General features: G+C 41.3%; 4 protein-coding genes across 8 annotated transcripts in view; 2 read left to right on the forward strand and 2 right to left on the reverse strand.

Moving 5' to 3' along the window:
- The window catches only part of LOC117531697 (transmembrane 6 superfamily member 1-like), a 32,492-nt gene extending 28,575 nt beyond the window's left edge, over positions 1–3,917 (reverse strand). The window contains exons 1-2 of one of the 2 annotated variants that reach the window (XM_034194809.1): positions 3,678–3,917; positions 3,404–3,507 (exon numbers count right to left, since the gene is read on the reverse strand). In XM_034194809.1, the coding sequence (XP_034050700.1) occupies positions 3,404–3,507; positions 3,678–3,769 (196 nt within the window). In that variant the 5' untranslated portion in view covers positions 3,770–3,917. The remainder of the gene's footprint in view (positions 1–3,403; positions 3,508–3,677) is intronic. The other variant, XM_034194816.1, reaches the window with a different exon arrangement.
- A 16,128-nt stretch (positions 3,918–20,045) lies between these two features.
- LOC117531710 (BTB/POZ domain-containing protein 1-like) lies at positions 20,046–47,519 on the forward strand. Of its 2 annotated transcripts, none has more exons than XM_034194828.1 (8): positions 20,046–20,616; positions 30,618–30,774; positions 37,710–37,815; positions 37,900–38,097; positions 38,275–38,467; positions 38,570–38,657; positions 40,889–41,035; positions 46,930–47,519. In XM_034194828.1, the coding sequence occupies exons 1-8, from the start codon at positions 20,216–20,218 to the stop codon at positions 47,086–47,088; spliced, it is 1,449 nt and encodes a 482-aa protein (XP_034050719.1). In that variant the 5' UTR covers positions 20,046–20,215; the 3' UTR covers positions 47,089–47,519. The 2 variants fall into 2 exon arrangements, with proteins under 2 accessions (XP_034050719.1, XP_034050726.1); XM_034194835.1 differs by having other exon boundaries at positions 20,047–20,616; positions 38,338–38,467.
- A 26,120-nt stretch (positions 47,520–73,639) lies between these two features.
- homer2 (homer scaffold protein 2) lies at positions 73,640–227,518 on the forward strand. Of its 3 annotated transcripts, XM_034194845.1 has the most exons (11): positions 123,452–123,458; positions 125,269–125,271; positions 131,645–131,654; positions 137,721–137,877; positions 179,843–179,974; positions 180,356–180,448; positions 185,329–185,469; positions 191,929–192,132; positions 199,238–199,348; positions 222,073–222,153; positions 226,000–227,518. In XM_034194845.1, exons 3-11 carry the CDS (start codon positions 131,650–131,652, stop codon positions 226,186–226,188), a joined length of 1,113 nt encoding a protein of 370 aa, XP_034050736.1. In that variant the 5' UTR covers positions 123,452–123,458; positions 125,269–125,271; positions 131,645–131,649; the 3' UTR covers positions 226,189–227,518. The 3 variants fall into 3 exon arrangements, with proteins under 3 accessions (XP_034050741.1, XP_034050750.1, XP_034050736.1); XM_034194850.1 differs by lacking the exons at positions 123,452–123,458; positions 125,269–125,271; positions 131,645–131,654 and adding an exon at positions 73,640–73,775; XM_034194859.1 differs by lacking the exons at positions 123,452–123,458; positions 125,269–125,271; positions 131,645–131,654 and adding an exon at positions 73,915–74,325 and having other exon boundaries at positions 185,329–185,468; positions 191,976–192,132.
- Positions 227,519–243,897: 16,379 nt separating this feature from the next.
- Positions 243,898–288,358, reverse strand: part of LOC117531747 (WASP homolog-associated protein with actin, membranes and microtubules) — a 56,005-nt gene continuing 11,544 nt past the window's right edge. The window contains exons 2-11 of the mRNA XM_034194870.1: positions 287,448–287,621; positions 284,336–284,486; positions 283,366–283,535; positions 278,253–278,454; positions 273,217–273,401; positions 270,145–270,231; positions 269,971–270,066; positions 248,402–248,771; positions 246,482–246,624; positions 243,898–244,255 (exon numbers count right to left, since the gene is read on the reverse strand). Coding sequence (XP_034050761.1) covers positions 244,100–244,255; positions 246,482–246,624; positions 248,402–248,771; positions 269,971–270,066; positions 270,145–270,231; positions 273,217–273,401; positions 278,253–278,454; positions 283,366–283,535; positions 284,336–284,486; positions 287,448–287,621 — 1,734 coding nt within the window. The 3' untranslated portion in view covers positions 243,898–244,099. The remainder of the gene's footprint in view (positions 244,256–246,481; positions 246,625–248,401; positions 248,772–269,970; positions 270,067–270,144; positions 270,232–273,216; positions 273,402–278,252; positions 278,455–283,365; positions 283,536–284,335; positions 284,487–287,447; positions 287,622–288,358) is intronic.

Raw genomic sequence — 288,358 nt, forward strand, 5'->3', positions numbered from 1 at the left:
CTGTCTGGATTTATTTGGTTATTCTAATTTTTGTGTTTTTGTTTTTTGTGCCATCCGCAGGCACCACCAGCTCCACTGGCCCACCTGGCTTTTTACACCTGCAACACATCCTCCAGTACCTTCACTTCCTGGGGCCTCATGTACAAAGGTTGCGTACACTCAAAAAAAAACGTGGCGTAAGTCCTTCTCCACGCTAACATTCTGATGTATCAAAAGTGAAATGATCATGGAAATGTACAGTGTGCCACGCCAAGTTCATGGTTGGCGTCCGCATGTTTGTACAACTATTGTTCCACTGGCGATATTTAGAGGTGATCCTGGGAAACTGTTAATAGTGTGAAAACAAGAAGTCATCAGAGTGATGTCCACACCAGAGACATGCATCTGAACAATTAACACCCACGTGTTTGCAATTATACTGGTGGATATAAAAGCATATGCAAAGTGATGCATAAAATGGCACTAACAGTGGCTTTGTTAACGTTGTTAGAGGACCTTGCAAATGGTGCAATCCAATGTGAGCGTGCATTCAAGGATTCAAAGATTTACTTGCAAATGATGATAACTGGCTCATACGCCAATTTCGTTTACCAAGGCCACTGTTGCTGGAGTTGTGCACAGAACTGCGGCCGGTCCAGATCGCAATACGGTGAAGAGTCAGGGGTTGTCTGTGCCCACACAGGTGTGCATTCAAATATGTTTTTTGTTATTATTGTTATTTTGTTTTGGTTTCTTGATGGTGAAACTAGAGCTGCAGAGATTCTTAACAAGCCCCCGATTGTCTCCCTATGTTCAGTATTTGTCAATAAATGCATGCTAAAGTTATGATGTCACACACTATCAGCTGTGGTGCACCTCATTTTATTTTAACCTCAGTGTGTGCTCTGCTTCCGTTTCATGTTTATTCCAGTTGACAGGGTACCAAATAAAATATCCCTGCATATCTCCACTTCATTTACTTCATTTACTCCACTTCATCTGTAGCTCACACTCAGTAATATGCCTTTTCTTACCTCTGTTCATGTGGAATGATCAGACAGAGAGAGGACTCCCCAGATCCCAGGGCCTACTTAAATACATTTGCATATTTAAATGAGGGAGTGGACAGGGTGGAGTTTGGTACTTATGCCTGTGCGCACAATTCCATGTTGGTTGGGATGTACAAAGGGAATGTGCTTGGATCCATGCATACGCACACTTTGATACATCTGAATTTTTTTGTGCTTATGCCAGTTTTTGGGTTTTCACGTACACCATGTTTCAGTAGGAAATCCACACAAGTCTTAGTACATGACGTCCCTGGTCTCCACCACATCATATCATCAGCTCCATTACAATAAACTTTTCTTTATCATTTCCTACCTCCACTGCATTTGAGTCCGTTTCAGTTCCCAGTCCTCTCACAACAACTTCCATGTAGAGCACACTGCTGCTGATGACACTTTGATATGAACAGCTGCACACTGCTGCTGATGATACTTTGATATGAACCTTGGTTTCAAAAAAAGTCTGTGCTGTTAAATTGTTGTCCCCCTCAGAACAGACTTCCCTAAAATCTCAGGTTGACTTTGGTGGCGCATTGCATCTGAGGTGTCAGCTGCAGGAACCCATTTTTTTATATTTTACAATGACTTATTTACATGTCTTGTGAGTGTGCTGACGTCTTCCCACCTTCACAGACTGCCTAGTTTTCTCCAGATAAAAAAAGAAACATGGCAGAACCTAATTTGCATAATTGTTTTACAGCATGAAAGAAAACAAAGAAAAATAGCAGATTCTGTTATATTGGAGCATATCTGCCCCAGATACTAATTCATGTGTGTTTTTACAGTCACCCTGCACAAGAAATTTCTGTCAGTTTATCAACTTCAAAGCAAGATATCTTAATAACCATAATAGCTGTAGCCTTTTTATTGATATCTAAGTTTCCATGATATTTGTGTGTTCAATTCATTTTTCAACTCATTTAAGACATTTTGGTGTTTTTGGCCCCTTGGGTCTTGGAAGGCAATCAATCCATCCTCACATCTCTAAACCAACCATCGATTTGCTGCAGTCAGGTAAAGTGTGGGCGTGTCCTTGGCCTTCTCCAGTTACTGGGGTCCTCAGTACTCGATACCTGTGTGCTGGATCCTGCACGGAAAAATGCGTCACATGGCCAAAATGTTGAAGCTGATGCTCCCTCACAGTGCAAGTGATACTCCTCATCCCAGTCTCCCAAAGTAATCACTTGTTTCACACAAAGTCATTCAAGCAGTACCCAAGGACCCATCTAGTCATCTAGATGCTTGATGCAGGCATCACCTTGGGTCACTGGTTAATGTCCAAGTCTCACAACTGTACAGTAAGACAGGAAGCACCAGGACCGTACAGACTTGGACCTTTGTTCTTCTGCAAGTATGTCAGCATTGCCACACACCTCTGTCCAGTGACCTCATGACTCCACAAGCTCTTCCCCAGGCGTCTCTCGAGTTCAAAGGCTGAGGACTCAAAGACATGACTGCCACTGCCGAAATAAACAAATGTCTCTACAAATTCAACACTTTCACCATGTACGAATACACTTCTGATGGCTGAGTAAAGGAAATCATTCAAAGCCTGGATCTTAGTCTTGATCCAGAACAAGTGCACACCCAGACACTCTGATTCCGTACTCAGCTTCTCAAGTGCTGCAATCAGGGTATCCATTGATTACACAAAGATCACAGCATCATCCAAGAAGTCAAGGCCAGTAAGTCTGTTCTTGGCAACAAAAGCACCTATGTTGCAGGTTTCCACAACACTACCCAACACCCAGTGCCAATATCTCTGGGTTCAAACTATGTTTATTAATAAATGCCTTCCTGTGGCAATTTTAAAGCAAGCCCAAACAGGTCTGGTGGTGAGCGATAAGTCAAGAACATTCAACACAGAGGATCCCAACCACAGATCTTGAACTCCCTTGCAGAAACTATGGTTTTGCAGACTGCTTTTCCTGTGTGTTTTGATCTTCACTTGCCCAACATAGCCAAATAAAAATTTGGGCATTTTACCACTCTGTGTTGTTCTCTGCATTGGGGTCTCCAGTCATGCTAAAATCATTACAGGATCTCCCTTCAGAAGGGACAGTTCATGTTCATGGGCCACAGACTGTGTGGGCATGTCACAGGGAGCACACACCACAGCACAGTATGGACAGAAGTCAAAAACAACTTGTCAGGCTTAAATTACATTTCCAGCAGCAAGAATTATGCTTGCATGGACTCACAATTTTGATCCACATTAAGCCACAAAGGTGTAAATAACTGCTTTAAATTAAAACTACCTGATGACAAATAATAACTTCTGAACATGACAAATAAGTAGATAATTTTTCCTGTGAAATTAATTATATAACCTGTGACAAGAACACAGAGTTTCCTACCATAGAAAAGAGGATCTCCTGGAGCTATATTCTTGATCATTAAACGGCCTGAAACAGCCAGGATGAGAACTGTTGCACATCCAGCAAAGATGAGGCCATGAGAACTAAAAGCATGAGATTCAGAAACACACATCATTTTCAGCAGGTATCTATAAGTAGTAAATGATCTTATGTGTGTGTGTGTGTGTGTGTGTGTGTGTGTGTGCGTGCGTGCGTGCGTGCGTGCGTGCGTGCGTGTGTGTGTGTGTGTGTGTGTGTGTGTGTTGTTGCTCACCTGCTGCTGTGAAATAATGTGTTGGACACGTAGGAGATGGGGATGGACATCAAGGAGAGGACAAACACCACCGTGCCTGCAGACACACTCATGGTGGATCCAAAAACAGTCTGAAGAGGATCTAAAGCTCCTGTTCCGTCTGTTTTACAAAGAAGAAAACTTTGTGTTTCTTATCAGCTGCAAACACGACAGATGTCAGACGTACAATGTGCATGTGCTGTCTTGCTCTTGTCTTTCTTGTTTTCAGTGTCTCATTCCCTCTCTCTCTCTCTCTCTCTAGTCACACACACACGCACAGACAGCTACGGTCACGTTCATGCACATGCACGTATCCGTACTTATTTAAAATGCGGATTTAATCCATATTATCACAAGCAAAAAGTCTTTTGGATCACATATTTTCACTTGCATGAATATTAAAATTTGTTGTACTTTTTAAGCTTTTCTCAAACGCGACATCTAGCGGATGACTCGAGAACTACAAGCGGTGAGACTTGGTGATTGATGATTGGTGGTGGCGGATTTTGCAAAAAAAAGGATGGAAATTGCTGTGGAAGAAGCAGGAAAAGTTTTTATCAGCAGTCATGTAGCTCTTTTATCCTATTTTATTGTTGTATTTACATTTATTTATTATTTTGCTATTTCTTCTTTGTATTGTCAATCACTTTTGTTGTTATTTTATTATTTAGGTATTATTATTGTTAACTAGTATCATTTATTTTATCATTATTTCTAGTATTATTGTTATTTTATGTTTTTTTTACATTACTCTATGTTTTTATTAAATTGTCACAATTATTAATTTAGTATTACCTTTGTTACACAGTAAAATCGCAGTGCTAAATTAACACTGACAGTGAACATATGGTCCCACTCTGACCAGAGTAGGACCATATGTACACTGGCAGTGTTAATTTAACACTGTCAGTGTTAGTTTTGCAGTGGTGATTTTACTGTCGACGTTGTCCTATTGTGTTATTTGACTTTTACAGGACCGCAATGGAAACAATTGTTTTTCTTTTTTTTGTGCTATCCGTGTATTTTAATGTGCAATTACATATGTACTTTGTACATTATTTTATTCAATAAACTCAATCAAAACTAGTGGAGAGTCCAAGGATTCTTTAACCCTCAAGCAACCGAGTGGGGTCATTTATGACGGCAGGCATATATTTTTGTGTAGCATTTCTCTAGTTGTAAAAATGTTTCCTACCATGAATGTGTCAATCTATTTGTCCTGCATTTGTCCATAGAATTTTGCAATTTCAGACGATCCATGTGGCAAGTATCATCCAATCTTGTGCTGGGTCACTTATGAAGATCTATGAGGTTTTCAACATTATAGCTTCAGATGGTATTGTAATTTACAAACTCTAATCATTATATTTTACTGTTTTGCAGGGAAGCATGGCCAACATACCTAGAATAGGAAGATTTACAGCTGCACAAGCAACGAGACTGATTCTTGATGCCCAAAGTGAGGATGAAAAATGTAACGTAGGGCCCCACTAGGTGTCACCCTCCCCGAGTATTTTCCTATCAATCAATCAATTTCAATCAATTTTATTTATATAGCGCCAAATCACAACAAACAGTTGCCCCAAGGCGCTTTATATTGTAAGGCAAAGCTATACAATAATTACGGAAAAACCCCAACGGTCAAAACGACCCCCTGTGAGCAAGCACTTGGCGACAGTGGGAAGGAAAAACTCCCTTTTAACAGGAAGAAACCTCCAGCAGAACCAGGCTCAGGGAGGGGCAGTCTTCTGCTGGGACTGGTTGGGGCTGAGGGAGAGAACCAGGAAAAAGACATGCTGTGGAGGGGAGCAGAGATCAATCACTAATGATTAAATGCAGAGTGGTGCATACAGAGCAAAAAGAGAAAGAAACACTCAGTGCATCATGGGAACCCCCCAGCAGTCTAAGTCTATAGCAGCATAACTAAGGGATGGTTCAGGGTCACCTGATCCAGCCCTAACTATAAGCTTTAGCAAAAAGGAAAGTTTTAAGCCTAATCTTAAAAGTAGAGAGGGTGTCTGTCTCCCTGATCTGAATTGGGAGCTGGTTCCAGAGGAGAGGAGCGTGAAAGCTGAAGGCTCTGCCTCCCATTCTACTCTTACAAACCCTAAGAACTACAAGTAAGCCCGCAGTCTGAGAGCGAAGCGCTCTATTGGGGTGATATGGTACTATGAGGTCCCTAAGATAAGATGGGACCTGATTATTCAAAACCTTATAAGTGAGAAGAAGAATTTTAAATTCTATTCTAGAATTAACAGGAAGCCAATGAAGAGAGGCCAATATGGGTGAGATATGCTCTCTCCTTCTAGTCCTTCTAGTATAAAAATGGAAGTAGTAGATTTGCCACGGAGATGTTGGGAAAGTGTAGGAACACGGACCCACAACAGGGGGCGCAAATGAACGGACAATGGAGAAAGTCAAATCACAAAGTTTTACTGTTGTGAACTCACACAACAAACACAACAGATTACAAATACAGCAGTAACCGAATTCCAAAGGCGTCGTGTGGGCAGGCTCGACGATAGGAGACGTCTGTCCGAGTCGAACCGGAACCACCCGATTTCCTCTGCCACCGAACCCCGGGGATACTGGAGCCGCCAAGTCCCGAACCCCAGGTGGCCACTGCCTCCGCTCGTCGGATCCGGTACTGCTGGCAAGGAACAGAAACAGTCAGGTGTGGGTGCGGCTGCACCCAGCAACACACAGGGTGGAAACACCACCTCCACCTCTTCTCAAAAACAACACTGAAGGATTGGAAGGTGAGTACTTATCTAGTCACGTCCAACACTGTCTTCAGCTGACCTTAAGCACAAGCAAAAAGTATTAACTCTTAGAATAGAGTAACTGGCTGAGTTCGGACAATTTGGGTCTTTTACTGTTGAGGAAGACTGGAGGGACTGTGTGTATGCGTGACTGAGTGTGGAAGAACAACTCAGTTCCGCTGCCTGCTGTCTTTTTGTGTTTTTAAGTTTGGTGTTTTGGTTCGAGTTAGTCCGTTCAGAGTAGGACATCTGTTTCACCGTGACATAGTGTTTGTATGAACGGACTAACTCAGTTTCTTAATTTTATTTTATTTTTCTTGGTTGTATTTGTTTTGTCACTTCCCCATTTGTTTGCTACACTATTCAGGTTCTGACCATTTGCGACCTCATTTGCCTGCATTGTTTTTGGGTTAAAGTGAATCTTAATGCATGTTACTGCGGGTTTACCTACGTTTGTAGTGTTTTGCTGTGAATCCACGTTTTCAATGCATGGTTTTGGATTGGTCAGATCAAGATGAAGTGTAGCTTACCATGGGCTTCCTTGTTTATGTAAAGAATAAATATTGTTAAACTTTATTCTTTTTCCGGTCCATTCTATGTACTACCTGTGCTAACAAAAGGATGATGGACGACAAATAGAGAGTGAAATAAATATGATGAACCCTAAAACAATCATTTATATAGATGTATTCCGATATAAAGTCAATGGAGTCATAAGTAACCGCTTGAGGGTTAATGTCATTCCAGCTATGTAAAACACAAAAGAACAAAATTACTACTTAATGGTCATTAATAACAAATAGAATAAATACCTATACATAGAACGCAAACATAAAGTAAACAATGTTGCAGATATTGATGATAACCAGTGTTGAAGATAATGGTGTATGTATTCTGTTTGTTAAAAAGTATAGAACTTGCTTGTACAGAGATGGAGTTATTCTGAGTACTGCCAATTTATTCACCAATGTTTGTGGGATGATTGTATTAAAGGATAAAAGTGGTCCACACAAGTGGATTCCACTACATCCTATGCAGGAGATGCAACCTGAAAGAAACTGGAGAAGGAGGTGGCATGGGAGAAGGTAACTGCACAGCATCAGATGGTGGTTTGTAGGATGACTTTGGAATTGAAGAGGTAACAGTCTCCAGAAAGGTTAGGTGAACTGGTGACTCTGAATTGACAATAGGTGTGTGAATGTGTGAATGGATTTGTCTGTTTATATGTGTGAGCCCTACGATAGACTGGCAGCCTGTCCAGAGGTGTACCCAGCCTCCACCCCTTAACTGGATTAAGTGAGTTTAGCAAATGGGTGGAAGATTTACTAACACCAATATATAATACAACATTGCAATAAGCAGTATAGCAGGGTGAAGGGCATCATCTCTAAGGGCCCGTGTCCGTGTTCATATAGCTTTTTTTTATTTTCTGGCAGAAAAGCAGAGTACCCCGAAACCACTTCAACCCCGCAGTTTCTGCTTTTTTGTGGGGCTGCAGGGTTGATGCTCCTCCTGGAATTTGTTTGCAAGACAACAGTAAACAGCTGAGGAAGCTTATTATGCAGTAACAAAAAGGACTCACCCTCAGCCAGAAAGAAGCATCTGTCCAATCTGCTATCACAGATGACTTTGACAGATTTTGATTGACGAATTGACCTCTCCTCTGAAAAGGTGTGCAGTGATGTCACAGCATCTTTCTGAAAAGTTCAGGGACTTTCAACACAAAAACACAGCTGGCACAGAAAGAAAAATGCAGTCCGTGCTGAAAAGGAGATGCTGGTGCCCAGGACAAATAAAAAAAACAGAAAAAAAATTTTTTTACACAGGGCCTAATTTACTTGAAATGCAGTTAAAGCTATTTCAGAGGGCAGCATGGTGGCTAAGTGGTTTGAGCATGCACTTGCTTTCCAAACAGAAGGTTCCTGGTTCAACACCACTTGTGCCCATTCTCCATGTAATGCGAAGTTGTTTCAGGAAGGGCATGCGGTGTAAAACCTCTGCCAAATCAACATGCAGGTCCATTGAAGCTTACTATGTAGGGGAATAAAAAGGATTCATCCTCAGCCAGAAACAAGCGTCTGTCCAACCTGCTATCACAGATGAATTTGATAGATTTTAAGTGACAAATCGACCTCTCCTCTGAAAAGGCGTGCAGTGATGTCACTGTGCTGGCGCCCAGGACAAATAAAAAAAGAGAAAAAAATTCTACACAGGGTCTAATTTACTTGAAATGCAGTTAAAGCTATTTCAGAGGGCAGCATGGCGGCTAAGTGGTTTGAACACTTGCTTTCCAAACAAAAGGTTCCTGGTTCAACACCACTTATGCCCATTCTCCATGTAATGTCAAGTTGTGTCAGGAAGGGGATGCGGTGTAAAACCTCTGCCAAATCAACAAGCAGGTCCATTGTAAAACACCCGGAACAAAAAGCAAGAAGCGGAACGCTTCAGCCAGTGGGGGGACTGACGAGGCAGGCTCAGTGTTTGGCCTGGACGCTTCTTGGGACTTGTTTGTGTTCGTTTTCACGGAGGTTTTTCACGCGGAAAAAGTGCTCCTGGAAGGAGCACACAAACAATTGTAACTTGTTCCGGCGGTGGCTGAGGAGGAAATCCAAGAGGGTTTACTTAATATTGTTCGTTGTGTTTCAGGTTATGGACAGACTGATTTCTGGCTTGGATTACGAGTAATTGACTTGGTTGCTGGTAGGTATAGAGTGGGAAGGTGTTGGAGTATTGGCCGACAGCCTGTATAGGCCCGGTAGCAGTATTCTGTTCTATTCTTCTCTGTTGGTTGTGTGTTGTGCAATATCTGTTTCAATTGTAGTCAATTGTAGTTGATTGTTTGTGTGAGTTGTTTGTATGGCTTCTTCCTCGGGAGGTAGAGGGAGGGAGAGTCAAGTGTTTGAGAGGGAGAAGTCAATTAAACTAGCTGGAAAGCGTGATAGGGCTGATGTATCGCTTGACAAAGAAGGTGCTAGGTCTACTAAGATGGCAAAGCCCAGTGAGGAATATAAAGTGATTTATAAGCTTAGAGATCAAACCAGCGGTGGGTTTAGAGCTGTTAACCCACTAAAGGTGGTGGAGTCGCTTAGGAGTGTCGGTGAGGGCGTTGATGCCCGTGTTTTACCGAGCGGAGTGCTTTTAGTGTTCTGTAAAAACAGGGACCAAGTGAATAGAGTGAAGAAAGTCGTGAAAATTGCGGGTAAGAAAGTAGAAGCTTTAGCTGTAGAAAATACCGAACTTGTAAGAGGTGTTATTTATGACGTGTGTGCTTAAATGTCTGAGAGTGAAATCAAAGAAACCATTAAGGGAGGTATTGTGCGGGACATAAAGCGGTTTAAAGCCCGTGAAGGTGGAAACCCCAATGCCCCAGTTTTGATTACATTTGTTGGGAAAAATTTGCCAGAAAGAATGTTTGTGGGCTGTTTGTCTTTCCAAGTGAAGAGTTACCAAAGACCCCCTTTGCAATGCTTTAAACGTCAGCGTCATGGCCATATGGCTGGCTCCTGTAATGGGGGCAGGCGATGTGCAAAATGTGGAGGTGACCACGACATTGTTTCCTGTTCAGTGTCGGCTCCTAGGTGTTGCAATTGTGGAGGCAGTCATGTGGCATCTTCAAGGGAGTGTACTCAGTTTGTAAAAGCCAAACAAGTGCAAGAAATAAAGCAACAGCAACAAATATCTTACGCTGAGGCCTTTAAAAAAGTGGAAAAAGATTCTCCTGTCCCAAGCAATATGAAACATTCCCTGAAGGTGCCGATAGAGGGCAGTAGTTCACCATCTAACAGTCCTAGTCAAGAGATGATTGTTGTTAACACAGAGGCTTTTGTCCCTTTTATTGTTGATGTTCTTTATGGTACCCGTGGCAAGCAATCAAGGTCTGACATAAAGTTTGTATCGGAAGGTGCAGCAAAATTCTTGGGGATTAAGGATTATGCTCCCCAGGATCTACATGCCTTTATGAGGATAAGACAGGAGCCTTTGAGTCAACCACTCTTAGGGGAGGAGGATGAGGAGGACGAGAAAGAAGGGTTTGACATAGGGGAATGTGATTTTGAAGGCAATATAGATGATGTTTAGTTTTATTTTTATGGTCTGTATCCTGCAGTGGAATGCTAGAAGTCTGACTGCAAATGGTCAAGAGTTTAAAAAGTTCATTAAAGATCTTAGTGCTAAACCAGACCTCTTGTGTGTGCAGGAAACATGGCTGAAACCGTGTCTTGACTTCTCTATTCCGGGATATGAGTGCTACATTTATTAAAACGGGGTTACAATACAAATGGTGTGAATATGAAGTGTCGCTTGAATGTGTGATTGTTGAGGTGTGGACTATTGAGGGTAAAATTTATGTAGTTAATTGTTATAACCCATGTAAACCCCTTGTACTCGCCGAGCTTGAGGAGGTGTTAAGTAAAATGGGTGCTCCTGCCCTTTGGGTTGGTGATTTCAATGCTCGTGACCCTCTGTGGGGAAGTCAGGACAGGGATTTTAACAGTACAGTAATAGAGGAATTTTTAGATCATGGAAACCTGGTAGTGTTGAATGACAACAGCCCTACACGTATTGATATAAATACAGGTAAGACTTCTTGCTTAGATTTAACCTTTGCTACTCCAGCTTTAGCTAGGATAGCAGAGTGGAAGGTGTTAGAAGAAGATACAGTTGGTAGTGATCACTTTCCGGTTTTAAGTACATTTGATAAGTCTTTAGTAGTGAACCCGTTTGATAGCGTGGCTCGGTTTGATTTTTCTCGAGCTGACTGGGGAAAGTTTAGAGAAGATACAGTTAAAGGGTTGGATTTTGTTAATAGTAACGGGTCAATAGAGGAAATGTGCGAGTCTTTAACAACAATGATTGTGAGGGTTGCATCTGAGGCTATTCCTTGTAGGAGAAGTCCTCGTAATCGAGTTATTGTGCCTTGGTGGAACAAAGCTTGTGACGAGGTGGTTAGAAATAGGAAGCAGGCATTTAAGAATTTAAGGAAGAATCCTACTCTGGAAAATGTTGTTGAGTTTAAGAGGTGTAGGGCTCTGGCTCGGAAGACAATAAAAGTTGAAAAAAAGAAATGCTGGAGGGCATTTTGTAATACAATAAACTCTAAAACCCCAGTGAAGCAGGTTTGGGCTAGAATCCATAAGATGTCAGGTAAGGTAAACAATTCTTCAATTCCAGTTTTAAAAGATGGATGTAGAGAAGCTATTTGTAGTAAGGATAAGGCTGGAATGTGTGTTAAAGCATTCCAAGATGTTCATAATTCAGAATTATTAAGTGAAGAAAGCTTGAGATTGAGAGAAGAGTTTTTGTGTGTAGAAGGTTGGAAATTGAAAGGTAGTGTAGATACAAATGACTATGCTTTTAATTTGTATTTTTCCCTTGAAGAACTAAAAGAGGCAGTACAAGCTGGTGCAGACACGTCACCAGGACAAGATAGGATTAGTTACAAACTGTTGCAACACCTTGACGATGAAGTCTTAATGGAGATTCTAGCCCTCTTTAATTATATCTGGGATGCTGGAACTTTGCCAAAAGCTTGGAAACAAGCTATTGTGCTCCCAATTTTAAAGCCAGGAAAGGACCCTTCCTCTCCATTGTCATACAGACCCATAGCACTTACTGCGGTGTTGTGTAAGGTGATGGAGAGAATGGTCACAAACAGACTTGTTTATTATTTAGAAGTTGGTGGTTTCTTTGTTGATTATTGTTGTGAAAGTGTCGTGACACGGACCCACAACGGATAATGGATAAGCCAAAAAGTAACAATTTAATGTTGTGAATCGCACAACGAAGTACAGACAATAACAATATGGTGGAATGTCAATTATACACAAGGTGACGTGTGGGCAGGCTCGACGATAGAAGACGTCTGGCGAGAGAAGAGCCGGATCCCACACAGCTTCCACCACCAACGGATCTGAAGAACACCGGAGCCGCCAAGCCCTGCTACCCAGGTGGCCACTGTCTTCAGCAGTCAGACCCGGTACTGCTGGCAGAGAACAGAGACAGTACTGATGAGTGTGAGTTCGCACACTCAGTAATCCCACAGTCTGTATACAGTTAGGAGGGAGAACCTCCACCTCCGAATCACACACTCGTGCAGCTCCCGAGATAACCACTTATCTAGGTGGGGTGGGAGGCGAAGCCGTCGCAGTCCACACCAAACGCCAACTCAGCAGACAGGGTATCCGTCCCAGGAAAACGGCTGCAAAAGAGATCAGACTAATGCTCGAATTAATGTTCAGCAGAGAATTACCTGTATGGTAGAAGATTTCTCTGCGAGGAGGTGGAGTTGCAGTCCGGCCTTTGTAGTGGTGGTGATGGGTGACAGCTGGTGGTGATAGGTGACAGCTGTCACTTCCAGCGGCTCCGATGCCCTCTCGTGCTTGGAGCCCGCACTCCAAGCAGGGCGCCATCTGGTGGTGGTGGGCCAGCAGTACCTCCTCTTCAGCGGCCCACACAACAGGACCCCCCCCTCAACGGGCGCCTCCTGGCGCCCGACCAGGTTTGTCCGGGTGCCGGGCGTAGAAGTTGCCAGGAGGGCCGGGTCTAGGATGAAGCTCCTCTTCACCCAGGAGCGTTCCTCGGGGCCATACCCCTCCCAGTCCACCAGATACTGGAAGCCCCGACCCTTGCGACGGACGTCCAGAAGCCGACGCACGGTCCATGCCGGCTCCCCGTCGATGATCCGGGCAGGAGGCGGTGCAGGTCCAGGAGTGCAGAGCGGTGAGGTGTGGTAAGTCTTGATCAGTGACACGTGAAAAACAGGATGGATCCGCAGTGAAGCTGGCAGCCGTAGCTTCACTGCGGCCGGGCTGAAGACCTTGGCGATGGGAAATAGTCCGATATACCTGTCTTTCAGTTTTTGGGAGTCCACTTGGAGCGGAATGTCCTTCGTTGACAACCACACCTCCTGCCCGGGCTGGTATGCAGGGGCCGGGGAACGCCGGCGGTCTGCATGGGCCTTGGCCCTCGTCCGGGCCTTCAACAGGGCAGAACGGGCGGTCCGCCACACCCGGCGGCACCTCCTGAGGTGGGCCTGGACCGAGGGCACACCGACCTCTCCCTCCACAAGCGGGAACAATGGGGGCTGGTACCCCAAACACACCTCAAACGGGGAGAGGCCGGTGGCAGACGACACTTGGCTGTTATGGGTGTACTCGATCCAGGCCAGATGGGTGCTCCAGGCCGTCGGGTGCGCGGAGGTAACGCAACGGAGGGCCTGCTCCAGCATCTGGTTGGCCCGCTCTGCCTGTCCGTTCGTCTGAGGGTGATACCCGAACGAGAGACTCACGGTGGCCCCCAGTTCCCTGCAGAAACTCCTCCAGACCTGAGAGGAGAACTGAGGGCCACGGTCTGAGACGATGTCCGCTGGTATCCCATGCAGACGCACCACGTGGTGGACCAGGGGGTCTGCTGTCTCCTGGGCTGTAGGGAGCTTCGGGAGGGCCACGAAGTGGGCCGCCTTGGAGAAACGGTACACTATCGTTAAGATGGTGGTGTTGCCCTGGGATGGCGGGAGGCCCGTGACAAAGTCCAGGCCGATGTGGGACCAGGGGCGATGAGGCACCGGTAGGGGCTGGAGGAGTCCTGAGGTTTTCTTGTGGTCCGCCTTGCCCCTGGCACAGGTGGTGCAGGCCTGGACGTAGTCCCGGACGTCGGCCTCCATAAACGCCCACCAGAAGCGCTGCTGGACCACTGCCATGGTCCTGTGCACCCCGGGATGACAGGAGAGCTTAGAACCATGACAGAAATCCAAAACCGCAGCTCTGGCCTCTGGTGGGACGTACATTTTGTTCTTCGGTCCAGTTCCTGGGTCCGGGTTCCATGTCAGGGCCTCCCGGATGGTCTTCTCCATGTCCCAGGTGAGAGTGGCCACGACAGTGGACTCAGGGAGGATGGTCTCTGGGGGGTCTGACAACTCGGCCATGGCTTCCTCTTCATGCACCCGGGACAGTGCATCCGACCGTTGGTTCTTGGTCCCGGGGCGGTATGTGATCTGGAAGTCAAAGCGCCTGAAGAACAGTGACCAGCGGGCTTGCCTGGGGTTCAACCGCTTGGTGGTCCGGATGTACTCCAGGTTCCGATGGTCCGTGAAAACCGTGAAGAGCACCGTCGCTCCCTCCAACAGGTGTCTCCACTCCTCAAGAGCCTCCTTCACCGCCAAGAGTTCCCGATTGCCGACGTCATAATTCCTCTCAGCCGGGGTCAACCTGCGGGAAAAATAGGCACAAGGGTGGAGGGCCTTATCGGGCTCCCCACTCTGGGACAGCACGGCTCCTATCCCTGAGTCAGAGGCATCCACTTCCACTGTGAACTGGCGAGTAGGATCGGGCTGCACCAGAACTGGTGCAGTCGAGAACCAGCGTTTCAACTCCCTAAACGCGGCTTCGCACCGATCCGACCAGGTGAAAGGGACTTTTGTGGAGGTCAGGGCTGTCAGGGGGCTAACTACCTGACTGTAGCCCTTGATGAACCTCCGGTAGAAATTTGCAAAACCGAGGAACTGCTGTAGTTTCCTACGGTTTGTTGGTTGGGGCCAATCTCTCACCGCCACAACATTGGCCGGATCAGGGGCGACGGAGTTGGTGGAGATTATGAACCCCAGGAAGGACAAAGAAGTGCAGTGGAACTCGCACTTCTCGCCCTTCACAAACAGCCGGTTCTCCAACAACCGCTGTAGGACCTGACGTACATGCTTGACATGGGTCTCAGGATCCGGAGAAAAGATGAGTATATCGTCTAGATATACGAAGACAAACCGATGCAGGAAGTCCCGCAAGACGTCATTAACCAATGCTTGGAACGTCGCGGGCGCACTGGTGAGGCCGAACGGCATGACCAGGTACTCAAAGTGACCTAACTGGGTGTTAAATGCCGTCTTCCACTCGTCTCCCTCCCGGATCTGAACCAGGTGATAAGCATTCCTAAGATCCAATTTCGTGAAAATTTGGGCTCCATGCAGGGGCGTGAACACTGAATCCAACAGGGGTAACGGGTATCAGTTGCGAACCGTGATCTCATTCAGCCCTCTGTAATCAATGCATGGACGGAGTCCGCCGTCCTTCTTGCCCACAAAAAAGAAACCAGCACCCATCGGGGAGGTGGAGTTCCGGATCAACCCGGCAGCTAACGAGTCCCGGATGTAGGTCTCCATTGATTCGAGTTCCGGACGTGAGAGGTTGTACAGCCTGCTGGACGGCTACTCAGCGCCCGGTATCAAATCAATGGCACAATTGTACGGACGGTGTGGGGGCAGCGTGAGTGCCAGATCCTTGCTGAAGACGTCAGCAAGGTCATGGTACTCGGCTGGCACCGCCGCCAGATTGGGGGGGACTAAAACCTCCTCCTTAGCTGTCACACCGGGTGGAACCGAGGATCCTTAACACTCCTGGTGGCAGGTTTCGCTCCACTGAACCACAACCCCAGACGGCCAATCAATCGGGGGATTGTGTTTTAATACCCATGGAAAACCCAGAATCACACGGGAGGTAGAAGGTGTTACATAAAACACAATCTCCTCCCTGTGATTCCCAGACACCACCAATGTCACTGGCTGTGTCTGGTGTGTGATTAGTGGAAGAAGGGTGCCATCTAGTGCCCGCACTGACAATGGTGACGGTAAGGCCACTAGAGGGAGCCCAACCTCCTTTGCCCATCTGCTATCCAGCAGATTCCCCTCTGACCCCGTGTCCACCAGTGCTGGGGCGTGAAGGGTTAGATCCCCACTCAGGATCGTGACTGGGATACGTGCAGATTGTCGGGGTCTCCCTGCGTGGGTGTTGTGACCCACCCTTAGCCCAGTCTCTAAGGACGAGTGCTGCTGTTTTGACCGTTTGGGGCATTCTCTCTGTGTGTGCTCGGTTGAGCTGCAGAGAAAACACTCTCCACGGATCAGCCTCCTTTGTCTCTGATCTGATCGCTCTTTGGCCCTGCTCGTTTCCATAGCAACGTCAGCAGGGGGAGCTGTCGTCACGTGGAGAGCCCTGGCTGTGGAGCGTGGGGAAGAAGGCTCCCTTTCGGACCCGGGAGGAAGAGGGACGGCTTGTGCCTGACCACGCCCTTCGTCTCGCTCCCGTCGGTGTTCTGTTAATCGGTTGTCTAACCGTATAACCAGGTCCATAAGCCCATCTAAATCCCGCGGCTCGTCCTTCGTCACCAGGTGCTCCTTAAGGACCAGAGACAGTCCATTTACAAAGGCGGCGCGGAGCGCAACAGCATTCCAGCCGGCTCGCGCTGCCGCGATGCGGAAGTCGACTGCATACTTCGCTGCGCTCCGACACCCCTGTCGTATCGACAGCAGCACGCTTGAAGCGGTCTCGCCTCTATGAGGGTGGTCGAATACCTGTCGGAACTCCCTCACAAACTCAAGTGTAAATTGTTAGGAGCCGTGAATTCTGCTCCCAGAGCGCCATAGCCCAGACGCGTGCCTCTCCTCGAAGCAACTTTATAACGTAAGCCACCCGGCTAGCGTCTGACGCGTACATGACGGGACGCTGTGAAAAGACAAGCGAGCACTGCATCAAGAAGTCCGCGCACGTCTCCACACAGCCTCCGTACGGCTCCGGAGGGCTTATGTATGCTTCAGGGGAAGGTGGGGGGGTTCGTTGAACGACCAGTGGAATGTCTGTCTCTGGCATTCGGTCAGCAGGAGGAGGTGCTGCAGCAGCGCCCTGAGCATGCGCTTCCACCTGGGCGGTGAGAGCCTCCATCCTACGATTGAGAATAATGCTCTGCTCGGTAACTAAGTCCAACCGAGCAGTAAAAGCAGTTACGATGTGCTGCAGCTCACCTAACACGCCTCCTGCTGGCGCCTGTGCACCTCGCTCTTCCATTGGCTGTTCATGCGATGGTTGACGCCCCTCGGGATCCATGACGCTGGCCGAGAAATCCTGTTGTGAAAGTGTCGTGACACAGACCCACAACAGGGGGCGTTAATGAACGGACAATGGATAAGCCAAAAAGTAACAATTTAATGTTGTGAATCGCACAACAAAGTACAGACAATAACAATATGGTGGAATGTCAATTATACACAAGGTGACATGTGGGCAGGCTCGACGATAGAAGACGTCTGGCGAGAGAAGAGCCGGATCCCACACAGCTTCCACCACCAATGGATCTGAAGAACACCGGAGCCGCCAAGCCCTGCGCCCCAGGTGGCCACTGTCTTCAGCAGTCAGACCCGGTACTGCTGGCAGAGAACAGAGACAGTACTGATGAGTGTGAGTTCGCACACTCAGTAATCCCACAGTCTGTATACAGTTAGGAGGAAGAACCTCCACCTCCGAATCACACACTCGTGCAGCTCCCGAGATAACCACTTATCTGGGTGGGGTGGGAGGCGAAGCCGTCGCAGTCCACACCAAACGCCAACTCAGCAGACAGGGTATCCGTCCCAGGAAAATGGCTGCAAAAGAGATCAGACTAATGCTCGAATTAATGTTCAGCAGAGAATTACCTGTATGGTAGAAGATTTCTCGGCGAGGAGGTGGAGTTGCAGTCCGGCCTTTGTAGTGGTGGTGATGGGTGACAGCTGGTGGTGATAGGTGACAGCTGTCACTTCCAGCGGCTCCGATGCCCTCTCGTGCTTGGAGCCCACACTCCAAGCAGGGCACCATCTGGTGGTGGTGGGCCAGCAGTACCTCCTCTTCAGCGGCCCACACAACAATTATGATAGTATGTGGAGAGAGGGATTGTTGATTAAATTACATAATGCAGGCATTTGTGGTAGGATGTTTATATGGATCAAAGATTTCTTAAGTGACAGAACTATACAAGTAAGAGTTGAAGGGGAATTTTCTGAAATAGTATTTTTAATGGTACTCCGCAAGGATCAGTTATTAGTCCTTTAGGCTGTCCTTTAGAGAGGGTGAAAGTTTTTACATTTTTAGGTATGTGGATGGATGAAAAACTAACGTGGTGTACACATATAGAAAAAATTGTTGTGAAATGTGAAAAGATTAATAATGTACTTTGTAGTCTGTCTGGTAGTGATTGGGGGGCAGAAACGTCAACGTTGCACATGATTTATAGAGCAATGATAAGGTCATCACTAGATTATGGTTGTTTTGTTTTTGGTGCTGTGGTTAAATCCAGACTTCTCAAGCTTGATAGGATCCAAGCAAAAGCCCTAAGAATCTGTAGCGGTGCCTTTAGAACTACTCCTATCGCAGCACTGTTAATCGAAATGGGAGAGACCCCTTTGAGTATTAGGAGAGAGAAGTTGGGTCTTCAGTACTGGGCCAGGCTGTCAGGACTTGCGCATAACTCATCTGCGAAGTGTTTATTGGAAGAGAGTTATGAATTTACTAAAAAGAAGGATAAATCTAATTTCCTTTTTGATGTCCGGCAGGTCGCTAAAAGGGCTGTCAAGGGAAATAAGGTGATAGGGCCAGTGTGGTCTCCTATTCCTTTTTGGGTTTTGCCTGTACCTGATGTTGAGTTAGACCTTCTGGGGCTGAATAAGACTGTAGCCAGCAATCTAACAAATTGGTTTATATCTCAGAATACAGTTAGTATGTGTCACATTTTTACAGATGGGTCTAGGGATCCAAGCTCTGGTAGAGCAGGCTTTGGGGTTTATGTTATGAATAATCAGATAAGGCAGAGTACCCGTGTTACTAATTGCTCTTCTGTATGTTCGACGGAACTGTCAGCCATATGGTGGGCGTTAGAGTGGGTACAAAGTAACAGACCTTCTGAGTGTCGTATTTATTCTGATTCTGCAGCTGCATTGTAAGCTTTGATGGGCGGAGCCTCAGGAGGAGCTCGTCCTGACCTCGTGCTAGAGATTCTGTCTTGCCTCCATTGCGTTGAGTCAGCTGGCTGTTGTGTAACCTTCACTTGGATTCCTGGGCACTCTGGCATTATAGGTAATGAGATTGCAGATTCATTGGCCAAAGAGTCCCTTCTGAAGAATAAAGTTGATGTTAATATCCCTTTGGGAAAGGTTGATTGTTTTAGTATTTTTAAAGAGTTGAGTGGTCAGAAGTGGCAAAAGCAGTGGGAGAGTGAGTCGGTAGGGAGGCACTATTTTATGTGTCAGCCTTCGATTAAAAATAAGAGACTCCTCTCCTCATCCTGTCCTAAGGATCAAGTCAAATTGATTAGATTGAGACTGGGGCATTGTGGGTTGACAGCATATTAAAAAGTGATTGGAAAACATCCAGACGGGTTGTGTCAGTGTGGTCAGTTGGAAAGTGTTCATCATGTTTTAATGTGCTGTCCTATGTATTCTAGTGATAGGCGGAAATTGTTCAAAGATTTGTCAGACTGTGGATTGACGGTGTTTTCTTTTAGGTCAATTTTTTCTGAGAGCAGTTACTCGCATTTAGTGGACAAAGCTGTGATTAAGTTCCTCCATTCCACCAACCTCTATTTGAGAGTCTAACATAAGATAAAGTATTTAACTATTACCTGTGGGGGGCAGCATTATGCTACGCCAGCGTACAGCCTGCCGGAATCTATTAGCAGCAGCAGCAGCAGCAGCAGCAACAGCAGAAGAAGAAAAAGAAGAAGAAGAAGAAGAAGACAGTGTGGTTCGGCCTCCTCACCAGGTGGCGGCGGTAATGCACTACTTCACATGTGTGTAATCCATCAATAATATTCAACGAAGAAGAGCGGCTGCGGAAGCGTGTGTTGCGTCATTTCTGCGGATCATAAAGAGCGATGGCGTCCTCGTTGGATACCATCTAAAGACGCCTGAATGACGGCATGTCTGTGTGCTAACATCGATTCTTATGTAGAGGCGGTGTAACCACCGTTATGGCGACCGGCAGCAGCAGCAGCAGCGGAGCTTTGCCGTCGAACGTTGAGGCGCAGGCGGCGGCAGCAGCTTGTAACTCGGCGCAGTGCGGAGCAACGGCAGCGCTTTGTACCGGGTCTGCTCCAGCTGTGGGCCTTCACCGGGAGCCCGTCTACAACTGGCAGGCGACGAAGAGTTCCCTGAAGGAGCGCTTCGCCTTCCTCTTCAACAACGAGCTGCTGAGCGACGTGAAGTTCGTGGTGGGGAAGGCCAGGCAGGCTCAGAGGATACCTGCTCATAAATTCGTCCTGGCCGCTGGCAGTGCTGTGTTCGATGCTATGTTCAACGGAGGGATGGCAACAGCGTCGGCAGAAATAGAGCTGCCTGATGTGGAGCCCGCAGCCTTTCTCGCACTGCTCAGGTAGGACCATTGCGTCAGGTAGGTCTACTTAAAGGGTTTGTATTATCCGGGCAGGGGCAGTCCGTACCTAGCCGTAAAATTCTATTGGCGTCTCTCATTGGTCCATATAGGTCACGAGGCTACGTACTTGTACATGTATTTGTGATTGATGCGTAGCTGCTACGTTAACCACTAACCCTAACCGTAATCTCTAGTCATAACTAGGGATGGGTATTGATAAGATTTTATTGATACCATTATTCAGATTATCAGTCCAGTTCCTGATCGATTCCCTTATCGGCACCTCTTGTGAATTTTCTGTGAACTGAAAGTAGGCTTTGCAGGTTTTCTATGTCAACAACATTTTATTGAGTCTTAAATACATGTGAAATTGGTCACTGGATTCTTAAATTCTGGACATAATAAACACTACATGGTGGATCCTTGATCTCTGGACATAAGTAGAAATAAACAAAATCTGTAGTTTTTGTCAAAAGCATTTCCTTTCAGACATTATTGGCATGAATGTCTTTCCATACCTCTGAGCTGAGCTCTTGCAGCTGGCTGTGCTGCACGTCAGGATGTAATTCATAAAGAATGCAGGACGTCTCATTTCAGGAGGAAAAAATGCTTTATTTGGTTGTAGTTTGTCTGTATTACAACGTTTGGAAAGAGGTGTCATTTTATTTAAAGCAGGGAGTCGCTTCGAAGTTATTAATTCCGACCAGACTCTGTCTCGACAGAGAGCGGCATAGCATTTGGAGCTGTGCCAACGGAACGGAGGACGATTCTTGTTTCTTGACTGCAACAGGACAAGTGTCCCAGTTAGACTTTAATCCACACAAAAGTGACTCATGATTGACATATTTTAATGGCTTTGAGAGGGGTTAAGAAGCAGACTTGCCACTTCTGAAGAGCAGCGAATCAACGAAACAGCGGATTGAAGCACTGCTTCATTGGTTCAAGCTTCAAAGTGGAGAAGCTGCAGAAGCGGTTGATTACAGACCCGCTGCAGGGGTCTGCAATCAACTTAGAGAAATGATTATTTTCTCGACAAACAACGGCCACTCTGAAGGACCGATAAGGGAATCGTTAAGCAAAAAGACTATTGATGTCGGTAGATCGACTAATTTCTTAATGATACCCGAGAAGAACTGGTTCTCGATACCCATCCCTAGTCATAACCCCTTACCCTAACCATATCAAGAATGTGCTACATGCGAATAGAATTTGGAATTATTGATACACCTACGTACAAATAGCCACTTCCTATTATCCAGCCGTTAACCAAACCCATGTGGGACACCAGGTGTTTGTAGGTACGTGCGTATGACCCCAATATGGCGTCCGCTGCTGTGGAGGTATCAGCTGTACATGCCTTGAGAGACTTTCTAGGCAGTAGTACTGAGTTTGCATGTCATGGAATGTGTTTATTTTTTGACAACCGGGAATCACCCTATTTGATGACGTAGTTGAAATCTCCCCTGCAACCTCATTTTCGAACGGCATTCCTGTGATGAGTAGAAGTTAGGAAATTCCTTCATTGAAGAATTGCATGGAAAAAGTTGAAGAAATTCACCTTGAAGGGGAGTAAGATCGGTTTTCAAATCGTATAGAACATTTAATTTGTGTAATTACATACCTTTCTGCGAAGTTTGGTGGTGATGGAAGCCTTTGCATGCATATTTTTAGGATCTGCAAAAACAATGTCGAGTCGGCAAGATGGCAGACACGGCAAAATTGACATTTGTTTACCTTGGAAACTACTCTCAACAAATAGTGTTTATATGGTTGTCAGAGTTGTTCAGAGTTGGACCTGAAAAGAACAACTCAGTTAACACACAGAAAATAATCACGCAGAAGACACTGAATTTCTTTTCCTGATCAGGAGAGAGCAAACAAGCTTAACCCTCATCACCAACCGTCCCATCAGCTCTGAAGGGCCCTGCCCATTTGCTCCTCTTATTTATTGAAATAAAGTTACATACAAGCATGTAGGAGCGACAATATCACAAACAAGAAAAGACACAGAGTCTGGTCTCACATTGATATGAAAACTGTTATGGCTTTAAGCCTTCAGTCTCCTGCGCTTCCCATAAGAATGTCCAGCCCTGAACCAGTGTGCCGGTCACACCGCTCTTCCCTCAAGGCTGAACTGTTAATTAAAGACGCGCATCTCTGCTCAGCACAAACATAGCTTTAGCTAAACAGTCTGCACATTCACTAAGCCAAAGATCATCTGCTCACCCTCTCGTGTGAGCAGTTTTAATGATTACTTGAACAGTTCAGTGTATATGGTTGCTTTGACAGTGAGTGATTAATTAAACGAATAATAGTACATGAACTCTCACACATGCATATATGTATATATGAAAATAGAGAACAGAATCAAAGACAAGATCAAAGACAGTATGTAACCCAGTGTTAAAAATTAGATTAAAAACTATATTCATAAACATCCATCCATCCACTTTCTTCCGCTTTATCCGGAGTCGGGTCGCGGGGGCAGCAGCTCAAGCAAAGCTGCCCAGACCTCCCGATCCACACACACCTCCCCCAGCTCCTCTGGGGGAACCCCAAGGCGTTCCCAAGCCAGCCGAGAGATGTAGTCCCTCCAGCGTGTCCTGGGTCTTCCCCGGGGCCTCCTCCCAATGGGACGTGCCCAGAAGCTCATAAATATGTTGATATAAATATGCTAAAAGAGTTAAAAAGTTGTAAAATTAAGTTAAAATGTTGTTTTGATTGACACACTGAGCAACCAATAGCAGTTAAGTCTGGTGTGATATTAGCCAATAAGGTCAAAGGTTGAGCTACGGGGCATTGCGCAACGCTGCGCCTTGCTCAGTCTCTCATCAGACGCTGATCAGAGAACTCCCTGCTCGTGTGTTGTGGAAGCTAACGTGTGGAAATCGGTTTTCTTCCATTGATACAATTGGTGCTTGGTAAGCACAAACCAATGCTATAACTGCCTGAATTATCATACGTTTCATATTTGTGACAAAACCTTTGTTAAATCTTAAGATACTGAAGTACCGAGTGCCCACGGAAGCCTCTGGAAACCCCGTAGCCTTGTTAGCACATTGTGCCCTGTATCGGTGAGTCCCATACACAATGAATTGTGCTAACATAGCATGCTAATCTCCGCTAGCTTTTTCACTGTAAAAATGCCATTTCATTAGGCCAAAATGATTAGCTGTGGGTTGGTTAATTAAATCAGCAATGTAACTAAAAGGTGCAATGTAAAGTTTTATGTTTTTGTTGTAAAAGGTTGTATATTTCTGCTCGTTTTTGAAGCAACAGTCTATCAGTTAAGCTAAGCTGTTAGCATAGTTCTTAAGCACTGGGAACAATAGCTGGAAAACTACAAGTGCAATTCATTGCCACTTTCCTAATCTTTTGGTAAATATAATTAGACCGAGAAGCCAATAAGTATTCCAAATGCACTTTAAAGGTGTGTTATGTTATTTTTGATGTGTACTGTATATGCACTCTAAACAATGGAACTAGTGTGATTACTTTATTACCACATTCCAACTATTTTATTTGATATATTGATATGGTAAGGATGTAATTGTAAATCTTAGAAATTCAAAATGTTGTACAACATGTTTTATTTTTGAAAAATGAATGTACACAGTAGTTTATGGTTATTGTAGTTCTATAGTACATATTTTAAGCTACTTTATTCTGACCTTATCCATAGGTCAGGTTTTATGGTTTGGATCAAAGTTCAAATTGCAGACGTGTAAGGGAAGAACGGATCAACATTTCCAGTACTGGATGGTGAGCCCCAGCCCAAAGAGTCAAACAAACTGGTAGCTTGTAGCCCGACTGGTTACAAACACATTGAACACTGAACGAACCTCTAAAAAACACTTATCAGACTACAACAGACATTGGAAAAAGACTAAAGGACTATACCCGGGTATATGTTGTTTTATTTTGGGTATATCTTATTTTATTTTGGGTATATTTTATTTTAGGTAAAGAGCGCTCTCGTTTATTTTTGATATTGTTATTACACGTGAGTTCATTGACAATCATTTTCTATATAAATAGTTCTTCACTTTAAATCAAAGTGTTGTTTTTCTTATGTTGATACACCCCTAGGCTCTTACGAATCTATAATCTGTCTGATCAGACCCATTTCTCCCTTTCCTGCTGGTACATACGGTAGAGGTAAATATATTGCCACTTCCAAATATTACAAAAAGGGACAAGAAAGCACCTTAAGTGTTACAAGTACATCAAAGTAAAGGCATTAACAATCAAAGAAAAGACATTAATATTTGATAATCATATTACTAATATATAGAAAATCCTGTCAATGGTGGATCGTTGCAAATCACACATTTAAATGAGATAATAATTAGGTTTGACAGAATATCATCATTTTGAAATGTAAACAGTGAGACACCGGTCATGGCTTTCTGGTGTTTGTCCCTTAAAATACACAGATGTAAATTACCAAGATCTTCCCACCTTCAAATGCTCATAACTTTCCTCATTATCAAATATTTAAACACCATTTTGAAGGTCTCTATAAGCTCTTTTGCAACCACCACTTCTGTTACAATTCCTTTAACTTTATTTATTGTTGTCACGTACCTAGTGTTTGAAAATGGATAACATTGTTTATAACCTAAATATCCTCAAATCAGTAGGTATCTTTAGGTCATCATGCCCAACACAAGCAGATGGGCAGCATCGTCTCATTTGAACCTCTGCGTGATATCGCAGCATTTGACCACATCCAGGGACAGCCTGCAGAGACATGGGAGAGACTAATCCCCGGGCGGAGTGTGGGAGATTCAGTACAAACTATTTGCCCGGCTTTGTACACTTAAACGCATACTCGCCGCCACCTAGCAGATGTACCGGTTTAAGATGTGCCAGTTTAAAATGGTTTCTGTTGAGACCCCCCCCCTTGGAGTGGTTTGTGTTGACACTCCCACACTCTTCCCAGGGATTAGTCTCTCCCCCCACACAGCATCACTTCTAACAAAAAAATGGAGTACTGTCTTGTTTTCGGCTGCAATCACCAAAGCCATCGCGAAAAGTGCAGTTTTTTTTTTTTGTTGTTGTTGTTTTTAGTTCCCAGTGAAGAAGGGAAGACGAGGCAAATGGGAGAGGTCATGTCGGTAAGGGTTAGGCTACACACATCGCCTGCACAACCGCCTCCACATGTTTGAGCGCCAGGTCATAAATAAACCGCAACACATGTCCACTTTTCACAGCATCTGCAATTTTCTTTGCATTTTCACTTTGTTTGTCATGTAATTTGCTCAAAACTCAGAAAAAGTGCCATGTTTCTGCTGGGGACAGAGGAGGGCTGTCCCTTGGTGTCGAAAAATTCATATTTTAACCCTTTAGCGCCCACTCTCAAACAAGACTGCGGTGCCCTATTAGGAAAGAAAGAAGCTGCTTGTGCTCACAAGATTTTTTTTTTTTGCAAAGTATGCTCCAATAACTTGACCTTTTGACCCTAAAACCAATAGGTTGCTTGGGATCACTATGTGTAACACATATGCAAAGTTTGGTGACAGCAGAGCAGGTATAACTGATGTAATATTGCTCACAATAGAGTGTTGCATAACTGACTTCTCCACACATAGTGACATCCAGCCATAGAGTCCTATGGCTGGATCAATGCCCCTGATGTCCCTCCAAGCAGATCAGAGTGCTCTTAACACACCACACACAGCAGGAATATCTGATAAGATTATCTTGAAGCCTAGTCTACACTAGCAAACCTTTGTTTGCAAACACCACCAAACTTCATGTTTGGTGGTGTTTGCCATGAAAAGTTTGCCCGAGTTTGGTAGTGTGGATGTATTGCCAAACACCACCAAACTAGCAAAAGTTTGGACATGTTCATTCTTGAAAACATGTTTGATGAAGTTTGCCAACAAACAGCCAATCAGAGAAGAGCTGGTGATCATGTGAATTACTAGTTGGACAAAATGGCAGCCTCCAAGAAGGAAAGAGTGTGGGGATTTGAAGAGATACAAAATTTAATTGAGGAATATGAGAAACATCCATGCCTATACAACACCATAATCAAGTGTGTGTCTTGCTTTTGTATCAGTGGCTCCACCTTCTGAAGGAGTTCCTCAGAAAGTTCTTATAACTTGGTTTGTCTGAGGACTGTATTTCTTTAAGAAGGCAATTGTAGGCCCCATACTTGTCTTTTCTTAATCCAGGATCTGCACCACAAGCAAGGCTTGTGGTGTTTTTGGCGACGGCGGCGACGTTCCACAGCAATTACACATATTACTGCTGCAGATGCCCTGATGACTTCTCTGCCATTGTTTCTGATAATTTTTAGAGGGAAAGTACAAAACATTTAAAGTACAAAAGTACAAAAAAATTGGAAAATGTTTGGTACTGTTTCATAGTATGGACGCCCCAGCCAAACATAAGCAAACGCGGTGTTTGGTAATGTTTCCAAACAAAAGTTTTGTCAAGTTTGCCAGTGTAGACTAGGCATTAGCATCGTCACGATTGTCAGTGCGTCCTTAAGATTGTCAGAAGGGGAAGCTCAGGTCCGATATTGGCCTAATTATCTTGCCTTGTGAACCAGGCTTTACTGTGCTGAAGTATGGGGCAATAATTATAAACAAGAGAGGAAGCTAGGTTTGAATTAGCGGAAGTTAGCATGCATGCTAACGTTCGCTAGATGCCTTGTAAATCACTCCACAGGGTTACAAAAATGGCATTTCTAGTTTTACAAGTGTTTATTTCTCTCTAGCTTTTACATAATATATGATAAAGGTGTTATATTTAGCCATAAACAAAGTGAAGTTAGCAGCTAGCGACACCAGGAAGTGACGTCACCATGCTTATGTCCGTGTCCAAGGTCTGTGTCTCAAGAATGTTCCCTGTGAATTTGAAGACTCTAGCAGTAATAGGACTGGACTTACGCTGAGCATGGACGGGTGGGCGCAAAGTCTTCACAATACCTGATGGCCATATTTGATGGCCACTGGTAACAAGACACATTAAGTAGTAGAACTAAACTGAGGGGGATCCGGTTGAGAAAATTGTCATAAAACCCTCCAAAATGCACCCCTGGACATCAAGCACCAGAAATGTTTTGAAGTGGACCCCAGACTCCCTGCTGACAAAAGTTCACTGTCACAAAAAAAATAACCCCCCCTCCCCCTTTACAGATCCTGCTTACAGGCCTGAGATTTTAATTTGTACTGAATTAAATAAAAGCTGTCCCCCTTAAAATGTGTTTATCCTGAAGTATTTAAATAATGTGTAGGTTAAAGTCTTTATATAATATAATGCTGCATTAGAAAAGAGCAGCAGTAGTTAGTGAGTGAACTGCTTTCTAGTCAAATGGTAACAAACAGGAACGCAAAACTGCAATGACATAAATGCCAATAAACACAAAAGACAACACATTTTTTAACAAAGTGGAGACAACAAAATTTACAATAAAATAATTCAAGGTTCTTACTGAAGCTGTGGCTATTTCTACACTATTTCCAGTCGTGTGGACATTTGAAAATTCAGCTTGGAATGCTTTCATTACAAAACGACTGGAACACTTCACCCTATGGTCACATTAGCTACAAGCGACAGATGCAAAGCAACGACCCGCTATTCATTTTCAATCAGAGTGGGCGATTTTCAGTGACGAGAGTGGTCACTATGCCGCCACCTAGGTGGAGCCAAAATAGGCAAATAGGCTTGCTTTTGTTTGTTTGTTTTATTTGTTTGTTTTTATATACCCAATAACAAGGCCTTCGATGTGCAACCTAGACATTTGAGGCTAAATTAGCCACATCGTGGTGAATGTGAGGCATTATTGCAAAGCACTTTGAGCGTCTGATGTAGATGGGAAAAGTGCTATATAAATGCAGTCCATTTACCGTTTTAAATGGCTAGATTATGGTATTTGCGCAACATGTAGTCTTTCTTAAAGCACATCTCCTGTAAGTAAATAAATGAATAAAAAAGCAATGCCAGCAAACAATATTCCTGTTCATTAAAAACACTATAATTGTTTTCAAAGATATTGTGGCTAATAGATGGTCAGATGGCTTAAACAGCTTTGATTTCACATAGCTCTATCTTGTTTTTGTTGACTGGTCTGTGAAGAAATCTGGTTTATGTGCCTATGTTCTCATTAGATTTCATATAACTTCTGTACAAACCCAGCAGATTTAGAATGTGGTTCTTTCAGCAAGAATACAACCCCGGGCAATAATTATGGAATCACCAGCCTCGGAGGATGTTCATTCAGTTGTTTAATTTTGTAGAAAAAAAGCAGATCAGACATGACACAAAACTAAAGTCATTTCAAATGGCAACTTTCTGGCTTTAAGAAACACTATAAGAAATCAAGAAAAAAAAATTGTGGCAGTCAGTAACGGTTACTTTTTAGACCAAGCAGAGGGAAAAAAAAATATGGACTCACTCAATTCTGAGGAATAAATTATGGAATCACCCTGTAAATTTTCATCCCCAAAACTAACACCTGCATCAAATCAGATCTGCTCATTAGTCTGCATCTAAAAAGGAGTGATCGCACCTTGGAGAGCTGTTGCACCAAGTGGACTGACATGAATCATGGCTCCAACACGAGAGATGTCAATTGAAACAAAGGAGAGGATTATCAAACTCTTAAAAGAGGGTAAATCATCACGCAGTGTTGAAAAAGATGTTTGTTGTTCACAGTCAGCTGTGTCTAAACTCTGGACCAAATACAAACAACATGGGAAGGCTGTTAAAGGTAAACATACTGGTAGACCAAGGAAGACATCAAAGCGTCAAGACAGAAAACTTAAAGCAATATGTCTCAAAAATCGAAAATGCACAACAAAACAAATGAGGAACGAATGGGAGGAAACTGGAGTCAACGTCTGTGACCGAACTGTAAGAAACCGCCTAAAGGAAATGGGATTTACATACAGAAAAGCTAAACGAAAGCCATCATTAACACCTAAACAGAAAAAAACAAGGTTACAATGGGCTAAGGAAAAGCAATCGTGTACTGTGGATGACTGGATGAAAGTCATATTCAGTGATGAATCTCGAATCTGCATTGGGCAAGGTGATGATGCTGGAACTTTTGTTTGGTGCCGTTCCAATGAGATTTATAAAGATGACTGCCTGAAGAGAACATGTAAATTTCCACAGTCATTGATGATATGGGGCTGCATGTCAGGTAAAGGCACTGGGGAGATGGCTGTCATTACATCAATAAATGCACAAGTTTACGTTGATATTTTGGACACTTTTCTTATCCTATCAATTGAAAGGATGTTTGGGGATGATGAAATCATTTTTCAAGATGATAATGCATCTTGCCATAGAGCAAAAACTGTGAAAACATTCCTTGCAAAAAGACACATAGGGTCAATGTCATGGCCTGCAAATAGTCCGGATCTTAATCCAATTGAAAATCTTTGGTGGAAGTTGAAGAAAATGGTCCATGACAAGGCTCCATCCTGCAAAGCTGATCTGCCAACAGCAGTCAGAGAAAGTTGGAGCCAGATTGATGAAGAGTACTGTTTGTCACTCATTAAGTCCATGCCTCAGAGACTGCAAGCTGTTATAAAAGCCAGAGGTGATGCAACAAAATACTAGTGATGTGTTGGAGCATTCTTTTGTTTTTCATGATTCCATAATTTTTTTTCTCAGAATTGAGTGAGTCCATATTTTTTTCCCTCTGCTTGGTCTAAAAAAGTAACTGTTACTGACTGCCACAATTTTTTTTCTTGATTTCTTATAGTGTTTCTTAAAGCCAGAAAGTTGCCATTTGAAATGACTTTAGTTTTGTGTCATGTCTGTGATCTGCTTTTTTTCTACAAAATTAAACAACTGAATGAACATCCTCCGAGGCCGGTGATTCCATAATTTTTGCCAGGGGTTGTAGATGAAGAAAAAATAATTTTCTCCCACAGGTAGCTTCAGAATCCTTCAGTGCCACCTCAGATTTCAAATGTCTGACCTGCTGTAACTGCAGAGACCGTTCTGTTTGGGTCACGCCTTTTCCTTCTTCACAGGTTCTTATATTCTGACGAGGTCCACATTGGCCCAGAGACTGTGATGACAACTTTGTACACGGCCAAGAAGTATGCTGTCCCTGCCCTGGAAGGTCATTGTGTGGAGTTTCTCACCAAACATCTCAGAGCCGACAATGCATTTATGCTTCTCACTCAGGTTATTTTGCTTCACACATACAGTACCTACAATGGCGTGCAGAGTTTAGGAAGCATTGGGCCTATATACATTTAAAATGTTAAAATAGACTTCAGACTTCTCGTGTTTTTTAAAAATGTATAAAATTATGCTCTTTAAATGCGGGTTAGCGGTGTATGTGGATATTCATCTTTTTCATAGTTTTTTAGATTAAGCTAAGCAGCCAAGTTGTAGCTGTTGTATCAGCAGGCACCAAGTCACTAAATGTGATTTTTTTTTTTTTTTTTTTTTTTTTTGAGCAATTTTGTGTTAATAAGCAGTTTGATTCTAAAAGTAATCATGTACATAAAATGTAAAAAAAAAAAAGTTAAATACTACATGTAAAATTTTGAGGACAACACAAAAGGTCAGGCATATTTCCATTTTGGTCTCTAAAAATAAATAAATAAAAATAAAGCAACACAGAAAATAGTCTTGTAAAAGAATCTTTATACTGAAGTAGCATTGTTGTAACGCTGCACCAGTCTGTTTAGATGGGGGGGACGTTACCAGTTCACACATTTATAAAAAAAAAAAGATGGTTCTTTTCGGAAGATGGATGGATGGATAGCTTTTATCATTGTCATTACAACAACGAGATTTCTGCACTCACATTCCACAGACAAACAGCAATTAATACACAATTATTACTTGTTTACCGTAATAATGGCACACATCAGAATTAGGACAACACATATACATTTGACATTGTTTATGTGCACTAAACTTGAAACAGTCCGTTTTCCAAATTGAGGCGATGTGAGTGTGTGGTAGCCGCTGCAACAGGAGTCACGCCGCCTGCCAGCTTGGAAAGAACGGGGGCCTGCCGGGGGGGGGGAGGTAAAAGGAGAAGCAGGAGCATGCTTCAGTCCATGTGTAAGTCAGTTATTGTCTTTGTGGGTTGAGATAAGAATGGAGCCGAATAATCTCACCAAGGCCTGAATAAATTCCTCTGGAGGTAAACAGTGGGCAATTTGTCCTTGAGGCTAGATAGCCTGGAATGTTGTAGCTGAGCAGTGAAAAACACTTTTAACAGTTCCACTTGAACAACCAAATCCCAATTATGAATTAAGAATATTCCCAATTATGGTTTAAGAATATTAACCGGCCTCCGAAACCTTCAGCTTCAACTGCAAGGCACGCATCAGCTCCAAGGTGTCATCCAGTTTGCGTCTGAGTTCAAGAGTCAAGGCAGTCTGAGAATGTGCTGCCTTGCCAACCTCGTTAATCATGACGGACAAGCGAGGGCCCGTGGTTCTTGATGCCGCAGTCTTGCCAATTTTCCGGTATATCAGGGCAGCACATAAGCCAAAAAGTACCAGCCCTGCTGCCATGAGACCAAAAATGAATAAATCCTCGACATCCTCAACGGAGAAAGGCGCCAAGCATGCCACACGTCAGGAACTCCAGGAGTCGAGGACATAGCCCACAGGATACATTCCATCTGGGCGGGTAGGATCCCCCGGTCCTGACCTTGTAGAAAAAAATGGTGTCAATAGCGTTCAGAGACCAGCTGATCAATTCCATGGTTAATCCAATAGTAGCCCAATAGATCCAGAATCCAATATAGTTTTGAGGAATTCAGTCTGGTGAAGTCGGGACTTGAAGGTTAAAGGCAGAGAGATAAGGGAGAGTGGAGGAGATGCAACTGCCCTCATCTGAGTCCCAAGCCGTAAAGATGTCCTTTATGGCGTCCTGATGCTTCCTCAGTGACTCTTTCTCAGCCTTCCATAAGACCTGACTTCTTTCTGCCAGGTTGTTTCTTGGTGGTTGCTCACGTTCTTTTTGCTTTGATAAACTATCTTTTTGTGGGGGTACGAGTAAGATGTCTTTTTTTTTTTTTTTTTTTTTACAGCGGCCCATTTCTGCTTCCATTTCCTTTTTAAAGGAATCCGTTAGACCAGAGATATCCTTCTAGAGCTGAACTCGAGTAGTTACCACCTCCTTCTTGAAGTCATGACAGCCGGATCCTTGTTCACCAGCTCACTCTCACTGTCCAGCTCCTGCTTCACACTTTCTCCGACGGCAGCTCTTTATCTAGCAGATTTTTTTTTTTTTTTAAATCAGACCACTCCATTTTAAAGAAGTCGTAGTATTTCTCCATGTTGATTGGATTCACTGGTTGTAAAAACAAATATCAATGTAAATATGCATTATAAAGTGTTCATTTTCTGCTCCTACATATGTATAGCGGGCTGGTCTGTGTGGATTTTGACAGAATACGAGGTCTGTGAGAAAAGTAGTAGTAGTAGCCTTTATTGTCTTTGTAATTTACAAGGTCTATTAGAAAAGTATCCGACCTTATTATTTTTTTCAAAAACCATATGGATTTGAATCGTGTGATTGCGTCAGACAAGCTTGAACCCTCGTGCACATGCGTGAGTTTTTCCACGCCTGTCGGTTGCGTCATTCGCCTGCAGTTTCTCTGGTTATCACAAGAGCTGGACATCAGCCATTTTCCGGCAGATTTCACTTTTACCAAGAGATTTTGTCATGGAAAGCCGCGCGGAGGCTTCGTGCGTCACGACCGATTCGCTGATGAAGCGAGACAAAGGAACACCTCTGTTTCGGAGTGGAATCTGCCGGAAAATGGCTGATGTCCAGCTCTTGTGATAACCAGAGAAACTGCACACGACAGTCCCGGCTCCACACAGCGATCCGTTTAGAAATGATGTGGTGGTTTCTGCCTCTTGATGGCGGCTCAGAGCGCGGCGAGCCATGCGCCATTGTGGGCCGTCCTTAAAGCTGTAGTAACACTCCTTATTCTCTGTGAAGCCCGTAAAATTTTCACCGAAAGCCAGATAAATTTTTTGAATGGTTTCCAGCTGCCTGTCTAACAGTTTCTGAAAAAATTCTGATGGGGGAAAAAAGCCCAAATCATTCTGCCATTTCCTTGCAATGAAACAGCGACGAGAAGGGTGGACCAGTGCTCACTCAAAGCCTGCCCACAGGCGAATGACGCAACCGACAGGCGTGTAAAAACTCACGCATGCGCACGAAGGTTGAAGCTTGGCTGACGTAAAAGGTCGGATACTTTTCTCACAGACCTCGTATATAGTAGAAAACAGTTCCTGCACATCACAGCAGGAATAGATCCTGACATCAAATGCACACTGGCTGCTGGATCTTTGACAAACAGTGAAACCATTTCGGTCTTATTGCCAGAAAAGGGGTAGGGTGTCATCTCACCAAATCCTGTCTAGATCAGCATCAGAATGGGATTCAGTGCTCAAATTATACCAAAAATGAAAGAAATCAAAGTGATGGCTGAGATGTAGCTCTGAACATATGGATGGACTCTCAACCGTTTCTGATATTTGTGATATGCATATCAAATGCATATAATAAAACAAACTGGTTTATTTGTGAGAGAAATTACAGATGTCACATTTATCATGAATGAATGAATGAATGAGTGAGTGAGTTTATTCGGCACACAATTCAACAACAAAAACAAAAAAACTCATAAAGCAACTTTACAAAAGTGCTTTATGAGTGCCAGATGTTAACACCTTTGACAGATACACAATGACTTTTTGCAGTAGTTCAGATCCTTGATTTTTCAAACAATAAAATTCCTCTCAAATTAGAACTGGAGCCCCTCAGTTTAAACAGATCCTGGACATGTTGTGGCAGCAGTTTACTTTTAACTTTATACATAATTTGTATTGTAAAGTAATCAACCAAGTCCCAGAATTTTAGAATATGCAAACAGGCAAACAATGGATTTGTTGGCTCACAATGTGATTTGTTACAAATAATTCTTACAGCTTTCTTTTGTAACATAAATATTGGATTAGTATTAGTTTTACTAATTACTAAGTTTAGTTTGAATTACTAAGTACTAGTTTTACTAATGCTAATCTATCATCTACCATCTTCCAACTAAAGTCCAATGATCTCTCCATTAAAGACATTGCACCAGAATTATTTTCCTTCTTGCACGTCTTCATATGGTGTCCAACTATTGTGTGAAATCCACCACACGGTTCAGAATGAACTGCTCTTACAAGACTCACGAAAGGATGTATTTTGTTTCTTCAAATAAAGGATTCAGTTTTTTTTTTATATTGTCAGTATGATTTGAACTCACTTTTTCTGGAAAAAAAAAAATCAAATCTTGAACCACAATGAGTAAAATTCCATTTCCCAGCATGCTGTGAGAGTGTCCAAGGGGGCTGTTGTCTCTTTCACACAGAATGCTCAGTGTGGTTCCTGCCGCAGACGAAGCTCAACAGCTTTAAGAACAGAATCTTCAGTAATTTAAAGACAACATTCTACACATACAGATATAAAGGCATCATTGAATCAGTGCTGTTACCCTGAAGCCAACAAAATTCTTACCAAAGTGACATTTTATATTGCTGTCAAACAACTCAGAATCCTACTAATTTTGATCAGTCAAGATGAGTCACTGAGGAACAGTTAACCAAATAAGCAGAGTGGGACGGGGCAATGTCCAAACACTTACGGACCAGTTGTTGCAGAGCAAACATATGCAAAGCAATAAAAAGAAAATTCTCCATGGCAACAGGAGGATATTAAATTACAATGAATTAAGTTAAATTATGGACCTGTCATCTTCACATTTAGACTGTCGCAGGCAATGGAATCAAAAATATCCACAAAATCTCACACCTGGAGGATGAGGCAATATCCATGTAAAAACAGGCTGCACACTGTTGATTTCAAATTAAGTTTTTAAAAGCTTTTTTTTTTGTTATGCGACTTGCTAAATAAAATGAGAAATTGCTTATTCATATTATTATTATTATTATCATAGTTTCAGTAAGTGTCAGAGGGGTGAATAATTTGCCTTTCAACTGGATCTACTCATCACATTTCTTGTTGTACTCAAGCCGTATTACTTACGGAGCTAGCTAAAAGTTAAAAATGAGTTGGTCAACCACAGACAGTTTATTGTCTAATGAAGGAACATCAGCCGAGAAGATTTTAGAGATTGTGAAAGTGCTGACAACAACGTCTGCTCCGCCACTGGTTTCTGCTGCTCTGAAGAAAGCGATTGTCAACGCAAGGCGTTATGTGTTCAACACAGAGAGCCACATGTTAGCATGCAGCTAACTGAGAGAAGACAATGATAACAAAATGTGTGTTAACAGTATATGTGGGTGATTAGCTTTTTCTTTGTTTTTTTAGATTAAGTTAAACAGTCAAGTCTTAGCTGTTGTATCAGCAGGCACCAAATCACTATTTTTTTGAGCAATCTTGTGTTAATAAGCAGTTTATACAGCTGAACTGAACACACAGTTGTCTCCATAAGAAACTGGACAGCAACAGAGTTTGGCTTTGCATCGCCAAAATGGATTGCACATTAATCAATCAAGGTGTGGTGATTTGACCATTGTTGTGATCTGCAGTGTGTGAATTGGGACAAACAGAATTTTCTGCACTCACAGCTGTACAGTCAGTTCTGGAAGGGTACTGCATGCTTCCGGTGTTGGATGGAAGGTGTGATCATGATGCCTCAGCTGCCTAGCAACCTTACAAATTACTATATCTTAAATTTATTAAGATTAGGATGTTTTTGGTTTACTTTTTCTGAAATGTATGAGAACTTTGGATGTTATAGCAATGTTTCCACTTCCAGACTATGGCTTGCACACTACCAGTAGTGGAATTCAAGTGTGGTCCAGGTCAAGTTTCACAATATTTCTCATTCGTATTATGCATGAAATACGTACCTTCAAACTGAGCAAAAGGTGTTGGTTTTCTCACAATCTTGGACCTTAAGCAGTTTTTTGCAATCTGTTTATCACCCATGCTCATATTGCAGTGACAATGAAAATGCGAATAATTGTGCTGATTAATTAAAAGTGGTAATTAATTCAATGCACACGTGCAGTAGGGCAGTATAGCACGTGTCGACAACCCTGTTCCCAGAGGGCATAGACCCTGCATGTTTTCTAACTCCCTGTTCTACTCCCAGAATTCTATCAAGTGTGCTCAGCCAATCAAGAGCTGGAAAACACCAATTTTTGAAACTCAGGTGTGTCCTCCTGAGCAGGTAGATGTGGAAAACGTGCAGGGCAGGTGCTCTCCAGGAACAGGCTTGGAGACCCTTGCTATATAGGACTAAAAATAAGAGAAAATTAGTTCACAAGTTAATTTATTGATGAGAGGAAATGGAAACAATGAAATGACCCGTTAACTTCACCTTAATGCATTTGAAAAGTAACCCAAAGGGTTTTAATATCTGTGATTTAACAATGGCTATGGCAAATTTGCTGTTCTAATAATTTATTTTAAAAAATGGGTCGGCAGGGGATTTTGGAAACACAAGCTTATATGATGACAGTTATTGCATGCACTATTATTTTGGCTCGATATGTAATACTTGTTGGGTTTTCGTTTGTCTGTAATTGCCATCTTTCATCAAACGTGAAGACTACTTTGTTGACTTGCTTTTGAAATCACCTGAATACTGTTGCAGTAAAATGCAGTTCTTTTCAGCGATTTTCATCTAAAAGATAATTAAAACATACTGAATGTGTAATATTTAAATATGCAATATGTTCATTAGTTCACATTTAAAAATACGTTTTTGACGATAAAACCACAGAATGCATAAGAGTTTAGTTTTCATAGTTTCTTTTAATTAAGAGAATCATGTTTTTACGATTAATTTGAGTGATCATTAGTGTGTTATGTGGTACATCTGTGTGCTGTCACTTCAGACAGTGTTGACAGTGTTTTCAGATTTTACTCATAGTAGTACTGTATGTAGACACTACCTACAAGCGCTCATTAATATATTTTGTGCCCCTCATTTTCTTTTTGAAGTAATCAGATATTATATTTGGGAGTTGGATGATGGTAAATATAGGTTGGAAATCCTTTCATGCACAGGAAAATGTCAGTTAAATGTATGTGCTGGTTCTGTTGTGCTTTATTTACAGGCAAGGTTATTTGATGAGCCTCAGCTGGCAAGTCTTTGCTTAGACACCATAGACAAAAGCACAGCGGATGCTATAAATGCAGAGGGCTTCACAGATATTGATCTTGGTACGTGTGTCGTCTTAACCTGAATTTTGCAGTCTTGTGAATTTATTTGGATGCGAGTGCTCTTATATGTTTGTGTGCAAATAGACACTTTGTGTGCTGTGCTGGAAAGAGACACACTCAGCATCAGGGAGAACCGTCTGTTTGGAGCAGTGATACGCTGGGCGGAGGCCGAGTGCTACCGACAACATCTTCCCCTGACCTCGGAGAACAAGCAGAAGGTTTTGGGAAAGGCCCTCCCGCTCATCCGCTTCCCACTCATGACTGTTGAGGAATTTGCTGCAGGTAAGCACGTCTCACCATATACAGTTTTTCATGTCCATGCTGTTTTTATTTTTGTTTTCCTCCCGGTTGTAAAACAATGCTAATTATCAGTCCAGCTGTTCATTAACCTCTTCATCGTGTGCCTGTTGTACAACTTCAACCACAGAAACCAGTTTGGTATTTTTTCTTGTGCAACAGGGCCTGCCCAGTCTGGAATATTGTTCGATCGGGAGGTGGTAAATCTGTTTTTACACTTTACAGTAAATCCCAAACCCCGGGTCGACTACATCGACAGGCCACGCTGCTGCCTCAGGGGGAAAGAATGCAGCATTAATAGATTCCAGCAGGTGGAGAGTCGATGGGGGTATAGCGGTACCAGCGACAGAATCAGGTGAGAAGGCCAACACTGCTGAGTTCATTACAGAACAGACACACTAGATATTACTCTTTTTAGTTTGTTCCTCACTTTCAATCTTGCTGTCTTCCTCTATAGATTCACTGTTAATAGAAGAATATCCATAGTGGGTTTCGGCTTATACGGGTCAATACATGGACCCACTGACTATCAGGTCAACATCCAGGTAACTATTGGCATTAAGCCATATTGATGAGCAGCGGAAATATTTTGGTGTTGGCTGTCTGAGCAGAGTTTGTGGGGGATAATTTTTTTCATGTTTGTCTTTGTGTGAACCTATTCTTGTGCAGCAACTTTATAGCAATACATGGTAGGAATATCATGAGAACATGAGTTTCTTAAAGTTTTACACTGCATGTGTACTGCACGTTGGCCACACAGGTGTGATGACATGCATGAATATACTACTTGGAATCTGTGAAGTGGTGGTGGGACATGAGGCAGTTCAAATGCCTTTTGTTTTCATGTGAAGTGTTATATGTTGGGATACAATTAGAGTTGTGGTCAGACGTTTACATACATTTGTCATAGACATGGATTTTATGACAATATTGGCCATTCAGTGATTTCGTTTAAGTGGTCTTTTGGGTGGGGGGGCGGGGGGGGGGGGGGTAGTTAAAATAACTTTACAACATACATCTTGAATGGAATAGGTGCCGTGTCGCCAACCGAACGATCCCCCCTAAAAATCGGCCTGCTTTTTGTGCATGCATCATTAGCTGCGGTTCACGGATTAAAACCTTGTTTCTGCTTCAAACTGCACTACTGTCATCTATCTCAGCAACAGATATCTGAAGCTTTTGTACGCCAATCATTTCCGCATAAATTCAACATTATTTCATCATAAAAGGCAGCGGAAGCAATCAGACAGAATGCCACGGCTAAACAAGATGCTAGCTGATGCGGTCACTGCGTGTCGGCCATTTCAAAATTCACACAATTTTGCAGTGTGTCTGCTTAAAACTGACTTTAGACTGATTTAAGAGGTTTTACCTTGTCATCTGATGGTTAATAATCCTATTAATCCATTTGATCGCTTTGGATGAAGAGACTCTGTCTTAGACCAGCGGCAGAGCTCTGAAATGACGCATGCACAGATGCAAAAGGCGGGTTTAGGGGCGGACCGTTCGGTCTGCGACACCGGGTAGGGTTGTGAATACAAGCGGCTTTGGTGGCTTTGTTAATGAGAGATGGTTTACTTACCTTAACTTCGCTGTTGATGCTGTGATCTTTGTGGAATCAATTTATGCCCTGGATTCAGCACTTCAGAAGCTAAGTGAGGACTCTGGGTGTCTGGGTTTGGGATTGGCCTGGGTCAAGAGTTAGATCCAGGCTATCTGTGACTTCCTAAACTCAGGGTATCTGTATATGGTGAAAATGTCTAACTTACATCTATCAAAGTGTCTCTATCCTCTTGTTGAACTGCCGTTTGGCACAGAGAAAATTGCAGCTAATATTTGAGGAGCATTAGCTTGTGCACCTGCCTGATAATTTCTCAAACAATGATAATGGCTGGCAAAGTAAAACAAGTTGACATAACTGGACTATTGTTGAAACAAGAAGAACAAAGATTAAGTGTGTGAATATGCTGCAAGTACACAAAAGCACTTTGTACTTATTTGAGAACACTTTTGTCTAAACCCGACTGTGATGATGATGCAGTAGGAATGCATATTACGCAAGGATCATAGAGAAATGCACAACACAGCAACGTACATGCACACGCAATAGATACACGTACTGTACTCGCACTTGGCGATACAGACATAATAACATGCTCACCCTTATACCAGTGTTAAAGGTCCGCTGGACGTACATAATAAATATGTGACAAGTAGAGATGTTCTGCTGTTGAAACCTGCAACAAGAGCAGTGCAAAGAAAGAAAAGTAAAAGAAAAATTGCACATTAAACGGAGTGGTATCACATACATCCTCAGCCAGTCAACACTGTATCCCTGACATACACACCAGGACCCATTTTGATGACTGAATCAATTAAGGTAGTGTAAACATTCTGGAGGTTCTTAAATTTGTAGGTGAATTTCAGAGAGTTTTAAAGTTCATAGCAACAATAAATTTGCTGTGTTAAACTGTCATTTTCAAGCTGCTTTTCTTTTTTTTTTTTGGTCAGTCTTGGAAGAACAAAAGAACGACACATCCAGGAAAAAAAACAGCCATTTATCCTGTGATTCTCAAACAAATTCTTAGTAGTTAAAAATCTAATTCTTTTTAGCTTAATATGTTGAAATATACAACTTTCATTCATATTAACTCAAACAAAGGTGCGGTGTGTGTTGAAAGTAGTGGTTTCAGCAGTTCAGAATTGTTACACTGTGAATCTTTTCATGGAACAGGTTTGCAGTTTTACTCTGTTGGTCCACCACTGTGTTTTGTAGATCATTGACAGTGACAAACGCCACACACTTGGGCAGAACGACACAGGCTTCAGTTGTGATGGCACAGCGAACACGTTCAGAGTGATGTTTAAGGAGCCTGTGGAGATCCTCCCCAATGTCAGCTACACTGCCTGTGCCACTTTGAAGGTGCGTCTTGGTACACTGACTAAAATGCATTTAAAATAATTACAGAAGTATTTGAACATTGACACAGTTTTCTTTTGTTAATTTTACCTTTGTACACCACCACAGTGAATTCAAAATGAAAAAAATTCAAGATGTGCTTGAAGTGTAGACTTGCTGTTTTAATATAAGGAAGTCCTTTGTAGACCCGGAGACACTTTGGCAGTGGTGAATATCCACAGATATGCTTTAATCTAAAGACTGACAAAAATGTTACATTACCCCTTGAGGAAATATAGCCATTATTTTACATCATCTGGCCGAAAGGGCAAGATGATCTAATGCGATCATTAGGCATCCATCGTCTGTCTGTCATCCATGTTTTACAAAAAAAACTGCTCCTTCTCACTCTATTCTTGTTGAGTGTTTGTTTTGTTTTATAGAACAAAGAATGGTGTGTAGAATGTCATTACTAATGAAGATAGATGGTCTAATAGACCGTTGTTACATTGTTTGACGCATAAGCACTGAGTACTCTAGCAGTCACTCATGTAGGACGCTATTTACAACCCCTGGCAAAAATTAGGGAATCACCAGTCTCGGAGGATGTTCATTCAGTTGTTTAATTTTGTAGAAAAAAAAGCAGATCACAGACATGACACAATACTAAAGTCATTTCAAATGACAACTTTCTGGCTTTAAGAAACACTATAAGAAATCAGGAAAAAAAAATTGTGGCAGTCAGTAAGGGTTACTTTTTTAGACCAAGCAGAGGGGAAAAAAATATAGACTCACTCAATTCTGAGGAATAAATTATGGAATCACCCTGTAAATTTTCATCCCCAAAACTAACACCTGCATCAAATCAGATCTGCTCATTAGTCTGCATCTAAAAAGGAGTGATCACACCTTGGAGAGCTGCTGCACCAAGTGGACTGACATGAATCATGGCTCCAACACGAGAGATGTCAATTGAAACAAAGGAGAGGATTATCAAACTCTTAAAAGAGGGTAAATCATCAGGCAATGTTGCAAAAGATGTTGGTTGTTCACAGTCAGCTGTGTCTAAACTCTGGACCAAATACAAACAACATGGGAAGGTTGTTAAAGGCAAACATACTGGTAGACCAAGGAAGACATCAAAGCATCAAGACAGATGATAATGCATCTTGCCATAGAGCAAAAACTGTGAAAACATTCCTTGCAAAAAGACACACAGGGTCAATGTCATGGCCTGCAAATAGTCCGGATCTTAATCCAATTGAAAATCTTTGGTGGAAGTTGAAGAAAATGGTCCATGACAAGGCTCCAACCTGCAAAGCTGATCTGGCAACAGCAATCAGAGAAAGTTGGAGCCAGATTGATGAAGAGTACTGTTTGTCACTCATTAAGTCCATGCCTCAGAGACTGCAAGCTGTTATAAAAGCCAGAGGTGGTGCAACAAAATACTAGTGATGTGTTGGAGCGTTCTTTTGTTTTTCATGATTCCATAATTTTTTCCTCAGAATTGAGTGATTCCATATTTTTTCCCTCTGCTTGGTCTAAAAAAGTAACAGTTACTGACTGCCACAATTTTTTTCCTGATTTCTTATAGTGTTTCTTAAAGCCAGAAAGTTGCCATTTGAAATGACTTTAGTTTTGTGTCATGTCTGTGATCTGCTTTTTTTCTACTAAATTAAACAACTGAATGAACATCCTCCAAGGCCGGTGATTCCATAATTTTTGCCAGGGGTTGTATAAAACACAACGTTCATTGTATACTGCTCCAGTCATGAAAAGAAAACACCAATATTTTCCTAGTGTTGAACTTCTGGCTGAGGACAGTTTACTTTCGTTTTGAGGCGGGTTGCCAAGTCTGCATTTTATAAACCAGCCTGTTATGAGGCATGCTGGATTAAGCAGTTTCATCCTGTTTTAGCACTTTTTTGGATTGTGGGCGATCATAGTACAACAGTGCTCTATGGAATAAGTTGCGAGAGCTGCTACTCATAGGTGATTTGGGCTAATATTCACACCCCCGTGCCGACAGCGGAGGTGGGAGCTCACGCTTGGTCACATGAGATTTACATACTATTGAGCATGTGCATTGGGAATGTAACAACAGTCTGTTGGGGACTTGATCATTCAAAATGTTTCTCTTTCTCTCGATGGATTTCACATGTGATGGTTGTTTGACAGCTCGAAGGATGGTACATAGACTTTCTTCTAATGGATCTGTTTGATAATTCTAAGGATTTTCATCAATAATCAGATAATGAAAGACTAATAAAGAACTTGGCCATTCAACATTTTTCATCTCTCTCAGTTCTTCATGGATTTCACATCTAATGGTTCTGTAGGTGTATAACAAGGATGCCGTACAGAAGTTATAAATGGCTTTACAAAATTTCGACTTGAAATGAGGGAACCCAATAACTTTATAGTAAGATCTCTACTATCTCATTGCCAAGAAATCGTCTGAAATAAATACAAACTCCCTCATAATCCAACTGCAATAAATGGTAGATGGACCACAAGAGAAAATGCTTTATGGGCATAAATGAACAAGTGAGTGCTTTTATACCCGTACAGCACATTGTCTTGTCTGCTCTAACAAGCTTTTCGCTAAGGATGATGCATAAAATTTCTTTACAGATTTGTGCAGTTTTAATCACTAATGAACATATGACCTAAGAGTAAATGCAGATTTAAACATTCGTCATGTGTCTCCGATCTCTGTTCTTCATGAATATGCAGATATATCCTTGAATGTGACTTTTCAGATAGACCACCAGTCAATTGCAGGTTATTTACACAGCCAAGGGCGATACACATTTATGACTGGGTGGACTGGGACAATGCAGATGAAGTGTCTTGTCCATGAACACAGGTAGCTTGACCGGGAGTCGCCCCTCCATACTCCATATTGGTAGACCAACTCCTATCTCACTGAGGTACTTGCTGTGCATAAATATAGCATATTTTCAAGACTATATGTCACACTGGAGTATTGTTGGATCTTTCCAAAAATGTGTCATGCAAAAGAAAAAAACAAATGCATAATTTTGAAATGTGGTGCGACTGCTTCAAGCAACAAGAAGTAAAATGAACTTAATCTGCACATTCTTTTTTTATAATACAAACACTGCATTAGTGTGCATATGTAATGAGCTAATTAATGTTATTGTATGAAACCCAGGAACTCCTGAGTACTGTAAACTGTTTCTTTTCACCACTGAACAGAAGGAACAGAATGTTTGCTTGTTTATCTCACTAAATGTAAATTCACTTTTAATTGATTATACACTTTAAACTTTATAGTTAGCCTTACCTTAACCTAGCTGTCCTCCTTGTTGTCCTCCAGCTGTCTTGCAAAGGGTGGATAAGTCAGGTGTTGAGTAGTATGGTTTGTCCACTGTTTTTATTCAAGTGCATATGAAGGTTATTGCCTCACTTTATTCAAGGAGATATTTCATTTTGAGAGCAGGATTTATTAATTTCACTAGTTCTCTAAGACCCAGCACTCCTCCTCATAAATACCTTTTTCTTCTTGATTTACAGCAGATAGCATCCAGCTTTTAAAGGTGCATTGGTGCCACCTTAGCTCTGGAGTGTGGATCAGGCTACATCATTCAAATCAAATGCAGGAACAGCTCCTCACATGTAGATGGTGCCATCTTGTGGCTGTAGACAGTATTTTTCCATATAAAGGTTATTTCAAAATATAAGCCACAGATCCAGACAAACAAACAAACAAACAAAAAAGAGTGGTTTATAGTCCAGAAAATACAGTAAGGATTATTGTTAATACTTGGATGAAAATCCTTTACAGTCAGTGATTACCTGAAGTCTGAAACCTGTGGACATCACCTAATGCTGAGTTTACTTTCCTTAAGTTGCTTTGTCAGGCCTTTACTCCAGCCTCCTTCAATTCTGCTCATTTGTAGTAGGTCTGTCAGAATCTATGTATTCACTCAGACATTTCCTGATTGAATATGTGGCCCAGTATCTTTGTTTATATACAGTACTTTCTTGACATATGGTGCAGCAAGCCTCATCGTACACCCTGACAAAGATGTCCAGCACTGAGTGCTGCTTCAGGCGATCTTCTCCCTGCAGGACAAGCCGTGCTGCTTGGGGGGGTGCGGCGTACTAATGACGGGGGTTGGGGCGTTCACGGAGTTCTCCTCTCTGCATTAAACACACTGGCAGCTTGATGTCGTCTGGTGGGTGCCTGCTTATATAGTAAATCATGCATCTGGTGGCTCAGTTTAGTGTTTTTTTTTTCATGCAGTGGATTCTTGTTCAAAGCAGCCCCACACAGAAATCAAAACACAGCTGCTGACTTTCTGTAATTTAAAACAACAAAAAAATTGTCCATTCTCTTGAATGGCTTACTGTAATGTCCATAAAGGTTCCCAACTGCCATCTGTGAAACTAATTGCAAGTGTTTTTTTTTTTTTTTTTTTTTCTTATACCTACACAGCAGCAAAACTAATAATATTTACATATTGTATAACGGCTGAGTGGATCCTTCGATTGGTGGCTTGTATGTCACGTGACTTGGATTATTCATACCATTTGCTGTTGTGTTTCAATGACCGTGCAGTAGTTCTTTCTCAGCATGCTATTTTGGTGCTATATGAAATGTGCTGTTCCACCATGCATGCTCACACTACTGGGGCGGCGTTTGTTTTGCTGACGGATGACAATTTGAAGGAGCTAATTGCCTGGGCTAATTCTTGTAACAAACAAAAACAAATCCACTACACTGTAAGCTGTCTGGAGGCATGAAGAGGATGAAGTTGGGATGAAAAGCTGGACAAATTTCTGACGTGACTGATTTTTCAGTGGACCAAGAAAGTACTTCTTTTTTTTTTCTTTTTTTTTGAAGTACACAGTCAGTGCACAGCATCACGGACTACATCATCAGAATTATTTTTGAATCAAGTGTTTTTCCAAGTTGACTGAACAATTTTGGACTCCTATTTAAAGTTCGTGTTGGACTGTTGACATCAGAGGGTGGGTTTTTCAGCCTTCAGTATTGTCTTCAGTAAGTGAAAGTCATGCTTTACTGCGTTTACTCCCTTGCATCAACACCCCTGGACCTTATATTAACAGTTCCAGTGAACAGCTACAAAAAAAAAAGAAGAAAAAGTCAAGACTTGAAATCAAGTCCAGACTTTTTATCTGCTTCTGGACTATACATCACTGTTCTTTTTTTCCCCCCCCATTTTGTTTTGTTTGGGTGGTCCTGAAACTTTATATTTTGAAGCTATTCAAAAGGATGTATAAGGATAGAGAATAGCTTTGCACTCTTCTTCAATATTTATTTCATTCATTTAAAAGAAAACAGAAAAGCAGAAATGAATACAATATGAATATCGTCTACGCTCATTACAGTGTAGACAATACGCTGTAATGAGCAGCTCTACGAGTACGCCACTGTGACAGGGGCTTAAGGCTACCTATGTTTTAAAAATGTGTAGGGGTTTTAAAACATCTCACTGCATTTAGTCACCAAGAAGCCATGCAGATGGTGTTTTCATTATAAATAATGTGCAAATTAAATTCATTTTGCTTATTGCACAAAGCACTAGCACCACATTCCACAAATAAACAACTTTTTCTTGTCACAACGCATTTGTGGACAGATGTGACGTATCCAGATGCAACGTATAGTCCCAGAAATACAGTAATTAGTCACAGAATGACAAAGGAACAGGCCTCAACTGGTCATAAAACTGCTTAACAATGAATCATCCAATTATTGTACTTATGGCCTCTGAAAATGGAAAGACTTGTGTACAGAAAAATTTACTGTGAATCCTAAATGGTTAATGTGATACCCAACTACAGTGTGAATGAAGATTCTATTTTTTATGGCTTTTACTTTTTGTTAGTATCAAAGTGCCTGAATGTTAATTTTTATAATTTAGGGTCCAGACTCCCATTACGGAACAAAAGGGTTGAAGAAAGTGACTCGGGAATCAGCGACGGGGACCAAGACAACATTTTTGTTCTTAAGTACACCTGGAAATAACAACGGTACATCAGTGGAAGACGGGCAGATTCCAGAGATCATCTACTACAGCTAGACGTGAAATGGTGTATTTAGCATGACACTGAACCTCAGACTGCTGGGAAGACTGGACTGCTGAAGACACAGTGCCTCACGATCCTTGGAATATAGTGTGTGTGTGTGTGTCACATGATGTAAATCAGAATGTGAGAACACTCAGAAAACATTCTGATCTGGAAAAAGCATTTCAGTGGATCCATTTTATCGCTTGTAAATTTGATAAATACTGGTGTTATATGTGCTACTTCCTGTAGATGGTCAGTGCAGAAGTTACTTTAAGTATATTTTGGCATATTTTATTCTGTAAATTATCATTTATTTAGCAGATGTCTATGTTTTGTTTTTTTTTGCGTTATGAGGATTGCTGTGTAATGTACACTTGGCAGTGATAAATGTTGTAATTTATGACTTCACGTTAGCACACAAATAAAGGAATGTTCGAGGTCTTTCTTAAAATAAAATTCTATAAAATATGGTAAGAAATGCTAAATTTGATCTGGCAAATAAGAGTTATAACTACTGGGATCAGCTCCTGCCTCCACGTGACCTTTGGAATAAGTGAGTGTAGAGATACTGTATTTGGTCACTTACTCACTCGGTGATGCTGATTGCAGTCAGCTATGGAATGATTGAGTTGCTTGAAACGCGTTTGGGCTGAATATTCATTAATCCTAATAAACTTTTGTTGAAGTCGCTAATGACAATGCTAGAAATAAATAATGTCAGATTGTATTTTTGTATGCAGATCCATATCTGATCTGCTGTGGCTACCCAGAGTGGAAAAAGGCAGACGCCAAAATAACTTCTACATTAACTGATGCATGTTGCAAGTGTCCAATATCTAAAACACAATTTGTAGGAGATTCTTTCGGTCCTGGGACACTGTCACAGGGGGAAGAAAAAAAAAAAAGCTTTGAAAGTGGTTTTGTGTCACCTAAGAGATACTAAAATTTAGTTGGTGAAATCTTCCAGCTGTTCGGCAACATTTAGTAGGTGTCAAAATTGAGTCAACTGGAATCAAAACTCAAAAATGCCTCAATCTTCTTGAGAGGTATACCACAACATACAGAATCCAAACATTTATAGCTTGCCCCATCTCAAACCTTCGATAAATCACTCATGAAAAACGTAAAGATCAGGTCACTTTTTGTCAAGGGTCAAATAGATTATCCAATTTTAACAGTTGTGTTCAGTCACATTTTTCCTGACATAACAAATTCAGCTAGGCCACTTCTACCAATGCCAGCCAAAATAGTGACTTGTCATTTTGGTTGGTGTGCATGTCCCTAAACTTCATATTAAACAGCCATCACTGGTGGATCTGTGACTTGTGAAGCTAACAAAAATTACAACACATTTTTTAGTGCAAGGGTCAAAGTTCTGACTGCATGACTGTTACCAAGTTGTTAGAAATCTTACTGTTGCCCCCACCCCACCCCCCAAAAAAGCCCTAAATACAACGGAAAATCCAGTTGGGGACAGATCACGTTCTACAGAGTAACTTCATGTCTGACTTTATATACCAGTTTCAGCTAAAGAGGAACTCAAGATTTGACAAAGGGCAGCTTTTTACTTGGGACACAAAATATTTTAGCTGGTCAAGTATCGAGTTAGAATGCTAAGACAGTCATGGACTAAACAGTTACACAATGTAGTAGAATGCGGCAAAGTAAACTTTCAAAGTGGATTTCAAAGTTTTCCACTTGTCATCACCGAATCGGTGAAATGTCAGAAATGTCATAGAATGGAGAGTATCTCTATCGACGTACACGTGTGTATGTTCACCTCAGCAAAGTTTTTTTTTTTTTTGGCCACTCGGTCATTTCTAGTAATCTGTTGAGCCCGTCGTCGACAATTTAGTGATGCATAGCGGCAGTACTAAAACTAAAGGCAGGTTCTAACTTAATACTGTACCAACTAAAGTCATTTTTGTTTGAGTGAAGAAGTTGAACTCAAAAATGTTCAAAGAAAAAAAATAAGGACCAGGTTCAAAAATCCTGGGTTTACCCTTTAAAGAAAACATGCTAGCAGGCACGTCAACTTCTTTTAGAAACTGAAAATCCAGTTTCTTTAAACTCTAACTTGAGTTTTCACGGAACCCACTTTCAGAAACAGAGCTAAGCTATGACACTTAAAACCAAGCTCTTCTTAATAATGGAGTGTTCATCGTCTGCTGCTAGCATACACTGCTGCTGGGTGAGAGCTTTGTGTGTTGACTGTCCACTTAAGGCCAAACCTCTACTGCCAACGCTAGCATTCCTACAGAGGTTTTAACACATACAAAATGTTGCAATCCACAGATTAATACCATTAAGGAGCAAGCCTTTAGTCCTCATTTGTTTTTTGTGATGTATTTGTTTTACAAGGTAGGTACATGCCATGCCACAGAAGTCACGTCATGTCTGATGACTGTTTGTGGAAGCGTAGGTGGTGTGCGCAGGTACGAGCAACAAGGCCAGCAGCAGAGGCACATGGCCTGAACACGCCTGGCATCTGGCCTGGGTGATCTTGTATTGCCTATTTCACTCACAATTTGAGATGCCATTCTGAACAGTAGTTCTCCAAGTTTTGTGATCAGTAGCAAGCTCTCCAAGGTTGCCAGGTGCTATCCCACCGCTCTTAAGCGAGTCTTTGACACTATCTTTAAATTACTTCTGGGTCTTAGTCCTTTTTCCTTTAACCAGCTCACCATAGTAAAGTTGCTTAGGCATTCTGCGATTGTCCATATGGGCAAGATGTCCATTCCAATGTAGTTAATGTTTAATGATGATAGTTTCAACAGAACCGCAGTTTGTCTTCTTTAGCACTTCTATATTTCATACTCTATCCTCCCAGCTTAGCTTCAGGATCTTTCTTAAGGTGGTGTAGTTGTTGCACAGCAACTAGCACACCATTTCTTCATCTTCGCCTAAGCACAGTGGGAGGCATTGCAAAACAACTGGAGGCAAGTCGGACACAGCCAAAGCTTCGTTAGTTCACTCTGCCTGCCACAAGGCCAGGCTATCCAGAGTGCACCTGTCAGCACTGCTGATGGAGGTGGAGTTGGTTTATTAATCTCAGTTGGATTTATGTAATGTCAAGCCTGGCGAGATAATATCCACAAGTTGCTAATCAACAATCCCGCTTGTACCCCAAACTACAACGTACAATACCATTATTAAAAAAGAAGGGTCTATTAAACAGGCACATATAGAGAATAAATCAGTTTGTGAGTGGGTTTCCCATGGCTATGAGATCATAAAACCATGAAAGTGATTTCTATTTCAGTTACTGATGTGTGTGTGTGTGTGTGGGGGGGGGGGGGGGATTAGAAGCTTTCTGAGTCACTGACTTCAACACTTTCAGGAGGAGAGAGGATCCATCCCTCTGATATTTAAAAAAAAAAACCTCTGAAGTATACAGCTTGAATGAAGACTTGTTGAATACTGAAATAAATTACAGTCCTAGACATTTCGTTAAATTAATGAATGAATGAATTTATTCAGGACACACAGTCCAAAACAACAAAAACTTAGAACGAAGAAAGAAAATGGATTAACAGTGCATCTGTGTGCCTGAAAGGGTATAGGCAGAAGCAAAGCTTAACGCCTACCCCTTGAACCAAAAATAAAATCTAGTCCAAAAGGAGTGGGGGGGAAGTAAAAAACCCAAAGTTGGGTGATTCTTTAACTGCGGGCACTATTGGCCTTGTAAATGTAATTTGTCATCATAGACTACTAGAACAAATTTCTTAACACACTTTTATTGTAAAGATAACTATAAAAGTGTGAAATTTCCCCTTTTTTCTGTTTTTCATACAATATGATCAAAGGACATAAGTGCCTGTAGTCTAAGAATCACCCAACTATTCCCACTCCCATTTTCAACCACTTCAAACTCTTCATCTTAAAAGGATACAATCCGAATGATACCAAACAAATTTACATTTACAAGGTTACATTTATAAATTTACAACTGGCACCACACAAAACTCATCCTTCTTCAGGAGATACATATCTTGAAAACATCATCTCTTTATATTGCTTTATAAACTGATTGATATTTGAACATTGTTTAAGTTCATCCGTCAGGTTATTCCATAGTCTAGGGCCACACATGGAGGCACACAAACCTTTCCTGGTCGGCCGAGCGCCATCAATTTTAAAATGATACAACCCCGTAAATTATATTTTCCCTCTCTCTCAGTAAAAAAAAAATCTTGAATTCTAAAGGGCGCTTGTTTATTTTTCACTTTGTACATTAATTGAACAGTCTTGAACAAAATCATATCGTGTAGTTTTAATATTTGAGATTTAATGAACAATGGGTTGGTGTGGTCACGGTAACCTGCATTATGAATTGTTCTTAATGCTCTTTTCTGAAGAATGAATAATGGTTGCACTGTAGTTTTATAAGTGTTGCCCCAAACTTCAGCACAGTAAGTCAGGTAGGGTGCAACCAATGAACAATACAAAGTATGAAGTGTACAACTTTTATCTTTAAGTCTCAGTAGTTATTTGGGTCATTTGCTCACATGGATACTGTGACAGTTACAATGTATCCATGAAATCATCACTTCTTACACATCCATTCTAGTTTAGTTGCAGTCAGATTAATTAATTTTATTCATTTTTACTACAGACCCCCAATGTCCTGAGGTGTTTGTAATTTTGTTGACTTTCACATATAAATTGCAGGCAGCGATCTAAACTAAATGATCTGTTTACAGAAGTGCTGTGTAAATATTACAGTATCACCAGACTACTTATTGATTATTTTTCCTGTCAGTGGTTTAATGAATTGACAAAATTGTGTTGGCAGCATCATCCACTCTGAGGCAGTACTCTTGGCTTTTGTAGAAATGCAACAATTTATTTGGAATTGGTAGAAATGGTACTGTGAATACCAATATTACAATGTATCATTAAGTGGAGTATTTACCTGTACAGTATGTGTAAGGCAGGCAGTGTCGCCCCCTTCTCATCTTTAGCACCAACAAAACACCAAATGGTCATAATTTTATCAAACCTCAACAATAAATCGCTTTAGACAATATGCTGCTGCTTTTGTGTCTTTTTTTTTCTCATTTTCTCAAGTGTATTTACACATGGGGAGTCTATCAGAATGCTCTTATTTCTTCAACATAATTTATTCCTATTGAATCACTGAGTACTCTCAACTCAAAGCGTGCTCCTGCTGAGCTCAGCCTCCAGTTTATTTTATGAGGCTTTCATGTTTACTGTGTCAAATCAATTTACATGAGTGTGTGTGTTTATTTTATTTGTAACTGCAGTCTGCAATGAGATACAGTATATTGAGTACTGAGTGACCATTTTCCTCATTAAATATATTTCTTAAGGTGCCAGAAACCAAACAAATAAGTGCAAAATTTAAGTCCAATCAGACTTGTACCCCTGTCACACATAGCCGGAATCATGCAGTCAGAATTATGAATCTATGCACATCCGAAAAGTGTTGGATTTCAGTTCCAAAACGTTCTGACAGCCATCTGTGGAAGTTGACACCGTCTCTAAGCTGTACAACATAGCTGGTCTGAATACTGTCTTGTAAAATTTTTCCCTTCACTCTTGCATATATTCTTTGGTCACAAATCACTTTCTCTACCCACTCCACCCTGCCTGCACTCTCTTCTTCACCTCTCAACCACACTCTCCATTATTTTGGACAGTTGACCCCAAGTATTTAAACTCATCTACCTTCACCACTTCGACTCGTTGTAACAGCACTATTCCACTGGGCTCCTGTATCATCTCCTGACTTGTGTGAAGAAAACTGGCAATAAAAGTGATTATTTACAGGTATTATACCTTCCTTTCTGGAATCCGTCCATCTGCGAAAGACAATGGTGTAGGATCCAGTTTGTTTGTTTGTTTTTTAAAGTTCTCCTTAAGGGGAAAATATCAAAAGAACAGATGGCCTTGAACTACTACTTATGGTTGTGACCCATACAATCCTTGACAGTGACCTCATAAATCACGTGGGGGCTTCCCCCGACTTGGACAAGGGATGCTGGGAAGCAACTGTGACAGCCAATCAGAGTAGAAAGTCACAGTAACGTTTACTGGCTGGTCTCTCTCTGGCTGTTAATTCAACATAAATGCTCCAGAACTAATTTGTTTCTGTGGAAATCTAACATCTATATATTAATAGCCAAGTAGCCTCTGTGCATGTATGTGTGCATACGTGTGTATAACTTCGATCACGAACAAACGGGGGAGAGTTGACATTTGCCGTTTGGTATGCTTATATATTTTAGGTCAAGGATGAATGCTGTCAAAATGGAATGTTGATAAGACTAATATTTTTGGAGAAACTATGGATATTGGCTAACAACAGTGAACAATGTACGTTGATAATTACATTCTGGACTCACACGCCATTCCAGCAGGGAGTGGTAAATCATCTATATTAAAAGCAAAGTGGCATCTGTGCACAGTATATGTGTGTGGGATTTTATTTTGTAAGTACAATGTAAGTACATAATATAATTGTAAATACGTTACAAATACATGGATGACACAGGAAAGTGAAAACACTTATTTCCATTGTGGTCCATTTAAAAATCAAATGACAAAATAAAATTAATAATAAAATAATAATAGCATTAATAATAATGATGATAATAATAATAATAGTGTGCTTATTGTTTATTTATTAGGATCCCCATTACTCTTCCTGGGGTCCACACAAAACAACAACCACAATATACAATAATCAAAAATGCATTAAAAAAAATATATAAAAAAATAATAAAGGAAAAAAATAAAACAAAACCAATCAACTTCCAATCTGGTCAATCTATATACACACAAAACTTGTCTGTAAATGATCAAAAAAATAAAAAATTTAAACCCAGATTGCTAGCCATGTCAATAAACACTGCTTTAAAGTTCCTTAAAAGAACATTCATTTGAAATAAGTTTAATGCATTCTGGTAATGAATTCCATTCCTTCATACCCCTAAATATGACAATGTTTTTATGGCATTAGTCCTGGCCACAGGTAATGTAAAATTTCCCACCACAGCATGTCTGGTTATATATCCATGATTTTTTTGAACTGAAGGAGAAATTCCTGAACAAAAAAAGGAGGTGACTAACCTCGTGTGTATAACCTAAACAATTTCTAAATACATTCAGACAGTAAATTAACATTTAAAATTTACATAATTAAGAGGAAATAAAAGGGATGAGTTCTTTCTCAAAAAACTGTTGAGGTCTAAGGTTCTAAAAACATTGTGGACTCACACGGCATTCCAACTCATTATAGAAACTTTGCATCATTTATTACCACCCTTCAGCTAGCTATTATATAAACTATCAAATCTAGAACCCGTTGATCCCCCATGGGTAACACACTTGTGTTTGTCATATATTATGTAAGAATTAGTGAGTAATATCAATAAATCAATCAATTTTTTTATATAGCGCCAAATCACAACAAACAGTTGCCCCAAGGCGCTTTATATTGTAAGGCAAGGCCATACAATAATTATGTAAAACCCCAACGGTCAAAACGACCCCCTGTGAGCAAGCACTTGGCTACAGTGGGAAGGAAAAACTCCCTTTTAACAGGAAGAAACCTCCAGCAGAACCAGGCTCAGGGAGGGGCAGTCTTCTGCTGGGACTGGTTGGGGCTGAGGGAGAGAACCAGGAAAAAGACATGCTGTGGAGGGGAGCAGAGATCGATCACTAATGATTAAATGCAGAGTGGTGCATACAGAGCAAAAAGAGAAAGAAACAGTGCATCATGGGAACCCCCCAGCAGTCTATGTCTATAGCAGCATAACTAAGGGATGGTTCAGGGTCACCTGATCCAGCCCTAACTATAAGCTTTAGCAAAAAGGAAAGTTTTAAGCCTAATCTTAAAAGTAGAGAGGGTGTCTGTCTCCCTGATCTGAATTGGGAGCTGGTTCCACAGGAGAGGAGCCTGAAAGCTGAAGGCTCTGCCTCCCATTCTACTCTTACAAACCCTAGGAACTACAAGTGAGCCTGCAGTCTGAGAGCGAAGCGCTCTATTGGGGTGATATGGTACTACGAGGTCCCTAAGATAAGATGGGACCTGATTATTCAAAACCTTATAAGTAAGAAGAAGAATTTTAAATTCTATTCTAGAATTAACAGGAAGCCAATGAAGAGAGGCCAATATGGGTGAGATATGCTCTCTCCTTCTAGTCCCCGTCAGTACTCTAGCTGCAGCATTTTGAATTAACTGAAGGCTTTTTAGGGAACTTTTAGGACAACCTGATAATAATGAATTACAATAGTCCAGCCTAGAGGAAATAAATGCATGAATTAGTTTTTCAGCATCACTCTGAGACAAGACCTTTCTGATTTTAGAGATATTGCGTAAATGCAAAAAAGCAGTCCTACATATTTGTTTAATATGCGCTTTGAATGACATATCCCGATCAAAAATGACTCCAAGATTTCTCACAGTATTACTAGAGGTCAGGGTAATGCCATCCAGAGTAAGGATCTGGTTAGACACCATGTTTCTAAGATTGTGGGGCCAAGTACAATAACTTCAGTTTTATCTGAGTTTAAAAGCAGGAAATTAGAGGTCATCCATGTCTTTATGTCTGTAAGACAATCCTGCAGTTTAGCTAATTGGTGTGTGTCCTCTGGCTTCATGGATAGATAAAGCTGGGTATCATCTGCGTAACAATGAAAATTTAAGCAATACCGTCTAATAATACTGCCTAAGGGAAGCATGTATAAAGTGAATAAAATTGGTCCTAGCACAGAACCTTGTGGAACTCCATAATTAACTTTAGTCTGTGTCTTTACAAGACATTTCACGTCATCAGCATGCACGCTACGCGCGCGTGCATCACCCGAGGTCAAAGGTAACTTTTGGTCTTTTCAAAAGCTCATGCATGTGCACATGCACTAACTCCTGCAGATGGTCTTAAAAGGAAAATATGAAAGTTTTCAAAAATAAACTGATAATATAAGGCTTGTATTTCAGTATAAACTAATTTTGGTCAGTTCATTGAAATATGAAAGGCCATATAGCTTTAAACTATTTTGTCTAGCTATCATCCCTCAGTCCCGCCTTCTCCCTCCCCCCAGCCCCAACTGATAACTTACAAACTCAAGTACAGTCAACAAATACAAGTATAAAATAGCCAACCTAATGAGTTGCTTTAACATTCTAAATCATATGCAATTGAGTTGAAAATCCCACACTTGCCAGAGCTCTTTGAGTCAAAGAGAATAAATACGTAACTGGACATAAATAAACTGGGCTATGATGTTTTTAGTGTATGTGTGAACAAAATAAACTGAAAAATTATGATCAAATTTGGATCGAACACGGTGGAATCATTTAGGGTTAGCTTTGGACAAGTGATCAAGAAAGATGAGTTATTAGTGAAGCATACACCAGTCACTGCTATTAAATACTAATATGAAGTCATAGGTTACTTTTCTATTGGTCACATGACCTTTAACATTGAAACATCCTAAAGGCCCAAACTCAAAATCAGGGTGGAGGGGTTGTGTGTTAGTTGTGGATAATACGGTTACATTTTGGACACAATTGATCAAATGTCAAGGCCAAACAGAACTATACTGTATATTATAGTATCACCGAATCCCAAAGAATTAATTTGCTTGAATTGGTGTCAAACATACAGATGCGGATGATGCACTCACTCAGTACCCATTCTTGTTTTTAGGGGGTTTTGTTTTTAATGGTACATAAAGTATTATATTATCTACAGTTTTTTTTATGATTGTTTACTTGAAGTAATGTCTCCACAGGAGTCATAGATTATGTGAACTTGTTACCTCTGGAAATCAGCCACATTATAATAAATGAAAGGCTGTTTCTCATCTTCCTGTGTGTTGCAGTAATCACACATACTGCCTCTGCGGCGAGGTCAGCAAATATAATCAGACTAATCAGATGAAGATGTGCGCTGTCTCTGCACTGGATGATGATGACTGCGATTATTTTGTAGAATCTGCACTCCACTAAAGGGGCCAATGTGTTGTCAAACCTGATCTGCAGCTGCAGTTATATGTCTATTTCTAAATGCTTCCTTGCATTAACTACCTGGATTTCCACATATGACATTCTGACACTGTGGACAGATTTCAGTGTTTCTTATAAAACTGACGGCATTTATTGCTGCAGACAGAGTGCAGTAGGACTACTGTCCCACTGACAACGTGGGTGCTGCTGCACGGTCTGCTGGGGGCTAACTGGTCTGGTCCAAACCCGGCTGCTGCACTCTTCAACACCAGATGTAGGTCACCGAGCGCTGCAGGGGCTGGGGGTGTGACGTGTTGGCCAAGGAGCTGTTTGTTTTTTTATGTAGTCATACGTATGTGTGCATGCACTTAGACAGGGAGGAGAAAGGAATGATGATTGTAGTGGCTGAGTTCAGCATCAAGGGTATGGCCTTGAGCACACGGTCTCCATCGCTGTCACAACGCATCGTCACAAACAAGCTCCATGAAGCCTGACAGTATTGCAGACCAGACTAAAGGGACTCACTGCCGTCGTCTCTGTTCTTTCACTTCTCTTATGCTCTGGTTGATGTAATTTTATGGTTTGTGAACTCCCCATGTGACTGATTCATGTCCTTGTCTCCAGCAAGCAAATGAAAGACTGAATGATAATGCAGGGGGGAAAATACTGTAAAAACAGCCTCTGTTAATGAGCAGATATTTAGCACTATGGGGCACACAAAAAATGAGATTAACATGCTGGATTAACCCTGCTGGCTGTGTGAACATGTGTATAAAGGCTCATATTCCTCTCGATTTCTGTATGACACTGCTGATTTTCACTGTTCTGCAACCTTAATACAGTTTCTAGAGTATGTCAACACAACTATGTCCATTTATATTTAGTAATTTGTACTGTCAGAAACCTTGCATCTGCCGGTTTGATGGCCTTTGACTGGTAAACACAACTATTTCATAAAGATATATGTGTGTGTGTGTGTATATATATATATATATATATATATATATATATATATATATATACATACACACACACACCCTTGGTAATCCATTGGTAATATATATAATATATGCCATTGTTTTGGGCATTTATTAATGTGTTTGCCAAAATACTGTTAGCACTTTTGTTGTTTTCAGATTTGTTAACATATTTACCTAAATGTTGCCCCCTTTAGTGGTGTTTTGCAATTCGGAGTCACTCCAATGAGCCTTAATTCCATGCATAGTTTAAAATTTAAATTTAAAGACTCCAATTTCTTCTCTATCTTACAATATGTAAATTTTTATTGTTTCTCAACTCCTTTTACTGTCTTAAATCAATGCAGCATATTTCTGCTCTGTGATAGTTCTGCAGTCTCAGGTGACATGTCACTAATCTTAACTGATTGCAGTGGTTATACAGTAGTGTTCATAATAATAGTAGTTCTATGTGACTAAAAAGATTAATCCAGGTTTTGAGTATATTTCTTATTGTTACATGGGAACCAAGGTACCAGTAGATTCAGTAGATTCTCACAAATCCAACTAGACCAAGCATTCATGATATGCACACTCTTAAGGCTATGAAATTGGGCTATTAGTAAAAAAAAAAGTAGAAAAGGGGGTCTTTACAATAATAGTAGCATCTGCTGTTGATGCTACAAACTCAAAACTATTATGTTCAAACTGCTTTTTTAGCAATCCTATGAATCACTAAACTAGTATTTAGTTGTATAACCACAGTTTTTCATGATTTCTTCATATCTGCGAGGCATTAATTTTGTTGGTTTGGAACCAAGATTTTGCTGGTTTACTAGTGTGCTTGGGGTCATTGTCTTGTTGAAACACCCATTCAAGGGCATGTCCTCTTCAGCATAAGGCAACATGACCTCTTCAAGTATTTTGACATATCCAAACTGATCCATGATACCTGGTATGCGATATATAGGCCCAACACCATAGTAGGAGAAACATGCCCATATCATGATGCTTGCACCACCATGCATCACTGTCTTCACTGTGAACTGTGGCTTGAATTCAGAGTTTGGGGGTCGTCTCACAAACTGTCTGCGGCCCTTGGACCCAAAAAGAACAATTTTACTCTCATCAATCCACAAAATATTCCTCCATTTCTCTTTAGGCCAGCTGATGTGTTCTTTGGCGAATTGTAACCTCTTCTGCATGTCTTTTATTTAACAGAGGGACTTTGCAGGGGATTCTTGCAAATAAATTAGCTTCACACAGGCGTGTTCTGTCACATCACTTACAGGTAACTCCAGACTGTCTTTGATCATGGAGCTGATCAATGGGTGAGCCTTTGCCATTCTGGTTATTATTGCAGATGAACAGCCTATACTTTTTTGCACCTGCGTATAAGTTTTCCCCTCTCCAATCAACTTTTTAATCAAACGACGCTGTTCTTCTGAACAATGTCTTGAATGTCCCATTTTCCTCAGGCTTTCAAAGAGAAAAGCATGTTCAACAGGTGCTGGCTTCATCCTTAAATAGGGGACACCTGATTCACACCTGTTTGTTCCACAAATTGACAAACTCACTGACTGAATGCCACACTACTATTATTGTGAACACCCCCTTTTCTACTTTTTTTTTACTAATAGCCCAATTTCATAGCCTTAAGAGTGTGCATATCATGAATGCTTGGTCTTGTTGGATTTGTGAGAATCTGCTGAATCTACTGGTACCTTGTTTCCCATGTAACAATAAGAAATATACTCAAAACCTGGATTAATCTTTTTAGTCCATAGCACTACTATTATTCTGAACACTAAATCAAATCAAATCAATTTTATTTATATAGCGCCAAATCGCAACAAACAGTTGCCCCGAGGCGCTTTATATTGTAAGGCAAAGCCATACAACAATTACGGAAAAACCCCAACGGTCAAAACGACCCCCTGTGAGCAAGCACTTGGCGACAGTGGGAAGGAAAAACTCCCTTTTAACAGGAAGAAACCTCCAGCAGAACCAGGCTCAGGGAGGGGCAGTCTTCTGCTGGGACTGGTTGGGGCTGAGGGAGAGAACCAGGAAAAAAGACATGCTGTGGAGGGGAGCAGAGATCAGTCACTAATGATTAAATGCAGAGTGGTGCATACAGAGCAAAAAGAGAAAGAAACACTCAGTGCACCATGGGAACCCCCCAGCAGTCTAAGTCTATAGCAGCATAACTAAGGGATGGTTCAGGGTCACCTGATCCAGCCCTAACTATAAGCTTTAGCAAAAAGGAAAGTTTTAAGCCTAATCTTAAAAGTAGAGAAGGTGTCTGTCTCCCTGATCCGAATTGGGAGCTGGTTCCAGAGGAAAGGAGCCTGAAAGCTGAAGGCTCTGCCTCCCATTCTACTCTTAAAAACCCTAGGAACTACAAGTAAGCCTGCAGTCTGAGAGCGAAGCGCTCTATTGGGGTGATATGGTACTATGAGGTCCCTAAGATAAGGTGGGACCTGATTATTCAAAACCTTATAAGTAAGAAGAAGAATTTAAAATTCTATTCTAGAATTAACAGGAAGCCAATGAAGAGAGACCAATATGGGTGAGATATGCTCTCTCCTTCTAGTCCCCGTCAGTACTCTAGCTGCAGCATTTTGAATTAACTGAAGGCTTTTCAGAGAACTTTAAGGACAAGCCAATAATAATGAATTACAGTAGTCCAGCCTAGAGGAAATAAATGCATGAATTAGTTTTTCAGCATCACTCTGAGACAAGACCTTTCTAATTTTAGAGATATTGCGCAAATGCAAAAAAGCAGTCCTACATATTTGTTTAATATGCACATTGAATGACATATCCTGATCAAAAATGACTCCAAGATTTCTCACAGTATTACTGGAGGTCAGGGTAATGCCATCCAGAGTAAGAATCTGGTTAGACACCATGTTTCTAAGATTTGTGGTGCCAAGTACAATAACTTCAGTTTTATCTGAGTTTAAAAGTAGGAAATTAGAGGTCATCCATGTCTTTATGTCTGTAAGACAATCCTGCAGTTTAGTTAATTGGTGTATGTCCTCTGGCTTCATGGATAGATAAAGCTGGGTATCATCTGCGTAACAATGAAAATTTAAGCAATGCTGTCTAATAATACTGCCTAAGGGAAGCATGTATAAAGTGAATAAAATTGGTCCTAGCACAGAACCTTGTGGAACTCCATAATTAACCTTAGTCTGTGAAGAAGATTCCCCATTTACATGAACAAATTGTAATCTATTAGATAAATATGATTCAAACCACCGCAGCACAGTGCCGTTAATACCTATGGCATGCTTTAATCTCTGTAATAAAATTTTATGGTCAACAGTATCAAAAGCAGCACTGAGGTCTAACAGAACAAGCACAGAGATGAGTCCACTGTCTGAGGCCATAAGAAGATCATTTGTAACCTTCACTAATGCTGTTTCTGTACTATGATGAATTCTAAACCCTGACTGAAACTCTTCAAATAGACCATTCCTCTGCAGATGATCAGTTAGCTGTTTTACAACTACCCTTTCAAGAATTTTTGAGAGAAAAGGAAGGTTGGAGATTGGCCTATAATTGGCTAAGATAGCTGGGTCAAGTGATGGCTTTTTAAGTAATGGTTTAATTACTGCCACCTTAAAAGCCTGTGGTACATAGCCAACTAATAAAGATAGATTGATCATATTTAAGATCGAAGCATTAATTAATCAATCAATCAATCAATTTTTTTTTTATATAGCGCCAAATCACAACAAACAGTTGCCCCAAGGCGCTTTATATTGTAAGGCAAGGCCATACAATAATGATGTAAAACCCCAACGGTCAAAACGACCCCCTGTGAGCAAGCACTTGGCTACAGTGGGAAGGAAAAAACTCCCTTTTAACAGGAAGAAACCTCCAGCAGAACAGGCTCAGGGAGGGGCAGTCTTCTGCTGGGACTGGTTGGGGCTGAGGGAGAGAACCAGGAAAAAGACATGCTGTGGAGGGGAGCAGAGATCGATCACTAATGATTAAATGCAGAGTGGTGCATACAGAGCAAAAAGAGAAAGAAACAGTGCATCATGGGAACCCCCCAGCAGTCTACGTCTATAGCAGCATAACTAAGGGATGGTTCAGGGTCACCTGATCCAGCCCTAACTATAAGCTTTAGCAAAAAGGAAAGTTTAAGCCTAATCTTAAAAGTAGAGAGGGTGTCTGTCTCCCTGATCTGAATTGGGAGCTGGTTCCACAGGAGAGGAGCCTGAAAGCTGAAGGCTCTGCCTCCCATTCTACTCTTACAAACCCTAGGAACTACAAGTAAGCCTGCAGTCTGAGAGCGAAGCGCTCTATTGGGGTGATATGGTACTACGAGGTCCCTAAGATAAGATGGGACCTGATTATTCAAAACCTTATAAGTAAGAAGAAGAATTTAAATTCTATTCTAGAATTAACAGGAAGCCAATGAAGAGAGGCCAATATGGGTGAGATATGCTCTCTCCTTCTAGTCCCCGTCAGCACTCTAGCTGCAGCATTTTGAATTAACTGAAGGCTTTTTAGGGAACTTTTAGGACAACCTGATAATAATGAATTACAATAGTCCAGCCTAGAGGAAATAAATGCATGAATTAGTTTTTCAGCATCACTCTGAGACAAGACCTTTCTGATTTTAGAGATATTGCGTAAATGCAAAAAAGCAGTCCTACATATTTGTTTAATATGCGCTTTGAATGACATATCCTGATCAAAATGACTCCAAGATTTCTCACAGTATTACTAGAGGTCAGGGTATGCCATCCAGAGTAAGGATCTGGTTAGACACCATGTTTCTAAGATTTGTGGGGCCAAGAACAATAACTTCAGTTTTATCTGAGTTTAAAAAGCAGGAAATTAGAGGTCATCCATGTCTTTATGTCTGTAAGACAATCCTGCAGTTTAGCTAATTGGTGTGTGTCCTCTGGCTTCATGGATAGATAAAGCTGGGTATCATCTGCGTAACAATGAAAATTTAAGCAATACCGTCTAATAATACTGCCTAAGGGAAGCATATATAAAGTGAATAAAATTGGTCCTAGCACAGAACCTTGTGGAACTCCATAATTAACTTTAGTCTGTGAAGAAGATTCCCCATTTACATGAACAAATTGTAATCTATTAGACAAATATGATTCAAACCACCGCAGCGCAGTGCCTTTAATACCTATGGCATGCTCTAATCTCTGTAATAAAATTTTATGGTCAACAGTATCAAAAGCAGCACTGAGGTCTAACAGAACAAGCACAGAGATGAGTCCACTGTCCGAGGCCATAAGAAGATCATTTGTAACCTTCACTAATGCTGTTTCTGTACTATGATGAATTCTAAAACCTGACTGAAACTCTTCAAATAGACCATTCCTCTGCAGATGATCAGTTAGCTGTTTTACAACTACCCTTTCAAGAATTTTTGAGAGAAAAGGAAGGTTGGAGATTGGCCTATAATTAGCTAAGATAGCTGGGTCAAGTGATGGCTTTTTAAGTAATGGTTTAATTACTACCACCTTAAAAGCCTGTGGTACATAGCCAACTAACAAAGATAGATTGATCATATTTAAGATCGAAGCATTAAATAATGGTAGGGCTTCCTTGAGCAGCCTGGTAGGAATGGGGTCTAATAAACATGTTGATGGTTTGGATGAAGTAACTAATGAAAATAACTCAGACAGAACAATCGGAGAGAAAGAGTCTAACCAAATACCGGCATCACTGAAAGCAGCCAAAGATAACGATACGTTTTTGGGATGGTTATGAGTAATTTTTTCTCTAATAGTTAAAATTTTGTTAGCAAAGAAAGTCATGAACTCATTACTAGTTAAAGATAATGGAATACTCAGCTCAATAGAGCTCTGACTCTTTGTCAGCCTGGCTACAGTGCTGAAAAGAAACCTGGGGTTGTTCTTATTTTCTTCAATTAGTGATGAGTAGAAAGATGTCCTAGCTTTACGGAGGGCTTTTTTATAGAGCAACAGACTTTTTCCAGGCTAAGTGAAGATCTTCTAAATTAGTGAGACGCCATTTCCTCTCCAACTTACGGGTTATCTGCTTTAAGCTACGAGTTTGAGAGTTATACCATGGAGTCAGACACTTCTGATTTAAAGCTCTCTTTTTCAGAGGAGCTACAGCATCCAAAGTTGTCTTCAATGAGGATGTAAAACTATTGACGAGATACTCTATCTCCCTTACAGAGTTTAGGTAGCTACTCTGCACTGTGTTGTTATATGGCATTAGAGAACATAAAGAAGGAATCATATCCTTAAACCTAGTTACAGCGCTTTCTGAAAGACTTCTAGTGTAATGAAACTTATTCCCTACTGCTGGGTAGTCCATCAGAGTAAATGTAAATGTTATTAAAAAATGATCAGACAGAAGGGAGTTTTCAGGGAATACTGTTAAGTCTTCTATTTCCATACCATAAGTCAGAACAAGATCTAAGATATGATTAAAGTGGTTGGGTGGACTCATTTACTTTTTGAGCAAAGCCAATAGAGTCTAATAATAGATTAAATGCAGTGTTGAGGCTGTCATTCTCAGCATCTGTGTGGATGTTAAAATCGCCCACTATAATTATCTTATCTGAGCTAAGCACTAAGTCAGACAAAAGGTCTGAAAATTCACAGAGAAACTCACAGTAACGACCAGGTGGACGATAGATAATAACAAATAAAACTGGTTTTTGGGACTTCCAATTTGGATGGACAAGACTAAGAGACAAGCTTTCAAATGAATTAAAGCTCTGTCTGGGTTTTTGATTAATTAATAAGCTGGGATGGAAGATTGCTGCTAATCCACCGCCCCGGCCCGTGCTACGAGCATTCTGACAGTTAGTGTGACTCGGGGGTGTTGACTCATTTAAACTAACATATTCATCCTGCTGTAACCAGGTTTCTGTTAGGCAGAATAAATCAATATGTTGATCAATTATTATATCATTTACCAACAGGGACTTAGAAGAGAGAGACCTAATGTTTAATAGACCACATTTAACTGTTTTAGTCTGTGGTGCAGTAGAAGGTGCTATATTATTTTTTCTTTTTGAATTTTTATGCTTAAATAGATTTTTGCTGGTTATTGGTAGTCTGGGAGCAGGCACCGTCTCTACGGGGATGGGGTAATGAGGGGATGGCAGGGGGAGAGAAGCTGCAGAGAGGTGTGTAAGACTACAACTCTGCTTCCTGATCCCAACCCTGGATAGTCACGGTTTGGAGGATTTAAGAAAATTAGCCAGATTTCTAGAAATGAGAGCTGCTCCATCCAAAGTGGGATGGATGCCGTCTCTCCTAACAAGACCAGGTTTTCCCCAGAAGCTTTGCCAATTATCTATGAAGCCCACCTCATTGCATCATTGGACATACTACTGTATGTCTTCTTTCCCTGCTATGCACCATTTTCAGCAACAGCACCCTCCACACACACACACATTCTTACAAACCCTTTCTCTCCCTCCCATATCACAGCTAATTGCACTGCTGAAATCCAAATTAAGTGTTAACCCCACCTGTACCAAAGCCATAAAAAGAAACTACAGAACAGCATTCACACAATGATGAAACAACACGTGTGCTGGATCACTGGAGTCAGACCTATCAACATTTTTAAATTAAGATCTGGTGTGAATTGCTGAGACACACAAGGACATCTTTTAAACCCCCGTTACCCGAAGACGGAGTCCGTTCCTTGTCCCTTGTGCGAGCAGGAAATCACGGAGAACTCCACAGAACACTGTAGCACTGCACACCATGGTCATCGTGAAGTATGGCGCTGCACCTGACAAAAGTAGAATAGTCTCCGAGGCTGGAAGACGCACTGACCATTCCATGACCGCCGAATGAATGGGTCTGTGTACCATGATTTTTATTAATAAAGTTCATTTTATAAAGCGCTGTTATAAAGTGCAAAATGAGCTCATTAGCTGATGTCCACATAGTTCATCAGAAAGTTTTGTGCATGTTCAAAACTTTTGAGTGGAGATCAGGTGGAGAGCTTTGTCTTATAGTTTTCAGACACGCAGCTCAGCTGTAACCGAAAGCATGCACGAGACTCGATGGACTTGTAGCTACTGAAGTAATGCGCCCCAATTACTGTTATCATGTAGCATTACCTAACTAAAAACCTGTCACCATGGAAGACAAAACTAGCTAAATATTAAATAAATCCTGTTCTACATTTCTGTATTGTTTTTTTTTCTTTTATATCTATGAGCCAGTCATCAATTTTGACCTAATCCTTTTTAGAACCATATTAACCCAAACAATAATTTTCATTATTTTTTAACTGAAATTGGAGCTACTTTTTTTTTTACCCCTGTACAAACTGAAACTGACCTTTTTCACCATTTGTGTTGTTTTTACCCCATAACTCCAAAACATTCAGTCATAGATAGTCCAGACTATGCCTTTATGGAATCATTATGAACAGACAGTAGTGTTTTAATATATAAATACTGTGGGTACATTAAGTTTATGTGGACTCACCATCAGCTTTGACTAATCATGTTAAAAACTATACTACATTATTTGTCTGTTCATAATGTTTCCAAAAAGGTATAGTTTTAACTATCTATGAATGAATTGCAAAGACTTTGTATCTGTGCTCAGCATAAGTCCAGTCCTATTACTGCCAGGGTCTTCAAATTCACAGGGAGCATTCTTGGGACACAGACCTTGGACAAGTTCAAAGATGGCTAACCTTGACCTATTCTAAGGGGTCAAAAGGTCACCTCTCTACACACTTTCATTGATTACATGTGCATATAGCCAATTTTCACTTTTTTTTTTTTTACCGATAAAAGCTCATGTTATAATGTGAACGCTTTCACATTATAACAAGATAAGTTGCTATACAAAGTAAACGTTATTTTGTGGCATTAGAGATTACAGAAACAAAACTGTTAACTGGATCTTGGTCAAAAATTACAAATATTGGTTGTTAAATCTAACATGTATTTTGTCTGCCTCCTGAACATGCTGTGTTCAGCTGTGTTCATGTGGTGCTGAGCACAACAAGCTAGCAACTGAAAGGAGGGGGAAAAAAGCAAGAAACTGTGGGTGGGCTTAAGCTGGACTCTCTGGTGACAGTGGCAGAGAACACTGGACAAACTGCTGGACATCATGGACAATGCTAGTCACCTTCTGCACACTGTCATCAAAAACCAGAGGAGCCTCTTCAGCCACAGACTGCTCCTTCCCAAGTACAGGACCAACAGACTGAAAAACTCCTTTGTCCCTCAGACCATCAGACTGTACAACTCCTCACTCAGGGGGAGGAGGATTAACAGGAAGACAGGAAGGAGAGGAACAGCAGTAGCCAGTAAACCAGTATGTCTGGTATTTATATTTGCTAACTTTTTTAAACTTTCACTTTTGATACTCTATGTGCTTCTTACCCTGTGTGCTGCTATACAATGCTGCTGGAACTTTAATTTCCCTCAGGGAGTATTCCCAAGGGATCAATAAAGTTCTATCTAATCTCATTAAAGGAGATTCCATTGAGAAGAAATCACAATAAAAGCTGAAGACATTTCCACATGAAGGATCTGCTGGACAGGTAAGACACCACTCACACAGATCTGTTGTCAGTTTCTAATAGTGTTAGTTACACTGTTTATACTTGGATTGCCAAAACAACTAAATGTGGAGACCAAGATTTTGCCAAAGCTTTATTGGATTCCACGTATTTTCCTTAACTGAAGTTAGAAATTCCAACTTCCCAGTATCCACCAAATACAAATGTGCATAATACAAGTCATCTGCAAGATCTCACTGTATTTGCGCAAAAAAAAACAAAAAAAAAACCCTTTACCAACAACCAAATAACTGCAAAAATAACTGCCATTTTGTGATACAACACAGAAAACAAAAAAAACTTTGTAATAGAGTTCAACAAAAAGTATATTTTGCCACTTTGATGCAAATTTGAAGGGCCTACACCTTCTAAATCTCAGAAAATTTGGTTGAGCTGAACCCAGTCTAAACCTCATCTAAGTGTCAGGGAAATACCCCCACTATGTTTTAGAAGCCAACTTGGCCTCTAAAGTACATTCACATTCTAAAAAAAACAGGGCACATTGCAGCTCACCAAGAGTTCACTGACACACAATGAACCAAATAACCTTATAAAACAAACCTAGGGACAAAATAACGACTCTGGTACAGTTCATAAGTATCATAATACATGGATATTCCCCCCCCCCCAAAAAAAAAAAAAAAAAAAAAAACAGTATGGCAAATACACACCTGAAAATAAAGACTCTTACAATACTGTACAGGAGAAGTGTGAAAACAGTGGATAAACTCTCAAAACATGACAATCACTGTGTGAACAGGTTTTCCAACAGCAGTTTACTTTGGTGTGTATGTGTGTTTGTTTTTTTTTTTGTTTTTTTTTTTTTTTATACGTATGAGAACAAATAAGGTATAGGAAATGACCCGTTGGGTAATGTTGCATAATGCTGATGACCAGGTTCAGTACAATGACATCCAGTAGTCAAACAAAAATTTATATTGAAATACTTTAAAAACATGCTTGCTCAAAAACTAATATTATAAGCAAACAACAAAATTTATCCCCCCCCCCCCGCGGTGAGACACCAAATATTTAAAATGATAGTGACACTAACTGTACACCATCTACATACTGCCTTCATTTGAGACAATGCCCAAAAGTGTCTCACACAAAGATATACATGAATATTTCAAGCAACATGTTGCAATACAAGTTGTCAGCCTGAATATTGAAAGTCCTGAACAAACTGGAGTGATTTCAACAGAAATTAAGAGCGATCATACTGTGATCTCTGATTATAAAAGCCGGATCCCTGATTGGAACGTGGTGGTCCAGATTGATACCCACTTCCATGCCCAGACAGTCTGTCTCTGTCTTGCCATGGTTGGTGTCCTTGATGCTCCCTTCTCCAACCCCTTTCTCCTCCCCAGCTTCGGCCTCCTCCCCACCCACGACCTCCATGTCCACGGCGGTCCTGGAACCTACTGAGAGGAGGACGTGCATCAGCAAATGACTGTCAAAAGGAAAACGGTGAATATTGCCACATAATAATGGATGATTTACATACAAATGTGTTTTCTGCTGGATGTTCTAAGTAAATTTTGAGAGAAAATAAACATCCTTCTGGGGAAAAAGGAAAATACTTAATGGTTTTGCCCTGCAGCTTACTCAACTCAACTTTATTTATAAAGCACTTTAAAATCAGCTGCAGCTGAAACAAAGTGCTGTACACGAAGAGACATATAAAAGGTAACAAACCACAAAGAACAAATAAAAACAGTTAAAACAGCCAAAACAGATCAAGAATCTCATTCTGGGTTAAAAGCCAGTACATGAAAGTGGGTTTTAAGATTGGTTTTAAAAACAGAAAGTGAAGAGGCCTGCCTGATGTGGAGCGGTAACTCGTTCCACATCTTTGGAGCCACAACAGAAAAAGCTCGGTCCCCTCTGAGCATACGCTTGCACCTCGGCACCTCCAGGAGGAGCTGATCAGCTGACCGAACGTGGCGAGCAGGGGCGTAACAATGAAGCAGCTCAGAGAGGTAGGGCGGAGCAAGGCCATTTAAAGATTTAAAAACAAATAAAATAATCTTAAAATGAATTCTAAAATGCACAGGCAGCCAGTGGAGGGAGGCCAGGACAGGTGTAATGTGCTCCCTCTTACGTGCACCAGTTAGCAGACGGGCAGCAGCATTCTGAACTGTCTGGAGACGTGCAAGGGAGGACTGGTTAATTCCATAATAAAGTGCATTACAGTAATCCAGCCGGGAGGTAATAAAAGCATGGATTGTTGTTTCAAAGTGCTGCTGTGCAAGAAAAGGCTTAACCTTAGCAGGCTACCTTAAGTGAAAGAAACTCGATCTGACTACTGCACTGATTTGGTGGTCCAGTTTAAAATCGTTGTCCATCTTAAAACCCAAGTTTGTGACAGTAGATTTCAAAAAGGCTGACAAAGGCCCCAGATCAACAAGTGAGGAAGAACAGGAGCTGCTAGGGCCAAAAACAATCACCTCCATTTTCTATTCATTAAAATTAAGAAAATTCAATGCCATCCAGGCTTTAACATCCTCAAGGCAGGACAAAAGGGGCTGAAGAGAAGAGGCATCATTTTTCTTTAGGGGGACATATAGCTGGCTATCATCAGCATAGCAGTGAAAGCTGATGCCATGCTTTCTGAGAATGGACCCATTATTTTAATGCATGTCTTTTCTATACACAACAAAAATATAAGTGCATCACTTCTTTCATTCCCATTTTTCACGAGCTGAAGTACAAGATATTCTTTCTATGCACACAAAGAGAGCTTATAATCGCTTAAATTTTGCTCACAAATTTGTTAAAACCCGTTTCTGGTCACTTCACCCATGCCAAGATAATCTATCCACATTGCAGATGCAGCATTTAAAGATGCTGATTAAATAGCATGATTATGGCACAGATGTGCCTTGGACTGGTTACAATAAAAGAACACTAGTTTTAAAAAAGAGCCTACAACTGGCATGCTGACTACAGCAGTGTCCGGCTTAACAGTTTACCATTATTGTACACAATGTGTGAACAGAAAGACAAGAAATGTAACCTCTGTGACACTAGCTGCTTTGTTTTACATGAAATTACATCTTGCCTTATTTTTCTATTCCTCTTCATTAAATCCAAAGAGGGGTGTGGTGGCTCATTCAAGTAAAAATAATTGCAAGGTTGCTAAGATGCCAGGTTTAGAGCCTGGTTCTGACACCAGAAGCACACAGTGCCCTTCCAGAAATGGTAGGGAATTTCAGGACTGCGCAAAAATCCTAGTTTGCCCAGTTCATATGCTGAACTTAACACTTGAATGGGCTGGATGTTTGGTAGCATTGTTGAATCCTACAGCTTGATTCCTTTGTCAGTGAGGAAAGGCTTACTGACCTTGACTTTAAAGGCAATGCTGTGATCTTTGAGGGATCAATGGATGCCCTGATTGCAGCACTTCAGAAGCTGAGTCAGGAATCAGAATGTCTGTGTTTGTCCTGGGTCAAGACCAAGTTCAATTACTTCCTGTACTCGGTTATCAGAAGTTTATCAGTACAAGGTGAAAAGTGTCAAACCTCTAGAGACACTTATAGTCCATGGGCCAAGCAGGCTTTCGTAATAGTCAGGTAGGGGTCAATGAAGGATTACACAGGGCTCAAAATTTGAAAATGCCCCAATCATGTTGAAAAGTATACCACATTATTTGTCTAATCACAAAGATTCCAAAAAGGTATAGTTTCAGCCATCTATAACTGACCATTGGATGGAGTAATGGCACAAAACAGCAAAAATGTGACAAAGGTCAATTTTCAATTTGTACAGGAGTCCAACATTAAAGTATCTCCAATTTTTGTAAAACGTTATGCAAAACATTGGTTGAGTTATCAGGGTTTAAAAAAAAAAAGAATATTTCTGCACAATCTGTCATGCCTAGTTATCATATTATGGGCTAACATGTCATATGTCAAAGAATTCAAAGGGCATCAACCTTGTTTGACCTTTACTTTGAAAACCAGCCTTCAGCACATTCAAAATTATCCCATACTCCTTTTACTGCTGGGTGGGCAAGAGGAGGCATCAGGTGCCGATCCTGGTATCATCTACCAACTTGAAGCACTTTTCAAATTGGCAAGCGGACTCAGTGTGATACAGCTGTTAGGTTGTATTTGTTTGATGCTGTTTTGTGTTGGTAATTTATTTTAAAGTCAGTTAGGGTAATAACAGGCTAATGCTTATTTAGTGTGGCATTATCCCGCGTTTTGGTTACGCTTGCTGACTGAGTAAGAAGCAGTAAATCGCAAACGCTTTTTCAACACAGCATGATGCATTCCACAACTGCGCAAACAAGGACAAGTTTATTAACTTTTATTTATATTTACCAGAGCTGCCAGCTAACTTAGCACTGCATGCAATGAATTTGTGTGCTATGAGTTGGTAGGTGATACAAGTTGGCTATAAACCCCGGTCCTAGTCAGGTCTCAAACCAACGACATTCTGTACAGAATGCCAATGCGCTAACCACTAAATGTTTACACCACAACTCAGTGCAGAATGCTGATATAGTCCAAGTCCAATGTAGTTATATTTCCAAATCACAAACTTTGTGAAACACAAGCACTAAACAGAACAGGCGCATGAACACATACACAATGAAAGCCAAAATGCACTGGGAAGAAGCCAGAGATTCTGCCCCTGCTCCATTCAGCACCTGTGTATATGCCCATTATGATGTCCACTAACTTAAACTTTCAGGATATCCCAGACAGCAGGCCTGTAAGAGACTTAAAAATATAACGAATCTTTGGGTTATTCTTATGGCAGCCACCATAATTGATATTCTGTGACTCAGTGTGTGTGTGTTGCTAACTCCTTGTTAGTATAGTGGTAACTATCCCCACCAGTCATGCGGGACACAGAGGTTTTGATTCTCCGACAGAAGACTGTTTTTAACTCCCTTCATGTCAACCATCATTTCTTGTTTCAGTTATTCTTTGAGTTCATGTATCTCCATAAGATTTGGTTATTGGGTTATTAAGGTTAAGATGTAACCAACGCATAATTCCGGTTACTGTAATGATCCCCACAGCTTAAAAAACAAAACAAAACAAAACAAAAAAAACAGGAAATACGTGCTTTCATTCAATGAGTGCAACTAAAGCTAGGATGCTGATGATGTAATGAAACTACCTTCATGATCCTGGAACTTTGGCTAACCACTACCCCAATGCCTCTAAAGTCCATCAGAAGTGGAGGTGTCAGTCCCACATTACCTGTTGTCCCTGCCTCGTGAGTTTCTCCCTCCCCGACCCCTCCAGTCCTCCACGATGGGCGGGGGGTCAGTAGGCCGATTCAAATAGTCCTGGTATTCACGGTCTTCAGAGGTGAATCTGTGTGCAAACATCTCCTCGTAGTTCACGGAGTGCTCAGACTCCGAGGTCTCAGTCATTCTGTAGTGACTGACTGGCTGGCTGGCTGACTGACACACACACACACACACACACACACACACACACACACACACACACACACACACACACACACACACACACACACACACACACACACACACACACACACACACACAAAGTAGTGAGTGTGAGCAGCGGGGTGCCTGTTCGGGTGAGACTAAACCCCGGGTAGAGTATGGGAGCTCCAGGAGAAACCATTCGCATTATGGGGGTTTAGCAGTCACGAAAAATCGAGTTACGTATCCCTAACCTTAACCCCTAATTCTCCTGAAACCCCCATACTCCGAATAGTTTCGTCTGGAGATCCCATATTCCGCCCGGGAATTATACTGTTCCAGCCTTACTAACACTACTAGGAAGAGTTAGCCAAAGATAACAAAAACAGTAACAAATCCAAATAAATGTAAGATTTAGAACACAAAACATAAGATAAACCCACCTTTGGACTGCGTACACTGCTCGTTCAAACTAACATTAAGTTTCCCTCACGTACAGAACAAAACCAAACGTCACTCCCTCACGGTAATCCCGTATAGCAGCGCATCGATTAAATGTTCCCCCCTGGAACGGGTAGTTATCTTCGCATGGTTCCGGGCGCGCGCACCTGGCGTAAGCGCAGTGATTGAAAAGCGTCTCTCCAAAAGTCGGGCTTCCCCAAAAAACGCCGAGAAGAATACTTCAGTTTAAATTTGTTAAAGCTTAAAGCTACGTTCAACAGATGTATTTTTGAGAAAGATACAAGTTATGCGTATTGTGTAACCGCTGGACCCACTGGAATACATGTAAGTGCGCGTCTGGTTTTTAACACGCTAATAGACGCTGTCGGAGGAGGACATGCTCTTATATTTAGACTTTTAGTTATTTGCACCCAGGCTGAACTTTAAAATTTTAAAGGTGTTTGTGGCGAAGCAGGTGCGAGCCGCTCCGTGTCGCTGCTGCTGCTCGTCACACGGAGGAGGAGGAGGAGAAACTCCGCGAAGCCAGCAGGAGAAACGATAAAAAAAAAAAAAAAATCCTACCTATCTACCGTGTAGTTTATACCGTAGCGTTTACAGAGAGGTTTAAAAAAAAAAAAACTTCCTGTCGGTGCGGTGTGAGAGCCGTCCATCTGAACAACCCGGCGAATCGAGTTTACGAAAGAAGCGCGCTCATATTTCCACTTGTCCCTCAGGAGGAGGACTTGTTCGGAGCTACTAATCGACAAATCAACTCTTTGGACCGTTGATCGTCACTGGACTCGAGACTTTAACATCCATTTTTTTTTTAACCTCAACTGTTTTATCTTGCATATATTTTAAAAAGGGAATTTTTCCTCAAGTCGGCGGCAATGGGGTGAGTACAGTAGAAAAGCCTTGAGAGCGCTTCTTCTGACACCTGGAACAGCCCGCTTTGTGCGGGGAAAATAAGACCACGTCTCCACTACTGTTCAGCTTCGCAATCCAAGTGTCTGTTGTTGCCAGTTAAGACACAAGCCAAATTACTCGGTCCTTCTGCGAAATGTGGAATGTGGTGGTTTGAAGAAGCGTCTCCAGCTGACGTCGTGGCATTTAAATATTTGTATCTACAGTAATATTTATGACACCATGTTGATGCACCAGTATTCATCAGAACACTATGGAACATCTTTTTCTGCAAACTAATATAGTTTAGATTGTGTCTTAAGCATGTTAAAATTCATATCTGAAATACAGTGGGGAAAAGAAAAGCTGTAGTTGAATTAAACATGCTGCAGAACTTCAGTGGGTCCTAACTGGTATCCACATAGGCAGATCACTGGTCCATTCCAACCTCCGGAAAGTAGCTATTTATCTGCTGCAACCAAGTGTTAACAAGGGTGTAGCACTGACACACCTGCATTCTGGATCATGCTCAGGAAAATGTGCCACTAGGACAGACTGCCATAGCCAGCGTTCCCTCATAATAAGTAAGCAAGCTCATAATAACTAGTAAGCCTCATCTGAGTTTCTTTCAGTAATTGCTCAATTGACACACACATTCCACTGATACTTTGGGATTATCCAGGGAGGTCTAGTACAAAAGATAACCAGTTTTCTTCGGCCACTGGCTAGAGTTTTAAGTCTCGCAGCCATACTGTACACAGTAAATTTTGCTGAGTAAAATTTAATCTGCTGGGATAACATTTGATCCCAGTCTAAATAGAGTAAAAAACACTCTATTGTAGAGTGAAATCAATTCTACCGGCGTCGCCAACCCCCCCCCCCCCCCCCCTTACCCTGCCTCCACTGCGCCTGCGTCATTTTGGCGCTCAAACCCACTGCAGATGGACTGTCTTCACCCAAAGCGATCAAATGGATTAGTAAGTAAGTAAACTTTATTTATATAGCACTTTTCTCAGACCAAGGTCACAAAGTGCTTCACATGATATAAATAGACAATAAAAAAACCAACACATACAAATATAAGTCAAGTAATTGAAACTAAAACGCCAGTTTGAAAAAATGTGTCTTTAATTGCTGTCTAAAAGCATCCACAGAATCCAGAGATCGAAGGGAACAGGGAAGCTCATAGTAGGATTATTAACCATCAGATGACAAGGTAAAACCTCTTAAATCATTCTAAAGGCAGTTTTAAGCAGAAACGAGGCAGTTTTAAGCAGGAACAAGGCATTAATCTGTGACGCTTTGAAATGACGGACAGTCAGTGAACGCACAGCAAGTCTGTGTAGCTGTGGCGCTCTGATTGCTTCCCCCACTTTTTCTAATAAAATAATGCTGAATTTATGTGGAAATGATTGTTTTATAAAAGCTTCAGATATCTGTCGCTGAGATAGATGATGACTGGAGTGCAGTTTTAAACAGAAACAATGTGATAATTCGTGGACCGCGACTGATGACGCATGCGCAGTGAAGACAGAGCTGACCGAGTTTTAGGGGGGATCGTTCGGTCTGTGACACCGTCTAGTCATTGCAAGTGGTTTTACTCCAATAAGAGTTGATTTTACACTATGTTGAGTTGATTTAGCCCTGTGGTAGAGCATATGTTACTCTATTTAGACTGGGACCAAATGTTATCCTAGCAGAGTAAATTTTACTCAGCAAAATTTCCTGTGAAAGAGCACAAACACCAAGATGCTGAAGTCTTGTTCATTGGTTCTGCTGGAAAGATATTTGCATCGTCAAACACCTCTGTTCAGCAACTTAATGGCCCTGTAGGGTCTTCCTAGGCTTCTCTTGACATCATAGGTCACTGTTTAGATAAGTGGAAAAAGTGTGACACTTTTAGCCACATACAGATACACTTTTGATGGCTGATTCTAGAAAGTCTGTTGAAATCCTGGATAAAGTCTTAGACCTAAGTTCTTGCAATGACTTGTTATGATTTGGCACTATGTAAACAAATTTGAATGAATTTTCTCAATCTTGCATCTTGATCCAGGGCAAGTTCCCAAATTGCATGTAGTTACCTACAAACCACTATTATTATTGTCTTATTTTGCTGAGCTTTGCAGTCAGCCATGCTTCCTTCCAGCTGTCTTGTAACCCGCCCAGTGTTCAGAAGGCAAGTGTTAAAAATACACTGAATAAGCAGGGGTCGAAATAGTACGTGCATGTGCTAGTTTGTGCACATATTACTCGAGCGGTGCATGTAATTTTATACTGCACTAGCACTGGTGCAAGTAATTTTATCCAAGTTTTAGCAACTGTAAGCACCAGTAGAATGAACCAATAAAGGAATAAATAAGGGAAAAAAACTATTTCCAGTGTGTTGTCTTCGTCTTCCCTGCGTTTTATGACTCTCACACATGGCGCGAGTTGCTGTGCTGTGTTTGTTGTGTTCGCGCGCACATGTAAACAAAAAGAAAAAAAAAAAAAAAACGGCTGCCGCTGTGGTTCCTGTCTCTCTCTGCCCTCAAACTCTGTCATTGTGTTATAAACCGGTCACCATTTGTTTTGTTGTTTATTTCGCGTGCGCATGTGCAAAACAAACAACAACAAAAAAAACTGGCTCATCTTCCTTTAATTGAGCCCACAAATGAATAAAACGTGCTCTCAAATTAATAAAACGTGCGCACATTTTCCTGGCCGTGATAATTCATGCGCACAGTTTCCTTTAATTGAGCCCTCGAATTAATAAAACATGCCACATTTTCCTTTTGTTCAAAATGAACTCCATAATATGACCTAAATTGTCATCCTCACAACGGGGAGACGCTTCGCCCTCAGCATCCTTTTTAATGTGCTTAAACTCCAGATGATGCCATGCTGGGTAGCTGGAGTTCTCTATATGTACTTGTGCACCCAAACCATGATATACCCTGACCAGATCCATTTCTGATGGGGAAATGTATTACACTGTCTCTTGGTTTGTTGGCTAATAGCCAACATTTATGTGTCAAGACAATATTGAGTGCACGTTTTACAAATTGTGGCCACGTTTAAGTAGATCGTGCCCTTTTACTCAAACAATGCTTAAAACCTGCGCACAATATCATAAAACATGCGCACAGTATAATAAAACGTGCACACAATATCATAAAATGAGCGCACAATATAATAAAACGTGCGCACATTCTCTCCACATGCAAAACATTTTGTGATGACACTTCCAGGGCTTCGTAGTTCCTCGCTCTCTCTCCCCTCAAACTCTGTCATAATTGTGTTATAAACCAGTCACCATTTGTTTTATTATACATATGTATAGTTATAGCGTGAGCATGTGGAAAAAAAACTGTCTACCACCGCTGCTGTTGCTCTCCCCAGAGAGGAAGAGTCTGACACATCAGAGGAGGAGTTTTAAGGTTGATATGACTGACTTTTGGTTGTGCAAGTAACCACACAGTAGCCACGTACCATACTGTGCAGCTCTCCAATTCATCTTTGCAGCCTTTGTATTCACAAAGTGTCCAAAATCAGATAAAGTTGTGTGGCTTTCTCATACACACATATAGAAATAGAAGATAGTTGCCACGTGTTACAGAGCAGAAACATTCACTGCATAAAAGCAACTGCACATTCTGCTGACTGTTTAAAGACAAAACAAAAACTGGATGTTGCATTCTGTGTTGTTTGATGCAATTATGGATAAGGTCAATTGCAAACCCAGACACTGGGGCCTCACTCCACTTCTAAAGTGCTACAGTCATGGCATTCTTTTATTCCACAAAGATCACAGCAGTGTCCATCCACACTTCTATGGTTGGTGAACCTTGCCTCACCCAAGTCACTGGACATTGCAATCTTCCCAAACTCCCAGTCCATGTAATTATTGTAGAGTAAGACCATACATACAAGTAAAATGTTTGTATTGAAAATGTCAATTATGTGCAAAAGTACTAGCATCAAAATATACTTTGTGTACCAAAAGTAGTAAGTATTGATGATGCCAAAGGACCCAATTCAGAATAATTAATACATTATATAATGTTGTTTGGTCTTCACACGTAAAGAGGACCATCTTGAACATCCAACTGTCAGCTAGTGTTTCCTAATGTGGTTGTCCGTCCGATCCTAGCCCTCAAGCATCGGGTGCAGTGCAGGCAGGCAGTGATAGGGAGTGTTGATTGGGATTTCTTAGTTTTTCAGCGTAAGCGTTAGGGATGGGTATTGATAAGGTTTTATCGATATTGATGCCATTATCGATTCTGCTTATTGATCCGATTCCTTATCGATTCCCTTATCGATACCTCGTGAATTTTGTACTAAAAGTAGGCTATACAGGTTTTCTATGTATTTCCTTGAGTCTTAAAGTAATTAAATATGAAATTAGTCACTGTATCCTTGATCCCTGGACATAAATAAAAATAAACAAAACTGTGTTTCGCTTTGAAGTTATTAATTCAGACTGAATTCTATCGTTCTATCTTGACTTGTCAGAGAGCCGCGCAACGTTTGGAGCTGTGTGAACAGAACGGAGGATGATTCTCGTTTCTTTCTCGCAACAAGACAGGAGTCCCAGTTAGTAACTTTAATCCGCACAAAAGTGAATCACAACTCATATTCAGGGATGAAAGTGGTGAAAAACAAAAAAGCTGAAACCCAAAATTACCCCCCAACACCACCTGCACGAAAATTTTTGAATTCTAGAAGCTCTGAAATGCAATCTGGGACTATTCCAGACAATAAACTGGAGTGAGTGCTTAATCCATTTAGGTGAGAAAAAAAAATACAACTTTCCTTATTCAGACTCATTCCAGTAGTATTCTGCTCTTATTAGGATGCAGCAGTTTTCTAGTTTGGCAGATAGTTCTGGAGGAAATCACTAAAGAAATTAACAAACTGAAAATATGGTTTGACCGAAACAAACTGTTATTAAACTTAAATAAGACAGGGATGAAATGGAGGTGTAAGAGTCACTAGGTGTTCACAGGAAACATTTATTTCTGTATGTATTTATTTATGTATGTTCATTGTTAGTTAGTTTTATATTTTCTGTTGTGTTTTTATTCAGGTTCTTTTTGTCTCTTTCTCTAAAATTGTACATAATAATCATTAGATTATTAATATATAAGCAAAAATAAATTTAAGGAATATTACAATTTCGGGGAGGTGATGGTCTAGTGGCTAAGGTGTTGGGCTTGAGTCCAGAAGATCATGGGTTGAAATCCCCACCTGACTGGAAAATCACTAAGGGCCCTTGGGCAAGGCCTTTAATCCCCTATTGCTCCCGGTGTGTAGTGAGCGCCTTGTATGGCAGCACCCTGACATCGGGGTGAATGTGAGGCATAATTGTAAAGCGCTTTGAGTGTCTGATTCAGATGGAAAAGCGCTATATAAATGCAGTCCATTTACAATTTGAAAACAAATGCACCCGAACGTGATGACGGCTGCAATTGCTAAATGCTAACTTTTAACATTGAAAATGCCATAGACATGCTAACGCGTTAGCATCGCTCCCGTTTTAAAGTTATAAAATACATCTATCAACTGTTTCAGAAGACCTTAACAGGTCGGTTTAACATAGAAAAGGTAAATAATACTCACAGACGTATGCTCTTTAGGGTTTTAGCGGGGGAAAATTAAGCGAAAGAAAGAAATAAACGAAGCAATCGACCGAAGCATTGCTTCAATCTGCGAACCACACTTCGATTGGTTCAAGGTTCAAAGCAAAGCCGCGCTGCAGAAAAGTTAAGGACCCGCTGCAGGGTCTATAATCAATGTAGAGAAATGACCATTTTCCTGACAAACACCCGCCAAAACAACAGCCACTCTGAAGGACCGATAACAATCGTTAAGCACAAAGCTTATTGATGTCGGTGGATCGAATCATTTCTTAACGATACCAGAAAGGATCCGGTTCTCGATACCCATCCCTACTGTTGACCCAGGACGTCGTGAGAGAACAGAGAAGTTTCAGAAGAGGTCGGGATCAGCAGTTTATCCGGACATTCCACTGTTAAAGGAGATTTTGTAATGAAAGACGTACGGACAGATTCGCGCGTCGCCACCCAGCCGCTCATCGCCACAGCAAAACACCTCCGTTGGAAGCATTACAGGACAAGTTTGAACATGCCCAGCTGTTAAACAATTTCTCGGAAACTCATTCGACTGAAAGCCATCAAAACCGCCTGAATCTTACGAATGGTTATCAACACGGAGGTGTTTTGCTGTGGCGCCACGCCATGAGTGGCTGGGTGCCGTGAGGGTCCCGTGAGGCTTCATCACGGCGTTGCTTTGCGCCATGCGGCACCGCCGCGAAGCGCGAAGCCTCCGCTCCTCTTTCCATGACAAAAACTCCTGTAACAGTGGAATGTGCCGTTCATTTCCAAACTGGAAGCTGTGTTTTATCCGGGACGTCGTCTGACTAGCACAGGAATTGTGAAAAGAAGTGGACATCAGCACTTTTTCTGCACATTGAGACAGATGTGCAGGGAATTCCGCGCGTCGCGGTGGTGCCGCATGGCGCAACGCAACGCTGTGATGAAGCCTCACGGGACATGTTCTGGCATGTCCAGGCACATCCACAATTTCTCAGATAATCACTTGATGGAAAAACCACCGACAGCTGTCTGAACGCCATCTCAAAGCCGTCCTGTGAGACCAAAACGGAGGTGGTTTTGTCTCGCTCCAGTAGCGAATCCATCGTGATGCGCGAAGCCTCCGCTCAGCTTTCCATGACAAAATCTCTTGTTAAAAGTGAAATCTGCCGGAAAATGGTTGATGTCCAGCTCTTGTGATAACCAGAGAAATGGCACACGATGGTCACGGATCCAGACAGCCATCCGTTTAGAAATGAAATGGTCGTTCAGCCTGTCGATGGCGGCTTCGGAGTGCGGCACAGCCGCTGGGGGTCGTCCTTAAAGCAACAGTAACAGTCCTTATTCTCTGCCAAGCCCGTAACATTTTCACCAAAAGCCAGATAAATTTTTCTAATGGTTTCCAGCTGCCAGTCTCTAACAGTTTCTGAAAAAATACTGATGGAAAAAAAGCCCAAATCATTTCGCCATTTCCTGGCAATGAAAATCCGACGAGGGGGACCACTCCTCACTGAAAGCCTGCTCACAGGTGAATGACGCAACCGACAAGCGTGGAAAAACTCATGCATGCGCACGAGGGTTCAAGCTTGACTGACGCAATCACACGTGATTCAAATCCATATGGTTTTTGAAAAAAATAAGGTCGGATACTTTTCTAATAGACCTCGTGTGTGTGTGTGTGTGTGTGTGTGTGTGTGTGTAACATTGATAAACTTTGCACATTTATCCTTGATATGGACAGATTCAAAATAAACATGAGTATAATGTCTACAGTTTTTAGCTTGCACATCAGTGTGGGTGATTATGCATGTGTTATTTTCTGTCCTTGTTTGCATATTTGATCTGTGTTATTGTTAGAATGGTCTAAGCAGTTGGTCACTCCCTGACTCTGGTCTGCTTGAGGATTCTTCCTTAAAACTCACCAGAGGGAGTTTTTCTGTACAACTGTTGTCCATGTGGGGTGGTTGTCAAGGTTATACCTTACCCTTGCGAAGCGCGGTGGGGTGATTGTTGTGATTTGGTGCTACTGTGTTGCAGGAGCCCTGTTTTTTTTTTTTTTTTTTTTTTTTTTGTGTGTGTGTGTGTATGTGTGTGTGTGGTGACCTTTGATGCCCAACTTCTGTCGACGGAGGAGTTTTAGCTTGCTGACCCAATATCACACAAACACGTTAGCCACTTGCAGGACTGTTGGTGAATGCTGTATAAATTATCGAAAGTTATGAACAGCTGTTGCTCAAGTCACGTAGGTTGTCTGCCTCTTGAATACGAAACATGTTGCATGTTTGTTGTTGCAGTCTGGCCAGTAACTAATGGCTGACTGGATCTCTGTCATTTGATTGGTGCTTTGTATGTCATGTGACATGGATTATTCATCCCATTTGTGTTGCGTTGCATGTAGCGTGCAAATTTGGTTCAATTTACCGTGCAGATTTGGTTCCATACGTTTTGTGCCATTACACGCTGCGAACCCCGCCAAGGCACGGCGTTTGGGGCGGTGTTTAGCTATACATGGCAGAGTTTATTTTGCTGATGGACGACAATGTGAATGCGCTAATTGTTCAAACACACACACACACAAACAAATCCATCCATCCATCCATTTTCTTCCGCTTTATCCGGAGTCGGGTCGCGGGGGCAGCAGCTCAAGCAAAGCCGCCCAGACCTCCCGATCCACACACACACACCTCCCCCAGCTCCTCCGGGGGAACCCCAAGGCGTTCCCAAGCCAGCCGAGAGATGTAATCCTTCCAGCATGTCCTGGGTCTTCCCTGGGGCCTCCTCCCAATGGGACGTGCCCGGAACACCTCTCCAGCGAAGCGTTCAGGGGGCATCCGGAAAAGATGCCCGAGCCACCTCAACTGACTCCTTTCAATGTGGAGGAGCAGCGTCTCGACTCTGAGCTCCTCCCGAGTGACCGAGCTCCTCACCCTATCTCTAAGAGAGCGCCCAGCCACCCTGCGGAGGAAACTCATCTCGGCTGCTTGTACCCGCGATCTCGTTCTTTCGGTTATGAGCCAAATCTCATGACCATAGGTGAGGATCGGAACGTAGATCGATCGGTAAATTGAGAGCTTTGCCCCCCTACTCAGCTCTCTCTTCACCACGACGGTCCGATACAGCAACCGCATCACTGCAGACGCTGCACCGATCCGTCTGTCGATCGCACGCTCCATCTGTCCCTCACTCGTGAACAAGACCCAGAGATACTTAAACTCCTCCACTTGAGGCAAGACACTCCACCAACCTGAAGAGGGCAAAGCACCTTTTTCCGGTCGAGAACCATGGCCTCGGATTTGGAGGTGCTGATTTTCATCCCGGACGCCTCACACTCGGCTGCAAACCGCCCCAGTGCACGCTGAAGGTCCTGATTTGACGAAGCCAACAGAACCACATCGTCCGCAAACAGCAGAGATGAGATTCTGTGGTTCCCAAACCAGACCCCCTCTACACCCTGGCTGCGCCTAGAAATTCTGTCCATAAAAATAATGAACAGAACTGGTGACAAAGGGCAGCCATGGCGGAGGCCAACGTGCACTGGAAACAGGTTTGACTTGCTACCGCCAATGCGAACCAAGCTCCTGCTGCAGTCGTACAGGGACCGGATAGCCCTTAGCAAAGGACCCCGGACCCCATACTCCCGGAGCACTCCCCACAGGGTGCCCCGAGGGACACGGTCGAACACCTTCTCCAGATCCACAAAACACATGTGGACTGGTTGGGTGAACTCCCATGAACCCTCGAGCACCCGATGGAGCGTGTAGAGCTGGTCCAGTGTGCTGCGACCAAGACGAAAACCACACTGCTCCTCCTGAATCCGAGGTTCGACCATCGGTCGAATTCTCCGCTCCAGTACTCTGGAATAGACCTTACCGGGGAGGCTGAGGAGTGTGATCCCCCTATAGTTGGAACACACCCTCCGGTCCCCCTTCTTAAACAGAGGGACCACCACCCCGGTCTGCCAGTCCAGAGGCACTGTCCCCGATCGGCATGCGATGTTGCAGAGGCGTGTCAGCCAAGACAGTCCCACAACATCCAGAGACTTAAGGTACTCAGGACGGACTTCATCCACCCCAGGAGCCTTGCCACCGAGGAGCTTTCCAACCACCTCGGTGACTTCTGCCTGGGTAATGGATGAGTCCGCCTCTGAGTCCCCAGTCTCTGCTTCCTCTTCGGAAGACGTGACGATGGGATTGAGGAGATCCTCGAAGTACTCCTTCCACCGCCCATCAACACCCCCAGTCAGGGTCAACAGCTCCCCACCCGCACCGTAAACAGTGCCGGTGGAGAGCTGCTTCCACCTCCTGAGGCGTCGGACGGTTTGCCAGAATCTCTTCGAGGCTGACCGATAGTCCTCCTCCATAGCCTCCCCGAACTCCTCCCAGACCCGAGTTTTTGCCTCTGCGACCGCACGGGCTGCGGCACGCTTGGCCTGCCTGTACCTGTCAGCTACCTCTGGGGTCCCACCTACCAACAAAGATAAGTAGGACTCCTTCTTCAGCTTGACGGCATCCCTTACTTCCGGTGTCCACCACCGGGTTCGGGGATTGCCACCGCGACAGGCACCAGAGACCTTGCAACCACAGGTACGAGCGGCCGCATCAACAATGGAGGTGGAGAACACGGTCCACTCGGACTCCATGTCTCCAACCTCCCCCGGGATCTGGGAGAAGCTCTCCCCGAGGTGGGAGTTGAAGACCTCCCTGACAGAGGGTTCCGCCAGTCGTTCCCAGCAGACCCTCACGATACGTTTGGGCCTGCCAGGTCTGACCGGCTTCCTCCCCTCCCAGCGGATCCAACTCACCACCAGGTAGTGATCGACAGCTCTGCCCCTCTCTTTACCCGAGTGTCCGAGACACATGGCCGAAGGTCAGATGATACTACTACAAAGTCGATCATCGACCTCCGGCTCAGGGTGTCCTGGTGGCACGTGCACTTATGGACACCCTTGTGCTTGAACATGGTGTTCGTGATGGACAAACTGTGACTAGCACAGAAGTCCAACAACTGAACACCACTCGGGTTCAGATCGGGGAGGCCGTGCTTCCCAATCACCCCCCTCCAGGTCTCACTGTGGCCGCCCACGTGGGCATTGAAATCCCCCAGGAGAACAATGGAGTCCCCAGTCGGAGCGCTATCTAGTACCCCTCCCAGGGACTCCAGGAAGGTTGGGTACTCTGCACTGCCGCTCGGCCTGTAGGCCGAGACAACGGTGAGAGACCTGTCCCCGACCCTAAGGCGTAGGGACGCGACCCTCTCGTTCACCGGAGTGAACTCCAACACATGATGACTGAGCTGGTGAGCAATAAGCAATGCAACCCCAGCTATCCGCCTCTCCCCGTGGGCAACGCCAGAAAAATGAAGTGTCCAGCCCCTCTCCAGGAGTTGGGTACCAGAGCCCATGCTGTTCGTGGAGGTGAGCCCGACTATCTCTAGTCGGTATCTCTCAACCTCCTGCACAAGCTCAGGCTCCTTGCCCCCCAGCGAGGTGACATTCCACGTCCCAACAGCCAGGGGCTGTGAGCATGGACCGGGTCGCCGGGCCACCCGCCCTCGACCGCCACCCAATCCTCTCTACACCCGACCCCCATGGCCCCCTCTGCAGGTGGTGAGCCCACAGGAGGGCGGGCCCACGTTGCTCCTTCGGGCTGAGCCTAAGGCCCAACCAGCAGGCGCTCGCGCGCGAGCCCGAACCCCAGGCCTGGCTCCAGGGTGGGACCCCGGCTCCGCCATACCAGGCGATGTCTCGGTCCTTGATCTTTCACTGGTCATGGAGGTTCTGAGCTGCCCTTAGTCTGACCCGTCACCTAGGACCTGTTTGCCTTGGGAGACCCTACAGGGAGCACAAAGCCCCCGACATCATAGCTCCTAGGATCATCCGGGTACGCAAACTCCCCTACCATGATAAGGTGGCAGCTAGAGGGGAGCAAACAAACAAATCCATGATGCCATAAGTCATCTGGAAGCATGAAGAGCTGTTAGGATAAGATGGACAAATTTCTGATGTGGTGATTTTTTTTTTTTTTTTTTTTGCTGGAATGAGGAAGTACAGTGTTTTTTTTTTTTTTTGGAAGTACATTGGACTACATTTGGAGTACATTGTCAGAATTGAACTCATGAACATTCATTATTTGTATTGATTGATTTTAGAAATTCCATATAAAACAAACAACAAAACATGTGTCAAAACATATGCCTAATACTTTTTTCATGGAATTTCAAGGATAACAAAAGTCAAAAGACTTATTTCCATTGTGGTCCTTAAAAGTATACCATCCTGTGTCACTCACACAGGGCAGATCAGCCTATATCCTGTATGTGTCACTCCCCCTTCCCATTTCCCTTGGGAGACTTACCCATGAAGTGAGTTTTGCTACTGTTGCATTTCCCCATTGTGGGACTAATGAAGGAGTATCTTAAATTAATTAATGATGTTGGGCTGTGTCAATGAATTGAGGATATATTTCAGTTTAAACGGTGGTGTTTAACACGTCAGCATCAAATTAATTGTGTAATTCACGTGAGATTTCCAGACTACAACTGCTTCAAAGTATTGAAATGTGTAATAAATTTGTTAAAACATAAGTTTGGATGACAACAGACTAACTGCACTCCTACTACAAGTCCCGACCACTTTTAAATTTTATTCATAACTATGGAAAAAACCTCAAAATAAAAGAAAATTGACAAATGTGAGGAGTTTTCTTAAATCACTTGTACATGAAAATTCAGTAAGGTATATCTTCTATTATGCAGGTATATCTAAAAAAGAAGAGAAGAATAGAGTCACTTATGTGCCTGGTCTTGAGAACCAGGGATGGTTCTGTTTAACATTATCGTTTAAATTGAAATATATATACTCAACATGCCATTTATGAAAGAATCTGTTTATAAGTGGTTCTTGCACGAGGCACATTGTTCCCGAGTTTGTATTTTTATTTTTTTTTTAAAAAGACATCGTGAGTGATACAAAATGGGGGCTCAGTACACCAGCTGTTCAAAACAAGCATTTCCAAACCTTCTGATGGATTTGACCCCTCTGATGTTTAAACATATGTAAAGTGAATCACCTACAACCCCTGGCAAAAATTATGGAATCAGCAGCCTCGGAGGATGTTCATTCAGTTGTTTAATTTTGTAGAAAAAAAGCAGATCACAGACATGACACAAAACTAAAGTCATTTCAAATGGCAACTTTCTGGCTTTAAGAAACACTATAAGAAATCAAGAAAAAAAATTGTGGCAGTCAGTAACGGTTACTTTTTTAGACCAAGCAGAGGGAAAAAAATATGGAATCACTCAATTCTGAGGAAAAAATTATGGAATCACCCTGTAAATTTTCATCCCCAAAACCAACACCTGCATCATATCAGATCTGCTCATTAGTCTGCATCTAAAAAGGAGTGATCACACCTTGGAGAGCTGTTGCACCAAGTGGACTGACATGAATCATGGCTGCAACACGAGAGATGTCAATTGAAACAAAGGAGAGGATTATCAAACTCTTAAAAGAGGGTAAATCATCACGCAATGTTGCAAAAGATGTTGGTTGTTCACAGTCAGCTGTGTCTAAACTCTGGACCAAATACAAACAACATGGGAACGTTGTTAAAGGCAAACATACCGGTAGACCAAGGAAGACATCAAAGCGTCAAGACAGAAAACTTAAAGCAATATGTCTCAAAAATCGAAAATGCACAACAAAACAAATGAGGAATGAATGGGAGGAAACTGGAGTCAACGTCTGTGACCGAACTGTAAGAAACCGCCTAAAGGAAATGGGATTTACATACAGAAAAGCTAAACGAAAGCCATCATTAACACCTAAACAGAAAAAAACAAGGTTACAGTGGGCTAAGGAAAAGCAATCATGGACTGTGGATGACTGGATGAAAGTCATATTCAGTGATGAATCTCGAATCTGCATTGGGCAAGGTGATGATGCTGGAACTTTTGTTTGGTGCCGTTCCAATGAGATTTATAAAGATGACTGCCTGAAGAGAACATGTAAATTTCCACAGTCATTGATGATATGGGGCTGCATGTCAGGTAAAGGCACTGGGGAGATGGCTGTCATTACATCATCAATAAATGCACAAGTTTACGTTGATATTTTGGACACTTTTCTTATCAATTGAAAGGATGTTTGGGGATGATGAAATCATTTTTCAAGATGATAATGCATCTTGCCATAGAGCAAAAACTGTGAAAACGTTCCTTGCAAAAAAGACACATAGGGTCAATGTCATGGCCTGCAAATAGTCCCGATCTTAATCCAATTGAAAATCTTTGGTGGAAGTTGAAGAAAATGGTCCATGACAAGGCTCCAACCTGCAAAGCTGATCTGGCAGCAGCAATCAGAGAAAGTTGGAGCCAGATTGATGAAGAGTACTGTTTGTCACTCATTAAGTCCATGCCTCAGAGACTGCAAGCTGTTATAAAAGCCAGAGGTGGTGCAACAAAATACTAGTGATGTGTTGGAGCGTTCTTTTGTTTTTCATGATTCCATAATTTTTTCCTCAGAATTGAGTGATTCCATATTTTTTTCCCTCTGCTTGATCTAAAAAAGTAACCGTTACTGACTGCCACAATTTTTTTTTCCTGATTTCTTACAGTGTTTCTTAAAGCCAGAAAGTTGCCATTTGAAATGACTTTAGTTTTGTGTCATGTCTGTGATCTGCTTTTTTTTCTACAAAATTAAGCAACTGAATGAACATCCTCTGAGGCCGGTGATTCCATAATTTTTGCCAGGGGTTGTAGAATTGCACTATTTTTGAATATTATATTTAAAGGCTACAGTCAGTGCACAGTCTGTACATGCACTGTTGTGTGCATTGAAGAAAAATAGGATGTTATTTAATGTGGGCAGCCGAAGAAAGTACTAAACTTATTTCCAAAAGGGCAAATAGCACGCGTCTCCCCAGCACCCCTGATTGAATTACCAGTGGGGAGCTTAGCTGCGAATGGGAAGCAAACCTGGATCATTGGTGTCACAGTCATACCATTACGCCACCGTGTCCCTATTGTGTGTTTGATAATGCAACCCTGAGTCCAAATGATTTTGGAGGACAAAACCACAGTGACACCTTGCCTTCTTACATATTTAAAGTAAATTAAAGGCAGGACAAGTTATAAACCAAGAGCAATGAGGCTGCGAACATGCATTATCCTTCAGTCAAACAAGGTAAGTGCCAGCTCGTGACATGTTCTGTTTCCACAAAGCCACTGTTGCTTAAAGAACCAGTTCAGCTGTTCTGGCTCCTCCTCAAGACTGTGTTGTACTCGCCGAGCAGGTTTGAGATGGAAGTAAATCAGTGTTGTCATGAAACTGGTCCTTTTAGATGAGGAAAAGGAGCCAAGTACACAACAGGAGGACACACCTAGAGATATCAACAGACAGCAACACATTTCCCTTTCAGGATGCTGGTTTCAGGCAGTTACAATAGCTAGTATCACTTGATAGTTCAGTGCTCTTTGGAAGATAGTGGCAAAAATCCAAGACAGCAAATAGCTTCGAATGAATTCCTTCTGCAGTCAGGTCTGTAAGTATGCGGACAGTAAAGTTGTCAGAATTTTGCCTCTGTACACTGCCATAATGGAGTTGAAGTCAAACAATCAAGATGTGCTTGTAATACAGACTCACAGCATTAATTAAAAGGGTTTAACGAAAAAATAAATAAATGCATTAACCATTAAGTAACTGCAGCTGTTATACACTTCATTTCCATTTTGGTTTGGTTTGTTTGTTTATTCCAAGTCAACATAATATATAAACAATATAAACAAATAGTACAGTTTTATGTACACACTTGACACTGTTCATAAGATGGTGAAAAGAAAAAAGAAAATAAAGACAAAAAAGGCATAAATGAATTAACATACAAACAGAATCAACTTGGAAAGGAGTAGGATGAAGACAAGCTTATTGACTCCCACCCCCAATTCCATCCTCAATTAAATTAAATTACACGGTTGCCGTCATTTTCAGAGCTCATAAGTAATTGAACAAAGTAATTCTAATCACTTTTAAGCTTTATTATATTTAATTAAACCAGGTTAGTCCCATTGACATCGAGAACTCTTTTGCAAGGGAGACCTGGACAATTATAAACTTGTACAGTCTGCTTTCCTTAGACAAGTCAGGAGAAGGATATATGAACATTTAAGATATATGTACATTTTCAAGTCAGAATATGGCTTCAACTTAATTTACAGAAGTACAAGCAGTATTGTCACTGTACGGTTAATCTGTTTGGATTAGGTAGTTCTCAGAAACAGAGTGACTGCAAGAACGACAACAGTGAGGGAAGCCACAAGACACCCAGGGCAAATAACTCTGAGTTGTCAGTTTGTGTGGTGGTGATTCGGAGAACATGTAAATGGTGCAACTTTGGCTGAAGATGAGAAGAACAGAGGAGGACTTTCTTAAAATGTGAAATTTTAGCTACAGTTAAAGGCCCAGTCACATGCCACTTAAGGAAGGGCAATGAAGCCCTAACAAAACAAGAAATATGGAGTTTTGCTGCCATCATTTAACCTTCGCTCAGCTTTGTTCCTGCAGCGGTTGCTAAGTCGGGATTTTTAAACTGTCAGAAAATGTGAACGAAGGGCAATGAAAACCTCAGTTTGTCTGTATTTCGTTTTGCTGTTCTTGATGGTTTCTTATTATTTGCTTAGTTTTTGTAACATTAGCTTATTGTTTGCTTCATTTTTCTAACGTTAGCCTTTCGTTTGACTTCGTTCAACCAGCTGAATGTTTTCACACAGTACAAAAGCTGGTTTTTGAGTGCTTTTGTGGAGGACATGCAGCTCCTCCGCAGCAGTGTGTGTGTGTGGTGTGGGGCTTCTCCCGCTGCGTGTGATGTGGCGAGAGCTGCCGGTCATGCTGTGGTGCTGGCCCGCCAGGAAGAATTTTTCGGCCTCTCTGCCAGCCGTGATCATATTGTTGGCCAGTACTGCGCACATGAGGAGAGAGTTACTCCACAAAAGGTCCGGCCGAAGCTGCAGCATTCTGTCCATGAGCTCTGAAGGGCTTGCTGTCCTCCAGCATCTGCAGAGAGAAGAGCCTCCTGGCCCTTTCAGCGTCTGACAGTTCAAAAGTTTTGAGGAAGTGATCCTTGATTGCTGCATATTCCACGACTTTGATGCACGTCATCATGATGATCCCACCCACTGTGTTCCCAGCTGGACGCCGTGCTTTGTTCCACCTTCAGCCACGCACTCTGTGCTGGACGTTGCATATAGAAATAATTATTTTGTGGCAGATTAATCATTTTCTCTGCAAATTTTCTGCTGAAAACTGCTCTAATCTTCCTGAATCACAGGGGAGCGCACCAGCTGGAGCCATTCGCTCATTGCTCCTGCAGCTGGAGGCAGATGAAACAATCGTGTCATTTGATGTGACTTCGTTGTTCACCTGCATCCCCACTGCTGAGGCCGTCTCAGCTGTGAGGCAGAGACTGCTGGAGGATGTGTCTCTACTTGAAAGGACCAAACTCACACCAGACCACATCTGCCTACTCTTGGAGATCTGTCTTAACACCACGATTTCCTGTTCAGGGGGAATTTCTACAGGCAGATTTGTGGTTGTACGATGGGGTCTCCGGTATCCCCCATTGTGGCCAATCTGTACATGGAGCGAGTGGAGAAGACAGCCTTGACGTCTTTCACGGGCATCTCTCCCAGTCACTGGTTCAGATATGTTGATGACACATGGGTTAAAATCAAGCAACAGGAAGTTCAGGACTTTACAGAACACATCAACTCGGTGGACGCCAATATCAAGTTCACACGTGAGGATGCCAGAAACAACCATTTAGCCTTCTTGGACTGTGATGTTATGATTGGAGAGAACAGGCAGCTCCAGACAGGGGTTTACAGAAAACCAACTCACACTGACCAATATCTGCTCTTTGGCTCAAACCACCCCCTTGAACACAAGCTCAGGGTGATCAGGACTCTTCAACACAGAGCCCTACAGGTGCCCACAACTGCAGAGGGAAGGGCTAAAGAACAACAACTTGTCCGGAAAGCCCTCACAGTATGTGGGTACCCACGATGGTCCCTGGACAAAGTGCAGAAGTCCCAGAGAACAAAGAGACCAGATGGACAGGAGACAGAGACAAGAAGAGTGTCTCTCCCTTATTTAGCAGGAGTAGGGGGAAAAACTACAGAGGATCTTCAGACAGCACAAAATCCCAGTTTACTTTAAACCGGTTAACACCTTGAGACAGAAATTAGTTCACCCTAAGGACAGGATCCCTAGTTACAAACAGAGCAATGTAGTGTATTCTATCAGATGTCAGGAAAACTATAACAAACACTACATAGGTGAGACTAAGCAACCTTTACACAAAAGGCTATACCAGCACCGCAGAGAGGGTGCCAGTGGACCTCAGTCTGCAGTTCATCTCCACCTTAAAGACACTAACCACACGTTTGAGGACAAGGAAGTTAAAATATTAGCCAGAGAGAAGAAATGGTTTGAGAGAGGGGTCAAGGAGGCTTTCATTGTGAAACATTTGAAACCCAGCCTTAACCGGGGAGGGGGTCTGAGACACGCTTTATCCCCTGTTTACAATGGGGTACTCAGATCAAAGCAGTTTCAGTCTTTTGTTCATGGTAATGAGTCATTCACATCATCAGCAGAGTCGTCAAGGGAGCCATCAGGGGAGGGACAGCTGCCCTGTCATTAGGAGGGTGCTAAGTAGAGCACAATTGGTGCTAATTAGAGCTTTTGTTTAGTCACTAGCCTATAGCAGTCGGCCTCTCTGTAGGAGGGGTCTGGTTAGGTTTAAAACTCCAGCTTTTGTGACTTCTTGATTATTCTTCTCTACAAGAGTCGACAGAAGTCAGACCACCAGAGCAAGAATTTTAGCTGAGGAAGCTTCTGCGATTTGAAGTGAAACGTCCTCGCGTCAAGCAACCCAGTCCAGTCGAAGATTCAAGCTTCTCTACTATAAAAATGATGCATCTTATGAATGTTGAACAAGCACTTCAGTTTTTTTTTTTTTTTTTTTTTTTTTTTTAATTGGAGCAAGACGGAGCACACAGTGTATCGTCAGTCTCAACCAGGCAGTGAGGATTCTGGTGATGGAGATAATCCCTCTTTTGTTCTGGATGAGGAACCAGAGCAGGCAGTGGATCTCCACAGTGGGTTGGATTATGTGCTTCTGTTTGCAGGTGAGCTTGGTCCAGCGCCGAGTCCTGGAACACAGAGATGCAGACACACACTGCTCCAGCAGTGGCTCCAGGCACGTTTAGTTGAAAGTATTGAGATCAACGTTAGCTTCAGTTTCGTTTCATTCCTCTTTCATCCCTTTTGCGCTCTTGATTTGCGGGCCATGCGGTGATAAAGCTTGTTCGTCCACCTGTTCTCAACAAATTGTGATTTTCTTTTTTTTTTTCTTTTTTTTTCTTTTTTTTTTACTTTTTCCCTTCGTTCAGGAATCGTTGTACGCCATGTGATTGGGCCATTATCAGTAGGCACATGGAAGACCCAAGCATAGATTAAATGTGTTTTCTTGTGTGAAAATCCTTATCTGTTCCACTCGACTGGGTGACTGACAAACAGATAAGCACGTGTGTAAGATAACTGCAGATTGTTTATATTGTAACTTTTTGTGTCTGAAGCTCACAGTCTCAAACAAAACGGTAGTTTCACAACCTACAGTAAGTACTCTGTCACATTCACTGTTCATGCGTCTCTTCCCTGAAAGTTTTAAAAATGTACCTTCGGTGCGCTACGATTTTTCTAAATCACATATTTTCTATAAAGTACAAAATTAATAGATCAGTCCAGATAACAGCTTTGCAATTAGTGCTGCAACTGATGATTTTCTTTCTTGAATAATCTGTTGATTATTTAGTACGGTAATTGAGGTATCATTCATGTAACATTCTCAGCTTTGTCTGTCTTGTGGGGAATTGTTCTGTAGCGCAGTGTGCCAGAAAGCCCCCGCTACTGAAGAGGTCTTTGACAGTAATCTGAATATTGCTATTTAAAGTAAGCTGTGGTGGGAGCATTCACAAACACAGGGATAGATGATAATCTCCTGGCTGGTCAGCTAAAGACTTAACATTCATTGATTAGGCTGTGACGTGGCTGCAGCTCACTTGAGCGCCCACGCAGTTAGGAGGGAGGAGAGTGGATTGCAAAACTAGTGTGTGTCCAGTGTTTGTGGCTGGAGACTGGGAGACAGGTGCTGTCAAAGAGAGGTTTTACTCTTTAAAAGAAAAATGGCTAAATGAAAGGGGACAGATTGTGTGGATTGTACGTATAACCAGATGGTTAAGGCCTCGGAGGCCATCTGTTGCCGCGCTGTGCTTCTGTAGAGATTTCCTCACTTCAGAGAATAAATGGGCTTCTGAATTTTATGGCCTCAGTGTAGTGAAAGAAGACGTACTGTGGTCGCCGGTTTGACACTGGCCTTGTGCCATAATGGATAGCTGTCTTTCTCTGTCATTGTGCTGAAGTAATGTGCAAACAGTACAGTAATTATTGTCAAAATGTTATTGGTAGCCAATAAGGTATTTAAACAACTAAATAAATAAATACGGAGGATGTCGGCACGATTCAATCAAAAATAAATTTTTCAGTTCATAACTATTTTTGACTCTAAAACAATTCAGTACGTGGAGCTGCTAATTTCAGGATCTACTAAAGTGTGCTAACAGAGGCAGTGTGACAAATTATGCAATGAAAGCAAAGTGTATCATAGATAATGGAGTTTTATATTTGAACAAGAGAATGTAACCAAAAGCAAATCTATGATGAATAAAGGTATTCATTTTCTCGAACGCTGTTAGGGTACAGGTCTTTAGAAATGAAACAAGCGATGGATTTACAGTGGATCTGGAAAGTATTGATGGCAATTCACTTTTTCCACATTTTGTTATGTTACAACCTTATTTCAAAATAGATAAAATAAATTTTCCCCCCTCAAAATTATACACACTGTACCCCATAATTACAATGTGAAAATGTTTTGAGTTTTTTTGTTGTTGTTGTTGAGATTTTTGCAAATGTATTAAAAATAAATGAATAATAATAACTTATGAAATCACATGTACATAACTATTCACAGCCTTTGCCATGAAGCTCAGAATTGAGCTCAGGTGCCTCCTGTTTCCACTGATCATTCTTGAGATGTTTCTGCTATTATGGTTAGAGGTCCGGATGGGATGGGACCGGTACCTGGTGATGATTTACAGGTTGGGAGCAAGGAACAGAACAGGTTGTGAACAAAAAGATATTTATTTATACAATAAACAAAAGAACTACACTGTGCTGGAGGCGGCCTGGTGAGCCAAGACAAGGCCCACTTGTAGTGGAGGAAAATTGCTGCAGGTTTCAGACTTGGTCTTGAAAGGGGACTGAAATCTTGGTGTGTGAAGTTCTGGAGCTGGGACCAGGTGGGAGGCACAGAGCCAAGAACAGGAACTAGGAGAATGAAGGAGAGAGAGATGGTGAGTGATTGCACTCATAACACTGGAAGCCTTTAACAATTCACAGTTCACTGAAGGCTTAAAACATAAATGCTCACAGTTCTGGAAATAATGTTCTCCAATTAGGAAATAAGGTTTGCTGTTCAGGAATCGTTCACAGTTCACGAATTATCTTCAGAGGTCAGAAGTCTAGTGCTTCACGTTTGTAACACAGTTCCAGTTCAAATCAAATCAATTTTATTTATATAGCGCCAAATCACAAACAGTTGCCCCAAGGCGCCTTATATTGTAAGGCAAGGCCATACAATAATTACAGAAAAACCCCAACGGTCAAAACGACCCCCTGTGAGCAAGCACTTGGCAACAGTGGGAAGGAAAAACTCCCTTTTAACAGGAAGAAACCTCTAGCAGAACCAGGCTCAGGGAGGGGCAGTCTTCTGCTGGGACTGGTTGGGGCTGAGGGAGAGAACCAGGAAAAAGACATGCTGTGGAGGGGAGCAGAGATCAATCACTAATGATTAAATGCAGAGTGGTGCATACAGAGCAAAAAGAGAAAGAAACACTCAGTGCATCATGGGAACCCCCCAGCACTCTAAGTCTATAGCAGCATAACTAAGGGATGGTTCAGGGTCACCTGATCCAGCCCTAACTATAAGCTTGCATTAAGTCCTGCAGTTCAGCAGGACTTAATGATAGAAACGACTTGAAAGGTTCCTAGTAGTTCAATATCAGAGTTCATACAGTTTCTTGGAACACAGTTCTTGGAAATAGTTCTTGGTACTAGCTCTTGGAAGCACTTCTAGGAGACAGTTCTTAGTTATGCACAGTCACTGGCAGGAATGTGTAAGAATGGAATCCCACAGAAACATGAAGGAACTTAACTGGACTGGGGCAGAGCCGTGCCCTCTGAGCTGAGAGCCGGAGAGTTCCAAAGTGACGTGGTGCAGATAGCTGTGGAGCAAGGAGTCGGTGCAGTGTGGAAGCTGCGCACGATAGCATCTGGAAACACCAGGAAAGACAACATGGTCTAATATGGGAATTGGAGTTGGCCAAGTTACCTTGAAAACGGCTGCGGAAAGCATGGAAGTGGCAGGAAAGGCAAGGTCAAGGTCATGGGATCTCATTGAAGTCTCCTAGATCATGGATCATCAATGATCATGGAAAAGAATTTGGCTTCATGCCAAGGGCATGAAAAACAAGAATCCGGCAGTGAATGAGCTGTAAGCCTGGGATTAAGTAGTCTGCTGATGACGAACCATATGCACGTCAGGTGTGTGGCGGTGATGAGGAGCAGGTGTTCCTCAGCTCTGCAGTGCGCCATCTGGGGGAAAGACTAACAAACTGCACAAGATTAAAAAAGGAAAGGAGAAAGGCAGACCATGACATCTACAGCTTAATTGGAATCCACCTGGGGTAAATTCAGTTGATTGGACATGATTTAGAAAGGCACACATCTGTCTACATATAAGGTCCACAGTTGACAGTGCACGTCAGAGCACAAACCAAGCACAAAGTCAAAGGAATTGTCTGTAGACTATGGATTAAAGTTCTCTGTCACCACGACGGATTTCCTTCATTTGGAAAATTTAACCCCACATATGCACGCACACGTCGTGTCATGCGTGTTTTGGGGCCGAAATATGATGGTCTCATTGTCAAAGCAGCAGCAATGTCGGTGTGGACTGCGGAGGAAGGGAGCATGTGAATTTTCACTCCGCTCTGTTTACTGCTTGCCATGAGCCATGGTCCTTCTCCTCCCTGTCCAGCGGTGGGGGGGGGGGGGGGGATTTTTATCAGCCGGACCTGCAGCCCGGAGGACCGACGCCCAGCTGCTAACAGATGGTGGCAGCAGCAGAGAACGAGTCACTTGGAAGAAAAGCGGTTAATCAGTGAAGTTCCACAAAAACCACATATGAAGGATATATTTTTTCTTTCCTTTTTTACACGAGGGGCCGTAACTTCTGCTTGTCAGTGAGCCCACATTACACCGGTAACACCGCGCGCATTTGAAGGAAGGAGTCACATTTCACATAAGGGAGGACATTATCTTTAACTTCAGTTGATGAAGTGGTGAAGTGGCAGATATTAATGATCCAGTCCGGGTCTGAGGGTTGGCTGCCCCTCCGAAAAGCCACGTTAAAACGAATAAAAACTCCGGTGGGACACAGCAGACGAGCCTCGTTTATTGATTTCACCAAAGTCCTGGTAAGTGACTTTAATCAACAAAAAAGGTTAGTCACGATTGATATCTTGGATATAATTATATACAATTATATCTTTGATATAATTTGTGGTACGCTACATTTGTTTTACGAGTGAGAGCATTTTACAGTTTAAATGTGAATAAGCCAGTTTCAAGTTTCTCAGTGCGCATGCAAAATTTGACTTGCTCTTTTAAAGAGCACCCCAGACCCCCCATAATAAATATTGTGTTTTTACTTGAAAGTTTGAAGTTACTTTTACAGTAGTGTTCAGAATAATAGTAGTGCTATGTGACTAAAAAGATTAATCCAGGTTTTGAGTATATTTCTTATTGTTACATGGGAAACAAGGTACCAGTAGATTCTCACAAATCCAACAAGACCAAGCATTCATGCTATGCACACTCTTAAGGCTATGAAATTGGGCTGTTAGTAAAAAAAAAAAATAGTAACAATAATAGTAGCATCTGCTGTTGACGCTACAAACTCAAAACTGTTATGTTCAAACTGCTTTTTTAGCAATCCTGTGAATCACTAAACTAGTATTTAGTTGTATAACCACAGTTTTTCATGATTTCTTCACATCTGCGAGGCATTAATTTTGTTGGTTTTGAACCAAGATTTTGCTCATTTAGTAGTGTGCTTGGGGTCATTGTCTTGTTGAAGCACCCATTTCAAGGGCATGTCCTCTTCAGCATAAGGCAACATGACCTCTTCAAGTATTTTGACATATCCAAACTGATCCATGATACCTGGTATGTGATATATAGGCCCAACACCATAGTAGGAGAAACATGCCCATATCATGATGCTTGCACCACCATGCTTCACTCTCTTCACTGTGAACTGTGGATTGAATTCAGAGTTTGGGTGTCGTCTCGCAAACTGTCTGCGGCCCTTGGACCCAAAAAGAACAATTTTACTCTCATCAGTCCACAAAATATTCCTCCATTTCTCTTTAGGCCAGTTGATGTGTTCTTTGGCAAATTGTAACCTCTTCTGCACATGTCTTTTATTTAACAGAGGGACTTTGCGGGGGATTCTTGCAAATAAATTAGCTTCACACAGGCGTCTTCTAACTGTCACAGCATTTACAGGTAACTCCAGACTGTCTTTGATCATCCTGGAGCTGATCAATCGGTGAGCCTTTGCCATTCTGGTTATTCTTCTATCCATTTTGATGGTTGTTTTCTGTTTTCTTCCATGCGTCTGTTTTTTTCTTTTTTTTTTTTTGTCCATTTTAAAGCATTGGAGATCATTGTAGATGAATGTTTCTGTGTAGGCTCTCAGTTGTCCAGGTGGTTTCATAGTAGAGAAGCTTGAATCTTCGACTGGACTGGGTTGCTTGACGCAAGGACGTTTCGCTTCAAATCGCAGAAGCTTCCTCAACTAAAATTCTTGCTCTGGTAGTCTGACTTCTGTCTTGACTCTTGTAGAGAAGAATAAAACAGAAGCCACAAAAGCTGGAGTTTTAAACCTAACCAGTCCCCTCCTACCGAGAGGCCGACTGCTATAGTGGTGACTAAACAATAGCTCCAATTAGCACCTATTGTGCTCTAGTAAGCACCCTCCTAATGACAGGGCAGCTGTCCCTCCTAATGATGGGACGGAAGCCTCTCCTGATGGCTCCCTTGATGACTCATTACCATGAACAAAAGACTGAAACTGCTTTGACCTGAGTACCCCATTGTAAACATGGGACAAAGCGTGTCTCAGACCCCCTCCCCGGTTAAGGCTGGGTTTCAACCGTTTCACATAGAATGCCTGTTTGACCCCTCTCTCAAACCATTTCTTCTCTCTGGCTAAGATTTTAACTTCCTTGTCCTCAAACATGTGGTTAGTGTCTTTAAGGTGGAGATGAACTGCAGACTGAGGTCCATTTGCACCCTCTCTGCGGTGCTGGTATAGCTTTTTGTGTAAAGGTTGCTTAGTCTCACCTATGTAGTGTTCATTACAGTTTTCCTGACATCTGATAGAATACACTACATTGCTGTGTTTGTAACTAGGGATCCTGTCCTTAGGGTGAACTAATTTCTGTCTCAAGGTGTTATCCGGTTTAAAGTAAACTGGGATTTTGTGCTGTCTGAAGATCCTCTGTAGTTTTTCCCCCACTCCTGCTAAATAAGAGAGAGACACTCCTCTTCTTCTTGTCTCTGTCTCCTGTCTATCTGGTCTGTTTGTTTTCTGGGACTTCTGCACTTTGTTCAGGGACCATCGTGGGTACCCACATACTGTGAGGGCTTTCCGTACAAGTTGTTGTTCTTTAGCCCTTCCCTCTGCAGTTGTGGGCACCTGTAGGGCTCTGTGTTGAAGAGTCCTGATCACTCCGAGCTTGTGTTCAAGGGGTGGGTTGAGCCAAAGATCAGATATTGGTCAGTGTGAGTGGGTTTTCCGTAAACCCCTGTCTGGAGCTGCCTGTTCTCTCCAATCGTAACATCACAGTCCAAGAAGGCTAAATGGTTGTTTCTGGCATCCTCACGTGTGAACTTGATATTGGAATCCACCGAGTTGATGTGTTCTGTAAAGTCCTCAAACTCCTGTTGCTTGATTTTAACCCATGTGTCATCAACATATCTGAACCAGTGACTGGGAGAGATGCCCGTGAAAGACGTCAAGGCTGTCTTCTCCACTCGCTCCATGTACATATTGGCCACAATGGGGGGTACCACAGACCCCATCGCACAACCATGGATCTGCCTGTAGTAATTCTCCCTAAACAGGAAAACCATGGTGTTAAGACAGATCTCCAAGAGTTGGCAGATGTGGTCTGGTGTGAGTTTGGTCCTTTCAAGTAGAGACACATCCTCCAGCAGTCTCTGCCTCACAGCTGAGATGGCCTCAGCGGTGGGGATGCAGGTGAACAACGATGTCACATCAAATGACACCATAGTTTCATCTGCCTCCAGCTGCAGGTCCTTGATCTTGTTCACAAAATCTTGTGTGTTCTCCACATGGTGGTCTGAGTTACCCACTAGAGGAGCCAAAATCCACTTGAGGTGCTTGGCCAAATTGTATGTGATGGAATCTGTGCTACATATAATAGGCCTGAGTGGCATGTCCTGTTTGTGGATTTTGGGCAGTCCATAGATGCATGGAGTGGCGTCCCCAGGGTACAGTCTGTAGTATGTCTGTCTGTCGATGAGTCCCTCTTTCTCCAGGTTTTGGAGGTAGCTAATGATTTTCTTCTTATAGCCGTTCGTGGGGTCTCTCTTCAGACGTTAGTATGTACTGGAGTCACTGAGCAAGTTGTTGATCTTGGCGTCATAGTCCGATGGGTTCCGGACCACCGTGATATACCACCATACACCACCATACCACCATGATATATACCACCATACACGGTAGATGAATAGCCTATAATTTTTTGCACCTGCATATAAGTTTTCCCCTCTCCAATCAACTTTTTAATCAAACTACGCTGTTCTTCTGAACAATGTCATGAACGTCCCATTTTCCTCAGGCTTTCAAAGAGAAAAGCATGTTCAACAGGTGCTGGCTTCATCCTTAAATAGGGGACACCTGATTCACACCTGTTTGTTCCACAAAATTGACGAACTCACTGACCGAATGCCACACTGCTATTATTGTGAACACCCCCTTTTCTCCTTTTTTTTTTTTTTTTTACTAATAGCACAATTTCATAGCCTTAAGAGTGTGCATATTATGAATGCTTGGTCTTGTTGGATTTGTGAGAATCTACTGGTACCTTGTTTCCCATGTAACAATAAGAAATATACTCAAAACCTGGATTAATCTTTTTAGTCACATAGCACTACTATTATTCTGAACTATTATTCTGCTGGAGGTTTCTTCCTGTTAAAAGGGAGTTTTTCCTTCCCACTGTAGCCAAGTGCTTGCTCACAGGGGGTCGTTTTGACCGTTGGGGTTTTACATAATTATTGTATGGCCTTGCCTTACAATATAAAGCGCCTTGGGGCAACTGTTTGTTGTGATTTGGCGCTATATAAAAAAAATTGATTGATTGATTGATTGAACACTACTGTATGTTTCAGATGGTTTCATACCCATTAAAATTCACCAGAATACACAAAATTTGACTTACTCTCTTAAAAAATTTCTGGGGGGGATCCCCCCCCCCCTTCAGAATCAATACTGTTTTTATTTCACAGTTTGAAGTGACTTTTGTTTCAGAGGGCTTCATACCCATTCAAATTCACCAGAATACACAAAATTTTACTTGCTCTTTAAAAACTGTTCTGGGTGGAAGCACCCCCAGACCCCCCAGAATCAAATCTACACCATGGCAAGGTTAGACCTTACCTGTGTGAAGTGCCTTGAGGCAACTTTGTTGTGATTTGGTGCTATATAAATGAAAATACTTTAATTAAATTAAAGTAAGATATCAAAGGAGTGGCTTCAGGACAACTCTGTGAATGTCCTTGAGTGGCTCAGCCAGAGCCCAGACCTGAATCTGAATGAACATCTCAGCACAGATCTGAAAATGGCTGTGTACTGACACTCTCCATCCAACCCAATGGAGCAAAGAGGAATGTAAAAAACTGCCCAAAGATAGGTGCACCAAATGTATCATATTCAACAAGACTTGAGGCTGCAATTGCTGCCAAATGCATCAACAAAGTATTGAACAAAGGCTGTGAACACTGATGTATATGTGATTTCATAGTTTTTTTATTTTTAATAAATTTGCAAAAAATTTCTCAACTCTCTTCATGTTGTCATTATGGGGTGTTGTGAATAGATTTTTTTTTTTTTTTTTTAAGCAACAAAAAAAAGACTCCATTTTGGAATAAGGCTGTCACATAACAAAATGTGGAAAAGTGAAGTGCTGTGAATACTTTCCAGATCCACTGTAGTTATTCTTTTTGTATGCACAGAATTGGTTGGAAGTGGTACAGTGCACACTCGTCGGCTCCTGGTGTTGCTGCTGAGGCTGTTTGAATTCTTTCAACTCAGGGTGATGATGCAGTGAATGCGCTTGAGCATTTGCTGTGTTTCTGAAATGCTTGACCTTCACATTGCACAACTTGCATAGTAAATTGATCAGATGAAGCTCCTTACTCAGGATATTATGAAATCCAGCAAGTGCCCAAACACATGCTTTTAAGGTCGGTGGAGCAGTAAGCCTGTTAGAATAAATTTTGCTGGATGATATATTGCCTCAGAAAATGGCACAAAAATGCAACTGCATCCTTGCAAAGAGCAATGAACTTAATTTTGAAGAATATTAAACACTGAAATGTGTTTTTTTTTGTTTTGTTTTGTTTTGTTTTTTTTTAAATCCTAATCTGGGATTGATATTCCAAAAGGGGTGTGTGGGCTAATGGGCCATTTTCTTCATATGATGTGCCCTTCTCAGACATCAGTGGGCGTGTACAAAGTAGAATAAAATGAAATAAATAATTCAAGATTTGCTATGGGGTTTTTTTGTTTGTTTGTTTTATCTGCTATAAGAGCCGCAACTTGAGCCAATATAAGCTATAGTAAACTGATATGAATTTCGTTATTTTGTTATTTCATGTCATTGATGTCATAAATAATGTTTAAAATGTTAACACATTAATATTTAATGGCTATAATATTTCCTGGATTTAATGGCTATAATATTTCCTTGGCTGTTCAAAAACATACATACAGTAGCTTCAATCTGTGAGCAGCAGACACTTTAGTGCCATGAGAGAGAGTAAATATAAACTTTATTTTTCATTAAATGCTTATGAATTGGATTACGGTATTTTTTATTTTTTTTTGGCTAGTTGCACAATGTGTTGCACCAGACCTCCTTCAACATGTAGTCCATTTTAAGTTTTTGATTTCTGCGCTAAAGACAGAATCTCATAAAATCTCACCTTGTACAAAATAAAAATTGTAGGCAGCTTCACTAGTTGGCGAACATCCCATCTGTGAAATTTTACACCAATTCATATAAAACATCGTTTGTAATAAATTTGTGCTATTGCCTGTGTAAACTTGCATGCATTGTATAGTGGAGCACAAAAAACTATATAATCTTATGTGGAATCAGCGGGTTAAGAATGGATGGATAAATTCAAATTAATATCATTCATTTTAGAATAATTCATTTTCTATACCCGCTTATTGTGATTAAGGGTCACGGTGGGGGAGTGGGAGCCTATCCCAGCAGTCATTGAGGCAGGGTACACCTTAGACGGACCTTCTGTCCATTGCAGGCCTTTAGAATAATTATCCAGGTCATTTGATATTGAAAAGGGTGTTTATATCCAGTTTTCTTGTAGCCACATGCATATGAGGTGACTTTACAGAGTTGTGATTAGGGCTGAAACGATTACGCGAGTAACTCGAACAGTTTGACTCCAAAAAGGTAAGCAAAGAATTCGAGGCTTTGTTTAATTCCTGGCACCAAAGTGTTCCATAAACACAGCACTGAAAATGCTGTAGTATATATGACAGGCTTGTATGTGGTGCTGTCATGCTCCCACAAATAACAGAGAAGTCATATGGAGCATGCACATAACTGGTGTAAGAAGCTAATTAATGTAGCAATAACTGGTGTAAGAAGCTAAGTAATGTAGCAGCAGAAGCTACAACTTTCTAAAGCGGCACACTGAGTAAAATAAAGCCTTTTAAGAGAAAAAGGGTCAACACTGACCACCTTAAATAGACTTACTGTGTATTTAAAGTGGCTCTGTGGCTACTTGCAGAAGAAGCGAAAGGATGTGCTCACTTTATGTGAATCAAGCTTAACTATTCAGTAAATGCCTTCATTCAGATTCCATCAATGCAGCTTTTGCAGAAAAGCTGCACTCCAGAGCCTAGATTTTCACAGGCTGCGTTCACTTCCACGTGCAGCCCCCTCACTGACTGAGAATTCTGCAGATCACCGGCACTTACCGTCCAGTAAAGCTCCAAAACCCATAATGACATGAAAAATTAATTACCCTGGATAACAGAGAGGGAACAACCTAAATATGAAAAGTCTCATGGGTGGCAGTGAAAGTTGAGGGCCTCAGCAGACCAGACCCAGGTGGCATTGGCTACCTTTGGGGGTGTGGAATGTCACCTTGCTTTGAGGGAAGTTGCCAGAGCTTGTGTGGGAGGTGGAACAATACCAGTTAGATCTGGTGGGCCTTTGCCTCCACGCACAGCCTCGGCTCCAGAACCACTCTCCTTGATAAGGGTTGGATCTTATTCTTCTCTGGAGTTGCCCAGGGGGTGAGGTGCTGGGCGTGTGTGGGGATACTCAAGTCCCCGGCTGAGCGCCGCTACATTGGGGTTTCCCCCGGTAGATGAGAGGGTCGCCTCCCTGCGCCTTCGGGTGGCGGGGGGAGGGGAGACTCTGACTGTTGTTTGCGTGTATGCACCAAACAGCAGTTTGGAGTATTTCGCCTTCTTGGAGTCACTGAAAGGAGTCCTGTATGGGGCTCCAGTAGGGGACTCCATTGTTCTGCCGGGGGACTTCAACGTACCTGTGGGCAATGATGGCGACACCTGGAGAGGCATGATTGGGAGGAACAGCCTCTTTAATCTCAACCTGAATAGTCGTTTGTTATTGGACTTCTGTGCTAGTCACGGACTGTCCATAATGAACACCAAGTTCGAACATAAGGATGCTCATTAGTGTACATGGTACCCTAGGCCGAAGATCGATGATCGATTTTGTGATCGTGTCATCTGATCTGAGGCCACATGTTCTGGACACTCGGGTGAAGAGATGGGCAGAGCTGTCAACTGATCACCATCTGGTGGTGAGTTGGATCAGAGGATCTTTGGACAGACCTGGTAAGCCCAAACGGGTCGTACGGGTGAACTGGAAACGTCTGGAGGAGCCCACTGTCTGACAGATCTTCAACTCACACCTCCGACAGAGCTTTTCTAGCATCCCTGTGGAGGTTGAAGGCATTGAACCAGAATGGGCAGTGTTCAAAGCTTCCATTGCTGAAGCTGCAGCGGGGAGCTGGGCCTGAAAGTCTTAGGTGCCTCAAGGGGTGGCAACCCTTGAACACCATGGTGGACACCAGTGGTAAGGGAAGCCATCCAACTGAAGGAGTCCTTCTGGGATATGTTATCTTGGAGGACTCCGGAGGCAGTTGCAAGGTACCGACAGGTCCAAAGGGCAGCAGCCTCTGTTGTGGGGGAGGCAAAGCAGTGGGTGTGGGAGGAGTTCGGAGCAACCATGGAGAAGGACTTTCGGTTGACATCAAGGTGCTTCTGGCGGACCATGATGCACCTCAGGAGGGGAAACAGGGAACCATCCAAGCTGTCTACAGTAAGGATGGGACTCTGTTGACCTCAACTGAGGATGTAATCCTCAGTTGTGGCAAACTGGGGTGGTGGTCCCCATATTTAAAAAGAGGGACCAGAGAGTGTGTTCCAACTACAGGGATGTCACACTACTCAGCCTCCCTGGTAAAGGCTACTCCAGGGTGCTGGAAAGGAGGGTTCATCTGATAGTCGAACCTCTGATTGAAGAGGAACAATGTGGGTTCTGTCCTGGTCGTGGAACAGCCGAAAAGCTCTTCACTCTCACAAGGATCCTGGAGGGTGCCTGGGAGTATGCCCATCCAGTCTACATGTGTTTTGTGGACTTGGAGAAGCAGGGCACTACGGGCCAGTACAATTTATCAAATGATGGCCCACTCGGGCCACTACAAAAATATGCAAAATTCTATTTCTTTTACCATATTTTGCAGTGGCAAAGTCAAATTTCTTCATGTCTCCGTGTCATCAAACTTCACAGAGTCCGCCATGTTTGTTTTGGTCTTCTTCTTTGTTTGTTTTGGTCTTGCACCACGGACCACATCTCGCATCTCGGGTTGGGTATCGTTAAGAAATGATTAGATCCACCGATATCAAGTCTTTTTGCTTAACGATTCCCTTATTGGTCCTTCAGAGCGACCGTTGTTTTTGAGGGTCTTTGTCAGGAAAATGATCATTTCTCTATGTTGATTGCAGACCCTGCAGCGGGTCTGTAATCAGCCGCTTCTACAGAGCAAGTGCACTTTAAAGCTTGAACCAGTGAAGCAATGTTTCGATCTGCTGGGTCGTTGGACTTTATCTTAATTTTCCCTTCGCTAAAACCCTAAAGAGCATATGCCTGTGAGTAATATATACCCTTTTATGTTAAACCGACCTGTTATGGTTTTCTGAAACAGTTGATAGATGTATTTTATATCTTAAAAACGGGACCAATGTTAAAGTTAGCATTAGCTGTTGGAATGTCAGCACGTTTGTGTGCATTTGTTTTCTGTATAATAATTAATGGCTCAGGGCTAGTTGTTGTAAAAGAGTCAAATGTATTAAAAATTGTAATTTTTAAATTTGTATATTAATAATAATAATAATAATAATAGCAGCAACAGCAATAATAGTAATAACTCTTCAGAAGCGGCAAGTCTGCTTCTTAATTCCTATCAAAGTCATTAAAATATGTCAATTGTGACTGTGAGTCACTTTTGTGCAGATTATGTCAATTGTGACTGTGAGTCACTTTTGTGCAGATTAAAGTTGCTAAGTGGGATCTTGTCTTGTTGCAGTCAAGAAACAAGAATCGTCCTCCGGATTGAAATATGTTTAAACTACATCCTCCCAAACCCGGACAACAACCAGGAAAGTTTTGCTAAAGGAATTGGCCAGAAGAGGAAACTTAGTGATGATGAGTTAAGGGAGAGAGACAGGCTATATGAAAGAAACAAGAGGAAGAGAGGTTTTGTCCCGACCTGGCCACAAAAATGGCCGTGGGTTGGTCATGACCAAGAGAAGAATGAGGTTTTCTGCCAAATCTGCATGGCCTATCCGTCGTATGCTGACAAGTAAGTAAAGTATATGCTTGGTCCTGGTAGACCCTGGTTGTTTTGAAGCTAGTTTAAAAGTCTAACCAGCTTGCCTTTGTGGAAACCCCATGGTGACAACATTAGCAAAGGAGCCAAGAATTTTTTTTTTCAATTTTTAGATCTATAACTCCAGTCCAGACAAGGCATACTTTTTAGTTTTGATATGGACCTACATCTGTATTTTACATTTCTGACTGTGAGTTAGCCAACTCTGAGGGTTGCTTAAAAAATGCCCTCTAAATTTTATGGGAGTCACTTTATTTTTTTACACTTGAGAATGCCCTCTGCTAAATTCTATTTTTTTTTTTTTTTTTTTTAACTTCATGGTCCACAGACTATTTTATGTTTTTTTTCTCTAACCGTTTTTCCCCACTCGACGACACACCCGCCGAGGATCAAACTCTGGTTATTGGCGACTCTGTTTTGAGAAATGTGAAGTTAGCGACACCAGCAACCATAGTCAATTGTCTTCCGGGGGCCAGAGCAGGCGACATTGAAGGAAATTTGAAACTGCTGGCTAAGGCTAAGCGTAAATTTGGTAAGATTGTAATTCACGTCGGCAGTAATGACACCCGGTTACGCCAATCGGAGGTCACTAAAATTAACATTAAATCGGTGTGTAACTTTGCAAAAACAATGTCGGACTCTGTAGTTTTCTCTGGGCCCCTCCCCAATCGGACCGGGAGTGACATGTTTAGCCGCATGTTCTCCTTGAATTGCTGGCTGTCTGAGTGGTGTCCAAAAAATGAGGTGGGCTTCATAGATAATTGGCAAAGCTTCTGGGGAAAACCTGGTCTTGTTAGGAGAGACGGCATCCATCCCACTTTGGATGGAGCAGCTCTCATTTCTAGAAATCTGGCCAATTTTCTTAAATCCTCCAAACAGTGACTATCCAGGGTTGGGACCAGGAAGCAGAGTTGTAGTCTTACACACCTCTCTGCAGCTTCTCTCCCCCTGCCATCCCCTCATTACCCCATCCCCGTAGAGACGGTGCCTGCTCCCAGACCACCAATAACCAGCAAAAATCTATTTAAGCATAAAAATTCAAAAAGAAAAAATAATATAGCACCTTCAACTGCACCACAGACTAAAACAGTTAAATGTGGTCTATTAAACATTAGGTCTCTCTCTTCTAAGTCCCTGTTGGTAAATGATATAATAATTGATCAACATATTGATTTATTCTGCCTAACAGAAACCTGGTTACAGCAGGATGAATATGTTAGTTTAAATGAGTCAACACCCCCGAGTCACACTAACTGTCAGAATGCTCGTAGCACGGGCCGGGGCGGAGGATTAGCAGCAATCTTCCATTCCAGCTTATTAATTAATCAAAAACCCAGACAGAACTTTAATTCATTTGAAAGCTTGTCTCTTAGTCTTGTCCATCCAAATTGGAAGTCCCAAAAACCAGTTTTATTTGTTATTATCTATCGTCCACCTGGTCGTTACTGTGAGTTTCTCTGTGAATTTTCAGACCTTTTGTCTGACTTAGTGCTTAGCTCAGATAAGATAATTATAGTGGGCGATTTTAACATCCACACAGATGCTGAGAATGACAGCTTCAACACTGCATTTAATCTATTATTAGACTCTATTGGCTTTGCTCAAAAAGTAAATGAGTCCACCCACCACTTTAATCATATCTTAGATCTTGTTCTGACTTATGGTATGGAAATGGAAGACTTAACAGTATTCCCTGAAAACTCCCTTCTGTCTGATCATTTCTTAATAACATTTACATTTACTCTGATGGACTACCCAGCAGTGGGGAATAAGTTTCATTACACTAGAAGTCTTTCAGAAAGCGCTGTAACTAGGTTTAAGGATATGATTCCTTCTTTATGTTCTCTAATGCCATATACCAACACAGTGCAGAGTAGCTACCTAAACTCTGTAAGTGAGATAGAGTATCTCGTCAATAGTTTTACATCCTCATTGAAGACAACTTTGGATGCTGTAGCTCCTCTGAAAAAGAGAGCTTTAAATCAGAAGTGTCTGACTCCGTGGTATAACTCACAAACTCGTAGCTTAAAGCAGATAACCCGTAAGTTGGAGAGGAAATGGCGTCTCACTAATTTAGAAGATCTTCACTTAGCCTGGAAAAAGAGTCTGTTGCTCTATAAAAAAGCCCTCCGTAAAGCTAGGACATCTTTCTACTCATCACTAATTGAAGAAAATAAGAACAACCCCAGGTTTCTTTTCAGCACTGTAGCCAGGCTGACAGAGTCAGAGCTCTATTGAGCTGAGTATTCCATTAACTTTAACTAGTAATGACTTCATGACTTTCTTTGCTAACAAAATTTTAACTATTAGAGAGACCCCATTCCTACCAGGCTGCTCAAGGAAGCCCTACCATTATTTAATGCTTCGATCTTAAATATGATCAATCTATCTTTGTTAGTTGGCTATGTACCACAGGCTTTTAAGGTGGCAGTAATTAAACCATTACTTAAAAAGCCATCACTTGACCCAGCTATCTTAGCTAATTATAGGCCAATCTCCAACCTTCCTTTTCTCTCAAAAATTCTTGAAAGGGTAGTTGTAAAACAGCTAACTGATCATCTGCAGAGGAATGGTCTATTTGAAGAGTTTCAGTCAGGTTTTAGAATTCATCATAGTACAGAAACAGCATTAGTGAAGGTTACAAATGATCTTCTTATGGCCTCGGACAGTGGACTCATCTCTGTGCTTGTTCTGTTAGACCTCAGTGCTGCTTCTGATACTGTTGACCATAAAATTTTATTACAGAGATTAGAGCATGCCATAGGTATTAAAGGCACTGCGCTGCGGTGGTTTGAATCATATTTGTCTAATAGATTACAATTTGTTCATGTAAATGGGGAATCTTCTTCACAGACTAAAGTTAATTATGGAGTTCCACAAGGTTCTGTGCTAGGACCAATTTTATTCACTTTATACATGCTTCCCTTAGGCAGTATTATTAGACGGTATTGCTTAAATTTTCATTGTTACGCAGATGATACCCAGCTTTATCTATCCATGAAGCCAGAGGACACACACCAGTTAGCTAAACTGCAGGATTGTCTTACAGACATAAAGACATGGATGACCTCTAATTTCCTGCTTTTAAAACTGAAGTTATTGTACTTGGCCCCACAAATCTTAGAAACATGGTGTCTAATCAGATCCTTACTCTGGATGGCATTACCCTGACCTCTAGTAATACTGTGAGAAATCTTGGAGTCATTTTTGATCAGGATATGTCATTCAAAGCGCATATTAAACAAATATGTAGGACTGCTTTTTTGCATTTACGCAATATCTCTAAAATCAGAAAGGTCTTGTCTCAGAGTGATGCTGAAAAACTAATTCATGCATTTATTTCCTCTAGGCTGGACTATTGTAATTCATTATTATCAGGTTGTCCTAAAAGTTCCCTAAAAAGCCTTCAGTTAATTCAAAATGCTGCAGCTAGAGTACTGACGGGGACTAGAAGGAGAGAGCATATCTCACCCATATTGGCCTCTCTTCATTGGCTTCCTGTTAATTCTAGAATAGAATTTAAAATTCTTCTTCTTACTTATAAGGTTTTGAATAATCAGGTCCCATCTTATCTTAGGGACCTCGTAGTACCATATCACCCCAATAGAGCGCTTCGCTCTCAGACTGCAGGCTTACTTGTAGTTCCTAGGGTTTGTAAGAGTAGAATGGGAGGCAGAGCCTTCAGCTTTCAGGCTCCTCTCCTGTGGAACCAGCTCCCAATTCAGATCAGGGAGACAGACACCCTCTCTACTTTTAAGATTAGGCTTAAAACTTTCCTTTTTGCTAAAGCTTATAGTTAGGGCTGGATCAGGTGACCCTGAACCATCCCTTAGTTATGCTGCTATAGACGTAGACTGCTGGGGGGTTCCCATGATGCACTGTTTCTTTCTCTTTTTGCTCTGTATGCACCACTCTGCATTTAATCATTAGTGATCGATCTCTGCTCCCCTCCACAGCATGTCTTTTTCCTGGTTCTCTCCCTCAGCCCCAACCAGTCCCAGCAGAAGACTGCCCCTCCCTGAGCCTGGTTCTGCTGGAGGTTTCTTCCTGTTAAAAGGGAGTTTTTCCTTCCCACTGTAGCCAAGTGCTTGCTCACAGGGGGTCGTTTTGACCGTTGGGGTTTTACATAATTATTGTATGGCCTTGCCTTACAATATAAAGCGCCTTGGGGTAACTGTTTGTTGTGATTTGGCGCTATATAAAAAAAATTGATTGATTGATTTCTGGATTGGTTTATATTATATAGACAGTTTTATTTGCAGGATTTCAAGATGGAATATCATGAACTCTTGCACGCAAAACCATGGGCCAGTGCTCCTACACTGTGGGCCACTAACTTCTAAATTCTACTGGCCCTGTGGGCCAGTGGGGCAAATTGGTTTATGTCAAGTTCTGGAGAAGGCGTATGATCGGGTACTCCGGGAGATACTGTGGGAGGTGCTGTGGGAGTATGGAGTGAGGGGGTCCCTTCTCAGGGCCATCCAATCTCTGTACTCACAAAGTAATATCTGTGTTCGGGTGCTCGGCAGTAAGTCGGACTCGTTTCCGGTGTGGGTTGGCCTCTGACAGGGCTGTGCCTTGTCACCAGTCCTGTTTGTGATATTCATGGACAAGATATCAAGGTGTAGTCGGGGGGAAGAGGGTTTCCGGTTTGGTGGGCTCAGCGTCTCATCACTGCTTTTTGTAGATGATGTGGCCCTGTTGGCTTCATTGGCCGATGACCTCCAACACTCACTGGATCGCTTCGCAGCTGAGTGTGAGGCGGCTGGGATGAGGATCAGCACCTCTAAATCTGAGGCCGTGGTTCTCAGCAGGAAACTGATGGATTGCCTACTCCGGGTAGGGAATACGAGCTTGCCCCAAGTGAAGGAGTTTAAGTACCACGGGGTCTTGTTCACGAGTGACGGGACAATGGAGCATGAGATTGGCCAGAGAATCGGTGCAGTAGGGGCAGTATTGCATTTGCTCTACCATACTGTTGTGACAAAAAGGCAGCTGAGCCAAAAGGCGAAGTTCTCGATCTACTGGTCAATTTTCGTTCCTACTCTCACCTATGGTCATGAGGGTTGGGTAATGACCGAAAGAACCAGATCGCAGGTACAAGCAGCCGAAAGGAGGGTTGCTGGTGTGTCCCTTAGAGATAGGGTGAGAAGGTCGGTCATCCGTGGGGAGCTCAGAGTAGAGGCGTTGCTCCTTTGCATGGAAAGGAGCCAGCTGAGGTGGATCGGGCATCTGGTAAAGATGCCTCCTGGGTGCCTTCCTAGAGAGGTGTTCCAGGCACGTCCACCTGGGAGGAAACCCTGGGGAAGATCCAGGACTAAGTGGAGAGATTATATCTATTGGTGGTCAGTGTGGCACGGGAAAGGGAAGTCCAGGGTCTCCTGCTTGAGCTGTTGCCCACGTGACCCAATCTCGGATAAGCGGTTGAAGATGAGATATAGATTCCTAAAGAGTTTATATAAGAATATATCATTAAAACTGTATCAAAAAGTGTTTTTTGCTTGCTAATTGAAAACTGAGTTGAAAATTGATTTCTGTTGAGCAAGTAAACTGTTTCTGATTCAAGACCACCCTTGTTCATTCTCCATGTAAGGAAATCAACAAGCGGGTACATACAGGGTGACACCCCCCCCCCCCCCCAACAAAAAAACTGAATCCACAAAAATTGTAATAAATCCTACAAAGGGCCAGCAAATTTCGTGACATGTTGGGGAAGACTATTGCTCCAGTCGTCTTCCCCAGCATGTCTTGTTCAACCAAGGAAAGACATTTTGCCTGGAGGCCTATTACCAACAAATCATACCATTTGGAGCATAATTTGAAAGAACATACATTTTATGCAAAGCAACCAAGATAACTAAAAGTTTGGGGAATGATCATACAGAGACTGAAGTTCAAGTCCTGCAAATTTCAAGAAATTTGCTGGACTGGTTTTTATAGGTTCTGTTTTGGTTTTTTTGTTTTTTTTTGTTTTGTTTTGTTTTTTTGGGGGGGGGGTCACCCTGTATTTTTTTTGGGTCACCCTGTATTAGATCTGCTGTGGCATCCCTAAGCAAAAAGTGACAAGCCAAAAGAAATTACTTCCTTACTGACATTTATATTGCATCTTTATGAAATAGAGGACACTCTAAAATATACAACAGAGTATATACAGTATATTCACTGAAGTATGTAGAAGCGTATATTCTCTTGCTCTTCTCTCTCTTGGGAAATTGTCTTCTGCTCTCTGCAATACATCAAATGTACGCAAAATGCCTCAAGAAATCGTTTTTAATAGAAGAGTAATCCTTGAAATTGAAAAATTTCTATTAAGGATGATCTTGAGTCACGTACCCTGAGCTTTTCTGTCAGAATCTTAGATGATTAAAGCAAAAAAATATGGAGCTGCTGCCTTCCTCTTGTTACAGAAGGGCATTCATTTTTACCACAAGGCCTTTTGTGTGTGCATCTTTCAATGGGAATCTTAGTCCATGTTAATGTAAACTGTCTTGGGAAAAAGCTGCCGTTCTCTGACCTCCTAACATCATTAGCAGAGTGATAAATTTATTAGGATAAGATGTCCAGGTATTGATGGTAGTGAGGAGTCCACTGCCTGCTTGGCTCATTCAGACATTCTTTTCTTGCTTAATAAGAGGTTTCCTTATCAGCAGCTTTGCATGTAAAAATAATGGCGAGTTTCAACTTACTTTGTGATCACTAATGAATGTTGCTTGGAAGACAAACTCATTTCTATCTTATTGACTTTGTATTTGTGAAGAACTACATCTGTACACTCTGTGACCTTGATATGGCTTTCCCATTTTTACTGTTGTAAAGATTTGTGATGAGACTTACTGTTTTTTTTGTTTTTGTTTTCTTTAGTACCACTTAAGAGCAACATGTAAATTGTCAGCATTACTGGAAAAATTCAAGTCAGGTTGGAGTGCATGTGCCAGTTTTGTGTTGTCAGATTTGCCAAATCATGAAAGTGCCTTGATCCCCAACTGGCAGTCACCCAGACAGACTTACACCCCATCCTAATCTCCCAAAACTAACATCTCTGCTCGATGTCGTCACACTGTGATGGATTGAGTTAACTGATTGAAATAAATACTCCAGTGGCAAAAATCACATGATCAGTCGTTCTCCGGTGGATTTGGGGATGGATTTGGATGGAATGTGTGGACAACCATCGAATGTGGGTGCACAGCACGTCCAGATGTGAACAGAAGACAAACGGCTAAGGAACACCTAAAACTGACCTCTACTGGACATCCACTGGCAAGCTAACGAACAAGTACAGAACAAAACCTTTTAACAAATGAGAAAAGGATTTGGTCAGAATCTGACACATTGATTTGAAAATTTCGTATCCGTTACCGATACTTTTTGTCATTTGTCACAGTATGACTCAGACTATAGAAGGGCATGATGCTTTTACCTTGTTCACTTGCATCATGTTTTTGACAAGCTGGACCTTTATTGCCTGGCAAAGGTATCACCATTATTTTCTAAGCAGTATACACATAATCAGAATATTTTTATGATGAGTCAAAGGCCAATTTTTACTTCTACACTGTTGCGCATTGGCATCATCCCAACCAGGACTCGGAGACAGTTGTGTGGTTGTTATTCTTTACAGTTTTTTCCTTCCATTGGCCTATTACTCCTCTCCAACTTATCAGCTAACTTTTTCCCTTTACCTGTCATAATGCAGACATTCAAAGTTCTGATTTTCACTTTCATATTTGTAACTTTTTTCTTCTACCACAGTACCACTGCCTCAGATTAAGCTCCCAATGCTGTATGCCTGTGTTACTTCTGGTCAACACAGAAAATCCAAACAATATCACAGATGATTGAGGAGCCCAATGTGTTCATTAAATGTGGAAAATCCTGATTAATTTCAGCACAGAAAACGTAGGTAATTGCTTTCTTTAATATACGAGGGCTGTCCGTAAAGTATAGGTCCTTTTTATTTTTTTCTAAAACTATATGGATTTCATTCATATGTTTTTACGTCAGACATGCTTGAACCCTCGTGCGCATGCGTGAGTTTTTCCACGCCTGTCGGTGACGTCATTCGCCTGTGAGCACTCCTTGTGGGAGGAGTCGTCCAGCCCCTCGTCGGAATTCCTTTGTCTGAGAAGTTGCTGAGAGACTGGCGCTTTGTTTGATCAAAATTTTTTCTAAACCTGTGAGACACATCGAAGTGGACATGGTTCGAAAAATTAAGCTGGTCTTCAGTGAAAATTTTAACAGCTGATGAGAGATTTTGAGGTGATTCTGTCGCTTTAAGGACTTTTCACGGTGCGAGACGTCGCGCAGCGCTCTCAGGCGGCGTCATCAGCCTGTTTCAAGCTTAAAACCTCCACATTTCAGGCTTTATTGATCCAGGACGTCGTGAGAGAACAGAGAAGTTTCAGAAGAAGTCGGTTTCAGCATTTTATCCAGATATTCCACTGTTAAAGGAGATTTTTTTAATGAAAGACGTGCAGGCGGATTGCAGCGTCGGCTCGCAGCCGCCGCGACGCTCCGCCACAGGAAAAACACCTCTGTTGGAAGCCTTGAGGACAAGTTGGAACATGTCCAGCTGTTAAACAATTTCTCATATACTCACTCCACTGAAAGCCATCAAAAGCCGCCTGGATTTTACAAATGGTTATCAACACGGAGGTGTTTTTCCTGTGCCGCCGCGCCGCGTCGGCTGCGTCCCGACGCGCGGACCCGTCCGCACGTCTTTCATTAAAAAAATCTCCTTTAACAGTGGAATATCCAGATAAAATGCTGAAACCGACTTCTTCTGAAACTTCTCTGTTCTCTCACGACGTCCTGGATCAATAGAGCCTGAAATGTGGAGGTTTTAAGCTTGAAACAGGCTGATGACGCTGCCTGAGAGCGCTGCGCGACGTCTCGCACCGTGAAAAGTGCTTAAAGCGACAGAATCACCTCAAAATCTCTCATCAGCTGTTAAAATTTTCACTGAAAACCAGCTTAATTTTTCGAACCATGTCCACTTCGATGTGTCTCACAGGTTTAGAAAAAATTTTGATCAAACAAAGCGCCAGTCTCTCAGCAACTTCTCAGGCAAAGGAATTCCGACGAGGGGCTGGACGACTCCTCCCACAAGGAGTGCTCACAGGCGAATGACGTCACCGACAGGCATGGAAAAACTCACGCATGCGCACGAGGGTGCAAGCATGTCTGACGTATAAACATATGAATGAAATCCATATAGTTTTTGAAAAAAATAAAAAGGACCTATACTTTACGGACAGCCCTCGTACATCATTCTCCAATGAGAGATAAAACTCTCTGCTGGGACAACAGGGTGAAAAGATCCATCCATTCATTCATTCAATTTCTAATCCCATTTACTCCAATCGAGAGTCACGAAGGCTTGAGCCTATCCCAGCAGTCATATGGCATGGCGCAACCACCCCAGATTTCTTTCAACTTGGCACTTTCTTGGCACTTCCTCACTTTTTTTAAAACCAAAATTAGAGCAGTGTGGATACTACAAACTGTACCTTTTTGGAATCTTTATGATCACACAAATAATTTCTATATGATTTGGAGCATTTTTAAGTTTTGACTCATGTGCAATCCTTCATTGACCCCTTTCTATAGCTGCCACTCTGTAATGGTCGCTGTACATTTTTGTGTAGGCCATGGTACACTGAGGCTGGATTCTAAGTGTTGTTTAGTCTGCTTAAGTGGTACCGATTTGATCAAAATAGTTTTCAGGCTCATGGACTCAAAGGTAGACATCATCATTTTAAGAAGGAGGAGCACAGGATGAATTATAAGAGTGGAAGAAGGTGTAGTCATGTGGACTATGTCCTATGCAAGAGGTGCAACCAGAAAGAAATTGGAGACTGTAAAATGTTACAGGGAAGAGTAAAGCTATGTGGGATCGGATTATGGCTTGTAGGGTGACTTTGAAGGTGAAGAAGAATGAGTGTTGGTGTATAACATTCTCTGCTGACTGAGCTGTAGTCTTCTCTGTTTTTATTTGGTTAAGGTAATAAGGTATAAGGTAAAGAGCCTTAAAGGCCCAGGATCTGCAGTGTTATCAAAATAGAGGCAGATATATTTACTTTATGGGAGTTGTGCTCTTTTCTTCCCCAGGCATGCCTTGTTCATAGTTACACAGTTGTACACATTCATACATGGAAGCAGTAGCCTACTGCTTCCATGTATGAATGCAACCACAGTCTGATTGGTTGGCCACTGAATATGCGAATATGCTGGCGTACATCGAATAATTTATGCATATGTTTTGTATAAGTTAAGAGCACAATGAAGCACGATGGTATACATGAAGGTACGGCAAGGTTGTTGAAAAATTTTGTGCATGCACAATATGTGACAGTGAGAATGAAACAATATGAAACAGTGGGTGGGATCCTCTCGACGATGTGCGTGCAAGTATGCGGATCAAAGTTGTGAAGTGTCAGGGCACCTTTACTCAGTCATCTGCCTTCAACTAAATCCATTTATCACCTCCACCAGCCTATGCTGTGGGACTGTAGGTGTTAATGGATTAAGCTAGTTGTGCATTTCAGCACCTTGTGTGACAGTCCTGGTGTGTGTGTGTGTGTTGAGAGAGAAAGAGAGACATGGGAATGGACAAATGGCTTACATATGTGCAGTCTAGAGGTGTATACAGGGCCATGGTATTATAGAAGAACCTGTATGAGACGTTTGGTATGTGTACTGATAATCTCATCCCCATATTTTTGATATATCAGCGCTGCATGTGGCGAGCTGTTAGTTCGCTATTAATGGAACAGCTCAGAGTTGGAAAAACATAGCGATGCAGCACACACATGGTGAGTTTTAGAAACATTTTCATTTTGTTTTCTTTCAAAGTTTGTGTGCGTGTCACCTGGCTGTGTTAGCACTAAGCTGACAGCGGCTAAAAACTGAGAACAGCAGCACACCCATGATATTAATGCTTTGCTTTTTTTTTTCTTCCAAATGTACACAGTTTCTTTCTGAGGATGGCATGAGATAAAAGCACAGATAACCTTTTTTTTTAACTGTCAATCAGGTAGCGCTTTCTATATGAATACACAAGATTTTCCTGCTCACAGACTGTGGAGGCCAGGGGCTTAAGCCCCCATTCACACCGGGGGTGTTCCCGGTTGCTCCCAGTTGCGGCGCGCGTCATTATGACAACGCCGCATGGAAGCAAATCAGTGCCGAGATGATGCAGCTCGGCGCCACAACAGCTTAAGGGGCACAAAGGAGGAAGCAAGTTGGGCGCCGAAAAATTAAACCTGTTTAATTTTTTTGGCGTCCTGTGCTCAACACAGAAAGGAAGTGGTTCCAGCGCAAGTCGGGGCAAAGAGGTGTAACTCGGGGCAAAGAGGCATTACTCGTCGTGACTCGGAAACCACACCCTCGAAAGACCACGCTACCCGACGCCAAATTATGATTTCTGCTGTGTTCCGTTGTTCCCGAAGTATAAATCACACAGGATTGTTTTTATACCGTGTACTCAATGCAGTAAAAACTAAAAAAAAAAAAAAAAAAAAAATGCTGATTGCAGCTGCTGCTGCTCCTCTGTGTGGAGCTGTCTGGTGAAGAGAGGCACTGTGAAGCAGCTTCTTCTCTCACGCGCGCACATGTGAACAATTAAAAGAAAGAAAAATTGTCTGCAGGCAGTTAGTTCCTTTCTCTCCTCAAAGTCTCTTATCACAGTTAAAAAAGGACATACGTCCAGGACACGTCAACATCAAGTAGAACTCCAGACATCTCCACATTTGCTCAAGCACGGTTCGTTCACGTGTGCATGTGCATCTCGCGGTCAAAGGAGGAAAGATAAACTATAACAGAACTCAGAGTGCAGCCCTGCAGCTCAGCACAACAACAAGTAGAAGAGAAGTCAGAGTGCACAGTCTGTCTGCAGCCAAACTGTGCACTCTGACTTCTCTGTGCAGAGAACTTGCAGGCTGCGTTCTCACCTCCTCTCTGCCCTCTGTTGCCCGCACCTGACGCAGAAATTCCTGTGTTGTCATGACACCACAGGAATCAACTGGGAGCAGCCCCGGTGTGAAAGGGGCTTTAGCCACAGGGGAATAGGACATAATGCCCCCCTCCCACACACACACACGCCAACACCCTGTGAGTAAAGTTCCACTTGTGCAGAAATTTGTTTTTTTTTATGCACTACTAATAATAATGGTAATGAAGATGATATATTTTCAGCAAAACATTTCAGTGTTACTCTGTGCTTTAGTTTTACGGCAATTCTGCAGGATTCCCTCTGCTGCTCCCTTGTTTTCACTTGGGGTCGCCACAATAAATCCAAGGTGGATCTGCATGTTGATTTGGCCCAAGTTTTATGCCAGATGTCATTCCTGACGCAACTCAAAATTACATGGAAAAATGGGTAGGGGTGGGGTTTGAACCGGGAAACCTTGAACCTAAGTGGAATTGATTAGGTGTATAATAATGTTTACTTAATTTAACTTTCCTGCATAACTAAAGTGAGATATGAAGCTATGAGATCTGTCTGGGGTTCTATCTTTAAAATCAGGTCACTTAGGATTAGGGCACCCATAAATCTGAAAATGATTAAAGGTCTTGAGGTTAGTAGTCTTATCAAACAAACATGTAGGTTATGTTAATTTTGTATCAGTTGAATTCAAGGAAAAGATAAAAATGTGCAAAAGAGTATGACTACAGTTTTAAAAAGTTGGGTTCCACACAAACACCACACACTACAATTTGTTCATTGAATTATTTTAAGCAGACCCTTGTCTTCCACAGTGTTTTTCAGCCTGCAAGCTTCAGCCACTCATTTAGCTATCACTGTTCAAAGTTTGTTGCTTGTCCAAGTGTCTCCATTGCAAACTATCCAGCATGGTCTGCCTTTGGGGAGGGAGAGGAGGCTCTCTCCATCAGCTGTGTGCTTGGCCAGCAAGTGGTATTTGAGGCTCGAAGTACCCTGGTGGTAACTGAATTCACATGGACAGATTGCAAAGAACGCTGGTTTTGTTGAGAAGACCATCTGTCAGGGCTTTGAAACAGAATTTGAAATTCAAAAGACCCTTTTCTTTATTTGTTTCTCAGGATGTCTTGATGAGGGTATTTTTTTTTTTTTTGCCCCTGATCCCGATCAGAGTTATTTAATATTGAGTATCTGCTGATGCAGAGTCCTGATCTGATGATTGTATATTACGCTTGCAGAATGCAGGCACATTTAAAGACAATCCACTGCATACGATATGCTTGCCTGCCATGCATTAAGAAAAAAAAGAACTTTCAATCCAAACAGCGTCTTTTATATTCATAATTCATTTTTTTAATAAACATTTTTCCCCGTTATGTCACTGTTTCACTTGGTGCAGAATTGTAATAAAACTATGACAGTTATAGTGACTGAATGATTTGAGTTTTTAAAAAACATTCATTCTTGTAGTAGTAGCACTATTCGGGGGGGGGGGGGGGGGGTAGGTCTTCAAAGGAGGATCTTTACGCTCACAAGGAGGCCCTTTGCATTCAGACCGTGGCAAATCCCGCTCAAATCCGGCTTCCCCCAGCATTCACAAAGGGCTTGAAACAGAGGAAATCGTTCTGCTGAATGCGACTTTGCCAGTTGAAATGTGATGTCAGATCAGAGCCCCAAATCCACTGGAGACTGCCGGATTAATTCTTGTTTCTTTTAATCATTGTTGCGATAGTGTCCAATGGCAAAAATACAAAAACCTTCTGGTCTTGTTTGTCTGCAAACTGTGTCTGTCAACTGAAACCTGTTTAACATGAGATGAGTACACACACACACCTGTAAATTATTTAAAGCAACACACTGAAACTGAGCACACCCACCCAACAGTCAGGGCACCAAATTAAACATATCATAATGTCCCAAACATCATTTATTTCATACAGTAAAATCAATCAGCATGTCGCCCCCCTGATCCTTAGCCTCTGAAATGCAGATAACCATTTTGCATCAATGGTTTATGTGAGTACATCTGTGTGTTCCACAGTGGCCTTTAACTGCTCATTTCCTGACAGTGTGAGCTGGCTCCAAACATTACCACTGCAAAGGTCAACGTGTGTGTGTGTGTGTGTGTGTGTGTGTGTGTGTGTGTGTGTGTGTGTGTGTGTGTGTGTGTGTGTGTGTGTGTGTGTGTGTGTGTGTGTGTGTGTGTGTGTGTGTGTGTGTGTGAGAGAGAGATGGAGAGAAAGAACAGGAATCTGAATAATGGCTTCTGTTGTTTCCAAAACCTAGATGATTTAAAAAAACAAAAGTTAATAAATAAATAAAAGGCTATATTTAATTCATGTGCAAATCATGATCCTACAAGAATGAAAAGCCTCGATAGCTCATGAGATGGTATGTCTATTGGGTCATTCCATTTGAAATCACTCAGTTTTGAAAAAAATTTCCAGGTCACCTCTCAGCTTTATTCTGTCAATTTTATATGTTAATCACATTCCAAAGTTAGGGTGAAATGCCAAATATTAGATCTATATCTTGAAAACATTTGAGGTTACAGCCTTTGGAAATTTTGTGAATTTTTCAAATATCACAAACACTGTTTACTACCAACTTTGCACATTAATAATGAGCTTCCTATATGCCTCACAGCTTTGAAACTGCTCATGCCAGGCTAACCTTTGGTGTAGTATGGGAAATTGTGGCAGTTTTGGGGTATCTAGTGTGATCTGCCTTCCAGAAAGGCCTTAAAATGGTAGAAAACCCGAAATTGTAAGTCGTTCGTATCTTTGATTAGTTCAAAATCAAAGAAATATACCAGCTATGGATATAGAACATTTTGTATGATGGCTTGTGATATAATGGAACATATCTACACATTTAAATGATATACCAGGTTGTTTTAACACAATTTATAGTTGTTGAAAAAAAATGAGGCATATTGGGGGCTCATTAACGTACAAAGTTGGTAGAAAATACGGTTTTCACACTATGTGGAAAAATTCACAAAAATTTTCAAACTTAAAATGTTTGCAAGATACAGACCTAATATTTGGCAGTTCACCATAACTTTGTAATAGGAATAACATATCAAACAAACCAAACTGACCATTAAGAAGTAAACTCTCTCATGATGTGCTTTTATTTTTTCTTCACAGAACATACGCATGGTGTGATAAGTAAACTGTAGTCATAGAACTGTGTCTATCTTGGCTCTTTTGAACTCACATCACACATTGTTCTAAAAGCAAGCAGCTGTGGCAGAATGGATCTTGCAATGTCACATTTTTCTGAGGTCTTGCAGCACAAATATATTCCTGTCTTTAAGACCTGTAACACATTCCAATAAGATGCCAAATGATGAAGCACTTTAGGTGTCATTTTGTCCTATTCTTCCGACAAACATGTTTTAAGCTGTGCAGCAATACAGGGGTTGTCATTGCATTGTTCCTGTCAAAGTTTGGCACACATTCTATATTGAGGACAGGTCAGGACTGTAAGCAGGCCAGTACAGTATCTGTACAGTCTTCCACAGCCATGGCTTTTTGTAATTTGTGCAGAATGTGGTTTTGCAATGAACCTCAAAGTCTACATAGGACTTCATTAAATGGGATTTTAAAGTGGCGCATACAGTTTCAGTTATAAATCAGTTTCAATTTATTTCATTTATATAGCACCAAATCACAACAAGCTGCCTCAAATCTCTAACCATACCAACTTTCAACATTGTATGTGAATTCAGGCTCTTATTCACATCAGGTGTGCAGCTTGTGCAATTTTAACTGTGCAAATGGTAAATGGACTGCATTTATATAGCGCGTTTCCATCTGCAGCAGACGCTCAAAGCGCTTTACAATCATGCCTCACATTCACCCCGATGTCAGGGTGCTGCCATACAAGGCGCTCACTACACACCGGGAGCAATAGGGGATTAAAGGCCTTGCCCAAAGGCCCTTAGTGATTTTCCAGTCAGGCGGGGATTTGAATCCATGATCTTCTGGACTCAAGCTCAACACCTTAATCACTAGACTGTTTGAAAGACCATCACCTCCCCTCCCTGTGCAAGGGTGTGACTTAAATCTTCATGCATTATATTGTATGCCTCTGTGGTTTGCATGTGTGCACAATACTGACCACTACATTTTTTTTCAAATGTGAAGGATATGAAATATGTAAAACATTTTGTTTTAAAGTGCAATATATGTGTGTATATAATATACACACAATACATATCAATACATACGCCCTAACAGTCATCAGATACCCAGTTGGGATAAGTTGGCTACAGGAGAAGAAAGATACCACTGATGTCAAGACATGAAAACTCACAATGCACGGAGGTTTCCACCCAAAGTCCAGTACCCTGAGGCTCTTTGAGCAACGCAAGGAGGGAGGGTGAGGATTAGGGGGTGTAAGAGCCACAATCCAGGATGAGACAAGGAGCATCCATGAATACATCAGAACAGCGATAAGGAACAGGAAGCGATAATATCATGGAATATAGTACATCCTCTATGGGATGTGCTATGGACAGATAGAAGAAATGGCTGATATCCATCAGACCTACCAGTGGCTACAAAAGGCCGGCCTCCATTCTTCCCTAAATGAGTCAATTAGCAATTAGTTATTTTTAAACTGTAAAATGTATATAAAAATGTTACATAGTTCCTCGTTAACTTTCAAAGAGCAGATATGAAAATGAAGAGTACATATTAACTTCTTGATCAAGTAAGATAATTACTGAAGAGGTCATATTGTGAAAAATCAGTGTTTAATCTACCTTTTACATTTTTGAGGATTTGTATTAAACATGTGCAATGTTCCACAGTTGTATTTTCAGTCACTCTCCTCCAATAAACAGATTTTTTTGTTTGACACAGCAAATAAACTCTTTTCCAAATCATACTAAAAAAATAAAACTGAAGAAAAAAATAAGCAAAGTGAAAATTGCTACATTATGCAGCAGTACCATAACTTTATTTTGTACTTTCATCAGAATATGACTTTTTCATTAAATCGTGCAACCCTAATATGAACTGTTGTAACAAAATGATTGAGTGTACTAAATAATTGAAATTGAATCTGTGTGTAATAGGGATGCACCAGTCCACATTGTTTTACTACTGATCCGATCATGATACCTGAATTTGGATATCTGCCGATACTGATACTATTCAGAAACCAGAGCTCTGTTTGCTTTAATATTATTATTATCATTATTGTTGATTTTATATGAGGATATTTTGTATCCCTAGTTATACACCTTCATGATGAAGTGGTATAGAGGAGGATTTTCTTAAACAGAAGACCTGAAAGTTCAGCTACAATTTGCCAGTACAGTGGTCCCTCGTTTATCGCGGGAGTTACGTTCTAAAAATAACCCACGATAGGCGAAATCCACGAAGTAGTCAGTTATTTTTTACAATTATTATAGTTTTTTTTTTTTTTTTTAATCAATCAATCAATCGATTTTTTTTTATATAGCGCCAAATCACAACAAACAGTTGCCCCAAGGCACCTTATACTGCAAGGCAAGGCCATACAATAATTATGTAAAACCCCAACAGTCAAAACGACCCCCTGTGAGCAAGCACTTGGCTACAGTGGGAAGGAAAAACTCCCTTTTAACAGGAAGAAACCTCCAGCAGAACCAGGCTCAGGGAGGAGCAGTCTTCTGCTGGGACTGGTTGGGGCTGAGGGAGAGAACCAGGAAAAAGACATGCTGTGGAGGGGAGCAGAGATCGATCACTAATGATTAAATGCAGAGTGGTGCATACAGAGCAAAAGAGAAAGAAACAGTGCATCGTGGGAACCCCCCAGCAGTCTACATCTATAGCAGCATAACTAAGGGATGGTTCAGGGTCACCTGATCCAGCCCTAACTATAAGCTTTAGCAAAAAGGAAAGTTTTAAGCCTAATCTTAAAAGTAGAGAGGGTGTCTGTCTCCCTGATCTGAATTGGGAGCTGGTTCCACAGGAGAGGAGCCTGAAAGCTGAAGGCTCTGCCTCCCATTCTACTCTTACAAACCCTAGGAACTACAAGTAAGCCTGCAGTCTGAGAGCGAAGCGCTCTATTGGGGTGATATGGTACTACGAGGTCCCTAAGATAAGATGGGACCTGATTATTCAAAACCTTATAAGTAAGAAGAAGAATTTTAAATTCTATTCTAGAATTAACAGGAAGCCAATGAAGAGAGGCCAATATGGGTGAGATATGCTCTCTCCTTCTATTCTCCGTCAGTACTCTAGCTGCAGCATTTTGAATTAACTGAAGGCTTTTCAGGGAACTTTTAGGACAACCTGATAATAATGAATTACAATAGTCCAGCCTAGAGGAAATAAATGCATGAATTAGTTTTTCAGCTGGGAAAACAAATCGTAATCTAGATAACTAGATCAATCTAACTGCGCAGATTAAACAGCTAACAGATACAGAAAAACACCGCTGTGCTCCGGAACAGGAAGTGATACAATACCGCAGTGAGAGCCAACCACCAGTAGAGGCAAGCAATGAGTAATGACTTCATGACTTTCTTTGCTAACAAAATTTTAGAGAAAAAATTACTCATAACCATCCCAAAGATGTATCGTTATCAGTGATGCCGGTATTTGGTTAGACTCTTTCTCTCCGATTGTTCTGTCTGAGTTATTTTCATTAGTTACTTCATCCAAACCATCAACATGTTTATTAGACCCCATTCCTACCAGGCTGCTCAAGGAAGCCCTACCATTATTTAATGCTTCGATCTTAAATATGATCAATCTATCTTTGTTAGTTGGCTATGTACCACAGGCTTTTAAGGTGGCAGTAATTAAACCATTACTTAAAAAGCCATCACTTGACCCAGCTATCTTAGCTAATTATAGGCCAATCTCCAACCTTCCTTTTCTCTCAAAAATTCTTGAAAGGGTAGTTGTATAACAGCTAACTGATCATCTGCAGAGGAATGGTCTATTTGAAGAGTTTCAGTCAGGTTTTAGAATTCATCATAGTACAGAAACAGCATTAGTGAAGGTTACAAATGATCTTCTTATGGCCTCGGACAGTGGACTCATCTCTGTGCTTGTTCTGTTAGACCTCAGTGCTGCTTTTGATACTGTTGACCATAAAATTTTATTACAGAGATTAGAGCATGCCATAGGTATTAAAGGCACTGCGCTGCGGTGGTTTGAATCATATTTGTCTAATAGATTACAATTTGTTCATGTAAATGGGGAATCTTCTTCACAGACTAAAGTTAATTATGGAGTTCCACAAGGTTCTGTGCTAGGACCAATTTTATTCACTTTATATATGCTTCCCGTTAGGCATTATTATTAGACGGTATTGCTTAAATTTTCATTGTTACGCAGATGATACCCAGCTTTATCTATCCATGAAGCCAGAGGACACACACCAATTAGCTAAACTGCAGGATTGTCTTACAGACATAAAGACATGGATGACCTCTAATTTCCTGCTTTTAAACTCAGATAAAACTGAAGTTATTGTACTTGGCCCCACAAATCTTAGAAACATGGTGTCTAACCAGATCCTTACTCTGGATGGCATTACCCTGACCTCTAGTAATACTGTGAGAAATCTTGGAGTCATTTTTGATCAGGATATGTCATTCAAAGCGCATATTAAACAAATATGTAGGACTGCTTTTTTGCATTTACGCAATATCTCTAAAATCAGAAAGGTCTTGTCTCAGAGTGATGCTGAAAAACTAATTCATGCATTTATTTCCTCTAGGCTGGACTATTGTAATTCATTATTATCAGGTTGTCCTAAAAGTTCCCTAAAAAGCCTTCAGTTAATTCAAAATGCTGCAGCTAGAGTACTGACGGGGACTAGAAGGAGAGAGCATATCTCACCCATATTGGCCTCTCTTCATTGGCTTCCTGTTAATTCTAGAATAGAATTTAAAATTCTTCTTCTTACTTATAAGGTTTTGAATAATCAGGTCCCATCTTATCTTAGGGACCTCGTAGTACCATATCACCCCAATAGAGCGCTTTGCTCTCAGACTGCAGGCTTACTTGTAGTTCCTAGGGTTTGTAAGAGTAGAATGGGAGGCAGAGCCTTCAGCTTTCAGGCTCCTCTCCTGTGGAACCAGCTCCCAATTCAGATCAGGGAGACAGACACCCTCTCTACTTTTAAGATTAGGCTTAAAACTTTCCTTTTTGCTAAAGCTTATAGTTAGGGCTGGATCAGGTGACCCTGAACCATCCCTTAGTTATGCTGCTATAGACGTAGACTGCTGGGGGGTTCCCATGATGCACTGTTTCTTTCTCTTTTTGCTCTGTATGCACCACTCTGCATTTAATCATTAGTGATCGATCTCTGCTCCCCTCCACAGCATGTCTTTTTCCTGGTTCTCTCCCTCAGCCCCAACCAGTCCCAGCAGAAGACTGCCCCTCCCTGAGCCTGGTTCTGCTGGAGGTTTCTTCCTGTTAAAAGGGAGTTTTTCCTTCCCACTGTAGCCAAGTGCTTGCTCACAGGGGGTCGTTTTGACCGTTGGGGTTTTACATAATTATTGTATGGCCTTGCCTTACAATATAAAGCGCCTTGGGGCAACTGTTTGTTGTGATTTGGCGCTATATGAAAAAAATTGATTGATTGATTGATTACTAGTTAAAGTTAATGGAATACTCAGCTCAATAGAGCTCTGACTCTTTGTCAGCCTGGCTACAGTGCTGAAAAGAAACCTGGGGTTGTTCTTATTTTCTTCAATTAGTGATGAGTAGAAAGATGTCCTAGCTTTACGGAGGGCTTTTTTATAGAGCTGTAAAACCCCTCACTACACACTTTATATACTTTTCTCAAACAGGCATTATCATTTTCTCACTTTTCTCTCCTGTGTAAACACTCTAAGTTCAAACCTTAGTAGAAAAATAAGTCCAGTATTATAGAATGAAAAAAGAATGAAAGAAAGATCAAAACCTGTTTTCAGGCACAAACATTTGTTTGAGAAATAAAAATAGAACATTTTCCTATAAATAATTATGATGGCTTTTAGAACTAACATTTAATTTTAATGATCAACCTACGAGGTTGGACACATAAGAAATTATTAATAGTGACTGACCAGTATTTCACAGTTCCTCTGATCGCGCCTCTTCGTCCTGGCGCCGCTCCGCAGTGACACCTCGGTGCAGGTGTCTTTTTCCGAGTGAAGAACACAGTTATGGGTAGTTGCTGATGCTCTTTTTTTCTTCTGGGCGAGAAGATTCTTATAAACAGACACACGCAGAACACAATGCACATGCTCTTTCTTCGCTCACTGCCTCCGGTGTTACCGTTGCAGGACGGATGCAGGACCCGCAAAGAATCCAAGTCATTAAAAAGATACAAACCTCTCTCAATGGCCACGGAGCTCTGCGGCTGCGGTTACCGAGACCATGCAACGCTGCGGATTTTTCCACAAGAATTCTATCCTTGCTGGCTGCTGGAGCGCTCTGCATCAAAACAGCGAGCGTAGTCTCTGGACCTGTTGCCATATTTTGGCCGCAACTCCGCACAGCAGACAGTGGGGCGGTGTGAGTGGCCCGCTGCATCGGAGGCAGTGAGAGCAATCGTGGTGATGCCGACCGGCCTGCCTGATGAGGACTCAGAACACAATGCGCTGTTTAAAAAAGAAGAAGAATTGCACTAAAAAAATCCGCAAAACTGCGAGGCCATGAAAGGTGAACCGCAATATAGTGAGGGACAACTGTGCATCTAAGATACAATCCTAGGTTTGATGTTTTGGTGAAAGAATTAAGTACTTATTTTTTTGGTGGTTTCTTGTGACATTTTGGAAATGCAGAAACATGCGCCTTCCTCAAAATCGTACATGTACTCATACGCAATTTTTGGGGCACCCCTGTCTCTCTCTCTCTCTCTCTCTCTCTCTCTCTCTCTCTCTCTCTCTCTCTCTCTCTCTCTCTCTCCAAGAAATTAGCTCTTTAGAATTCTGAAACTCTCAAATGTAAAAACTAAATAAATCTGATTAATGGTGCACATGTTTATGTGCATGTGAATGGGGCTGTGGCTGGAGTTTCATCTCATGAGCAGCAGATGGGACACCCGCCCCGAGTATATGAACCGTTTTGAGGACAGAGTGCATTTCTGCATTTCCAAAATGCCACAAGAAACCACCAAAAAATAAACGTACTTAATTTACTCATATTTGGAGTCAGTCTGGGTTAAGCATTCCTCTCAGCTCCTTTTTTCTTTCTGCACCCTAGCTAAAAATCCTTGTGCTCTTTAATTTGGCGCTTTTTCAAATGTTTGAGTTCTCTGTACTGTAGGTCACAACAGAGCTTCCACCACTCTGTACAATGACTTTGCAAACATTGCGCGTTGCTGTCTTGCTTTGTGGTGTTTCTTGTATAAAATATTTCCACCCAACGAACATGTGATGAAAAGATGGTCAGCGACAGTACTCCTCAATGCTTTCCTGCTAGCTTGCTGCAAACTGCGGAAAGGATTTCCTCAACAGAGGTGTGTCTCATTACTCTGGGTCTCATTGAGACACCCTCCCAACTCCCTCGCACTCCACAGCACTTGTGGAGACGTTTCAGTAGAAAACATACACACAGGACGTGGCTCCTGGATTGGAAAACTCTGCACGTTATATCGGAAATTTCCGATCCGTGAATTACGTTGGTATCGGAACCGATACAAATATTGGATTGGATCGACCCCATCCCTACTGTGTAATCTGAGTATGAAAATGTTTTTTTGCTTGATATGTTATTGTGAATGTTTTGGTCCCAGTGCATTATGGATATTTTTCCTAAGGTGTTTCCATTTGAAACTCGTAATTTTAAATGGAAGTCAGGGGAACAGTATTGTGCAAGCACAAATAATATAATGTAATGTAGCCACTTCTGAAATGAGTGTGATGTGCAAATGGCTTTGGGTTGCCATGAGGATTTTGGAGTTTGTGTTATTATCACCTGTTGCCACATGCTTAAATATTCAAGACTTGGCGTCTCTGAGGACACAAAGCTCTTTAGACACAATCTCAGAGAAATGTGAATGCTTCAATACTCAACACTGATCACACACGCGCACACAAAACGTCTGTGGAGGAAAATGTTAAAAACAGCTTGGAAGACTCACTTTTTTTTATAGCTCAATGTGTGCTGTTTTGTCTGTTCGCCTGTCCGTTCAGCAGGTTATGGGAACATGTGGTATCTGTCACATTTTCAGATGACTGAGGAAATTTGATTAAATGCTCAATTAATTTTGGTCATACTTGTGCCACAACAACACAGCTAAGGCTGGCACATGGATTGCATATATCAATAAATCAAATCAAGTCCTCTGAGCATGTGCTGGTACCATGTTTCGCAGCACCCATGACACCATGGAACCACTTTGGGTCCTGGATGATAACCACCCAGGCAGACAACTGGTCCATCCCCACTTTTCTAAAATAACCATTTACCTGCCACAGATGTATCACTAAACTGTAGATATCATTTTGGCAGGAAATTTTGTAAGACTGTTGCCTTTTCATTTTGGGCTGTTGGAGTAGAAGCCATTTTGAAAGTCCTTCTAGTTGTACCCCCCACAAACAAAGTCTTCTTGGGGTGGGGTGGTGGAACTACTTATACAGGAACCGCCCTCTCTGTCCGCCCATCTGTTTGTGAGTCTCATGAGCACAGTTCCTTCTAAACCAGTTTATAGATTGTAATGAAACGTTACACGGTGATGGCATACTGTTATGAAAGTAATTCTAGATTGATGTCTTCAAGGGGAAATAATGGGACTTCCTAATGTTGTATTTGATAGTTGCATGTATGAACTAACCTACTGGCATCTTTAATACAAAAGTTGACCAATTGGTTATCGTGTAGGCTCATTTGTCATGAAATAAAATTTGGTTGTTTTTGGTTTGTTTGTTTTGTAAAAGCAAAAACTCGCCTTATTCTGTTAGAATATGATTTAAACACACAAAAAAATAGAGTACCATTTTTGTTTGAAATAAAATCCAAATTAATTATTTAAAAATCATAACGTGACTTTTTTATTATTCTGTCTCTCACAGTGGAAGTGTACCAGTGATAAAAAATACAGACCTCTCCATTCTTTGTAGGTGGGAAAACCTGCAAAATTGACAGTGGATCAAATACTTATTTGCCTCACTGTATATCAACTAACATGGCAGAGTCTTCATCTAACAATAAGCCAAAAACTGTGGATTTCGGACATTGCTTTTTTTTTTTTTCTTTTTGTCAGCTGAGCAGCAAACAAACCAAACTTCTAGAGCCTTGTCCGTGGGCTCTAGATTGGGTAGCATTTATAAAATAGGTAGCTGTCATTTTTCAAGGGTAGTAATAAATTATGCAGTTTCTATAATGAGTGGCAATGGTGTGAGTCCAGAATGTTTTTAGAACCTTAGACCTCAACAGTTTTTACAACCCCAATTCCAATGAAGTTGGGATGTTTTGTAAAAAACAAAACAAAACAAAAAAAATCCTCCTCAACCTATATTCAATTGAATACACCACAAAGACAAGATATTTAATGTTCAGACTGATAAACTTTCTTTTTGTGCAAATATTTGCTCATTTTGAAATGGATGCCTGCAACACATTTCAGAAAAGCTGGGACAGTGGTATGTTTACCACTGTATTACATCACCTGTCCTTCTAACAACACTCAGTAAGTGTTTGGGAACTGAGGACACTAATTGTTGAAGCTTTGTAGATGGAATTCTTTCCCATTGTTGCTTGATGTATGACTTCAGTTGTTCAACAGTCTGGGGTTTCTGTTGTCATATTTTTACACTTTATAATGCGCCACACATTTTCAGTGGGCAACAGGTCTGGACTGCAGGCAGGCCAGTCTAGTACCCGCACTCTTTTACTATGAAGCCACGCTTTTGTAACACGTGCAGAATGTGGCTTGACATTGTCTTGCTGAAATAAGCAGGGACGTCCCTGAAAAAGACGTTGCTTGGATGGCAGCATGTGTTGCTTCAAAACCTGGATGTACCATTCAGCATTGATGGTGCCATCACAGATGTGTAAGTTGCCCATGCCATGGGCACTAACACACCCCATACCAACACAGATGCTGGCTTTTGAACTTTGCGCTGGTAACAATCTGGATGGTCTTTTTCCTCTTTTGTCCGGAGGACACGGCGTCCATGATTTCCAAAAACAATTTGAAATGTGGACTCATCAGACCACAGCACACTGTTCCACTTTGTGTCTGTCCATTTCAAATGAGCTCGGGCCCAGAGAAGGCGGTGGCGTTTCTGGATATTGTTGATGTATGGCTTTCGCTTTGCATTATAGACTTGTGGATGTAGTGATGAACTGTGTTAACTGACAGTGGTTTTCTGAATTGTTCCTGAGTCCACGTGGTAAGATCCTTTACACAATGATGTCAGTTTTTAATGCAGTGCCGCCTGAGGGATCGAAGGTCATGGGCATTCAATGTTGGATTTTGACCTTGCCGCTTACGTGTAGAAAGTTCTCCAGATTTTCTAAATTTTCTAATTATATTATGGACTGTAGATGATAGAATCCCTAAATTCCTTGCAATTGAACACTGAGAAACATTGTTCTTAAACTGTTGGACTATTTTTTCACACAGTTGTTCGCAAAGTGGTGATACTCGCCCCAACTTTGCTTGTGAACGGCTGAGCCTTTTCGGATGCTCCTTTTATACCCAATCATGACACTCACCTGTTTTCAATTAATCTGTTCACCTGTGGAATGTTCCAGACAGATGTTGTTTGAGCATTCATCAACTTTCAAAGTCTTTTGTTGCCCCTGTCCCAGCTTTTTTGAAATGTGTTGCAGGCATCAATTTCAAAATGAGCAAATATTTGTAGAAAATAAAAAAAAGTCTAATAGTTTGAACATTAAATATCCTGTCTTTGTGGTGTATTCAATTGAATATAGGTTGAAGAGTATTTGCAAATCATTGTATTCTGTTTTTATTTACATTTCACACAATGTCCCAACTTCATTGGAATTGGGGTTGTAGAACTACTCAATCCTTTTATATTCTGTTAATTACGTAGTGTAATTACATAGTTTGATTACATTGGTTTCCTTGTGTCAGAAAACCTATATTTAGATACTTTGTAATTATATCTTGTGTATTTGCAAAGATATTGGATTATTGCTAAACGGAGGCCATTTTGGATGCCATATTGTATTTCGGATCCTTAGAATGTGAAGAAAAAAAATGACACTATTTTTATTTAAAGCTTATGATATCATCTTTCAAAATCAAGTGAGTTTTTACTTTTACAGAAAAAAATACGAGGTCTGTGAGAAAACTATCTGACCTTTTTATTTTTTTTCAAAAACTATATGGATTTGAATCATCTGCGCTTGCATCAGACAAGCTTCAACCTTCGTACGCATGCGTGAGTTTTTTAACGCCTGTCTGTTGCGTCATTCGCCTGTGGGCAGGCTTTGAGTGAGCACTGGTCCACCCCCCACGTTGGATTTTTATTGTCAGGGAAATGGCTGAGAGATTGCCGCTTTGCTCCATGAATTTTTTTCAGAAACTGTTAGAGACAGCCAGTTGGAAACCATTCGAAAGATTTAGATGGATTTCGGTGAAGATTCTGTCGGCGTCACATGGATTAAGGAGTGTTAAAACCTTTTTAAAGACAGCCCACAGCGGCGGAGGGTGCGCGGCGCACCGAGCGGCCATCGACAGGCTGGAACGACCACATCATTTGTAAACTGAACGCTGTGTTGATCCTGGACATCGTGTGACTACCACAGAAATGGCAAGAGAGCTGGACATAGCACTTTTGTGGCACATTCCACTGTTAAAGGAGATTTTGCAGTGAAAGACGTGCGGAGGATTTCGTGCGTCGGCACGGAGCCGCTCATTGCGCGCAACAAAAAAACACCTCCGTGTTGGAAACCATTCAGAAGATTCAGAGGGCTTTTGATGGCTTTTCAGTCGAGTGAGTATCCAAGAAATTGTTTAACAGCTGGGCATGTTCCAACTTGTCTTGTGAGACTTCCAACACAGAGGTGTTGTTTGTCCAGGGGCTGTGAGCGGGTGCGTCCCGACGCGCGAATCCGTCCGCACGTCTTTCATTACAAAATCTCCTTTAACAGTGGAGTGGAATATGTTAGTTTAAATGAGTCAACGCCCACGAGTCACAGTAACTGCCAGAACGCTCGTAGCACGGGCCGAGGCGGAGGATTAGCAGCAATCTTCCACTCCAGCTTATTAATTAATCAAAAACCCAGACAGAGCTTTAATTCATTTGAAAGTTTGTCTGTCTTGTCCATCCAAATTGGAAGTCCCAAAAGCCAGTTTTATTTGTTGTTATCTATCATCCACCTGGTCGTTACTGTGAGTTTCTCTGTGAATTTTTGGACCTTTTGTCTGACTTAGTGCTTAGCTCAGATAAGATAATTATAGTGGGCGATTTTAACATCCACATAGATGCTGAGAATGACAGCCTCAACACTGCATTTAATCTATTGTTAGACTCAATTGGCTTTGCTCAAAATGTAAATGGGTCCACCCACCACTTTAATCATATCTTAGATCTTGTTCTGACTTATGGTATGGAAATTGAAGACTTAACAGGATTCCCTGAAAACCCCCTTCTGTCTGATCATTTCTTAATAACATTTACATTTACTCTGATGGACTACCCAGCAGTGGGGAATAAGTTTCATTACAGTAGAAGTCTTTCAGAAAGCGCTGGAACTAGGTTTAAAGATGTGATTCCTTCTTTATGTTCTCTAATGACATATACCAACACAAGGCAGAGTAGCTTCCTAAACTCTGTGACTGAGATAGATTATCTCGTCAATAGTTTTACATCCTCATTGAAGACAACTTTGGATGCTGTAGCTCCTCTGAAAAAGAGAGCTTTAAATCAGAAGTGCCTGACTCCGTGGCATAACTCACAAACCCGCAGCTTAAAGCAGATAACCCGTAAGTTGGAGAGGAAATGGCGTCTCACTAATTTAGAAGCTCTTCACTTAGCCTGGAAAAAGAGTCTGTTGCTCTATAAAAAAAAGCCCTCTGTAAAGCTAGGACATCTTACTACTCATCACTAATTGAAGAAAATAAGAACAACCCCAGGTTTCTTTTCAGCACTGTAGCCAGGCTGACAGAGTCAGAGCTTTATTGAGCCAAGTATTCCTTTAACTTTAACTAGTAATGACTTCATGACTTTCTTTGCTAATAAAATTTTAACTATTAGAGAAAAAATTACTCATAACCATCCCAAAGACATATCGTTCTCTTTGGCTGCTTTCAGTGATGCCGGTATTCGGTTAGACTCTTTCTCTCCGATTGTTCTGTCTGAGTTATTTTCATTAGTTACTGCCTCCAAACCATCAACATGTCTATTAGATCCCAATTTTATTCACTTTATACATGCTTCCCTTAGGCAGTATTATTAGACAGCATTGCTTAAATTTTCATCGTTACGCAGATGATACTCAGCTTTATCTATCCATGAAGCCAGAGGACACACTCCAATTAGCTAAACTGCAGGATTGTCTTACAGACATAAAGACATGGATGACCTCTAATTTCCTGCTTTTAAACTCAGATAAAACTGAAGTTATTGTACTTGGCCCCACAAATCTTAGAAACATGGTATCTAACCAGATCCTTACTCTGGATGGCATTACCCTGACCTCTAGTAATACTGTGAGAAATCTTGGAGTCATTTTTGATCAGGATATGTCATTCAATGCGCATATTAAACAAATTATGTATGACTGCTTTTTTTTGCATTTGCGCAATATCTCTAAAATTAGAAAGGTCTTGTCTCAGAGTGATGCTGAAAAATTAATTCATGCATTTATTTCTTCTAGGCTGGACTATTGTAATTCATTATTATCAGGTTGTCCTAAAAGTTCCCTGAAAAGCCTTCAGTTAATTCAAAATGCTGCAGCTAGAATACTGACAGGGACTAGAAGGAGAGAGCATATCTCACCCATATTGGCCTCTCTTCATTGGCTTCCCGTTAATTCCAGAATAGAATTTAAAATTCTTCTTCTTACTTATAAGGTTTTGAATAATCAGGTCCCATCTTATCTTAGGGACCTCATAGTACCATATCACCCCAATAGAGTGCTTCGCTCTCAGACTGCAGGCTTACTTGTAGTTCCTAGGGTTTGTAAGAGTAGAATGGGAGGCAGAGCTTTCAGCTTTCAGGCTCCTCTCCTCTGGAACCAGCTCCCAATTCGGATCAGGGAGACAGACACCCTCTCTGCTTTTAAGATTAGGCTTAAAACTTTCCTTTTTGCTAAAGCTTATAGTTAGGGCTGGATCAGGTGACCCTGAACCATCCCTTAGTTATGCTGCTATAGACTTAGACTGCTGGGGGGTTCACATGATGCACTGAGTGTTTCTTTCTCTTTTTGCTCTGTATGCACCACTCTGCATTTAATCATTAGTGATTGATCTCTGCTCCCCTCCACAGCATGTCTTTTTCCTGGCTCTCTCCCTCAGCCCCAACCAGTCCCAGCAGAAGACTGCCCCTCCCTGAGCCTGGTTCTGCTGGAGGTTTCTTCCTGTTAAAAGGGAGTTTTTCCTTCCCACTGTCGCCAAGTGCTTGCTCACAGGGGGTTGTTTTGACCGTTGGGGTTTTTCCGTAATTATTGTATGGCTTTGCCTTACAATATAAAGCGCCTTGGGGCAACTGTTTGTTGTGATTTGGCGCTATATAAATAAAATTGATTTGATTTGAATGTGCCGATAAAGTGCTGATCCCGACCTCTTCTGAAACTTCTCTGCTAGTCACATGACGTCCTGCATCAACAGAGCCTTAAATTTGGAAGTGATCTGCTCGTTCCAGCCTGTTGACGGCCACTCGGGGCGCAGTGCGCCCTCCGCCGCCGTGGGCCGTTTTTAATCCAGTTTTAATGGTCCTTAATCCGTGTGATACCGACAGAATATTCACCGAAATCCATCTGAATCTTTCGAATGGTTTCCAACTGGCTGTCTCTAACAGTTTCTGAAAAAAATTTATGGAGCAAAGCGGCAGCCTCTCAGCCATTTCACTGACAATAAAAATTCGACGAGGGGGGTGGACCAGTGCTCACTCAAACCCTGCCCACAGGCGAATGATGCAACCGACAGGCGTGAAAAAACTCACGCATGCGCACGAAGGTTCAAGCTTGTCTGATGCAAGCGCACATGATTCAAATCCATATAGTTTTTGAAAAAAATAAAAAGGTCGGATACTTTTCCTCGTACACAAAATTACAAATCATCCATTCTTCAGAAAACATTTACTGCTACCAGTACTTGCAAACAGCTAGTATGGAGGTATCATTGTGTGAGCATGCTCACACATCTCTAGTTTAGAGCTGAGTTTGTTTGTGTTTCCTTTTTTATATTTTAATAGCTTTTGAGCGTGCAGGGTAGTGGCATAGTGGCCTGTAGTTGCTGACCCACTCATCTGTTGTCTTTTTTTCCAGGGAGCAGCCAATCTACACCACGAGAGCTCATGTCTTCCAAATTGACCCAAACACTAAGAGGAACTGGGTACCTGCCAGCAAACAGGCTGTCACTGTCTCCTATTTTTATGATAGCACACGTAACAGCTATCGCATCATCAGCGTGGATGGATCCAAGGTATGTGGGTCTACTGTGTGTTAAGATGGGAAAAAGAGGATGGTATTCATTAAGCTGCTCTCAGGAGAGATGGTTGAAGTTAAAGAAGAGCACTCAGCATGGCAACAAAAGGGACAAGAGTACAGCTCACAGTAATCAGTATCAACATATGATTACCATTTTTCATTTCTGCTGCTCGTGCTTGTTTCCTCCACATTCATTTCCAATGTCTGAGTCAGTAAAACAATAACATGCAGTCATTTTTAATATCTGCTGTTACACATCATAGTTACAAATGCTTATGCAGTATAATTTGTAGCAGCTGTGATATGTGACCAGAACATTGGTCCATTCTTAAGCAGATATTGCAAGTATATCTGTTTACTTGGTGCTGATCATGTTATATGTTTAGGTTTAAGTAACCTCTTCAGCTGTGTTCAGACAAGCATAATTCATGTTTTTTTTTTTGTTTGTTTGTTTGTTTTTTGTTTTTGGTAGCAAGACCTGTATGCACTTAATATGAATCTATGCTTTTATAATTCTGAAGTTCTTGTGCATAAATACCTTTGGAAAATGCAAAACAATTATGGTATCTATAGATAGATCGCCCCAACCTGGTAGAAGAAGAAACTGCAGTCTGTCTGGATCGATCGATCGATCAAGTTGGAGCATGCTCTGTGCTTCCTGCCCCTTGAAGCTGCAAATCATTTTGCACAGCCTTTTATTCATATTTAGTTGGGCACAGTCTGTTGTCTGAGATTTTAACTTGACATGAAAGTGAGCACATTGTCACAGCAACAGATGGAAACTTGTCCTTATCACATGTAAATTGACGTTCAAAGGTTTATTAAGTGTTTGCCACTGCATTCTGTTAAACATTTACCTTTACAGATGTGTATTCATTTATTACTTCATCCATTCCTGTGCATGGTGTTCTCTGAATTGTGACCTTTTCTTTTATCCCATCATGTTCCTGTGTTTATATATATATATATATATATATATATATATATATATATATATATATATATATCAATCAATCAATCAATTTTTTTTATATAGCGCCAAATCACAACAAACAGTTGCCCCAAGGCGCTTTATATTGTAAGGCAAGGCCATACAATAATTATGTAAAACCCCAACGGTCAAAACGACCCCCTGTGAGCAAGCACTTGGCTACAGTGGGAAGGAAAAACTCCCTTTTAACAGGAAGAAACCTCCAGCAGAACCAGACTCAGGGAGGGGCAGTCTTCTGCTGGGACTGGTTGGGGCTGAGGGAGAGAACCAGGAAAAAGACATGCTGTGGAGGGGAGCAGAGATCGATCACTAATGATTAAATGCAGAGTGGTGCATACAGAGCAAAAAGAGAAAGAAACAGTGCATCATGGGAACCCCCCAGCAGTCTACGTCTATAGCAGCATAACTAAGGGATGGTTCAGGGTCACCTGATCCAGCCCTAACTATAAGCTTTAGCAAAAAGGAAAGTTTTAAGCCTAATCTTAAAAGTAGAGAGGGTGTCTGTCTCCCTGATCTGAATTGGGAGCTGGTTCCACAGGAGAGGAGCCTGAAAGCTGAAGGCTCTGCCTCCCATTCTACTCTTACAAACCCTAGGAACTACAAGTAAGCCTGCAGTCTGAGAGCGAAGCGCTCTATTGGGGTGATATGGTACTACGAGGTCCCTAAGATAAGATGGGACCTGATTATTCAAAACCTTATAAGTAAGAAGAAGAATTTTAAATTCTATTCTAGAATTAACAGGAAGCCAATGAAGAGAGGCCAATATGGGTGAGATATGCTCTCTCCTTCTAGTCCCCGTCAGTACTCTAGCTGCAGCATTTTGAATTAACTGAAGGCTTTTTAGGGAACTTTTAGGACAACCTGATAATAATGAATTACAATAGTCCAGCCTAGAGGAAATAAATGCATGAATTAGTTTTTCAGCATCACTCTGAGACAAGACCTTTCTGATTTTAGAGATATTGCGTAAATGCAAAAAAGCAGTCCTACATATTTGTTTAATATGCGCTTTGAATGACATATCCTGATCAAAAATGACTCCAAGATTTCTCACAGTATTACTAGAGGTCAGGGTAATGCCATCCACAGTAAGGATCTGGTTAGACACCATGTTTCTAAGATTTGTGGGGCCAAGTACAATAACTTCAGTTTTATCTGAGTTTAAAAGCAGGAAATTAGAGGTCATCCATGTCTTTATGTCTGTAAGACAATCCTGCAGTTTAGCTAATTGGTGTGTGTCCTCTGGCTTCATGGATAGATAAAGCTGGGTATCATCTGCGTAACAATGAAAATTTAAGCAATACCGTCTAATAATACTGCCTAAGGGAAGCATGTATAAAGTGAATAAAATTGGTCCTAGCACAGAACCTTGTGGAACTCCATAATTAACTTTAGTCTGTGAAGAAGATTCCCCATTTACATGAACAAATTGTAATCTATTAGACAAATATGATTCAAACCACCGCAGCGCAGTGCCTTTAATACCTATGGCATGCTCTAATCTCTGTAATAAAATTTTATGGTCAACAGTATCAAAAGCAGCACTGAGGTCTAACAGAACAAGCACAGAGATGAGTCCACTGTCCGAGGCCATAAGAAGATCATTTGTAACCTTCACTAATGCTGTTTCTGTACTATGATGAATTCTAAAACCTGACTGAAACTCTTCAAATAGACCATTCCTCTGCAGATGATCAGTTAGCTGTTTTACAACTACCCTTTCAAGAATTTTTGAGAGAAAAGGAAGGTTGGAGATTGGCCTATAATTAGCTAAGATAGCTGGGTCAAGTGATGGCTTTTTAAGTAATGGTTTAATTACTGCCACCTTAAAAGCCTGTGGTACATAGCCAACTAACAAAGATAGATTGATCATATTTAAGATCGAAGCATTAAATAATGGTAGGGCTTCCTTGAGCAGCCTGGTAGGAATGGGGTCTAATAAACATGTTGATGGTTTGGATGAAGTAACTAATGAAAATAACTCAGACAGAACAATCGGAGAGAAAGAGTCTAACCAAATACCGGCATCACTGAAAGCAGCCAAAGATAACGATACGTCTTTGGGATGGTTATGAGTAATTTTTTCTCTAATAGTTAAAATTTTGTTAGCAAAGAAAGTCATGAAGTCATTACTAGTTAAAGTTAATGGAATACTCAGCTCAATAGAGCTCTGACTCTTTGTCAGCCTGGCTACAGTGCTGAAAAGAAACCTGGGGTTGTTCTCATTTTCTTCAATTAGTGATGAGTAGAAAGATGTCCTAGCTTTACGGAGGGCTTTTTTATAGAGCAACAGACTCTTTTTCCAGGCTAAGTGAAGATCTTCTAAATTAGTGAGACGCCATTTCCTCTCCAACTTACGGGTTATCTGCTTTAAGCTACGAGTTTGTGAGTTATACCACGGAGTCAGGCACTTCTGATTTAAAGCTCTCTTTTTTAGAGGAGCTACAGCATCCAAAGTTGTCTTCAATGAGGATGTAAAACTATTGACGAGATACTCTATCTCACTTACAGAGTTTAGGTAGCTACTCTGCACTGTGTTGGTATATGGCATTAGAGAACATAAAGAAGGAATCATATCCTTAAACCTAGTTACAGCGCTTTCTGAAAGACTTCTAGTGTAATGAAACTTATTCCCCACTGCTGGGTAGTCCATCAGAGTAAATGTAAATGTTATTAAGAAATGATCAGACAGAAGGGAGTTTTCAGGGAATACTGTTAAGTCTTCTATTTCCATACCATAAGTCAGAACAAGATCTAAGATATGATTAAAGTGGTGGGTGGACTCATTTACTTTTTGAGCAAAGCCAATAGAGTCTAATAATAGATTAAATGCAGTGTTGAGGCTGTCATTCTCAGCATCTGTGTGGATGTTAAAATCGCCCACTATAATTATCTTATCTGAGCTAAGCACTAAGTCAGACAAAAGGTCTGAAAATTCACAGAGAAACTCACAGTAACGACCAGGAGGACGATAGATAACAACAAATAAAACTGGTTTTTGGGACTTCCAATTTGGATGGACAAGACTAAGAGTCAAGCTTTCAAATGAATTAAAGCTCTGTCTGGGTTTTTGATTAATTAATAAGCTGGAATGGAAGATTGCTGCTAATCCTCCGCCCCGGCCCGTGCTACGAGCATTCTGACAGTTAGTGTGACTCGGGGGTGTTGACTCATTTAAACTAACATATTCATCCTGCTGTAACCAGGTTTCTGTAAGGCAGAATAAATCAATATGCTGATCAATTATTATATCATTTACCAACAGGGACTTAGAAGAGAGAGACCTAATGTTTAATAGACCACATTTAACTGTTTTAGTCTGTGGTGCAGTTGAAGGTGCTATATTATTTTTTCTTTTTGAATTTTTATGCTTAAATAGATTTTTGCTGGTTATTGGTAGTCTGGGAGCAGGCACCGTCTCTACGGGGATGGGGTAATGAGGGGATGGCAGGGGGAGAGAAGCTGCAGAGAGGTGTGTAAGACTACAACTCTGCTTCCTGGTCCCAACCCTGGATAGTCACGGTTTGGAGAATTTAAGAAAATTGGCCAGATTTCTAGAAATGAGAGCTGCTCCATCCAAAGTGGGATGGATGCCGTCTCTCCTAACAAGACCAGGTTTTCCCCAGAAGCTTTGCCAATTATCTATGAAGCCCACCTCATTTTTTGGACACCACTCAGACAGCCAGCAATTCAAGGAGAACATGCGGCTGAACATGTCACTCCCGGTCTGATTGGGGAGGGGCCCAGAGAAAACTACAGAGTCCGACATTGTTTTTGCAAAGTTACACACCGATTTAATGTTAATTTTAGTGACCTCCGATTGGCGTAACCGGGTGTCATTACTGCCGACGTGAATTACAATCTTACCAAATTTACGCTTAGCCTTAGCCAGCAGCTTCAAATTTCCTTCAATGTCGCCTGCTCTGGCCCCCGGAAGACAATTGACTATGGTTGCTGGTGTCGCTAACTTCACATTTCGCAAAATAGAGTCGCCAATAACCAGAGTTTGATCCTCGGCGGGTGTGTCGTCGAGTGGGGAAAAACGGTTAGAGATGTGAACGGGTTGGCGGTGTACACGGGGCTTCTGTTTAGGGCTACGCTTCCTCCTCACAGTCACCCAGTCAGCCTGCTTTCCCGGCTGCTCGGGATCTGCCAGGGGGTAACTCACGGCGGCTAAGCTACCTTGGTCCGCACCGACTACAGGGGCCTGGCTAGCTGTAGAATTTTCCACGGTGCGGAACCGAGTCTCCAATTCGCCCAGCCTGGCCTCCAAAGCTACGAATAAGCTGCACTTATTACAAGTACCGTTACTGCTAAAGGAGGCCGAGGAATAACTAAACATTTCACACCCAGAGCAGAAAAGTGCGGGAGAGACAAGAGAAGCCGCCATGCTAAATCGGCTAAGAGCTAGTAGCTACGCTAAGCTAGCGGATTCCTAAAAACACGCAAAGTGAATAATGTGTAAATAATTTAGAGGTGATTCAGCAGAAGGAGTGCTTTAGTTAAGGCACGTAAAGATTACACTGGGAAACAAATCGTAATCTAGAAACTAGATCAATCTAACTGCGCAGATTAAACAGCTAACAGATACAGAAAAACACCGCTGTGCTCCGGAACAGGAAGTGATACAATACCGCAGTGAGACCCAACCACCAGTAGAGGCATGCAAGATATATATATACACACACACACACACACACACACACACACACAGGGATGAAAATAGGTATTTGACCCCCTGTCAGTTTTGCAGGTTTTCCCACCTACAAAGAATGGAGAGGTCTGTAATTTTTATCGTAGGTACACTTCAACTGTGAGAGACATAATCTAAAAAAAAAAAAAAAAAATCCAGAAAATCCCATTGTATGATTTTTAAATAATTAATTTGCATTTTATTGCATAAAATAAGTATTTGACGCCCTAAGGAAAACAGAGCTTAACAATTGGTACAGAAATATTTGTCTGCCATTACAGAGGTCAGACGTTTCCTGTAGTTTTTCACGAGGTTTGCACACACTGCAACAGGGATTTTATATATATATATATATATATATATATATATATATATATATATATATATATATATATATATATATATATATGAGGTCTGTTAGAAAAGTATCCGACCTTATTATTTTTTTAATAAACCATATGGATTTGAATCACGTGTGATTGCGTCAGACAATTTTGAACCCTCGTGCGCATGCGTGAGTTTTTTCATGCCTGTCAGTTGCGTTATTCGCCTGTGAGCAGGCTTTGTGTGAGCACTGGTCCACCCCTCTCGTCTATTTTTTTATTGCGAATAAATGTCTGAACGATTTGGATCTTTGCTGCATCAATTTTTTTCCAGAAACTGGGAGAGACCTCCAGGTGGACACCGTTCGAAAAATTAATATGGCTTTCAGGGACAACTTTATGGGGATTAAACAGATTACGGGGGGGTACTGCCGCTTTAAGGACGGCCCACAACTACTGAGAGCACGGCGCGCTCCCAGCCCCCATCGACAGGCTGACACCCCGCTGGAACATCCAGATCATTTCCAACGTGAACGCTTTGTTGATCCGGGACCTCGTCTGACTTTCACAAAAAGGCAGAAGATGTGGACATCAGCACTTTTTCCGGCACATTCCACCGTTACAGGAGTTTTTTTCATGGAAAGAATAGTGGAGGGACGCTCCACGGCTCCATTCATTACGCGGGACAAAACCACCTCGGTGTTGGCCTCTCAGGACAACTTTCAGGTGGATTTCAGACGGATTCCGGTAGCTTTCCAGTCATGTGATTATCCGATTGTGATTGTGCATGAGCTGGACATGCCAGAACATGTCCCGTGAGGCTTCATCACGGCGTTGCTTTGCGCCGAGCGGCTGCACCGTGACGCGCCGTGGAGCAGCTTCTCTTTCCATGACAAAAACTCTTGTAACAGTGAAATGTGCTGTTCATTTTTAAACTGGATGCTGTCTTGATCCAGTATGTCATCTGACTAGCACAGGACTTGTGAAAAGACATGAACATCAGCATTTTTCCGGCACATTAAGACAGACGTGCGGAGGAGTTCCGCGCGTCGCGGTGCAGCCACTCGGCGCAAAGCAACGCCGTGATGAAGCCTCACGGGACATGTTCTGGCATGTCCAGCTCATGCACAATCACAATCGGATATTCACACGACTGGAAAGCAACCGGAATCTGTCTGAAATCCACCTGAAAGCTGTCCTGAGAGACCAACACCGAGGTGGTTTTGTCCCGCGTAATGAACGGAGCCGTGGCGCGTCCCTCCGCTTTTCTTTCCATGACAAAAACTCCTGTAACGGTGGAATGTGCTGGAAAAAGTGCTGATGTCCACATCTTCTGCCTTTTTGTGAAAGTCAGATGAGGTCCCATATCAACAAAGCTTTCACGTTGGAAATGATCTGGTTGTTCCAGCGGGGTGTCTGTTGTGTGGGCCGCTGAAGAGGAGGTACTGCTGGCCCACCACCACCAGATGGCGCCCTGCTTGGAGTGCGGGCTTCAAGCACAAGAGGGCGCCAGAGCCACTGGGAGTGACAGCTGTCACTCATCCTCAACACCAGCTGTCACTCATTCATCTCATCACCATCACCATAAAGGCCGGACGGCAACTCCACCTCCTCGCCGAGAAATCTTCTACGACTAGAGGTAACCTTCTCTGCTGTGATTACTGTTAATCTAATATTGTTCTGTGTGCAGTCGCATGCCCGTGAAGACCCAGGAGAGGGACAAACGGGAGCTGCACGAGTAAAGACGTTTCCTGGAGGTGGAGGTTATCCCTCCCGGAGGAATTACTTATAAAGGTTGCTGGGTGTGAGGACTCACACTCACCACCTTCTGTTTCTGTCTGCCAGCAGTACCAGGGCCGACAACGGAGGACAGAGACCACCTGGGGACTCAGGGCTTGGCGGCTTCGGTGTTCTTCAGGCCGTTGGTGGTAGAAGCGGTGTGGGCCCCGGCTCTTCGTTCATCCGAGGTCTCCTATCTTCAAGCCTGCCCGCAGTCCTCCTGTGTATGATTGGCATCATTATTCTTGTTTATATTCCGTTGTGTTCTTTCGCAACATTAAATTGTTACTCCTTTTCTTATCCATTGTCCGTTCATTTGCGCCCCCTGTTGTGGGTCCGTGTTACGACACCTTCCCAACAGTGTCAGCCTGTCGATGGGGGCTGGGAGCGCGCCGCGCTCTCAGCAGTTGTGGGCCGTCTTTAAAGCGGCAGTAACACCCCGTAATCTGTTTAATCCCCATAAAATCGTCCCTGAAAGCCATATTAATTTTTCGAACAGTGTCCACCTGGAGGTCTCTCACAGTTTCTGGAAAAAAAATTGATGTAGCAAAGCTCCAAATCGTTCAGACATTTATTCGCAATTAAAAAATAGACGACAGGGGTGGACCACACCTCACTCAAACCCTGCTCACAGGCGAATGACGCAACCGACAGGCATGAAAAAAACTCACGCATGCACACGAGGGTTCAAGCTTGTCTGACGCAATCACACGTGATTCAAAGCCATATGGTTTTTTAAAAAAAATAATAAGGTCGGATACTTTTCTAACAGATCTCGTGTGTGTGTGTGTGTGTGTGTGTGTGTGTGTGTGTGTGTATACACTCAACAAAAATATAAACGCAACACTTTTGGTTTTGCTCCCATTTTGTATGAGATGAACTCAAAGATCTAAAACTTTTTCCACATACACAATATCACCATTTCCCTCAAATATTGTTCACAAACCAGTCTAAATCTGTGATAGTGAGCACTTCTCCTTTGCTGAGATAATCCATCCCACCTCACAGATGTGCCATACCAAGATGCTGATTAGACACCATGAGTAGTGCACAGGTGTGCCTTAGACTGTCCACAGTAAAAGGCCACTCTGAAAGGTGCAGTTTTGTTTTATTGGGGGGGTGATACCAGTCAGTATCTGGTGTGACCACCATTTGCCTCATGCAGTGCAACACATCTCCTTCGCATAGAGTTGATCAGGTTGTCAACTGTGGCCCGTGGAATGTTGGTCCACTCCTCTTCAATGGCTGTGCGAAGTTGCTGGATATTGGCAGGAACTGGTACACGCTGTCGTATATGCCGGTCCAGAGCATCCCAAACATGCTCAATGGGTGACATGTCCGGTGAGTATGCCGGCCATGCAAGAACTGGGACATTTTCAGCTTCCAAGAATTGTGTACAGATCCTTGCAACATGGGGCCGTGCATTATCCTGCTGCAACATGAGGTGATGTTCTTGGATGTATGGCACAACAATGTGCCTCAGGATCTCGTCACGGTATCTCTGTGCATTCAAAATGCCATCAATAAAATGCACCTGTGTTCTTCGTCCATAACAGACGCCTGCCCATACCATAACCCCACCGCCACCATGGGCCACTCGATCCACAACATTGACATCAGAAACTGCTCACCCACATGACGCCACACACGCTGTCTGCCATCTGCCCTGGACAGTGAGAACCGGGATTCATCCATGAAGAGAACACCTCTCCAATGTGCCAAACGCCAGCAAATGTGAACATTTGCCCACTCAAGTCGGTTACGAGGACAAACAGGAGTCAGGTCGAGACCCCGATGAGGACGACGAGCATGCAGATGAGCTTCCCTGAGACGGTTTCTGACAGTTTGTGCAAAAATTCTTTGGTTATGCAAACCGATTGTTTCAGCAGCTCTCCGAGTGGCTGGTCTGAGACGATCTTGGAGGTCAACATGCTGGATGTGGACGTCCTGGGCTGGTGTGGTTACACGTGGTCTGCGGTTGTGAGGCTGGTTGGATATACTGCCAGATTCTCTGAAACGCCTTTGGAGACAGCTTATGGTAGAGAAATGAACATTCAATACACGAGCAACAGCTCTGGTTGACATTCCTGCTGTCAGCATGCCAATTGCACGCTCCCTCAAATCTTGCGACATCTGTGGCATTGTGCTGTATGATAAAACTGCACCTTTCAGAGTGGCCTTTTATTGTGGGCAGTCTAAGGCACACCTGTGCACTAATCATGGTGTCTAATCAGCATCTTGATATGGCACACCTGTGAGGTGGGATGGATTATCTCAGCAAAGGAGAAGTGCTCACTATCTCAGATTTAGACTGGTTTGTGAACAATATTTGAGGGAAATGGTGATACTGTGTATGTGGAAAAAGTTTTAGATCTTTGAGTTCATCTCATACAAAATGGGAGCAAAACCAAAAGTGTTGCATTTATATTTTTGTTGAGTGTATATATGTGTATATATATATACAGAGAGAGAGAGAGAGACGGCTGGTAAAATAAGAATTTAACACATCACCATTTTTCTCAGTAAATATGTTTCTAAAGGTGCTGTTGACATGAAATTTACACCAGATGTTGGTAACATCGCAAGCAATCCAAACATACAAAAAAAAAACAAACAAACAAGTAAATACAAAAATTGTGATGTGTAATAAAATGGAATGACACAGTAGTATGAAGTATGAAACACCCTGACTGAAATTTATGTAATAATTCATACAAAAGCCTTTCTTGGTAAAGACAACTTCAAGATGCCTCCTGTATGTAGAAACTAATTGCATGACTTGCCCAGTTATGATTTTGGCCCATTCTTCCACACAAACAGTTTTCAAATCTTAAAGATTCCATTGACCTTTTCGATGAACTTTGATCTTTGGTTCTTTCCATAGATTTTCTATTGGATTCAGGTCAGATGAATAGCTGGACCATTCTAGCAGTTTTATTTTCCATTTTCTGAAACCAGTTGGGAGTTTTATTGGCTGTGTGTTTAGGATCACTGTCTTGATGAAATGTCCACCCATGTTTCATCTTCATTATCCTGGTAGATGGCAGCAGATTTTTTTTATCAAGAATGTCTCTGTACATTTTTCCAATCATCCTTCCTTCAATAATATGAAGTTTACCAGTGCTGGATGCTGAAAAACAGCTCCGTACGATGATGTTCCCACCTCCAAACTTCACTGTTGGTATGGTGTTTTTGGACTGATGTGCAGTGTCATTTGACCTCCAAACATAGCGTGTATTATGGCATCCAGAGAGTTCACTTTTGGCCTTGTCTAACCAGACTATATTCTCTCAGTATTTCACAGCCTTGTCTAAATTTTGTGCAGAAAACTTTAAATGAGCTTCAGCATGCTTTTTCTTCAGCAATAGAGTCTGGTATGGTGTGAAATACAAGCCATGGGGGTTGAGTGCATTACTTGGTGTTTTCTTTGAAACAATGTATCTAATTCCACGTCTTTCTGAAGCTCTCCACAAGTGGTCCTGAGATCTTGGACAACTCTTCTGATAATTCTTTTCACTCCTCTGTCAGAATTCTTGCAAGTAGTACCTGATCATGGCTGGTTTATGGTGCAATGATTTTCTTTCCACTTCCATTCTAACAGTGCTCACTGGAACATTCAGAAGTTTGGAAATCTTTTTCTAACCAATTTTGCTGTCTGTATGTTTTGATCTTGAGAGAGCTCTTTGCTTTTACCCATCTTGAGATGTTTCTTGTGGGACACCTTAGTAATGAGGAAAAAAGCAAATCACAAGAGAGTGATGGTGAAATTGAACATTATCTGTGATAATTAACATCATATGAACAGCTGCCAATTTCCTATATTCACACATCTGAAAGTGTAGATAATGTATTTCCATGGCAATTAGTCTTTTTGTGAAACTCTAGGAGTTGTAACAGACAGTGAGATGGGCGATGATTTTCAAGGCTAACCAGGTTGACAGCTGTTTGGATCTGCTTATTTTGTCACAAGGCTTTATGAAGTTTGGTGCCGGGGTCAAAATCCAACAGCCGTAATGGAAGTCTTCTGTGACTTAACAGACATCTGAAGGTAGACTTTGCTCTTTAACATGAAGTTGTAGAGCAGCTTGAATCTTTGACTGGACTGGGTTGTTTGATGCGAGGACGTTTTGCTTCAAATCGCAGAAGCTTCCTCAGCTAAAATTCTTACTCTGGTAGTCTGACTTCTGTCTTGACCCTTGTAGAGAAGAACAGAAGCCCCAGAAGCGCATCCCACACTTCCCTATCCTAGTCCAAGTCCTGTAACTCTTCCCGGGGATCCTGAGGTGTTAGAGAAAAATTTTTTTTTTTTAAGTTCGCACTTGGAGATACCTGAAAAAGTCACTTGTGCGGTCATTATATCGTATTGAATGCTGCATGACACCAAAGAGGCTGCCATCAGGACCTTACAAAGTCCTCTCACAAACCACCATGACCACAATGGTCGGCGTGAAGTATGAAGCCACACCTGATTTCTGCAGAAGAGTGGTCCAGCCTGGAACGTGCACAAATACCACACAGGCCATGCAAAAACACCTCATGGAGCATGCTGTAACTGCCTGACGGGCATGCAATGACTGGTGTTTTTTTTTTTTTTTTTTTTTTTAGCATATCATCCACTGACACATGAGCAGAGTGACGTGTGTTTGGATATAAACTCAAAGAAAAAAAAAAACACAGTAAAACTCGCCTAAACCGTCGTCATATAAACTGGATATTCGCATTCACTGGACAAATGGAAAAGTCCCAATGGTTTTTCCATGTAATAAACACCATATATAACAGATTTTGTATAACAGATTTTCGCTCACACCGGACAAAACGTCCTTTCTAATTGCAATGCATTTTCATTAAAAACTCTTTGCATATACCGGACAGAGCAGTCTGGACGTGCCCAGTAACAAAGGTACGAAATGAAGTTCAGCACTGACACTTGCTGATTCGAGGAAAGTGGATACCATATTTCCATGATAAGAAAAGACGGGCCGTTTATTTTTTGTCAAGCTGTGGTTGCCTGCACTGTAAGTTTCACACATATCCCTGGGTATGATGAACCAAACCACTTTAGATCAGAGCCCCTCTGCATGTCTGCGAACCAGCGCACCTGGTAAATTTGAGACCGCAAAGGGATGTGATTTGTCACTTTTCTGGTTTCACTCCTTCCTCTCCTATTTTAAAAGTTATTACAGTGCGCATACTGATTACATTTCATTCATGGATCAAATACATTTGGCAGAAAAGTCTGCAAATATGACAAACTTCACAACACAGTCGGAAGAAAATGCTAAAATGACCCACATTTCATGGAGGAAATTATACACCTTACCTTTAGTTTGGAGTTCATGATTGTGTAAAGAATGTCATTGAGGAGCAGATTAATCCAGAATAAGCCACTGTTGCTGCAACAAATTGCATAAAGATGCATTGAAGATCTTTTAAAGGGTCACACACATGTCAACGTCACTGCATGGCCATGGAATTACAGAGTTGCAGAAACGTAAATCAGGCTTTAGGATTTTAAGGTACCGCTCCGCAGGGGACTGAGGAAAAAGAGTGACTCCTCCAAATGTAATCTTTTTAATGCACTTAATGTCTGGTGCTTATTTAAGGCAGACGTTTATTTTTGTCAGACAAAGTTTTGACCCAGCCATTAAATGAGGCAGGTTCCGATTCAGGATTCATTTTAGATGGTTTGGCGCCTCCTGACTGCAACATGTCTGTTACATACATACGAGGTCTGTTAGAAAAGTATCGGACCTTATTTTTTTGTTTGCAAAAACCTGATGGATTCGAATCAAGCGTGCTTGCATTGAGCCAACCTTGAACCTTTGTGCTCATGCGTGCATTTTTTTCACGCCTGTCAATTGCATCAGTTGCTGGCAAGCAACCTTTGTGTGAAGACGTGTGTAGTGCTGTCGGCGGATTTTCATTGCAAGGAAAATGGTGGAACGACTGGAGCAGCGCTACTGAATCAAATTTTGCCAGAAACTGGGCGACAGCCAGGTGGAAACCATTTGGAAGATTCAGAAGGCTTTCGTGGCTTTTCAGTTGTGTGACTATCCGAGAAATTGCGGAAGAGGTGGGCATCATTTTTCGGAGTTCACCATGTCCTGTGAGACTTCAACACGAAGTTGCTTTTGCTCCGCCGTCAGCAGCTTTGGCACAAATTTCACAGCCACTCTTTTCATGGCCAAATCTTCTGTCACAATGGAATGTGCTGAAAAAGTGCTGATGTCCACATCTTCCGCAATTTCTCGTATAGTCACACGACGGTCCCGCATCACCACAGCGTTCACTTTGGCGATGACCTGGTCATTTCGGCATGTTGATGGCCGACCAGAGCGTGGCTCGCTCTCCACCATTGTGTGGACGTCTTTAAACCGGTTGTACCGCTCCTTAATCTGTGTCGTCACCGAAAGCCGTCTGAATCTTCCGAATGGTTTCCACCTGGCTGTCGCCCAGTTTCTGGCAAAAGTTGATGCAGTAGCGCTGCTCCAGTCATTCTGTCATTTTCCTTGCAATGAAAAGCCGCCAAGAGCACAACACACGTCCTCACACAAATGCTGCTTGCCGGCAACTGACGCAATCGACAGGCATGAAAAAATTCACACATGCGCACGAAGGTTCAAGTTGGCTCATGCAAGCGCACTTGATTCAAATCCATCAGGTTTTTGAAAAAAAAAAAAGGTTGGCTACTTTTCTAACAGACCTCGTATAATGGATTTTGTCCATTTTATAGGTATATAATTTTTTTTTTCCATTTTGCACATATAACAGATTTTGATTATAATGGACAAAATTCTCTGGTCCACCTGAATCCACTATATGTGAGTTTTACTGTATTTCAATATCACAGCCAACAGGCACGCAATGATTGGGATTTTTATTTATTTATTTATTTATTGCCGCGGCAACAGCAGATTGTCCACTGTAACATGACCAGAGTGACGTGAGTTTCGACATGAACTCAGGAAAAAAAGAACAATATAATTTCAGTATCACAGCCAACGGACACTGAAGGATGGGGGCTGTGTTGTGATTTTTCATGAATAAAGTTCATTTTATAAAGCAATGTTATAAAGAATAAAATGAGTTCCTTGTCAGCTTATGTACGCGAAGTACATTAGAAACTGATCCACAACTGCCACTGTCCTGTGTAAAGGGGGCCTTACAAGTTTGATTTTTCACCAAGACCGTCGAGGTACCGCCCACTTTATTGAACAGAATATTGATTGTTGTACCGTGATATCGTCTACCAAATGTATCAGATTTTCACTCAGTTTGAACTGGTAATCTCAAATGAGTGCATCTCTATTTTCAAATTTGAGCGTGGTCGGGTTTTATCAAGACTCTCCAAGAACCGCCTGCTTTACTGAAGATAGTGTTGAGTCTTGTGTTTGATAGCTTGAGCAAGATGTATTTGATTTAAACCAGATTTGAACAGAATATCCTAACTATTTGTATTTCAATTTCAATTAAATTTTCAATTTATTTTCATTTATATAGAGCTAAATCACAACAGAGTTGCCTCAAGGCGCTTCACACAAGTAAGGTTTAACCTTACTAACCCCCAGAGCAGCAGTGGTGAGGAAAAACTCCCTCTGAGGAAGAAACCTCAAGCAGACCAGACTCAAAGGGGTGACCCTCTGTTTGGGCCATGCTACAGACACAAATTACAGAACAATTCACAAAACAAATATACAACAAATGCTGTTGGTGCAAAGGACAGGAGTGTTTTCCTCACAAATACCACACCAATCTCTGGATGGAGCTGCACCTTAAACGGAAAGAAAAAACAGAATCAGGCATCAGAAAGACAAGAAATACAGTATAATTTGTCAGCATTAAACAACAAGAAAAACAGGAAATACTAAGGTGATCGCCAGCCACTAGCCCTAAGCCCTAACCCAGAATTTAGGTAAAAGTTGAGGCTGCGGCACGTTCCATTTCAGACCCTTTCAATGTAAGATTTTTTTTTTTTTTTTTTTTTTTGTCAGAATCAGCTGGCTCTTTTTCATATCAATCAATCAATCAATTTTTTTATATAGCGCCAAATCACAACAAACAGTTGCCCCAAGGCGCTTTATATTGTAAGGCAAGGCCATACAATAATTATGTAAAACCCCAACGGTCAAAACGACCCCCTGTGAGCAAGCACTTGGCTACAGTGGGAAGGAAAAACTCCCTTTTAACAGGAAGAAACCTCCAGCAGAACCAGGCTCAGGGAGGGGCAGTCTTCTGCTGGGACTGGTTGGGGCTGAGGGAGAGAACCAGGAAAAAGACATGCTGTGGAGGGGAGCAGAGATCGATCACTAATGATTAAATGCAGAGTGGTGCATACAGAGCAAAAAGAGAAAGAAACAGTGCATCATGGGAACCCCCCAGCAGTCTACGTCTATAGCAGCATAACTAAGGGATGGTTCAGGGTCACCTGATCCAGCCCTAACTATAAGCTTTAGCAAAAAGGAAAGTTTTAAGCCTAATCTTAAAAGTAGAGAGGGTGTCTGTCTCCCTGATCTGAATTGGGAGCTGGTTCCACAGGAGAGGAGCCTGAAAGCTGAAGGCTCTGCCTCCCATTCTACTCTTACAAACCCTAGGAACTACAAGTAAGCCTGCAGTCTGAGAGCGAAGCGCTCTATTGGGGTGATATGGTACTACGAGGTCCCTAAGATAAGATAGGACCTGATTATTCAAAACCTTATAAGTAAGAAGAAGAATTTTAAATTCTATTCTAGAATTAACAGGAAGCCAATGAAGAGAGGCCAATATGGGTGAGATATGCTCTCTCCTTCTAGTCCCCGTCAGTACTCCAGCTGCAGCATTTTGAATTAACTGAAGGCTTTTTAGGGAACTTTTAGGACAACCTGATAATAATGAATTACAATAGTCCAGCCTAGAGGAAATAAATGCATGAATTAGTTTTTCAGCATCACTCTGAGACAAGACCTTTCTAATTTTAGAGATATTGCGTAAATGCAAAAAAGCAGTCCTACATATTTGTTTAATATGCGCTTTGAATGACATATCCTGATCAAAAATGACTCCAAGATTTCTCACAGTATTACTAGAGGTCAGGGTAATGCCATCCAGAGTAAGGATCTGGTTAGACACCATGTTTCTAAGATTTGTGGGGCCAAGTACAATAACTTCAGTTTTATCTGAGTTTAAAAGCAGGAAATTAGAGGTCATCCATGTCTTTATGTCTGTAAGACAATCCTGCAGTTTAGCTAATTGGTGTGTGTCCTCTGGCTTCATGGATAGATAAAGCTGGGTATCATCTGCGTAACAATGAAAATTTAAGCAATACCGTCTAATAATACTGCCTAAGGGAAGCATGTATAAAGTGAATAAAATTGGTCCTAGCACAGAACCTTGTGGAACTCCATAATTAACTTTAGTCTGTGAAGAAGATTCCCCATTTACATGAACAAATTGTAATCTATTAGACAAATATGATTCAAACCACCGCAGCGCAGTGCCTTTAATACCTATGGCATGCTCTAATCTCTGTAATAAAATTTTATGGTCAACAGTATCAAAAGCAGCACTGAGGTCTAACAGAACAAGCACAGAGATGAGTCCACTGTCCGAGGCCATAAGAAGATCATTTGTAACCTTCACTAATGCTGTTTCTGTACTATGATGAATTCTAAAACCTGACTGAAACTCTTCAAATAGACCATTCCTCTGCAGATGATCAGTTAGCTGTTTTACAACTACCCTTTCAAGAATTTTTGAGAGAAAAGGAAGGTTGGAGATTGGCCTATAATTAGCTAAGATAGCTGGGTCAAGTGATGGCTTTTTAAGTAATGGTTTAATTACTGCCACCTTAAAAGCCTGTGGTACATAGCCAACTAACAAAGATAGATTGATCATATTTAAGATCGAAGCATTAAATAATGGTAGGGCTTCCTTGAGCAGCCTGGTAGGAATGGGGTCTAATGAACATGTTGATGGTTTGGATGAAGTAACTAATGAAAATAACTCAGACAGAACAATCGGAGAGAAAGAGTCTAACCAAATACCGGCATCACTGAAAGCAGCCAAAGATAACGATACATCTTTGGGATGGTTATGAGTAATTTTTTCTCTAATAGTTAAAATTTTGTTAGCAAAGAAAGTCATGAAGTCATTACTAGTTAAAGTTAATGGAATACTCAGCTCAATAGAGCTCTGACTCTTTGTCAGCCTGGCTACAGTGCTGAAAAGAAACCTGGGGTTGTTCTTATTTTCTTCAATTAGTGATGAGTAGAAAGATGTCCTAGCTTTATGGAGGGCTTTTTTATAGAGCAACAGACTCTTTTTCCAGGCTAAGTGAAGATCTTCTAAATTAGTGAGACGCCATTTCCTCTCCAACTTACGGGTTATCTGCTTTAAGCTACGAGTTTGTGAGTTATACCACGGAGTCAGACACTTCTGATTTAAAGCTCTCTTTTTCAGAGGAGCTACAGCATCCAAAGTTGTCTTCAATGAGGATGTAAAACTATTGACGAGATACTCTATCTCACTTACAGAGTTTAGGTAGCTACTCTGCACTGTGTTGGTATATGGCATTAGAGAACATAAAGAAGGAATCATATCCTTAAACCTAGTTACAGTGCTTTCTGAAAGACTTCTAGTGTAATGAAACTTATTCCCCACTGCTGGGTAGTCCATCAGAGTAAATGTAAATGTTATTAAGAAATGATCAGACAGAAGGGAGTTTTCAGGGAATACTGTTAAGTCTTCTATTTCCATACCATAAGTCAGAACAAGATCTAAGATATGATTAAAGTGGTGGGTGGACTTTTTTGAGCAAAGCCAATAGAGTCTAATAATAGATTAAATGCAGTGTTGAGGCTGTCATTCTCAGCATCTGTGTGGATGTTAAAATCGCCCACTATAATTATCTTATCTGAGCTAAGCACTAAGTCAGACAAAAGGTCTGAAAATTCACAGAGAAACTCACAGTAACGACCAGGTGGACGATAGATAATAACAAATAAAACTGGTTTTTGGGACTTCCAATTTGGATGGACAAGACTAAGAGACAAGCTTTCAAATGAATTAAAGCTCTGTCTGGGTTTTTGATTAATTAATAAGCTGGGATGGAAGATTGCTGCTAATCCTCCGCCCCGGCCCATGCTACGAGCATTCTGACAGTTAGTGTGACTCGGGGGTGTTGACTCATTTAAACTAACATATTCATCCTGCTGTAACCAGGTTTCTGTTAGGCAGAATAAATCAATATGTTGATCAATTATTATATCATTTACCAACAGGGACTTAGAAGAGAGAGACCTAATGTTTAATAGACCACATTTAACTGTTTTAGTCTGTGGTGCAGTTGAAGGTGCTATATTATTTTTTCTTTTTGAATTTTTATGCTTAAATAGATTTTTGCTGGTTATTGATAGTCTGGGAGCAGGCACCGTCTCTACGGGGATGGGGTAATGAGGGGATGGCAGGGGGAGAGAAGCTGCAGAGAGGTGTGTAAGACTACAACTCTGCTTCCTGGTCCCAACCCTGGATAGTCACGGTTTGGAGGATTTAAGAAAATTGGCCAGATTTCTAGAAATGAGAGCTGCTCCATCCAAAGTGGGATGGATGCCGTCTCTCCTAACAAGACCAGGTTTTCCCCAGAAGCTTTGCCAATTATCTATGAAGCCCACCTCATTTTTTGGACACCACTCAGACAGCCAGCAATTCAAGGAGAACATGCGGCTAAACATGTCACTCCCGGTCCGATTGGGGAGGGGCCCAGAGAAAACTACAGAGTCCGACATTGTTTTTGCAAAGTTAAACACCGATTTAATGTTAATTTTAGTGACCTCCGATTGGCGTAACCGGGTGTCATTACTGCCGACGTGAATTACAATCTTACCAAATTTACGCTTAGCCTTAGCCAGCAGTTTCAAATTTCCTTCAATGTCGCCTGCTCTGGCCCCCGGAAGACAATTGACTATGGTTGCTGGTGTCGCTAACTTCACATTTCTCAAAACAGAGTCGCCAATAACCAGAGTTTGATCCTCGGCGGGTGTGTCGTCGAGTGGGGAAAAACGGTTAGAGATGTGAACGGGTTGGCGGTGTACACGCGGCTTCTGTTTAGGGCTACGCTTCCTCCTCACAGTCACCCAGTCGGCCTGCTTTCCCGGCTGCTCGGGATCTGCCAGGGGGTAACTAACGGCGGCTAAGCTACCTTGGTCCGCACCGACTACAGGGGCCTGGCTAGCTGTAGAATTTTCCACGGTGCGGAGCCGAGTCTCCAGTTCGCCCAGCCTGGCCTCCAAAGCTACGAATAAGCTACACTTATTACAAGTACCATTACTGCTAAAGGAGGCCGAGGAATAACTAAACATTTCACACCCAGAGCAGAAAAGTGCGGGAGAGACAGGAGAAGCCGCCATGCTAAATCGGCTAAGAGCTAGTAGCTACGCTAAGCTAGCGGATTCCTAAAAACACGCAAAGTGAATAATGTGTAAATAATTTAGAGGTGATTCAGCAGAAGGAGTGCTTTAGTTAAGGCACGTAAAGATTACACTGGGAAACAAATCGTAATCTAGGTAACTAGATCAATCTAACTGCGCAGATTAAACAGCTAACAGATACAGAAAAACACTGCTGTGCTCCGGAACAGGAAGTGATACAATACCGCAGTGAGAGCCAACCACCAGTAGAGGCAAGCAAGAACCTACCTTAACCACTCAGCCCTCCAAAAAAGTCCTGACAGTATTCTGTTTAACCAAATCCCAATGTGTTGTGTGCTTAGGTAGGTCAGCATCACAGCTGGTTGATTTTATTTCCAAATGCAAAATCAGAACACAAACAGCATGCTTCAGTGAACACCTCTGAATTCATCTGCAGAAGTCATCCAGCAAACGCTAATCCAGTTGAATTCCGTGGTACAGTTGATGTTCTTATTTTGATTTTATAAATGTTGGACCTGCCAACATCATCTTATGTGGGCATGCAATGCCTTGGAGGGCACACTTTCCTGCACAGGCTAAGGCACAGTACCCATACCATTTTAAGCATTAAAAAAAAAAAAAAAAAATCAAATTGCCTTTTGAATAACATGGAGATCAGGTTACCAGACATCACCTTTTTTCCACAAATGCACAGTTTATTCAAGCTGCTTTGGTTTCTTTTTCACAACACTCCAGTCTGATATGTCATCACCCAGCACTTTATGGATCCAGCACTGACACTGTATGTTTACTAAAGATTAATGGTGTGAGAGTTTCTGTCACTGTTTCTTTACTGAAAATCTGCAGGCCTATCAAAGTTTCATGGCTTCATGGAGGAAATTAATCTGAAATAAGAAAAGTTCACTTGCCTGGAGATGATGCAGAGATCTCCAGGTATTCCATCTTTCACCTCCATGAAATATTTGTACCATTAAACTCATAAACATTCATTATTTGTATATTGTCTATTTTATGCATATAATGAATTTTGATTATAATGGGCAAAGTTCGCTGGTCCACTTGAATCCATTATATGCGAGTTTTACTGTAATTTTTTATCCCCCGCTGGCCAAAGGCCTGAAGGGGGAATATCTTGTGGCGAGGTCGGTCTGTCTGTCCCTCCCTCTCTAAAGGGGAATGAGCATTCTGAAATAAACTCCTCTCACATTTTCAGGAGGATTTTAGTGAAACTTGATAGAAGTTCTTGTTATAGGTTGGTAATACATATATTATCATATCATTCTAGTTGGGCCCATTTTACCAGAGTTATGACCCTTGATTAACAAATCTATACTGTTTCATCAGCAGGTGCCAGCATTCTGAAATCAACTTCTCTCATCCTTTTAGATATAATTTCATGTATCTTGGTACAAATCCTTGTGATAGATTAATAATACGCATATTGTAATATTGTAACAAGATGGACACATTTTGGCAGAGTTATGGCCCTTGTTTAACAATCCTAGACACTAGTTCCATGAGTTGATGCCTGCATTCAGCTCCTCGCATATTTAGGGTGAATTTTGTGAAAACTGGTACAAGTCCTTGAAAAGTTGTCAGAATGTAGCAAGCACTTGTACCAAATCAGCATTTGCCAGCAGGGGATATTGTGCTGTCAGAGCACTCTTGTTTTTCTGTCAATAATGATTTTAGCGCGTCTATTGGGCTGAGAAGAACTTAAGGTTGTTCTACTGCACACATAAATCAAACACCTGTTAATTACTTTTCACATAGAGGTAACTTATTTTAAGGTGTGTGTGTTTGTGTGAGAAGCAACAGACTCTTGGCATGTTTTGCACCAAAGCACTTGTGTAAGCCTAACGATTATTAAATAAACACAGTCACATGCCTCTTAAACATGTAAAACTTGATTTTTGAAGCTTTTCAAATAGGCTTTCAAGGAAGAGATTTTAAAATGAAAATGGTCTCGATGAAATAATACAAGTAGAAGTATTAAAGGGGTAAGATGGATAAAAAAAAATATTAAAGATCTCCAAAGTCCCACAGTTCTTTGAAGGTGCTCATAGATATTCTGTTGCTGTAAACATCATTTAGACTTGACACAATTTGTTTGAGACCTCTGTGACACACTTGATGGCTCAAGATTACCGGTGTATTCCAAAAAGTGCTACATTGTACAGCAGTACAACCTTAGTTGAGGTGATATAAAACATATGAAAATACACTTTATTGTGCAGCAATTAATCATGCTGAGTGTGTTTAGAAAGCATAACTTTAGCAAAATTCACAGGTTATCCAGTTTAGTTTTCTACATTACAATATTTATGTATGTTTTTAATGAGTGAAATTTTTTTTCTCACTGTTGTTCATTTTTGGGGACTTTGCATATTTTTTCTGCTCTGTGCCTCACAATTTGAGGACCCCCCCAACACACACACACACACACACACACACACACACACACACACACACACACACACACACACACACACACACACACACACACACACACACACCAAATAATGTGATTAATGTATTTTTAATCACCTGACAGCACTCATAGATAATTGGTAACTAAGTTGTTATATAATTTGACTACACATTTTTTAGAGTGAAATTAAAAATATGTACCCCCATTTTATTATCAATCAGTGTTTTAATGTAGATATTGTGCTGTCATTTAAATAGACATCACCCAACACAAACATGACTCAAATGTATTAAGTAATTCTCAAACTGGGTAAGATTAAGTTATTTTACTTCCATCAGTGTTTTTCTTCAAAGTATTGTCAGTATGAGCAAAGTGATTGAGATGTTGGAAATACTGAGTCATTTTTCCATTTTTTCCTTCCCACTGTTGCCAAGTGCTTGCTCACGGGGTCGTTTTGACCGTTGGGGTTTTTCCATAATTATTGTATGGCCTTGCCTTACAATATAAAGCGCCTTGGGGTAACTGTTTGTTGTGATTTGGCGCTATATAAATAAAATTGATTTGATTTGATTTCAAATAAGTACTAAGAATAGTTTTTTGGAGAGAGACAGGTATGTCTAGAAGAGTTGTCATGGCTGTAGTGCACAACATGACAGACTGTCATCTTACATTTGTGTCTCAGTGATCACTGGGTAACTCACCAGTGATGATATGGCAAGCAGAGGAGCCCATCAGCAGTTTTGACTCTTGCTCATCCTGTCGTAGTCCTCAAACTGAGCTGTACCAAGCAGCCTGACAACACTGCAGAACCCTGCCTGGTAATAAGTTAAATAAAATGTTCTCAAATAAATAATAAATATGTCAATTGATGCTGTCAATTGATTTCCTGAAAGCTGCACTCCTCATGCGGTGTGAATTCACACACACACACACACACACACACACACACACACACACACACACACACACACACACACACACACACACACACATACATACACAGTGTAAATATAAGGTCTTACCTGTGAGTTTTAGCGAAGAAAAGTCGCTCTGCTGCACTTTGCGCTGCCAGATTAGTTAGCAGAGCGGAGCCTTCCCCTCCCCCCCACACACCTGGTCTCTGTCTTGGCGCAACAAGTCGAAAAATCACAGCGCCTCCATACCGTCTCAATTACCACAGCCTCCATGCGATCCTGGCTGCACACGCAATGAAATCTGAGTTAAAAAATGACTCAGTTCTCCGTGTGGAGCAGGGAAACCGTGCACGCGCACTGGATGACGTGGGCATCAATATTTATGTGTAACACTTTAGGGGAAAAAAGCCTTTATGGTACATATTTAATTAAAATTTTAAAAATCTTTCTGTCTAACATCTTTCTGTTTAAATATCTCATGTAACAACGTGGAGACTCGCGGCTTATAGACAAGTGCATCTTATTTATGTACAATTTCTTTTTTCTTTTTAGAATTAGGTGCATCTAATACTCAGGTGAGCTCTATATAGTCCAGAAATGACGGTAAACGCACGCAACGCGAACTCACCCGTGCACAGCCCTGTACCGAACCAAATGTCCCGTACTGAAACAGTTCATTAAAATGCTTGTATCGTTACACCCTTAGTGTCTGTTTGAAAGTCTTCCAGCCAGATTATCCAGCCAAACGATCCACAGTCCTTTGTCCTCCAGCCAAACAGTCTGATCTTGAAGTCTGGCCAGATTTGACCTTGGGCACTGAACAGGCAGTGTGGCCTGTTGGAGTTCGACTGAATCCTTAGGGAAGCCACAACAATGTATTGTACAAAACCAGAAGAATCTCTGTACCATACAGCCTTTAAATTGCTCAAGAAGGAGGCCAAAGTCAACACTAAGGGGTCAGATAAGTTTGGTTTGCAAGGTCCAGCAGAATTCTAGGCTCAGTTACAGAACTGATAGTTGGTTTTATCGGATAGAAACGTAATAATCTTCTATTCAAAGCACACTCTGGCACCATGGCCAAAAACACTTGACTAAGGAGGAAGACATTACTCTAAACAATAAAAAGCTTAAACAATATTGTTTGCTCAGTAGAAGAATGTTTTCTGGTCAGAAGAGACAGAAATGACCATTATGATCAATGGCATGTATGGAGGACAAATGTTTTGTTAATCTGAGAACATCATCCTAGACATGAAGCATGGGGCAACGTCAAACGGAAAGCTTAAGTTGTAACTGTATCATTTAACAGGATAAGATGTCAAACAAAATGGTCACTGAGCACTTGCAGTAAAAGTGTTGGATTGGCTATCCCGAAGTCTTCGCTGTATACAGGTGAAGCTAAATTGTACAGGTACTATACACATTGTCAGTTCTGTGAGAGGAAACCTATTGTATGCTGTATCTGGTTAACTTTTATATCAAAATGGACATTTTAATTTCCACTGCAAAAGAGTATGTATTTATTTATTTTAGCCCTTTTGCTGGTGGATTACAAGAAAGAGTGAAGCTAAATTGTACAGGTACTATACACATTGTCAGTTCTGTGAGAGGAAACCTATTGTATGCTGTATCTTGTTAACTTTTATATCAAAATGGACATTTTAATTTCCACTGCAAAAGAGTATGTATTTATTTATTTTAGCCCTTTTGCTGGTGGATTACAAGAAAGAGGGTTATATGAACATTTTTCAGCATAGTGACAATCTCAGAGTGAAAATTTTGCAGTCCATTGCTTTCTGAGGAATTCACGTATGTACACACACACACACACATGTTCACATGTGCCTATGTGAGATCTGGGTCTTTGCCTATAGTAAGATTACTCAAATTAACTGGAAATTGTTATCATTATGACTGTCTCTGAGAAAGAGGAAAATTTTCTACCTGTATCTACGAATCTGCATGAAATGATCTGGATAAAATGACTCATCTGGGTATGATAGGCGGGAACAGCATGCAGTTCCATGCAAACTTTATTAATTAATGGCAATTAATTACCAAATGCTTAATTGTTACTATAATCATATAAGTGATGAATTGCTTTTGCCTCTCACACATTCTTTCTATCAAAATTGGAGTTACACAAATCACCACCAGAATTTGACAGATTTACAAAACATTGAAGTTGCATCCTTACCATGAGGGAATAGTATGGGTGTACTTATTTATTTATTTAAAACACCAAATAATGTTTTCAATTCTTATGAGCAATCTTAGAATAGGAACAGAACACCCCACTAGTGGAGCTGCAATGATCAATTGATTAATTATAAAATTAATCAACAACTATTTTGACAATCGATGAATCATTTTGAGGCTTTGAAAAAAAAATCCAAATTGATTAATTTTACCTTCTTAAATATACAGATTTTCTGGTTTATTTTGCTAACTAATTTACTCATAATTGGACTCTGGATAAAATTGATCAGTCCTTTTGGCATTTTATAGATGAAGTAATTAACTTATTCTGCACACACACAAACAAAACAAAAAACTCGTGAATCAAAAAGGAAAAAACACAATTTCCCAGTTTGTCTGGCCGAAAGGGTGTAGGCAGAAGTCCATCCCTTTTATCATTTACAATATACACACACACACACACACACATAACAAATACCAAAAGGAAAAAACAAGCACAGACCATAAAGATTAATCAGTGAGCCAAATGTCTCAACACAACCAAACTAACAGTGCCCAATCAAAGAAACCAGTAACAAACTCAGTTAACGTAACTCTTCATACTGTAACAAGTAATTATATTGTTTTTATAGTCTTTTTAAGCCGACTAAAGTACCATATAATTTAATGCAATCAGAACAGTTATTCCACATTTTTACACCTTTTACCGAAACACAATGACTTTTTACAGTAGTACAGGTCTTTAATTTATCAAATACTAATGTTCCTCTCAAATTATAGCTTATTTTGAACAGTTTTTGGACATGTTGAGGCAAAAGCTTATTTTTAACTTTATACATGATTTGTTTTGTGATGTAATCAACCAAGTCCCAGAATTTCAAAGTATGTAAACAGACAAATAGTGTGTTTATTGGCTCACGATATGGTTTATTACTGATAACTCTTATAGCTTTCTTTTGTAGTAAAAATATTAGACTGCATTCATTTTGTGTGTGTTTCCCCAAACCTCATTGCAGTAGGTCATACAAACCCAATTCCAATGAAGTTGGGATGTTGTGTAAAAGGTAAATAAAAACAGAATACAATGATTTGCAAATCCTTTTCAACCTATATTCAATTGAATACACCACAAACACAAGATATTTAATGTGCAAATATTTGCTCATTTTTCACACATCCCAACTTCATTGGAATTGGGGTTGTATATGGGGTAAGTAATGAATGATATAGCATAACTTATGGCCCCTTCACACATAGTACAAATAAGTACAAATCAGGGCGAATCACAGCGGAACAGCTCGTATGAGCAAACTACGAAAACATCGAGCCGATGGGCAGGTGTGAACAAACCCGCTGTGATGGTTTTGTGCACACGACTGTCGTGCATTAAACCATTGCAGCGGGAACACAATGCGAGCCGCTAGAGCATGTGTAACCACATCGCGCAGCTGCTGTGACAAAAAAAAAAGTGCCGGGACTTCCTGTGACGTCATGGACGCACTTGCAGCACTGTAAGAGTGTTCCGCTGCACATTATTAAAAACAAGCGTGACAGCTACAATAACTTAACGCTGAAACGTAAAGAAAACATTCATGAAAGATGAGTTCCTCTGCCGGACAAAATAGACAGGAGAAACCTGACCCCTCGCGAGGAAAAGATGAGCCAAAATCACCAAGCCCAACTAGCAAAAATATGGCTAGTCACATCACATGTCAACCAGACTCAATGGTAATGTTACTGGAAGAATTGAGAAAAATCCAAAAAGAAAGTCAAGACTGACACAGTCACACTAAACTGGCTCTTAATCGAGTGGAGCAATCTGTTTCAAGCATAAAAGATTAGCTGACAGAGCACGAACAAAGACTGGGAGGATTGGAGGAGAGAATCAGCGTAGCTGAAGATATGGAGATGCACCATCGCAGAGCACTGAAGTACCTGCTGCACTGTGATATCAAGCTCTCGACAAAGTGTGTCAACCTCCAAAACAGGCTGAGAAGAAAAAATATCAGGATTTTTCAAATCCCAGAAGACAGTGAGGGAAAAGATATGGCTGGTTTTGTTAAGGATCTGCTCCAGAAGGAACTTAAATTGCCACCAGACCTGAATATTAAAATCAAAAGGGCACATCATTCACTGGCAGCTAAGCCTAAAGATCCAGTGGCTCCTCCAAGATCAGTAATAGTGAGATTTCTGGACGTGGCGGGAAAGGACACAATCATAAGGCAGGCATGGAGTCAGGGGCCCATTCTCTTTCAAGGCAAGTGGATCTACATTGATCAGGACAACTCCCCCGATCTACAGCAGAAACGGATGAGGGTCCACGAAGTTATCAGACAGCTTAAAAAGAAGGACATGCAGCCAAGGTGTCTATGTCCAGCACGACTGAGGATTAAGCTGAAAACCTGGGAGAAGACCTTTGCATCATTAATGAGCACCGCGACAGTGCTGAAGGAGCTCGGGATCAACGGGAGATGTGGGGAGAGGCACCACATGGAAGAGGAGTTGAATGCTGCATTTACACATAACGACAACAAGTCACGAATGCCACAAAGTATACATTCTTGGCTGCTGATCACGAATGTGATGATTCGGGATAGAGGCATCAGGTGTCCTCAGGGACTGCTGCAACCTGTTACCACGAGTTACGATTAATAGCACATGTTGTTGGCGAATTATCAGGAACCATTACGCATGGTCAAGAATAATGTTCTGCACTGTTGCGTGCTGTTCCACGCTATTGTGTGTAACAGCCCATCGTTACGTTCTGTCATGTTGTGAATGAGGTGAATTGTCTCCACACACACACCCATATTCATCCTACCGTCAGCTGCTGAGCAATTCAGATTGCTAGTTAGCTCCTCAAAATCCAGATTAATCCACAGCAGAAGAACTTTGTGATTGCATGCTTAGTTGGGCTCTGTGCCATGGAGTGGCGCAGAGAGGAGGAGGAGACGGAGAGAGCCAGATGTGTGGCTCCACGCAGCTCTCATCTCGCTCGTTTTCCCAAACATCAGGCACAGCAGCAGCAGGTGGAACACCTGCAGGAGCGCACTGATGAGCATTGGAATGAGACTTTTAGCCGACTTAGCGTCACTGTCCTTCTTCGGCATACTGCAGTATTGAAACTAAATGCGATGCAGCAGGGTTTAATTGTGCGCACGTCAGAGAAGAATGCTGTCACGTGCTATTAAGGATCACCACTAATCAAGATGAATCAACATGCTCAGTTGCGGCTTCCACAACATGAGGCGAAATGAGGGTGGTGCGTGACATTCATGGAAGATTTTTTATTATTTTTTTTGACAGCCGAAAAAAAAAAATGCTCCACAAACTCGTAAATATAACTCACCAACACACACTATTAAGAAACCTATTTAGATGCATTAAGTCACATTAAGAATGTCAGGAATGTGCCAAGAATGATGCAAATATGACATTCGGAACACAGTAAATGAGTGGAACTCACTCACCGGGACATTTGTACATGTTAGTATAATGGGGTTGAACTTGCACTGTGTGCGCTTTTTTTTTTTTTCTTTTTTTTTTTTTTTCCCCACAGAGAGGGTAGATCACATCTCTGCCCCAGTACCACCGGGGACCTGATGCAGTTTGAGTTCAGCTGCTGTGTCAGATTGATGATGTGGAAGTTCAGTTCTGTGTTCTTTATGTTTTGATTCTCCTTACATATTTAACAGACATCGTTTTGTTAGTGATTAGATACACTCTAACATCCGAGTATAAACAGGTAGAGGGTTATATTCTAAGACCTTATGGGGACTGTGGCTAAGCTAAATTTTATAAGTTATAATGTAAGAGGAATTAATAATCCAATCAAAAGGAAACAATTCTGGGACAATTAAAGAAACTGCATTGTGCTGTTTTTTTGATTTAGAAAACACACCTGTCAGAAACTGGGCATCTAAAACTGCAGAGGGAGTGGGTTGATCAGGTTTACAGTTCATGTGGGAGGATAAAGAAGAGAGGTGTTGCTATTCTATTTAATAACTCTATGTATTGTAATAATGAGAAAATCTTTCAAGATGTTGAAGGTCGATACGTTATGGTAATTGGCATAATTGGAGGAATAAAAACAACCATACTTAATGTGTACGCCCCAAATGAATATTGTCCACAGTTTATCAAAAAGATTGCAAGTTTACTAGCAGATAAAGGCGAGGGGATTATACTTGTGGGGGTGATTTCAATGGCACTCTGGACTCAAAGCTGGATAGGTTACCTACTGTAGATATACAAATAGAAAATATTATGAAATGGGTAATAAAGCTAATCTGTTACCAGCTTTTCAACTTAGAAAAGCAAAATCAAACTGTGCATTCCCGAAATCAGGAACCCAGAAACCAGCCAGGTTGAGACTGATCCAACTAAAATATCAGATTTATGTGCAAATATTACAAACAGTTGTATAGGGCTGAGGAACTGGAACTCGAGGGAAAAAAATTTTGAGTTTCTGAGTCCCCTTAAACTGAATAAATTGAGTGAGGAAGCAGGACTGTTAATAAAAACCCATTACAGAAAGTGAAATCAAAGAAATCATTACCAAATTAAAAAATAATGAATCACGAGGAACAGATGTTTTTTTTTTTTTTTTTTTCTGGAGAATACTGCAAAATATTTATGAATGAACTTGCTCCCATATTGTGTGAATTATATAACTATGTACTAAAATCAGGAGATCCCCCAAAATCATGGTTGGAAGCCATATTAACAGAGGAGGGAAGGAGGGAAAGGAACCCCTTCAGTGTACCACTTATCCCCTAATATGTTTACTCTGTGTGGATTATAAAATCCTGACTTCTATAATAGCTACCAGAATGAAAAAACATATATTAAGAAATGAATACAACCAGATCAAACTGGATTCATACTTGGATGCCAAGGAACAAACAACATGAGAGCCCTGAACCTGCAGACAATAGCAGTAAGAGACAAACAACCATCAATGTTTCTCAGCTTAGATGCTGAGAAGGCATTTGACTCGACTGGGTCGACTGAGGCAGACTCTGATGGAAATGGGTTTTGGGATAGAATTTGTGCTCTGGATCAATCTACTGTACAAGGAACCTAGCTCCACAGTTAGAGTTAATGTTCACTGTTCTAGTTGTTTCAGCATTGAGTGAGGTGTGAGACAGGGGGACTTGTTGTCTCCCATATTATTTACCCTAAGCATTGAACCTCTGGCAGAGGCAATATGCCAAAATGTACAAATTTAAGGGATAGCAGATGAAGGGGGAGGTCAGTTCATAAGATGGCTCTATTTGCCGACGATATTTTACTTTTTGTAAAAAACAAAACAAAAAAACAGTTCCATTCCCACACTTATGAAATGCCTACATGAATATGGGTCAGTGTCTGGATACAAAATTAATGAGACTAAATCAGAAGCCATGATGATTTTGGGTAATTGGCCCACACAGTTAAATAACAGTGTCTCTTTTTGCCGGTCCAAACAAGGATTTTGGTATTTGGGAATTATTATTACACCTAATCCTACTCAGTTGTTTGAAGTCAATTACAGCAAATTAATTAAGCCAATTAAAAATGATGTGATGTGTTGGGAGCACCTTCCCCTTTCTTTAATAGGTAGAGACTCTAAAAATGAACCTAATGCCTAGACTTCTTTTCTTGTTTCAGTCCCTTCTGGTAAGAGTACCTGTTTAAACACGCTAGGCAAACTAATCTTAACATCTGGCAAAAGAAGAAGCCAAGGGTAAGGTTGAATGCCTCCATCTACTTAAGGACAAAGGAGGATTGAGTCTGCTGAACTTTAAAACTTATTATTGGGCCATGCTGATATGATATATATATATATATATATATATATATATATATATATATATATATATATATATATATATATATATATATATATATATATATATATATATGATATGATATGATAATTTCCCCGTCACTGGAAGGAAGTAGAGGGTTTAGAAGGTGGGCGGACAGTGGTCTCCGCACAATTAATCAACTCTTTAAAGGAACAGCATTCAAATTATTCTATCAACTTAAAGAACAATTCGACCTCCCATCAAACGATTTGTATAAATACCTTCAGATTAGAAATTATATCACAAGTCATACAGAAAGGGAGATGGTCAGCAAAATCCCAAATTAAATGGAAGAGTATTTTATCTGTGTTATAGAGAAACACTTCCCAAGAAAAAACACATATCTAATATATACAAAAGGTTGATGGCTGACACTTTACAAAACATGAACCACATCAAGGAAAAATGGGAATTAGAATTAAATGTTATAATTGAAGATTCTACATGGACAGACATATATGCATAGGTTGTCATAAGGGAATTAGCAGCCAATTGTGGCACTGGCACTGCAGATTCTGCAGAGATAATCTACTGAGTGGGGGTTAAAATTATTTTTTTTAAATCTCCCAGAACCTCCTGGCTGTCTGCAGTTTCTAACTGACCCTCAGGCCATTGGCCAGCTGAGCTTCACTCTCCACTGCTTGCGCCACTTGATATGCAGCCCAGTTTGCCACCCGCACAGCTGCCAGTGTCACTCAGCACACTCCATCAGTTTCACACACTCACTCGTAACTGAGTCCTGTGCTCACATGGAGGTTGGGGAAACATGGTCGTCAAGCTGTTAATTTTCAGCTCATCCAACAGAGTTTCACACAGATCGACAGTTCAGTTTCTGTCTTGTGTTGTACTCAGAAAAACAGGTACACCAGTGGAAAGTGAAACATTTGTACAATAATTGTCTTTACATTTTTTTTAATTGTTGGTTATATTGATTTAACACTTGTTTACAATATTTTGAAGATGTACTTGTTGTCTTGGATGGTATTATATTTGAAGGTGTCAGCAATATACCGTGTATGGAGATAATATAGAAATGTGTCAAATTTAATTTAATAACACAACAGTATAGACAGCAGTCTTGAAAATTACCATTGAGCTGAATCAGCGCCTCTCTGTGTCAGCAGTAGTCTATGGGCCAAGCAGGTTTTCGGTTCCACTTAAGCAGAATAAATTACACTTAAAAGCTTCATTATACCATTGTCTATAGAAACATGTATGATAGCCATCCCAGGAGGGTAGCTATAGCCAGGTAGGAGTCAACACAAATTACACTGGGAGTCGTAATTTTAAAACACTCCAATCATATTGAAACACATGCCACATTATTTGTGGAATCATAAAGATCCAAAAAAGGTATAGTTTGGACTATCTATAAGTGAATGTTATGGGGTAAAAACATCAATGTCATTGACCTTTATCACTGTTTTTGCCATTTTTGGGGTAAAAAATTAAAGTTGCTCCAATTTTGCTAAAAAGTGGTGCAAATTATTAGTTAGCTAATAGGGTTTTGAAAAGGAATACTATGCATCCAGAACGTATTCACTGTGCTTCCATCAACTTTCCACATTTTATGTTACAGCCTTTTTTCAAAAGGGAGTAAATTCATTGTTTCCCTCAAAATTCTACTAACAACACCCCATAATGACAAAATAAATGTATTTATTTTATAGTTTAAAATTAAAAAAAACCTAAGAAATTACATATGCTTAAGTATTCACAGCCTTTGCCATGAAGCTCAAAATCGAGCTCAGGTGCATCATGTTTCCACTGATCATCCTTCAGATGTTAATCTTTCCCTCAATCCTGACTTGCCTCCCAGTTTCTACCTCTGAAAAATACCTCCACAGCATGATGCTGCTACCACCATCCTTCACTGTAGGGATGGTGCTTGATTTCTACAAATATGATGCCTGGCATTCACGCCAAAAAGTTCAATCTTTGTCTCACCAGACCAGAGAATTTTGTTTCTCATGGCCTGAGAGTCCTTCAGGTGCCTTTTGTCAAACTCCAGGTGGGGTGCCATGTGCTTTTTACTAAGGAGTGGCTTCTGTCTGGCCACTCTACCATACAGGTCTGATTGGTGGACTGCTGCAGAGATGGTTGTCCTTCTGAAACGTTATCCTCTCTTCACAGAGGAATGCTGGAGCTCTGACAGTGACCATCAGGTTCTTGGTCACCTCCCTGACTAAGGCCCTTCTCCCCCGATTGCTCAGTTTTGACGGGTGGCCAGCTCTAGGAAGAGTCCTGGTGGATCTGAACCTCTTCCATTTAAGGATGATGGAGGCCACTGTGCTCATTGGGACCTTAAATGCAGCAGAAATGTTTCTGTACCCTTCCGCAGATTTGTTACTTGAGACAATCCTGCCACAGAGGTCTACAGACAATTGCTTTGATTTTATGCTTTGTTTGTGCACTGGCATGCACTGTCAACTGTGGGATCTTATATGTAGACAGAGGCCCGCCTTTCCAAATCATGTCCAATTAACTGAATTTACCCCGGGTGGACTTCAATTAAGCTGTAGAAACAGCTCAAGGATGATTAGTCGAAACAGGATGCACCTGAGCTCAGTTTTGAGCTTCATGGCAAAAGCTGTGAATACTTATGTACATGTGACTTCTTAGTTCTGTTGTTGTTGTTGTTGTTGTTAATAAATTTGCAAAAATCAAAAAAAAAAACTTTTTCCACATTGTCGTTATGGGGTATTGTGTGTAGAATCTTGAGGGGAAAAAATTAATTTCATACATTTTGGAATAAGGCTGTAACAACAAAATGTGGAAAAAGTAAAGTGCTATGAATACTTTCTGGATGCACCGTAGTTTTCACCATCTGTCATGCTTAGAAACTACGTTACAGGATAACATATCATAGAATCCAATGGACGTTAACCCTGTGATGCCCTGCTTATTATTTTGATACATACATTTTATGGGTTAGGCATTATATGGCTAACCTTATTTGACATTTACTTCGGAGACCAGGCATTCAGCACAATCAAAACTATTTTAGTTATTAATCCTATTGGCTCAACCAATAATTTCTTCACTTTATAATCAAAATGGGGGCAACTCTTGACCTTTTGACGCCATTTTTGGTGTTTTTACCCGATAACTCCATAATATTACAAGTAGTAGGACTGCAGCATGTAGGACTGCTTTTTTTGCATTTACGCAATATCTCTAAAATTAGAAAGGTCTTGTCTGAGTGATGCTGAAAAATTAATTCATGCATTTATTTCCTCCAGGCTGGACTATTGTAATTCATTATTATCAGGTTGTCCTAAAAGTTCCCTGAAAAGCCTTCAGTTAATTCAAAATGCTGCAGCTAGAGTACTGACTAGAAGGAGAGAGCATATTTCACCCATATTGGCCTCTCTTCATTGGCTTCCTGTTAATTCTAGAATAGAATTTAAAATTCATCTTCTTACTTATAAGGTTTTGAATAATCAGGTCCCATCTTATCTTAGGGACCTCATAGTACCATATCACCCAAATAGAGCGCTTCGCTGTCAGACTGCAGGCTTACTTGTAGTTCCTAGGGTTTTTAAGAGTAGAATGGGAGGCAGAGCTTTCAGCTTTCAGGCTCCTCTCCTGTGAAATCGCCTCCCAATTCGGATCAGGGAGACAGACACCCTCTCTACTTTTAAGATTAGGCTTAAAACTTTCCTTTTTGCTAAAGCTTATAGTTAGGGCTGGATCAGGTGACCCTGAACCATCCCTTAGTTATGCTGCTATAGACTTAGACTGCTGGGGGGTTCCCATGATGCACTGAGTGTTTCTTTCTCTTTTTGCTCTGTATGCACCACTCTGCATTTAATCATTAGTGATTGATCTCTGCTCTCTTCCACAGCATGTCTTTTTCCTGATTCTCTCCCATCAGCCCCAACCAGTCCTAGCAGAAGACTGCCCCTCCCTGAGCCTGGTTCTGCTGGAGGTTTCTTCCTGTTAAAAGGGAGTTTTTCCTTCCCACTGTCGCCAAGTGCTTGCTCACAGGGGGTCGTTTTGACCGTTGGGGTTTTTCTGTAATTATTGTATGGCTTTTGCCTTACAATATAAAGCGCCTTGGGGCAACTGTTTGTTGTGATTTGGTGCTATATAAATAAAATTGATTTGATTTGGTATACTTTTCAATATACATATATACACACATATGTACAGTACGAGGTCTGTCCGTAAAGTATCATACCTTTTTATTTTTTTCAAAAACTATATGGATTTCATTCATATGTTTTTACGTCAGACATGCTTGAACCCTCGTGCGCATGCGTGAGTTTTTCCACGCCTGTCGGTGACGTCATTCGCCTGTAAGCACGCCTTGTGTAAGGAGTGGTCCCGCCCCCTCGTCGGATTTTCATTGTCTGGAAATGGCGGAATGAAAAGGACTTTTTTTCCATCAGAATTTTTTCAGAAGCTGTTAGAGACTGGCACCTGGAAACCATTCGAAAAATTTATCTGGCTTTCAGTGAAAATTTTACGGGCTTCACAGAGAATAAGGACTTTAACTACAGGTTTAAGGACCCCTTTAAAGGACGGTCGGTGCGCCGCGCTGCGAGCTGCGACACAAACCACTGGATCATTTCTAAGCTGATGGCTCTGTGGATACGAGACCGTCGTGTGCTCTTTCTCTGGTTATCACAAGACCTGGACATCAGCCATTTTCCGGCAAATCCGACGAGGGGGCGGGACCACTCCTTACACAAGGCATGCTTACAGGCGAATGACGTCACCGACAGGCGTGGAAAAACTCACGCATGCGCACGAGGGTTCAAGCATGTCTGACGTAAAAACATATGAATGAAATCCATATAGTTTTTGAAAAAAATAAAAAGGTACGATACTTTACGGACAGACCTCGTAGTGTTCAGAATAATAGTAGTGCCATGTGACTAAAAAGATTAATCCAGGTTTTGAGTATATTTCTTATTGTTACATGGGAAACAAGGTACCAGTAGATTCAGTAGCTTCTCACAAATCCAACAAGACCAAGCATTCATGATATGCACACTCTTAAGGCTATGAAATTGGGCTATTAGTAAAAAAAAAAAGTAGAAAAGGGGGTGTTCACAATAATAGTAGCATCTGCTGTTGACGCTACAAACTCAAAACTATTATGTTCAAACTGCTTTTTTAGCAATCCTGTGAATCACTAAACTAGTATTAAGTTGTGAAGAAATCATGAAAAACTGGTTATACATCTGCGAGGCATTAATTTTGTTGATTTGGAACCAAGATTTTGCTGGTTTACTAGTGTGCTTGGGGTCATTGTCTTGTTGAAACACCCATTTCAAGGGCATGTCCTCTTCAGCATAAAGCAGCATGACCTCTTCAAGTATTTTGACATATCCAAACTGATCGATGCTACCTGGTATGCGGTATCTAGGCCCAACACCATAGTAGGAGAAACATGCCCATATCATGATGCTTGCACCACCATGCTTCACTGTCTTCACTGTGAACTGTGGCTTGAATTCAGAGTTTGGGGGTCGTCTCACAAACTGCCTGCGGCTGTTTGACCCAAAAAGAACAATTTTACTCTCATCAGTCCACAAAATATTCCTCACTTTCTCTTTAGGCCAGTTGATGTGTTCTTTGGCAAATTGTAACCTCTTCTGCATGTCTTTTATTTAACAGAGGGACTTTGCGGGGGATTCTTGCAAATAAATTAGCTTCACACAGGCATCTTCTAACTGTCACAGCACTTACAGGTAACTCCAGACTGTCTTTGATCATCCTGGAGCTGATCAATGGGTGAGCCTTTGCCATTCTGGTTATTCTTCAATCCATTTTGATGGTTGTTTTCCATTTTCTTCCACAAATCTCTTCTTTTTTTTTTTTCTTTGTCCATTTTAAAGCATTGGAGATCATTGTAGATGAACAGCCTATAATTTTTTGCGCCTGCGTATAAGTTTTCCCCTCTCAAATCAACTTTTTAATCAAACTATGCTGTTCTTCTGAACAATGTCCTGAACGTCCCATTTTCAGGACATTAATACTAGAAGGACATACTACGTTAATGCAACATTTACGTATGCTGTAAATGTATAACTGATTTTCCCTCACATCAGACAAAACGTCCCACCCCATCATAATGTATTTCATTTAAAAACCCCTCTCATGTACCCGACAGAGTAGTCTGGACGTGTCCAGTAACAGAGGTACGACATGAACTTCATCACTGATGATCGCCCATTTGAGGAAAGTGGGATTAAAAGCACAGCCATTTGTTTTTGTCAAACCGTGCTCAGACATGGGACCTAAATGAGGCAGGGCGTAATTCAAGGCCGGAGATTATTAACAAGATGCTGCTTGTTGCCTGAACTGTCATATGCTGTTAAGTTCCACACACACATCCCTGGGTGTGACAAACCAAACCGCTTTACATCAGAACCCTCTGCTTGGCTGCGAACCCTCTCCGTGATGTGCACCTGCTGAATGACACAGACCGCAAAGGGCTGTGATTTGTCATTTTTACATTTTCATTCCTTCCTCTCCTGTCATATTTTAATTTTTTCTGCAGTGCGTCCAACGACTACATTTCAATCATTTATCAAACATTTAATTGTCAGTGTAATGGGATGTGCTTAATCTGGGGGATTTTTTTTTTTTGCTTTTGTTTTTTGTATCTTAATAGTGTAGGAATACTTGTTAGTGATTTTGGATTTACACGTTTAGTAAGCTTGTAAAATGTTCTGAAACTGTTTAAACACTTCTGGGGTACTGAGTTTTACTTTTAGTCGAAAAACTTGAAAATATTATGTCATAAGGCTGTAACTTAGCAAAATGAGACGAGATAGGGTTCCAGTTGGGTTTCTGTAGGTGAGCACCTAAAATCAACAAACTGTATAGTTGTCTGTAGCTCAGCCCTTTCTGTTCCATTAATAATAATAATAAAAAAGGCTTCCATTTTATTTACTTTTACATTTTGTTTTGGTTTACAAACCCAAACTTATGTCATTTTGTAATTTGGATATGCCTGTCTAACAAGGTTAATTTCTGTTTAATATTAAATTCATAAGTCAGGTTCTCATGTAGTTTCCAGCTCAAGGAGAACTGGAGAAGAAATCCAGATTGGTTTCACATTCTCCAAAGAGAACCAATTTTGCAATTTGATTGATCTAGTTCTATTCTCCATATTCTATATAGTAATAATACTAAATGTTTTTATATAGTGCTTTAACAAAATACAAAGTGCTTCACAACAATAAAGACTGGTGTTGAAATTGTTGGAAGCACATTACCATGTTTGGTTTGATTCTGTGTTCTTTGCACTATTGCATAGCAACATTCCAATTTCCCCACAATAATCATCATTAAAGTTTGATCTTATCTTAACACTTCTCTTTGAGGCAGCGTAATGAACATTAAGCATTCACTCAGCTCCTTGACAAGTGTTGTTCAAGCTTTGCCTAGGTTCATTATTGGAGCAAACTGGGTCACCTTTTAATTTGAATAAGCTCCTGATTTGTAATCAGAAAATCAGATAATTGAATAATTGGAACAAAATGTTGTTTGTATGTGAAGATACCGTCCAGTCTCCGGTTGAACAAATAATCTTTACACAGACATAATTCAGACTGGCCTTTTTGGTTTACATGCAGTGGGCCAACAAGTGTTGCACTGAATGGCATGCAGTGCATTAAGCTTTTAATTGCCCACTACATCTTTCAGTTTTGTGTTTATATATATATATATATATATATATATATATATATATATATATGTGTGTGTATATATAAGTTTCTGTCCAGTCATGGTGCATTGGGAAGTGTTTTAACACCTCAGCTGCCATAAAGATGGGAAATAAGACAGAGGGGGTGTAGAAAAGGACACAAGTCTGTCAGCTATTTGAATTCTCAAATCCTGTGTTCACAGCCATGTTGCTATGAAACAAGAGCTACGCTGTAATTAAACTGCCTTCTGTTGTCTCTTAATTGTTAGTAATTTGGATGTAGTGTTTTGAAGTTCTGTTGCTTAGTAAGCTAGAGTTTGCTAGAAGAAATTGAAGCTGCATGTGATTACATGCACTTTGAGGGTACCATCTTCTTCAGCTGCAGGTGCATTTAGAGCATGTCTGTTTTGCTATCCAAGTGGTGCAAGCTAGGGTGCGAGGTGCAAAGGGGTTGGATAAAATCACCTAATTAGTCATGGGTATAGTGTGTGCATAACATAAAATAAGCCAATAGACTCACTTGTTGTTCCCTCTAAGACAGATCGCACCAGGTATGCAGCACTCTGGTATTAACAAAGCACATGCACAGCAGAGGTTTGTAGTGAGTTAATGGATCAGTGCAAACCTGTTAGAGTGCCCCAGTGGACAGTCACCACTAAAGCTCCCTTGTTGCAGTTAGTTGAAATTTTCCATGAGTGATTACATTCCTTTAATGGTTGGTTTTATACCCCTCACAAAAATGTAGTCACATATTATATGAAGATGTGCATAAAGAAAAATAATTCTGGTCCAACATCGCGAAGGGGAAATTATTAGACGTGTGATTGATCATTATTGTGTTGTATATTCACCTCATAGGTGCAACTCCTCCTAAACTGCTTTATGGATTTCAATGAAACTCTGCACAGTGGTAGCACAACATATGAAGATGTGCATGAAGGAAACAACTGGACTTGTTGGTGTGTGTGTTTTATTATTTTAGTACAACATGCTTGTTAATTACACCTGCAGAGTTTGAATATTTAGTTCAGGTATTTCATAACAAAAAAATTTTCTACCACTGACGGAAAATGCATGCAAGCACCAAGTGAGGGTGTTATTTTGTGAGCGTGATCACAGATGTGTAACTGGGTTTTGATTTGGAAATTGTATGTAAAGATGGATGGATATGGAGTTTGAGCAAGTAGGCTTTTATTGAAACAACTGTTACTTTGGAGAAGAGTTGATTGCCTTATCTGAAACGTGTATGAATGAGACTTATTTTTGAAGTGGTCCAACCTCAGGAGTTAAATCAATTTTTTAAATGCAGATTATAATTAATTTGTCAGCAGAGAGGTACGTGGTAGTTGGTTTTGCCCACGGACTCTTAAATATGCATTGTAGTATGAAAGGAGTTGCACTAGAGGTTTGTCTTTAGTTAAATCTATGTGCTGAATGTTAAATATGAAAATTAATTTTTCTCCTGAATTTTGGACATTTCAAACCCCTGTCATAACACTGTACAAGAGTTGAACAATATTCATAACTATGGATGTCCCGATCCGATCGCGTGATCGGAAATCCGGTCCGATCACGTGGTTTCAGACTTGATCGAAATCGGACATTGCATCCCGACCAGGAATCCGATATAGATTTTTTTTTTTTTCCTCATTATTTTGATCAGCGCTATATAATGGGCCTTTCACGAGTCGGAAGCATCAGAGGCGTCAAGAATCGGTCTAAAAAGCATTATTTTCAATGAGACGCGTTGCTTTTTAGAGGCGTCAGAAGCGTCGCGTCAAAAGCCGAGCTAAAGCAACACTTGACGGGAGCGCGCATTGCCACTTGTCGGCAGGCTGACACGGTCAAAGTTCAACCCAATCTTTTTATTTTTCTTTATTTATTTATTTATTATTGAACAAAAGAAGAAACGTAAGTTCAACCCAATCCAACTTTCGACGCTCTGAGCTATGACGTAGCTTCGCGCTGTCCAATAGGAACGACGTGTCGGGCCAAAAACGGAAGACTAGTAGCAGAAACCACTGATCTGTACAAAACAGAAACGTGTCACAGGACTGCTCATTTATAGAGCAGTGTTCTGAAGAAAAATCCTTGGAAATGTTTTTTGTTGTTGTTTGTTACCTCAAAATTTCTGATTACTGTTTTAAAAAAAGTTTAGAACACTTGCAGTTAAAATAGCTAAATCAATAAAAGGTTCTTTAGAAACCTTTCTTTTGTAAATTAAAACCAGCTGTTTTTTCAGATTAGATAATTTCTTGTTTAACATGAGGAACCTTGGACATATATTTTTAGACAAATAAAATAACGTGGAAATTTGTACATTTTTTAAGTCTGGTAGATTATTACTTGATTGTTCAAGCTCCCTCAAGGAGAAGTGCATTGTTTAAGTGATAAATAATAAAATAAGGCGATTAAAATGAAAGTATTATATATTTAGCATTTGTTCATTGTTCATTCAGTTTTTTAAAGTATCGGATCGGGACTCTGTATCGGCACATACTCAAAATCAGATGGCTCAGAATCGGATCGGGGCCAAAACACCTGATCGAGACATCCCTACTTCATAACCCAGCTGTGAGGCATCTTGCTGGAAAAAAGCTCATATGTCAGATGTCCACCCTGCATTGATTATAATGTCAAAAAATAAAGTGGAAATGTCAAAAAATAAAGTGGAAGTGTTTCATGAAATAAACTCTTTATTCTGACAGGTGATCATCAATAGCACCATCACGCCCAACATGACATTTACCAAGACATCACAGAAGTTCGGTCAGTGGGCAGACAGCCGGGCCAACACCGTGTTCGGACTGGGTTTTGCTTCAGAACAACAACTCTCTAAGGTAAGAGAAGAAAAAAAAAAAGTCTTCATCTTAATGGGAAACATTTTTTTTTCACCCATGATTCAGCAGAGTCGAAATGTCATTTTGTTATGCTGTCATTTTGATACACTTGAAATATACAGAGAGAATATGCACACTGATAGTGCCCTTTTGAGGTTTATGTGAATTGAGTTAAGATGAGTTTTAAAGTATAGACAGTTTAACCTCTGATTTTCAGGTCCTCTTTATTCACTAGCACAGACTGTGCTTGTTCATATCTTTGACATTGTGGTGTCTGATCCAGCTTCAGGATATGCCTTTAGCTTCTCCAAACTGAAAGATTATAGCATGTGTTGTGGATAAATTATCTTTATCTTTTTCACTTTTTGTGCATGTTTTTAGTTTGCCGAGAAGTTCCAGGAGGTAAAAGAAGCAGCCAAGATGGCAAGAGACAAATCTCAAGAGAAAGTGGAGGCACTAACTAATCATTCACAGGTAAAACTTAACTTCAAAATTTAACTTCAACATCTCTACTGTCTCACCTACAGTCTCTACACTAAGAAAATTGGTACCACTGAATTAGGTTTTGTTTGGGTTCTGGAAAGTATTTGACTATTTTTGAAAGCACGTTCATAACATTTTCTTCAGACCCAAAAATCCTTAAAACAGGTGACACTCATCTTGAATGAAAGGTGCAGAAAGGATTATTGTGCACACCACGAAGGAATAGTCAGTAAGTGTGCCAAGACTGGTCTTCTTTATCAGCCACATGTGAAAGAATCATGTGCACCTGCTGGACACTGGGAGCATATGCGTACATGTGGTGAGCATGATCACATATGCTGATACCATCTGTGTTGGCATTTTTACCTGTGCCAATGAAGTTGAAGGAGGTTGTATTTTCGCTCCTGTTTGTTGGTGAACGGTTTGGAGCCCACAATTTGTCATATTCCATTATGAAATTTTTACTGAAGATTCATATCCTGTTGGGCAAGAACTGATTCAGTTTTCAAAGACAGGAAAAATCTTGGAAAATTGGAAAAATCCCTATCTTTAACTTTAAGATCCGATTTCGTTCATATTTCAGAGCATTGTGAAGGATGGTATCCTTTATCGTCTGACAAAGTTTGATCCAGATTACAGATTTTGTGGCCGTTTAAATTTAACTTTGAAAAGCCCATTTGGTGTAAATTTACATTATATTTCAGTCAATGGTGCCTAAATCACACTTGTATTTCTGTTATGGATTTACCAACATCACCATGGATGGAGGTTCCAATTTTATGCCTGTTTGTCTGCATTCTTTCCTGTATTAATTGCACCTGTTTGAACTTGTTGCCTGTATAAACGACACTTATCCACACACTCAATCACACTGGAACCTATCCACCATGATAAAGACCAAAGAGCTGTCTAAGAACACCAGGGACAAAATTGTAGAACTGCACAAGACTGGGATGGGCTACAGGACAATAGGCAGTAGCTTGATGAGAAGGCAACAACTGTTGGTGTATATTAGAAAATGGAAGAAACACAAGATGACTGTCAATCTTCCTTGGTCTGGGGCTCCATGCAAGATCTCGCCTCGTGGGTAAGGATGATTCTGAGAAAGCCCAGAACTGCGCGGGAGGACCTGGTCAATGACTTGAAGAGAGCTGGGACCACAGTCGCAAAGACTGCATTAGTAACACACTACGCCGTCATTGTTTAAAATCTTGTAGGACATGCAAGGTCCCCCTGCTCGAGCCAGCAGACCTGTTTGAAGTTCGCCAATGACCATCTGGATGATCCAGAGGAGGCATCGGAGAAGGTCATGTGGTCAGATGAGACGAAAATAGAGCTTTTTGGTATCAACTCTACTCGCTTGTTTGGAGGATGAGAACAATCCCAAGAACACAGTCCCAACCGTGAAGCATGGTGGTGGAAACATCATTTTTGGGTGTGCTTTTCTGCAAAGGGGACAGGACAACTGCACCATATTGAATGGAGGATGGATGGAGCCATGTATCATGAGATTTTGGCAAACAACCTCCCCCTCTCAGTAAGAACACTGAAGATGGGCTGTGGCTGGGTCTTCCAGCATCAAGGTCCTGGAGTGGCCTAGCCAGTCTCAAGACCTGAACTCAATAGAAAATCTTTGGAGGGATCTGCAACTCGAAACCTGAAAGATCTGGAGAAGATCTGTATGGAGGAGTGGACCAAAATCCTTGCTGCAGTGTGCAAACTTGGTCAAGAAGTACAGAAAACATCTGACCTCTGTAATTGCAAACAAAGGTTTCTGTACCAAATATTAAGGTCTGTTTTTCTATTGTGTTAAATACTTGTTTCATGCAATAAAACACAAATTAATTACTTAAAAATCATAGTATGATTTTCTGATTTTTTTTTTTTTTTTTTTTTTTTAAGATTCTGTCTCACAGTTGAAGTGTACCTATGATAATTACAGACCTCTCCATTCTTTGTAGGTTTGAAAACTTGCAAAATCGACAGCAGATCAAATACTTATTTGCCTCACTGTATATACCGTTTTCTTCCCCATTATTAATTTGAATGTAACAGCTGCATGGGTCTCCTGCTGAATGAAAGCTGCCTTTTTCAAGTATCAAGTCAGGTAAACTAGCATTATGCTGCATTCATAACCTGCTGTGTAATGTTTTAAATGAGAGGGCGGCAGAAAACACAGTCACCACTGGCTGTGAAAGCAGCAGCTGTGCGTTAGATAAAAAATATTAGTCTTTATCGCCCAGTGGCCAAAGGCCCGAAGGGGGATTATGTCATGGTGATGTCTGTTTGTCTGTCGGTCGGTCTGTCCCTCCCATAAAGGATATGTGTTCTGAAATCAAATTCTCTCACATTTTTAGGAGGAATTTCGTGAAACTTGGTACAAGTCCTTGTTATAGGTTGCTAATACGCGTATTGTCATATTGTTCGAGTTGGGCCCATTTTACCAGAGTTATGGACCTTGATGCTTGACTCTGTCATTTTCATGCTTGGCTGCCTGCATTCTGAAATCAACTCATATTTTGGATGAATTTTGTGAAAATTGGTACAAGTCCTTGAATTGTTATCAGAATGTAGCAAGCACTTGTATCAAAGCAGCATTTGCCAGCAGGGGGATATTGTGCATCTCACAACACTCTTGTTCTGCTTGCTGTAGTGTCAAGGACAAAGCATATGTTGATTTATAACAGCAGAAGACAGACAGCGAGACTTTTTTATTCGACACTTGATTATATAGCAAATGAACAATAAATTCACTGAGATTTCAGCATTAAGTGAAAGTAGTTTATCAGCTTGTAATTACTCGGTGGGCAGTAGCAGCCAGTGGCTATGACGTTAAGGTAAGCAGTTAACTGATCTGTTGTCTTAAAAGGTTTGGCATTTAGTGATGTACAAATGTGATGTTTACCTCTGCATGAAAACACTCCATACAACTGGACACTTTTAATGCCATTTTTGCCTGTTCAGTGGTGACAGGAAGCGGTATTTAATGGCCCATCCAATAACATTAATGAGCTGGTTAGCCCAGTATAGTGTTTCTGAATCTGAAGTAACAGTGTGTTGATTAAATTACTTTTTGCCCCAAATGAAAAGATGATCCCCCAAAACCAAGCATAAAAATGAAATGTTGAACTTCTTCTGGTCGTTGCTTAAAACATTTTTAAGCAATTGACAGAGACAGAGCGCCAATGCGCAGACCGAATGGTCCCCATTAAAAATTGGTCCACCCTGCCTTCACTGCGCATGCGTCAGCAGTATTTCACAGACTATCGTCTTATTACTGCTTACAACTGCACTCCAGTCTTCATCTATCTCAGAGACAGATATCTGAAGCTTTTGTTCAACAATCATTTCCGCATAAATTCAGCATTATTTCATAATAAAAGATGGAGGAACCGATCAGAGCGCCGCAGCCATGACGAGCTGCTCCTGCTGCGTTCACTGCCATCCATCCATCCATCCATTTTCTTCCGCTTTATCCGGAGTTGGGTCGCGGGGGCAGCAGCTCAAGCAAAGCTGCCCAGACCTCCCGATCCACACACACCCCCCCCAGCTCCTCCGGGGGAACCCCAAGGCGTTCCCAAGCTAGCCGAGAGATGTAGTCCCTCCAGCGTGTCCTGGGTGTTCCCCGGGGCCTCCTCCCAGTGGGACGTGCCCGGAACACCTCTCCAGCGAGGCGTCCAGGGGACATCCGGAAAAGATGCCCGAGCCACCTCAACTGACTCCTTTCGACGTGGAGGAGCAGCGGCTCGACTAACGGAGGTGCGTTCACTGCACCTCCGTTATTTCAGAGCGTCACTGATCGCCTTGTTTCTGCATAAAAGGCCTTGTTTCTGCATAAAACTGACTTTAGAATGATTTAAGAGGTTTTACGTTGTCATCTGATGGTTAATAATCCCATTATTCCCTTTGACCAATTTGGGTGAAGAGCCTCCGTCTCAGACGAGCTGCTGAGTTCTGAAATGATGCATGCGCAGTAGAGGCAGGGCGACCAATTTTTAGGGGGGGGCAATTCGGTCTGCATCACCGGTTTTAAGATAACACCGTGAAAAATGCTAAAATCCTGCTGTATCTTTTAAATTAAGGAAATTGTCTCTAACACTGCAACATTACCATCACAAATCATCTGCTGGTGCTGTCATTCTAATGACCACAACTATAGCTTTTCTACCACCAGCATGGGAATGCAGTATTGGACCTAATTTTTTTTTTAACTTTTTTTTTTTTAATCACTCCTAAACATGCTCGTTATACACATTAAATAATTACAAACCATGTCATGTATGCACCCAGTCATAGATTTTGTAAAATATATAAAATCTATACAATTCCAGTGCGGTGTTATAAACCTTCACCACACTTTGCAACATACAAATTCGAAATGACTGTGTTTAAGAGAACTGGCAGACAAACCAAAGCTCCAATAAATAACAACAATTTCACATTTTCCAAGTTGTGACACATTGTATTTCTGTTAGTAAGCACATCGGAGGTGTGCGTAGCAGCCCATGGCTGGCAAGGCCGACTGTGCTCTCTGCCACCACTGAGTCCAGATGGCATGAATCAGGCTTTGCTTACACATACAGAAAGCTGTTGAGCCATATGACATGATAAATTCTGGCTTTTGCCTGTGTGTTTTAAATTTATTTTAACATCTCCTGTGTCATCACTGACATACTTAGGGTGTTTACTGCATTTCACAAATAGAACCCCAGAGCCCCTTCATGATCTTTATGATCCAAATTGATATTTTTTTACCCCATTAGATCTCTGCAAAACTGTAAATATTATGTGATTATCCTCAAAAAACTAATGGATGGAAAGAAATGCTATTTTATTTACTGCTGTTAAACCTGTCATTTGTCCTCTGCCAGGAGTCTGGACGTGATACCCCCTCTGCCAACCAAGCATCCAGCATTAATGGGACAGATGATGAGAAAATCTCCCATGTGGGTCCAGAAGCTGCCTTGCTGAAGACTGAGAATGAACACCTCAGGAGTGCCATGGAACACAGGTGAGGCTTAATTTCTGTGAAATATATTTTTACCTCATAAAAGTAATTATTCTTTTTTTATTTTATTTTCAATTTAATCAGCTACTTGTACAGTTGATTAATCATGTCAGCCATTTATCAAGTTCAAATTTCAGTCTTGCGCTGATTCTCCAGGGTGAGCAGTTGGACTACTGCCATTTTGTCACTGTAAATTAATATCTCAGTGTTTCCAACATTATTCATGTTCTGGGATGTTGTGGTAGCAACTCAAAAATCTTTTTTTTTCTTTATTTTAAAAACTACATTTTTAATGACAATAACATACAGTAAAATGTTAATGGAAATGAGTCCTAAAACAAATGCATTCAGTGAATTTTATCAAGTCTTGCTAAACCAGTTGGTGGATTTCAGTTAACTTCATACACTGGTAGTGCACAATAGGAAGATCAATCAATCAATCAATTAGTTTTATTTATATAGCGCCAAATCACAACAAACAGTTGCCCCAAGGCGCTTTATATTGTAAGGCAAGGCCATACAAGATGGGCATGAAGAAAAATAATTATGGTCTGATGTGTTCAAGGAGCGCTAATTGGACTTTAGTTTTAATTACCTGCACTAGTACTGGCAATGGCAAACATTTCTAGAGTGAGTGAGTAAATCCATCCCAGCCAGGTTGTGTAGACAATAACTCAATAGCAATCCAGAATGGAGTTATGACTTCAAGACTTTTACATTTTACATATCTTCGGCTGCAATTATGACAAGTTAGGTTATTATACATACAGTTGTATGTAAAAGTTTGGGCACCCCTGATGATGTCCATGATTTTCCTTTATAAATCATTGGTTGTTTGGATCAGCAATTTCAGATAAATATATCATATAGGAGACAAACACAGTGACATTTGAGAAGTGAAATGAAGTTTATAGAATTTACAGAAAGTGTGCAATAATTCTTTAAGCAAAATTAGGAAGGTGCATAAATTTGAGCACCCCAACAGAAAAAAATACATCAATATTTAGTAGATCCTCCTTTAACAGAAATAACAGCTCCAAACGCTTCCTATAGCTTCCAATGAGAGTCTGGATTCTGGTTGAAGGTATTTTGGACCATTCTTCTTTACAAAACATCATTTGTTGGTTTCCAAGCATGGACGGCCCGCTTAAAATCAGACCACAGATTTTCAATAATATTCAGGTCTGGGGACTGAGATGGCCATTCCAGAACGTTGTACTTGTTCCTCTGCATGAATGCCTTAGTAGAGTTTGAGCAGTGTTTAGGGCCGTTGTCTTGTTGAAAGATCCAGCCCCGGCGCAACTTCAACTTTGTCACTGATTCATGAACATTGTTCTCAAGAATTTGCTGATATTGACTGGAATCCATGTGACCCTCAGCTTTAACAAGATTCCCTGTACCTGCACTGGCCACAGAGCCACACAGCATGATGGAATCACCTCCAAATTTTACTGTAGGTAGCAAGTGTCTTTCTTGGAATGCTGTGTTCTTTTTCAGCCATGCATACCGCTCCTTGTTATGTCCAAATAACTCAGTTTTAGTTTCATCAGTCCACAGCACCTGATTCCAAAATGAAGCTGGCTTGTCCAAATGTGCTTTAGCATACCTCAAGCGACTGTTTGTGGCGTGTACACAAAAAAGGCTTTCTCTGCATTACAGTATCATACAGCATCTCTTTGTGCAAAGTGCGCTGTATAGTTGAACGATGCACAGAGACACTATCTGCAGCAAGATCATGTTGTAGGTCTTTGGAGCAGGTCTGTGGGTTGACTATGACTGCTCTCACCAGCCTTCGCTTCAGCTTATCTGAGATTTTTCTTGTCCTGCCAATTCGAGCCTTAACTAGTACTGTGCCTGCGGTCTTCTATTTCCTCACAGTGGAAACTGACAGCTGAAATCTCTGAGATAGCTTTTTATATCCTTCCCCTAAACCATGATGTTGAACAATCTTTGTTTTCAGGTCATTTGAGAGGTGTTTAGGGGCTCCCATGTTGCCACTCATTAGAAGAGATGCAAAGAGGGGAATCATTTGCAAATAGCCACCTTAAATACCCTTTCTTGTGATTGGATTCACCTGTGTAAGGAGGTCAAGGGTCAAAGAGCTTACCAAACCAATTTTGTGTTCCAATAATTAGTGCTAGATGTATTCAAATCAATAAAATGACAAGGGTGCCCAAATTTATGCACCTGCCTAATTTCACTTCTCAAATATCAGTGTGTTTGTTTGCTATGTGATATATTTAACTGAACTTTCTGATCCAGACAACCAATGCATATTTGTACATCTGTAAATAATATTTGAGAGAGAGAGAGAGAGAGAGAGAGAGAGAGAGAGAGAGAGAGAGAGAGAGAGAGAGAGAGAGAATAGGCAACTTACATATCTGTGATGGCACCATCACTGCAGAAAGGTACATCCAGGTTTTGGAGCAACACATGCTGCCATCCAAGCAACATCTTTTTCAGGGACGTCCCTGCTTATTTCACCAAGACAATGCCAAGCCACATTCTGCACGTGTTACAACAGCATGGCTTCGTAGTAAAAGAGTGCAGGTACTAGACTGGTCTGCCTGCAGTCCAGACCTGTCAACCATTGGAAATGTGTGGCACATTATGAAGCGCAAAATATGACAACGAAGACCCCGTACTGTTGAACAACTGAAGTCGTACATCAAGCAAGAATGGGAAAGAATTCCACCTACAAAGCTTCTACAATTAGTGTCCTCAATTCCCAAACGCTTATTGAGTGTTGTTAGAAGGAAAAGTGATGTAATACAGTGGTAAACATACCAATGTCCCAGTTTTTATGAAATGTGTTGCAGGCATCCATTTCAAAATGAGCAAATATTTGCACAGAAACAAAGTTTATCAATTTGAACATTAAATATCTTGTGTTTGTGGTGTATTCAGTTGAATATAGGTTGAAGAGGATTTGCAAACCACTGTATTCTAATTTTTAATTTACATTTTACACAACGTCCCAACTTCATTGGAATTGGGATTGTATATGCATATGATGAGTCTTTCTGTTTTAGATTACTCTTGATGGTGTAAAATATATAATATATACCCAAACTAATTGTATGTGATCAGATTGCCTCTGGAGTCACACATTTGTGTTCAGCTAAAAATCCTTATAATAGCCTTTATTTCCATACACACAAATACTTTGTGTACACTGCACATTCTATTCCAAATCTAGACAAGAAGACGTTTTTTTTCAAAATTTACTTTACAGAAAGAGAAGGAAAAACAATATTAAGCTGTTTAAAAAAAAAAGTGTCTGCATTTTTTTTTTCTGTGACACTTATTACACCCATACAGATGGCCATTATTTAAAGACAAAGGCAGCAAATGTTCCACATGCTGGTTCTAGTGCATTTCTCTCTGAAAATGGGTCTGAAATGGGTCATTCCAGACATTGTTCAGAAGAACAGCATAATTTGATTAAAAAGTTGATTGGAGAGGGGAAAACATATGAAGGAGTTCAGAAAATGATAGGCTGGGGGTCTGTTTTAGGCCCCCTTGGGCACATTTTCCGGCATTTTTGGATTACTTTTCACTGCTGTGCTGATGATACTCAGTTATACATGCTGATAACTGCTGGTAATCTCATCCTTAGAAGATTGCCTTGCATCAGTGAGAAGCTGGATGTCTAGCAACTTCCTACTTTTAAACTCTGATAAGACTGAAATGATGGTTCTTGGGCCAGTGAGACATCTGCATCAATTTGACCAGCTAACGCTTAGCCTAGGCTTGTGTGTCATACATCACACTGACAGAGTGAGGAACCTTGGGGTAATTTTTGATCCTACATTGTCCTTTGACCTCCACATTAGAGATATTACGAGGACTGCTTTCTTCTGTTGGCTTCGTCAAATCAGGACCTTCAGCGTTCACTGGGGTGGTTTGCAGCCGAGTGTGAAGCGTCCGGGATGAAAATCAGCACCTCCAAATCTGAGGCCATGGTTCTTGACCGGAAAAAGGTGCTTTGCCCTCTTCAGGTCGGTGGAGTGTCCTTGCCTCAAGTGGAGGAGTTTAAGTATCTCGGGGTCTTGTTCATGAGTGGGGGACGGATGGAGCGTGAGATCGATAGACAGATCGGTGTAGCATCTGCAGTGATGCGGTCGCTGTATTGGAGAGCTGAGTAGGGGGGCAAAGCTCTCGATTTACCGATCGATCTAAGTTCCGATCCTCACCTATGGTCATGAGATTTGGCTCATGACCGAAAGAACGAGATTGCGAGTACAAGCGGCCGAGATGAGTTTCCTCCGCAGGGTGGCTGGGCGCTCCCTTAGAGATAGGGTGAGGAGCTTGGTCACTCAGGAGGAGCTCGGAGTCGAGCCGCTGCTCCTCCACGTCGAAAGGAGTCAGTTGAGGTGGCTCGGGGAAGACCCAGGACACGCTGGAGGAGAAGACCCAGGACACACTACATCTCTTGGCTGGCTTGGGAACGCCTTTGGGTTCCCCCGGAGGAGCTGGGGGAGGTGTGTGTGGATCGGGAGGTCTGGGCGGCTTTGCTTGAGCTGCTGCCCCCGCGACCCAACTCCGGATAAAGTGGAAGAAAATGGATGGATGGATGGATGCTTTCTTCCACCTGCAAAATATAGCGAAGATTCGTCCCATTTTGTCTATGGCTGATGCTGAGACCCTGATTCATGCATTTGTCTCTTCTAGGTTGGATTACTGCAGTGTTCCTGTCCCTGTGAGATCAGCTTTTATGGTTCTGCTACTAACCTATAAAATTGTTCACGGACTGGCACCTCCTACTTAGCTGACCTAATTAAACCCTATGTACCGGCCCGGGCTTTGTGTTCTCAGGGTGCAGGACTACTTTGTGCCCTAGGGTGAATAAGAAGTCTGTGGGTCACAGAGCTTTCTCTTATCATGCCCCTGTTCCGTGGAATGATCTCCCTGCGTCAATAAAACAGTCAGATTCTGTAGAGACTTTCAATCCGGACTTAAGAAGCACTTATTTTCCCTTTCATATGGCTAGCATACTGGCATAGTATGTTAATATGCTTTTTACTCTTTTAATTCATTTTATTAGGAAACAGAGCGTGCCGCAGCCTCAACTTTATCTAAATTCTGAGTCTTTTAGTATAGCTTAGGGCAAGTGGCCAGCAATCACCTTAGTATTTCTTAAACGGTAAATGGACTGCATTTATATAGCGCTTTTCCATCTGAATCAGATGCTCAAAGCACTTTACAATTATGCCTCACATTCATCCCAATGTCAGGGTGGTGCCATACAAGGCGCTCACTACACACCGGGAGCAATAGGGGATTAAAGGCCTTGCCCAAGGGCCCTTAATGATTTTCCAGTCAGGTGGGGATTTGAACCCATGATCTTCTGGACTCAAGCCCAACACCTTAGCCACTAGACCATCACCTCCTCATTTCTTTTGTTTTTCTTGTTGCTTAATGCTGACAAATTATACAGTACTTGTTGTCTTTCTGATGCCTGATTCTGTTTTTTTCTCTCTGTGTTTAAGGGGTGGCTTCATCCAGGGATGTGTGTGGTGTCTGTTTCTGAAGCCCTCCTGTTCTGTGCACGGGCACCATTTCCTGTGTATTCGTTTTGTAACAAGCAGACCAGACCCAAGGGTCACCCCTTTGGGTCTGGTCTACTTGCGGTTTCTGCTTCAGAGGGAGTTTTTCCTTGGCACTGTTGCCTGTGTGCTTGCTCTGGGGGTTGGTAGGGTTGGACCTTACTTGTGTGAAGCACCTTGAAGCAACTTTGTTGTGATTTGGCGCTATATAAATGAAAATTAATTGAAATTAAAATTGATATTGCCTTACATATGCTGAAGAGGAAATGCCCTTGAAATGGGTGTTTCAACAACACAACAACCTCAAACATAAAAGCAAGCAAGCAAGCAGCATCTTGGTTGCAGACCAACAACATTAACCTTATGGATTAATAAATAAAATAGTTTTTACTGTGTTGAGTGCTTGGTCTGCAAAGTAAAGGTGAAACAATGTCAGTGTCCATTGGATTCTATGACATGACATATGTTACCCTGTAACGCCGGAGACATATTGTGATCCGTCTGTCTGTCTGTTTTTGATAGTGAGCGTGTCATACCGAGAACCAGTTGATCAATTTCATTCATATTTTGCATAAAGATGTACTTTGGTGTTCCTCCAACACCAGTCGATTACTGTGACCTTGAGGTCATTTTCAAGGTCACAGTGAATCATTTAAGAAATTGTGATTGCCACCCATGTTAGCTTGATATTTCAAAGAAGCAGTTGACCAAATTTATTTATATTTAGCATATGGGTGTACTTAGGCGATCCCCCCGCCCCGATACTGTGTATTACTGATTTGTGGGGACTGGGGGATATGTCATCTCCTGATGACACTTATTTAAACACACTACTGTTATTCTGAACAGAGCTGTATGTGCCATGTAACTGGTGCAAGGCCCAGTCAGGGTGGGATTTTTTTTTTTTTTTTTGCGATCCCCCTCAGTTAATGACTCTCCTTCTGGATATCCTTTCTGACAGTAACACCAATGCCAAGAAGTGGGAAACAGAGCTCCAGACATTAAGAGACAGTAACTCCAGGCTTGTAGATGCACTGCAGGAGTCCTCAGCAAATGTTGAAAGCTGGAAAAAACAAGCTGCTGCTTCCAAGGAGGAGAGTGACGCACTCAGGGCAAAGGTAATATCGACACACATTCCTACAGAGAGGATAATGTAAACAAAACTATCAATCATGTCAATGAATAAGGTGGTTTAGAAATCTCAGACACTTCTCCAAAAGGGGCAAGAACTGTACTGCATGTGCATATATTTATGAACAATATATGTTACCCTTGTTCAGCCTGCTCAAAGGTTTCTCTACCTGTATGCTGATGATGCAGTAATGCATATGTATGATAAAGATAAACAAGTTGTTTCCCAAAACTGGCTGCTGAAATGCCATCTTTCACGTGGTTAAGTCATCACTTCAACCAATAGAATAACAAAAATTGTTGACATGTTTTTGACAAAGACCACAAGTCTTACACCTCATTATTATACAATTGTTTCTGAAGGGAAATTGGAAGTAATTTTTTATGCCTTGTTGATTGATGTCAGTCTTGCACGTCATATGTTAAGAATTGACAGATACACAATATCCGCAAACTTAGAAGAGGTTTTACTTCCATTGATAGAGCTAAAACAATCATGAATTTATTAATTTTTTTAGTTTATTCTTTCCACATACTGTATTGTTTGACAGTTGGACACACTAATAAAATCTGCTGTAGACCAGAAGTAATTGAAATACCAGAACCCCAGTGACCGATTTACTTCCCCGAGGAGAAAACATATTTTCTACAAATTGTTTTTCTCCCACCCTCCCAGAATTGGAACAGTATACCAGAACATATGAGATATTGTGCCAAAGATTTTCTGCATTAGCTAAGTAAATCCCCGATTTAAAATCATTGAGTGTATCATCCGTATATATTTTTTAAAATTTTAAGCAGACCTCTGGTCTGCTTACTGGTGTTCTGGCCTCTACTGGTGGTTGGCTCTCACTGCGGTATTGTATCACTTCCTGTTCCGGAGCACAGCGGTGTTTTTTCTGTATCTGTTAGCTGTTTAATCTGCGCAGTTAGATTGATCTAGTTATCTAGATTACGATTTGTTTCCCAGTGTAATCTTTACGTGCCTTAACTAAAGCACTCCTTCTGCTGAATCACCTCTAAATTATTTACACATTATTCACTTTGCGTGTTTTTAGGAATCCGCTAGCTTAGCGTAGCTACTAGCTCTTAGCCGATTTAGCATGGCGGCTTCTCCTGTCTCTCCCACACTTTTCTGCTCTGGGTGTGAAATGTTTAGTTATTCCTCGGCCTCCTTTAGCAGTAATGGTACTTGTAATAAGTGTAGCTTATTCGTAGCTTTGGAGGCCAGGCTGGGCGAATTGGAGACTCGGCTCCGCACCGTGGAAAATTCTACAGCTAGCAAGGCCCCTGTAGTCGGTGCGGACCAAGGTAGCTTAGCCGCCGTTAGTTACCCCCTGGCAGATCCCGAGCAGCCGGGAAAGCAGGCTGACTGGGTGACTGTGAGGAGGAAGCGTAGCCCTAAACAGAAGCCCCGTGTACACCGCCAACCCGTTCACATCTCTAACCGTTTTTTCCCACTCGACGACACACCCGCCGAGGATCAAACTCTGGTTATTGGCGACTCTGTTTTGAGAAATGTGAAGTTAGCGACACCAGCAACCATAGTCAATTGTCTTCCGGGGGCCAGAGCAGGCGACATTGAAGGAAATTTGAAACTGCTGGCTAAGGCTAAGCGTAAATTTGGTAAGATTGTAATTCACGTCGGCAGTAATGACACCCGGTTACGCCAGTCGGAGGTCACTAAAATTAACATTAAATCGGTGTGTAACTTTGCAAAAACAATGTCGGACTCTGTAGTTTTCTCTGGGCCCCTCCCCAATCGGACCGGGAGTGACATGTTTAGCCGCATGTTCTCCTTGAATTGCTGGCTGTCTGAGTGGTGTCCAAAAAATGAGGTGGGCTTCATAGATAATTGGCAAAGCTTCTGGGGAAAACCTGGTCTTGTTAGGAGAGACGGCATCCATCCCACTTTGGATGGAGCAGCTCTCATTTCTAGAAATCTGGCTAATTTTCTTAAATCCTCCAAACCGTGACTATCCAGGGTTGGGACCAGGAAGCAGAGTTGTAGTCTTACACACCTCTCTGCAGCTTCTCTCCCCCTGCCATCCCCTCATTACCCCATCCCCGTAGAGACGGTGCCTGCTCCCAGACTACCAATAACCAGCAAAAATCTATTTAAGCATAAAAATTCAAAAAGAAAAAATAATATAGCACCTTCAACTGCACCACAGACTAAAACAGTTAAATGTGGTCTATTAAACATTAGGTCTCTCTCTTCTAAGTCCCTGTTGGTAAATTATATAATAATTGATCAACATATTGATTTATTCTGCCTAACAGAAACCTGGTTACAGCAGGATGAATATGTTAGTTTAAATGAGTCAACACCCCCGAGTCACACTAACTGTCAGAATGCTCGTAGCACGGGCCGGGGCGGAGGATTAGCAGCAATCTTCCATTCCAGCTTATTAATTAATCCAAAACCCAGACAGAGCTTTAATTCATTTGAAAGCTTGTCTCTTAGTCTTGTCCATCCAAATTGGAAGTCCCAAAAACCAGTTTTATTTGTTATTATCTATCGTCCACCTGGTCGTTACTGTGAGTTTCTCTGTGAATTTTCAGACCTTTTGTCTGACTTAGTGCTTAGCTCAGATAAGATAATTATAGTGGGCGATTTTAACATCCACACAGATGCTGAGAATGACAGCCTCAACACTGCATTTAATCTATTATTAGACTCTATTGGCTTTGCTCAAAAAGTAAATGAGTCCACCCACCACTTTAATCATATCTTAGATCTTGTTCTGACTTATGGTATGGAAATAGAAGACTTAACAGTATTCCCTGAAAACTCCCTTCTGTCTGATCATTTCTTAATAACATTTACATTTACTCTGATGGACTACCCAGCAGTGGGGAATAAGTTTCATTACACTAGAAGTCTTTCAGAAAGCGCTGTAACTAGGTTTAAGGATATGATTCCTTCTTTATGTTCTCTAATGCCATATACCAACACAGTGCAGAGTAGCTACCTAAACTCTGTAAGGGAGATAGAGTATCTCGTCAATAGTTTTACATCCTCATTGAAGACAACTTTGGATGCTGTAGCTCCTCTGAAAAAGAGAGCTTTAAATCAGAAGTGTCTGACTCCGTGGTATAACTCACAAACTCGTAGCTTAAAGCAGATAACCCGTAAGTTGGAGAGGAAATGGCGTCTCACTAATTTAGAAGATCTTCACTTAGCCTGGAAAAAGAGTCTGTTGCTCTATAAAAAAGCCCTCCGTAAAGCTAGGACATCTTTCTACTCATCACTAATTGAAGAAAATAAGAACAACCCCAGGTTTCTTTTCAGCACTGTAGCCAGGCTGACAAAGAGTCAGAGCTCTATTGAGCTGAGTATTCCATTAACTTTAACTAGTAATGACTTCATGACTTTCTTTGCTAACAAAATTTTAACTATTAGAGAAAAAATTACTCATAACCATCCCAAAGACGTATCGTTATCTTTGGCTGCTTTCAGTGATGCCGGTATTTGGTTAGACTCTTTCTCTCCGATTGTTCTGTCTGAGTTATTCTCATTAGTTACTTCATCCAAACCATCAACATGTTTATTAGACCCCATTCCTACCAGGCTGCTCAAGGAAGCCCTACCATTATTTAATGCTTCGATCTTAAATATGATCAATCTATCTTTGTTAGTTGGCTATGTACCACAGGCTTTTAAGGTGGCAGTAATTAAACCATTACTTAAAAAGCCATCACTTGACCCAGCTATCTTAGCTAATTATAGGCCAATCTCCAACCTTCCTTTTCTCTCAAAAATTCTTGAAAGGGTAGTTGTAAAACAGCTAACTGATCATCTGCAGAGGAATGGTCTATTTGAAGAGTTTCAGTCAGGTTTTAGAATTAATCATAGTACAGAAACAGCATTAGTGAAGGTTACAAATGATCTTCTTATGGCCTCGGACAGTGGACTCATCTCTGTGCTTGTTCTGTTAGACCTCAGTGCTGCTTTTGATACTGTTGACCATAAAATTTTATTACAGAGATTAGAGCATGCCATAGGTATTAAAGGCACTGCGCTGCGGTGGTTTGAATCATATTTGTCTAATAGATTACAATTTGTTCATGTAAATGGGGAATCTTCTTCACAGACTAAAGTTAATTATGGAGTTCCACAAGGTTCTGTGCTAGGACCAATTTTATTTACTTTATACATGCTTCCCTTAGGCAGTATTATTAGACGGTATTGCTTAAATTTTCATTGTTACGCAGATGATACCCAGCTTTATCTATCCATGAAGCCAGAGGACACACACCAATTAGCTAAACTGCAGGATTGTCTTACAGACATAAAGACATGGATGACCTCTAATTTCCTGCTTTTAAACTCAGATAAAACTGAAGTTATTGTACTTGGCCCCACAAATCTTAGAAACATGGTGTCTAACCAGATCCTTACTTTGGATGGCATTACCCTGACCTCTAGTAATACTGTGAGAAATCTTGGAGTCATTTTTGATCAGGATATGTCATTCAAAGCGCATATTAAACAAATATGTAGGACTGCTTTTTTGCATTTACGCAATATCTCTAAAATCAGAAAGGTCTTGTCTCAGAGTGATGCTGAAAAACTAATTCATGCATTTATTTCCTCTAGGCTGGACTATTGTAATTCATTATTATCAGGTTGTCCTAAAAGTTCCCTAAAAAGCCTTCAGTTAATTCAAAATGCTGCAGCTAGAGTACTGACGGGGACTAGAAGGAGAGAGCATATCTCACCCATATTGGCCTCTCTTCATTGGCTTCCTGTTAATTCTAGAATAGAATTTAAAATTCTTCTTCTTACTTATAAGGTTTTGAATAATCAGGTCCCATCTTATCTTAGGGACCTCGTAGTACCATATCACCCCAATAGAGCGCTTCGCTCTCAGACTGCAGGCTTACTTGTAGTTCCTAGGGTTTGTAAGAGTAGAATGGGAGGCAGAGCCTTCAGCTTTCAGGCTCCTCTCCTGTGGAACCAGCTCCCAATTCGGATCAGGGAGACAGACACCCTCTCTACTTTTAAGATTAGGCTTAAAACTTTCCTTTTTGCTAAAGCTTATAGTTAGGGCTGGATCAGGTGACCCTGAACCATCCCTTAGTTATGCTGCTATAGACGTAGACTGCTGGGGGGTTCCCATGATGCACTGTTTCTTTCTCTTTTTGCTCTGTATGCACCACTCTGCATTTAATCATTAGTGATCGATCTCTGCTCCCCTCCACAGCATGTCTTTTTCTTGGTTCTCTCCCTCAGCCCCAACCAGTCCCAGCAGAAGACTGCCCCTCCCTGAGCCTGGTTCTGCTGGAGGTTTCTTCCTGTTAAAAGGGAGTTTTTCCTTCCCACTGTAGCCAAGTGCTTGCTCACAGGGGGTCGTTTTGACCGTTGGGGTTTTACATAATTATTGTATGGCCTTGCCTTACAATATAAAGCGCCTTGGGGCAACTGTTTGTTGTGATTTGGCGCTATATAAAAAAATTGATTGAATTGATTGATTGAACCTCTTGACTTCGAACAGTAGCACAGTACATCTGCAAAGTATTCACAGCACTTCACTTTTTCCACATTTTGTTACAGCCTTATTCCAAAATGGAGTAAATTCATTTTCCTCTCAAAATTCTACTCACAACACCCCATAATGATAACATGAAAAAAGTTTTTTTTTTTGCGCAAATTTATTACAATAAATAATAATAATAATAATAAAAAAAATCACATGTACATACTGTAAGTATTCATACCCTTTGCTCAGTATTTTGTTGAGGCACCTTTGGCAGCAATTACAGCCTCTAGTCTTCTTGAATTTGATGCCACAAGCTTGGCACACCTGCAGTTTTGCTCATTCCTCTTTGCAGTACCTCTCAAACTCCATCAGGTTGGATTGGGGAGTGTCGTTGCACAGCCATTTTCAAATCTTTTCAGGGATGTTCAAGCAGATTCAGGTCTGGGCTCTGGCTGGGCCACTCAAGAGGTGTCCTGAAGACACTCCTTTGATATCTTGACTGTGTGCTTAGGGTCATTTTCCTGCTGAAAGATGAACCATCGCCCCAGTCTGAGGCCAAGAGCGCTCTGGAACAGGTTTTCATCCAGGATGTCTCTGTACATCATCTTTCTCTCAATCCTGACTAGTCTCCCAGTTCCTGCTGCTGAAAAACATCCCCACAGCATGATGCTGCCACCACCATGCTTTACTGTAGGGATGGTGCCTGGTTTCCTCCAAACATGACACCTGGTATTCACAACAAAGAGTTCATTCTTTGTCTCACCAGACCAGAGAATTGCTGGAGCTCTGACAGAGTGACCTTCCCCAGATTTGTGCCTTGAGACAATCCCTTCTTGGAGGTCTGCAGATTATTCCTTTGACTTCATGTTTGATTTGTGCTCTGCCATGCACTGTTAACTATGAAACCTTGTATGTAGACAGGTGTGTGTTTTTGCCAGTCATGACCAATCAACTGAATTTACCCAAGGTGGACTCCAATTAAGCTGTAGAAACATGTCAAAGATAATCAGTAGAAACAGGAGGTACCTGAGCTCAAATTTGAGCTTCATGGCAAAGGCTGTGAATACCTATTAACAGCCTTTGCTAATACGTGTGATTTCTTAGTTTTTTTTATTTTTAATAAATTTGCAAAAGTCTCAAAGAAAAAAAACCTCTTTTTCCACTTTGTCATTATGGAGTACTGTGTATGGAATTTTGAGGGGAAAATTAATTTTATCCATTTTGGAATAAGGCTGTAACAACAAAATGTGGAAAAAGTGAAGTGCTGTGAATATGTTCCAGATGCACTGTATGCTGCACATTTGACCAGCATTTATGTCCCTTTCATCAGTCTCTGCTCTGAGTCCACCACAAATAGAATGATTCTAGTTTCCTAATCAAAGTGGGCTGTTGCCACAGCTGGACTGGTGTGGCTGTGATACATCTCATTTTTTAATTTATTCATATGAGATGCCAAGATGCCACTATTTGGCCTAGATAACATGTGCTCACATTCTACAAAATACATAACAGACACAAAATGTGAACAAGTAATAAAAAGCAAGTAAAAAACCGGTTGAGTTCATTTCCTTGGCTAGTACAAATGTTTTCTGTTTTTTGGTGCTAGATCACAAACCTAGAAGCACAGTGCAATGAAGTCAATCAAGAAAAGCAGAGAAATGCCCAACTGACTTTACGAGTGCAGGAGCTACAGAATGACCTACAGGATAAACAACAGGTAAGATAATATAACCTGTATTCTAGTTGCCTTAAATAAGAGCGCTACAGCAAGTCTATAGGAGTTCATAGACTGTTGCAGTTTTGTGGTGGAGAGTGGTGTGTAGTAGGCATTTGGAGATTAATTAATACGAATTGGTATCTAGATACAAATGTGCATGATGCAAGTACATCGATTCATTCAGTGTGCATCAATTCAGTTGACAGGTGAAATCGTGACGCATCTCTCGCTGCATTGTGATTGATTTTTTTATTTTATTTTTTTTCTGAGGTACATTGAATGCACCATCCCTGCTTCATGTTTTGTTTTGAACACTGGCGGAAGCCCAAAAGCCCATTTCTACCACAACAAAATGGAGGTCCGCGAGTGGTTGGGGATTTTTGATGTACCTAAAACATTTCAGTCAGGCGTTTAGAGATACTTTGGCTGTTCTACAAAAGATGGTAAACTTCACAAGACGCAGGTCGTTTTTAAAGAATGCCGTGCTGCTAAACCATATGGCCGCTACTGCACCACTCGGATATTCCTCAGATTGTTAACCTCCAGCAAAACTTTGGTGAGAAAAGTATCTAAAATTACTTTTGCCAAGGCAATACTCTGTCAATGAGTGACTTACTTTAAGTCACTCATTGAGAGTGATGTTGTCTTACTGTTTACTTTTTAAGTTCTGACAGTGTGATGGAGCAGGTTCCACATATGAGGGAACTGATTCCTGTTCCATAATGTTGAATCTGTTAAATTTGCTGCTTGTAAGCAATAAAATGCCAGATGCTGAAAAACAGCATCCGGCATTATTTGAAACAATGCAATGTATCTGCTAAATCCAGGTATTTCTGAAGCACTCCACAAGTGGTCCTTGGCTCTTGGGCAACTCTTCTGATAATTCTTTTCACTCCTCTTGTCAGAAATCTTGCAAGGAGCACCTTGTTCATGGACAGTTTATGGTGAAATGATGTTCTTCTACTTCCAGATTATGACCCCAACAGTGCTCACTGAAACATTCAGAAGTTTAGAAATCCTTCTCTAACCAATGCCAGCAGTATGTTTTGCAACAATAAGGTTGCGAAGATCTTGAGAGAGCTCTTTACTTTTTCCCATCTTGTTTCTTGTGTGACATCTTGGTAAAGAGACACCTTTTTGTAGGCCATCAGTTGGCACTGAACTAGCTGATATTAATTTGTACTGACAAGGGCAGGATTGCTTTAAAATTACTAATAGATTTCAGCTGGTGTCTTGGCTTTCCATATCTTTTTGCACCTCCCATTCTTCAGATGTTCAATACTTTTCACATTAATAATTAATTATTAATTAATTAATAATAATTTCACATTATTACACAAACTTTAATTTATTGACATCTATGGTTTAATTCTTTGTATATGTGGATTGTGTGGGTTGTTAGTGACATCTGGTGAAACTTTCATGCCAGTAGCACCTTTAGAAATATATTTACTGATGAAAAATGGTGACGTATTCAATGCTTATTTTACTTCTGTTTATGTAAATGAAATTGCAATACATGTGGATCTCGCGCTCTGCTTTTTTGGCCTGTTACCGATTGTAATTTTTGTTTGGACAGTGACATAATTTCTGCAGTTGCAACTTTTTGAGTTGAAATGAAACAAGATGTGCTGGTACAGAATTTCTGGTCTAATCTAAGGAGTGTAATGAAAATATTTCATTAACCATGTAGGAATTAGAGCCATTTTTCATTGAACATTTTTAAATTACTAAATATGTCTTGTACTTGTTTTATGCAAAGGAGCAGCTTCGTTCTTTGTTGTGAGGAAAGGTTTACTGACCTTGACTTCAAGGATCATGCAGTGATCTTTGTGGCATTGAGAAACTGACTGAGGAATCTTAAGCCCTGTTTACACATAGACGGTAAGAGCTCCCGGAAGCGTCCCGGAAGAGTTTTTGGCTGTCTTAAGGATCAAACGCCGTTGTCAATGCCGGCACTAGGGGGCGTGGCTTAGTTCCGGCTTTACTGGGAATCGTCAAAAAAATTATTCAACATGTCGAATAATTCCGGGAGCGCTCCCGGAGAATTCATCCTATTATACTCTGGGGGCGGTGCCTATATGCAAAAGTTCCTGGAGTAACGCAGGATTTGCCTGGATAAATCCAGCGGTACACAGGGCATTATCGGCGGCAGCAGAACACCGCCGTTCTCACGTGCATCTTAACCTGCGATTGTAAAGGATAGAACTGGGTATTAACCCCCGTTGCCTGACGTGTGCCGGATGCTACGGCGTCAAAACGCCGCTTTATTTGGCGGAGTTAGCTGCGTTTTATCCGCGCATTTGCGGCTAGTATGGCGCTCAAAACGCCGGTGAAATACTCCGCCCCTTTCCACCGCGAAAACAGCTGGAACTACCGTGAACTTCGGTCTACGTACTGCCCGCCGACAAAACCGTCTGTGTGTAACCTGGGCTTTAGTGTTTGAGTTTGTGATTGTCATGGATCAAGACTAAGATTCAGGCTTTCGCTGACTTCCTAGACTCGGCCGTCTGGCGTGTATCTGTATGTGGTTAAAGAGTAGAACTTGTAGAGAGATTCACCTATCTCTACAGTGACTTTCACATCTCTGGGTCCTTGTTCTTTGTTATCAAGAGATGCCTGGGAAGAGCTTATAGTCTTATGCTTGCTGGACAGAGGTGTTTGGTAACAATACTCCTCAGCAGAGTATCACTTGCATAGTGAAGGAGGATCAACTTCAAGGTTTTGGCTATGTGACACTTTTCATTGGATGTGTTCCATTGCACACGTGTTTCAACACTGAAAGGATGTTTCAGCTGGCTGTGGCAGACAGAAAAATGTTTATTTCTGAGAGGTTGAAGTGGACTAGTTGTCTGCCTGGGAGGTTACAATACCAGACCCAAGATAGTTCCATGGTGGATTTGGCAATGCCATTCACCAGCACGTGATCCAGGTTTTGACTTGATGTACGTCAGTAATTAAGAAATACAAACAGTATGGTACGGTAAACTTGTCTGGAGTTGGAAGTTCTCAAAAGCTGAGTGACCATGCAAGAAGAAGACAAGTCAGGGAAGCCAACAAGACACCCGAGACAATTTGGAAGGTTATGAGCTTCTTGGGCTGTCAGGAGAAACTATGCACAGTGCAACTTTCATCCATCACGTTTCCAGTTACACAGCTTTTTTGTTAAAAAGATGTGATTTCAGCTGCAGTTTGCTAAAAAGCAAATGGGCGAGTCTAGAGTGCCGCATGGCGCACAGCAACGCCGTGATGAAGCCTCACGGGACATGTTCTGGCATGTCCAGGCACATCCACAATTTCTCGGATAATCACTCGATGGAAAAACCACCGACAGCTGTCTGAACGCCATCTCGAAGCCGTCCTGTGAGACCAAAATGGAGGTGGTTTTGTCTCGCTCCAGTAGCGAATCCATCGTGACGCGCGTAGCCTACGCTCGGCTTTCCATGACAAAATCTCTTGTTAAAAGTGAAATCTGCCGGAAAATGGTTGATGTCCAGCTCTTGTGATAACCAGAGAAATGGCACACGATGGTCACGGATCCAGACAGCCATCTGTTTAGAAATGAAATGGTCGTTCAGCCTGTTGATGGCGGCTTCGGAGCGCGGCGTGACCCACAGCCGCTGGGGGCCATCCTTAAAGCGACAGTAACACTCCTTATTCTCTACCAAGCCCGTAACATTTTCACTGAAAGCCAGATAAATTTTTCTAATGGTTTCCAGCTGCCAGTCTCTAACAGTTTCTGAAAAAATTCTGATGGAAAAAAAGCCCAAATCATTCCGCCATTTCCTGACAATGAAAATCCGACGAGGGGGTGGACCACTCCTCACTCAAAGCCTGCTCACAGGCGAATGACGCAACCGACAGGCGTGGAAAAACTCACGCATGCGCACGAGGGTTCAAGCTTGTCTGACGCAATCACACGTGATTCAAATCCATATGGTTTTTGAAAAAAATAATAAGGTCGGATACTTTTCTAATAGACCTCGTATACAGGCTGTGACGAGGTTGTGAGCTACATTTTCCATTTCTTAGTTCTTTTGATAATTTCTGTTCTTTTTTCATATAGTCTATCAGATTACATTTTTTTGTTATTATCATCATCCTCCTTGTCGTGATGACATCATCCTGCGAATATCTTCCACTCCAGGTACTGTTTGTGCTGTAGGAACAACAGTAAGGCCTCTGTTAATTCTCTAACTCGTAACGTCAAATTGATTGAACGTGAAATGCTTGAGGATGGTGTATAGGAATCGCCCTGTTCATCTGTCCATGAGTCTTATAAATACAAATCCTCTCAAAATGCTTGACCGTGGCAGTGGAGGTTTACCTAAATGTTCGCGTGCTGGCTGGAGCATGGGTGCGCTTTTATTGTCAGGTTAAACTTAAAGAAAAAAGATCCTCTTTGAAAATGGAATGTGTAGCTTTGTATTTGATTGTTGACGTTGGAGATAGATAATGGTTGTGTAGTGCAACTGACCTGTGAAAGACTCTGCCTTCATTGTATAATTGATATTTTAGGATTGCCTTCTCATTTATTGGGGCTCTTCTCTGTAGTGCCTCACATCTTGGTGGTTCTCAGTCCTGCTGCACTCTCTCAAGATGGTTTCTTCAGGCGGTAATGACAGGTGGTGCTGTGGGACTTTTGGTTCTTTGCATTTACACCTGTCTGAGTGTTGTGCTGTCCATTTTCCTTGATCTTTCTCTGGATTTCGTTTTGTCTTACTGTATGTGGTTGTGCTTGGCAGTGCCTATAATCCAAGCCCACAGTGGGAATAGATTTGTGAATGTAAAATGATCCACCGACTTGCTTGTAATCAGCCTACCAGAGAAATTTGGCACAAATACACTTCATATCACTTCCTTATGTCTGCTGCATAAATCAGCTCTAATCCAAACCATCTGATTCTCAGCCCAGCACAGGCTAATGTGCCTATTATTTCTAATGAGGATGATGTCTGAGCAGCAGCAGTCTTTTGACCTTTGCTCATTACTCTGTAAAGACGGTATTAACACTGATGTCTGGGTGGTGACTGTGAGCACCTTTCATGAGTATATTTAGCCGCATTGGGATCGAAAGCAAAATACAATAGAAAAACTGATGCATTTGTTTCACCAGAAAAATAAGTATTATTTATTTTCCTGTTATTGGAGGTTTTTTAGTGTTAAAGTACATATCAACTTTTAGATATTTTATGCAGTATGACTGTAGGTGTGTGTTGACAGTGGGCTTTAAGTGGTGCAAATTTCTTGAATGTGTGCCCACAGCCCGTAAAATATAGACAGTATGTTGTTGTGTGCTTATTAGTGAACTGTAAAAAATAGGCATGGCCCGACAAAGCCCATTTTGTTTGATCAGTATCTGTTAATTAAACCTGATTAAACTCGTTATCAAATATGCATTGTCTCTGCTACCTTGTATAAGTACAGAGCGAATGGTCGCAGATACTGCGGTTTCAAGAAAGGGGCCCCCCAGAGCCACATGCACATTTTAAACTCTGTTCTAAATATGCAACAAGTGCAATTCGCGATCATCTGTCTGTGATAAATGTGGAGTGGTAAGAGGTGCTCACAGCTGGTATGGTGAGAATGTCAGATACCATCTCTCATCATTTCAAATACACACAAACTTTGTTTGTGATGGATGGCGCGCATGTGATACAACATTACTCCTGGTCAGTCAGGTAGTGATCTCCACAAAAAATAAGAGTTCTTTTTGTCCCTCTTCATCATGTGTTTTTCTCGTTACATACAGGCTTATCCAGAGAAGTGAGTCAAAACGCCATGCCCCCTTCGTGAGAGTAAAGGTCCACTTTTGAAGACATTTTAAATACCCATTTATTTATTTATTTATTTATTACACTCAACAAAAATATAAATGCAACACTTTTGGTTTTGCTCCCATTTTGTATGAGATGAACTCAAAGATCTAAAACTTTTTCCACATACACAATATCACCATTTCACTCAAATATTGTTCACAAACCAGTCTAAATCTGTGATAGTGAGCACTTCTCCTTTGCTGAGATAATCCATCCCACCTCACAGGTGTGCCATATCAAGATGCTGATTAGACACCATGATTAGTGCACAGGTGTGCCTTAGACTGCCCACAATAAAAGGCCACTCTGAAAGGTGCAGTTTTATCACACAGTACAATGCCACAGATGTCGCAAGATTTGAGGGAGTGTGCAATTGGCACGCTGACAGCAGGAATGTCAACCAGAGCTGTTGCTCGTGTATTGAATGTTCATTTCTCTACCATAAGCCGTCTCCAAAGGCGTTTCAGAGAATTTGGCAGTACATCCAACCAGCCTCACAACCACAGACCACGTGTAACCACACCAGCCCAGGACCTCCACATCCAGCATGTTCACCTCCAAGATCGTCTGAGACCAGCCAATCAGACAGCTGCTGAAACAATCGGTTTGCATAACCAAAGAATTTCTGCACAAACTGTCAGAAACCATCTCAGGGAAGCTCATCTGCATGCTCGTCGTCCTCATCGGGGTCTCGACCTGACTTCAGTTCGTCGTCGTAACCGACTTGAGTGGGCAAATGCTCACATTCGCTGGCGTTTGGCACGTTGGAGAGGTGTTCTCTTCACGGATGAATCCCAGTTCACACTGTTCAGGGCAAATGGCAGACAGCGTGTGTGGCATCGTGTGGGTGAGCAGTTTTCTGTCGTCAATGCCAATGCCCATGGTGGCGGTGGGGTTATGGTATGGGCAGGCGTCTGTTATGGACGGAGAACACAGGTGCATTTTATTGATGGCATTTTGAATGCGCAGAGATACCGTGACGAGATCCTGAGGCCCATTGTTGTGCCATACATCCAAGAACATCACCTCATGTTGCAGCAGGATAATGCACGGCCCCATGTTGCAAGGATCTGTACACAATTCTTGGAAGCTGAAAATGTCCCAGTTCTTGCATGGCCGGCATACTCACCGGACATGTCACCCATTGAGCATGTTTGGGATACTCTGGACCGGCATATACGACAGCGTGTACCAGTTCCTGCCAATATCCAGCAACTTCGCACAGCCATTGAAGAGTGGACCAACATTCCACAGGCCACAATTGACAACCTGATCAACTCTATGCGAAGGAGATGTGTTGCACTGCATGAGGCAAATGGTGGTCACACCAGATACTGACTGGTATCCCCCCCCCCCTAATAAAACAAAACTGCACCTTTCAGAGTGGCCTTTTATTGTGGGCAGTCTAAGGCGCACTAATCATGGTGTCTAATCAGCATCTTGATATGGCACACCTGTGAGGTGGGATGGATTATCTCAGCAAAGGAGAAGTGCTCACTATCACAGATTTAGACTGGTTTGTGAACAATATTTGAGGGAAATGGTGCTATTGTGTATGTGGAAAAAGTTTTAGATCTTTGAGTTCATTTAATACAAAATGGGAGCAAAACCAAAAGTGCTGCGTTTATATTTTTGTTGAGTGTACATTCAGCAAGAACAATGAGAATGAATGTATTTTTAACTAAAACATTATTACTCTGAGTGTCCCACAACAATTCTGCACCAAGTGGAATTGATGAGAGATAAAATAATCATTTTACTGAATGAGTGAGTGATGAGTGAACAAATAAAATAAATGACCACAAACAGCATATAAATGACCACAAACATTAAGAAGCAGGGTGCTTTGAAGGTGTGTTTTCCCTCTGTAATGCATGACAGAGCTGTTAATGGACATGTTGCACTTTATTTAATGTCCCAGTTAGCAACACAACATCAAGTATTCTGTTTGTAATCTATCCGTGTACATGTGCTAATTTGTGGTCGCTGATGTATTTATTGCTAATTATACCTCTCACTTGGCGAGTTAGCCGAAAACGTCTTACTGTGTATTTCTCTGCGTGACTTACATTTTAGGAAAAGCAGAAACATCCCGATGGTCGACAGAGTGAAATGAACACTGCTATGTCCCATAATGAAGCTTCTGGGTCTCATTCGAAAGTGATGGCTCGGATTTACAGAGGATATACAGAGAGGAGGCGACACACTTCACACTCTTATTTTTTTCAGAGTTTGTTGGATTTTGGATCCTGACGTGCATTGAAGCTATTTTACTGCTGCCATGAGTGTGCACGTGGAATGTCTCCATGACACTGTTTTTACAGGCTGCCTGAACATGCAGATATATTTCTTACATTGGAAAAAGTTGGAATACGTTATTTTCAGTAGATAATGGAATTTCTATCTAACGTGCCAGAATTGTGAGAGAACTTTGTGAGGTGCTGATGACAGAGGTGCTGTGGGACATTGTTCTCTGGCTGGCGATCGTGCGCGATCTGTGTGTGTGGACTTTACACATTTAATCTGAGAAATCATTCTACAAGTACAGCAGGACCTGGTTACAGCAGGATGAATATGTTAGTTTAAATGAGTCAACACCCCCGAGTCACACTAAAGCCCCGTTTACATACAGACGGTAAGAGCTCCCGGAAGCGTCCCGGAAGAGTTTTTGGCCATCTTAAGGATAACACACCGTTGTTAACGCCGGCACTAGGGGGCGTGGCTTAGTTCCAGCTTTACCGGGAATCGTCGAAAAAATTATTCAACATGACGAATAATTCCGGGAGCACTCCCGGAGACCTTCCATGACAACAGCGAAAACGCGAACAACGGCGTTTGATACATTTTAATCGCCATTTCATCCTGCCGCTTCCTGTAGTGCCGCAGTTCTCATCGCACCACGATGACCAATCAGGGACTGAATATGTAGTGACGTGTAGATGTCTGGAGTTTGAAGATGTGAACATGTCCTGTATCTGGTAGCAGCCTGTGAGCAGGACTTATGTCTCTTTTGTCCTTTATTTTACAATCATGACAGAGTTTTTGGAGCGAGCAGCAGCACCACAGCAGCATGGAGCGGAGTTTCTTTTTTTTATTTTACGTGCGTGCACGCGTGAATCGTCCTGGAGATTATTTTGCTTATTAGCTACACAGCTGTATAATAAAGCAAATGGTGACTGGTTTCTAAACACAATTATGACAGTTTTTGGGGGAAAGAGCGGAGGAGCAGCCCCCGCCGCAAACAGCAGCGGGGAGCGGAGTTTCTTTCTTTCTTTCTTTCTTTTTTACGTGCGTGCGCTCCGCCTCTTTCCACCGCGAAAGCAGCTGGAACTACCGCAAACTTCGGTCTACGTACTACTCGCCGACAAAACCGTCTATGTGTAATCTGGGCTTAACTGTCAGAATGCTCGTAGCACGGGCCGAGGGGGAGGATTAGCAGCAATCTTCCACTCCAGCTTATTAATTAATCAAAAACCGAGACAGAGCTTTAATTCATTTGAAAGCTTGACTCTTTGTCTTGTCCATCCAAATTGGAAGTCCCAAAAACCAATTTTATTTGTTATCTATCGTCCACCTGGTCGTTACTGTGAGTTTCTCTGTGAATTTTCAGACCTTTTGTCTGACTTAGTGCTTAGCTCAGATAAGATAATTATAGTGGGCGATTTTAACACATAGATGCTGAGAATGACAGCCTCAACGCTGCATTTAATCTATTATTAGTCTCAATTGGCTTCGCTCAAAATGTAAATGAGTCCACCCACCACTTTAACCATACTTTAGATCTTGATCTGACTTATGGTATAGAAATTGAAGACTTAACAGTATTCCCTGAAAACCCCCTTCTGTCTAATCATTTCTTAGTAACATTTACATTTACTTTAATGGACTACCCAGCAGTGGGGAATACGCTTCATTACAGTAGAAGTCTTTCGGAAAGCGCTGTAACTAGGTTTAAGGATATGATTCCTTCTTTATGTTCTCCAATGCCATATACAACACAGTGCAGAGTAGCTACCTAAACTCTGTGAGTGAGATAGATTATCTCATCAATAGTTTTACGTCCTCATTGAGCACAACTTTGGATGCAGTAGCTCCTCTGAAAAAGAGAGCCTTAAATCAGAAGTGCCTGACTCCGTGGTATAACTCACAAACTCGCAGCTTAAAGCAGATAACCCGTAAGTTGGAGAGGAAATGGCATCTCACTAATTTAGACAATCTTCACTTTAGACAGTCACAATTTAGACAGTCTGTTGCTGTATAAAAAAGCCCTCCGTAAAGCTAGGACATCTTACTACTCATCACTAATTGAAGAAAATAAGAACAACACCAGGTTTCTTTTCAGCACTGTAGCCAGGCTGACAAAGAGTCAGAGCTCTATTGAGCCGAGTATTCCTTTAACTTTAACTAGTAATGACTTCATGACTTTCTTTGCTAATAAAATTTTAACTATTAGAGAAAAAATTACTCATAACCATCCCAAAGACATATCGTTATCTTTGGCTGCTTTCAGTAATGCTGGTATTTGGTTAGACTCTTTCTCTCCGATTGTTCCGTCTAAGTTATTTTCATTAGTTACTTCCTCCAAACCATCAACATGTCTGTTAGACCCCATTCCTACCAGGCTGCTCAATGAAGCCCTACCATTAATTAATGCTTCGATCTTAAATATGATCAATCTATCTTTATTAGTTGGCTATGTACCATAGGCTTTTAAGGTGGCAGTAATTAAACCATTACTTAAAAAGCCATCACTTGACCCAGCTATATTAGCTAATTATAGGCCAATCTCCAACCTTCCTTTTCTTTCAAAAATTCTTGAAAGGGTAGCTGTAAAACAGCTAACTGATCATCTGCAGAGGAATGGTCTATTTGAAGAGTTTCAGTCAGGTTTTAGAATTCATCATAGTACAGAAACAGCATTAGTGAAGGTTACAAATGATCTTCTTATGGCCTCGGACAGTGGACTCATCTCTGTGCTTGTCCTGCTAGACCTCAGTGCTGCTTTTGATACTGTTGACCATAAAATTTTATTACAGAGATTAGAGCATGCCATAGGTATTAAAGGCACTGCGCTGCGGTGGTTTGAATCATATTTATCTAATAGATTACAATTTGTTCATGTAAATGGGGAGTCTTCTTCAGACTAAGGTTAATTATGGAGTTCCACAAGGTTCTGTGCTAGGACCAATTTTATTCACTTTATACATGCTTCCCTTAGGCAGTATTATTAGAAAGCATTGCTTAAATTTTCATTGTTACGCAGATTCATTGTTACGCAGATGGTACCCAGCTTTATCTATCCATGAAGGACACACACCAATTAGTTAAACTGCAGGAATGTCTTACAGACATAAAGACATGGATAACCTCTAATTTCCTGCTTTTAAATTCAGATAAAACCGAAGTTATTGTACTTGGCCCCACAAATCTTAAAACATGGTGTCTAACCAGATCCTTACTCTGGATGGCATTACCCTGACCTCTAGTAAAACTGTGAGAAATCTTGGAGTCATTTTTGATCAGGATATGTCCTTCAATGCGCATATTAAGCAAATATGTAGGACTGCTTTTTTGCATTTGCACAATATCTCTAAAATTAGAAAGGTCTTGTCTCAGAGTGATGCTGAAAAACTAATTCATGCATTTATTTCCTCTAGGCTGGACTATTGTAATTCATTATTATCAGGTTGTCCTAAAGGTTCCCTGAAAAGCCTTCAATTAATTCAAAATGCTGCAGCTAGAGTACTGATGGGGACTAGAAGGAGAGAGCATATTTCACCCATATCGGCCTCTCTTCATTGGCTTCCTGTTAATTCTAGAATAGAATTTAAAATTCTTCTTCTTACTTCTAAGGTTTTGAATAATCAGGTCCCATCTTATCTTAGGGACCTCATAGTACCATATCACCCCAATAGAGCGCTTTGCTTTCAGACTGCAGGCTTACTTGTAGTTCCTAGGGTTTTTAAGAGTAGAATGGGAGGCAGAGCCTTCAGCTTTCAGGCTCCTCTCCTGTGAAACCAGCTCCCAATTCGGATCAGGGAGACAGACACCCTCTCTACTTTTAAGATTAGACTTAAAACTTTCCTTTTTGCTAAAGCTTATAGTTAGGGCTGGATCAGGTGACCCTGAACCATCCCTTAGTTATGCTGCTATAGACTTATACTGCTTGGGGGTTCCCATGATGCACTGAATGTTTCTTTCTCTTTTTGCTCTGTATGCACCACTCTGCATTTAATCATTAGTGATTGATCTCTGCTCTCTTCCACAGCATGTCTTTTTCCTCTTCCCTCAGCCCCAACCAGTCCAGCAGAAGACTGCCCCTCCCTGAGCCTGGTTCTGCTGGAGGTTTTCTTCCTGTTAAAAGGGAGTTTTTCCTTCCTACTGTCGCGAAGTGCTTGCTCACAGGAGGTCATTTTGACCGTTGGGGTTTTTTCTGTATTATTGTATGGCTTTTGCCTTACATATAAAGCGCCTTGGGGCAACTGTTTGTTGTGATTTGGCGCTATATAAATAAAATTGATTTGATTTTGATTTGAAGTAAGTGAGTGACTTGTTCAGTTTTTTTTCCCTTTTGTATTTTGTTCTCATCAATGGAGCTGGTAGGCTTTATTTTTATTTTACTTTGAGTCTGTCGGATTTTGGCTCTTGTGTGCAGGGTCTGTTCTCTGTAACGGAGCAGCACTCTGTTTTAACCCTGTTGTAGCACCTGCCGTGATGCGCACAGTGGAACTGTCAGTGGTTTTCAGGCTGTCTGATCACACAGATGTGTTTCTTAGATTTTTCACAGTTATATCAATGACAACACTTATGTGTACACAAAGTGTACACAAAGCTGAGCCTCTAGCAGAGACTGTTTTTAACAGGCTGCGCTCTTGATGAAGATGCATACACACTAAGACTTCTCACAGTGGAGCGCAGCTGATGCTTTTACTATGACTGCATCAAATTAACAGTTATCACCTGAAAACAAGTCATCATAACATATCATCACACCTATGTAAACTTTGCTATTAATCTGCAGCTCCATTCTTAATGTTAGCAGCTACATTCCATTCAAGTGTGCACTGGAACATTTTCCTCAAAGGTACGTAAACTCTATCGGAAACACTTGGAAAAATGAGTACTCAAGAGTACTCTGTTTTCGGCAATCTCTGTAGGTGTTTGTTGCAAATGCCACATACTTTGAGACCGGTCACTGAAGTGCACAAAGTAATCTTTGTTTATCATCGGATGGTCATTACCAGCCTAAATCTAAGTTGTTATAATTTTGGTGTGACATGTCCTTCAAAGTGATAAGCATATGCAATAGATTGGCTTTAATATGGTTGCATTCTGCTCTGTCCAAGTACAAAATAGAAGTATCAGATTGGAACTCTGTATTGGGCACCGTAGTCTTGTTTGAGGGTGGGCACAAAAGGGTTAAAATATGACTCAATAATCCTACATCCAGGGACAGTCCTCATAAGTCCCCATCAGAAACATGGCGCTTTCTCTGACGGTTTTGGACAAATTATACAGCAACAAAGTGAAAATGCAAAAGAAAAATTGATGATGCGGCGGAAAGTGGACATGTTATGATTTGCTTATGACCCGAGCTCAAAAATGGCGAGGCAGGTTGTGCAGGCAGACACCGCAGCTACTCTGTCGAGGTGTGTAGGCTAAACCTTACAGACACGCGCTCCCATTTGCCTTGTCTTCCCTTCTTCACTGGGAACCCAAAAAACTAAACTTTTCGGGACCACTTCAGTGTTTGCAGCTGAATACAAAGCAGTACACCATTTTTCTATTAGACGTGATGCTGTCCCCAGAAGTGGTGAAATCCCGCAATATCATGGAAGGGTTCAAACAAGACTGCGCTGCTCCATTGGCAGATGCTCAGTATTAAATGACTGATCATGATCAGGAGCAAAAAAAAATATGTAAAACAATAAACCTGTTTGGGACATCCCTTGTAAATGCATTCACAAGTAAATAGAGTAGGGTAGCACTAGAAAGGCCATTTATTCTGAACAAACCTTGACTGAAAACGTAAATAAGATTGAATCATTCATTTTCAGAGATGCAAGGGACATCAATTGAAAGTCTAAATAATTTTTTTGACAAAGAAATAATCAGTATTTAGATATTGGTAAGTAGACCTTCTGAAAAGACTGAATATGTTAAATACCAAGTATCAGTGGGAGTGGAAGATTGAGAATTGTTTAAGAAACAGTCCAGAGGGTGTAGTCTGGCTGGAACAACCGGTCGAGGTTATCAGTAGTGTTGGGTGACAGATGAACTAAGGCAAAGCTTAAAGGTCCTGCTTATGAGACAGTATTATATAAGAAGAAAAGCTGGACTCATTTCTGATGTGATTTTTTTTTCTTTTTCGCTGCACTGAGGACGTACACAGTTGACTGACCCGGGTGTGTGTGTGTGTGTGTGTGTGTGTGTATGCGCGCGCGCACGCGCGGGGGGGGCAATGACACAATTTTATTGAGCTAACTTACGCTGCTTATAACACACACACACGCAAATTCCACTTCGCTGTAAGCCATCTGGATGCATGAAGACCTGTTCACATGAAACGCTGATGTGATTTTTGGCTGGACTGAGGAACTACACAGTCTTTTTTTTTTTTTGGAAGTCCAAAGTCAGGTCACAGCATCACTGGGCTACATGTTACAGTGGAACACCAAAATGTAAGTCCCTTTTCTGTTGTTTATAAATTAATAAAATATCAAATGACAAGGACGTATTTTAGCCATAAAACAAATAATGAATGTTTATACATTCTTTCAATGGAACGAATATTTAATTCGGTGAAAGCTGGAACAAATCATTTGTTCCAGCTTTCACAGAATTAAATATTTGCACCATTGAACTCATAAACATTCATTATTTGTATACTGATACATGGACAGTGGAGAGAATGCAGGAGACGTTGGACATGGTTGTGTGGATTACAAACTTGGAAAAATGAGAAATGTGCAGAGGTGGTTTGGAAATTTAATTCAATTTATTTACATGGTGCCAAATCACAACATTCACCTCAAAACGCTTCACATGGGCAAGGCCTAACCTTACCAATACCAATTTTTTTTAGTCAAAGTGAAGTCTTGTTCCTCTGCAGTATCCATCAGGCCAGCCATCTCGGGAGGATGTGTGGATATCCAAAGTTCCAGCAGACTGTGACAAAAACTCTGGGCCCAGGCACATTTTTGGTGACAGTGCCACAGACAGAGAGGAAAAAGAGCAAAAAATGTTAGCCAAAACTAACAGCACCTAAAGCACTAGTTTACGCTAGTAAACCATCAGTGAAGCAGAGAGGGTTCTAATGTGGTCTCCAACAGCAAGTTCTTTAAAAAGTTTAAAAAATGGTTTGATACTATGCTATCCATACTAAAGGGAAAACAGATGAGTCTTCAATCTAGCCTTGAATGGCTAAAGAGAATCTGACCGTTTTGTCTGAGCAGGCAGACTGTTCCACAGAACAGGCGCACAATAATAGAAAGCTCTGTGGCCTGCTGTCTTCTTTTTAACCTTCGGCACACATAGCTGTCCTGAGAACGCAGAACACAGGCCGGTACGTAAGGTTGAATTAGGTCAACCAGGCAGGGAGGTGCTAGTCGATGAAGGGACTGGGATGATTGGGAAATGGGATAAGAAAAGACTACAGATATGTTGATAAAAGTGAAAATGCAAATAAAGGGGCAGAAACAGGCTGGAGGAAGATGGATGAGAAGACTTGAAGAAAAAGGTGCTTATTGAAGAGATGCAAGCGTGAGATGGTAGATATGGGGACTTGAGCTTGAGACATGGACGCAAGTCGTACAGTGACTTCAGACTTGACTCAGACTCAAGGTTTGAGACTCATGAACAGCAATGGTACACAGACTCCTTTGATTCAAAAATGACCAGACATACAAGTCTTATGTACTAGATCTCTGTTAACAGATTGATTTCAGTTCATTTATAATTGCTCTCCATCCACTTTGTCTGCTGTAGCAGGAACTGATTATCCGCTCGATATTTGAAGCGTGCATTAGCTGAGTCTGATTCTTATGAAGCAGTGCTTCATTTCGCTTCACTTACAGCAGAGAGATAGGTCATAGAGCAGTGTTGGTTTCGTTTAAATGTCAAAGCCATAAAGCCACAAAATCCTTCATTATGAATAGTCTACTCCATTTCGTGATGCTACAAATTCTGAGTGTCATATTCCTGAGTGAATGGAGGCAGCTTTAACGCATTATTTTCATGAAAAGGCTGCAGTGCTGTCAGGTCTGGTGACATAGATTAAATTTAGGGGTCCAAGCCCCACGGGGCTGTGAGCAGCGCTGTCTCCAGTCCCAGGAGGGCTGGCAATTCTATTATATAGAACATGAAATAAAGATGTAATCAAAATGTATAAGCGATAAATGCCACCGTGATTCTGGGAGCAGAGCTGCTGCTACTGCTAATAATAATATAAAATTAATAATTGCATTTATTGTCATTGAACACACTGTAGATCATGGGTCTTCAACTCCGTTCCTCAAGGGCCGGTGTCCTGCAACTTTTAGATGTCACTGCTTCAGCACACCTGAATCACCTGAGGTGATTAGCAGCACTCTGGAGAGCTTGACTGCATACTGAGGAGGTAATTCAGCCATTCGATTCAGGTGTGTTAGACCAGGAACACATCTAAAAGGTGCAGGACATCGGCCCTCTAGGACTGCAGTTAAATAATCCTGCTGTAGGTGAACACGTACAACAAAATGCACGTCCTTGAGCTGAAACAGAAGAAACAAATAGCCAATCAGAGTGTCTTTATATCATGTGACATGTTTGAACCAATTGGAGACGAGAAAACTCATAACCTACATAATGTGATGCTGATGATTAAGGTTATGATGACGATTGCTATAATGATGATGGTGATATTGATGATGGTGAAAACGATGATGGCTATAGTGATGATGGCGAAAACGATGATGGCTATAGTGATGATGGCTATAGTGATGATGGCGAAAACGATGATGGCTATAGTGATGATGGCCATAGTGATGATGGCGAAAACAATGATGGCCATAGTGATGATGGCGAAAACAATGATGGCCATAGTGATGATGGCGAAAACAATGATGGCCATAGTGATGATGGCGAAAACGATGATGGCGGAAACGATGATGGCCGTAGGATTGATGTGCGGGGAAAACGATGATGGCCTGTAGTGGATGATGGCGAAACCGATGATGGCCCGTAGTGATGATGGCGGAAAACGATGATGGCCGTAGTGATGATGGGGAAAACGATGATGGCAATAGTGATGATGGTGAAAATGATGATGGCAATAGTGATGATGGTGAAAATGATGATGGCCATAGTGATGATGGCGCCAGTGTTTGCGGCTTGCCGTCTGTCCCTACGAGCTGTGGTAGTTTTCCTGCTGTTTTGGAATGTCAACTGTCTACTGGTTTATGATCGTCAATCACTCCTAAATATACGTCAATCATGTTGACAATATAAGTGTAAACGGGTCAATATGGCAACATCTTATTCCAGCTTTGAATCTCACTTATTTGAACTTCGCTCTGACCTGCCGGTGTTGTGCGCTGTTGTTTACAGACCCCCTAAGTATAACAAAGATTTTATCAGTGATTTTGCTGATCTTTTGTCGCAAATAATGCCAAACTATGATCTGATTTTAATAGCTGGTGATTTTAATATTCATGTTTGTTGTCCTCTGAAGCCGCTGGCCAATGATTTTTTAGATTTGATTGATTCTTTTAATTTTGTGCAGTCTGTGTCTCGTCCGACACAGGAACATGGGCACATTCTTGATCTTGTTTTAACATATGGTTTTACTGTTTCTAATTTAGAGGTTTATGATGCTGCTTTTTCGGACCATATGCCCATTGTTTTTGACATGCCTCCGTTTTGTCATATGGTGAAATCTTGTGCTCCTACTCAGCGCGGTCGTGTTCTTAATTCTTCCACTGCTGCTCAGTTCTCCACTGCTTTTAACGCTGTGATCAGCTCTTCTGAGTGTCTCGGTTTTAATTTAGATGTTGACTCCTTCACCTCTGAATTCAACTTGATCTGTCAGACTGTCTTAGATACTGTAGCTCCATTGAAAATCAGATCTTCCAAACGTCGATCTGAGCCTTGGATGAATGATGTTACGCGCACTGTCGGGCGCGAGTGTAGGAGAGCTGAGCAAAGGTGGAAGAAGGACAGATCTCAGTTGTCCTTCCAGTTACTGCGTGACTGTTGGTGTTTTTATCAGATAACTATGAAGGCTGCTAAATTTAAGTACTTTTCTGATGTTATTGATTCGAGCTGTCACAATCCTCGTGTTCTTTTTAAGATTGTAAATTCTGTTTTAAGTGCACCACAAATGGATCGTCTCGAGAGCTCCACTGAATTGTGTACGAATTTTGAGTTTTTTTCTTAAAAAGGTTGCTGGTATTAGGGCCCTCATTAATTCTCCTGCTTATGACCCTTCTATCTCTGTGACATGCTCAGCTGTTTTTGACCAGTTTGAGTCTGTCAGTTTGCTGTCTTTGAGAGATATTATTGGTCATATGAAGCCTGCTGGTTCTCCAAATGACTCTTTGCCACCTCGTCTTTTTAAAGAGGCTTTTTCCATGTTGGCACCGTATGTATTGAATATTATTAATGGGAGTTTGGTTAATGGTATAGTGCCTACCAGTTTCAAGAATGCAGTGGTGACCCCACTTATTAAGAAATCTGGCTTGGATTCTTCTGAATTGTCCAATTATAGGCCAATTTCCAAACTTCCTTTTCTCTCTAAAATTTTGGAGAAAATTGTATACTGCCAGTTGAGTTGTTTTCTTAATAATCATGACACCCTGGAGATGTTTCAGTCTGGTTTTAAATCCCGTCACAGTACTGAGTCGGCACTGCTGCGGGTTTTTAATGACATTTGTGTAGCTACTGATTCTGGTCACTGTGTTGTTTTGGTCCTGTTGGATCTAACAGCGGCCTTCGATACAGTGGACCATCAGATCCTCTTGTCTCGCCTGGAAAACTGGGTGGGCATTAAGGGTGTTGTTTTAGATTGGTTTAGATCCTACCTTTCAGAGAGAAGTTTTTGTGTCCGTATTGGAGCTGCTGAATCTTGTGCAGTGCCCCTTGCATGTGGGGTGCCTCAAGGCTCCATACTTGGTCCGCTTCTTTTTTCTTTGTATTTACTCCCAATGGGATCAATTTTTAGGAGACATGATATCTCTTTTCATTTTTATGCTGATGACTGTCAAATTTGTCTGCCACTGAAGCAGCAAAATGCATACTCTGCGAACCATCTTTTAGAGTGCATTGGTGAGATTAAGGCATGGTTGTCCATAAATTTTCTACACCTGAATGATAAAAAGACTGAGGTGTTGCTGTTTGGACCTAGTGACACTTCCAAAATCAATGTGGATTTGGGTCCCATGAGTCAGTATCTGACACAGACAGCAATAAACCTGGGTGTAAAGTTGGACAGTGATCTTAAATTCGATGCTCAGATTAGGTCAGTGGTCAAGTCTAGTTTCTGTCACCTTAGACAACTGGCCAAGGTGAAACGATTTCTTTCACAACATCATTTTGAGATTTTAATCCATGCTTTTATCACTAATCGCCTGGACTATTGCAATGCACTTTATATTGGGCTGAATCAGACACTGCTTACTCGCCTACAGATGGTGCAAAATGCTGCTGCTCGACTTTTGGCTGGTGTTAGAAGGTGCAAGCACATTACACCGGTTTTGGCCTCACTTCATTGGCTCCTAGTTCGTTTTAGAATTGATTTTAAAATTCTTTTATTTGTTTTTAAATGTCTTCATGGCTTTGCCCCGTTATATCTGTCTGACCTGCTCCATTTATATGTCCCTTCATGCTCACTCAGGTCAGCTGATTTATCACTGTTCGTTATCCCAAGGTCAAAGAGGAAGCGTAGAGGTGACCGAGCTTTTTCAGTCGTTTCCCCGAGACTGTGGAATGATCTTCCTTTGCACATTAGGCAGGCTGATTCTCTTTGGCTTTTAACACAGCTTGACACTGTTTTTTTTTTGTTTTTTTTGTGTGTGTGTGTTTTTGCTTTTAACTGTAACTTTTTATTTATTAAATTATGTTAACTTGCCTGTTTTTTTTGTGTAAAGCGCTTTGGTTGTTGGTGCATTTTAAAGTGCTTTATAAATAAATTGAGATGATGGCGAAAACGATGCTGGCCATAGTGATGATGACGAAAACGATGCTGGCCATAGTGATGATGGTGAAAATGATGATGGCAATAGTGATGATGATGAAAATGATTATGGCAGTAGTGATGATGGTGATGAGATACTGATGATGATGATAATGGTAGCAATTCTGCTGTTCATGTTCAGATTGAACAAACAAGTATGTTATCTGAAAAATATTGACACAAAATTTGATCATGCACAGTCACAAAAAGAGTCCATATAACATGTTGGATTGCACCATTTCACTTCAGTTTGTTCAGACTTTCACAGGGGGTGGGGGCGGTGATGTCCCCAGGCACCCCTAGGTGGATGTGCGATTGTACAGCTTTCAATTCAGAATTTGAATAAGGTTTAATAATGCAGGTTTCGGGACAGACCAGATGGCCGGAGACTTGACTTGGACTCTTGACGGAAGACTTGACTTGTGCTTGCCCCCCTTCAAAGACTTGACTGGCAAAAAATGACATGAACATCTGTGTGAGGTGAATGAAGAGAGTTTAACAGAACCATCATCCCCACACAGAATTCCCACAGGTAATCCTTAAGAGAGTGCCGTGTCTTTTTGAGGTTTTCAGCATTTCCATTCACCCACAGCATTCATCAGCACTGACACAGCGCTGCTGTGCAATGAAATCTCACTGTTTTCCATACAGTGACACAGCATACAGATGTTGATCCACTGAAGTCAAAGAGCAGCCCGTCGTATTGCCTTCTAGGAATGATCTATTGAATTGTAATTGACAAAGGCGCTAATGAATTATGAAGCATTCCCTATGTTGGCCTGAGAGATGGCTAGACATGATGTGACAGGTGTAGAGTTGGTAGCTATGAAACTGTATTGTGATTGTTATTCCTCGTCCACCAGAACAAGGTATCGGCAGTGGGTACGGACGTGAGCAAGTGAGGATCTCAAGGGATGGTGAAAGGCCACTTCAGCCCCCATACAACACTTTATGTAAAGCTTGACAAAAGAACACCCACACAGACACAAAAGCCTCTTGTTTCTACACCCCACAGAAGTAATTCTACAGCTGCCTTCCACTGAGGGTAGCAAATATTACGAAGGGGATGAAAGAAAACTATATGTTAACATAAGATATATTGCATTAACTATATATTAACATGAAAATCTACTTCAGTGTGCTCTTGACCTCAAACTGGGTCGACGGTTCGTCTTTGAGCAGGACAATGACCCTAAGCATGCAGCCAAGATATCAGAGGAGTGACTTCAGGACAACTCTGTGAATGTCCTTGAGTGGCCCAGCCAGAGCCCAGACCTGAATCTGATTGAACATCGCTGGAGAGATCTGAAAATGTCTGTGCACCAACGCTCTCATATTCAAGAAGACTTGAGGCTGTAATTGCTGCCAAAGGTGCATCAACAAAGTATTGAGCAAAGCGTGTGAATACTTATGTACATGTGATTTGTTCGTTTTTAAAATTTTTTAAAACTTTGCAAAAAAAAAAAAAACAAAAACACAAGTTTTTCATGTTGTGATCATGGGGTGTTGTGAGTACAATTTTGACAGAAAAATAAATTAATCCATTATGGAATAAGGCACACACCCTGACCTGGGAAATAAATGAATGGCTTGCCTCTTTTTTTTATTTTTTAAATAGCCCTTTTCTCACTCAGCCATCTTCAACCGCTTATCCGAGATCGGGTCACGGGGGCAACAGCTCCAGCAGGGGACCCCAGACTTCCCTTTCCCTGGCCACATTGACCACCTCTGACTGGGGGATCCTGAGGTGTTCCCAGGCCAGTGTGGAGACATAATCTCTCCACCTAGTCCTGGGTCTTCCCCGGGGTCTCCTCCCAGATGGACATGACTGGAACACCTCCGTAGGGAGGCACCCAGAGGGCATCCTTACCAGATGCCCGAACCACCTCAGCTGGCTCCTGTCAATGCGAAGGAGCAGTGGCTGTAGTCAGAGCTCCCCACGGATGGCTGAGCTTCACTTTATCTCTAAGGGAGACACCAGCCACCCTCCTGAGGAAGCCCATTTTGGCTGCTTGTACCTGTGATCTAGTTCTTTCGGTCTCATGCCCCAACCCTCATGACCATAGGTGAGAGTAGGAATGAAGATTGACCAGTAGATCAAGAGCTTCACCTTTTAGTTCAACTCTCTGTTCCTCACAGTATGGCAGAGCGAATGCAGTACCGCTCCTGCTGCACTGATTCTCCAGCCAATCTCACGCTGCTTTGTCCCCTCACTCAGGAAGTAGACCCCAAGGTACTTGAACTCTTTCACTTGGGGCAAGACCTCATTCCCTACCCAAGTAGGCAATCCATCGGTTTCCTGCTGAGAGCCATGGCCTCAGATTTAGAGGTGCTGATCTTCATCATAGTTGCTTCATACTCGGCTGTGAACCGATCCACTGAGTGTTGGAGGTCACAGGCCAATGAAGCCCTTTTCTATCAGAGTGCTGCCATGCAAGGTGCTCAGGGAGCAGCTTCCAGATACAGGACCTTGCTCAAGGTCTCCTAGGTGAGTTGTCTATCTGATGGGGAATCAAACTGAAAATTTTCTGGTTACAAGTTTTATGAAAACTGGTTCATTACCTTTTGAGTAATCGTGCTGACGAATCACAAAAGTGATGCAGGTGACAGCCTGCGTGAAGATGAGACCTTCTGCATATCTGATGTCATTACGATTTGTTAGGTTTTGAACTGATTGCAGATGTTACATTTTTCAGGAACTGGACAACCTGAGAAAGCAGGCAGAAATAATCCCTCAGCTCATGGGAGAGTGCGACAGCATCACCTCCAAACTGCAGGTAAGGTACCTTAAGATTCCACAAACCTCTCTGTCTCTGTGACTTCCTGCAGAGAGAATACAGCAGCTTTCACACTGATGTCCACATTAGGCCCAAGATGTTAGCACTGCCTTCACAAAAATTCCATTTACTCACATTGCCGGTGCCTTGGTGACGTGACATTCCTGTTTTTTAAATGCTCACTGTGCTGACTGCATCTATTAATAAAGCAGCATCATCCATGTTACGCATTCATCGAAACGCCGCTTTCAGATGTTTTCCCCTTCAGTGACGAACACAGCTGGACCAGATGTTTTTTTTCCTCTCTCTCTGATTACAGAAAAGAGTTCAATGCCTTTATTAACGTTGCGCCATTTCTGCGGGTACATGTGAGGTCAGCTTGGGTGTGAAAGTCTGCAGCACTACATACTCACACCCATCAGCTTGTGTCTTAAACAAAGAGCACCTGTTGACTTTCTGTGAAACCAGAAGTGTCAGGCTGGATGTATGACTATATGTCCAACCAGTGCCAGGTTTGACGGTGACGCTCGTCCCCGCCCTCTGTTCTGAGTCAGTGGCGTTTTGTCATCCAAGCTGTCATGTGTGTGGTGGGGAGGCGAGTAAAACCAACACTGACATGCTTGACGTTCTTGTGGTTGACAAAGCCAGATTTCCACATTTGTTTTTGCATCAGCTGGCTGAATGAATGACTGTGACAACAGAACTACTCGGCATAAATTCCACAAGTTATTCCACTAAACGAAAGCATAGATTTCTAGGAAATACTCCGTTTTCTTTGAAGACTCAATGGTTAAACAAAATGCGTTTGCAGAATCCAGTTCTTTCCTTCACGTCGATGCATTTCTGTGCCTTTAAAAAAAAAAAAAAGAATCCAAAGTAATCCTGTGTTTGTGGTGGCAGCGCCGTCTATTTAAAGAAAATACCCCACATGGAGATCAGGTTTTCAGAGTCAGCTGGAGGAGACAGACATGCTGGCACAACACCCATTCAGCACTCCTATTTTAAACCCCTCCCATCAGTGGCATCTGTGGCATTAATGAGTCATGAGTGTCGCCTCCTTGTCCCAGAGGTCAGCTTTACTCTGTTACAGATGTATGTTTGCACAGTGTAAAGATTTCCATTTGGTCATAACACATTTTTCCATTCAGTCTGTTAGTCTGAGAAATGCCTAAAATACACGTTATTCTTTTATAATATACTTTATTTAAAATTTTGACTGTATCCTACCAGCAAAAATAGTTAAATTAATTTATTATTTATTTATTAATTTTGGTCACTGCCTTTTTGTAAGTATCTTTAAGTCAAATACATAAGCTCACTTTAGGACCATAAACAAGGGGCGTACTCTCATGAGGTCCTGGTGCTTTGAGGTACTTTCTCCACTCCCCCGCTGCGCTCACTGACGCTGTTTGTATGGGGCTGAGTGCATCTACATCAACACGTCATTTTGTTTTGAAAAAAGAATAGAGTGTATTCCATTTTAGCCCTGTTCTGATGAAATTAGTTTTATAGAAGGTGAAGTACTGTAAAATTTATTATGTTCAAGAAAGCTTGATTATGTAGCAAATGAGAGATGGGTGTGGCTACTCAAGAAATACTCCAAATTGCATGGCAGTCACTCCTTAAAAAGACAAAAAAAAAAAAAAACTGGCTTCTCAACAGCTTTCTTTGTTCTCTGCTCTGAAAGAATGGATTCATCGCTACAGTCACCTTTTATTATCTATCTTTAAAGTGTAAGTGACACCAAAAAATGTGCACAAGTAATCACAAAAAATGATGAAATGTTAATATTTAAAAAAAATCCTGAACAATAAAAGTTGATAAGTGTGCAGGTGAAGGATAAACAAGCTGTCTGAAGCCGGCGCTCTATTTCAGTCCTTGGCTGCGGCCATATTGTTGCTACATCATCACGAGAACGGGGCCTGCTGATTCAAGCCCAAATCAATTGTAAACACGGCGGAGGTCAAACTGTTTTCTGACTTTTTTTTTTTTTTTTTTAAGTCCAGTCAGAAGGTGATTCTGAAGAAGCTGTGAGGGGCAGCCTTATGGTTTTGAGCCTTATTTAGATGAGAATGAGGGAGACTAAACCTTAGAGGAGAACCTTCAGTCTGAGAACAGTGATGATATTGGCAGAGTTCAGAACACAAAATGGTGATTATAAAAAAAAAAATAATGCAGGCAATTTCACCATGCGGGTGGAGATGATAAACTATATATATATATATATATATATATATACTTTTTTTGCCAGCTCTTCGGTCATATTCAAGTGATTAAAAAATACTTTTATTATCTGACATCAGAACAGAAGTGATGAGGAAGTATGGATTTTTTTTCTTTCTTTCTTAGAAACAGGTACACACATTTCAAATCTGAAAAATGACACGAGGGACTGAAAATATCAGCTATTTTTAAAATAAAAATTTTCCTTCTTGAAAACAGTTAATGTACTGTACATTAGTAGTGTAACACGTTATTATTAAATATTGAAACCATTCACACAAGGAGTAAATAATATATTCTTACCTGTCTGTTGCAATGAGATCATCTTCAGTCTGTAAACTTACCCACCTTTACAAAACAACATCTGAAGATAATTGAATTCTTTATGTCTTGGCCGAAGAAAAGTCCCTTTGTCACACGGCAGTTTGTTGCCAGGTTACAACGCCGGCTGTAATCTGTTAATTACGGCTGATGGATCGAGTCTTTGCTATGAACGGATCCTCCTCTTGTTCCACCGCGGGCCGCTTTGCGCCGCAGGTTGACAGACTCATCGGCTCATAACATCTCTCAGTCTGCATATGATGAAATTCCTATGTTCCCATACTGTACCAAAAATGAACCAAACTGTGACCTCAAAACTGAGGTACGTACCGATTCATGATTTTTGTGTATCGTTACACCCCTAGTATTTACACATTATTTTACTCTTCAGTTTTATTCAACTTTATATTTTTTGCCAGAAAAATTAAACTGTCACACTCTATAAGGAATGCTTTAAAGAGAATTAATGTTAAAGAATCACTTTACTTTTGTACAGGTTATTTTATTTTCTATTTCTATTAACTGTTCATTTAATGTTTAATATATATTTTTAAATAAAGTTTTGAAAACAAAAACATTGTGGGAGAAGGCAAAAAAGTGAGTAAAACTACCTGCAAAAATATTTAGAACCACAAATAAACTGTGCTGCTATACAATGCTGCTGGAACCTCAGTCTTCTCAAGGAATTAATAAAGTTCTCTCTCATCTCTGTCTAATCTGTCTGAGTACATTACATAAAGTCAGATTTGTACTTAATGAGGGAAGCCCTCAAGATGCACACAACTCTAAAGGAGTTACAGGTGTCTGTAGGTGGTGTTGAAGAAACTGTTAAGAGTGCAAATTTTGTCTGTTGCATCACCAGAAAATGTGAAGATTCATCTACAGCTTGCCAGAAAGCATTTTGTAGACTAGAGCCTAGATCTTAATGCGCTATCTTTTTTGAAAATCTTTTTCTGTTCTTCTCCAACGTGAAACTGTAACAAGCCAAAGTTCCATAGTCGTCAGTTCCTGCAATCACCGATGCCTATCATTCCTTCAGTGTTACCACGGGTGTCTTGGTTGCTTTCCTCACTAATCTCTCTTGAGAACCTACTTCATACGGTTTCTGGACCTGACTGTACACGGCATCAGTCATATGAATTATGTTCTAAAAATATTTTATTTCAGAAGCTAAATTTAAAATTTGTTCATAAAAAGAAGCTTACTTTCAGTTTATACTTGTTGAGATTCACAATATGAGATTTAAAAGACGGGTGCTGATTGACGACTGGTGTGTGTGTGTGTGTGTGTGTGTGTCCACAGTTGGCAGAGACCAAGAACAAGGAGTTGGAGGGACGGGTGCAAGGCCTTCAGTTGGACATCGAAGACAGTCAGCAAAAGCAAAACCACATGAAGGGGGAGCTGAAGAAGTTCATGAATGATTTTGATGGAAAGCTAGACGAGCTGCATGAGTTCAGGCAGGGGCTCTCAAAGTTAGGTGTGGATAACTAAGTGGTGCTGAGGTCACAGGTCAGGGACAAAGGATTCACAGCAGTATGTCTTCAGGGCAGAGCTATGTGGCACCCGCCTCCTGTAGGTGGTTTCCACTCAAACAGCTTTGACTACAACTTAACACTACCATGTGGGAGAGAAATGATATTGGAGAGACTAAAGGGGGGGCCCGGGCACGCCACATGGCTTCATTTTGTGTGCTGGCATTCTGAAGTTAAATCAAGATTCACACTTTAAGCTCCCATATCTGTTTCTGCTGGGAGGGGAAACGTCAGTAAAGCTGGTGGTGGGTTTATATTCTTTATTTTCTGGAGGCTGCAGCACGTCTGGTGTAGGACAAGGGGACTTAAAGGGCTAAACACGGTGACGCAAACAGGATGGCGTTCAGCGTCACTGTGGTAACAATTGATGTTGACCCTTGCCCCTTCCTGTCATCCGACACCCCCCCCCCCCCCCCAGAGAATTTGAGCTGATCTGTTCTTTCTAGAGACTGTCCCTGCTGTTGACTCCTGTCTATCTCAGGTGTGTTAGGAGACTCATTAGACAATATGCACATAAATAACAAATGGCCATGACACAAAGTGCCTCCAGGTGAGCCGAATGCCACCTGGCGAGGAGAGCTGGCCAAGTGATGACCATCACCATAACAACTTGATTATTTTTATGAAAATGAAAGATACATGAATAAAATGAGCTGAAAAAGAAAGGCCATCCTCACCACGTGACCGTAAGAGTTTCCATTTACCATGGAAAAAACCTAAATCCAGAAAATGTTTGAACTAAAAGGAACGTGTGCAGGAATTCTGCTGTTGCGGTTATTATGTTTTAGGAAACACTCCTCGGTATGTCTGTAGAGAGAAATTCCTCTTGGGCAAAGAGATTCCTTCAGAAACCTCCAAATCCTCCAAAAATATGATTGGAAAACCCTGTTGCCATGAGTTTACTGTTTTTGTGTGTGTGCAATAGTCCATTTGTCATTTTCTAGAACAAAGAAGCTGTTGATGTTCTTTGTAGTTTTTGGTTTGGTGGTGGGTATTTTTGGAGAAGGGATTTTGATTTGTTGCTGTCAGACGGGTGAATAACGTGCACATCACTGAAAACACGAGATGACAAAAGCCTTCACTGTCAGATTCTTGTTTTATGATTTCTATTATTTATTTTGGTGCCTGTCTCCAAGTAGAATTTTTTTTTGAAAACACCATGTAAATTAACACAAACTGAACCTAATGTCCCACAAAATGTTAGCTATATGAAATTGTGTAATATCTGGATGTGTTATAATGGAGTTGTTTGAGGGATGCTGGTGTAGCTCTTTATTTAAATATATAAAACAAGGAAGTCGCCTTTTTTAATGTTGCGCGTTATTTTGAAAAATAGCACAATTCAAAATACACAGATACTACTGACATTTTTCTGGGAAATTGGGAGATTATCTACATTATCTATTAAAAAGTATCAAATCTTCAAGACATCAAAAGTAACAGTTTAGTCCAAGACACACACAAACATCCTACCAAAGACCTGAATTGTGAAAAATCTGCGAACTAAAAAATGGCCAAAACATCTGACAAACAGTTCTTTCAGGAGTGTCCCAAAATTCCAGCAAAATATTGTAAAAATCTGGTCAAAAACTCCCCCAACCATTTGATTCACCTTAAGCCTTTGACAGCAAATACAACACAATATACAGTGCATCTGTAAGGTATTCACACCACTTCACTTTTTCCACATTTTATGTTACAGCCTTATTCCAAAATGGAGTAAATTCATTTTTTCCATCAAGGTTCTACTCACAACACCCCATAATGATTACATGAAAAAAGTATTTATTTTTATTTTTTGTTTTGTTTACTTTTGGCAATTTTTTTTTAAAATAGAATACTAAGAAATGACGTGTACACAAATATTCACACCCTTTGTTCAATGTTTTGTTGAGGCACCTTTGGCATCAGTTACAGCCTCAGGTCTTCTTGAATATGATGCCACAAGCTTGGTGCACCTCTCTTTGGGTAGTTTTGCCCATTCTTCTTTGCAGCACCTCTCAAGCTCCATCAGGTTGGATGGGGAGCGTTGGTGCACAACCACTTTTAGATCTCTTCAGAGCTAGTCAGTCTTAATCAGGTCTGGACTGATTAAGGCTGGGCCACTCAAGGACATTCACAGAGTTGTCCTGAAGTCACTCCTTTGATATCTTGGCTGTGTGCTTAGGGTCATTTCCCTTCTTAAAGATGAACCGTTGCCCCAGTCTGAGGTCAAGAGCACTCTGGAGGAGGTTTTCATCCAGGATGTTTCTGTACATTGCTGCATTCATCTTTCCCTCAATCCTGACTAGTCTGCCAGTTCCTGCCTCTGAAAAACATCCCCACAGCATGATGCTGCCACCACCATGGTTCACAGTAGGGATGGTGTCTGGTTTCCTCCAAACATGACACCTGGCATTCACGCCAAAGAGTTCAATCTGATGGATTGCTGCAGAGATGGTTGTCTTTCTGGAAGGTTCTTCTCTCTCCACATAGGAATGTTGGAGCTCTGACAGAGTGACCATCAGGTTCTTGGTCAGCTCCTTGACTAAGGCCCTTCACACCCGATCGCTCAGTTTAGACGGGCGGCCAGCTCTAGGAAGAGTCCTGGTGGATCCAAACATTTTCCATTTAAGGATGATGGAGGCCACTGTGCTCATTTGGGCCTTCAAAGCAGCAGAAATGTTTCTGTACCCTTCCACATATTTGTGCCCCAAGACAATCCTGTCTCAGATGTCTACAGACAATTCCTTTGACTTCATGCTTGGTTTGTGCTCTGACATGCACTGTCAACTGTGGGACCTTATATGTAGACAGGTGTGTCTTTCCAAATTATGTCCAATCAACTGAATTTACCCCAGGTGGACTCCAATTAAGCTGTAGAAACATCTCAAGGATGATCCTGAGCTCAGTTTTGAGCTTCATGGCAAAGGCCATACTTATATGGCAAAGGTGAATACTTATGTATATGTGATTTCTTAGTTTTTGTTTGTTGTTGTTGTGGTTTTTTTTTTTTAAACCAACAACCTAAAATCTAAAAAAATAAATAAAACTCACATTGTCATTATGGAGTATTGTGTGCAGAATTTTGAGGAGAAAAATGGATTTCATCCATTTTGGAATAAGGCTGTAACACAAAATGTGGAAAAAAGCGCTCTGAATGCTTTTTGTGTGCACTGTATTAATTTAGAATTTAATTTAATCTAATTTAATTTAGAATCAACTGAAGATCTGATTGTAGATAAATGTTGAAATAAGTCAGATTCAAATTTGTACACCCCCACAAACAAATTGTGGTGAGTGAATCATTTTGTAAGGTTGAAAATTATTAATTTTTTTATTATTTAAATTTCTTATGGAAATAACTAGACAGTTTGGTGACATGAAATTTGTCAAGCTGGTGAAAACAAGTTTGTACGTGATTAACCAAGGCATGTGTCAAAGTATGTCCCAACTATTCGCCCGTTGTGGTTTGGAAAAGGGCTTCTTATCTATTTATGCTTCAGTTTGTTTTTTCATTACATGGGGGGGATATTTTGGACATGCTCTCTTAAGGGTGTGTACATTATTAATCCAATCAAATGTGCTTCGGTGGACACTTCTTATATCACAACTGTGCAGCAAATACACGACCTTCATTGGTTGTTTGGTGTGTTCTTCTGTTAGTCATTCCTTTTCCCTTGATGCTGTGGTAGGGGTCTGAATTTGTTCATGTAGAAGAGGCCAGAATGATAAAACCCATTAATGCAGAAAATATATTACAGAGAGTGGGTTTAAAATAAAATTTTTCATTTTTTTAAAAAGGCACTATATGAAGGGACAAGTCCTTTCTCTGTTCAGTCCTGCTGTTAAGCTCCATCTTTTTTGGCTCATTCAACATTGTACAAAAAAAGGATAATTGTTTTTTTTAAAACAAATTCAGCGAGTTTGTGGTTTTTCCTCTGATCAGATATTTAATCTGCAAAAAAATGATGAGACACACTGAACACACCCTGTGCAGAGTGTTGAGACGTCTTTTGTCTCAGCTTGGTTGCATATCAGTTCTGTTGGTGTTTGTGTAGAAAACAAGACACTGTAAAAAGCCCCGAAATGATCCCCTGACATTGTGGAAGCCTTGAGGTAGGAATGAATGTCAGTAGGAGCAAGACTGAGTCCATGTGTGTGAATGAGAGGGAGCCCAGTGAAATAGTGCGGTTACAAGGAGTGGATGTGGTGAAAGTAGATGAGTTGAAACACTTCGGGTCAACTATCCAAAGTAATGGAGAGTGCAGGCACGGTGCAGTGGGTGGAGAACGATGGCAGGAGTGATTTGTGACCGAAGAATATCAGCAAGAGTGAAGGGGGAAGTCTACAAAACAGTAGGGAGGCCAGCTATGTCGTATGGCTTTAGAGACGGTGGCACCAACAAAAGACAGGAAGCAGATCTGAAGATGTGATTCTCTTTGGGAGTGATGAGAATGGACAGGATTAGGAATGAACATATTAGAGGGACAGGTCAGGTGGGACAGTTTGGAGACAAAGTCAGAGAGGCAAGACCGATGGTCTGGACTTGCAGAGGAGGGACCCAGAGTATATAGAGAGAAGGATGCTGAGGATGGAACCACCAGGCAGGAGGAGAAGAGGGAGGCCAAAGAGGTGGTTTATGGATGTGCTGAGGGAGGACATGCAGGTGGTTCGTGGAGGAAGATGGCAACCCCGAACGGCAGCAGCCGTAAGAAAAAGATGAAAGTGAAACATGTCAAGGGTGCAGACATTCCACACACTATTGTGGTAATCCCTCTGTGGTGAGGAACATTGTCTCTTGGTCCATTTTACATCCAGGGTCAATCTAGAGACGCCCATGCTTGGTTTTGTTTAACATGTGAATGTCATTACACGCCAACAAATGTGGTCCTTGACAGATCCTTAGCCTGGGACAATCGCTGGGAAATCCGACATGATTGGGGTCTGAGGACCTGCTGTAGCCTTCATCCACGTTCACCACTGTGTGGTTACAAGCAATCATCTCCGCCGCCATTGAGGACTTCTTGTTTCACCAGAGCCCTATTAGCTGTTCCGTGTTCATGGTTCCTGTTGGGCCTTCATGTTTACGGTAGCGGCCACAGAGAACACAAGGTCCTCACTGCATTTCACCCCAACAGGCATTCCCCCTACTGGATCCATTACCCAGGCATCAGGGTTGGATTTTGACACCTGCCACATTATTGTAATCACATGTTCAAATCTAAGACTTCACATGTATGTTAGCTTACAAGCAGCGCTTGCTACTAAATTAAGCTCTTGTGAAGTCATCTGCCCTCTAAAGGAAGTAGAAAATGACTTCTTAACACAACCTGGGACAAACAGGTCTGGGCGGAGCTGCTTCCCCCTCACTGTGGCAAGCAGGAAAAAAAGAGGTGGAAATTTACCTTTTGATGGCAGCGACGCTGTGGTCTGGACAAGTCCTCCCATCTGAGTGCATGTCACCGTGGTTGCATATGTGCACAGGGACCACGATCAGACCATGGTACCGCTCACAGCTGTGGTCAAATTTTCCATTACCCTCAAGTTTTGTTGTGGCAATAACTTACGATGGGGGGGATTGAACTTTTTACAGAAATCATCAGATGTGCCTCACTAATGGATTAAATTATTTTTTTCTTTAAAACAACCATTTAATCGTCTGTTATTTCCAGGGTCACTGCTGCCACAAAGCACTGAGTACTGGCTGCACAATACACTCATGGCACTGCTATCTGACTGTCCAATACACTGCCAAGGACATTGGTTTTTAATGCAGTGCCACAGAGGGATCGAAGGTCACGGGCATTCAGTGTTGGTTTTCGGCCTTGCCACTTATGTATAGAAAGTTCTTCAGATTCTCTGAATCTTCTGATTATATTATGGACTGTAGATGATGGAATCCCTAAATTCCTTGCAATTGAATGTTGAGAAACATTGTTCTTAAACTGTTGGACTATTTTTTCCACACAGTTGTTTGCAAAGTGGTGATTCTCGCCCCATCTTTGCTTGTGAACAGCTGAGACTTTTGGGGATGCTCCTTTTATACCTAATCATGACACTCAGTTTTGTCCTCAGTTCCCAAACGCTTATTGGGTGTTAGAAGAAAAGGTGATGTAACACAGTGGTAAACATACCACTGTCCCAGTTTATTTGAAACATGTTGCAGGCATCCATTTCAAAATGAGCAAATATTTGCACAAAACAATAAAATTTATCAGTTTGAACATTAAATATCTTGTCTTTGTGGTGTATTCAATTGAATATAGGTTGAAGAGGATTTGCAAATCATTATATTCTGTTTATATTTACATTTCACAGAACATCCCAACTTCACTGGAATTGGGGTTGTAGATTTTGAGCAATGTTTAGGGTCGTTGTCTTGTTGAAAGATCCAGCCCCAGCACAACTTCAACTTTCACTGATTCTTGAACATTTTTCTCAAGAATCTGCTGATATTGACTGAAATCCATGTGACCCTAAACTTTAACAAGATTCCCAGTACCTGCACTGGCCACACAGCATGACGGAACCACCTCCAAATTTTACTGTAGGTAGCAAGTGTTTTTCTTGTATTCTTTTTCAGCCATGCATACCGCCCCTTATGTACAAATAACTCAATTATAAAAGAGCAAGTCAAATTGTGTATAATCTAGTGAATTTTAATGGTATGAAGCCCCCTGAAACTAAGAAAACTCACTTCAAACTATCAAGTAAAAATGATTTGTCTTTAGTATTTTGATCGGTTCTATTCCGGTAAATGCACCAAAAGGGTGCTGTGTCGCTGGCTGTACAGTCAATAAAATACAAAATTAGGGCCTAAAGCAATTGACATTGTTCTGCTGTGCACAAAGTAACACTGTCACCCGTTTTGAAAATGCCATGCAAACTGAAAAAGTCAAAACTGGTTTATTTACATTTAATCGGTAAAATGCTCCCACTCATAAAACAAACTAGGGTTGCAGCTAACGTTTATTTTAGTAATCAATTATTTTTCGATTAATCGTTTTTTATTTTTTGTTTTTTACTTAGATGTGAGTTTTGCCATTATTTCTTTGAGTTATTATTAAAAGGCCCTTATCACGCAACATCAACGTTTGACCTTGTAACAAAGTTATATTTTCGTCAAAAACATACCTGGAGTAGTGTTTTGTTTTGCACATACATACGTCACTGACCACAAAGAGAGTTTCATCAGGTTTAACCCAATTATGAGCATTTTTAGATGCCTACAGCAACTATCTCAACCACTGACGAGATATTAAAGCAAGAGTCCATGAAAGTATTTTAAAGGCCTGACTAAAATGTAATATGTGATCTTTAATAAGATATTATCGTGAAAAAAGACACAAATGTGCAGTTTACTGCATTTTATTTTTTTCTTGTGTAAAAGCACAGCTTTTAGATGTGGTTTGACCAAAACAAATTGTCATTAAACAAATAAAACAGGGATGGAGGTGTAAGAGTCACTAGGTGTTCACAGGAAACAGTTATTTATTTCTATATTTATTTAATGTTCATTGTTAGTTGGTTTTATCTTTTCTGTTGTTTTGTTTTAGCAGGTTCTTTTTGTCTGTTTCTCTACAATTGGAGCAGTTAGTTATTATTGTTATTAAGCACATGTTTCATTGATTCAAAGCAAAGCCACACCCTGCTCTACTTGGGGAAGGTCTGCCAATGTTCCCACGAAGACAGGGAGGAGAAGGACCGTGACTCATGGCAAGCAGTAAACAGAATGGAGAGGAGTGAAAATTCACACAGTCCCTTCCTCCACGGTGCGGTGCCATCCACGCTGATATTGCTGCTGCTTTGATTAGCACAGATGTTGCTTTGACAGTAAGAGTATCATATTTCGGGCCCAAAACATGCATGACACCACGTGTGCACCCGTATGCGTGGTTAAATTTTCCAAATGACAGAAATCCATTGTGGTGACTGAGAACTTTAACCCATGCACTATCTGCAAGATCATGTTGTAGGCCTTTGGAGCAGGTCTGTGGTTTAACTATGACTGTTATCACATCCTTCGCTTCAGCTTATCTGAAATTTTTCTTGGCCTGCCACTTCGAGCCTTAACTGTGGTCTTCCATTTCTTCACAGTAGAAACTGACAGCTGAAATCTCTGAGATAGCTTTTTGTATCCTTTCCCTAAACCATAATTTTGAACAATCTTTGTTTTCAGGTCATTTGAGCAGATGGAGTTTTTGATGCAGGCAAAGCAGGCAGCTGCCTGGGATGCATTTTTTTTTCATCACACACGGGGCAGCACAAACACTTAAGAAAAAATAAATAATCATCACCTGTGCTGCAAAGCGGTGATCATATCACTGTGACGGGAATTAGCAAATCAGCGCCCCCTCCCTGCAGCTGTAGGCACCCCTGCTTGCTGAGCTGCACAGAACAGAACCAGTGTAAAAGGTTCAGTGGTTGTCTCCTGGGACAGGCGCTCTGCTCCACTATGACGGATGGATCATCCTGCAGTGCTCCTGTTTCTCTGCTGTTCTGCTCAGCAGGATCCTTAGGACGCAGCACAGAACCAGAACTCTGCACCCAGAACAGGTGTTTGAAAGCGAACAGATAGAATTTAAGAACGGGTTCAAATTTCACCAGAGAGGACAAACTGCCCACTCGTGGAAAATAAAGTTTGCAGAAGGAGAGCCTGCTTATTGAAGGTTTAGAAATTGAGCTGCGTTCACATTACTAGCTGAAGTGACTTGAATCTGACCTTGTTTTTTTGTGTGCCTGCGTAATGCTGTGTACACTTTAACAAATTACAACATATATGTACTTAATCTAATTTTTTGTTAACCCTCACCACATAACCTGGTTGTTTAATAAAATATATAGCTAATTTAACAAAATATCAAATCAAATCAATTTTATTTATATAGCGCCAAATCACAACAAACAGTTGCCCCAAGGCACTTTATATTGTAAGGCAAGGCCATACAATAATTACGGAAAAACCCCAACGGTCAAAATGACCCGCTATGAGCAAGCACCTGGCAACAGTGGAAAGGAAAAACTGATATAAAAATATGATATAAAAAAAATATACAATTCATTATATTGTATTTTACAGTGTATTCTTTTTAGTATTTAAACAACTGAGGTATGTTGGGCTGGTTTATAGGGGTGGTGGAAAAAATCGATTCACGTCCGAATCGTGATTTTTTTTATTACGATTCCCAATCGATCCAAAATGTTTTTGTTTTTTTTAAAGCATTTTTTAAAAACATTTTCTTGCTTACTTGCTGCGTGTACTGTTTGTCAGGCAACGGCTTCCGTACTACAGCGTCCCCACGGGGGGGTCCGGCGTACTTCACTCGTGAGCTGCAGAGTTAGCTTAGCAGCTTAGCATGGCAGACGAAGAGCTAATTCAGCCAGCACTGTCTTTGCTGAAGGCAAATGTTTGAGCGCATTTTGAATTTTATTATTTGCTGCGTAAGGAGCTTGACATGACTTATGCAGTGTGCAAAATCTGCACAATGAAAGTCAAGTACTTTGGAAACACTTCAAATCCGCAAGCCCACATGCTACGGTATCACCCGGAGCTAAAAGAAGCGGAGCAGCGGTCTCTGCCGACTACTGACCAGCGCTTCGCTAAACTGCCAGCCAACTCTGAACGAGCAAAGCAGATAAGTAAATTTACATCTAGAATCACTTGATTAACCTTGTAAAGCTGCACTTTCTTAAACATAAACATTTTTTAAGTAATATAACTATTTCTCAGAGCTCTTTGAATCAAAAATCGATTCTGAATTGAATCGTCACCCCAAGAATTGGAATCGAATTGAATCATGAGTTGTTGAATGATTCACATACCTACTGGTTTACAAACTAGATTAAGTGAATATAGCAGAGTGTAAATGTGCCAAATCTAATTATTTGATGTGAGACTTGAGCTGCTTACGGTTTTATAAGCCGTCTGAACATGTCAAGTTTAATTTGTGTTTTTCCTGTTACCTTCCTTTGTGTTTGTGCTCAGAGATCAGATTCAGTTCTGATTTTATTCTGCTATGTCATCACTGGTGATGTGACTGCTGTCAGATCAGATAACGGCCACTTACAAAGAGGAAAAAACAAAAGATTCAGGAATAAATATCACAAGGACTCAGAAATTGATGGACTGTCGTCAGAAACTGTAACGATGACACCAGGGCCAGAAGGAAATATCTTCCTGTGTCAACCTCTGTCATCTCTGTATCCATATCTGACTTTGCAAAATCTGCCAAAATGTCCATTGTTACAGTATCTCAATGGTCTAGTGGTTAAAAGTGTTGGGCTTGAGACCAGATGATCCTCAGTTCAAATCCCAGCCTGACCGGAAAATCACTAAGGGCCCTTGGGCAAAGTCCTTAATCCCCTCGTTGCTCCCGATGTGTAGTGAGTACCTTGCATGGCAGCAGCCTCACATCGGGGTGAATGTGAGGCATTGGTGTAAAGCGCTTTCAGCGTCTGATGCAGATGGAAAACTGCTATATAAGGGTGATTCTTAAGACTACGGGCACTTATGTCCTTTGATCATATTGTATGAAAAACAGCAAAAAGGGGAAATTTCACACTTTTATAGTTATCTTTACAATGAAAGTGTGTTAAGAAATTTGTTCTAGTAGTCTATGATGACTTTTTCACCTTTTTTTAGCATCATTATATGCAAATATTGCCGTTTTGTGCTTGTCCCACACCCAGACTTTTGATCTTCAATGATAAAAATGAATGGTAAAGAAACATTTTTTCTAATGTTTTAAAATATCTCTGAATAAAATATCAGTAAAATAATCAAAACATAATTGGGGTATTCAATGTCATACAACTGTTGTGATTTTTTAAACAAAATGTAGTTGTCCCACACTATTGCCGTAATTTCCACCACAACACTGTAATGTCCTTTTAAACAGTTTGTATGAAAGATTGTTTGGGTAGTTTCTATAGCGATAAACAGTGACATCAGAGCACATGTATATAGTGCCAAATCACAACAAACAGTTGCCCCAAGGCGCTTTATATTGTAAGGCAATGGTGTGGTGGAAATTACATTTACAAGGCCAATAGTGCCCATAGTTAAAGAATCACCCATAAATGCAGTCCATTTAAGGACAGTCAGCACTACAGAATCACTGGCATCTACAACAGAAGTCTGCCCTCATATGTCAGATTGATTTTTTTATTTATTTATTCTTGCTATTCATTTTAACTTCTTAAGTCTGTTTTATTTGTTTTTTTTATTAGTTTTATTGTTGTTATATATTTTATTTTTTCTTAAACGGACTGCTCAAATGCAATTGCCCCTTGTGGGATTAATAAAGTTGTTGATTGACTGAACAAGATGATCCTTTTGGTGCTACACCATAGTCGATATGACTGATGGTTGACAACAGATATAAATGAGTAAGAAAATAGTGAGACCACTTTAAACCTTTAAAAATGCAGAACTGTTTGTGGTGGTTTTACAAACATCAAGCTAAATGTTGAGACAAATATGCACCTTAATAAAAGCGCTAACAATTCCACCCTAAAAGACAGATTAAGATAGCATCTAATGACAGACATTTAGCATGTGAGGGCATATTTATTAAAATTTGCAATTCATGGCTGTTTTGTATAAGAGTTATATTGTAGTCTGCAGTCTTTTGATGATGATTTCAATTGCAATTTCAGGAGCACTTCTAAAATATTTAAAATAATATGAGCAAAGCGTCGCGCAGAAGTGCAAAGCTCACTCATGGTACAGGGCGTCCTAAACAGGAAGTGCCAAAATTCAAGTCCACAGTAAAACAGGAAATGTTCAAATGTCAAACACTTCCTGGATGACAGAAGAGATCCCATGGAATCTTGTGGGAACTCAGTGGCAAGCTCACACTCAAACAGGAAGTGCAGAATTCTCAGTCACAGTGAAACAGGAAATGTTGAACACTTCCTGGCATGGGTGGAGCTAGAGCGGAGGCCGGGGTTTCATTGGACTCCCCTGAAATCTGATTGGACACAGATGATTGACATATCACAGCACCACATGTCTGTTTGAAAGAGCTGCATTTTCAAATCAGTCACACTGACTGCTAGGTTCCTCCTGTCCAGTAGTTTGTGCTGTGTACCACAAAAAGTTCTAATCCACCTTAGTAGAAGAAGAAAAATGTTTGCATCAGATTTGAACTGAACATGTCGTTTGAACTATGGACTTCTAATCACACCAAACTTATATTGGTGAGTAAACAACCATATTTTATGCCAGAAATGAGGTCCAGGTTGTTAAAAGCAGCAATTATCCTTTAATTCAGGTTGCCATGTCTGTCTGTCAGCTGTTTAAGAGGGCAAACATGTTTAATCTAACAGACAACAGCTGGTTCGTGCTCAGTTGGCTTATTGCAGCAGATAACTGAAGCAATCCTTCAAATGGTGATACAAGCATCATATTAAGCACAAATACAGCTGGACCAAAATTAATGGCACAACTTTAACTTTTGACCCCTGTTACAAACTGAAACTGACCTTTGTCACCATTCTTATAATTTATCATTCTTATCACTTATGTTTCCATCCCCTGACTTGTCTGAAGAAAACTGGCAATAAAACTGATTATTATTTACAGGTTTTATCAAGGTTTATATATTTGCTTTCAGTTTGAGTAAGATAATTTTAGAAATTTTTATTCTTTTTTTTGTTTTTCTTGTGAATGAATGTGTGAAAATTCCCAGTGTTCCAATACTTTTGGAGGGCACAGTATCCTAACCTTATGATGAGTGCAAAATGAGTGTGGTTTTGTTTCACTGTTGCTGCACTTTGTGTCAAATCATAGTCATATCGTATAGCATATTGATATGAACATTCAGTAACGTATATCTTCTATTATACATTCCAAATCTAGTGTTTACTAAGGTACATATCTTTAAATATCTTTAATTTAGAAGATCTTCACTTAGCCTGGAAAAAGTGTCTGTTGCTCTATAAAAAAGCCCTCCGTAAAGCTAGGACATCTTACAACTCATCACTAATTGAAGAAAATAAGAACAACCCCAGGTTTCTTTTCAGCACTGTAGCCAGGCTGACAAAGAGTCAGAGCTCTATTGAGCCGAGTATTCCTTTAACTAGTAATGACTTCATGACTTTCTTTGCTAATAAAATTTTAACTATTAGAGAAAAAATTACTCATAACCATCCCAAAGACGTATCGTTATCTTTAGCTGCTTTCAGTGATGCCGGTATTTGGTTAGACTCTTTCTCTCAGATTGTTCTGTCTGAGTTATTTTCATTAGTTACTTCATCCAAACCATCAACATGTTTATTAGACCCCATTCCTACCTGGCTGCTCAAGGAAGCCCTACCATTATTTAATGCTTCGATCTTAAATATGATCAATCTATCTTTATTAGTTGGCTATGTACCGCAGGCTTTTAAGGTGGCAGTAATTAAACCATTACTTAAAAAGCCATCACTTGACCCAGCTATCTTAGCTAATTATAGGCCAATCTCCAACCTTCCTTTTCTCTCAAAATTCTTGAAAGGGTAGTTGTAAAACAGCTAACTGATCATCTGCAGAGGAATGGTCTATTTGAAGAGTTTCAGTCAGGTTTTAGAATTCATCATAGTACAGAAACAGCATTAGTGAAGGTTACAAATGATCTTCTTATGGCCTCAGATAGTGGACTCATCTCTGTGCTTGTTCTATTAGACCTCAGTGCTGCTTTTGATACTGTTGACCATAAAATTTTATTACAGAGATTAGAGCATGCCATAGGTATTAAAGGCACTGCGCTGCGGTGGTTTGAATCATATTTATCTAATAGATTACAATTTGTTCATGTAAATGGGGAATGTTCTTCACAGACTAAGGCTAATTATGGAGTTCCACAAGGTTCTGTGCTAGGACCAATTTTATTCACTTTATACATGCTTCCCTTAGGCAGTATTATTAGACGGCATTGCTTAAATTTTCATTGTTACGCAGATGATACCCAGCTTTATCTATCCATGAAGCCAGAGGACACACACCAATTAGCTAAACTGCAGGATTGTCTTACAGACATAAAGACATGGATGACCTCTAATTTCCTGCTTTTAAACTCAGATAAAACTGAAGTTATTGTACTTGGCCCCACAAATCTTAGAAACATGGTGTCTAACCAGATCCTTACTCTGGATGGCATTACCCTGACCTCTAGTAATACTGTGAGAAATCTTGGAGTCATTTTTGATCAGGATATGTCATTCAGTGCGCATATTAAACAAATATGTAGGACTGCTTTTTTGCATTTACGCAATATCTCTAAAATTAGAAAGGTCTTGTCTCAGAGTGATGCTGAAAAACTAATTCATGCATTTATTTCCTCTAGGCTGGACTATTGTAATTCATTATTACCAGGTTGTCCTAAAAGTTCCCTGAAAAGCCTTCAGTTAATTCAAAATGCTGCAGCTAGAGTACTAACGGGGACTAGAAGGAGAGAGCATATCTCACCCATATTGACCTCTCTTCATTGGCTTCCTGTTAATTCCAGAATAGAATTTAAAATTCTTATTCTTACTTATAAGGTTTTGAATAATCAGGTCCCATCTTATCTTAGGGACCTCATAGTACCATATCACCCCAATAGAGCGCTTCGCTCTCAGACTGCAGGCTTACTTGTAGTTCCTAGGGTTTGTAAGAGTAGAATGGGAGGCAGAGCCTTCAGCTTTCAGGCTCCTCTCCTGTGGAACCAGCTCCCAATTCAGATCAGGGAGACAGACACCCTCTCTACTTTTAAGATTAGGCTTAAAACTTTCCTTTTTGCTAAAGCTTATAGTTAGGGCTGGATCAGGTGACCCTGAACCATCCCTTAGTTATGCTGCTATAGACTTAGACTGCTGGGGGGTTCCCATGATGCACTGAGTGTTTCTTTCTCTTTTTGCTCTGTATGCACCACTCTGCATTTAATCATTAGTGATTGATCTCTCCTCCCCTCCACAGCATGTCTTTTTCCTGGTTCTCTCCCTCAGCCCCAACCAGTCCCAGCAGAAGACTGCCCCTCCCTGAGCCTGGTTCTGCTGGAGCTTTCTTCCTGTTAAAAGGGAGTTTTTCCTTCCCACTGTCGCCAAGTGCTTGCTCACAGGAGGTCGTTTTGACCGTTGGGGTTTTTTCCGTAATTATTGTATGGCCTTGCCTTACAATATAAAGCACCTTGGGGCAACTGTTTGTTGTGATTTGGCGCTATATAAATAAAATTGATTGATTAATTAGTTCAAAAGTTATTGTATAAAAACAATTTTTCGGTAATGGCAGTTTTCTTCTGGATCTAGCTCCATAACATTTGAAGCTACATCAAATCTGATGACACCTTACTGAATAAGTACAGATTCAGCTATAATTTGGTGTTAGTTGTGCATCTCTAGCTTCGTCACCTCACACTGACACATTTTCTATTTTCCCTATATTTTTGCATATTCTGGATCACCAGATCCAGATCCGATCATCACCAAACTTTGTTGTTTGATAGAACATTTGACTATGTTACACCCTAATTTTTTTCAAGCCTTTCTGCCTTGTTTTTGTGGAGTTAGAAACTAGAATGTCAAAATTCCCCCTATCCCGCAGTGGTGAAGAATCCTTTAAAAAATTTCTGGAAATTTTGTGGTGATCCGGATCACCACTAAAATTTAATCACTTGTTCCTCTTGACATTTCCAACCACTCCACAAAATTTCATCAAAATCCGTTCAAAACCTTTTGAGTTATCCTGCTGACAAACAGACAGCCAAACAAACAAACTTGACCGAAAACATAACCTCCTTGGCGGAGGTAATTAACTTGACAGGGTGAAGAAAAAAAAAAAAAAACCCTATTCATGAAAAACCAAATGCATATGTGCTCCTCCAGTTTAATACTTTTGTGGGGTTTAGAGACATTATTTTGTAGGTGGTCATTCCCAACAGATTGGCCTTCATGCTGTATGAAATGTTTCCACAAAATGCGGTGTCACTGTACCTCAATCCTCAATCTAATCTGTCAGGATCCAGGATCTGACATGCACTCCTTAAATTACAGATTTGGTGGTGCTTTCAGGATTTTGGCTGCGGTCTCTAGTGGTAATATGTTAATAAACTAAACTTTCCTTTAACTCATCACAGGCAGAATGTATTTTCTTTGAAACGCTGCGTTAGTGAACATTTTGGTGGGAATTTATCATCTGAGTGCTGTTCTAGTTGATGGTGAAATGATTCAGGGTTCACATTTCATCATGTTTGGAAATCATGTACAAAATTACATATTTTTCCTAAAGCTTAAAGTGTGTATATTACCTTTGCCTTTTCTTATTAAAACTTATTTTTCTTTCTGCTCAGTCATCTATTTTTGGGATGTTACTGGATTGATTCTGCAAATCTGTGACGCTTACCGCAGTGTGATATATTCTTAGTTTTATCCTTTACAAACATTATTGGGAATAACGAGACGACACTGTGGAAGTGTTGCAGAGTAGCATCTCTTCCTTTCCCTTGTTTCTGCTCTTCGACTCTCCAGGCAAAGACTCGCTGTGCGATTGCTGATGAGTGGGCGAGTTGGTGAAACATCATTAAGAGAGTACGCTGTACATGTCTGCAACGGAGAGAGAAAAACCGCTCTGCAGCCCACTGCTACCCAGACTGCTTGTTGCCACGGTAACTGGCTGCAGAAATTCATGTTGTGCAATTGCTGGGTTTGCCTAACACCTGGTGTGTGTTTTCCCCCTAGTCTGTGACCCGTTCTTTACCTGGATGTTACGACTAAATGGGATGACCCTGTGGCTCCGAGCACACAAAGCTGAACAAACCCAGCCTGAACCGTCAGGGTGGCGCTAACACAGGCTGCAACAAGGACATTGCATCGTGACTCATCATCCTGTGGGCTGCAAATCCTCCAAAGTACAATCACGTCACTACCATGCAATTCTTTTAATTGCACAAAGAGACATACACGGCTAAACTGTGGAAACGAGTCACGAGCACTGGTGTGTTGCAGCAAACGTGTTTATTAGCAGCCGCTTACCGCGCAGCAATCAGTTTAGTTTACTGTGACACACACACACAAAACACTGATGTGGGGAGAAAAATAATATAATCACCCCCGAGCCCAAGCAAAAAAAAAAAAAAAAAAAAAAAAGTTTCATACATGGCAGATGATGTCACAGGTTAAAAGTCATTAAGTTTAACCAAGTCATCAGGTTTGCCGACACGCCGCGGGGTGCAGGTTAATACATTCTGTTGAATAATTCCATAATGAAAACAAACGACCGCACATTTTAAAGTTAATCAAGTCCAATTACAGCACGACAGATGAATAATGGAACATGTTTTAAATACTAGTACAGTTCATTCCTTCATTTTCTATTCCATCTTATTCCAATTAAAAGGTCTCGGGGGAGCTGCAGCCTATCCCAGTGGACACTGGGCGAGAGGCGGAGTTACTTCCTGGACAGGCCGTCTGTCCGTTACAGGACCACTTGTACACAGCATGCAAGAAAAAAAAAATTACTGCTGAACTTCAGAACATCCTTTGTTAGTAATAATCAGTCAACCTCACTTTGCTGCAGCTCAACAATCCCAACTACAAAGTGTTCAGATTATTACCTTCAGATTAGTATCAATCAGCATGTTAGAGAGAAATGAGCGCCGGTGACATCTGATTTGTGTCGTGTGTCATCAGCTCAGGATTCCCCTCGAGTGCTCGCTCTGACAGGAGCCTCTTACACACTGCACCTCCTCCAACCTCAACAGCTCCGTCTCTGGATTTCAACAAACGCAACAATTTCCACACTTGTCAAATTAAATTAAATTGTGATGTCATTGGCACTGCAGCTCAGCGGCACAGAGGAAGGGCAGAGGGGGTGATGTAAGGAAGCACTTCATTAGTGTATTGTCTGCACGCGGCGTGTGTCCTCACACTCCTCACCCCTCCCACTCCATGCTCGGACTCTCCTCGTCTTCTCGCTCTTCATCATCAGAGTTTGCCGACACTTTCTTCATCCTCATCATGGCAGCTCTGATGCTGCGCTCCAGCTCGTTCTCTCCGCCACTCTGCACGTCAGTGCGTGCTGGCACCACCTACACACACACACACACTTACGCCTGCATCTGACCCAAACATGGTCCATACACTGGTGCAAGTGCACAGTGACACCTCATATTTTTTGCAAACCCAAATCAGAAAAAGCTGGTATGATATGGAAAATGCAAATCATGCCCCCCCAACAGTGATTCTTACATCCATTCCTGCCTTTTAGTCCTTCAACACAGTACAAACAAAAACTGAGACAGAGGCAATTTAAATTTAGGGCTAGTAATGAATGTGGTTTAAAAAAAAGTGAAAAATAAAATAATGACGCATGTACGAAGGTTTGATGCACACATCTGGGATTCATCAACATATTTGTATCTAAATGTTGTTGTTGTTGTTTGTACTCTAAACAAATTTAGAATCTCCTCAGACCATGCATACGCACAAGTGATGAAGGCCTGATAGTCCTAGAAAATTTTAAAACCAGTGCAATCAGTCAATTTAAAAAACCTTTAATTGATTTCATTTTGTGATTAATCACATTTAATCTCATATGTAGTTGTTTTTGAAAATATCTGAAAACACTCAATCGTTGAACTTTTGAGATGTTGACCATTAAATATCAAACACATGAAAATGTAGAAGGAAGACAAAGTGATTTGGCACAAAATGACCCCTTAAATAATTATCTTACTGTATTTATTAACCTGTTTATGCCCAGATTTTTTTGTTTTATAAGTTGAAAACGTTGCATTAGTACTTTTGAGATTTTTTTTTTACTGTGAGTAGAAAATGACAGTGATAAACTTCAGCAACAATTGTTGCCAGTGGAGCAAAACAGGTTAAGATAATTTCATTTTCAAATCTGCTCACTGAGCCAAAAAAAAAAAGTGGATGAAAAACATGATGAATCAAACCTGTCTTCACTGTTTTAAGCCTGTAAGAGCTCCGTTTGGCTGTGTTTAATTAACGTCCCTTAAAGCCTAACCTGCATTTTTGTGCAAAACGTGCGCTAGTTTACTCTCACACTGATATCAATTACAGTTATTAAAGCAATCTGCTTTTGAAAGAAAAGTATTTAACAGGTATTTCACTTATGTGTTGAGCAGCAAGAAACTTTAAGGGTACTATCTCAATGGGCTGAGACAACGTGTGAACAGCTTTTACGAGGGAATTCACTTAATTTAGTGCGACTTTTAGTGGCTGTTGCTTGTGTCGCACATCGGCAATCGCATGCTGCATGAATCTGTCTACTCCTTCAATGCTGGAGGAGCGTGGAATCATCAACAAGATGGTGCGGGGGGTTGGGGAGTCACTCTGCAGCTGCGTGCCAGCTATCGGTGAGCGCATCGCCATCATGCAAACCATTTATAATAATAATATTATTATTATTATCATCATCATTATTAACTTATTATTTATTTTATTACTATTATTCAGTGTGTTTTTCTCTGTGCCTACAGTCTAGGGTATTTCCACAGCTTCTTTTCACATAATAACAGCACATTATAGCAGTATAACAGCAGCTCACAGCCATCCTGACCACTTTGTTCACAAATGTGCCATTTCAATGACATACCAATTGAATATTTGTTGATCGCTCTTGTCTTCTGTCACAAATTTACATCTCCAACTACTCTCCAACAGTGGAATCCCAGTGAGTTAGCACCCTAACAAAGCTGAAATGAGCGCTGTGGGCGTTCTGATAGCATTATTTCTTCCATTGGCACGTTTATGAAAACAAAAGTAACGTCAAAACAAAACTGATTAAAGTGTGATTGAAATTTAATGATTTTGAAATGTTATAGGTGCTATAATTAATTGCCAAAATCTAAATTAAGGTGTTACTCTGACAGCCATAGTTTTAACCAAGTATACAAACAAACTATTCCTTTTCATCCTCATCGTTTACTGACAACTAAAATCTTAAACTAAAACAGTTGAGTTAGTTTACAGTGGAGTATATGAGACCGTTCATATTGCAATGTTTTGGGTTTCTGGCTTTTTAATATAGGTATCATATCGGCTCCTCCCCCCAAAAAATCTGTATCGGTCGGACTCGAACTGAAATCTGTTCATGTCCTTTTGAGATATCCTTCTCATGATCTGACAGATGTATGGCAATAAACACTTTACCTCCTCAGCAAAGGAAACAAGCATCCTTTTTTTTTTTCCAGTGTCGTCTTGTCACAGTCAGACTCTGTGTGGTACGTGGACTGAAAGTGTTTGAGAAGGTCTGGTGTATGACCATTATTCTGTGAGGAATGTCTCACCTTCTTCAGGGTGACTCCCTGTCGGATGGCGGACATCAGGCTGCTCCTCACATCATGAGGAGATGATGCTGGCACGGGAGCCGGAACCTTTCGAAGCTGAATCTGTCCACGGTGCAATGAGGCTAAAACTTCATCCATTGTTCCTAATGTAAGGATGAAGCAAAACATTTTACAGCCACAGAACAAACCAGCCTGAAAACCATTCATACGGAGTTTGTCTCATCTTAATGCACCGATTTCACAGAATTTTTCACAAAATACAGTAGTGTTCAGAATAATAGTAGTGCTATGTGACTAAAAAGATTAATCCAGGTTTTGAGTATATTTCTTATTGTTACATGGGAAACAAGGTACCAGTAGATTCAGTAGATTCTCACAAATCCAACAAGACCAAGCATTCATGATATGCACACTCTTAAGGCTATGAAATTGGGCTATTAGTAAAAAAAAAGTAGAAAAGGGGGTGTTCACAATAATAGTAACATCTGCTGTTGACGCTACAAACTCAAAACTATTATGTTCAAACTGCTTTTTTAGCAATCCTGTGAATCACTAAACTAGTATTTAGTGGTATAACCACAGTTTTTCATGATTTCTTCACATCTGCGAGGCATTAATTTTGTTGGTTTGGAACCAAGATTTTGTTGGTTTACTAGTGTGCTTGAGGTCATTGTCTTGTTGAAACACCCATTTCAAGGGCATGTCCTCTTCAGCATAAGGCAACATGACCTCTTCAAGTGTTTTGACATATCCAAACTTATCCATGATACCTGGTATGCGATATATAGGCCCAACACCATAGTAGGAGAAACATGCCCATATCATGATGCTTGCACCACCATGCTTTACTGTCTTCACTGTGAACTGTGGCTTGAATTCAAAGTTTGGGGGTCGTCTCACAAACTGTCTGTGGCCCTTGGACCCAAAAATTACAGTTTTACTCTCACCAGTCCACAAAATATTCCTCAATTTCTCTTTAGGCCAGCTGATGTGTTCTTTGGCAAATTGTAACCTCTTCTGCACATGTCTTTTATTTAACAGAGGGACTTTGCGGGGGATTCTTGCAAATAAATCAGCTTCACACAGGCATCTTCTAACTGTCACAGCACTTACAGGTAACTCCAGACTGTCTTTGATCATCCTGGAGCTGATCAATGGGTGAGCCTTTGCCATTCTGGTTACTGGTGCCACACTACTATTATTGTGAACTCCCCCTTTTCTACTTTTCTTTTACTAATAGCCCAAATTCATAGCCTTAAGAGTGTGCATATCATGAATGCTTGGTCTTGTTGGATTTGTGAGAATCTACTGGTACCTTGTTTCCCATGTTACAATAAGAAATATACTCAAAACCTGGATTAATCTTTTTAGTCACATAGCACTACTATTATTCTGAACACTACTGTAAGCTTTATTACGCATCCAAATCAGTCATTTAACTCTCACTGAAGCAGTGAAATATTGTCAGTAGAGAGAACACCAACTTCACATCAGTGCACAATGTAATTATGGTCTGAAATGACCTGGATCTTACAAATGCTTGGAAAAAGCAAATTGTATGAGACTCAACCTCAGAGGACACAAGAGAACCATAACTGAGGTAATGTCTCCCCTGGCATCACAGGCAAGTTAGGAAATGAGGACAGAACAGCCTGTACGGACAGACGCAAACAACCCCCCCTCTCCCCACCCCATCTGTGTTGTGTGTTTGCTCATCCACTGGCAGAAACAAGGAAGAGTGGAGACAGTTTTGCTCCGGTCACACATTTGATGGGTCTAAGAATTCTGTTGCGGTTCAACATCACAACAACAAATGAATCATAGATCTCTGGTTGGGTTGAGGAAAAAAAAAATAACAGCTTGGTGTTTACGACAGAAACATAAACACGAGGAGCGCCGAATGATGCATTCTGATCTCACCTATGTTTTGTTTGAGCGTGTTCTTGGCTGGAAAAGGAGCATCCTCTTTTTCACTGAGTGGCATCGGTGCATCCTGGGAGCGCGGCAAAGCACGGATGGGTGGGAGAGGTAACGGAGGGGGAGGGGGTGGTGGTGGAGGAGGTGGAGGGGGGCAGGTTGGTGGAGAATAGATGTGGACAGGGATGTCTTTGGGCTTGTGAGGCTGCTGTTTCTTGAGTGTTTTAGCAGAGCTGCTTGCAGGACGGGCGGAGGGCCGGTCAGGAGACAAAGAGGGATCCAGGCTGATGATGGACAGTGGCTGAGACGGACACAAAAGCTCTGAAGAAGACTTCTTAGACTGAGGAGTCTTAATGTATTGACCCGGTCGCTTCTGTGAGACAGAGAGGCACAAAATGAGGCTTTAGAAATAAAACGGAATAAAGGACACTGTGTTGACCAGTGTTCAGAACAAGAATAGAAACTAAACGGCTGAAAACTGGAGGTAGAGCAAGTTCAGATTAAACTGAAATGACATAAGTAATGTGCATAAACCAAACACACACACACACACACAAACATACGCAAACTAGAGTTAATCCAAAGTATTTCATAGTGGCAAAGAAAACAGGTTAAAAACTGAATTTTGCTCTACTAAGGGGAAAAAAATAAAATAAATTTGATCAAACAATATGTGTCAGTTGGAATGTCTCCTTTATAATTTAAGGCACTTAAAAATTAAGTTACCAGCTTAATTGTGTTTTTATTTAGTGTTAGACTTTCAGAGGGTCAACAATTTAGATGTACCAAGCTCAAGTCCCTTTAAACAGCAGGGAATACCTCAGTGCATCTGGAAAGTATTCACAGCGCTTCACTTTTTCCACATTTTGTTATGTTACAGCCTTATTCCAAAATTAAGCAAATTAAGTTTTTATACTCAAAATTCTACTCACAACACCCTATAATGACAACATGAAGTTTTTTTTTATTTATTTATTTTTTTACTTTTTTCAAATTTAATAAAAATTAAAAACTAATAAATCACATGTACATAAGTATTTACACCCTTGGCTCAATAATTTATTGATGCTCCTTTGACAGTAATTGTAAATGGCAGATAAATTATACACTTTATTAATGTTCTCATATACTACTGTTTATCCATTTAATTTTGTATCAGACAATGTGGCCTTGCTTATGTTTGGCTGTGCTTTTATTTTGAAGAGCATGTGATCTTGCTTTGTTTGCTGTCCTTTTATTTTGAAGAGCATGTGATCTTGCTTTACCATTCGCTGTCCAGCCAGCGCTTCTGACAGAATCAAAGGTGATCACAAACCCAAACACAGCAAATGAGTCAGCGCTTCTGTCTTTGTGCGCTCTGCCCACTGCTGTAGGGAAGCGTCATTTACCATCAATCAATCAATCAATTTTATTTATATAGCGCCAAATCACAACAAACAGTTGCCCCAAGGCGCTTTATATTGTAAGGCAAGGCCATACAATAATTATGGAAAAACCCCAACGGTCAAAACGACCCCCTGTGAGCAAGCACTTGGCGACAGTGGAAAGGAAAAACTCCCTTTTAACAGGAAGAAACCTCCAGCAGAACCAGGCTCAGGGAGGGGCAGTCTTCTGCTGGGACTGGTTGGGGCTGAGGGAGAGAACCAGGAAAAAGACATGCTGTGGAGGGGAGCAGAGATCAATCACTAATGATTAAATGTAGAGTGGTGCATACAGAGCAAAAGCAGAAAGAAACACTCAGTGCATCATGGGAACCCCCCAGCAGTCTAAGTCTATAGCAGCATAACTAAGGGATGGTTCAGGGTCACCTGATCCAGCCCTAACTATAAGCTTTAGCAAAAAGGAAAGTTTTAAGCCTAATCTTAAAAGTAGAGAGGGTGTCTGTCTCCCTGATCTGAATTGGGAGCTGGTTCCACAGGAGAGGAGCCTGAAAGCTGAAGGCTCTGCCTCCCATTCTACTCTTACAAACCCTAAGAACTACAAGTAAGCCTGCAGTCTGAGAGCGAAGCGCTCTATTGGGGTGATATGGTACTATGAGGTCCCTAAGATAAGATGGGACCTGATTATTCAAAACCTTATAAGTAAGAAGAAGAATTTTAAATTCTATTCTAGAATTAACAGGAAGCCAATGAAGAGAGGCCAATATGGGTGAGATATGCTCTCTCCTTCTAGTCCCCGTTAGTACTCTAGCTGCAGCATTTTGAATTAACTGAAGGCTTTTCAGGGAACTTTTAGGACAACCTGATAATAATGAATTACAATAGTCCAGCCTAGAGGAAATAAATGCATGAATTAGTTTTTCAGCATCACTCTGAGACAAGACCTTTCTAATTTTAGAGATATTGCATAAATGCAAAAAAGCAGTCCTACATATTTGTTTAATATGCGCATTGAATGACATATCCTGATCAAAAATGACTCCAAGATTTCTCACAGTATTACTAGAGGTCAGGGTAATGCCATCCAGAGTAAGGATCTGGTTAGACACCATGTTTCTAAGATTTGTGGGGCCAAGTACAATAGCTTCAGTTTTATCTGAGTTTATAAGCAGGAAATTAGAGGTCATCCATGTCTTTATGTCTGTAAGACAATCCTGCAGTTTAGCTAATTGGTGTGTGTCCTCTGGCTTCAGTGCCTTTAATACCTATGGCATGCTCTAATCTCTGTAATAAAATTTTATGGTCAACAGTATCAAAAGCAGCACTGAGGTCTAACAGAACAAGCACAGAGATGAGTCCACTGAGGCCATAAGAAGATCATTTGTAACCTTCACTAACTGTTGGGAAAGTGTAGGAACACGGACCCACAACAGGAGGCGCAAATGAACGGACAATGGAGAAAGTCAAATCACAAAGTTTTACTGTTGTGAATTCACACAACAAACACAACAGATTACAAATACAGCAGTAACCGAATTCCAAAGGTGTCGTGTGGGCAGGCTCGACGATAGGAGACGTCTGTCCGAGTCGAACCGGAACCACCCGATTTCCTCTGCCACCGAACCCCGGGGATACTGGAGCCACCAAGTCCCGAACCCCAGGTGGCCACTGCCTCCGCTCGTCGGATCCGGTACTGCTGGCAAGGAACAGAAACAGTCAGGTGTGGGTGCGGCTGCACCCAGCAACACACAGGGTGGAAACACCACCTCCACCTCTTGTCAGGAAAATACAGGTGAGTGTAGGAATGTGAGTACTTATCCAAAATACAGTCTCCTGCTGTCTTTTCTCTTTCTGTGTAAAGGCAAAATGTATTTAATGGTCAAAAGATAATCCGTTAGGCTGGATACGTTACCTCCTTGGTAGAGCGATATCTCGGCAATGAGGTGGAGATGCCGTCCTGCTGATATACCTCCCTGTTGATTGATATCAGCTGTCTCGTCTCAGGTGATGGGTGACAGCTGTCACCCTGGCTGCTCCTGTGAGGCGGCAGCGCCCTCTGGTGCCTGGAGCCCGCACTCCAGACAGGGCGCCCTCTGGTGGTGGTGGGCCAGCAGTACCTCCTCTTCAGCGGCCCACACAACACTAATGCTGTTTCTGTACTATGATGAATTCTAAAACCTGACTGAAACTCTTCAAATAGACCATTCCTCTGCAGATGCTCAGTTAGCTGTTTTACAACTACCCTTTCAAGAATTTTTGAGAGAAAAGGAAGGTTGGAGATTGGCCTATAATTAGCTAAGATAGCTGGTCAAGTGATGGCTTTTTAAGTAATGGTTTAATTACTGCCACCTTAAAAGCCTGTGGTACATAGCCAACTAATAAGATAGATTGATCATATTTAAGATCGAAGCATTAAATAATGGTAGGGCTTCCTTGAGCAGCCTGGTAGGAATGGGGTCTAATAGACATGTTGATGGTTTGGATGAAGTAACTAATGAAAATAACTCAGACAGAACAATCGGAGAGAAAGAGTCTAACCAAATACCGGCATCACTGAAAGCAGCCAAAGATAACGATACGTCTTTGGGATGGTTATGAGTAATTTTTTCTCTAATAGTTAAAATTTTATTAGCAAAGAAAGTCATGAAGTCATTACTAGTTAATGTTAAAGGAATACTCGGCTCAATAGAGCTCTGACTCTTTGTCAGCCTGGCTACAGTGCTGAAAAGAAACCTGGGGTTGTTCTTATTTTCTTCAATTAGTGATGAGTAGTAAGATGTCCTAGCTTTATGGAGGGCTTTTTTATAGAGCAACAGACTGTTTTTCCAGGCTAAGTGAAGATCTTCTAAATTAGTGAGACGCCATTTCCTCTCCAACTTACGGGTCATCTGCTTTAAGCTGCGAGTTTGTGAGTTATACCACAGAGTCAGGCACTTCTGATTTAAAGCTCTCTTTTTCAGAGGAGCTACAGCATCCAAAGTTGTCTTCAATGAGGATGTAAAACTATTGACGAGATACTCTATCTCACTTACAGAGTTTAGGTAGCTACTCTGCACTGTGTTGGTATATGGCATTAGAGAACATAAAGAAGGAATCATATCCTTAAACCTAGTTACAGTGCTTTCTGAAAGACTTCTAGTGTAATGAAACGTATTCCCCACTGCTGGGTAGTCCATCAGAGTAAATGTAAATGTTATTAAGAAATGATCAGACAGAAGGGAGTTTTCAGGGAATACTGTTAAGTCTTCAATTTCCATACCATAAGTCAGAACAAGATCTAAGATATGATTAAAGTGGTGGGTGGACTCATTTACATTTTGAGCAAAGCCAATTGAGTCTAATAATAGATTAAATGCAGTGTTGAGGCTGTCATTCTCAGCATCTGTGTGGATGTTAAAATCGCCCACTATAATTATCTTATCTGAGCTAAGCACTAAGTCAGACAAAAGGTCTGAAAATTCACAGAGAAACTCACAGTAACGACCAGGTGGACGATAGATAATAACAAATAAAACTGGTTTTTGGGACTTCCAATTTGGATGGACAAGACTAAGAGTCAAGCTTTCAAATGAATTAAAGCTCTGTCTGGGTTTTTGATTAATTAATAAGCTGGAATGGAAGATTGCTGCTAATCCTCCGCCCCGGCCAATGCTACGAGCATTCTGACAGTTAGTGTGACTCGGGGGTGTTGACTCATTTAAACATATTCATCCTGCTGTAACCAGGTTTCTGTAAGGCAGAATAAATCAATATGTTGATCAATTATTATATCATTTACCAACAGGGACTTAGAAGAGAGAGACCTAATGTTTAATAGACCACATTTAACTGTTTTAGTCTGTGGTGTAGTTGAAGGTGCTATATTATTTTTTCTTTTTGAATTTTTATGCTTAAATAAATTTTTGCTGGTTATTGGTGGTCTGGGAGCAGGCACCGTCTTTACGGGGATGGGGTAATGAGGGGATAGCAGGGGGAGAGAAGCTGCAGAGAGGTGTGTAAGACTACAACTCTGCTTCCTGGTCCCAACCCTGGATAGTCACGGGTGGGATGGATGCCGTCTCTCCTAACAAGACCAGGTTTTCCCCAGAAGCTTTGCCAATTATCTATGAAGCCCACCTCATTTTTTGGACACCACTCAGACAGCCAGCAATTCAAGGAGAACATGCGGCTAAACATGTCACTCCCGGTCCGACTGGGGAGGGGCCCAGAGAAAACTGCAGAGTCCGACATTGTTTTTGCAAAGTTACACACCGATTCAATGTTAATTTTAGTGACCTCCGATTGGCGTAACCGGGTGTCATTACTGCCGACGTGAATTACAATCTTACCAAATTTACGCTTAGCCTTAGCCAGCAGTTTCAAATTTCCTTCAATGTCACCTGCTCTGGCCCCCGGAAGACAATTGACTATGGTTGCTGGTGTCGCTAACTTCACATTTCTCAAAACAGAGTCGCCAATAACCAGAGTTTGATCCTCGGCGGGTGTGTCGTCGAGTGGGGAAAAACGGTTAGAAATGTGAACGGGTTGGCGGTGTACACGGGGCTTCTGTTTAGGACTACGCTTCCTCCTCACAGTCACCCAGTCGGCCTGCTTTCCCGGCTGCTCGGGATCTGCCAGAGGGAAACTAACGGCGGCTAAGCTACCTTGGTCCGCACCGATTACAGGGGCCTGGCTAGCTGTAGAATTTTCCACGGTGCAGAGCCGAGTCTCCAATTCGCCCAGCCTGGCCTCCAAAGCTACGAATAAGATACACTTATTACAAGTACCATTACTGCTAAAGGAGGCCGAGGAATAACTAAACATTTCACACCCAGAGCAGAAAAGTGCGGGAGAGACAGGAGAAGCCACCATGCTAAGCCGGCTAAGAGCTAGTAGCTGCGCTAAGCTAGCGGATTCCTAAAAACACACAAAGTAAATAATGTGTAAATAATTTAGAGGTGATTCAGCAGAGGAAGTGCTTTAGTTAAGGCACATGAAGATTACACTGTGAAACAAATCGTTATCTAGTTAACTAGATCAATCTAACTGCACAGATTAAACAGCTAACAGATACAGCAAAACACCGCTGTGCTCCGGAACAGGAAGTGATACAATACCGCAGTGAGAGCCAACCACCATGACAGCATACAGTGGCCCAGCCATGAGGCAGACATCTTGAAGAGGAAAGCAGGTTTGACTTATGGTTTTGATTTATAAATCAAATTAATCCGGATAGAATAACTACATTAATGTCAACTCTTAAAATGTAAAAAGTGAAAATATAACACATACCTGTTAATTTTAAAATAATGCACTAATTCTGAAGATTTGAACATTAACACACAGATGCCCAAAGGGATTATGAGTAAACTGAGCATCTGCTCATATTGATTGGCTGACTAATTAATTCTATGTGAAAACCAACACAAGCGAATGTAATGTGTGTGTTGGTGTTTACAAATAAATGTGCTTTGGTAAAATATGTAATTTTTTTCATTTGTTTAAAAAAAGGCATTTGCAAAACCGAAAAGTCTGTTACGTTGTGATTCAGGTCAACAACCGTGTGATATAAACGGACGCCAGTAGATGGCAGTGTTCTTTGCATTTTGACCCGGTTATATCACACGGTTGTCTACCTGAATCACAACTTGACAGACTTTTTTTTCAAACTGAAAGCCCTCTGCTCAGCGGAGGAACGTAATCAATTACAGCAAGACATTCAAGCAAAGCCTGATGCTTTAAGACTCCAGTATGAACTTATTCTATGTAACAGCAACACCACGCCTAGAATTGTCAACCAAATGGATGTTTGTATCACACTAACAAGGGAAATATGTGACCTCATTAGCAACCGGCTAAAGTTGAAGATTATAAGTGACCTGCTGGAGAAAGAAGGGGTCAGACAAATATAAAACAAAGATGAATACAGTTCTATCTTTGGTCACACCAAAACTGAAACCATAGGCTCATCAAAGTCATCAGAGATCAAGCAGCCACTCAGCAACGCAGACGCACAAGCAGAAACTGTCGGGTAAGCTGGAACAATCGAAGGCCATGAAAGAAACTCAAGCACAAAGAGCACATCTTCACAAGTTACAAAATGAATGGAAACAAAGAGGCTAAAATGTCAGAAATCACACAAAAGGATGTGGAAATGTAACAGCTGCTTGAGGAAGAACAACACAGCAGCAATTACAAGCTACAAAGGATGACGCTATATCAGCGGCTCGTATGAGAGCATATGACGATTTTGAAGTTTTCGAGAGCCATGATGAAGAGTTAAAAGACAAAATTAACTGCTTGCTATAGAATGAAGTCTGAAGCCCAACTTAATCCAGATGCTGCATCATTCCATCCTCACTAAGCAGCTCCCAAAGTGACAATAACACAGGTGTCTGTTAGTTTAGCCCAAGCTACTGCCACCTCATTAAGTATGAATTGCTTGTCAGTCCCTGAACCCACCACGTTCAGTGGTGACCCTTTAAGATTTACAGACTGGAAGTTGACATTCATGATTTTCATTGAGAGAAAATGCCTCCTACCAAGTGAAAAGATGTCTTATCTCAGAAATTATCCCGCTGGAGAGGCGCGCAAAACAGTAGACGGTTTCTTCTATCGAGATTCAGAGAATGCATACAATGGAACATGGACAGTCTTACAGGACAGATATGGGAACCTGTTCATCATACAAAAGGCTTTCCGTGATAAGCTCATGAGATGGCCAAAGATCAACACAAATGACCCACTAACATTACAAGAGTTCGCAGACTTTCTCCAAAGCTGCACTGAGGCAATTCCACGTGTCAAAGGGCTAGCTATTCTCAGTGATCGTGAAGAAAACAAGTTGCTCAAAAAGCTACCAGAATGGAGTGTACGCAGGTGGAGTCGCATGGCTGTAGATGAACTTGACTAGGGATGGGTATTGATAACATTTTATCAATATCGATACCATTATCGAATCCGCTTATCGATCCGATTCCTTATCGATACCTCCTGTGAATTTTCTGTGTATTATAAGTAGGCTTTACAGGTTTTCTATGTCAACAACATTTTATTGAGCCTTAAAGTAAATAAATATGAAATTGGTCACTGGATCCTTGCTCTCTGAACATAAATAAACTCTACATGGTGGATCCTTGATCTCTGGACATAAACAGAAATAAACAAAATCTGTAGTTTTTGTCAAAAGCATTTCATTTCAGACATTATTGGCATGAATGTCTCTCCATACATCTGAGCTGAACTGAGACGGCTGCTGGAGTCTGCAGGTCTGCAGCCGCACATTCTTGGGCTGCTGTACCACAGGACGTCTCATTTTGGGAGGAAAAAAATGTTTTGATTGAGTGCAGTTTATTGTTTGTATTACAATGTTTGGAAAGAGGTGTCATTTGACTTAAATTGCGATTCGCTTTGAAGTTATAAATTCCGAGCAGACTCGACTCAGCAGACAGCAGTGCAGCGTTTGGAGCAACGGAATGAAGGACGATTCTCGTTTCTTTCTCGCAGCAAGACAGGAGTGCCAGTTAGTCACTTTAAGCTGCACAAAAGTGACTCACAATTGACATTTTAATGGCTTTGAGAGGGGTTAAGAAGCGCAGTTGCCGCTTCTGAAGAGGAGCGAAGCAAAGATCCAATGAAGCAGTGGATCGGAGCACTGCGTCACTGGTTCAAGGTTCAAAGTAGAGCTGCGCTGCAGAAACGGTTGATTACAGACCTGCTGCAGGGTCTGTAATCAACATAGAGAAATGATCATTTTCCCGACAAACACCCTCAAAAACAACGGCCGCTCTGAAGGACAGATAAGGGAATCGTGAGCAAAAAGGCTATTGATGTCGGTGGATCAAATCATTTCTTATCGATACTCAAAAAGAACTGGTTCTCGATACCCAAGCCTAAACTTCACACTTCTGGAACTTATCCAGATTTTGTGTGGTTCACAGAGTTCCTGAACAAAGAAGCCCGGATAGCCTGTAACCCCATCACCTCGCCATTGTTGATGAATTTCAAACCCACAGGCGAAAGTTTACCAAAGCGAGCCAAAGCTTTCAACACAAACACACAACCAAAGAGCGTTGTTCAGGAGGAACAAGATACAAACAGCACTAAGTCCAAATCACCTTGCTCTGTCTGCAAAAGTGAAACTCACTGCATTGCAAAATGTCCCACTTTCACAGCAAAGAGCGTTGCAGAAAAAAGGCCTTGATCCATGAAAATCACCTCTGCTTGAAAAGGGTGAAATGATCAAGGATTGTACAACCCCAATTCCAATGAAGTCGGGATATTGTGTGAAATGTTTCAAAAAAGCTGGGACAGTGGTATGTTTACTACTGTGTTACATCACCTTCCCTTCTAACAACACTCAATAAGTGTTTCGGAACTGAGGACACTAATTGTGAGTGTCATGACTGGGTATAATAGCAGCATCCCCAAAAATCTCAGCTGTTCACAAGCAAAGATGGGGCAAGGATCACCACTTTTGTCAACATTTTAAGAACAATGTTTCTCAATGTTCAACTGCAAGGAATTTAGGGATTCCATCATCTACAGTCCATATTATAATCAGAAGATTCAGAGAATCTGGAGAACTTTAAGCAGCAAGACCAAAAACAAACATTGAATGCCCGTGACCATTTATCCCGCACTGTATTAAAAACCAACATTATTGTGTAAAGGCTCTTACGGCATAGGCTCAGGAACACTTCAGAAAACCACTGTCAGTTAACACAGTTCTTCAAGTGCAAGTTAAAACTCTAACATGCAAAGTGAAAGCCAAACATCAACAACATCCAGAAACGCCGCTGCCTTCTCTGCACCCAAGCTAATTTGAAATGGACAGACGCAAAGTGGAAAAGTGTGCTGTGGTCTGATGAGTCCACATTTCAAATTGTTTTTGGAAATCATGGACGTTGTGTCCTCCGGACAAAAGAGGAAAAAGACCATCCAGACTGTTACCAGCACAAAGTTCAAAAGCCAGCATCTGTGATGGTATGGGGGTGTGTCAGTACCCATGGCATGGGCAACTTACACATCTGTGATGGCACCATCAATGCTGAAAGGTACATCCAGGTTTTGGAGCAACACATGCTGCCATCCAAGCAACATCTTTTTCAGGGATGTCCCTGCTTATTTCAGCAAGACAATGTCAAGCCACATTCTGCACGTGTTACAACAGCGTGGCTTTGTAGTAAAAGAGTGCTGGTACTAGACTGGCCTGCCTGTAGTCCAGACTTGTCACCCACTGAAAATGTGTGGTGCATTATAAAGTGCAAAATATGACAACGGAAACCCCGAACTGTTGAACAACTGAAGTCGTACATCAAGCAAGAATGGGAAAGAATTCCACCTACAAAACTTCAAAAATTAGTGTCCTCAGTTCCCAAATGCTTACTGAGTGTTGTCAGAAGGTAAGGTGATGTAATACAGTGGTAAACATACCACTGTCCCAGCTTTTTTGAAACATGTTGCAAGCATCATTTCAAAATGAGCAAATATTTGCACAAAAACAATAAAGTTTATCAGTTTGAACATTAAATATCTTGTCTTTGTGGTGTATTCAATTGAATATAGGCTGAAGAGGATTTGCAAATCATTGTATTCTGTTTTTATTTACATTTTACACAACGCCCAACTTCATTGGAATTGGGGTTGTAAGAGACGGCACACATGCAACATATGCAGCCATCATCATCCAACCTATCTGCCTGAACACAGGAAGCAAAAACCCGTGAAAGAAATAATGAATAGCTCCTCCACAGAAGAACATGCAAACCAGGAAATGCACAACATACATCGACACAACGTGCTTCCGCTACCTCAAGCATCATCCCAGTCTTTGTGTCCTCAGTGCAAGAGCCAAACAGAGAAGTACTTATGCAATATTAGACACACAGAGTGACTCAACTTTTGTCTTAGACAATGTACTCGAGAAACTGAATGCGGATGTCTAACCAGTAAAGCTGAAACTTAGCACTATGACAGCTATCAACACATTTCTAGTAAAAGCGTTTAAGGTTTGCAAGTTTGATGACTCAACTCTGAGAACCACATTCAACTACAGCAGGCCTACAGCCGTGACTTTATCCCAGTGGACAGGTCTTACATCCCAACGAAGGAGACAGCATTACAGTGGCCTCATCGCAGCATGTGGCTGATAAGTTACCACCTCTTCAAGACTGTGATGGTGGACTCCTGATTGGATATGACTGTCCATCAGCACTGACACCCCTTGAAGTCATCATCGGAGGCAAAAATGAAATGTTTGCACAGAGAGGAGAACTAGGATGGAATGTAACAGGCACATCAAACCCCACCTAGTTAGGCAAGAAAGTCATAGCTTTGTGCATCGTCTCACAGTAAAACAATTGGCAATTCCATCATTGACAGATGTTCTGAAGGCCCGGGAATCAGAGTTAATTGACAGAATTTATGAAGAAACGTTTGTTTCTCAGGACGATATTCAATTCATACAGCTCCTTAGCAACCACGTTACACAGAAGGACGGACATTATGAAATGCCCCTCCATTTCAAGGGCAACAGTCCACCCAACCTGCTGACCAATAAAAGGCTAGCGACCATTCGCCTGCAGAGGCTTAAGAAGCTGAAGGCTAATAAACAATACTATGAACAATACAAAACATTCATGGAAGAAACAAGAAACAAAGGTGATGCAGAGACTGCCCCTACAACATCTACAGGAGAGACAGAGTGGTACATTCCACATCACAGCATCCATCACCCCAGAAAACCCAAGAAGCTCACAGACGTCTTCAACTGTCTGCCAAATTCCATGGTGTTTCACTGAATGACACTCTGCTAACTGGATCTCATCTAATTGATCCTCTGGTGGGAGTACTTTTGCTGCTTCAGGAAGGAGGCTGTAGCCATTATCCATGACATCGAAAGAATGTTTTTTATCAGTTTTCCATCACTCCTGAATCCCGGCATTATCTTAAATTCCTCTAGTGGGAAGGAACCACAGGAGTACAGAATGGCGGTTCATCTCTTTGGAGCTGCCTCATCTCCAGGATGCACCAATTTTGGCTTCAAACATCTGGCACGGCAACACAAAGCTGACTATCCACTAGCATCCACATTTGTGAAGAAAATGTTTTATGTGGACAATGAGCAAGTCAGCATTCCCTCAGTCAATGACGCCAAGAAACTGATCACAGAGTCCCAAGAGTTGTGCAAAAGAGGAAGCCTACGCCTTCATAAATTCAACTTGAATGAGGAAGCAGCCCTGATCTGCTTAAAACCCTCAGAAAGAGCAGCAAACATCAAGCATCTAATTTTTGCCTCAATCCCATCTGAATGTGCTCTCGGCATTCAATGGTCTGTAAAAAATATTACACTTTCAGTTTTGGCATCAGCTTGAAGGATCAGCCGGCAACTTGTCACAGTTGGTTGTCTGTCATTGCTCCTCTTTATGACCCACTGGGATTCATCATCCCATTGAGCCTGAGTGGAAAACATATCCATCAAGAGCTGTGCCATAGAGGTATTGGATGGGATAATCCTCTCCCAGAGGATATAAAGCCACAGTGGGAGGAGTGGATGAATGGTCTTCACCATCTGAAAGAGGTCTCAATGCCAAGATGTTACCGTCCACGTGACTTCCGTAACGTCGGAGTGGAGTTACTCAATTTTTCAGATGCCAGCGTGGGATATGGTGTTTGTTCTTACCTCAGGTACCAAAAATGACAACGAGGTCCACTGCAGACTGTAACCCATGGCAGCAGTGGTGTTTACAAAGATTGGCACCATGCTAAAGGGTGAACTTGACATGAAGATTGATCAAGAGGTTTTCTGGAGAGATTCAAGAGTCATGCTGGGGTACATCAATAATGATGCCTGCATTTTCCATATATTTGTAGCAAACCATGTTCAGCTGATCAGAGATAACAGCAATCTCTGTCAGTGGCATTATGTGAATACCTCAGAGAACCCAGCCTATCACGCATCCCGAGGTCTTCGTGCTTCAGACATTCACTCAACCAACTGGCTGAGAGGACCGAAATTCCTCTGGGAAGTTGAATTACATCTAACACCCATTGTTCCAACAGAATTACTCGTCAGCATTCCCGAAGTCAAGATGATTCAGGTGCTTGCAACCGAAGTCAGAAATGGCAGTAATGACATCCTTAGTCATCAGTTATCCTCTTGGACAAGGCTTCTTAAGGAGGTGGCAAGAATCTGAAGTATAGACAAAAACACGGCAATCATGTGAATGTCGAGGAGCATTAGAAGGCTGCTGAGGCAGTGATAAAAATTGTACAGCAGCAGGCCAGGCAGCAGACCTGATTTTAAGGTGCTTCAAGGTAAAAATACCCTTCCAAGCTCAAGCGCTCTTTTGGTCTTGACCTTATCTTGTCTGAAGGACTTTTCTGTGTTGGTGGGAGACTAAAAAAAATTCTTCTTTCTGTCACAAAGTCAAGCACCTCATCATCCTACCAAACAACAGTCACATCACTAAGCTGATTGTGTCACATTATCATGCTACGACATTGCATCAATGTTGAGGACAAACACAAATGGAACACAGGAGCAACAGATTCTGGGTCACTAGTGGGAGTTAACTGGTTGCTAAGCTGATACACACCTGTGTGCTTTGACGTAAACTTTAATGGCCAACAGAGAACCAGCGAATGACTGAACTCCCTAAAGAACGCGTCGAAGCCTTGGCACCCTTCACATAGGGTGGTACATACAGTTTGTGGTGATATACGTCATTCACACGCATTGCTCATGCTTATTATTGTCAGAGACAGCTCCTCATGGTGAAACATGTCGGGCGAAACAGTTTGATAACAAAGACGGCTGATATCTGACACTTTTTTGATGGCGCTCCTTGGAAGGCAAAATGAACTACAGAAAAGGTTGACTGTCCATCTTGATTACCGTATTTTCCGGACTATAAGTCGCACTTTTTTACATGTTTTGGCCGGGGGTGCGACCTATACTCCGGTGCGACTTATAAATGAAAAATATACCGGTAGGATCTCAATTAATTTACTGTAACAAAACAATTTTATGTGACAGAGTCGATCTATGTTTTAAAATGGCCACCAGAAAAGGAAATGCAATGCATCATGGACACTGTAGTATGGCGGCCGTCCTATAAGTCACGCTGGTCGCGATAACCAATCAGAGAACAGAACGTTGGACGCGTATTCCTCACCTCACCCACAGCGTGTGAAGCTGACGAATACGGTGCTTGCTGTTATTCCGGCATGGCGAACAAAACAGTTTCAACCCTTGGATATCAGTGTGAACAGAGTGTTTAAGTTGACGCTGAGAGCTGCGTGGGAGCACCGGGTGAGCGACGGCGGAGGATTAGTGTGTGCACTTGGAAGGAGCTGGCGTCGAAGATTGTGAATAGCGTTTGAAGCAGACGAACATGGTGTTTATTCCGGGACGGCTAACAAAACAGCTTCAACCCTTGGATATCAGTGTGAGCAGAGTTGACGCTGAGAGCTGCATGGGAGCACTGAGCGACGGCGGAGGATTAGCGTCTGCACTTGGAAGGAGCTGGATCGACAACGCTGGGTGGTCATGAGCTGCGCAGGTAGGTGCTGCATGGTTCGGCTCGCAATGTGGTCCGCAAAATACAAACATATCTGTAGGTAAATGCAGCTCACGAGAGGGCACTCAAGGCTTGTGTGACTGTTCCTGCGACTTCTGACTACCATAGAAAAATAAAAATTTCAACGTTACTGATAACTTAACAAGACAACGGAGAAGGCCTGAAAAAATGCCACCAAAAAGAAAATCATACTCTGCAGATTGTAAGTTACGACTGGTGAAATATGCATCTGAAAACGGTAGCCGTCACAATATTATCATCTGAACTTTTCATGTTAAGTTAACATACCTGTATGTCCATGGGACTTATAGTCCAGTGCAACTTATTTATGGTTTATTTTTCTTTATAATGATAAAGTGGCTGGTGCGACTTATACTCCGGTGCGACTTATTTATGGTTTATTTTTCTTTATAATGGATAAAGTGGCTGGTGCGACTTATACTCCGGTGCGACTTATAGTCCGGAAAATACGGTATTTATCTCTGACAATGTATCATAATAGGGTTAATCTGTTTTGTCATTGGTCATTTGTTGATAAGTGAAGCTGTACATGACAGGTTAAAAATGCATTTTATTTTATTCAAAGGAAGCAGGTAATGTATTGTTTCATTTTCCTTATAATTCTTTCAGAGCATATTTCATTAATGTATGATTCATATTTGGAACATTTGTGTGTGAACTATTAGTGAAAGTACAGAGATATTTTTAATTTTTCTGTTTTCTGTAGTTTTCACAGTGCGTATTATGTTCATGGCCCACTCTTCGGCCAACTGTGCTGGAAATTATTAATCTCTCTTTCACTTCTGGATCTGTTCCTAAATGTTTCAAATCTGCAGTGATTAAACCATCAGTGATTAAACCATTACTTAAGAAATCTAATCTTGACTCTAGTGGATTGAAAAACTATAGGCCGATATCAAATCTATCATTTTGCTTGCTGAAAATAATCTTTTTGAGCCACTGCAGTCTGCTTTTAGAAAATATCATTCCACAGAGACAGCTCTCACTAAAGTGGTGAATGATCGTCTGCTTGCAATGGATTCGGACACCACTACGGTTCTGGTGCTGTCTCAGTGCTGCGTTTGATACCGTGCATCATATTCTACTCGATAGGCTGGAGAATAATTTTGGGATTACTGGGAGCACCCTTGCATGGTTGACATCATACCTGATCAGTCGTTCTCACTGTGTTTTCTACAGTAACACTACCTCTAACCATCGTGACATGAAATTTGGGTTTCCACGGGGGTCTGTTTCAGGCCCCCTGCTTTTCTCCCTTTATATAGCACCCCCTGGGCACATACTGCAGTGTTTTGGGATTACCTTTCATTGTTATGCTGATGATACTCAGTTATACATGCCGATAACTGCTGGTAATCTCATCCACATAAAATCCTTAGAAGATTGCCTTGCATTAGTTAACAGCTGGATGTCTAGCAATTTCGTGCTTTTAAACTCTGATAACACTGAAATGATGGTTCTTGGTCCAGTGAGACATCAGCATCAATTTGACCAGCTAACGCTTAGCCAAAGCTCGTGTGTCAGGCTTGCTTGCCTCTACTGGTGGTTGGCTCTCACTGCGGTATTGTATCACTTCCTGTTCCGGAGCACAGCGGTGTTTTGCTGTATCTGTTAGCTGTTTAATCTGCGCAGTTAGACTGATCTAGTTAACTAGATAACAATTTGTTTCACAGTGTAATCTTCACGTGCCTTAACTAAAGCACTCCCTCTGCTGAATCACCTCTAAATTATTTACACATTATTCACTTTGTGTGTTTTTAGGCATCCGCTAGCTTAGCGCAGCTACTAGCTCTTAGCCGGTTTAGCATGGCGGCTTCTCCTGTCTCTCCTGCACTTTTCTGCTTTGGGTGTGAAATGTTTAGTTATTCCTCAGCCTCCTTTAGCAGTAATGGTACTTATAATAAATGTAGCTTATTCGTAGCTTTGGAGGCCAGGCTTGGCGAATTGGAGACTCGGATCCGCACCGTGGAAAATTCTACAGCTAGCCAGGCCCCTGTAGTCGGTGCGGACCAAGGTAGCTTAGCCGCCGTTAGTTCCCTTCCAGCAGATCCCGAGCAGCCGGGAAAGCAGGCCGACTGGGTGACGGTGAGGAGGAAGCGTAGCACTAAACAGAAGCCCCGTGTACACCGCCAACCCGTTCACATTTCTAACCGTTTTTCACCCACTCGGCGACACACCCGCCGAGGATCATACTCTGGTTATTGGCGACTCTGTTTTGAGAAATGTGAAGTTAGCGACACCAGCAACCATAGTCAAATGTCTTCCGGGGGCCAGAGCAGGTGACATTGAAGGAAATTTGAAACTGCTGGCTAAGGCTAAGCGTAAATTTGGTAAGAATGTAATTCACGTCGGCAGTAATGACACCCGGTTACGCCAATCGGAGGTCACTAAAATTAACATTGAATCGGTGTGTAACTTTGCAAAAACAATGTCGGACTCTGTAGTTTTCTCTGGGCCCCTCCCCAATCGGACGGTGCCTGCTCCCAGACCACCAACAACCAGCAAAAATCTATTTAAGCATAAAAATTCAAAAAGAAAAAAATAATATAGCACCTTCAACTGCACCACAGACTAAAACAGTTAAATGTGGTCTATTAAACATTAGGTCTCTCTCTTCTAAGTCCCTGTTAGTAAATGATATAATAATTGATCAACATATTGATTTATTCTGCCTTACAGAAACCTGGTTACAGCAGGATGAATATGTTAGTTTAAATGAGTCAACACCCCCGAGTCACACTAACTGCCAGAACGCTCGTAGCACGGGCCGAGGAGGAGGATTAGCAGCAATCTTCCATTCCATCTTATTAATTAATCAAAAACCCAGACAGAGCTTTAATTCATTTGAAAGCTTGACTCTTAGTCTTGTCCATCCAAATTGGAAGTCCCAAAAACCAGTTTTATTTGTTATTATCTATCATCCACCTGGTCGTTACTGTGAGTTTCTCTGTGAATTTTCAGACCTTTTGTCTGACTTAGTGCTTAGCGCAGATAATTATAGTGGGCGATTTTAACATCCACACAGATGCTGAGAATGACAGCCTCAACACTGCATTTAATCTATTATTAGACTCAATTGGCTTTGCTCAAAATGTAAATGAGTCCACCCCCCACTTTAATCATATCTTAGATCTTGTTCTGACTTATGGTATGGAAATTGAAGACTTAACAGTATTCCCTGAAAACTCCCTTCTGTCTGATCATTTCTTAATAACATTTACATTTACTCTGATGGACTACCCAGCAGTGGGGAATAAGTTTCATTACACTAGAAGTCTTTCAGAAAGCGCTGTAACTAGGTTTAAGGATATGATTCCCTCTTTATGTTCTCTAATGCCATATACCAACACAGTGCAGAGTAGCTACCTAAACTCTGTAAGTGAGATAGAGTATCTCGTCAATAGTTTTACATCCTCATTGAAGACAACTTTGGATGCTGTAGCTCCTCTGAAAAAGAGAGCTTTAAATCAGAAGTGCCTGACTCCGTGGTATAACTCTCAAACTTGCAGCTTAAAGCAGATAACCCGTAAGTTGGAGAGGAAATGGCGTCTCACTAATTTAGAAGATCTTCACTTAGCCTGGAAAAAGAGTCTGTTGCTCTATAAAAAAGCCCTCCGTAAAGCTAGAACATCTTACTACTCATCACTAACTGAAGAAAATAAGAACAACCCCAGGTTTCTTTTCAGCACTGTAGCCAGGCTGACAAAGAGTCAGAGCTCTATTGAGCCGAGTATTCCTTTAACTTTAACTAGTAATGACTTCATGACTTTCTTTGCTAATAAAATTTTAACTATTAGAGAAAAAATTACTCATAACCATCCCAAAGACGTATCGTTATCTTTGGCTGCTTTCAGTGATGCCGGTATTTGGTTAGACTCTTTCTCTCCGACTGTTCTGTCTGAGTTATTTTCATTAGTTACTTCCTCCAAACCATCAACATGTCTATTAGACCCCATTCCTACCAGGCTGCTCAAGGAAGCCCTACCATTAATTAATGCTTCGATCTTAAATATGATCAATCTATCTTTGGCAGTAATTAAACCATTACTTAGAAAGCCATCACTTGACCCAGCTATCTTAGCTAATTATAGGCCAATCTCCAACCTTCCTTTTCTCTCAAAAATTCTGGAAAGGGTAGTTGTAAAACAGCTAACTGATCATCTGCAGAGGAATGGTCTATTTGAAGAGTTTCAGTCAGGTTTTAGAATTCATCATAGTACAGAAACAGCATTAGTGAAGGTTACAAATGATCCTCTCCTGTGGAACCAGCTCCCAATTCAGATCAGGGAGACAGACACCCTCTCTACTTTTAAGATTAGGCTTAAAACGTTCCTTTTTGCTAAAGCTTACAGTTAGGGCTGGATCAGGTGACCCTGAACCATCCCTTAGTTATGCTGCTATAGACTTAGACTGCTGGGGGGTTCCCATGATGCACTGAGTGTTTCTTTCTCTTTTTGCTCTGTATGCACCATTCTGCATTTAATCATTAGTGATTGATCTCTGCTCCCCTCCACAGCATGTCTTTTTCCTGGTTCTCTCCCTCAGCCCCAACCAGTCCCAGCAGAAGACTGTCCCTCCCTGAGCCTGTTTCTTCCTGTTAAAAGGGAGTTTTTCCTTCCCACTGTTGCCAAGTGCTTGCTCACAGGGGGTCGTTTTGACCGTTGGGGTTTTTCCATAATTATTGTATGGCCTTGCCTTACAATATAAGGTGCCTTGGGGCAACTGTTTGTTGTGATTTGGCGCTATATAAATAAAATTGATTTGATTTGATTTGTCATACATCACACTGACAAGTGTGAGGAACCTTGGGGTAATTTTTCATCCAACATTGTCCTTTGACCTCCACATTACAGATATTATGAGGACTGCTTTCAGACCCTGATTCATGCATTTGTCTCTTCTAGATTGGACTGCTGCAATGTTCTATTTTCTGGTTTATTGCAGTCCATTATTAGGGGTCTCCAATTGGTTCAAAAATGCTGCTGCCAGACCTTTGCCAGGAAGCAGAAAGTTTAACCACATCACACCCATTTTGGCATACCTTCACTGGCTTCCTGCCCCTGTGAGATCAGATTTTTTAGGTTCTGCTACTAACCTATAAATTTGTTCACAGACTGGCACCTACCTACTTAGCTGACCTAATTAAACCCTACGTACCGGCCCGGGCTCTGCGTTCTCAGGGTGCAGGACTACTTTGTGTCTCTATGGTGAATAAAAAGTCTGCAGGTCAGAGACCTTTCTCTTATCGTGCCCCTGTTCTGTGGAATGATCTCCCTGCATCAATAAAATAGTCAGATTCTGTAGAGACTTTCATGTCCAGACTTAAGACACAATTATTTTCCCTTTCATATGGCTAGCTACTGGCATAATATGTTACTGTGATTTTTACTCTTTTTAATTAATTTTCTTAGTAAAGGGAGCGTGCTGCGGCCTCAACTTTATCTAAAGTCTGGGTCTATTAGTGAAGCTTAGGGCTAGTGGCCGGCGATCATCTTAGTATTTCTTCTGTTTTTCTTGTTGCTTAATGCTGACAAATTATACTGTAGTTGTTGTCTTTCTGATGCCTGATTCTGTTTTTTCTTACTGTTTGTTTCAATGTATCATGAAAAAATAAGTTACACCACTCTAAAAGCCGCATTTAATTTTGAAACACGGTATAACTGCTTCACACGACAAAAAGGAAAATTAATTTAATCGATGCACTATTTATTTATAACACAAATGCCACATTAGTGAACAGAAGAGAACAGGCTAATTAAGGTTATTGCTGTTTTGGGAACTGGCACCCATTTTATGCCAGATGCCTTTCCTGACATAACTCCAGTTTTGCCTGCAGCAACACACACAGCCCCTGGTCTTCCATCCAGGGAGACCAGGACCCACTACGCTTAGGCTCTTAGATCTGACAGGATCAGGTTTATACACAGCAGACTGGCTTCTAATTAATATTATTGTACGAGGCACATGTAGAACTCAAGAGGAAACCGTTTCTTGTCACCACCGAACAGATAAAAAAATATGCTCAGAGATAATTGTGTGCATATTTTTGAATCATTACAGTTAATGTTACGTTTGCCTAGTTGCCCTTTGGATTGGAGTTGTGACTGTACTACACAATTCCAACAAGTGAAGTGCCGAGTGATATGAAGGTTAATTCCTCTATTTATTCAAGAACGTATGAAGACTATTTCCACCATTTTCTCAAGAGTATGGTCTTTCTGGCCAGTACTGCTCAAAGGTCTATTCATAATAATTATATTGTTTTATTGTGAGAATATTCCTGGTGATATTCTTGCGTTTCTGTGGGCACGATCCAGCATGTAGGTGTCTCAGTAGCTGGAGAAGGAAAAGAAGTTGTTGTTGCCCACAATTCAGCTGACTGCGGAAGATTGATGCTACTTTTGAGAAGTGGGGATGGACTGATTGTTTGCTTGGGTGGTTGCCATTGCATTGCATGCTCCCAGACCTGACCTGACCTCTGAACAGAAATGCCAATGATTAGAAGGAAGATTAAACTGGAATTTAGCAGAATTCCAATTTGATTGAAGTATTCCAATAAGTATGCACAACATGTGAGGACTTATTAAAAGAAGAGCAGAGGGAAGCTGACCTCTCTGAAGGATCGTAATCTGCACAGTGTCTTCTCTCGCTCCTGATCCAGCCACTGCTTCCTCCTCTGCTCTTCCTCTTTCCTCTTCTCACGTTTCTGCAGAAAACAGGCAGACGGTGATAGAGGGTCACAGGGATTGTCTCAGTCAGCTGTCTTGTTGCCGTGGCGACGTACCAAATGAATCTGGTGATGCTGGGTGAAAAGTATGGAAGTCTGCTCAGCGGTAAGTCGTTTTTGCTCTTGAGCCTCTATGCACTGATCCTAAAGACACACACAACCATTAATATGTGCACACTCAGAAATACATGCAAAAAATGAAAAAATAAAAACAGCAGCTCGATATGTTAACAACTTAGGCATTACTGGGTGTCTGCAGTGAAACTGAAACTGAGAAGTAAATAAAGCAAACAAAATTTTTTTTCACCCATTTCATTGTTTTCATTTATGTGCACCATGGAAATATAGACCTGGAATGGACGTGCGCGCCTCAATCTATTAGCATCGCTCAGGACAGGAAGGCGCCATTACTGTCAGGGATTATTTTTCCCCTTTTTATGGTTTCCCGTCTGCTGCGGCTTTGATGTATTAGTGGTTTATTTTCATTGTGTGTTCTATTTTTGCTTTGTTACTTTCTTTCTTTGTTACTTTTATACTTCAGTCATGTTTCAGTCCCGTTCTGGTTTTGTTCAATCAGTTTGTGTTTTTATGGGTCTTCATTTAGTTTTCATCTGCCTATTTTTGCTGTTCTGTTATAGGTGGTTCTCTAGTGTCAGGTTTTGTTTTCACAGTCTCTGTTCAATTTGTAAATTTGTTTAGCCACCTTGGTTTCTTAGTCTGTTCCAGTTTAGTTTTGTCTTGGTGATGTTTTCTTTCAGTTCTCATGTTCATTCCTGGTTTGTCATTGTATTATATTCTGCCCCTGATTCCCATTGTAGCTCAGTTCTGCTTTTGCCATTTGTTTCCACTCCGCACCTCCCATCAAGTCTTCTCGTCTCATGCCCAGTTATTTATGTTATTTCACTTCACTACACCTGCCCCATGTCTTTGTCTTCCATCTTGTTTATGTCTGCTTTGTGTTTCCATTCACTCACACTCTTGCCGCCAGCTCATGTGTCTTTGTCTATTACATCACTCCACTCTGTGTTCCCCTTCCTTCACTATCTTGCACAGTGCTTACTTTGTCCACTAGCCACACCCCCTTTCTAGAATCTTCCCTCCACACATGCACCTTGTTACCTAATCAGTCTATACATGCACTTCATTTACTCCACCTGTTATTTAAGCCTCCACAAACTCACAGCTCACTGCCAGATTGTTGTCTTTGTACACTTTCCAGCGCCCATCACAGTCCTGTTTTTGTCTTGCCGTGTACTGAACTTTGCTCTGTTACCTCGACTATGCCTGTTGCCTCATCCCAGATGTCGGTGTTTGCTCGTGCCTCTGACCCCAGCTTGTTTTTGACTGCGCCTCAGCCTGATCCTGTTTGTACCTCTGCCACGCTGTCTGACCAAATGTGTACCGAACCTTTGCCAGAAATAAAGACCACGTTTTCTCTTATACCCAAATCAAGTCTGGGAGTCTGTATTGCGGGTCCAGCCGCTCCTGGTGACGGGCTCCCGCCCGTCCTGACAATTACTAAGGGTGGAGATGTGTCGATCATCAATAATAAACTGACCGCTTTTTTTTTGCACTAGCGTCACTATTTCTTAACGGATTTTAATAAATGTAGGCTTGTTTTAAAGCCACTTGAAAGCTCTTTCCAATTAACCTATGCATGTGTGGGTGAAAAAAGAAACTTATGTAAAATGCAGAAATTTGGGGAAATTATGACAAACTGTGCTGCTGTTCTCTCTCTATTGTCGCTATTTGTTAACAGATTTTAGTAAAAGTAGGCTTGTTTTAAAGCCCTTTAATTGCTCTTTCTAATGAACACATACATGTCTGGGTAGAAAAAAAGGTTTTATGTAAAGTGTGGAAATTTGGGGGAAAATATGCCATTCTGTTCATTTACTGTGATGTTTTTTTCTATCATCATAATTCTCGATGGATTTTTATGAATGAAGCCTTGTAAGTTGTATCCAAGCTGATTAAAAGCTCTAATGAACCCATACATGCCTGGATAAACAATCCTTATGTATTAAAATATAAATCTGAAGTATGCCTTGCCATTGTGCTCATTTACCTTGCTGATTTTTCCACTGTAATATTATTGCTAGTGTTTTAATAACATATATATGAGTTTTACTAACATTTTATTCCAAGTAGATATAAAGCCATTCAGAATTTATGACTTTTGACCTTCAGTCAGGGTAAAATGTTCCTCCTCTATCCCCCCAACCACACTGTTAACATTTAAATGCCGCCTGTGACCAAAAAGTACATATCATATTAAACAACTGCAAGTATATATATAGACATAAATATACTTAAACATTTTTGTTTCCCTATCTGTATGCATGTGAACGCAGCTTAATGAAAAGAACTTAGGCGTTGAGTTATAGTCTCAGTATATCAATATTAAATTGCGACATAACGACTTTAAAATAGACATTTGTTTTACATAATTACATTAAGGCTCTTGTACAGTTCATTTTAGTATTGGAGAATTTGTTTTTGTAGTTGGTGCAGTTGATGGTGAAGCACTGGCTGCTTTTTCCCCCCTCATTTCGCTTCCGTTTAACTGGCTCAAGTCGCTCTCTCCACCCTTAGTAATGGCCGCCATGCGGCACGCCGCTAGTCACGTGACGTCCATTCCAGTCTCTATTTCCATGATGTGCACCTTGTTCCCTGTAACAGACTTTTATTCTTTTTTTTACACATAGTAAAAGTGTGGACACGGTTTCTCAATCAACTGAATGCAAAACTGTGTACAAACATTTGACTGGTCAAACACAAAAACAAACACACACACGTTTGTTTGCCAGTTGTGACACAAACACTTCATGCAGGCAAACATCTTTTTTTCCCCCCGAGGCCGAAATATAGCCATCAGTTATTGCAAAGGCCTTGCATCCGTCTGTCTGTGCTCAGCATAAGTCCAGTCCTGTTACTGTCAGGATCTTCAAATTCACAGGGAACATTCTTGGGACACAGACATTGGACACGTTCAAAGATGGCTAACCTTGACCTATTTTAAGAGGTCAAAAGGTCACATTCTGTTTCCTTTTGTGATGCTCATATGGCCGAGGGTATTTTAGCATTGCGTTATATTTAAATACTGGTGTCCAAAAGGACTGACTTTCTTACTTTTTTGTTACGGAGATATGCCCGCCGGGCACAGATGTTGCCTCTCTTGGTCTCCAGGGCCTGCAGGCGTCTTCTGAGCTGACAGAGAGTGGGAGAGTCCGACTGTTGAATAGTTGTGTGGACCAGACTTTGCAGCTCCTCTGGATCCTCGCACACATCATAGTACACCACTTCCTCCTTGAGCTCTAACACACAAACACAGTCCAGTCACCACGCAACACACAAACACTGGTTTTAATCAACACATATTTGCCATCAGGAGCGTTCATTCATTCATTTCCCATAATCATAAGCGCTATGGAAAATGGAGGTCTGCACTCTCTGAGTGCTGAATTTGCATACACCCTGGACAGGTCACCGGTCTGTCACATACAGACAGACAAACCCATTCAAACCTACAGTCAATTTAAAGATTCACATAACCTGCATGTCTTTGGAAGTGGGAGGAAGCTGGAGCACCTGTGGAGAACCTACACAAACATGGGGAGGACGTGCAAACTTTACACAGAAAGAATCCGGTGGAAAGTGATCTCAGGAACGTCCTGCTGTGAAGCAACAGTGCTAACCACTTAGAATCCGTGCTACCCACCATCAGGACAGTGTTTCTCAATCTTTTTCAGGCCAAATAGCACTAAACCAAAAAACAAAAACATCTTGCACATCACCAAACTTCCCAAAAATCCCAAAACACTATGTCTGCTTGTGTTTGTCTCTCTATATGTGGCCCTGCAATAGACTGGCATTCTAACCTGGGTCTACCCCGCCTCACACCCAATGATCACTGAGAAAGGCCCAGCGCCCCTTGACCCTAACTTGGAATAAGCAGGTATAAAAAAATGAATGAATGAATAGGTAGGTCTGATTACCACTCCAACAATATATTACTAGCATCACAAAAGAATTTATTCAAATTAAAATTGTTATGTGGGCGGCTGAAGAGGAGGTACTGCTGGCCCACCACCACCAGAGGGCGCCCTGCTTGGAGTGCGGGCTTCAAGTGTAATGTTCAGTTCAGTGGGATCACAGCTGCACAGGGAAGAGACGACAGATACTTTGTCCTAAACTCTTTTAATGTGAGAGATTGTTTCTGTGGCTGGATCCACAAGTGCATTGAGCACGATGTCTGTATTGGAGTGTGACACTCGAACTGGCTGAAGGAGCACAGAGCTACAGCAGCAGCTACAATCTCTCCATAATGTTTTTTTTTTTTTTTGTAAATCAAGCTGCGTGTGCTCAGAGTAGGGCTGTGCAATTAACCGAATTTCGATCGCGATATTGATATTTGTATCAAACTATCTCCAAACTCGTATAATCGAGTGAAACGATTTCATCAGGCCAATCCGTCAATGTGTCCCAAGACGCATGACGTCAGATGCGTCGCTTCGGAAGCGGCAAGGGGGCGGGATTGCTACGTCACACTCTGGATGTTTCCACAACCTGAAAAAAGTTCAGCGATCGCCTTCTTGAATTTGCGTCGCCTGAACCACAAAAAAAGCTTTAAAAAACAGCAGTAGAACGATTCTCCCATCACCCTGCTGGGAGAAACTTTTTTTCAGCTACTTTTCGGAGTGACGCCGACCGAGGGAGGACTGACGACTTGGTGGGATATCGATCGAACCGCGACAGCGAGCCAATCCACACGGAGAAGCTGGCCTTCAGGCATCATTCTTGCGCAGAGCTGATCTGAGTGAACGCTTTAATTTGTAAATGGTTCAGTCTTTTTTATTTTTACCAAATAAAGCTACAGCTTTTTTCAGACACCACAAAAGCTTAACTTTAAATAACTTATTTTTTTGGGCGTTTTTTTTTCCCATCGTTTTCCCCCGTTTTTTTTTTCCTTTTTTTTTTTATATATAAACTGTTTAGTGTTTCTTTATATTTAAATAAATATTTTTACTTGTCCTAATCAGGAACATTTACTGTGCAGACAACCAAACTTCCATTGATGAGCTGAACACCACGTCCAGTTGAAAGAAAACATCTCTGCTTTTCAGCAACACCACCAGAGTTCAAAGCTGCAGAAGAGACCTTCATCTGGTCCTGAGATTTCAGCATAACATCACCTGCTTCTAAATAAAAGGCTCTTTCAACAGCAACTATTTTATTATTTTTAAAAAAGCTGTTTCATTTTATATTTTAACAATAAATGAACGGATACATTTCTCCAAAAGGAGATAAGGAGACGTGGTCAAGGGAATGATGACAAAAACACAAACTAATGAACATAAATTGAAACAAAAATGCAGCCGAACTATGTCCTAGTAACATAAGTCCGGGAGATGCCCAAAGACACTGACCAACAGTCAGTGACAACAGGGAAGGGAGAGGAAAACAGAAAAATAATATATAATATGATATTTTTAATATTTATTTTACGTTTTATACAGGTAAGGTACAGTACATTTTCAATTTGGAGGTTTTGCACACATTGTCTATAACAATTTTTTATTTTTTTTAGAGTGAGAGAAATGCTGAATAAATGCATTGTGTAACTAAAAAAAAATAATCGTTTGAATAATCGTGATTTCAGTATTTACCTAAATAATCGTGATACTGATTTTTTCCATAATCGAGCAGCCCTAGCTCAGAGCTGCATTTATTCCACTCAAACTGAAATTTTACGGCAACTGGTTCAAGTTTAACACAGTTAATCACACTACACAGACAGCGTGCGTGCTCACAGGAGTGAGAGAGCGCATGCATGGAGTGAATTTTGTGTCTTTTTTTGATGCAAGTGAAAACAAATAAATAAATCCAAGTAAAAAGAATAAAGCTTTTGACAAACAAAAAAAATATATGAAAAATAAAAAGTAAAATAAAAACTAAATAAAAGACTTTTCCATCCATCCATCCATTTTCTTCCGCTTTATCTGGAGTTGGGTCGTGGGGGCAGCAGCTCAAGCAAAGCCGCCCAGACCTCCCGATCCACACACACCTCCCCCAGCTCCTCCGGGGAAACCCGGAGGCGTTCCCAAGCCAGCCGAGAGATGTAGTCCCTCCAGCGTGTCCTGGGTCTTCCCCGGGGCCTTGTCCCAATGGGACGTGCCCGGAATACCTCTCCAGCGAGGCGTCCAGGGGGCATCTGGAAAAGATGCCCAAGCCACCTCAACTGACTCCTTTCGACGTGGAGGAGCAGCGGCTCGACTCCGAGCTCCTCCCGAGTGACCAAGCTCCTTAATGTAAAAAAACAAAAAATAAGAATCTACCCTCTTTCATTTCAAGTCAAAAAATTTACTCGTGGGTGAAATGAATTTACTAGTCACAAAGTTATGTAAAATTAAAAAGGTTTTGTGCATTAAAATCTGTCGCAAATGAACACGTTTTGCATTCAAGTTGAACTGGGCTTAATTTCAAATTTTTTTAAACAGATTAGAAAATGAAAATTATTTTCACCATCTGTTTGTGTATGTTGATTAGACATTAGCTCAGTCACCAGAATAGCCTATTTCACTTCTATCACAAGAACCATTTCTAGTCTGTATATTCATGTTAGGGGGAGGACTGACATCATTACATCCAGTTCAACTTGAAGTCAAAACATTCACAAGACCTGTCAACTTGATAACGGAACTTTTCCACTTTCAAAACGTTTTGACCAGGAAGCAAAGGTTTTGAACTTTCAATGAAAGATGATGGATTCATAATCTTTTTACTTTTTTCCCCCCTTTTCAAAGGTATACTTTGATCGTTGTTCTCAATACTGTATTTTTGTATTTTTATGCTTGGATTTAAATATATATATTTTTTTGCTTGGATTAAAAAGATTTCTGTGTAGGCTCTCAGTTTTAAATTAAAAAGACACAAAAACAGCTTAATCTCTGAAAGAAACTGTTATTTTCTGAATGTTTCAGTGTTTAAGTACACTCAGCAAAGTGCAAATTGTGTGGGAAGTCTTTTCTTTTTCTGCTTCTAGTCATCTCGTCTGAAGATGTGCTCTGAAATGTACCGATTCCTGAATGCTGATCAGGATCACTCGCCTTTGTTCCTGATCAGAACGAATTCACAACAGCCTACAAGAGATGAGCATTCTAAGAGTACAACATGACCTGCTGAAAAACACCAAGGCAACGAAGTCCTAGTTGGCACAGAGCCTAGTAAGTGTAATCCTATTTCCAACTCTGTTGCAGCTTTCATAGCCCAATGTTGTTGCCTCATTTTTTTTTTTTTTTACGTCAATGCAACTGTGTGCTTTATCACTTATTAATGTGACTGGAAAGTTGATCACAAAACTCTTTCCCCAAAGGCTCCATTATGGATGTGTGAAATGAGTGAGAAAAATCCTTCTTTAGCTCATAATTAAAATTCCCTAAACAATTAGATGAAGCTCAGTTTCTATCCTATGCCAACAGCAAAGCCTTTGATTATGACAGGGTATAAAACTGTGGCCAGTGATTCTGGATACATTAGTGATGGCTAGTCCTTGAAAATGAGACAGTACATAGTGAGTATGAGATAACAGCAATACCCATACAAATACAGAGAACATCATCATTAAGTTACCCTTGGAGATTAATAAATTTATCGAATCAAACAACAGATAATGCCACACAGTCATGGCAGAAAACTGGTTATTCATGAAAGAAAATTCAAAAGTCATAATAAAAACACAGGGAAGCTGCATTATTCTTCATTAAACATATATAAAAGTCTACAACATTTGATGGAAGAGGGGGAAAAATTCTCCATCTTAATGGTGGCATGCACACAGTGCAGACTACAAGAGGCCACTCTTGTGATGTGATGTGATGATTGATTTAGATCTCACCCTTTGATGATTAAAAAAAAAAAAAAAAAAAAAAAAAAAAAATCACACAGACTGATGCAGTTAATTGTGCAGCCCAAATACAATCAGAGCTTAACTACTGGTTACGGCCATAATTATGGAAGCACTGATGTTGCTGTTTGGTTTGGGATGGTGGGGGAACTGGGCAAAACGGGCAAAATTTCAGCAGGGTGCAGGAGAGCATGGTGCTGGGGGGTGAGGGCAGGGTGCAACACCTTTGAAAATCAGGCTAGCTGGAACACAGATATTGTACCTTTAATCTGCCTGCGTAGGGTGTCCATCTGAGCCACTAGTAACTGCTCCTCATTTTTCAGGATCTCAAACTTTGTGTCGTAGAGTTCCAGTTGCATTTCATAGAACTGAAGCTCTAGCTGGTCCACTGTGTCCTGCTGTTGAACAGTTTCACACGCAGAATTGGTTCTCCCATCCTGGCCTCTTCCACACAGACCACCCAGCTGAAACACAGCAAAAATAGATTACCCAGTCTGCACAAAAACTTATTGTGGGCTGAAAATGTTCCAAAGCAGACCACATGTTTTGACTGTTTCAGCCACTGGTTTCCACATGTTAATATAAAAAGGCAATAAACTTTAACTTGTAGAATCTTAGAAAGCTTATCATGAATAATCTTAATTTTTTGTTAGGGCTGAGGCTACATATATGGACATACATTACTAAAGCTATGCATAAGGCTCTTCAAACTGCTTAAACCAAGTGAGCATAAATGAATAACCTAAAATGCACAGAATATATACACGGGAGAAACAGCAGGTCATATGGATACACAGTAAACAAGAAGCAGTTTAGTTCACAGAGAACACAATGCTTCTTTACTGCTGACTCAAAAAATTTTTTCCAGACCCTAGGACTGTATGCTTAGCTCCAGATGTTTGTGTTTACAATACAACTGACAAATCATAATCCAAACATACTTGTCAAGATGTTGAATCAGATCTTGCACTGGGAACCTCTTAAAATTAGTATGGTCTTCGCACAATGAGTAGGAGGCAGTACATATTGATCACAGCATTTACAGATTAAAATTAGAATGCAAGATGGGCACAAATAGGCAGTGTGCCCACCTTCACAAGATATTTATGATGTACAATACAGTAGGGATAAGTAGTAATACCAAAGAAAATCCACCAACAATTACCCAGTTTTTTTTATATCAGTTTTATGTCAATGAATTGAATAATAATAATAATAATAATAAGCACACACTTAGAAAAATCATAGCAATACACAGCATAAAAAAAAAAAAAAAAAAAAAAAAAGCAGAAACAGTGCTTAGAAAACGCACACAAACTACCTGGAATGAAAATCCATCAGGAACTAAAGGAGCAATTGTGGACAGACGGATGAATGGACAGACGCTTCGTCGTGACATTCGGTCATCCCGGAAGAGCTTAAAAAACAACTTCATCCCAAATCAACATCTGTTGTAACAGCTAAATTTGAAATAAACAAATGTGCCTTGAGCCTTGATTAAACTAGGCGGAACGGCTATTTGCAAGTAGCGATTCCAAAAACTGTGAGGTTTACGTACTGAGAATAAGGCTTTAGAAGATCTGACAAATAAGAAAGTGTTAAGAAGAATACTGAAGGTGAAAATGTTATTTGTTTTAATTAGTACATACCTCAATTAGACTGCATAACTGAGTCTGTGAGGTTTGATTTATGATGCGTTCAACTAAGCTCAGATTCCCAACAGTACAGTCCCCTTTATAATTTGATCTTGCTCTGTACTAAGTCAAACGTGTCCTAACGCATACAAAAATGTTTAAACATGAAGCTATTTGAAAGGAGAAGCTCGATTTTTGTTTTGGAAGAGGAGTTGTGTTTCCTCTACAACCTTCGACGGAGCAAAAAGTGGTTCAAAAGCAGCGCAGTAACCTCAAAACTTCAATCAAACCCTACTTTTGAAAAACATTATGAGCACCTGCAGCTTTTCTTATCATACTACCATAGTACCTGCACAATGTTATGGCTATAAACAGTCCTATATGTATATTCATGATCAGCAATAAGCGATTAGATGACTGGGTAATAAAAGCAGCCGCTCTGCTATAAAACTGGCGTCCTTCCAGTGAGTAACTCTGGTGTAGGAAGCTTTGTGAATCGTGGTGGCATCTGCAGGTGCTCAGGGCACAAAAAAAAGTTAATATTCTGTTCTTAATATGATGACTGACACAATAAATATGTATAAATGTTGGGGTTTTTCTGTCTGCTTGAACCCCACCCGCTAGTTTTATGAGGTGAATGAACTCAATAACTGACAGAAGACGGACTTAAAAAAAAAAGCAGATGCTGTATTAAGAGATGCCAACACTGAGAACAGAGTCAACTAAGACAGCACTAGGGTCTTCCAGAAGCAGATGTCACATGCAACGTTGCTACAGAAGAGCGCGCACATTAGGGCTGAGCTGTTCTTATTCCTGAAATTGACCTGTGCCCAGGTAGGTGGTCTTTGCCCTGCCACCATGTATCAGTGGGAGTAAGTGATTGGCTGAAATATTGGTGCATCATTGTGGTAATCAGGTAATGTGATCGCGTTGTTTGTTCAAACAACATGTGTCATATCAAAACCTTTGTGACAAACTTGTTTGTCAGATGCCCTGATTTGTCCCAGACAGATATGAAGCACTTGTTTTTATCAGTTAGACTGCACACAAAGCAATTAGTTTAAATCCAGTTTGTAACATTAAGTGATCCGATGACATCCATACACTGTGCTCAGACTGGTCTTTAATGCACAAAATGACCATTGTACAAAGAGAGTGTTGAACCATTGCTATGGATACGTGCCATCACACTTCAATACTCTAGTTTTTTGTTTGTTTTTTTTCTTGGGGTGGGGGGAGGTCATTTCAGCTCAGTATGGGAATCTCCACTGCATTTCTCTACTCCCTTTCACCACGTGTGTTTAGCTACCTGTTTGTGCCCTTCTCTCTGTAATATCTAATGTGTATCCGCATGCAAGAGGTGTCAGGCTATGATGTAATACAGGAAATATGGCACTGGTCACGTCACAGGATTTTTGAACATACTGGAACCGATGCGCAGCGGACTCATCTCGCCAACACACACAATCGTAATCCAGTCACAGCACACACGTTATAGTACACAGCATGCATTTCTCTATGATCCTAGCGTAACATGCATTCATATTGTATCGTCATGTAGTGTACCACCGGCTTTAGGGATGTGACCCCAAGACTGTGGAAACAAAATGTCCAATAGTAGGTCATCACATCCAAAACATGTGCAGTATGTCCTTGAATGCTGTTAGGGGAACTGGACCATGGATACACACTTATTGTATCTGAGATGAGAAACATACCCACAATCCCTCAGTGTGAAAGCATCTCACTGACACCTGCAGGCACACTGGTGCATATAACTCTGCCATGTCTCCAGTGTACGGGTTTGTGTAGGTGAAACTCATCGATTGCATATCATTATTCACACAGCAGCCTCTAACAAAAGGCTCATGATGATTTCCTGGGTGTTGGTGCCGTCAACAACCTGAAACCTTATTTTGAAAGGCTTCAATCAATCAATCAATCAATCAATCAATCAATTTTTTTATATAGCGCCAAATCACAACAAACAGTTGCCCCAAGACGCTTTATATTGTAAGGCAAGCCCATACAATAATTATGTAAAACCCCAACGGTCAAAACGACCCCCTGTGAGCAAGCACTTGGCTACAGTGGGAAGGAAAAACTCCCTTTTAACAGGAAGAAACCTCCAGCAGAACCAGGCTCAGGGAGGGGCAGTCTTCTGCTGGGACTGGTTGGGGCTGAGGGAGAGAACCAGGAAAAAGACATGCTGTGGAGGGGAGCAGAGATCGATCACTAATGATTAAATGCAGAGTGGTGCATACAGAGCAAAAAGAGAAAGAAACAATGCATCATGGGAACCCCCCAGCAGTCCTACGTCTATAGCAGCATAACTAAGGGATGGTTCAGGGTCACCTGATCCAGCCCTAACTATAAGCTTTAGCAAAAAGGAAAGTTTTAAGCCTAATCTTAAAAGTAGAGAGGGTGTCTGTCTCCCTGATCTGAATTGGGAGCTGGTTCCACAGGAGAGGAGCCTGAAAGCTGAAGGCTCTGCCTCCCATTCTACTCTTACAAACCCTAGGAACTACAAGTAAGCCTGCAGTCTGAGAGCGAAGCGCTCTATTGGGGTGATATGGTACTACGAGGTCCCTAAGATAAGATGGGACCTGATTATTCAAAACCTTATAAGTAAGAAGAAGAATTTTAAATTCTATTCTAGAATGAACAGGAAGCCAATGAAGAGAGGCCAATATGGGTGAGATATGCTCTCTCCTTCTAGTCCCCCGCCAGTACTCTAGCTGCAGCATTTTGAATTAACTGAAGGCTTTTTAGGGAACTTTTAGGACAACCTGATAATAATGAATTACAATAGTCCAGCCTAGAGGAAATAAATGCATGAATTAGTTTTTCAGCATCACTCTGAGACAAGACCTTTCTGATTTTAGAGATATTGCGTAAATGCAAAAAAGCAGTCCTACATATTTGTTTAATATGCGCTTTGAATGACATATCCTGATCAAAAATGACTCCAAGATTTCTCACAGTATTACTAGAGGTCAGGGTAATGCCATCCAGAGTAAGGATCTGGTTAGACACCATGTTTCTAAGATTTGTGGGGCCAAGTACAATAACTTCAGTTTTATCTGAGTTTAAAAGCAGGAAATTAGAGGTCATCCATGTCTTTATGTCTGTAAGACAATCCTGCAGTTTAGCTAATTGGTGTGTGTCCTCTGGCTTCATGGATAGATAAAGCTGGGTATCATCTGCGTAACAATGAAAATTTAAGCAATACCGTCTAATAATACTGCCTAAGGGAAGCATGTATAAAGTGAATAAAATTGGTCCTAGCACACAATCAGATGGATAAAAGCATCAACATTCTGCCCTACAGCAGCACATTATGTGGTCTGGAGTTTACAAAGTTTTCTGACTCTGACATTAGATACTGGGCCTGATCCAATCAGATACACAAACACCTGGTGCCTTCTGAGCGTGCATGCACACAGACACACACACTCATCCATGCATGCAGGTGCTGGTGTATCAGGGGCATCTTCTGTGTTTCTAGTGAAGCATTATAAATAGATCAAAAGCCTGTAGCAGCCAAAGATTCAGACTGGAATATCAAGTGATGGTAACACTGAGCAGCTAGCTACTCACCGTCTCACACGTCTTTGCTTCATTCTTACAAAAGCAGCAATGATCGTGTTACTGGAAGCGAGCCGCTGGACAAACCTGAGTGTAATCAACATCAATGAAAGGAAAGGAAAATCTGAATGGAAAACTCAGAGAAGCACTCACCTTTTGTCTGATGCCATCTTTCTTGCGGTTCAGGCACATTTCTGTCGCTCTCATATGCTGCAGAGTTTCTTTGGCCAAAAGGAAGCGGAGTTTCTCCAGTCTGGGTGCTGCAGAGGCCCAGGCAGCAGCTCCAAAATGACACTTATCCTCCTCCATCTGCTTCAACATACCTGAACACATACACATAGACAACACACATTTACCAAGAGGGACAATCATTTCCTACCAAGACTCAAAACACCCAATACTGTAATCTATTATATCTATCAATTATAGTAATCTATAATAATCAACAAAATGATTTTAAACATGTATTCTGAAATAAATGCAAATTAACCTGTTTTATATAAAATTATCCAAAGTTAGGGCAGCACGGTAGCTTAGTGGTTAGCAATGTTGCCTCACAGCGAGAAGGTCATGTGTTCAATTCCTGCCTGTGGCCTTTCTGTGTGGAGTTTGCATGTTCTCCCCGTGTTTGTGAAGGTTTCCTCCCAGTGCTCCGGTTTCCTCCCACATCCGAAGACATGCAGGTTAGGTGGACTGGAATCTTTAAATTGTCCATAGGTGTGCGAGTGTGTGTGAATGTGTTTGTCTGTTTGTGATCCTGTGACAGACTGGCGTCCTGTCCTGGGTGTGCCCCGCCTCGCGCTCCATGACTGCTGGGATTGGCTCCAGCCCCCCCGCGACCCTTAACTGGATTAAGCGGTTGAAGATGAGTGTGTGTATCCAAAGTTAATGAACAACAGTAAAAAAGGCTTTCAATTTAAATAAAGGCACTTTAAATGTGCACTCGACTGCGAGTGCCAGTTTGTACTGGCACACTTTGATAACTTTACACCAGCACCAAACGTGCCAAATCAAGATGCACACCCTGTGTGCATGTGCGCTGTCTGTATACTCAATAATTACACAGAATACTAAATTCAATCAATTATATTTCAATAAGTCAAATAAATAGATCCACTAATACCAGACAGAGCCTTTGAAGTCTGTGCAAAGTAGGTGACAGTGATGTCCTGAATTGAGGTGACTGCTTCATCTGCTTTCATCCTCCACTCCTCCGCCTCCTTCTCTAGGGCAGCAATTCTTTTTGGACCCAAGTCTTCAAACTGCAAACACTTCTGCACAGGAACCACAGTCAGCAAAACAGAAGACAGCTTTAGTGACAGTGACAAGGCCCAAATTAGTGTTTGTCTGATAAATTAAAAATTCTGCCTCGCATTTTGATTGAATGGGATACACACACACACACACACACACACACACACACACACACACACACACACACACACACACACACACACACACCATAGTGGGTGTGGGCGTTTGCACAAATTCGGCCAAATATTATGTTTCTCAGGCTACCCATTTCGATAAAATACCAGATTTCCTCACTAATAAAGACGAAATCACCTGTCTGTTTGTTTTTCCCCCCTATTCTTTTGTCATTTATTAAATATATTCCTTGTCAGCCAAGGTCTGACGCAGTAAAATAAAGGTGACATGATGTAACATGCACAGTCAGTTTTAATGTTAACCACGCAGACGATAATTTATTTAAGCCCTTCAGCTGCTCCCTTGTTTTCATTCAGGGTCGCCACAGCAGATCCGAGGTGGATCTGCATGTTTATTTGGCTCAAGGTTTACGCCTTGCTCTCACTGCTTCCGATGCGCTTACCGAGTCTGCAGGCTCAGTAAACGCCGCAGCGGGCCACTCACACCGCCCCCCGTCTGCTGGATGGAGCTGTGGCCAACTCCAGCAACAGGTCCAGAGACTACGATCGCTATTTTGATCCAGCAGCCTGCAAGGATAGACTTCGGAAAAATCCGCAGCGTCGCAGGGTCTCGGTAACCGCAGCCGCAGAGCTCCGTGGCCACTGAGAGAGGTTTGTATCTTTTTAATTACTTGGATTCTCTGCGGGTCCCGCATCTGTACCCTGCAAAAGTAACACTGGAGGCAGTGTGAGCGAGGGGTTCCATATTACATGGAGAAATGGGCATGGGTGGGGTTTGAACCGAGAACCTTCCTCACTGAAACCAAGTGCGCTAATCACTCATAAACACTAAGCTTCCACTCATGGAAGCTTAAAAAACCTCCTCCTACCTGTTTAAGTCCAGGCGACTCTGCAGTTAAAAAAATCTGTTTGTTGCTGTCTGTGATTCCTGCTCGTTAAGATAAAAAATCCATAATGTTCTCGTCAGCCTCTCGCTGAAAACAGTGGAACATCCAGTCTGTCGCTGACTGTCAACACATGAAGTCAGTTTTCTCCGTGTTCAGTCCAGAAATGCTGCGTGTCTTCACTGTGTCCCACTCTCTCATACTCAAAACAGTAAACAAACATCCAAGCAGAAGGATGCATCCACCTGAGCTTCCCTCAACGTTCTGAACACGCACAAAGCTTAATGATGATCTTTGCGGACATCAGCTGACAAGGAACTAATTTGCTGGATGGAAAAAAGGACTTTTTCATACAAAAATTTACATAAACTGACAGTAGGTCCTTGGGCTTTTACAAAGCTAGGCACATTGTTACAGAACACTTCCCGTTTCTTGCACAAAAGTCTTTCACAATAAGAGCACAGGGCATCGTCCTGGACCCCCAAATATGCTGGGGGTCCAGGACTAATTTATTTTAGGTAGGAGTTGATTAAACTTTCATGAAAAATAATAATTTAATTTCAGGTGGGTGTTTAACCAACATTCTTCAAAAAAAGGGGGTGGGCAACTCCATCCAGAGATGGGAGTGGGTGCCTTCTGCAGGCCTCCCGTCCTGTGCACCAGCATGGACTCCCAAAATTTCCTGTATAACTGTATTGTCAATTGTGTCGGTAGCATGGCCAAAGCAGAGGGTCACCGCTTTGAGTCTGGTCTGCTTGCTGTCCCCTTTGCTCTTCTACAAAGGGGACAGGACAACTGCACCGTACTTAAGGGAGGATGGATGGGGTCATGTATTGCGAGATTTTGGCAAACAACCTCCTTCCCTCAGTAAGAGCATTGAAGATGGGTCATGGCTGGGTCTTCCAGCATGACAATGACCCCAAACACCAAGGTTGGGTAGGATTACTTTGAAAGAATACATGTGGATTACATGTATGTATGTACATACATTTGGATTACTTGTAATCTGATCACTTTTGGATTACATTTCAAACTAATCCTACCCAACCCTGCCAAACACACAGCCAGGGCAACTAAGGAGGGCTCCGTAAGAAGCATTTCAAGGTCCTGAAGTGGCCTGGCCAGTCTCCAGACCTGAACTCAACAGAAAAACTTCGGAGGGAGCTGAAACTCCAAACCTGAAAGATCTAGAGAAGATCTGTATGGTGGAGTAGACCAAAATCCCTGCTGCAGTGTGTGAAAACCTGCTGAAAAACTACAGGAAAGGTTTGACCTCTGTAACTGCAAACAAAGGCAACTGTACCAAATATTAACACTGATTTTCACAGGTGTTCAAATACTTATTTGCAGCAGTAACATACAAATAAAAAAAAAAAAAAAAATCATACATTGTGATTTCCAGATTTATTTATTTATTTATTTTTGATTATGTCTCTCACAGTGGACATGCACCTAACAGGAAAATTTCAGACCCCTCCATGATTTCTAAGTGGGAGAACTTGCAAAATCGCAGGGTGTTCAAATACTTATTTTCCTCACTGTATATATATATATATATATATATATATATATATATATATATATATATATGCACACACAAATTTTAAAACCAAAGCATCAATTTGTTCGAAAACAACTATAATGATCTCAAAAGTTACACTTAAAATTATTTAACAACTGCAAAAACAGACTCATATGTCTGACAACTTCTTTTTTTTTAACTGACTTATTTTCCTGTCTTGATTAGCTCATGTGACAGGTGGGCCTTTGGTCAGTTTTAGAGATGCACTATTTGTGTAAGTATTAAATCGAGTTGAACCAAATCATGAGCAAAAACTTGAGATGCTATGATGCACCACATTATTGCCAAATCATTTTTTAATTAAATCTCAACACCTAAATAACATAACTGGACCCCCAAACTGTACCAGACTGAATCTACTTTACTTTCTGAAGTATTTACCAGAATCTCCATCTTGTACAGAGAGGCCAGCTCCCTCAGGTCTCTGAACGGCTGAAGCAAGTACTGGAAAAACGTGGTGGCCACAGTGACCAAATCGTGGTAGGCCTCGTCCTCCTCCTGATAAACGGTAAGCAACAGAACCATTCGGTCCACACTGCCATGGCTCTGCAGCAGCTGTGAGCAATGAAACAATTCTGAGCTTTACATGACATTCAGTGCATAAAATTAACTGGAGAAAACACACAGAACCATCTCTGAGATTCATATGATTCTCTTTCACAGTACGAAGCCCTCTTTGTAACAATATATAAAGTCAGTGCATCCTCCCAGACAAAATGTGAAGATCATTCCATGCAACAGATGGGTATCACAGTCCACCTTGGAAAAGCATCTAATGCTGTTGGTATGAATGAGACATGAAGAGTCTGGAATGTTGACTTTAATGGGCCAAAGGTTAATATTTTGTGAGCTGCCAAAAAGAAAAGAATATTTTATCTGAAAACCAGAAGGCAGTGTTCAGAACGTCACATAGTATCTTTGTAAATATATTGTGTGCTGACAATTTATATATTTATGCAAAGGTTTTCTGTGTATGTAGTTTTATCACTGCACAGAAAGAACATCATAATATGACATTTTGCAAATTCATTTGACTTGGTAGTTTTTAAAAACTCATAATATCACCATGTCAATTTTTTCTATATTGCATTCACACATATTTAAATTAATGTGCAAGAATTTGGGGCTTTAAATTTGGTCACACACCCTGTAGCTTGAATTCTAAAATTATAATTCTAAATGGTTTGCTTATGATATCTTACTCTTTTTAAAGAAATGTAAAGAAACCATAATTCGGAGTCACGTGGGCACGGCGAACAAGATAGCAGCTGGTTAGAAACCCTCCGCTCTCC

This window comes from Thalassophryne amazonica, chromosome 2 (genome assembly GCF_902500255.1).
Source record: "Thalassophryne amazonica chromosome 2, fThaAma1.1, whole genome shotgun sequence".
Lineage (NCBI taxonomy): Eukaryota > Metazoa > Chordata > Actinopteri > Batrachoidiformes > Batrachoididae > Thalassophryne > Thalassophryne amazonica.

What these genes read in the sequence shown, in the direction of transcription:
- homer2 (XM_034194845.1), top strand. An exon ending in GGAGTGCCATGGAACACAGG is followed by an intron (nt 185,470 to 191,928) that starts TGAGGCTTAATT and finishes TTTTTTTTTTGC; the next exon opens with GATCCCCCTCAGTTAATGAC. An exon ending in GCATCACCTCCAAACTGCAG is followed by an intron (nt 222,154 to 225,999) that starts GTAAGGTACCTT and finishes GTGTGTCCACAG; the next exon opens with TTGGCAGAGACCAAGAACAA.
- LOC117531710 (XM_034194828.1), top strand. Translation starts at nt 20,216, where the DNA reads ATGGCGACCGGCAGCAGCAGCAGCAGCGGAGCTTTGCCGTCGAACGTT. An exon ending in GCCTTTCTCGCACTGCTCAG is followed by an intron (nt 20,617 to 30,617) that starts GTAGGACCATTG and finishes CCTTCTTCACAG; the next exon opens with GTTCTTATATTCTGACGAGG. An exon ending in CTTCACAGATATTGATCTTG is followed by an intron (nt 37,816 to 37,899) that starts GTACGTGTGTCG and finishes GTGTGCAAATAG; the next exon opens with ACACTTTGTGTGCTGTGCTG.